General features: G+C 38.6%; 1 protein-coding gene and 1 pseudogene across 4 annotated transcripts; one reads left to right on the top strand and one right to left on the bottom strand.

The window, feature by feature from the left end:
• Nucleotides 1-507: 507 nt before the first annotated feature.
• CDK13 (cyclin dependent kinase 13) lies at nt 508-153,267 on the bottom strand. Of its 4 annotated transcripts, none has more exons than XM_049894762.1 (14): nt 151,016-153,267; nt 99,591-100,253; nt 93,401-93,571; nt 91,816-91,955; nt 89,957-90,127; nt 40,159-40,348; nt 39,055-39,111; nt 25,683-25,784; nt 25,509-25,586; nt 14,540-14,656; nt 13,854-13,985; nt 7,515-7,720; nt 4,044-4,499; nt 508-3,510 (listed from the first exon to the last, which is right to left on the bottom strand). In XM_049894762.1, exons 1-14 carry the CDS (start codon nt 152,227-152,229, stop codon nt 2,660-2,662), a joined length of 4,548 nt encoding a protein of 1,515 aa, XP_049750719.1. In that variant the 5' UTR covers nt 152,230-153,267; the 3' UTR covers nt 508-2,659. The 4 variants fall into 4 exon arrangements, with proteins under 4 accessions (XP_049750719.1, XP_049750720.1, XP_049750721.1 ...); XM_049894763.1 differs by having other exon boundaries at nt 99,591-100,250; XM_049894764.1 differs by having other exon boundaries at nt 4,044-4,316; nt 151,016-153,266.
• LOC126082324 (uncharacterized) lies at nt 9,139-9,200 on the top strand (annotated as a pseudogene).
• Nucleotides 153,268-243,793: the final 90,526 nt, after the last annotated feature.

The following is a 243,793-nucleotide window of genomic DNA, read 5'->3' as shown; positions in this document are numbered from 1 at the left end:
TTTAGCAAATATTTTATGTTCCTTAGATGTCACTCAAGAAGACTCAGTAATTACTGAGGCTGTTATAACCTACAGAATTAGTGATTTCTCAACCCTGCTCTTTTTTGAATTCCAAATTGACTGAACTAATGTATTAAATGCTATGGAAGGGTACAATGAGATTTTACTATTGTAGTTCATCAATTATAAGATACATTCTTTCATAAAATAATCTCTCTGAAAGTGGAATATATCTTATAGCCGAAGGCATCTTAGCATTGCGTTATAATTGGCAACATTTTTTCTAAGCTGTACATAAACACTGGTATGCCTTACAATCAATACTGTCTTAATACAAGAAGCTATCGTTCAAATTTCCAATTTCAAGCAATAATTTCCCTGTCCTCCCAGCCACTCTCCCACCATAAATATATAACTGAAATGTTTAATTAGAAAAACTATCCAAACACAGTTCGATTTTATATAAAATATTTAATTCTTTAAAACACAGGCTATTCATGTCACATAAATATCTTTATTTTTAGGTTAGCTGCTTATAGTCAGCAGAATTATCTAGTGTGACTATTAAGAATAACTTAGGTACTGTCACTTATTGGAAAGTCTAAAGCTCTAAGACTTACCATATTAAAATTTCAGATACTTGAATACTGTAGCTATTTTTGCTAAATTTCAAAATATCTTTCTTTACTTCCTGCAATGTAGTAATTAATTATAAGTTGTTAGTACTCAATATTCAAACAGAAACAAAATAATTTTTTCTTCCATTCATTTCCTCCTTCCCAAAAAAAAAAAAAAAAAGCCATCAAAAAATAAAACGGTCAACTGACATCAACTCATAGTAGTAAAATGGTAAATTGTCCACTTTAAAATATTCTTGGTGTCACCAAACTATAATGCTTCCCACAGACTGTTTTGAAATGAAGGCTCACTGAAATAAGGGTTCACAAGTCAGATAGAGGGCACAGGGGTAAAAAACTGACTTCAGAACTGCAGCAATTTCCATTTATAATAGCTGTTCCATTTTAAGACTCCAACCAAAAAATCAGTTAACAGCAGAATAGTTAAAACAAAATGGTTCATTGGCACAAATCTAATTTCCAGAGTCTATTTTTACATTTATTCATAATGGAAACACTGCTTATTTACCTTTGGTTCCTTTCTACAATTGTTCTAATTTTGTGTATATGAATGTGCACGCAAAGATAGTTAGACTTGACACTATTACAATTTAAATACGGATTAGGTCATCATTCTTTGCTGCTTGTAATGAAAGAAAACATTTTAAATGAACTAAAATTGCCCTAAAAGTCTGGCATAAGTCATAATAAACCTTACAGAAGGTGAGAGGAAGGGAAATAAGAGGTACTCTCAACTGCTTTTTCCTCTGCTTCAATAAATTCACTCGAGGCGATGCTTCTAGATGCTTCTAGTAAACGAGTAAAGTGAGTAGAGTTGACTTTTCCTTAACATGGCAATTACAGAACTTAAAACATGGTGTTTGCCACCCCTCCCTCAATGAACTTTAATAGAATTATGTAAATTCTGTTGTTAACCCCTGCTTCTACACTACTGCCCTCCCGTTATTCGTGGCAAATGCAAGCAGGGACAATATGGCATCTTGAATGAAAATGGTACTCAAATTCTCCTTTACCAATTACTTTCAACAATTTAAATATCAAACTTCTCAGCGGTAACAAAAGGTACTGGTTGGAGTTCTACTCCCTTTCCTTGCTGTCACTCCCCTATTGAGAGCAGGTGGTAGTGAAAGGTAACAAAGCCCAAAGATGGGAGAAAAGGAGATGGTGTGACAGGCAGGGGGAATGGACCTACCAGGAACTCAACAGGCAGCCCTGAAAAACGCGAGGGCTTCCTGCCTCTTCCATACAATGCATTGATTCCCTTTAAAAGACAAATGGGTGTAAGGTTAACTACTTTTTCAGACCTCAAGTTTACCTGTTAAGGCACTTACTTACCCTTCCCACCCCACCCATATTTTCCATATAAAACCCACTATTTCATTTGAATGCATTTTGCTAGGCTATGATAATCTGCAAAACAAAACAAAAATAACGTTGACCATTTTTTTATAAAACTGTTGCATCAAGAGAAAGGTTTGTGTTTTATTTTCTGAAACGAGCACAAAGTACACCTTTCACAATAACACTGAAAGCAGGTGCAAAGACTGACAGTGACCTTTGACTAAAGGTAGCTTTGTAAAAAGAAAAATACCAAATAAATCAGTGCCCTTTCTGATTGTTGTAAAACTGGAGGGGGGTGGTGTCTGCTTGTTACATAAAAGTTGGTCCAAACTTACAAAAAAAGCACAAATGTGCATAGTTCAGAAGATCTGCAAGAGGGTCATAAAAGGCTTATGTCCCTAAGATTAGCATCCACTTAAAACTGCGAGAATACAAAATAAAATTGTTAACTAGAATTTGTGACGATGTACAATCAACAGATCTAATTTTTAGAACAGCATGAATTTAAGCAAAGGTTTTTTTTCCTTTTTTTTTTTTTTACTATTGTATGCAAGACCCTTTCCACATAAAAATAAAGCTGTTGTTGAATTAATATTATTCAAGTCTCTTGGGTGCTGCTTAAACTGCAGCTAGAAAAGTCTTTCCAGATAAAAATGATGTGCCTGAGGAAAAACAGATATTCAGTATGGTAACCCTCTGCCTCGACCTCTGCCAGTTGATGTGCTAATGTGTCCCCTGTATCCTTGTGAATATCCAGGTCCTTGGGCAGGAGAAGTCCAGGTCTGTCCATGCATGAGGCCAGGGCCACCAGGGTTTTCCTGTAAGTTACCACCATAGTTATAGTTGTGCATCTTTGCTGGCAAAGGATGAGTACTCTCTGGCCCTGTGGAAGGGTCATTGCTGTTTGCCAGGACTGCAATAGGACCATGGCTATATTCAAATCTATGGTCCTTGTCTCCACTAAACAACATGGGACCAGTATTGAGGTAAATGTCTCCATACCCAGCTACTGAGCTGGCAAATGACTCTGAAAAGGCAGCAGGCTGAGGTGGGCCAGCAGAATGAGATGAAGCAGTACTGTAGTTATCCAAAGACTGAATATCTGAGTTTCCAATGAAGCTACGTCGTTCCAATGGTGGAGCAGAACTACCTCCTAGACCATCATTACTAACATAAGGAGCAGAAGAGAATGAAGAAGATCCAAAATTGTCTTTGTAGTCTGCAGCGGGTACATAAGTGTCTCCTGCTTGATAATCGATGCCACCTTCTCTTTTGGGGTCATCCTGGGGCTGATGCTGAGCAAGCAGCTGTAGCAGGGCTGCTTTTACCCCGGCATGAGGGTCAGTTAACGACGAGCTAGTGCTGGGCGCGTGCTGGTTTTCTGTCCGATAATCCAGATCTTCGTCAGTGACTGGTGGCGGTTCCGGTGGTTCAGGAGGTCGTTGGTCAGGAGGCAGAATCCGAGGCCGGTCCGGTTCTGGTGTTAGCTCCAGTCTCCTCACATCTTGGTGCTGAATGAGATCATCTTGCCCTAAGTGAAACAAAGCAAAAAAGTGTAAAAAGTTATCAGGTGAAACTAAATATTCAAAATAGTCTGTTTCCTACGGGTGGTCCTAAAGATTATTAGACCATCTCTGGCACAACATTAAATGAAAAGGAAAAGGGTTTACAAGTATGGGTGTTACCTGCTACCGTTCTAAGTCTACGTTGTGTTTGGCTTTTCAAAGGTATCTCACATATACTCATCTTTTATTGTTTGAAGAACAAAAGCTGCTGTATACATAAAGGTTCTGCCACGGCCAATCATCCTTTTATATTCAGAGTCAAAGGTTATTTCTTAACCATATGCTTACCCGAAAAAAACGTAAAGCACTCATAATGAGTTATATCACACGTAAGTTGCTGAAGCATGAATTCCTGGGAATAAACAGACCAGAACACCAACCTATAACCAGTGACCTGAGAATTTTCAGGACATCTCCTGACAATGCCACTGAACAATACGCATTGTAGATAAGCAAGAAAGTGCCCTAAATGCAGCTGTAGTCTTATCTGCACACTCACCCGATACTGGAGTGCTAGGTTCTGGGGGCGGCCTGAGTTGTAATGATGCTTCATGTCCCGATCCATTTTCCCGTTCTTCCAGTAGCATGTCTTTCTGCTTCGACTGCTGAGCTTTTATTAACTGAGTCAACAAAACCGCAAACGCGCTCTGCACAGCTGCCTGGGCAGCGTCAGTCTCCACTTTCGGCTGGACGGTCTGAGAAGGCACCTGAATTCCTCCCAGTGGTTTCGAAGACTCCTGCTGTGGTGTTGACGCATCTGTCTGTTTTTCACCTGTTGCCAAAATTCCAGCAGGAAGGTTTATTTTACTTAGGTGCTGCTGTTGAGTCTCAGAGTTTACCTTAATGTTCAACACTTGGACAAAATCAGCCATATTAACACTTGTTTTAGATTGTAGTAGGTTTAGCAGAATTGCCAATTCACTGTGGTTTAACTGTTGTCCAGGGCCTGTTTTTACTAAAGACAAAATCTGTATTAATTCAAATTGCCATACCTTACAGCCATCATCCTCCACAAAGCCTCTGTATTACCATATTAAAAAGGTACATTTGAGGTTGGGTATTTAAAAAATATCACAAAAAAGAATCCTCAATTTAATTCAATTTCATGTACATTTAAACTGTAATGCACATAAATTTAAACAAAAAGAAAAAGAAGCAGAGTCAATTTTTGAGTATCTTTAAGGGGTAAATACTTCAAAAGGAAAACCAAGACTCCTACTAAAACACCAAGCTACAGATTTAACCTGTGAATGGGAAATTAATAATAACGATGATGATATCTAAAAAAACCAAACCCACTGCCAACAAGTCGATTCCGACTCATAGTGACCCTAGAGGACAGAGGAGAACTGCCCATAGGGTTTCCAAGGCTGTAATCGTTATGGAAGCAGACTGCCATATATCCTTCTCCTACAGAATAGCTGGTGGGTTCAAACCACCTTTCAATTAGCAGCCAAATGCTTTAACCACTGTACCACCAGGGCACCTTTGATGATATCTACACAGGTACTTTCTAAGCATTTTATACCCTTTATTCCTCACAATCTTGTAATTCATTATTAATTTCATTTTATCGAAGAAGAAACTTACACCCAGAAAGACTAAATCATCTGCCCACGGTCAGAGACTTTGTAAGTGGCAGAGGTGAGATCTGAACCCAAAGATTCTGATTCTAGTGTCTGGGCTCTTGACTGCTATGCTATGCTGCTTCTCTGAGATAAAGTTGATTATCTAGGAACCTAACCTTATCTTTGCAGTAAATTCACACTAGGATGTAGCAGACTCTCTGATAAAAAAAGTCTGTTTTTTTTAATTCATATTACTCTTATTTTAAGTCACTTTGAGTTAGTTAGGAACTCCTACAGAAGCATGCTTATCATTGTCATACTGCATATATGAAGGTTATTAATTTATCACCAGTAAAAACGACTCGATTTTTTTTTTCCAACTTTCACTTTAGACTTGTGATGGTTTAAGCAGGTTCTTGTGGAAGATTACCAGAATCCTATAATAACGTACAATACTACATATAATTAGTAGAATGAACATTGAAAAACAAATCCCATAGCCACAAATGAGTAGAAAAACTCCACGGTGATGAAAAACTAATGATTAATGCTCTATTTTTATATTCTTTCTTCATATACTTTGAGATACATTACTTTTTTATACTGCTTTTAGATTAATTCAAAACAAATTTTTGCAGTGTTCTTCTTATGACTTATAGGCACTAATTATCAACCATGCTGGTCTGCTACACCCCACTGGCCACTTTCCTTTTCACTTCTCAGTGGAGGTACCTCTGTGTGAACACTGGGAAGTACTCCATAACTAAGGCATCCCCTTCTGCAGAAGGGGCATTTTCTTATTTCAAGACACTTACTGATGAAGGAGAAGAAAGTAGAGCAAGAGGGGATTCATCCCTATTTCAAAAAACCAGAATTCTTACTTCTCAATAGTGGTAAGTTTAAAAAAAAGAAAAAAAAGGAGAGTGAGAAAAAGCAAAACAAAACGAACCCAGAAAAAGTAATTCTTTTTTTTTTTTTACCAGCTAAAACAGAGTGAAATAACTACTCACTAGGTTTGCTGGTAAAATAAGGACAAAAGTTCCATGAAGAGGAACAGAGTATGCTCCTGCTAATCTTGTTAAGGAATCTGACAACTGTCCCCTGGGACAAGTGACCACAATCTAAACTTCCTGTTATTCCATCTCAAATCCTTTTCTTTTTTAGCAGTTCTTGCTGCTGTGACCCCATGTGACACAGCCCCAGAGGGTTTTCTTCGCTGTAATTTTTAGCAGTAAAAAAAAAAAAAAAATTTTTTTTTTTTTAGCAGTAGACAATATATAGAACATAAAATAAATAAGAATTAAGAAATCTTATCGTTGCTTCTCTTCTTTCTCCAAATTTTACATATTTTTAAGATGAAGAGAAATAGTGAACTTGATATAAATAACCCTCATTCTATAGCAACAGGTTCTCCAAAGTTACTGTGTATATAATACCTTCATGTACAAAGGGAATTCACTACTTCAAGCAACTCTGAAGAATACTTCTGAATAAGAAATAACAATTGTTTTGTTTTTCACATGAAATGTATCAGTACTTTAAATATGGAGTCTGACCAAGGTCAAATGTAAACCTGTAGATTACATGGGCAATAATCTTTCTCAGCTTACATATATATATTTATGGTACTTAACTATCAGATCTTTTTTTAATCACCCAACCGTCCAATCAACATTTTTTTATTTCTTAATATGTGCTAGGCTACTTTTTCATGTTTAGTAAACCGGCCAATGCACAAACACGCACACACACACACACAGTCTCTCTTCACACACACACACAAAAAAAACTAAACTAATGCTGAATGCTTTCTGGATTCTTGAGGCAAAATGAGAGTGGATTCCATTTTAAAAATTAGTTGTTCACTAAGATGATGAACTTAACATTTCTGATAACATTTAGAAGGAGGACTTCTCATGATGTTTAAACCTTATGACAGAATTGAATCAGAGGAAATTTAAGTTTCTAAAAAGTAACCAGACATCATAAATTGCATGAGAGAGTTCCCACTCGGATTTTTGGCTGTCTCTGCTATATCTTTCTTCCCACACTTACAGTTCCCGTTAGCACTCACAGACACTGAATGCTGAGCCTCACTGAGAACAGTGGTAGTAAAGGTCCTGCCGAATCCTGCACTGGGGAATAGAAGGGTATAACCACAGAAATCTGACCAATCACCAAATTAAATAATTTCATGCCTTCTTACCTTAAGATTGCTTAAAACTGTGGTGCCAGCAGCAATGAAATGTCTATACTGGCACAAATAACAAGGAACTGTCAAGGTGACTGAAAAGACCTTAATTTTCATCTTTTAGCCACAAGGTACTTTTACAATAGAGCGATATAATCAACACTAACTAGAAAGCAACATGAAGGAAACACATCATGGAATTACTACTAACCAGGTGCTACACTCGAGCTGCCCTGAGATTTCAGCTGTGAAGATGGCGGCACACCCTGGGGTGTGCTGGTCCTACTGTCATCCAACCCCAGAGACAAGTCCTTTCTGGGAGCTTTAATTGTGGAAACATCGTCAGTCATGCCCATCTGCTTCTGTCTTCTTCGCTTCTTACTCCATAACTCATGGCAATCTTGCCATAAAGGAAGACTGAAAGAAAAAATATAAATGTTAGATTGTGAGTGGCATTTCATAACAAAAAAAGGCTAATATTTACTATGTAAAACCAAAGGCAAAAAAAAAAAAAAGTTGTCTTGAAGACTTCATACTTAGGCTTTGTAAACTCCTCCAACAAAAATCATCCTTGATGCCTTGCCCTCTCCTTCCAGGGCTTCACCTTTATTTATAGAAAAAAAAAAATTTTTTTTTTTTTTTTTTTTTTGCCTTCTGAATAATCAATAATAATTTACTAAAACTTTGAATGAAGAATATATATTCATAAAAGCAGGTTACTATGATCCTTCATGCAACCGTTTAAAGCCATTCTTATCACAGTACATCATACTTTGAATAAAAAAAGGAGGCAAAACAATATGCCATTTGCAGAAGCTAAACACAGGATGAAAAAGTAGTAAAAGATGGAACATAACATTTGTGAAAAACTTTCTAGTCAAAGCTTCTTACTTTTTAATGTTCTCTTATTTGCTTCTATAGTCAAATGCTCTAAAATTAAACTGATGCTACAGATGAGTTTCTAAACAGGTAACCCAAGCACCAAGAGGCTCATCCATCACTCATCAATAAAGAATTCTGAGTAACTAGCAACTATCAGAACTGGCCACAATACTGAAATAATTCTACCTTAATATAATTTCATAAAGCTAACAACATTGGAGAATATGCTAATTTATAAATGGCTTTTCTTACCCTAATAAAAAATCCAATGGAAAGTTACTATTACATCTATTTTAAAGATGAGAAAAGTGAGGCTTGGAAAAGGTTAATAAACTTGCCCAGAACATCTACAAATTCTTTTAAGCAGCCCCAACCTGGTGATGTGTATCTGCAGTCTTCAAACTGGGATATGTTTACTTCTAGGGGTACATGAAGACTTTCCAAGGGGGTATACCTGACAGGAATTGTTTCAAAGCAATTCATTTCCTCATCCATATGTCCTCTTTCTCAAAACTGACCTTTGAGAATGGCCTGCATGTTCAAGCAGGCTCTTCTTTTCACACCTCCTCTTTCACAATTAACTCTTTCCTTATTTTATAAAATAAAGGCATATGCAACAATATGGTTGAATCTTAGCAATATAATTTTAAGTAAAAAGGTAATTCCCAAAAGATTATAAACAGCATGACACCCTTTTATAAAATTAAAAACAACTAAAGTAAAATATAACTTCATATGAGTACATATAGATGGCAACAAAAGTATATACAAAGAAAACAAGGTAGAAGAAGGCAAGGGGATGGGTCGGTGGGAAGAGGCGGATATGATATGATCCAAGTAGGTTATTTTCAGGGTTCTAGCTTTTGTTTGGGCATGGTGGGTTCATGGCTGCTTATAAACATTACTAAAAATAACTAATTAAGTAACTAAAATAAATAAAATAGAGCCATGCATGGACCAATGATGAGTGAAACAAGGATTATGATTAAACCAAGTCTATGCACCTGAGGTCCAAAAAAAAAAAAAAAAAAAAAAACAAAGGCATACCTCTCAGCCATCTTACTATGGTGCATTGCCTCAGCGTGTAAAAACCTCCTGGAGTAACAAACAAAGGGACAATTTGAAATATTGATACTGGGAAGCCTCTTTAAAGCATCATAAACCTGCCAAAGACTCTCCTTCCTTTGTTCAGTGTGTGTGCGTGTGCGCATGCGTGCATGTGTTACACAATCTGTGGCCTTAGCCTTTGCTGGGATACTATGAATTCAGATATAATGCAGTCCTGCAGAGTGGGTTAACTGACTGTCAGGGAAGGCACTGCTCTCGTGGCAGAGACCATGAGAACAAAGCAAAGAAGTAAATCAAAAAGGGCTTTCGTTCCCTCCTACAATTTAAAGGTAAGAGATTTTTTATGGATGTTCTCAATACTCATCTGTAGGAAAGAAAAACATTACCCAACACATAGGTAAAACCATACAGGTTAATAATGCTGATTCTTTTCAAGTACAGGTAGTCCCTGACTTACAACAGGGTTCCATTCAGACGACTCCATCATAAGTCCGTTCTGTCCTAAGTTGAATACCCTTTTTTTTTTTTTAAGTTTTCATTATTATTGCCTTTTATTATCAATATCTTTACAAATCCAATCTTTATTTTGGAGGACAGGAAACTTTATATATAAACTTACAGATACTCATTGCAACACTGTATGTAGTACATATTACTAACAAGATGTTAAAAAAAAAAAAGGGAAGTCGTAAATTCGGTTCATCGCAACTCAAATATGTTATCAGTCGGGGGCTACCTGTACCAGGAATGCTTTCTAAGATGACCTAACTTTTATGTGCTTTCTGAAGGTTCAAATGCTGGCTCAGCCACTTACTTTGTGTGTTGCAATAGGCAAGTGACCTCTATGTGCCTCAGTTTCCTTATCTTTAAAAATAGGAACAATAGTATTTACCTCATGGGGGAGAGGTAATATAAGTTAACATATGTAAAATGCTTAGATCATGCCTCTCACATAGTAGGCACTATATTTTACATTACATATCACCATTCAGTAAGATAGTTTAAAACCATTTTTATCAAATCATATCATGAAATATTTATTCCAATTATAGTTCATCATATTTCACCTTACAATTGCTTAATACGATTTACTTGCTGTTAATAAAAAATAAAATTACAGGCTAGCTGCCAATCTGTTTTCTTTGTTAGCACATATATACTTTTTAAAATTAAGTATATAAGAAAAGGTTGACAGGGCATCTAACACAACGAATCGAGCTATTTCTGATTTCTTTAATACTCTATTCTCATTTGATTATTCCTAAAAACTGAGCATGAGAGTTTGGAATGTACACAGATTTCCCAAAGAAACACCATGCCTTTCTTCATAGTCCTTACTTCTTAAATAATTTATAATTTTAGCTACTCATTAATTATATTAAAAAATGAGAAATGTTATATTGTTTATATAACTTTTTACTAAAAAGACATTAGATTGATATCATTTAATCTTGACCTGACTGCTTCAGTAAACATGCATTCCAGAATCTGTTACTGGTTTACAGAATGCTTTTCAAAATGTGTACTAACATGCTTATATTTTTATGGAAAAAATGCAGTCAGGCATTTTCTGATAAAAATTATGTCTGATTTAGGTGATCTGCCTGAGAGTATGGACAGAATTTACAATTAAGATATATGGCAGACATTTTCCATGAACTGAATGGGATAAATCTACAGCTCCAAAGTTTTTGACCAAAAAAAAAAAAAGTATGTAATAAAAAAACCACCTAATTTTAAAAATGGATTGGCAAAGTAACGCTGAAATTAATACTCTGACTCCCTAACCTTTTCTGAGTATAACGAAATAAAGAAGTGCTGTTAAAAGAAAAAGTAACAAGTATAATAAGAAGTCACTTAGTAAGTACTGGTAAAGCTTTTTAGGTTCATTTTCTCAAAAGCTGAGAAAGTAAAAGACTAATGACTGCATAAGAAATCCTTTTGCAAGTCATGTGGTTTACAATTCTTTATTGTCAAGAAATTTGAATAAAAAAGAATATTAAGCTGACATCTAAAAGATGACTAAAATAATTTTTGATGCTAGATCAACTATGATTTTTGGATAAATTGCAGGAGCTCAACGAACTCAACAGTACAGCTATGATACAGCTCCTATTTTCAAATACTTATTTTTATAAGGGACCTTATTAATAAAACATATAATTACAACTGACGTGGAACTATTTCTTATTCTAGAACAAGTAAAATTAATCAACAGATATGCAAACCATTTGGGAGAAAAATCTCAGCTCCTTCTATTGCATTAGACTGAATTTCCAACAAAATTTACTCATTTTTTTCCTCTTTTTAACTGAAATATGTACTACTACTATTTGCAATGACAATTTAATCAAGAAGAAAAAGCTGTATTAGTACAGAAAAAAACCTTTTAAATTAAATTTGTGTCTCTATATGTATAATTGTTTTAAGTAAGTAGACCAGAGTAATCAAAACAATACTTTCAAGCATAAATACTATTACAGTAGAATAAAAACCTATGGGAGTACTCTATAAGTTCAAGATAAAAACAGAATAACATCCAATTGTTAAAGAAGAGTTTGTTTATGCATATTTTAAGTGAATGCTGGTGGATATCAAAATGTTAAGATATTTAGATTCCACAGGACGCATTTACAAGAGTGATTTAACTGCTCCATTTTAAATGTTAACATTTAGAATATACTGAAAATGACATCTTTTGCAACTATTTACTCTTGATTTAAAAAAACGAGACGTGCTAGATACACAGTTAAACGAGAATTCTTTCAGATGGACCACCTGAACCAAGTGATCAACTTTAGTATTACCAATAAAAGGACAAACTGACATTATATTCCTCTTGATGTGATAGGCAGGAAGCACATATTACCTCTTCGGCAGTACTCTTGATGAAAACTGTTAATCTAATTCTGATCACAAAAAAGCAGTCAAACCCAGATTGTGGCATGTTTTGTAAGACAGCTAACATGGACTCTTCAAAAATGTCAATGTCATAAAAGTTCTTTCCAAGGAGGGATTAAAGACTAAAGAGACATGACAACTAATATAATGTTTGAGCAAATCTATAAAAGAAACTATTCAGCTAAATGGGGAAGTACAAAGATGAACTACGTATTAGATATTACAATGCTAAATTTCTTATGCTTTATAACGGCACTGCAGCTACGCAGAATAAAGTCCTAGTTCTTACAGAAACATAATGAAATATTTAGGAATGCCGTATCATTTTTGCATTTATCATTCAAACAGTTCAGGAAAAAGACAAAATTTTTATAGACTGATGAGGCATATGTCCAAATATTAATAACTGTTGAATCTAGGTGAAAGATATATGAATGCTCAGTGTATTATTCTATTTTTCTGTAGGGTTAAAATTTTTAAAAATCAAAAAATTTACAAATTCTTTGAAGGGGGTACTAGAGCCAAAGTTTCAAGACTGCTGCTGATATATACTGATATGTAAATGAACATTAAACAATTCAACACCGAATGATTCAGGTTCCTCAGCATGTCAAATAGATCATTTCTGCCTCTCAAATCACACAAGGACCATTCATATATAGGTCAATAAAAACATAACGAATCTGACAGTCTCACAGAAACATAATAAACCCAATGGAACTAGTAAGTGAAAGAGCCAGGATTTGAACTCCAAAGCCCATGTTTGTTCATTCACAATGCTAATTTCACCACACAGAAACATTTTATTACAGCAATAGGCTTGATCTCATGCTCATCATCATTCAAAAAATTACTGAGAAAATACCTACAAAGTTTCTAGATCCTATCGAGAGGGAGAACCAGATGGACTGCTGTCTCCCTTCCCCCTCCCCAGATCAATCCTAGAAAAACCACAGAAGCCACAGGGAGAGGGAGTTAAGGTTCAGGAGCCCAGATACTCCAACTCCTGAACTCTATGCAGACAATAAACTTATTCCACAAAGGCTTCTGATACTCATTCTTCTAGTCAATGGTATTTTCAATTGTATAATATGCAAAGGAGTATTTCAGAAATTCTCTTTCTTATTGGAGAACTTGAATTTGAGAGCTAACTCTACTCTTCTACTAGATTTGTATTCCTGGGCAAGTTTCTTAACCTCTCTGAGCCTGCTTCCACCTCTGTAAAATGGGGATAATAATATTAATACCTACCTGATAGGATTATAAAGATTAATGTAATACATGAATACATGTAATACATACGCTTAGCATAGCACTCAAAATTTTAGCTACAGCATATTAGTAGTAGTATAAGCAGTAGTACTTGTACAAGTAGTACTAGAAAGAATAGCAGCAGCAGTAATATTTTCTTAGAGTTGAAATACATTAATAAAAACTTGAGAACAATTAACCCTAAAACTGGCCAGAGTAAAGCAGCTTTTTCCTGTGGTTAGCTGAACATTAAGTATATCTAGATTCTATATGTGTAAATTATGTGTATTACTGCTATTTTATCTATTTCTTATTTTATCTTTTTGACTTGTTCTATTTCTTTTGATTTAACTGAGCATGGAATATCTTCTGATCATTATGCAGAAATGTTATTAAAACTCTCCAGATTCTGAATATAGAGAATCTAATACAATAAAAAGTCACTTACTCTGGTGGAGGCATTTTTGAGGGTTCCACATCTCGCAGGAAATCACACTGAAGAGCTTGTTCGGCTGTGCAGCGCTTACTAGGATCCAAGGCGAGCATGTAATCAAACAAATCTAGTGCAGCTGCAGGGATACTAACACGAGAGATTACAAAAATCATGCATGTTCTTTAAGCAGAATATTCGGTGTTTCTTTTTGAGCTTATTTTAAATACTAGCATTTTATAGTATGTTTACTTTATTCCAATAAACTCTTAAGTTTTCTTTGAAAAAGTATCTCATTTTATATAAGCTTGTAACTATTATTCTAAATAATTTGAAATTTGGCCAAAAAAAAGTATATTTTATTATTCTACAGGCAATTTGCTTTTGTAACATAGTTTCCTAAAACAAAATGAAAACCTGAGCTTAAGTAACTTGAAAGCCGTTTCCCTGAAATTTAAAACAATATCATTAAAGTTCTTTTATGTAAGCACCAAATCAAGCACACCTGTAAATTACTGATTCCACAATGATAATGAAAAGGGAATTTGCATGTAGCAAAGGGAAATGCAAAATTCAAGGAACTACAAGATCTGTGCTAGATCTACTTCAGGTCAATAATCAGACAGAGTAGCACTTGGAATTCATAAGAAATAACTTAAAAAAACATTAAATGCAATATGGATATTTAAGCATCCCCTTCTTACAAAACAAATTCTTCTCTTAACTTTCGACGATACTGCTTCTTTGGTTTCATGGTGTTGAAATACGGTAGTTTGATTACATCAGGCCACACTGCAGGACATGGACTCCCACATATACGGCTAAACAACACACAAAAATTAGTATGTCATTATCAACTACAGAAAAAACAACATATGCAAGTGCTACACAAAACATCAACTCATTTTCAAATACACAAAGTTGAAGCTCTAACATAATATATAAGAAATTCCACTGAATATTTTAGTCCTCCCAGTTTAAATACTTGTTTTAGGAAATCAATTTATTTTCAGGGGATGTTTCTAGTATTCCAGGCATTACAAGTTCTAGAAAGAGGACCTTCATATTTGCAAAATAAAATTTTAAAATAACATAGGTGACCCTTAAAAGCAACACAAAGAATTTTCTGCCACTAGGTTACAGAACTATACTTTAGTCTATGTCTTTGTCCGGTTTTTTAAGTATGTGTTACTACCTCATCCCATGAAAATAAGGTAGTCTGCATAAAAAGCTGAAACAGACTTCCTACACCATCTCGGGAAGGTAACTGTACTGTAAAGGTTGCTACTGAATGCTGTCAACAGGAAGACCCTAAAAATAGAACTCCTGAAACATCAAGTTTAAGTTGTTAGTTGCTGTTGAGTAGATCCTGACTCAAGGCAACTCTATGTTTGCAGAGCAGCACTGCTCCATAGGATTTTCAAGGCTGTGACCACTCAGAAGCAGATCACCAGGCCTGTCTTCCAAGGTGCCTCTTAGCGGGTTTGAACTCCCAATCTTTGGTCTAGTAGCCAAAAGCTTAACTGTTTACACCACCCAGAGATGAATTTAAGTGGTGCCACTGATTCCAAGGTATTTAGAAATTTTAACTGCTTTATTCTCTGCTTATCTATATCTTAAAAATCTTCCTTATGTCAGTATTAATTAATAAGTCTTTGTTGTGATAGTTTGTAGAAGAAATGCTATAAGCAAACAGCTCCAGCTGGTAGACACCTGAAAACTAAGTGATTTGGTAACATGTAGATGAAAACTTGGTTAAATATGCTCGAGTAAAACGTATCTCAAGGGTAAATGTATATAGTTTATAAAATTATCAGCTGGTCTCGAATATGAAATGTTGACGCATCACTGACTTAAGTAAAAATATTCTATACATACCAAAAAAAAACCCCAAACCCACTGCCATCAAGTCAGTTCTAACTCATAGCAACCCTACAGGACAGGGCAGAACTGCCCCATAGAGTTTCCAAGGAGCACCTGGTGGATTGGAACTGCCGACCTTTTGGTTAGCAGCTGTAGCACTTAACTACCATGCCACCAAGGTTTCCCTATTATATACATACATAAAATCAAAATCAAATCAGTTGCCATCAAATTGATTCTGACTAAACCCTATGTATTTCAGAGTAGAACTGAGCTCCACAAGGTTTTCAATGGTTATGATCTTTCAGATTGCCAAGCCTTCCTTCCGAGGTGCCGCTGAGTGGAATCAAACTGGTAACCTTTCAGTTAGAAGCTGAGCACTTAACCATCGGTACCACTCAGGGACCCCCAATAACATATATACTCACATACATATGCATGTAACCAAAATCAAAAAAACCAAACCTGTTGCCATCAAGTCGATTCCGACTCATAGTGACCCTACAGAAATATATATAAGCAAATGATGACTAAAGCTGACATTTTTTAGTTGAGCTTTAGAGGGCTACCTCAGAAACACACTTACATGAGAAAACTGCTCATGTTTAAGCCAAGAAACGTACTTTTTATGTTTCGATATAATTTAAGATTTTTGTAAACCCAAGCTCTTCAAAGGTATTGAGGTTTTATTCTTTGCACACTCCCAGTCTCTTCTTCCTTAAAAGCCAATTATCATAACTTTCTCGAAAATATAATGGCGTCTTTTTTTTTTTTTAGGAAAGAACGCCAAACTCCACAGCATGGCTTTCTATGGCCTAGTCCCAACTGCCTGCCTGGTTTCATCTCCCAGTGCCTCTCTCCCCACAGACCACTCCTCCACGATTATGCTCATCTTCCTTCTCCCCCAGATTCTACCTAGCTGAATCCTTTTCATTTGTCAAAGTTCAGATCAAAAAGCATTCTATTCAATGAGGTCTTCTCTATCTCCAGTACTATTCAGAATGAGAGTGTGTAACAGTGATCAATGCTTCTCGTTTTTTTTTTGACTCTCGTTTCATTTTGCCTTGTATTTTCAGTCGTTTACATGTCTGTTTCTCTTATGAAATTATGCTCAGGAACCATGTCCCTCCTCTTCTGTACACTTCTCCAAGTGACTACACAAACATAATGAATTCCAAGCAGGCTGTGCTTATTATAATTGAAGTATAAAGTATATTGGAATACAGGAAATGAAGGATACTTTCAACTACAGAAATACAAAAAGCTTAACCAGTTAGGGAGGGGGTGCAGAATTCTGGCTACAACTCCTAGGGTAAGTAAACACCTATGGAAGGAAGGAAGAGGAATATACAAATGGTAAAGATGAGAGGATAGGCAAAGGCATGAAGTGGCAAAGTAGAGATAAACTGGGGAAGACTAAGTAGATCCATGTAGGTGGGGTTCAGGGATCAGGGAGGTTAGGTGGAAAAGTAGACTGGAGCCACATGACACAATTTTGAGAGACAGTTTGCCTAACTCTAATGAAGACAGACTTTATAAACAAACTTTAGATTTGAATCCTGGCATGGCTTAAGAGTCTGTTTCTTATGTAAAATGGAGATTAATTTAACCTCAAAAAAAAAAAAAAAAAAGCCATCAAGTTCATTCTTATAGCAACCCGACAGGACAGCGCAGAACTACTTCACAGGGTTTCCAAGGAGCAGCTGGCGGATTCAAACTGCCGACCTTTTGATTAACAGCCTGAACTCTTAACCACTGTGCCACCTCAGAGGTTGCAAAATTAAATGAACTCAGTATATAGTACCTTATAATAATTTATCACCTTATAATAAATTATCAATCCCATTAACCCTTAGCTAAGGAATTTCAATTATTTCATTGTACATGTTGTGGGAAGATACCTAAGTCGTGCAGTTATCTAATTGGTAGTAGCTCAAAGGATGGAATACTGAGGCAGGGAAAATAACCAGAAACTTGGGAGGTGGACGTTGACAGCAATTGTAAACTATTGTGTATCACTGCAATCTGTGTTTGATGGCCAGCCAGCTACCCCAATACCACTTACCAAAGATGTCTTGAAATGCATCCCATGCTAACACATACATTAAATCCCCAAATATCTGGGAATTTACTCTGAACTACTATAATCTACCTACTCCGGTGTCAGTATAATATGGTAACAAAATATGGTAAGATTTTATTAATTTTTGAAAAGCTGATATACAAATCCTTCCATCCAACCTCCATCCAGTACAATTACTCCTTATAATTTTCTTACCGATCAACTGTAGAATTGATACTGTCACATTCCAACAGAAAGAGAATCCTGTTGGGACTCAACTACTGCTCTGAATTTATACATTAATTTAGAAATGATCGATATCTTTATAATATTTAATATTTCTATCCTAGAAATACTCTATTCTTCGATTTCCCTCAGTTGTTTTATATTTTTTCTTTGTTTAAATATTGTACATTTCTTGCTATAGGTTCTAATTCTGGCTCTTACGTGTTTTTACTTCATTATATTTTTAAGCAGTTAATTTAAAAAGTTTTATTTACAGGAATGCCTTGAAATTTGGCAGATGAAATTTTTAAGTGGCCATCTGAGATCCTATAGTTCCTAAAAGTATCAACAGTTACTTCTTTCAGGCTTTCCCGGTCTACAGTCTTACCATATGTAAACAGTTGTAATTCATCCATATTTTTCAAATCTTTTATCATTATGGTATGTTGTTATCTGGAAACTAACAATGTAAAAATCATAGTGATGGCACATAATACTGGTTAACTTTGTTTTGTTTCTGATTTTAATGGGAGTACTTTCAATTTTTACCACTAGGAAGGATGAAGACTTTTGGTCTGGGAATCACAAAACACATTAATAAAGATATTTCACGATATACACACATATTTCCTGTTAAGGAAGCATTCATTTATTCCTTTTCACTATGATTTTTTATTTTTGTGGCTTTTATGTTAAAAAAAAAAAAAAAAGGGTGCTGTAGTTTTATCAGTTTGATTTTTAGATACTCTCACATAGGGTTGCCGTGAGTCAGAACTGACTTGATGGCAACTAACAACATTATGAAGCTCAACTCTGTGTTTTCTCCACTGGGCTGGTAATATCATGAATTATATTAACAGATTTTCTAATACAGGAGGAATACTGCCTGGGCCTAATAAAAGTACTATTATCTTAGTGTAATGTTGTATTCTACTTGCTAATTTAGATGTTTTGTTTCAATACTCACATATGAAATTGGTATATATACAAGCAGTTCCTCCTGAGAGTCCCTGAAACCCTTCAGTGGGTCTGCCAGGCCCAAGTCCTCACTAAGATGTTATCTGCCTTTTCCAATGTGCTGGCTGTGCACCAATGGTACAAAACCATTGATGGGTAAATCTGCTGGTGCCTTAGCATGATTCCAGGCAGTGGCACCAAACCGCACTAGCAGTAACTGTACATTTCACTACCACGCAGTTTCAGGGGAGAAAAAATGTGCTTCATGAAGCAATAAAAATGGATAATTTTATTAAATTCCAACCCTTGAATAATACCGTTTTAATATTCTCCATGATAAAGTGGGAAATATCCATAAAGTGCTTCTGCTATACAACAAAATATGATGGTTATCTTCAGGAAAAGCATGTGTACAATTATTAAAGTTGCAAGCTAAGGTAGTTCCTTTTATCATTTTTACCTGTAAGAACAACTAACAAAAACTATGGTTATACATGCGTATCTGCCATGCACTTTCTCAAATGTTAACAAAGTCAGCCTGTCACTTCAGGAACAACTGACTGTATTTATCATCCATAATAAAATTTAAGCTTTCAAGAAATAATCAGAATATTGGAAAACCTATATCCACCACCATGAAATTGACAGCTTCATAATACTTCAGAAGCTTTCATGATAAGATTAATGATGATAACAAATATTATACAATGAAATGTTACATTTGGAAGACAGGTTTAATTCAATGAACCAATATTTTCCCTAATGGCAGAAAATCAATTCGAAGTATAAAACAGGCCAGTGGAGTTCAGCATATTAAGAGTACAAAATGTTTTTTCATATGGTTTCAGACTGCATATTACAACTAACCTGTAAAAAATTACCACTTACTGAGTTCTTCTGCAGTTTCAAAGAACACCCAATTACCTGAAAAGAGTATTAAAACACTCTTCCCTTTTCCAACCTCATATATATATTTTCTCCATGTATCTGAACCAAAACAGCCTATCACAGATAGAGAATCCAAGTGTCACTTTTATTAAACCAGACATTAAAAAGGTTTGTAAAAATATAAACAAATGCCATCCATTTCAAAAAATTTCCTTTTATTTTGGAAAATAATAGATTTTTAAAAATTAAAAATGTTAACAAATTGTTTTAAAATGAATAAATATTTCTTACATTTCTCAGTTTTAATTTTTAATGTGATAAATATTGATATAACCAACATAAACTAAAGCTTCTTGGGATTTTGGTAATTTTTAAGAGCATAAAGAAGTCCTGAGAACAAAAAGATTAAGAAGCACAAGTCTACAGAATTTCTTATGCTACTGGTTTATGAAGGTATACAAGCTTCATTTACAAAAAAAAAAAAAACAAGAAGAAAAAAGAAAAGTTTGCTTTTCCTATATTCTGGAAAAAACAAAGTCTAGTCCTTTAAAGTTTTTAAAATTTTACCTGTGTGACCATTGAGCCTGAGGCTTTGTCTGTATGTATATAGGGGATGGAGATGGGGTGAAGAGAAGGAAGCAGGACTCTTTTAACTTTAATCTACTTTTAACTTCTTCCATGATTATAAATCTTTATTTCAGAAGGAATATACATTGTGTGATATAGAGGCTCTTTAGCTGGCCGCTAGAAGGCTTAAAAGTCAAAAGTGTGACCCAGCTGCTGCCCTCAATTCATGCCATGTTGTCCCCGCCTGTGTTTTTTATTCTCTTTTTCCATCACTTTTTAACCCATGCTACTTTTATCACAAGACTTTTACAACCTGCCTAAAATACTTTCTGGAACAAGGCAAAGCATAAATAAAATAACTTAACCTCTGTAGTGTACAGCTCTTTAAGATACATTCTGATTAGTAACCACATATTCTTCACATGCATTTGTACAATGCAGAACCTAAGGTTTTAGGTTGGGGGAAGATCCCAGTAATCACTGCAATTAAGATGAGAAGAATGTACCAGGAAATTTACTTACACAGCTTATTTTATTTCATTCTTACAAACCTACGCATGTTATTAGTCCTGTTTTACATGTGAAGAAATAAACTTAGGGCATTATGGAATGTGCCCTTGTCACAAGACCAGAAAGTAGCAGAGCTGGCATTAGATCTCAGGTCTGTAACATTCCAGAGCCCACAACACCCCTTTCAATATACTTTGCTGCCTCCTCACACTTGGGAGATCGTTTTTTAATCAGAAACTTCCTTTTTTCTTCATATTTTAGAACATATGCTATGGAATCAAAATTGAACAATCTTTTTATATTATAAATACTTGGTATCTTAGATACACAAAAAATGCTGAAATTTAAAAAGTAAAGAAAGTAAAACTGTCCCTCCCCTAACCCTCTCACAAATCTGTGTTCCGATTTCCAGACTCTTTTGATGTACATAACTTGTTTTCCCTTAATGGGATCATACCAAATACAGACTTCTGCAAAACTGCTCTTTTCATACAACGTTGGGTTGCTTTTCCACGTTTAAGTATCTCCAGACCTACCATCTCCTTTCTGGTAACTGTACTGTTTGGAACCAGATGGACAGATTCAGCTTTCTTTTCCATATAGTTCATTAATTGACTTAACACATTCATGAAATAACCCAAGTACACTCATGTGGCCTCAGGGTCTTTACAACTGTGCTGTTCCTTTACTTCATTCAGATCTCTGCCCAAATGTCACCCTTATGGCAGACCTTCCCAGACCCTGTATGCACCACCACCTCCCACTATTTTCTTCTCCTACACTTATCACCACCTGATATATTTATTAATTTATTTTGTCTGTCTCCCCCAACTAGGATGTAGCAAGTTTTCTTTCTTTTTAAGAATTTTCCTGGTTTTCATGTTTATTCTTCCATATAAAACATTAAAATCAATAGTCATGTTTCAAAAAACATCTTCTGAAAAATTCTCATTAGGAATGCACTGATTAATTTAGGATGAACTGCCATCTTTAAATAAAAATTTAAGCTTCCTAATCAAGAATGAAATATGCCTTGTCAACAGTTATTCCAATATTCTTTACATTTTTCAGTAGGGCATTATAATTTTCAATATTCCTGGGATATATATGGTAGAGGTTCTGTTAAAGGCATCTTTTTCTCCACTATGTTTTCTAAGTGGTTATTATCAATATATATGTTTTTAAAAATCTACTGCTTTTAATATCTATTATTAGTATATAATTTATAATACACATACATAATATAGTATACATATTTGTGTATTACATACATGCATGCATGCACACACACACACACACATAATTTCACACCTATCACTTTACCAACTTCTTTATTTTGAGGTATTTCAGGAGATTCCCTTACATGCTCCATATATGCAATGTTACCATATACAAATTCTGGCAATACTGCCTCCATCTTTCCACTATTTGTACCTCTTCTTGGTTCACTTTCCTAACACAACTAGTTAACTGGCTAGTACTTCTAGAATACTCTTAAATACCAAAAGACAATCTTTTTTGATTTCTTAATTCTCAATGTACTTACATTCTTGAGATGACTCCTATTTGATTCTGCAAGTAAATTTTTAAAATGAGAAGTTGGATACTATTTGCTAATATCTCCTTTAGAATTTCTGGATTAATATCATGTAGAAATGTGTCATGCTGTCTTTGTCAACTATTGGTATTCTGTTGGAAGGACTCTGTAAAAAGCTCAATGACATTTTACTTCCTACACAGTATACAGTAATGGTTAAAAGTTTAGACTTTTAGGTAAAACTGTCTAGGTTCAAATCCCAATTTGCCTTGTGCTAGTTGTATGACCCTAGACAAAATCTTCACCTCTATAAACTTCATTTTCTTAATTATAAAATGAACACATAAGTTGTTACAAAACTAAGTGAGACAGTTCAGGAGAAACTCTTAGAACAATGCTTACATCCTGTATAAACTAAATAAACATTAACTATCATTACTAGAAGCCCTAGTATCCAATATAATCAGGACCAATATTGGTTAGTTAACTAAAGAAACAAGTTAAAGAGGGAATCATCAAAAAAAAAAAAAAAAGATACACAGATACATAATTTAACCATTTTATTTTAACTGAAAATTTATAAATGTACATTTATTGTCCAATCTTCTGACACAGGATTAAGGCCTCTCTTTGAACACAGGATTCACTGAACAAAATTCTGTGTTAGCTTTCTTACACAAAACACACCCATAAATCAAGGATTTCACATTTTAGTTTAAGTAAAGCTAGAAGTTAAAAACACTTCCAGAGGAATGAGTGCTAAATCTTTCTAGATCTTTATGACTTCTGTTTCTAACTTTTATAGTTCCTGGCCCACTAATTAATCTGACAGCAACTCTTTTAGGTGCAAAGCCATGCATCTGTGTAGTATTTAATTAAACTACACAACTATAATAAGAACCGCTCACATAAAAAATTTATAAACAAACCACCACTGCTTGGTCATCATATTCTTTAACTGGTAGGATAAGTAAACACAGTCCTACTAGAAACTGGTCACTGACTACGCTGCAAGCGCTGTGCTTGCCACGTCTTCAAACCCGTATTTATTTACAGAGGGAATGGAGAACACTGGTTAATCTAACAAGTCTGTTTAAGGCAAGGCTGAAATAAGAAAGCTTCTAATACATTACTCTTTTGTTCTGGAACAGGTTAAGAAACATTACAATGATCAGTTTCTAAAAGATATTCAAGAATTTCCTATGAAAATGTTGGGACCAATGTTTGGGTGGTTCTTTTGAGAAATGTTTTGACAACATTATTTCCTCTATTTGAGTATTCCAAGTGTTCTAGGGTCAAGTCTGGTCAATCAAGTAGTCTCACAATTATTCTGATTTTCTTTATATCTGTAGTCAATTCCTATCTTATAACTTCATTTTATTTATTTATACTCTTTTCTTATTACTAAGTTAAAACTAGTGCTTAGTTTATATTGCTCATGTCTGTGAATAAACCCAAGACCAGTCCTTAGATTTATTCACAAGTTCTATCTTTTGCTGTATTGTAATTCATTAATTACTTTTATTCTCTGGGTTTATTTTGATTTTTCTTCCTAGCTTGTTAGTTGAATGTTTAATTCATTTTCTTTCATTTTTCTTATTTAGTAGTAAATTTCAAGTTGTATACATAGCTTTTCATACAAAACATAGTTTGATTCCTCTTTAATCATTATTTAATAATTATCTTTAACACATTTAAACTTTTGAGATAGTTGAGAGGCTTTGCTGTTTCCATTTTATATTAATTTCTAGTTTTACTCTATTTTTTGTTAGAGAATATAGTCTGTACTATTTCAACGCTTTGCAGTTTACCGTCTTTTTTTTTCTACTAATATATAAGCCAACTTTTGTAAATGTCCAATTAGCACTGAAAAAAGTATTTTTCTTACTTTCAGGAGTATCTATTAATTCTTCCATAGCTTTATCTACTTGTTTGTTATACAATAAAAAGAGGTTAAATAAAAGTTTTCTAACAGTATGTTTCCGGTGAACTCCTTCTCTGCCTCCCTTATAAAAGTTCTGTGCTGGAATCCCCTCATGTCAAGTCTCAGACACAACTGGCTCTGTGCTTCCACTTTAGGGTGCGACAACTGGCTGCTGTGGAGGAAACCCACTGCCGGCCTCTGGCTCGTGTATTTCTGATTTTAGCCGAATTATCCCCAGAGGAGAAGCGGGCTCCAACTGGGGCACTCATCTTTCCCTGCATTACTCTGTAGTTCCCCAATCATCAGAAAGGGTAATATTACGGTGTTTTGTTCTTTACTTTTTTTAAAAAAAAATTATTTTGCCCACATTCTACCTAACTGTAATGGTCTTCCCAAAAAGGAGACATTTGTGAATTCTCAGGATCTTCTTTTAGTTCAGTTAAAACTGTCTGTCTCTGGGTACTGCTTTTCACAGTTTACAATATGAAGTTAGGATCCTTCTCTGGTTACTATTTGTTGTTTTATGTTCATTTTGTCCAGTTGGGAAAGTAAAATTCTATAAATTTGTACCTTATACTAACATCTTTCCTAAAATGATGTTAAATATGGGATTAAGGGAAAGATGACTAATGTGTATGAGTAGCTCCTCATGAGATAGGTCCTAGGACAGGCTCCAAATGGTAAAGACCTGTGCTACCCGGTACAGGAATATATTTTGGTGTGTATACACATACACAAATGTATAAGTTCATATATAAACGTGTCTGTGTGTATATAAAATAGACTATTTCTTTACAATATAGCAAAACATTAATTCTTCAGTAGTTTCTGCCGTACTTTATAAAGAAGGAGCTACCATTTATTCTCTTGTTCCTTATTTACTCTTCCTTGCCAGTCTTATCTTTTGGGCCTCAAAACCTTAAATTTAATCACACACACACACAAAAGAAAGATCTAGGGCCTTTAAGATTCTTAACTTTATTGGAACAAGTATCAAAGTGTCCACATACTAGTTTCTCCTTCATTTAGCCTTCAAAAGAACTGTGATAGTTTCCTCTTGAAAAGACAAGCTTGATAGATTTTAAATCTCCTATGGAGTATGACCTCCTTCTGCCCCAAATATTAGAACCATGAGCTTACCTTATTAATTCTAGTTGTGCAAGTTCCTGATTTGCTTGAAATATAGGTTTTTTAGTGAAGAGCTCACCAAGGATGCATCTAATAGAAAAAATACCCATCATTAACAAATGAGCTGATTTTACTTTATTACCACAAGTTTCAAGTAAAATAAACCAATCAGTAAGCCTATCTTACCCACAGCTCCAGACATCAATAGCTGGCGTATAGCGTTCTTCTCCCAACAGCAGTTCAGGTGGACGGTACCATAAAGTGATGACCTTGTTAGTATACGGCCGACTAAAAAACACAAAAAAGCATTCTTTAGAGTTAGTATTTGTTAGAATAAGAGAGATTCGCTTAGGAAACACTATTGTAGCCTGTCATAGCAATCCTACAATCCTAACTAAAACCACTCTATTGTGCCTACAAATACAGACACGCTTTGGTATCTAGTATGTGATTGTAAAATACATCTGAGAGCAACACGAACCGAAAATTTCCCTTAAGTATTTGAAAATAAAAAGCAATTGGGTGGTTTTAACCATAATTTGATCAAATAAACCCAGTGCCGTCGAGTCAATTCCGACTCATAACGACCCTATAGGACAGAGTAGAACTGCCCCATAGAGTTTCCAAGGAGTGCCTGGCAGATTCGAACTGCTGACCTTTTGGTTAGCAGCCATCAACTCAACTGTTCAATACTGTTTTTCCTTTCCATAGTATCTTTTAAAGAGATTGACTAATTTAGACTAAATCTGGCAACTTACTAGTAGGTGCCAAGATATAGTTTAAGTTGGGGTCAATTAATAAAAGTTTTCAAATGGGCCTATCATTGGCAACATTTCATTGATTTCAATCCACTACAATATGTGAATACAAAGTGCAAAAATGCAGACTATAGTAGCTGGGGTCTATTCTGCAATACACCATTAACAACAGTGACAGTATTTTATCAGATGACTCCCTTGTTGTCTTCTAACAACAATGACAGACACATACTGCTCATTTCTTCCTTTGCCACAGACAGAAGAGGTTATATTAGGGGCCAATCTGACCATCACAGTACATGTTCTCTGACAGGGTTTTCAATCCTGAGAGAATGATCATGTTCTAGCTGACTAACATGAATGAAAAAGGTCTTAAGAAGTCAGAGATGGCTCTCCGACTGATCCAGGATTAGGGTATATACTTCAGGGTGATCATATATGTCTTTAGGTCAATTCTAAACCTGTCTTTCTTTACAGATATCCTCCAAATCACAAGGATTCAAAGTTCATATCATAGGAAACTCCTCAGGAAGGTAGTATTCCAAGCCCATTTACCTGAGGTTGGCTTGGACCTGGACCAGTTTTGGGAGGAAGGAGAAGAGTCATATGATTTATAAAGCCTTTCCCTTCAGGTATTCACACTGCCAACGACATAGATCTGAAGTTCCAGGCAGCTTAAGACCTCAGCAATCTGGCCCTGCTCTGCCCCATTCAGTCAAATTTCTCCAAATAATTTAAGCACTCATACTATAAGGCATCAATCTGGTTACCACAGCACTACTACAGACAGGACTACTGTAACAGTGTTCCCAACTGGGGGGGGGAGGGGGTTATTGACCTACATATAAGTAGTGAAAATAAAAAGGACACTCTATTTTCAACAGTGAATTAGGTTTAGATTTTTCTAACATTATTTATGTATTTTTCTTGGTCATTTCTGTTTGTTTCCTGGCATCATTTTTCTTCACATAATGAAGAAGCTTTTTTTCTAATTCTAGCTACTCTTAAAGCTAGGCTTAATCATTCTTTAAAAATACGTTCTGTTCTTTATCCTGTAACTCCTTTTAAATTTGGAAATCTATTTTTTCTCATTCAAACTCTGTATCTCCTTCAAGGCAAAGTGAACAACCCACTCCCATGAAGTCTAATCTCTATTAACAGTAGATTTATTATTTTCACATTCTTAAATTCATATCATACTTACCACTGTCTTGAACTCTCCTCTATTTATGTTTTATATCTTCCCAGAAAATCAAAAGACCCCAGGTCATTCTTTATTATGATCCCCACAGACAAAACCCAGAACAATGCTGGGCACAGGGCAGGCACCTTAACGTGTATGGCCCTAAAACTTTAGGTAACATACATGAATTAGCTGGATGGGAGAACAAAGTTTATGAAAATTATGACGACTAGCTTTTCTAACACATTTCAGGGTCTATAAGCATAGGAAAACTATGGTCATGTTACTGAAGAGCAACTAGATAAATCTACAGTCTCAAGAAAATGTTTAAAGTAATATAAACCTCTGTAAGTCAAGAAAAATCTGCAAAAAGAAACATATTTTACGTATATATTAAAAGTATGTTGAATTATGTGGAGAAATGTATGTATAATGTATGTATATGTGTGCATATATACATGTATTTTTTAAGTATACTGAATTATGTTGCAAAACCACACAAATTCAGATTACTAAATTTTACTGAAAAAGGAATGTTTACATAAAAAAATTACTGCTCTTTTATATACTATGTATCAAGTTCTAGGCAACACAGAGAGTCATCTTTGGCATGTAAAACCAGACTAGCTTACTTTCTTGGTTAACTGCCATCAAATTCAGAAGTAAAAATATTTTGTGCATTTTCAAAAATGATTAAACACAAAACTAAATGAAGTACATGTCTAAGTGCACGGCAAAAATATTTACTGTATACTAATCAATAGCTTTTCCAAACATTCCCAGGTGTCTGTTTTCTGTCAGAAGAAAAGAGCTAGGTAGACTTTGTATAAAACAAAGCACTACACTGCCATTTTTATTTACATTCAGTGAAGTATCCGCACAGTAAAAACCAAAGGCTTTCTACCTGTCCGGTGATAGATTCTGATACTTTGCCCCTAGACAATCCCGAATTCAGAAATTGGGGCGGTCAGGAAAATGAGGTATGCTATGGCATTCCCCACCCGAGAGCCTGACAAGCAGCACTGGATCCCCAGTAAACCAAGAACTGCTATAAGGGTGTATCCCCAGGCTGGCATGCAGCTCAGCCTCCTCTCTAATCTAGATACATAAAAGGCAAAGCAGGTATTCAGGGCAGATCCTAGGCCCTTGAAGTGTTTGAGTGCTCTGGATAATTCCAGTTAAAATGTACAAGCCAGAGCTGCTGCCTTTGTTAAGGATCATTCCAAGAAATAAAAAAAAGAATCCTATAAAAGTAAGTTAAGTAGCCCCAAAATGCCTCATTTTTCCAACAACATATATAATAAAGTCTACATTTATTATTTTTTTAGACAAGAATGTATACTGTTTTAGAGAAAACATAGTATTCATTCATAAACATCTACAAAATACCTCTTTATTTAACAAATCTTTATTGAATGCTTACTATAGTTAAGGCACCACAGCTAGGCACTGCAGATACATGAAGAAATTCTATTTTAAAACTTAAATTCTTAAATACAATTCTGATTATAAACACAGCGCAATATATTTCCTTTTTGATTACTACAATACTCTTAATCCCACTGGCTGCTGCACTTAATAATCTTAATAAATCAAAAGGTTAAAAATACAGACAGCCTTCAGTTAACTAAATCCATCACAGGCACAAAACGTCACACCAACTTCAGAATCCACTGCACAAACAGCTACACAATTTACAGAAGAAATCTGGGACCTATAGTTAACACCTACCGACCCAGCTTCAGAGGGAAAAAATCCAGGAGTCCTGCTTGATAGCTCTTTCCCTCCACCTCACATCTAATCTATGAACAATTTCTTGCAGCTCTACATCCCAAATAAATCCCCAATCCAACCACTGGTCACCCTCTACAACCCTTTTATCTTGCCACTGGTACTGCTCTGACAATCACTTAACTAGTTTCCTTGCCTCTACCAGTACTCTCCCCTCCCCGCTTCTCCACAATTTTTTTTTTTAAAGCATTCAACCAGGTCGTGTCACTTACTTGCTTAAAGCTGTCTGCTGATGTGCCACGGCAAAAGCCAATAAAACTGCAACTTTTTACCTTGGTTCTTAGGGCTTTATCTCCAGGGTCTTATCTCCTATGACACTGAGCAACTTTTTGACCCTCAAACTGTTCCCAAGGCTTTGCATTTGCGTAGTTCCTTTTACTTGGGAGAATGTTCTTCCCCCAGGTCATTAGGTTTTCCCCTTCTCATCACTCAGGTCCTAGCTCAAATTTATTTCCTCAATGAGGTCTGCCCTAACTGCTGTAGCTAAAACCACCCAGCTGCTGCCCACCCCCCCACAGAGTGATCCTACAGTCAGCATTTTATTTACTTTACAGAACTTTGTATCTTAAATTCTCCGCCCTCCCCCCACTCCACAGTTTATTGTCTAACTTTCCTCATGACAATGTAAATGAGACCAGGGACTTGGTCTGTGGTGTAGTGGTTAAGAGCCACAGCTGCTAACCAAAAGGTCAGCAGTTCGAGTCGACCAGGCACTCCTTGGAGACCTATGGGGCAGCTCTACTCCGTCATATAGGGTTGCTATGAGTCAGAATCGACTCGATGGCAATGGGTTTGGTTTTTTGGGGGTTTATATCTACAATACCTAGTTAATACCTGGAGTTCAGTGCCTGGCATATGTTGCTGTTATTGTTGTTAACTTCTGTTGAGTTGATCTCCGACTCATGGCAACCCCTTGCATCACAGCATCAGAATATGTGATCCATAGGGTTTTCATTAGGTGATTTTCAGAAGAGATCGCCAGGCCTTTCTTCCTAGTCTGTCTTAGTCTGGAAGCTCCGCCAAAACCTGTTCAGCACCACAGCAACATGCAAGCCTCCTCTGACAGATGGGTGGAAGCTGTGCATAAGGTATAATGTCTGGAAATCAAACCTGGGTCTCCTGCCTGGAAGGGGAGAATTCTATCACTGAACCACGACTGACATATAGTAAGTACTTATTGATAATTTTTAACTGACTGACCTATAACTACATAAGAGTAAATACAATCTTCTTCCTCTTACCCTTTCGCTATTCCTTTCTACTTCCACTCCCCTTGCCCTCCTTTTGATCTCTCCCAAAAATATGACTTTTGAAATTCTTGTATCATATTACTATGGATAAACAAAAGTAATTTTTTTCCAGTTGATGCTACCACCTGATGATCACTTGTTCTCACTCGTTCTTTCTTACTACATTTCCAAATTTAGAAGTCCTGTAACTATTTTGATCTCAACACATCCAAAAGAAAATTCACTATCTTTTGCTGTTTCTCTTCCTATCTACCACTCGTGATAGAGACTTAGACCAGCGCTCTACAATCTGCTCTGCCTTCTTCTAAGGTAGCTGCCTGGGTACACTACACCTCCCACCTTCGCTGACTTATGTGAGGCTACACAGCCAGCTTCTGTGATGAGTGCCAGTTCTAGGCCTGGCTCGTAACACTCCTCCCTCCTCTTTTCTCTCTTTTGGCTGACAGAGATGGTGACAATCTCGGAAGGGATGTATAAGGATGTATGAAAGATGACAGATCTTCTGGCCTGATTTCCTGAATGAGAGTATGAAACAGAATCACTACCAGTGATTTGGTTAAATATTAATTCTGCACCAAGGTAAGCAACAACCACTCCAGATTATTAAGTGAAAAATATAAAATTCCTATTCTTTAAATCACTGAATTTTGAAGTTCCCTGAGCTACAAGAGCACTGCCTATCTTAAATAAACTATTAAGTTGTCTAAGCAGAAACCTTACAGTAGGGGTGGAGGATAGGGATGTGTCTTACAACATATAACCAATCATGAAGTTTCTAACAATTTTATATTCTTAAGATCCCTGTAATTCATCTCTGTCTTTCCAACACCTACACCCATTCTCTAGTTTTGCTGTTATCATCCACCTAGATTTGCTGCGACAGCTTTCTAACTGATTGCCCTGGCTTCTAAACTTCTAAGGCCGATCTATGCTCCAGATGCACTCAGAGCGATGGCATAAATACAAGTGTGAGTGTGTTCCATACACTTCCAGTACACACCGCTGTTGTCTACAAACTATCCACACAAGGCTTGTTAGATTCTTCATGATTTTGTTCTTGTTTCAGCCACACTGAGCTTTCAGTTCCCTGAGGAGGCCAGACAAATGCTGCCTTCCCTGCTGGGCTCACAGAAACATTGCATTTCACTTAGTTTCTACTCATTTTTCAGATTGCAGCTTAGGTATCACTTCTTCTAGAAGGCCTAGTCTACATGAGATGTCCCCAAAGCATTTTTTCTTGCCCTAATATAAGTACTATAGTATTACACATTACATTATAACTTCCTGTTTACCTGTCTGTATTTCCTAGTTTGTACAGTCTTGTTAGGGCAGGTATTTTGTCTTTTTTCCCACAATTTTTAATCCTCAGTGACTAGCACAATTCCTAATACATGGCATTTAATTAGTTGTCAAATATTAAGTGTTCCACACTCAATATTTCGTCTGTAACAGCAAAGTGATACTCTACAACTAAACAATCCAAATCTGTAGCTGCGGTTAGGTTAAAAAAAAAAAATTACACAGTCTTAATACTGAGCCAAGGTAACCGACAGTGACTACACAGGAAAAAAAAAAAAAAACAGCAGAGAAGTGGGAGGAGGAAAGCCTGGATAAGCAAACTTTAAATAACGTATCTTGATTGACTGATTCACTGACAGATATAAATATATAAAAAAAATACAGATACACTTACTGTGGTATATCTACTAGAAACAGCACCTATTATTATATTAAAAGTACATTTCAGTGGTGTCCATTTAACATCAAACATGTTAACAAAGAATGTATTCTTGTAATTCCCGTCTTCTCTTTATGGGAGAAAAAACAGACAACTAAACAGCTTTTGCTCTCATGCAGTAATCAGTAGGTCAATACAGGACCTAAATAGAATGCTCAGGGGGTGGCAGATTTTTTCTGTAAAGCCTCAGTTAATAAATATCTTAGCTCTGCCAGCCACATGTGTCTGTGTCATTTCTTCTTCTATTTTTTAAACAAACCTTTAGAAATTTAAAGAGTAATTCTTAGCTCAAGGGTCATGCGAAAACAGGCCACAAGTCAGGAAATTTAAATCCCAGGACAAGTAAATCACTGTTGTAATATGAAACTAGATCATCCAAAAGTAGACCAATAAACGAAAATCCAGAGTCCCAAAAACAAACATTTCAGATTTGGTCTACTAGGTCTGGTCGCCCGTTTTAAGCATCCAAAAGATGACCTGTTTAGATCACAAAGAAGCAAACCGATACGATACCACATATACAATGCTATCAAACAACTTGTTAACTGCTAGAAGACTGGAACTACAGTACACCTATTTCAGCAAAATTTTATATTTGCAGGGTGAAAGGACAGAGACAGAAAATTCGGCAAACTATTTGCTACAAGACTCTAGAAAACTATCACCAGCCTAACGGTACCTCCAAAGGAGACTTCAGAGGCCCGTAGAGCTCCCTATCCAAAAATACTTTTAGGAAATAAAGGCTGCATCCAGAGTCTTAACCAGGGAAGCACATCATTATAAGGAAAATAGTCTGTCAAAAGACCCAAGTTTAACTCTTAGCTCTACCACTTACCGGTGTATGATCTCAGAAATGTACTTTAAATTTCTAAACTTCAGTTTTTTAATCTTGAAAACGTGCCTAAGAATGATACCTATAAGCCATTTCAGAAGACTGCTTTCCCTTAAAATATTTCTTTTAAAGGAGACTGTATATAATAAAGTACTATGTACCAATGCTAATTAAGGTTGTTCCCTTTCCTTTCTCATAACCAACAAATACTTACTGAAACGCTAAGCACCATGCTAAGCACTAACAGATGACTGGACTAAAAACAAACAACAAAAAACAAACTTAGTTGTTTAGAGCCTTAAAGTCTAGTAGCAATATAAATATAAATTATAATACTACACAGAATAATGTATAAAGTACTCTGGACACCTAAAGGAAAATGCACACTTTGATGCCTGATTCAGGACATACTTCAAAGGAGGAGGTAATAATGCCCAAACTCCATATTGAATGAAAGAAACAAACTTGTCAGGGTGAGGTAGTGGGAAGTACAAATCCATACAAAAGAAAATATAAATTACATAAGCATTCAAGAGCATGGCATGTTTAGAAAACTGCAAATGGCTCAACACTGGCATTATTTGGGTGGCAGGTGATGAGGTGATAACAGGAATGTACGGCTCGGGAGAAACACCAGGGACAGGAAAACTAATAAAATTCTATTTGCCATGGTCTGTATGAATCGGAAACAACCTGATGGCCACAGGTTTCGTATAGGAGCTGTGGTGGTATAGTGGTTAAGCACTTGGCTTACAAAAGGTTGGTAGTTGGAAACCGCCAGCTGCTCCGTGGGAGAAAGATGTGGCAGTCTGCTTCCACGAAGGTTGTTGTTAGGTGCCATCGAGCCAGTTCCCACTCATAGCAACCCTATGTACAAGAGAACAAAACACTGCCCAGTCTTGCACCACCCTCATAATCACTGCTTTGCTTGAGCCCACTGTTGCAGTCACCGTGTCAATCCATCTCACTGAGGATCTTCCTCTTTTTTACTGGCCCTCTACTTTACCAAACATGATGTCCTTCTCCAGGGACTGGTCCTTCCTGATAACATGTCCGAACTATGTGAGATGAAGTCTCATCATCCTCACTTCTAAGGAGCAGTCTGGCTGTACTTCTTTGGAGAAAGATTTGTTCATTCTTTTGGTAGTCTGTGGTATATTCAATATTCTTCGCCAACACCATAATTCAAAGGCATCAATTCTTCGGTCTTTCTTATTCACTGTCCAGCTGTCACATGCATATGAGCTGGACTGAAAACACCATGGCTTGGGTTAGGCGCACCTTAGTTCTCAAATTGACATCTTTGCTTTCTAACATTTTAAAGAGGTCTTTTGCAGCAGATTTGCCCAGTGCAATGTATCATTTCATTTCCTGACTGCTTCTTCCACAGGTGTTGATTGTGGATCCAAGTAAAATGAAATCCTTGACAACTTCAATATTTTCTCCGTTTATCATGATGTTGCTTACTGATCCAGATGTGAGCACGTTATTTCTTTATGCTGAAGTGTAATTCATACTGAAGGCTGTCATCTTTGATCTTCATCAGTAAGTGCTTCAAGTCCTCTTTACTTTCAGCAAGCAAGGTTGTGTCATCTGCACATCACAGGTTGTTAATGGGTCTTCCTCCAATCTTGACACTGCACTCTTCTTTGTATAGTCCAGCTTCTTAGACTATTTGTCCAGCACACAGATTGAATAAATATTGTGAAAGGATACAACTCTGACATATATCCTCCCCAACTCTTTCGACACCCAACTGGGCAGTTCTGCTCTGTCCTATAGGGTCACTATGAGTTGGAATCTACTCAACAGCGGTGGGTTTATATGAGACATATCTGTATACGGAAATGACCAGATACCTTTAACTAAAAGGGGGAATAAAGGAAAACGAACAGGCTTTCTTCTGGGGGAGGGGAGACAGGTTTTGTAACAGTATGTTTAAGGTACCCAGATCACCTTGGTAGAGATGTTCAGTAAACATACAGATCTGGAGGTCAGAAGAAAGATCAAGGCTTGAAATTTAATTTGAGGGTCTTCAGTATTTAGCACACGGATGAGATTCCTCCCACAGGAGGAGTGGGGAACAATGTAACCTAAAGAATTAAATTGTCTGCCTTTTTTCTTTATATGCTGAAAACTATAAGCTACTAAATTAGAGCTGAAGGAAATATAATTTAATCTTGACCTTACAGTTAAGTCAGTGATCTAAATGATATTTCCATTCCTGAAGCTTGTTTAATCGTATTATTTATTGCTATTCATGTTATTAGTGACCTTTTTATTACCATGGCTCTTCCAATCTTGTCCAGAGCCTCCTAAAAGATTCTTTTTATTATCTGAAATTGCCAAAGCCCCCTGCACTGATCTATAAAAAGCGGGTAGATCAGAGTGACCTTCTCCCAGATCAGAATCCATCGAGGAATTCCTGTATTCAATGTTTTAGGGCATAGAAAACACAAAAGTATAAAATGGTCCCTGTCTTTAAAGTAACTACAATTTAGATGGAGTGATAAAACAAGAACAAAAGTAATAGTGACCAGAGTTCAGGAGGTAATTTTAATCCTGAATATAACTTCACCTTGACCTTGGAGAAGTAGCTAGCGGGATATTTCTCCATCCATTAATGCCTAAAACTTTGGGAAAATTTTGTTTTGTCTTTAATGGCAATTTTCTAAAAAGCCACTAGATGGTGGCATTGCCTCCAAAAAAGGTGAGTATGTTTTGGGAGGGTGGTGGTAGTGACCCAGTGTATCTGGTTCTTCGTGGTAACACTTCAAGGCTCCTTTAATTTCTTAATTATAATTGGATCATAATACAGAAATTAAGTGAGTTTTTGGTAGTTGTTTTAAAATTTTTTATTCGTTTTATTATTCTTTCATTGCAGTAAATTTCAGAACCATTAATAGATTCGTTTTTCAACACTCTATAAATAAAGATTTTAGAGATCATTTATTCTAAATCCTTCATCTTAAAAGATGAGAACAATGAGGCCTAGAGAAATTAAGTAATTTGTTCAAGATTCCACAACTGGTTAAATGGCAACGCTAGCACTAGAGCCGAAGTTCTCTGATTCAGGCCTGTGGATCTTCTGTCCTTGCATTAAAAAAAAACAAATGTGCTCAGTTATAGGTTCTTCTCTAGAAAATGAAATCTTCAACTTTTGTGCAAAGTACCTTAAAAAAATAAGTGGGACAATCACACAAAAAGAAAATGATACTCCGTGTTTTAGAAAAGCAGTGGAGCAACGACTTGGTAAAATAAAAACTCAGAAGGAAATATCATGAGGCGGAAGGTATCAGGAAAAGTTGACTTAAAATTGGTACTGAAAGATGAACAGATAATGAAGAAATGGGGCAAAAATTAATATTCAAGTTCTATACTTCTCAATGCCTATAAATATTGATGTTCAAACTGAGGAAAGGATTCTTTAGGTTTCAAGGAATCATTTCCTCCTAATTTTAATACAATGGCTCTCCTTTTTTCTTCTACTGTAGCACACACACATGACAGAGGAGATCCATATTCGTCACACACCACCAACGTGCAATTCCTACAGTGCTAGCTGTAACTCCACCCAGTTTCCCTCAAATTCAAAAATGCCTATCCAAAATATAATGAGAGAGACATACTTGGTATCATTACAGTGATAACCTTAAATCTGCTGTATTCTGAAATAAACTAAATTTTTTGGACACTTCAGTTATTGTATCTGTAGCAACAAATTTCTTAGAAAATATTTCAAACTGACTTAATTTTTGAATGGGTATATTATGGCTAAGCCTTACCTTTTCTTCTGCTTATAATAACGAAGTAGAAATACGAAAAAAAAATCATTTGATATATATTTTTTCAAAAAATCTTTGAAAGATCTGGGACAATACAGTAAGTTGGCTAAAGGAAGATTTCTTTTAAAATTGAGATGTTATTAAAAGTTATAGGAAAATATTTGTATTTTAAAGGCATTCCATTAAATCAAGCCAACTTCTCCAACAGACTTTAAAGAAACTGAAATTATTCTAATCTGGAAAAGTTCTGAAGGAGTAACTGAACCACTGAAGGATTATATCTGCTCATAGAACAAAATGATACACCAAGTTTTTATCTTATAAATTTGGTTAAGCAGAAAAACTCAGTATACATTACCAGAAGATGCAAAGTTATGAGATTTCAAATTTCTTGCTTCTCTAAGCTCAAGATTCCTGTATCAACCCAGCAGAGGAACGGGGACCACAGCCCAGTGAACATGCCACACCCCTGGCACTCCACTGCAACTCAACATTCCATTTTAAAACAGCATCAGTGGGAAAATAGAGTTTGATACATAGAATTTTGCTTTACAGTCAGTTTTTCTGGAACGTATCTCTTCCACATGTGAACAAGTATCTGTATAAAAAGAATCTCTTAGATGGGAAATGGTAATTAGCTGTTTTCCATCTCTACTGAAACCTAACAAGAAGAAAGGGATTTATATTCAAACATCACAGACACACATTTGTATTAAGAAAGGATGATCTAACCACACTGAAATCTCAACCAGCAAAGAGACAGAATCCTTAATTAATCAGAATTTCACCCAAAATAACAGCAACTGAAATTTGACCACTCAAAAAACATGCTTCAAGTGAAGTTTGGGATCGAGTATACATTTGAGCCAATTTTTTTCAATTTCTACCAAGAGTCACTGTTATAATATGATGGAAATAAAAAACTGGCAATCAGAAACCTTGAAATATACATGCCTGGCTCTACCAACAAATATATTTGGACCTTAAGTTATCCAACATTTTTCCAAGGTCTTGGGGTTTCTCAAACACAAAATGAGGGTAATAGGTTTTAAGCTCTAGAACAGTTGAAAAAAAAATTTTTTTTGAACACGCAGAACCTTTTCTCAAAATATTAAGTGGAACTATAGGTAAAACGAATAAAAGCAGAAGAGCCCTGGCTAAAGCAGGTACAGAGGACTGGAGTGGAGTCCTGTCCATCACAACCCCCTCCACACCACAGTTTCAAACAGGTGGCATGCTAATGTATCCAAAATACAATATTAGAAAACCTCTACTCTAGAATACTAAACAAGGCAATAATTTTCCAAATGATATCACAGGTACAGCAAGATTAAAAAATAGACAAATTTTCTATCTTAAACATTTAAAAACTTTTTCACTGTTGAATGAAAATTTTTACTCAAATTCAATTAATTCAGTGAACGCAAACGCCTCTTTCTAAGATTTCCAATTAACTGATGTCTTATTATACTCAGTTATGGTAGCACTAAAAATCAATACAGAATTGTCATACGTAAAGAGAATTAAATATACACACACACACATCTGAAAAAAAGATACGATGCTGTCTGACAGTAAAGGAATGGGCTGAACTGATTCTAGAAATGTACTGAGCCCAATTAGTCCCATAGTTTACTTATGTAAATCCACTACTTTACAAAAGTATTTTATTTTGAAATTCCATTAGTTCAAAATAAGACAAGTTACATTTCACTACCACCAGGCACAATAGGGGTCAAGTGGGATATACATCCCCACTTTAGCCACAGCTCTACTTTGTTCTGTCTTCCACAGTGAACTTCCTCACAATTGTTTGTTTAAATAAAGGGCTCTAGGAAGTTTAAAAAACAAAACTGTAGATGTAACAACAACAGACAAACCATTAAGTCTAAAATAATAATTAAGACAAAGTTCGTAAGTTTAAACATGCAATTTAAAAAGGATAAACTAAGATTTTTCACTAAAAATTAAGAGCATCTTAATGTCTGAACTTCCATTAGACATTTATGTATAATTTTTTTTAATTCATAGGCTTATCTCACTTACATTTAAAACTTCACATTTTAAAAATAAATTATATTTACCAATATAAAGCTTCATGATTAATGAAAAGTAAATTTTCCCCCTTAAAAAAAAAAAAAGTTATCAATAAGGAGTTCTTAGTAAAGCTTCTAAAACTGGACTCTAATGTCTATTAATAGTCATTTGAAAGTATTCTTACCTTTCTTCTGAGCTATATAATCGAGCAAGTCCAAAATCTGCAAGTTTTATCTGCCCTCTGGTGGAAGTAAGACAAATAAACAAAAACTATTATTAGTCTACTCAAAATTGATCATAACATTCATATCCTATTCCTAGAACTAATTAAAAATACACTTCATAAATAAACTTTAACTTTGATCATATTTCTAACTTTCATCATAACGCAGTACCACCAAGGTCCTGTACTTAAGAGGGACAAATCCATGAAAAGGTGGGTAAAAAATTAATACTTTGCTTTGGATAGTTTCAGTTACTATTCAGTACTAATATAACAGTGTCATTGTTGTACTAGTACTGTTGTTATTATTATAAACATTATTATTATAATAGTACTAATATGATAGTATTTCAGCACTATTCAGTTACTATTTAGAAAAGGGCACTTCAATGAAAGTAAAACAAAATGAGTTAATTTCCACCAGTAATACTTAGCAATAAGACAAATTACTTATTTAATTCAACAATGCTCAAGAGCTAAATTACATTATTTTAAAATTATGTTTACATTTCCAGTTCTTGGAAGGGCTATGCATAAAACATTTTCTACTAATTAAAACCAGGACCAGGCAAGCTTCATTTAAACAAACGAATAGTACCAACTGCAACAGAAGTGTCAGAGTTTAACTTAATGCTGTTAGTGAACTATTTAATATAAGCTTTTTAAATATATAGGTATGTCTGTGTGTGTTTCCATATGTGTACACTTCAAAAGAAATTCACCTTAAAAATATGATGACTGTTGTAAGAGAAAAATTCTAGAATTCTATCATTAACCTAAAGCTGAAATCATATTACTAATTATGAGAAGATTCGTCAACATTATCTAGAAGACTATCAAACAAGAAAGCCAACCCAGTATTATTTTACGTACACTATGAAATATTAACGTAAGTTAATTTAACTAAAATATACTTAACACAATTTTAGAGGTAACCTAAGCTATAATATTGTTATTATGTTTTTAAAATGTTTGAAGGTATGAATAAACTAAATCTAAAATCCTTTTAACAGAATTAAGGCATAGCACTCATTTTGAACATATATTGCAAGCTCATATCCATACCTATTGTTTAGAAGAATATTTGAACACTTAATATCTCTATGCAAAAAGTTCTTCTTATGACAATAATCCAGACCTTCCATGAGCTGTCTCATAAATGACTTTATGTGATTTTCATTAAAATGAACTAAGCCTGATTCCAGTAGTCCCATCAGATCATGGTCCATATATTCAAACACCAAATAAAAAGCACCTAAGAATGAGAAAAATACATTAAAGACTTTCATTTGTGCAACTTTTCTATAGGTTAAAAATCTTTAAAAGTAAAATGCTGGGACAAAAATTAATTCTGGATAAGAGCTGCTACTTGGTCACTTTAATAGCACTCACCTTTCTTCCTGAATTGATTATCAATGAATACATCCCAAGGAAACATCTAACTCAGTTGTCATCTAAAAACAGCCCCGGTTATTCCCACATTGCATAATTTCTGGGGGTGATTAATGTTTACATAAAAAATCTTAACGGTTTTAGATATCAGTCTCTCAGCAGAAGCTGAGTAAGATCAGTATACTTCATCAAAGAAAATAAGAGTTGTTAAAACAATAAGAGAGTCTGGGCCCAGATGGACTTTAGATGACTTCTACTCAGCCTTTAAGAGACACGTAATTTAATTCTATTTCTACAGTTCCAGAACATTTGAAAGCATAAAAATTATAAATTTTATAAATCAGCTTAATCCTACTAACAAAACCTAAAATAGCACATAGCTCACACACATATACACAAACTACAAAATAACTGTATTTATGAAAGAGATTCAGAAAGTCTAAGTGATACTTGTACAACTTAAATCTAGAGCTATATAATGGACTATCACAATCAAGTAGAGTTTAATTTAGCAATTAGTAAAAACCAGAGCATTGGCCAAAGCATTTATGAAAATGCTTGTCCTACGAGAAATTAATATGAGCTGTCATGTTGTAGGGACAGACAGAACAGTGGAATATATACCAGAAAACAAATCTCATTATCTGATAACTAGGTTATGAAAACAGCCATTTTAAGTCGGTGAAGAAAGAATAAGCAAAATGATACTGGAACAAAAGTGTAACCTCACACAGAGGTGGAAAATTACACAAAAAGCAAAACCCACAAAAAAACTGACAGATTTCACTAAACAAATTTAAAGTTATTACATAAGAAAGACTATGAGGTTTCTATACTCCAGCAATTAGAAATGTAAAAAGGAGATTAAGAAAAAAAAAAAAAAACTCCATATTCCATAACATCTAAGAGAATAAAATATCTAGGAATACATTTACCCAGGGATGTGAAAGACTTATACAATGAAAATTATAAAACACTGCTGAATGAGACTAAAGAGGACCTGTATAGATAGAAAGATGTTCTGTGTTCCTGGATTGGAAGACTTAATATAGTTACGGTATTAATACTACCCAAAGCAATCCATAGACTCCACGCAATCCTGATCAAAATTCTAACAGCATTTTTTATAGAAATGGAAAAACTAATCCTCAACTTTATATGGAATGGCAAGAGGCCTAGAACAGCCAAAGTAATACTGAAAAAGAACAAAGAGGACTCATACCTCTTGAATTCAAAACATACCACACAGCTACAGCACTCAAAACAGCCTGATAGTGGTTTAACAATAGATACATAGACCAATGGAATAGAGCTGAAAGCCCAGAAATAAATCCAAACATCTACGGTCAACTTACTTTTGTCAAGGGTGCTAAAGCCATTCAACGGGCAAGGAACAGTCTCTTCAACAAATGGTGCTGGGAAAATTGGATTTCCACATGTGGAAAGTGAAGGAAGATCCGTACCTTACACCATACACAAAAACTACTTCAAAATGAATCACGGACCTAAATGTTAAATCTAAAACCACAACATTCTTATGAGAAAATATAAAGGAGAAACTATGGCACCTCATTTTTTTAAATGATAGATTACCAATCACATTAACAACTGTATAAGTAGCTGAAGACAAAAGAGATCATTGGAACCCCATAAAAATTAAATACTTATGTCCATCAAAGAACTTGATCCAAAGAGTAAGAAGACAACCTACGGATTGGGAAAAAATCTTCAGCAACGATATAGCCAATAAAGCTCTAATATTAAAACATATTGACTCGACGGCAATGGGTTGTTTTTTTTTTTAATTAATATATATATATATAGAACTGCTACAGTTTAACAATGAAAAGACAAATAAAATGGGGAAAATAAAAATGGACAAAGGATCCCATTTTGGTGAGAGGTGTTTGGGGTCTTAAGAGCTAGTGAGTGGCCATCAAAGATCTATCAACTGGCCCCAATGCACCTGGAGCAAAGGAGAATGAAGAACACCAAAGATAGAAGGGAAATATCAGCTCAAGAGACTAAAAGGGCCACATAAACCAGAGATTCCAGCAGCCTGAGACCAGAAGAATTAGACGGTGCCCAGCTACCACCAATGACCACTCTGACAGGGAACACAACAGAAGAGTCCCTGACAGAGGAGAAAAGTGGGGTGAAGAACTCAAATTCTAATAAAAATATCAGACTTAATGGTCTGACTAAGATTAGAGGGACCCCGGAAGACTTGACCCCCAGACTCTGTTAGCCCAGAACTGAAATCATTCCCAAAGTCAGCTCTTCAGACAAAGATTAGACTGGACTGTAAGATATAAAATGATACTCATGGAGAGAGTGCTTCTTAGCTCAAGCAGATACATGACGCTAAATGGGCAGCTCCTGTCCAGAGGCGAGATGAGAGGACAAAAAGGGACAGGAGCTAGTTGAATGGACACAAGGTGGAAAGGAGGAGTCTGCTGTTACATTACAAGCAGAGCAACTAGGGTCGCATAACAATGTGTGTACAAATTTTTGTACAAGTTGAACTGTAAACTTTCACTTAAAACACAATTAAAAAAAAAAAAAAGGGCAAAGAATATGAACAGACATTTCAACAAAGAGGATATCCAAGCAGCCAAGAAACACATGAAAAGATGATCGTCGTCATCAGCCATCAGAGAGATGAGAACCAAAACTACAATGAGATACCATCTCACCCCTACTAGAGTAGCAGTCATCCAAAAAAAAAAAAAAAAACCCAGAAAATAACAAATGTGGGCTAGCGTGTGGGGTGATCGGAACCCTTATCCATTGCTGGTAGGAACGTAAAATAGTACAACTGTTGTGAACTGTACGGCAATTCCTCAAAAAACTAAAAATAAAACTACTATATGACCCAGCAATTCTAATCATAAGTATATACTCTTGGAATCTAAAAGTAGGGATGCAAACAAACACATGCACATCTATGTCCACTGTAGCACTATTTACAATAGCAAAAAGGTAGGAACAATCTAAGTGCCCATCAACAGATGAATGGACAAGCAAAATGTAGTACATACATACAACGGAATACTACCCAGTCATAAAGAGAATGAAGTCCGGACACATACTACAAAATAGATGAACCTTGAAGATATTACACTGAGTAGAATAAGTCAATCATAAAAAAGACGAATACCGTATTGACTTCACTTACATACAAAGACAAAAGTAAGTAAATATATAGAGACCAATGGTTATTAGTGGTTACCTAGGGTGGGGAAAGAGGAAATTATTCTCTGCAAAGTAGTGGGTTTATGTTTATGATGATGGGAAGATAGGCATTGATGGGTAATGGTTGCACAACTTTACAAGTATAACTCCTATCATTAAGTTCTACACCAAAAAAAGGGTGAAATGGCAAATACTGGGTTATTCATAATCATATAACAGCAACCAAAAACAAATGAACGAAAAGAGAGAGAGAGAGAAATCGTAAAGTTGTTGTTACTACTTAAATACGTCCAAACACTCCATGGGATTAGTTCTGTTGGTTCAAAGGTACAGACAGGGTCATGGCTTCATGGGTTGTCTAATACTGCGTTTAGAATTACTGTTCCACCTTCTAGTTAAATGAGCAGTGCCTGGGGTCTTAAAAGCTTGCAAGTGGCAATCCAAGATATAACTGGTCTCCATTCACCTGGAACAGCACAGGAAGAAGCAGACCCAGGAATAAGAGATGGAACTGGACTACAGGTCTAACTGCCACCATGAACTGCTGCTTCCTTAGCCATGAGACTAAAAGAATTGGATGGTGCCCAGCTACCATTATTGATCATTCCGATCAAGGACTCGACAGATAAATCCTGATCAAAAAGGGATAAAACACAGATCAGAATTTCAAATACTTACAAAATCCAAACTTACTAGTCCTATTAAGACTGGAAGAACACCTGAAATTACTGCTCTGAGAAACTATTTGAACCATGAACCAAAATTATCCCTTTAAATCATCTTTAAACTAAACAACTGTTGAGCTAAGTAAGTAAAGAATGTTCAACATGAGCTTTGCGTTCTTTTAAAGAATTGTCTATACGAGATAAAACTGTCAGCAGTAACACTAAAGCACAGATGAGAAGTTTAGAGGCTGGAGAGTCTAGGCCAACGGTGGTGAAACAATATAGGCAGAGAAAGCAAGAATGGTGACACAATGTGAAGAATGTAATCAATGTTATTAAGTTGTACATATAGAAACTGATGAATAGGTATATTTTTGCTGTGTATATTTTCACCAAAATTTAAAACAAAACTGTGAACTGGGGGTAAAAGATAAAAGACAAACTGGGGAAACATATCGGCAACATACACAAACTAATATCCTTAATATAAAAAGAAGTCTTACAAATAAGTACCAAAAAAGATTTAATCCCACAACAGAAAATGAGAAACAAAATGTATTGTGACTATGCAAAAGAATGTGTACGTTCAAAAAACATGAAAGAAATTTAATCCCACTATTATTCAAAATATACTACTTTTACTTAAAAGGAAGAGATGCTACAGTATTAGCAAGATGTGAGAAAAACAGATACTGTTATACAGTGGTAGTAGTATACTGGTATAAATATTCAGAAAACACAATCTAGCAATATGTATCAAAACTTTAAAAAACTGCAGCAACTGTTTATAATAAAACACTTGAGACGAAAACATTCAATCAAAAAAAAAGTTGTCATGGTACATTTATACCATACCATGCAACTTTGAAAAATACTATAAAGGTACAATTATGATGTGGAAATCTATTGATGATGTTGAGCAAAAGTAAGCAGATTGCAAAAATACTATGTATATTTCCCCCGAAGTGGAGAACAAAACAAGGATGCCCGCTATCTCTGCTGTTATTTAACATTGTGTGGTAGTATTAAGTAACACAAACATGAAAAAGCATTTACAGTTCCTCTGTTCACTACGGAAGCTACTAGTCATATTTGATAATTGAGTATTTGAAACGTAGCAGTCCCAGTGTGCTGCAAGCGTAAAACATGCTTATTTTGAAGACTTAATATTAAAAAAAGCAAAGTATCTCATTAAGAATTCACTATATTGATTACATAGTAAAATGATCTGGTGAATTTACTGAATTAAGTAGAATATATTATTAAAATTATTTTTGTCTGTTTCTTTTTTTAGGATCATGGCTTGCAAAATGACATGATCTTACATGCAGAAGACCCTAAAGAATTCACAAAACACTGTTAGAGCTAAAAAAAAAAAAAAAAATTCAGCAAAGTTGCAAGGTACAACGTCAACACAAACATCAGCTATATTCCAAAACATCAGCAACGAGCTAAGTGAAAAGAAAATTAAGAAAACAATTCCATTTACAATAGCATCAAAAAGGAATACAACAGTCAAGAATAAATTTAACCAGAGATGCAAAAGACTTCTACACTGGAAACTACAAAACACTGCTAAAAGAAATTAAAGACATAAATGGAAAGACATCCCATGTCCATGAACCGGAACACTTAATATTGTTAAGAAGTCAATACCCAAAGTGATCTATACATTCAACACATTCCCCACCAAAATTCCACCTTCTATGTAGAACTGGAAAAGCCAATAATCTTAAAAAAAGAAGAACAAAGTAGGAGAACTCACACTTCTTGATTCCAAAACATACTACAAAGCTACACTAATCAAAACAGTGGAGTGCTGGCATATGAACAGACATACAGCCCAGGGGAACAGAACTGAGAATCTAGAAATAAACACATACAGTTATGGCTGGTTTTCAACAAAGGTGCCAACTCCATTCAATGGGGAAAAAACAGTCTCTTAATAAATAGCCAGGACAACTGGATCTCTACATGCAAAAGAATGAATGTGAGCCCATATCTCATATCATACACAAAAATTAACTCAAAATGGATCAAGGATCTAAATATGAAAACTAAAGCCATAAAACTCTTAAAGGAACACACAGCAGGAATGCTTCAGGACCCAGTTTTTGATAATGGATTCTTAGATGTGACATCAAAAACAGGAGCAATAAAAGAAAAGATAAAATGGAATATATCAAAATTAAGAACCTTTGTATATCAAAGGACTTTATCAAGACAATTAAGGGACAACCTACATATTCACTAATTAGATAGTAGATAAGAACTACTTTAGGTGACAGGAAAGACAACACACAATGCAGGCAAGGTCAGCACAACTAGACTAAACCAAAAGCAAAGAAGTGTCCTGAATAAACTGAATGTTTCAAAGGCCAGCATAGCAGGGGCGGTGGTTTGAGGACCATGGTTTCAGGGGACATCTAAGTCAACTGGCATAATAAAATCTATTAAGAAAACATTCTGCATCCCAATTTGGAGAGTGGCATCTGGGGTCTTAAACACTAGCAAGCGGCCGTCTAAGATGCATCAATTGGTCTCAACCCACCTGGATCAAAGAAGAATGAAGAACACCAAGGACACAAGGTAATTTCAAGCCCAAGAGATAGAAAGGGCCACATAAACCAGAGACTACATTAGCCTGAGACCAGAAGGACTAAATGGTGCCTGGCTACAACTGATGACTGCCCTGACAGGGAACACAACAGAGAACCCCTGAGGGAGCAGGAGAGCAGTGGGATGCAGACCCCAAATTCTCGTAAAAAGACCAAACTTAATGGTCTGACTGAGACTAGAAGGACCCTGGTGGTCATGGACCCCAGACCTTCTGTTGGCCCAGGGCAGGAGCCATTCCCGAAGCCAACTCTTCAGACAGGGCTTGGGCTGGACAATGGGTTGGAGAGGGATGCTGGTGAGGAGTGAGTTTCTTGGATCAGGTGGACACTTGAGACTATGTTGGCATCTCCTGCCTGGAGGGGAGATGAGAGGGTAAAGCGGGTTAGAAGCTGGCGGAAGGGACAGGAAAAGAGAGAGTGGAGGGAGGGAGCGGGCTGTCTCATTAGGGGGAAAGCAATTGGGAGTATACTTGATTTGTAAACTTTCACTTAAAGCTCAAAAAAAGAGAACCTACAGAATGGGAGACAATATTTGGGAACCATATATCTTATGAGGATTTAATATCCAGAATACATAAAGAACTCTTACAGCTCAACAACAAAAAGACAAATAATCCAACTTAAAAATAAGCAAAGGACTTACATAGACATTTCTCCAAAGAATATATATGAATGGCCAATAAGCACATGAAAAGATGTTCAACAACATTAGCCATTAGGGAAATGAAAATCAAAACCACAATGCGAAAGCACTTCACACCTAATAGGACGGTTATCATCCAAAAAGAAAAAAATGGAAAGCAGCAAGTTTTGATGAGGATGTGGAGAAATTGGAACTCTTAGGTACTGCTGGTGGGAATGTAAAATGATGCAGTGCCTGCGGAAAACAGTGTAGTGGTTCCTCAAAGAACTAAAAATAGAATTACGTTATGGCTCAGCAATTTCACTCTTAGAAAATACCGAAAGAACTGAGAAGGAGGGACTTAAATGGATACTCGTATACTGATGTTCCCAGCAGCATTGTATACAACAGCCAAAAGGTGGAAACAACCCAAGGGGCCATCAATAGATAAATGGATAAACAAAATGCAGTATATTCATGTAATGGAATACTATGCAGACATAAAAAGGAATTAAGTGATACACACTACAACACAGATAAACCTTGGAGACATTAAGTGCAATAAGCCAGGCATAAAAGGTCAATATTGTATGATTCCACTTATATAAGGTACCTAGAAGAGGCAGCAAGTAGAATAGAGGATATTCAGTAATAAGAAGAGGGAGGAATGGGGAGTTATTGTTTAAAGGGTATAAAGTTTCTATCTGGGATGATAGAAAAGATCTGGAAATAGCAGTGATGGTAACACAACACTGTGAATTGTACACTGAAAAATGGGTAAAAGGGTAAATTTTAGTTATGTATATTTTACCACAATTTAAAAAAAAAAAAATAATGGCTCACATTATTTTTCTATTGGACAGTGCTATAATAGAGGCATAAGAATGAAAACATAAATTGCAAATGAATCTATAATTTAAATATTAAAAAAAAATCATACAAGTACTTAAGAAAGCAAACAAATATAGAATTCCTTAATAACCTGAGAGTGGGGAAACCTTTCCTAATTAAGAATCAATATACAGAGAAGCAGTAAGGGGAAAAGACTGGTAACTGTGACTATGTAAACATAAAGATCTTCTGCATGGCAAAAAAAAAAAAAAGAATACTGCATCTGAAAAAAGTACTATCTGCAAATTATACTCAAAACAAATACTAGTACCTATCAGAGTCTCTCGAAATCGAAAAGAAAAAAACAACAACCTTATACAAGAGTGGGCAAAAAAGACAGAGTTCACAGAAAAAGAAGTGCAAACTGCTCTTAAACCAATGGAAAGTTGCTCAAACTTGCTCATAATAATAATTTTAAAAAAAGCTTTTTTTTTTTTTTTAAATTAAAACTTGACCTAGATACCAAATTGACAAACCTCCACAAGTATGACAACATACTCTATGGGCAAAGGTGTGAGAAACACTCTTGTACATTGCTAGTGGGAATACAAAATGATTCAACCCCTATGGAGGGGAATTTGACAATTTCTAGCTAAATTGCATTTAACATTTCTCTTTTACCTAACAAACCCAATTCTAGGACCTAGTCCCAAAAATTCACTGGAAAAACGAAAATGATGTATGGATATACTATTCAATACAGCATTATTTCTAACAGTAAAAGACGGAAATATCAATAGGGAACAGGCTGAATAAACTACGATACATCCACGCAATAGAGTATTATACAGCCATAACAAAGGAATGAAGACAATCTCTACGTACACTAAAATGGAGTAATCTTTAAGACATACAGTTAAATGACAAGAACAAGACACAATACAGCGCTTATAATATGCTACCTTTTATATACAAAGGGAAGAGCCTTGGTGGTGCAGTGGTTAAGCATTCGGCTGCTAACTAAAAGGTCAGCAGTTCAAACCCATCAGCCACCCAGTGGGAGAAAGATGTGGCAGTCTGCTTCCGTAAAGATTACAGCCTTGGACACCCTATGGGGTCAGTTCTATCCTGTCCTATAGGGTCACTATGAGTTGCAATCAACTTGATGGCAATGGGTTTGGTCTGGTATACACAAAGGGAACAGAGAGAGTAAGTGAATATACAGAAAAGAAAAACAATTTTCACCCAGCAGACTGACACTTACCTGTGGGTAAGGGAGAGAACAAAGTGGATGAGAGAAATGGAAGTGAGACTATTCTGAATGTACTTTGTTTTATAGTTTAGAATTTGGAAGCATGTAAATGTGTTAAACAATTAAAATCTCATTACATCAAAAATGATTTTTAAAAAAGCAATCTCAAAAAATTATTAACAAGGGAGCTGGTTGCATAAACAACACAGAAAAGAATTATTTCATATGTGTCTCTACTATTCTGACTATACATCCCTGGTGGGGTATAGTCTAAGGACAAAAAGAACCACTAAGACACCTTAAACTGCATTCAGTAGTCTTGTTAGTAATTAATATTAGATTGTTATTTTGAAATTATTATAGGATAAAATAAACTATGTTAATGTCTTAGGAACCAAGATTTTTAGCATAAAAGAAAGACAACTATAAAATCAAAGAAGTATAAATTCTGCACTTTCAAATTTAAATTAAAATCATCTGTCATAGCCAGCCTCCAAGATGGTCTCCAATGATCTTGTTGTTCTCCTGGTATCCGTGTCCTTGCACGCTGATTAGAGCTCGTCTGTATGACCAGAAGTAATAGTGTGTGACTTCAGGGCTAGATTATAAAGACACTGCAGCTTCCATCTTAATTTCTCAGATTATTTGCCCTGGAAGTAACCCGCCACCAGGTAGGCCTATGGAAAAGCCCATGTGAACAGGAACTGAGACCTCCCACCAACACTGGAACCACAACTTGCCAGTCGCATTCAGTGGACCATCTTGGAATCGGGTTCTCCAATCTCAGCCAAGCCCTCTCGTGACTACAGCCCCAGACAACATCTCACTGCAATTGCATGAGAGATGCCGAGCCAAAGCTGCCCAATCAAGCTGCACCCAAACTCCTGGCCCACAGAAACAGCAAGAGATAATGATTATTGTTTTACGTTACCAAGTCTTAGGGTGATTTGCTATAAAGCAATATAATATCAGTATGGACTTAGGAGATTTATTGTTCCCTTTCTAAAAAAAAAAAAAATTCCTAGTTTAATACATTAGAAGGGCCTACGAACAACTAACAATCTAGCATTAATGAGCACCCACACTCGATCCCCAAATAATTTCCACCAGAAAGAAACAGGGTTCCTTGAAAAAATGTCTAATTCCAGGAGCAAGAAATATACAATTTGATCCTAGGATATCTTGTTGTGCCAGAAAGCAAGGAAATGATAAAAGATTTTCTAGGTTGTATAAAAATGACACAGAAGCCAACTTAAAGATACATCTTACTGTTCAAAGCATGGGACAATGTGAGCATCAAAGCAAATGACTGCACTTGATTAAAATACATCAAATATTTTAAAATCCACTGACACCATAATGATACTACAATACAAAACAAAACAAATTCTCTGGGTACCTCTGGAGGCTTCTGGGACACCTACTCATTCTCAAAACTCATAAAGAGAAATTACTGAGCTTTTAATCTACCTGTCTTGGATGAAATATCTGGGGATAGACAAGCAGTTGATACAGAAAAGTTCTTCTTTACAGGGAAATTTCAGCATACTTTTTCAAAATCTAATGAAATAATGGATCTAGGCAATTATCATCAAATGGTTGATAAAGCCCTTAAGTAAAAGATTAATGGGGAACAAATAAATGGGTAGAACAGGATCTAATAACTGAAGTCATAGGTCAAGTTTAAAATTATCCTAAATAGGACAACCAAATATTCTGTGCCTCCTGGTATGGTACAATAGGGAGCTCCCAACATCACCTTTGAGGTACAACTGCCAAAAGAATGGAACCTCTATCTAGACCTTCTAGATCTAATTACCATTTATAAGAAATATGAGAGGTAGAGGAAGAAGGAAGGCAACATCAAAAGGAAGCATGTGGCCAAATCTAAAATGTGATCTATTCTTCAAAAAATAAACAGAATAGGGGAAAAAAAGTAAAAGGAGCTAATATAAATTAAAAGAGACCTAAGATGCTAGTTAATTATATGCCAGCTGTAGACCTTGCCTGAATCCAGGTGCAAACACAGCAGCTATAAAAAACATTTTTGAGATAACTGGATAAATGTGAATGTGGACTATTAGATGACATTATAAAATCATTGCCAATTTTGTCAAATATAAGACCTTTTTATTTTAACCCAAACACAATGTTATTATCTATGCGAGGTCGATAATCAATTATTTATGGTTGGAATATGGTGCCTGGGACTCACTTAAAAATAATCCAGCAGAAGAAAAAAGAAATGTAGAGAAAGATAAACGAAACAAGATTGGCAAAATGCTAATAAATGCCAAAGCCAGAGGATGGGGACACTGGGACCATTCTGCTATTTTTTCTACTTTTACGTATGCTTGTATACCTCCATAATAAAGGCTTTTTTTTAATGACTGAAACAAATTTAAAAAAGTAAAAATTTAGAAGGATTTGAAATTAACGTTGATTTAAGGTTTTTTATTCCCAATTTCTAAAATTTAGTTTTTATGTTTAACAAGGTGATATATTTATGTAGCTTAAACCAAAGTTTTTTCCAACTACGGGTCACAAAATCAATCTATTAGGTCTTGTGTACTGACTCGTATTTTTTTCCTCCATTGGATTTAAACATCAATAAAATCATAATTAATATTTTTAAAATACAGCATGCCTAGTAAAATTCATTTTGCTAGTAAATTATATACATACATATGCTTAGAAATATGTCGAATATCAAAATTCTAAGAGCAGTTTATCTCTTTGAGCAGATGGGGGATTTTATTTTCTTCTTTTTGCTGCCATTTTCTGACTTTTCTACAATGAATACAATAATTTTAAAAAATATTAAAAATCATGCCTAATACACAAATTAATAAGGAAAAAAAAAACCCAAATGAAAGAAAATGGCAACATCACAGAGAATTCAGAGGAAATGGAAATTGGTAAGTGAACACACGCAAGATGCTCCATATCTCACCAGTAATCAAATCGAGTACAAGTCAAAGTGACAGCAAGATACCATTTTCATCCATCAGACTGACAATATCTAGTGATGGCCAAAATGAAAGGAAACTCATACATGGCTATAACCTTTTGAGAAAGTAATCTGACAATATCTATTAAGTAAAAATACAGATATCTTTTGATTTAGCAACCCCACCTTTGGGAGTAAAGCTAAAGAATAATAGCACTAGTACAGAAGGATGTTTGTAGCAGTATTGTCTGTAATGGAAAAAAGCCAGGAAAACTTGAATGCCCATCAACAAAGAAATGGTTGAATAAATCTGATATATCCATACTGTGGCATATTATGCAGCTATGTAAAAGAAATGCATATCACCTGGAGATGCGCTACATTATTTAATAACAAAAATAAAACAGAGTGGAAAACAATCAGCAACAACAAAATCCTTTGAGTGTGGTGTCTCTATTGTCTATCTCACTGTATATCTCTTGTTGGACTTTCTGTGCCTCTCTTGCTCTCTCTCTCTCTCTCAGACTCTGTGAATCTTTGTTGGACTCTGTTTCTGCCCGACTGCCTGTCTCTCTTTTTATATATATTTAAGTATTTATTTCTATACCTATTTCTATTATTTCTATTTGTATTTTTGAACACAGACAAAAGTGTGGAAGGATATACATACACTAGGCTGTTAAAACAGACCTGGGCAGAAAGTAGCCAAGAGAAAATGGGAAATTAATTTTTTTCTTTATGTATATATTATTTCAATGATTACACTAAACTCAATTTCATTTTATGATTCTAAGATAGGAACTTTGTTTTGAAAAGAAAGACTTAAAAATTTATGCTTTAAAAGTCCTTAAAATACAAGCGACTTCAAATTCAGTAAAAGCTAAGCAAAATAAGCTGTACGCTCATTAGCAAAGCAGGTAATAAGAAGCAATAAAAGAACCCCCCCAGGGGAACAAATGATCATGTTACTTGCATTTCTTCTTCTTCTTTTTTTAATTGTGCTTTAGATGAAGGTTTACAGAGTAGTTTCTCATTAAACAATTAATACATATATTGTTTTGTGACATTAGTTTCCAACCACGTGACATGTCAACATTCTCCCCTTCTCAACCTTGGGTTTCCCGTTTCCATTTGTCTAGCTTTCCTGTCCCATCCTGCCTTCCTGTCCTTGCCTCTGGGCTAGTGTGCCCATTTAGTCTCTATACATGGTTGAGCTACATGTATTATTGTTTGTTTTATGGGCCTGTCTAACCTTTGGCTGAAGGGTGAACCTCGGGAGTGACTTCAGTAGTGAGTTAAAAGGCTGTCCACGAATTCTCCACTCTCTGTCAGACTAGTAAGTCTGGTCTTTTTTTGTTTTTTTTGGTGATCCCTGTCAGAGCAATTGGTGGTGGTAGCCAGGCACCATCTAGTTGTACTGCACTCAGTCTGGTGCAAGCTGTGGTAGTTGGGATCCTTTGGACTAATGTTTATGTCTTTGGTTTTCTTCATTCTCCCATGCTTTAGACAGGGTGGTACCAGTGGAGTATCTTAGACGGCTGCTCACAGGCTTTTAAGACCCTAGATGCTATTCACCAAAGTAGGATGTATGCCAATTGAGCTAAATGTCCCCCAAGACCATGCTCCCTAGCCCTCAGCCCAGTAATTCTGTCTCTCAGGGAGTCTGCATACGTCTATGCCGCTTCCATGACCACACCATGTCAAGCTGTGCTAACTTTGTTACTTGCATTTCTGATCCCCTTCATTCAGTAGACAGTATAGTTATTGTTCACTGTAATTACAATTAGCCCTTAAATATCTGCCTTACCTACAGGTTTGGGAAAGCCTTAGCAAGAAGTCAATTCAAGCAAATGAGGCCCTGGGAATCACAATGGACCTGACTTCTAATTGACAGAAACCCTCCCATTAATCCCAGAACAACTCTATCCTACTGGGGTATTCTAAGACCATAAGGTCATTTCAAATTGGACCTCCCTTGTTCAGTTGTGCTCCAAGTTACAGATAACCCAGTATACACTGACTTAAACAAAAAATGTAATTTATCAATCTAAACATTCTACTTTGTTTTGGGTATGGAGTAAAACACACCTTTAAAATCCTATGGAAAAAGCCTATGTTTCCTCTGTCCATTTCTCAACACTTTTTCTATTCTCAGAACTCAACTGTCTCAAGATAGATGCTGTTGTAGCAATAGCCTCTTGCTCTCAGGCTCACATGTCACAGGTAAGAGGACCTCTCTCTATACAGTCTCACCAGAAGTGTCACTGTGGATAGTCCTGTGAAGCTCTAACTGGCCAGATCTGGGTCACGTGCTGAGAGTGAAATCAGCTCCACAACTACATGGACTGAGAATGAACGAAGGTAGATCCTCAAACAAATGGACACAAACCCAGAGCTCTTACAGGAAGCAGGATAAACAAGTGCTGGGTGGCTCCAAAACATATACAACACCTACTCCAAATTAGGGCCAGTATCAAACTATATTCTGTAACTATGTTGTCCACTCAGGAGGCACTAATCCCAAGTGTCTACACTTAAAATTGAGTGGTTACACTCAATTGAGATAACCTGTGTGGTAAGTGTACAATACACAATGGATTTTGAGAACAATGCAAAGGTATAAAATATCTCAGTAGTCTTTAAATATTGCTTACATGCTGAAATGATAGTGTTTTGGAGATACTGAATTAAATAAAATATATTAAATATAATTTCACCTCCAACTTTTTCACTTCTTTAAATGAGGTTTCTAGAAAACCTAAAATATAAATATACATGCATACATAGCCAAAACCCAAACCCACTGCCATCAAGTCAATTCCGACTCATAGCGATGCTATAGGAAAGAGCAGAACTGCCCCACACGGTTTCCAAGGATCAGCTGCATTCGAACTGCCCCCCTTTTGGTTAGTAGTTCATGACCACTATACCACAAGGGCTCCTACATAGCCCCTGGGTGCGCAAATATTTAAGCGCTGGGCTACTAACCAAAGGTTGGCAGTTCAAACCCACCCAGAAGTGCTCTAGAAGAAAGGCCTGGTGGTCTGCTTCTGAAAGGCCACAGCCTTGAAAACCCTATAGAGCCGTTCTACTCTGCACCCGTGGGGTCAACATGCGTCAGAACTGACCCAACAGCAACTGTACATACCTAAATACAGAGATATATATTTCTAGAACACTGTTCTAGAGTCAGAAAGAGATGGAACCACTTTCCTGATCAGTTAACACCCTGGGGAAAAAACAGGTAATTCATACATAACGTATAACAGTTTGTTTTAAAGAAGTTTGTAAAACGAAAAAAGATTCTGAAGCAAATAATCCCACTATTATTTTAACTAAGCACTATAATATTTTCTTTACTCTGATTACTTCCCAGTACTGTATCAGTATTTTCATTTTAAAATAAGGGCTGAGAAGGTGATAGTGACAAGCTCACAAATGTAAGACAATCACAGTAAAGGTCTATGAAATCTAGTTAACCTACCCTTTGCCCTTCCAACTGCATGTTTTGGCTATTTCAAAAAAAGAAAAAATTGCTTTAAGTAAAAAGGGCCCTTGTAGGTAAGGAGGAGGAATTTTCTAATCATTTATGAGATCATTAACAGCTCAGAATAAAAGAATAAGAGAAACCATTTCAAAATTTCTCTTCTTCACTACTGCAGACCATAGGAATCTAAACATTAGCGTACTTTGACAACAAAAAAATTGCTTCTCATAGAAAAATATCTGCTAGTAGAACTCAGCTGAAAACAAAGAGAACAAATGATCTGTTTTTCAAGTTTCTTCTCAAATGTTTATATATGGTAATAAAGTAGAAACTACGCAAAGAAAATGAACACAATAAATTCAATGACATACTGATTGAAATAAAATGAAACTAAATTGCTCGCTTATTACTGATTCCAAAATAGTATTTCACACATACCGAAGTAAAATCACGGCTAGACTAATTTATAAAAATGTGTTCTGATATTCCTACAGTAAGATTATTACTAATGAGGGGAGGAAATCTTTAAGAAAAATGTTATGTAGAGAATTGTATCCCCCAAAAATGTGTCAACTTGGTTAGGCCATGATTCCCAGTGTTGTGTGGTTGTCTGCCTTTTCGGGATCTGATATGATTATCCTAACCTGTATGATGTTAATGAGGCTGGATTAGAGGCAGTTATGTTAATGAGACAGAACTCAATCTACAGGATTAGGTTGTATCTTAAATCAATCTCTTTTAAAACATAAAAGAGAGAATTGAGCAGAGAGGAGAGGGGCTTCCTATCACCAAGAAAGAAGAACCAGGAAGGGAGCACATCCTTTGAACCTGAGATTCCTGTGTTGAGAAGCTCCTAGACGAGGTAAAAACTGATGACAACAACATTCCCTCAGAGCCGACAGAGAGAGAAAGCCTTCCCCTGGAGCTGGCACCCTGAGTCTGGACTTTCAGCCTACTAGACTGTGAGAGAATAAATTTGTTTGTTAAAGCCATCCACTTGTGGAATTTCTGTTATTTCAGCACTAGATGATAAAGACAGAATTTGGTACCAGCAGAGTGGGGTACTGTTCTAACAGATACTTAAAATTTAGAAGCAGATTCAAAACTGACTGGGTAGAGGCTAGCACAGTTTTAAAGTACCTAACAGTAAAACGGGCTCAAACATTAATAACAATTTTAAGGATGGCACAGGACCAGGCGGTGTTTCGTTCTGTTGTCCACAGGGTCACTATGAGTCAGAACCAACTCGAAAGCACCTGACAACAACAATAATAAAACCCTAGACTGCCTTGAAGAGATTGTTGGTGGAATTATAGACATCAAAGACAATTCTCGTGAGGGCTCATAAGGAAATGAGGAGAGCTGTAACACTGGAGATGGCATGGATGGCAAGCTGAAACAGAAAAACGGCAGCAGCAGAATGAGGAGACTAGCGTGAAATGACACAGAAACCGACCTAGGTTCCACAGAATAAAAGAGATTAACATCTTCAGGCAGGAGGCCTCCTGGTGGAGCAGGGTGTTTATTGGTAAAGCTAGGCTTGCTGACCCAAGGAGTGAGAGAGCTGAGTGCATTCCAGCTGAGGTTTACTGGCAGAGTGGGGTGCCTCCAAGCACTTATCAGTAGACCTAAAGAGCTTTGTAACACTTGCCAGAGTAGGGTAGAAGCCGCCTGGTCCAAGAGGCCCAGGGGCCAAGGAAGCAGAAGCTGAAGAGACTAAGAACACAGGAAACAGAGCTACGTCAGTCTCAAAGGGTAGGGTCACAACCTCTGGGGTCTCAAAGGGTAGAACCACAGCCTGCTGGGTCTCAAAGGATGGGGCCACGGCCTCCTGAATTTCAAAGAGCCAATCTTCACCAACTTGGATCCAGAGAGTAGGGCTGCTGTTCATGAGAGGCAGAAGGATGTGGCCAGATTCGCTGCCCAAAGGTGAGGGGGTGGGGCTGCCACGCCCAAGGGGCAAAAGAACGGGGCCTGCTACAGCTGAGGGAGCAGAGTTGACACTCAGAGAGACTAGGAGAATGGGGTCATCCAAACCCAATGGAGGAGAGTTGCTGTCCCAGTGGGTATGGAAGGCGGAGCTGAAGCCTAAGGCTGAAGAGCCTCCACCCAGAATCCAGACAGTGTGGTCAATACTGAAGTCTGGAGGGCAGGGCCATTGCTTAAAATGGTCTCAGAGAATGGAGGATTACTTTCAAGCCTTGAGAGCTAACTTAATATGGTCTGCTGAGTTTCTTGGTGCCTGTTATCCTGTCTCTCCTTCCAATTTCTTCCATTTGTAATGGAAATGTCTACCTTCTGCCTGTTCGACCATTATACTTTGGAAGTAGCTAACCTGTTTTCTAGATTTCACAGATGAAGTGGAATTTTGCAGAAGATGAGAGTTTGGACTTGGAGCTGACTTAAGACTTTTGGGGATGATATGAGGGGTTGAATGTGTTTTACATGTGGCAAGGACAAGAATTTGGGAGGGCCAGAGTAGATGTTATAGATTGAACTGTGTCCACCAAAAATGTATGCCATCATGACTAGGCCATGATTCCCAGTATTGTGTGGCTGTCTTTCATTTTGTGATCTGATGTGATTATCCTATGTGTTGTAAATCCTAATCTCTGCTGTTAATGAAGCTAGATTAGAGTCAGCTATGTTAATGAGACAGAACTCAATCTATAGGATTAGGTTCTATCTTGAGTTAATCTCTTTTGAGATATAAAACAGAATCAAGCAAAGAAGAAAGACACCTCCTAAAATGAAGAACCAGGAGGGGAGTTCATCATCTAGACCTGGAGTCCCTGTGCTGAGAAGCTCCTAGGCCAGGTGAAGATTGATGACCAGGAATTTCCCCTAGAGCCAAATGAGAGAAGGCCTTCCCCCTGGAGCTGCCACCCTGAATTCGGACTTCTAGCCTCCGAGACTGTGAGAGAATAAATTCCCGTTTGTTAAAGCCATCTGCTTGTGGTACTTCCGTTATAGCACTAGATAACTAAGACAGAAAAGATGTGTAAGACTGATCAACGCTTAATTATTTACTCTAAAAATTACCTGTATTAACCTAGATCCGACTTGTTCAAGGCTAATAAACCAATAAGAACTGGAAGTAGATACAAGGAATAGGAATAGTAAACTTGGACCAAAAACTAACATTTCCATTTACAAATCCTAATTTAAATGACTTTTTAGATTATATATTTTATATAAACTCTATACTATATCAAGTATTTTAGAATTTTAAGTTCATGAAACTTTATTCAACAAAATATCATTTACACGTACAAAGCTGAATAGGAGTTGCTGACATCAAGAGTCTCACAATGTAGCACTGCAGACAAATATGTACATAGAATAACTGCATATTTAAGGAGCCCTGGTTGTACAGTAAGGAAACCCTGGTGGCATGGTGGTTAAGTGCTATGGCTCCTAACCAAAAGGTTGGCAGTTCAAATCTGCCAGGTACTCCTTGGAAACTCTATGGGGCAGTTCTACTCTGTCCTATAGGGTCGCTATGAGTTGGAATTGACTCAACAGCAGTGGATTTAGTCGTGCAGTGGTTAAGCACTCAGCTGCTAACTGAAAGGTCAGCGGTTTGAACCCACCAGGTGCTCTGCAGGAAAAAAATATGGTAATCTGCTTCCATAAAGATTACCACCTTGGAAACCCTATGGAGCAATTCTGCTTTGTCATATAAGGTTGCTATGAGTTGTAGTCAACTTGAAGGCAAATGGGTTTAGTTTTTTGGGTTATAATGCTTTAGTTCACAGGTTTACAAACACAGTAAGATCTCAAAGGATTAAACCTGATTGGAGAATCAGGAAGAGATATGTAAGCTGGGATTTAAAGCAGGACTAGGAGTAAGCAGGCTGACTGGTAAGTGTGGGGGGGCAGGCTGAGTTTGAAATACCTATTATGAAACACTGGAAACCCTGGTGGAGTAATAGTTAAGAGCTACGGCTGCTAAACAAAAGGTCCACAGTTGAAAACAACCAGGCACTCCTTGAAAACTCTATGGGACAGTTCTACTCTGTTCTATAGGGTCGCTATGGGTCAGAATTGGCTCAACAGCAATGGGTTTGGGTTTTTTTTTTCAATTGTGAAACATGAACTGCATGTGTGTGAGCAACTGCAGCTAACTGGAGCTCAGTTCTGGAAATATTTGCACGAGGTGTTAGCTTGGAGATGATGATGACACGACAAGCCACGATGCTATGAGAATATCTGGGAAGGAGAAGATGACCAAGGACATAACCCCAAGAACACTCATACATAAGGAGAAAGCAAATAGAGTCCAGAAAGGAAGACTGACAAAACAGCCAGAAAGGGAGAGAGTAAGCCTGAATACACCCACTCCTCACTTATCAGCATGGTCAGGTTCCAAAGACTAGATACTTATGTGAAAATTGGCATTATGTGAAAATGGAGGATTTTTTTTCCTTCTGCTTTCAGACTATTCATTTTTCTGATTTTTTTTAATTTAAAAAATATGATCATAGATATAATAATAGCTTAGATTTACTGATGTGCTCATCGCTGTGACCAGTCCAGTTATAGATTATTCCTCTGTGGAAAAGGAGGCCTGGCGGGGGACAAAGCTGGATAAAGCCAGGCTGTGTGACTGGAGGGCCCAAGGCTTAACCACTTTACCTTCCTCCTGTACTGGGTCACAGCTTCCCTCGCAGAGCCACCTCCAGGGCTGCACTCCCAGCCCTGCAAGCCCTGTGTTCGCCATCCAGGGACCTGCTCTGCCCTCTGGATCTGGCGAGTCACCAGACTTAGGACTTCCTGCAAGGGCAGGGGACTGGAAGCCCGGCCGCACACCCACCCCCACCTAGGCAGAGGCTTCAGGCCCAGTTTGGCTCACTTTAGGACGTCATTAAACTCACATGCATTTCTTCCAAACATCCCCTGTGATACCTTTCTTCCTCCCTTTCCACTCCACAGCAATTGTGAGCTACAGGGCCTCAGTCAGCATAGGAGTGAGCTGGGAGTCCAGAACAGATGCCCACTGGTCCCCTGCTGCCTGTGTATCCGCCTAGAGGCCATGGCCATGGGGAAGGCCAGCGCCTCACAACAGCTGGGTGCAGCACCCCTGCAGGCAAGAGGGAGCAGAGGGCACAGGGCAACTTCCAGGAGGCCGCCTGGAGACCCCCCCTTAATGGAGGGGAAACTCTGCACTCATTGCTGCCATGCCTGCCTCCTTATTAATGTGCAAAATAGTCAGATAGCGAATTTTTTTTATAGTTGTCATAAATACAAAATGTTGGATAACGCGATAGTAGAAAAGTGAGGAGTCGATGTACAGCTCAAACACAGCAAAGATTGTGAGGACAGAAAAGGATTGGGCAGTGTTTCATTCTGTTGTACACAGAGTCGCTATGAGTCCAAACTGAGTCGAGGACACGTAACAATTTACAGTGACAACAGCGGGTGTATAGCTCTTTCACAAAAGCCAAGACGAGTGTCAAGAAGTCAGTCAACATACTAAATGCTCCTCACGTCAAATAAGAAAAAAACTGAGATATGACTACTAGTTTTGGCCAAAGATCATTAGCAATCTTGTCTTCAATGATGGGATAAATTCAGACCAATGACTGAATGACCACATAAGGAAATACAGACAGCAAGTGCTGACTACTCTTTCACAGAGTCTGGCAACAACAGAGCCCTAAGCACATTCCAAAGAAAGGTTTTTGGCTGTTTAAGATACAGGAGATATGAGTAGGCTTAGTGCTGAAGGTACGGAGCCAGGGGAAAAGGAAAAGGTTGAAAATATGGAAGCGGTAACACACGAAGTTTCTAGGAACCGAAAGGAATCAACTTCAAGCAGGAAGGAGAAATACTACTCAGAAATTACATTTCTGAGACAAAAGAGTGAAACTGGTATGGAGTGAGACAAGTGCATGGAAGGCTAGAAGTTGAGAGAGCCAGTTCTCAACTGGTAAGTGCAAAAACGAAGCAACGTCTTTCTTTTATTAAGAGAAAGAGAACAGAAGTTTGTAGAATGGAATAAGCTAACTAAGGACAAATAAAAGGAATGCCTAGCAGTCCCTGTGGTCCCAGTTGTGCAGACCATGAATCTGAGGAGAAACTTCACATGGTTGCATAATTTTTCTCTAGTGGGTTTAGTATAGAAAAAAACATGATCAATCCAAGGCTGGATATCAGGGCAGGTGTGAAAGAAGGACAACGTATCAAGAGATACGAGTTTATTTGCAGGGGTCTTAAAAATTATCCATTACAAATCCTGTTACAGATTGAACTGCGTCCCCCAAAATACGTGCTGTAAATCCTAAACTCTGTCTGTGGAAAAATGCCCTGGTAACACAGTGGTTAAAGTCCTCGGTCATTAACCATATAAGATTTACAGCCCTGAAAACCCTATGGGGGCCTGTCCCACTAGGCTGAAATCAACTTGGCGGCATTGAGTTTTCTGGGCTATACAGCGGATGTAATTTCATTTGGGAATAGGGTCTTCTTTGTTACGTTAATGAGATTCTTTCAGTTTAGGGTGTGTTTTAAGCCAATCGCGTTGGAGATATAAAAGGAGCAGGTTAACCTACAGACTGGGAAAGAATTTTCAGCTATGACATCTCCGACCAGCACCTGATCTCTAAAATCTATATGATTCTGTCAAAACTCAACCACAAAAAGACAAACAACCCAATCAAGAAGTGGGCAAAGGATATGAACACACACTTCACTAAAGAAGATATTCAGGCAGCTAACAGATACATGAGAAAATGCTCTCGATCATTAGCCATTACAGAAATGCAAATTAAAACTACCATGAGATTCCATCTCACTCCAACAACAAAAAAAAAACTGGCATTAATCCAAAAAAACACAAAATAATAAATGTTGGAGAGGCTGCGGAGAGATTGGAACTCTTATACACTGCTGGTGGGAATGTAAAATGGTACAACCACGTTGGAAATCTATTTGGCGTTATCTTAAACAGTTAGAAATAGAACTACCATACAACCCAGAAATCCCACTCCTCGGAATATACCCTAGAGAAATAAGAGCCTTCACACGAACAGATATATGCACACCCATGTTTATTGCAGCTCTGTTTACAATAGCAAAAAGCTGGAAGCAACCAAGGTGTCCATCAACGGATGAATGGTTAAATAAATTGTGGTATATTCACACAATGGAATACTACACATCAATAAAGAACAGTGACGAATCTGTGAAACATTTCGTAACATGGAGGGACCTGGAAGGCATTATGCTGAGCGAAATTAGTCAGAGGCAAAAGGACAAATATTGTATAAGACCACTATTATAAGATCTTGAGAAATAGCATAAACTGAGAAGAACACATACTTTTGTGGTTACGAGGCGGGGAGGGAGGGAGGGTGGGAGAGGGTTTTTTACTGGTTAATTAGTAGATAAGAACTGCTTTAGGTGAAGGGAAGGACAATACTCAATACATGGAAGGTCAGCTCAACTGGACTGGACTGGACCAAAAGCAAAGAAGTTTCCGGGATAAACTGAATACTTCAAAGGTCAGCGGAGCAAGGGCGGGGGTTTGGGGACTATGGCTTAAGGGGACTTCTAAGTCAATTGGCAAAATAATTCTATTATGAGAACATTCTGCATCCCACCTTGAAATGTGGCGTCTGGGGTCTTAAATGCTAACAAGCGGCCATCTAAGATGCATAAATTGGTCTCAACCCACCAGGATCAAAGGAGAATGAAGAACACCAAGGTCACACGACAACTAAGAGCCCAACAGACAGAAAGGGCCACATGAACTAGAGACTTACATCATCCTGAGACCAGAAGAACTAGATGGTGCCCGGCTACAACCGATGACTGCCCTGGCAGGGAGCACAACAGAGAACCCCTGAGGGAGCAGGAGATCAGTGGGATGCAAACCCCAAATTCTCACAAAAAGACCATATTTAATGGTCTGACTGAGACTAGAGGAATCCCTGCGGTCATGGTCCCCAAACCTTCTGTTGGCACAGGACAGGAACCAGTCCCGAAGACAACTCAGCAGACGTGAAAGGGACTGATCAGTGGGTAGGAGAGAGATGCTGATGAAGAGTGAGCTAATTATATCAGGTGGACACTTGAGACTGTGTTGGCATCTCCTGTCTGGAGGGGGGATGGGAGGATAGAGAGAGTTGGAAGCTGGCAAAATTGTCACGAAAGGAGAGACTGGAAGGACTGACTCATTAGGGGGAGAGCAAGCAGCAGAACGGAGTAAGGTGTATATAAACTTATATGTGACAGTCTGACTTGATTTGTAAACATTCACTTGAAGCTCAGTAAAAGTTAATAAAAAAGAAAAAAAAAGGAGCAGGTTAGGCACAGACTCAAGCAAGCAAAAATGGGGAAAAGACAGATGCCATATGGAGGTGAGACAAAGATACCTCACAGGGGACAAAACAGAGCCTTCCCATAGAGCCAGCACCTTGAATTTGGACTTCTGGCCTCCTAAACAATGAGAAAATAAATTTGTTTGTTATATCCACCCATTTGTGTTATTTCTATTATAGTAGCACGAAGAAACTAAGACAAACCCTAAATATCTTTACCTTGTGAAAGTGTATAATCAAAAGTAAACTATAAGTTGTATAGGAACTCTGCTCTCTCAAGAAGCAATGGTGGCACAGTGGTTAAGCCTCAGCAGTTCAACCCCACCAACCGCTGCACACAAGATGTGACAGTCTGCTTCATAAAGATTACAGCCTTGAAAACTCTATGGGGCAGTTCTACTCTATCCTATAAGGTGGCTATGAATAGGAACTGACTCGAAGGCAATTGGTTTTTGGTCTGTTCTCTCAAATCAGACATCAGAAATGATCAAGGAAGAGCGTTTAAGGGACATAATTTAATGGGTGCTGACTGTAAAATGAAGGACTGTAAGATAGCATTGCTCTTTAAGTGAGAAAACATAAAAGAATTGAAGACTAAGTATTTGTAGGGTATAAAATGTCAAGACATTTTATATGAAATTCAAACCATTTCTGCCTGAAATGTACAAAAAAAGAATAAAGAAAGCAAAAACATCTCTTTCTGTGACTCTCCCATTGTTGTGTGACAAAAGGTAATCTGTACTTGCTGGAGAACATTTCTAGCTTTAACGGAAGGGAGGAAATGAATTATCAACCTAACCTTAGAGCCCCAAGCCAAACGGCATTGTTGAGAGTGGATCTGAACATTCCTCTAGACTCCTTTGACCCTGTTCTGTTCAAGTTGAGGCAAAGAGAAACGAAGAAGATATTTCTCCTACTCCCTCTTACCCCAACCCAGTCCAGCCTCCATCTTCAACTCTTATGATACAACATACAAGAAACCCTAAGTCTTATACACTACAATGTAAGCACCATGAGGGAAGGGGCCATGTCTATCTAGATTACTGACTATTCCCAGCATTTGGAACAACGCCTAGAATATAACAGGGTCTCAACATTTGTTAAATAATTCCTGCTAAAAGTATTCAAGAACCTCATTCCAGCATTTTTATTTACCAAAAAGTCACAATTGTATCTGCATTTCCCACAGGCTTAAAGACTAGAAGATACTTGGCGATATGGGTACTGGCAGAGAAGGAAAGGACCTATCCTCATCTCTTTCTCTCTGGCATTGGGGTACAAAATCTAAAAAAAGATACATGTATATTACAAGACGTTGTGGCTGAGAGTGGTAGTAGCAATAAAAAGATAATTGGGTCAATTCTTGAAATGGCAGAAAATAAAGATTTAATCATTGTGCCAGCATGAAACCAAATGTCTCGGGGTATTTACACCAAAAAGAAACCCCTGACCCCGCAAGCTTCAAACTCTCAAAACTTGGGCGTTCCTGGCACTTCACTTCAGGATTTCCATTCCTAATTTCAGGCCTCCAATGACACCACCACTGACAATGAGTATCGTAGCTTTATCTAGTGCGGCTATAACAGAAATACCACAAGTGGATGGATGGCTTTTACAAACAGAAATTTATTTCCTCACAGTTTTGAAGGCTGTAAGTCCGAATTCAGAGTGCCAGCTCCAGGGGAAGGCTTTCTCTCTCTCTATCAGCTCTGGAGGAAGGCCCTTGTCTCTTCAGCTTGTTTCCTGGTTCCTTGGAGATCTCCATGTAGTTGGCCCCGATCTTATCTCATCTCTGCTTCTCTCCCTTGCTTGTTTGATCTCTTTTGTATCTCAAAAGAGGCTGACTCAAGACACACCTTATGCTGATCCTGCTTCATTAACATAACAAAGACAACTAGGAAACAGAACAGAAGCACTAAACAAGTCAATAGGCCAATTACCTAGGATATTCCACAAAACCGTAACTCTAACCCTCCAAACCAAGAAACCAAACCCCATGAGGACTCTGGCTGTACAGGAGGACTCTGGCTGTTCAGGAGGACTCTGGCTGTACAACAGGAGGACTCTGGCTGTTCAGGAGGACTCTGGCTGTACAACAGGAGGACTCTGGCTGTTCAGGAGGACTCTGGCTGTACAGGAGGACTCTGGCTGTACAGGAGGACTCTGGCTGTTCAGGAGGACTCTGGCTGTACAGGAGGACTCTGGCTGTTCAGGAGGACTCTGGCTGTACAGGAGGACTCTGGCTGTACAGGAGGACTCTGGCTGTACAGGAGGACTCTGGTTACACGTAAGCAGGCTCAGCTGAGGCTGTCATCTTCATAAGAGTAGATCACCAGATCTTTCTCCTTCAGAGCTGCTGGATGGGTTCAAACCACCAACCTTTCGTTTAGCAGCCAGTGCTTAACCATTGTACCATCAGGGCTCCATTTGTTATATTTAAGCAACAGTGGGTTTAACCATGAGTGTTTCATTAAATTCCCATCATTTAATACAGCTTCTGAAGGAGCCCTGGTAGCACAGTGGTTAAGCGCTCGGCTGCTAAAGAAATGGTCGGCGATTTGAAACCACCAGCCGCTCCACAGGACAAAGATGTGGCAGTCTGTTTACATAAAGATTTACAGCCTTGGAAACCCTATGAGGCAGTTCTACTCTGTCCTTTAAGGTCACTATGAGTCGGAATGGACTTGACAGCAATGGAAATACAACTTCTGCTGCAAAACCTGAAGATGCAGTAATAAGCATTTACAACCTCGATTACAGTCTGGGCCACATTAACATTTTAGGGGTAGCATGCCAGTCTAGCCTTCTGCACGCACCAAAATATATGGGGAAAGGGGAGGTGGGAAGACATGCTTTAAACACGACGAGTACAGGTATGTTGAAGTATCAATAAAGGGAATCCTGGTTGGCAAAATAGCTGCTGGATAAATAACATGAGATGATGATTAAAAAAAAAAAAAAAATGAACTCAAACCAACAAGGTGAAATCTGAAAAGCAAATCAAGAAAACAATTCCATTTCCAATAAGACCCAAAAGAATAAATCACCTAGAAATAAACCTAATCAGGGATATGAAAACTATAAAACACCACTGCAAGAGACTCAAACAGACCTAAATAAATGGAAAGATACTCCATGCTCATGAACCGGAAGACTTAGTATTCTGAAAATGTCAACACTACCTAAAGCAATCTTTAGACTCAATACAATCCTGATCAAAATTCCATCACCATATTTTAGAAAAATGGAAAAACTAATTCTCCACTTTATATGAAAAGACAAGAGCAACTGAGTAATTACAAATAAGAACAAAACAGAAGGCCTCATACTCTGCAATTTCAAAACATGCTATACAACTACAGAGTTCAAAACAGCCCGGTACTGGTTTAATGACAGACACGTAGATCAATGCAATAAAACTGACAGCCCAGAAATAAAACCATACATCTATGGTCAACTGATTTTCAAGAGGGGTGCTAAGTCAATTAAACGGGGAAGGATCAACAAATGATGTCGGGAAAATTGGATTTCCACATGCAGAAAAATGAAGCAGGATCCATACCTCACACCATACACAAAAACTAATTCAAAATGGATCAAGGACCTAAATGGTAAATCTAAAATCATAAAGTTCTTAGAAGAAAATATAGGGTTGAAGCTATGGTACCTCCTTTTTTTTAAGGACACGTTATCAAACACATCAACAAATGCATAAGCAATAGAAGACAAAACAGATAACCGGGACCTCATAAAAATTAAATACTTACATTCATCTAAAGGCTTTATCTCAAAAGTAAAAAGACAACCTACAGACTGGCAAAGAAATCTTTGGGAACCATATATCCAGTAAGGGTCTAATATCAAAAATATAAGCCCAAGATGGACCAACAAGATTTTCTCTCCCAAAAATCTGATATTTGGAAGATAGAGACAAAGACAAAAAATTTCTGGGGTTGAGTTTTTTCAAGGACAATAGCGATTCCATTATCTATACCTGATTATCCAATATGATAGCCAATAGCCGCATGTGGCTATTGAGCAACTGAAATGTGCTCTAAGTGTAAAGCACGCACCAGGTTTCAAAGACTTAGTATAAGAAACAGGATGTAAAATATTTCATCAACTCATTTTTATATTGATAACATGTTGAAAGGATAATATCTGGACATATTGGGTCAAATAAAATATATTAAAACTTATACATATGTATGTATATATATGTATAAAAATCTTCTACAACTTAACAAAAAGACAAATACCCTAATACAAAAATGGCAAAGGACATGAACAGACACTTCACCAAAGAGGACAGCCAAGCAGCCAACAAACACATGAAAAGATCCTCATCATCATTATCAGCCATTAGAGAGATACAGAGCAAAACTACAATGAGACACCACCTCTCCCCTACTTGAATGGTAATCATCAAAAAAAAAAAAAAAAAAAAAACCCCAGAAAACAACAAATGTTGGTGAGGATGTGGGGAGATCAGAACGAACCCTTATGCACTGCCGGTGGGAATGTAAAATGGTACAACTATTGTGGAAAGCAGTACAGTGATTCCTCAAAAAAAAACAGAACTACTATATGACCTAGCAATTCTAATCCCAGGTATATATCACAAGGATCTAATAAGAGTAATGACACAGACACACGCATACCTATGTTCCTAGATGCATTATTCACAACAACACAAAGGTGGAAACAACGTAAGTGTCAGTCAATGGATGAATAGATCAGCAAAATGGGGTACATACATACAATGAAATGCTAGTCAACCATAAAGACAAACGAAGTCCTGATGAATGCTGTAACATGGATGAACCTCAAAGACATTATGCTGAATTAAGTAAGTCAATCACTGAAGCACAAATAAACCTCACTTACATGAAAAGACAAGAATAGTTAAATATACAGAAACCAATGGTTGTTAATGGCTACCCGGGGGAAAAGGGTGGAGAAAGAGAGGGAAATCACTTTATGAGAAGTAGTGAGTTTATGTCTATCGTGATGGTGAAACTGGCATCAATTAAGCTTAATGGTTATATAACTTGACTGATGTAACTGATTATCACTAAGTTGTACACCAGAAAAAGGAAGAAATGGCAAACATTGTGTTCTATATAATTTTATAACATCAGCAACCAAAATAAAGGGATTCAGTTGCTGAACTACTTAGGTACAACCAAACACCCCATGGGATTAGTTCTCTTGGTTCAAAGGCTTAGGATCATGGCTTTGTGGGACTGCCCAGCCAATTGGCCTAGCACTGTTTCTAAAATTTCTGTTCTACCCCCAGTTTGGTGAGTAGTGCCCAGGATTTTTAAAAATCTTGCAAGCAGCCATCCAAGATAAATAACTGGTCTCTATTCTCCTGGAGCAACACAGGAAGAAGGAGATACAGGAATGGGAGAAGGAACTGGACTGCGGGTCTAGTTGCCTCCATAAATACTGCCTCCTTTCCCATGAGACCGGAAGAACTGGGTGGTGCCTGGCTACCATGGCTGGACATTTTGATCAAGATCCAATAGATGAATCCTGATCAAAATGGGGTGGAGGGGGGAGTCTAGAGCACAATTTCAAATTTCTTACAGAACTCAGACTTACCGGGTCCACCAAAGCAGAAAGAATCCCCAAATCTGTGCCCGGAGAAAAAATTTGAACCTTGAACTGAAATTATCGTCTGGGGGGAAAAAAAAATCATCTTCAAACGAAACAACACTTTAGCTGAATTAGTAAAGAATGTTCACCTTTAGCACTGCACTCTTAAAAGGATTACCTATATGAGATCAAACTGACAACAGTAATGCTAAAAAAACACAGATGAGCAGTTTATGGAGCAGTGAGTCTAAGTCAATGATGGTGTAATCATATGGGGAGAGACAGAATGGTGACACAATGTGAAGAATGTAACCAGTGTCACTGAACTGTACATACAGAAATTGTTGAATGGCCGTATGATCCGCAGTGTATTTTCACACCAAAAATAAGTTTAAAAAAAAAAAATCTGAACTCAGATCCAGAATATAATGTAGAATTTCAACTCACTTTTAAACATTTCATGTAAAGCCCAAGAAAATAACAAATACCTGTAAAAAGGGACACATTTTATAGGTGTATAACATTTGTTAGAAAATCCCATTATGTACTAAAACAACCACAAAGTCCCCAAATTGAGTTAGGTGCCTGAAAACCCAAAAGTGAAACGACAGACAAACCCTAATGAACAAACCCAAGGACGGAGGATCAAGTCAGGAAACAATTATTAAAGTCACTAAAAAAATACTAAAGTCAGAATATTAAAAAAAAAAAAAAAAAGAGGGTATCAATACAATTTTGCATACCTCAAATTAAAAAAAGTAATCTAGTCTTTACTCCATTAACTTTATGACTCAGCACATTTGGCTGCCAATCCTTACCTGTCCTAGAGACACAGACTAACTTGAAATGGAAAAAAGTTTACACAACCTTTATTTCACATAGCAAAGTAGATATTTCTCAACCTCCTTCCACAATACCCTAAAAATAGTCTGCAGGCTTGATGCAATGCCAGTGAAATCTCTGTGCAGCTGAGCTACCTCCCTCCTCCTAACAATCTCCTGAGTTCTCAAAGTGGTGCTTACTTTCCCAGTTTCTTTTCTCTTTATCATACTGTAACTCTGGTACATTTTAGGTTAAGTAGGTTCTTGGTAACCTTGCTGCTGATGACTGGTTCGCAGATGGGTAGGCATAAGGTGACTGGGCCTATGAGGCAATGAGGAAGGTCCCTGGGAGAGAAGTCTTATACTTCAAAGCCATAAGAAGTCAGGCTCTCTTTCATCAGATAAGAACAACTGCCCCTTCAAAGCATCCTACAAGGAGAATGAAGCAGACAATGTGCATGGCAGAACTTGGGTCTCTGAATCAACTAACCCTAAAGCCTGCCCTATCTCTGAAACTCTTCTTATGTAAACTAATAAATTTCCGTATCATTTAAAACCATTTCAATCAGATTTTGTTACTCTGACTAAAATCACCCTGATACAGTGTCCTTCAAATTATCTGTATACCATCAAAACATTTCTGGATTACTACAAACATACTAATAGCCTGTATCTAAAATTAATGAAAAAAAAAAAAGTACTATATGATCTAAAATCCAAAGATTTTTAAAATCTAAAGATCATTTAGAATATACAAATGAAAATTCTACCACCCAATATAATCACTACTAACATTTTAGGGGTAGCCTTGCAATGTGGTCTTTCCCACACATTTGGTGGGGGCAGCATGCTTTAAAAACAATCTATTTCTTGAAGTAATAAGCCCAGTAGTTTTAAGTTTATTACATTTTAGTGAAAAAAATTTTACAGCAATGACGTGCAATTGACATCGATAAACCGTATATATCTGTTGTCATTGCTGGGTGCCATTGAGTCCATTTTCGACTCATAGTGACCCCATGTAACAGAGAAGAACCAGCCTATAGGCTTTTCTAGGCTGTATATAAAAGGTATAATTTAAGTAGTTTTGATGTGGGAATACACCTATAAAACCATGAGTAAAATCAACATAATGAACACATCCATTACTCCCAAAAGTTTCTTTGTATTTATGGAATTCATTTTTTAATACGAAAATTGGATTAAACTTTACATAGTCCTTCATAAGCTTTTCCCTAATACAGAATGTATAATTTTTCTTATCAATGAAGTTTTACAATAATATTTCTATAAAAAAATATATACAGCTATATAGCATTCTATAATAGTAATATATCACAGTTCTGTTCAATAATCCCCTTTTAATAGATATTTAGATTGTTTCTAACTTCTTGTCATTAGAATCAATATCATGAAGAACACCCTCATAAAAAAAAGCTATATGTAAAGTCATGATTACTTCCTTAAACAGTAAAACCTGTGAAGCCGGAACCTGTACAAGGCAGAAACCTGCCAGGGAAGGAAAACAAATATTTTCCATCAAAAAAAAAAAACAACAGAAAAGTGTTAACACTGCACCCTGTCAAAGGTGGAAAACTTGCGAGACTTGGAAAAAACAAGGCAGTCTTATCGAGTCCCAGCTCTCAAAGGTTTCACTCTATATATTTTTAAAACAGAATTGCTGAATTAAAGAAGAGATTACGTTTTAAGGAATAACTGTAACAGCAACATCAACTATTTATACACCATTTAGCATGTGTTGGGCACTATAAAAACAAACCAAGACATTCAGGTAGCTAACAGATACATGAGGAAATGTTCACGATCATTAGCCATTAGGGAAATGCAGATCAAAACTACAGTGAGATTTCATCTCACTCCAACAAGGCTGGCATTAATCCAAAAAAAAAAACACAAAATTAATAAATGTTGGAGAGGTTGTGGAGAGACTGGAACACTTATACACTGCTGGTGGGAATGTCAAATGGTACAACCACTTTGGAAATCAATTTGGTGCTTCCTTAAAAAGCTAGAAATAGAACTACCATATGATCCAGCAATCCCACTCCTTGGAGTATTTCCTAGAGAAATAAGAGCCTTTACATGAAGAGATATATGCACATCCATGTTTACTGCAGCACTGTTTACAATAGCAAAAAGATGGAAGCAACCAAGGTGCCCATCAATGGATGAATAGATAAATAAATTATGGTATATTCACACAATGGAATACTACACGTCGATAAAGAGCAGTGATGAATCTGTGAAACATTTCATAACATTGAGGAACCTGGAAGGCATTATGCTGAGTGAAATGAGTCAGCTGCAAAAGGACAAATATTGTATAAGACCACTATTATAAGAACCTGAGAAATACTTTAAACTGAGAAGAAAACATTCTTTTGTGGTTACGAGAGGGGGGAGGGAGGGGGCATTCACTAATTAGATAATAGATAAGAACTACTTTAGGTGAAGGGAAAGACAGCATACAATACAGGGGAGGTCAGCACGATTGGACTAAACCAAATGCAAAGAAGCTTTCTGATTAAACTGAATGCTTTGAAGTCCAGTGTAGCAGGGGCAGGGGTCTGGGGACCATGGTTTCAGGGGACATCTAAGTCAATTGGCATAACAAAATCTATTAAGAAAACATTCTGCATCCCACTTTAGAGAGTGGTGTCTGAGGTCTTAAACGGTAGCAAGCGGCTGTCTAAGATGCATCAACTGGTCTCAACCCACCTGGAGCAAAGGAGAATGAAGAACACCAAGGACACAAGGTAATTACAAGCCCAAGAGACAGAAAGGGCCACATAAACCAGAGACTACATCATCCTGAGACCAGAAGAACCAGATGGTGTCCGGCTACAACCGATGACTGCCCTGACAGGGAACACAACAGAGAACCCCTGAAGGAGCAGGAGAGCAGTGGGATGCATACCCCAAATTCTCGTAAGACCAGAGTTAATGGTCTGACTGAGGCTGGAAGGACCGTGGTGGTCATGGCCCCCAGACATTCTGTTGGCCCAGGACAGGAACCATTCCTGAAGCCAACTCTTCAGACAGGGATTGGACTGGACAATGGGTTGGAGAGAGAAGCTGGTGAGGAGTGAGCTTCTTGGATCAGGTGGACACTTGAGACTATGTTGGCATCTCCCGCCTGGAGGGGAGATGAGAGGGTGGAGGGGGTTAGAAGCTGATAAAACAGACACAAAAAGAGAGAGTGGAGGGGGTTAGAAGCTGATGAAACAGACACAAAAAGAGAGAGTGGAGGGAGAGAGCAGGCTGTCTCATTAGGGGGAAAGTAACTGGGAGTGTGTAGCAAGATGTATATGGGTTTTTGTGTGAGAGACTGACTTGATTTGTAAACTTCCACTTAAAGCACAATAAAAATTATTAAAAAAAAAAACCCCAAACCCACTGCCATCAAGTTGATTCCAACTCATAGCAACCCTATAGGACAGAGTAGAACTGCCCCATAGTTTCCAAGAAGCACCTGGTGGATTCTTACTGCCGACCTCTTGGTATAGCTGGGCACTATGCCATGCCCTTAAATACTCTCTACAGGTTATAACAATTTTCACTCTCCAGCGTACATGACCAATTTTTTTTGTAAATCCTTGCCACTCACCAAATTAACCACAATGTAATTCCAATCAAAACTCCATGGATAAATGGTAAATATTTTTTTACACATATAGTAAAACCTATGAAAGCTGGAACCTCTATAAGGCGGAAACGTGTCAGAAGAAAAACTCAGGTATTTTCTACTAAACAGAGGGCAACAGAAAAGTCATGGCTGTACTCTGTCAGAGGCAGAAAACTTGCAAGACCCAGAAAAACAAGGCAGTCCCGTGGAGTTCTCACTCTCACAAGTTTCACTGTATTTACCACAATAGAAACAGACCAACAAACACAACACAAATAAACCCTCCATGGATAAGTTTTCAGACCTCATAACCATCTACAACAGTAAATGTATGAGAACAGAAAAGATTTGGCAGGTGGTGGGGATCTTTATCTACCAGAAATTAAAATATACTACAGGGCTGCAGTACATACAAAAGGATCAATGAAACAGAAAAGCCCACAAACATGTAGGAACTTTATACAGCATAAAGATGGCAGAACAGTATAAGATAAAAATAATTTAAATAACTAAATATTTTTTTAAAACTACAACAGAATTAGAAAAAAATACAGAAAAACAGCTTATAATTTTCCAGAGGGCTAGGCCTTCCTAAAAATGAGACAACCCCACAAAAACAAAGAAAAGCCTGACAGACATGACCACGTAAATATTCTTAATAACAGAGAACACAGAAAAACAAAGGGAAAGGAACAAAAATTGGAAAAATGTGACACGTGTAATACACAAAGCACTGATATACATAATGTTATAAATCTCTAATCAATAAGAAAATACCAAACAGCCCAATAGGTAAAGGATAAGAATGGACAATTCATAGAAGAAATGGCAAAATATGGGGGAGAAAAAAAAGTTTAACCTTACAAGAAGGTAAACAGTTTGGCAAAATCTGTTTAAATTTTATCAGATGGGCAAAAATGTAGAATTAATAATGTACTGTTTCAATAAAGTACGCAGTCACACAATTTTGCTAAGAATGTAAATTACACTAAGCTTTGTTGTAAGTCAATTGAGCCACACTATTAACATTAAAAACAGTCACATCATTTAACGTAGCAATTCCACCTGTAGGAATTTATCCTACAGGAACACATCCACCAATATATACATATTTAAGTTTAATGGTGTTTGGGAAAGCACTGTTAGTAGAAGCTAAAAACCAGTAACCTAAATATCCACCTATAGGAGAATACCTAAGAAAATCAAATCCAAATCACAAACTACAGAGCACTACCCAGCTTTTTAAATGAACACATGACACAGAAGGATGTATACTGTCCAGAATACTGCATATTATATCCTTAATTTGGTAAAAAATTAATGAGTAAATAACGCATATGCTTGTTTTGTATAGAAAAATGTATGGAAAGAAACTGAAGAAGGGGAAACTCTGGTGTCTCTTCATTGTTTGCCCAAGTATTTGCAAGTGTCAATGCATCTGTTGCCATTTTTCTCTCTTCTATTCATTTTTTATTTATATACTTCCAGCCACCAAGTGTTACTTTTATAATGTATCTAAAAAATCAGGAGGAAAGCTCTTTAACAAATTTTACCAGCTTTTAACAGGTAAAATATGTATTTTATTTAAATTACATTTCTTTCACTATAGTGTTGCTGAATATTATAGTGCTGACTTTTGCTTACATTTACTGTCCAAAGTAGTTAAGTTACGGTTCATATTTTTCTTCAACATCAGATGATGTTTTTTATCAGATGATAAACTTCTTAAGACATGATACTTGGCATAAAAAAAACCCAAAATCCAGTGCCATTGCGTCAGAATGACTTGGCATAATACCCTCCGAATTCTAACATCTGGTTTTCAACAAAACTCTAAACACAAACTAAGATAATAAAAAACCTAGTCTCATGTGGTATTTGCATATTAAGTCTCTTTTGTAATATGTCACATTAAGAGTGATAGCCTACCAAATTACCTCATGGGATCAAACAGTCAAAAATCGCTTTAAAACAAAGAAAAGAATGTAAGGTGGCAGGGAAACTAGATTAATGGAAATGAAACAATTAGAATGGAAATAATGAGAATAATAACACATTGTGAAGAATATAACCAATATCACTGACGATTTCTACAGAAACTGTTGAATGGGAACCTAAACTGCTATGTAAACCTTCACCAAAAACAAAATAAAGTATTATTTAAAAAATGAGTGATACTCTACCATATACGTTGACTCTAATGGCAAGCAGAAAAAAAATGGTAAACTACTACACAGGTAAAAGTACTTCACATATTCTCTCACTTTAAGCCTCACAACAATAACTCGAAAAGTATTACCTCCTTCTAACATGTAAGATGCAAGAGACATTGATTTGCCCATGATTATTCAGCTACTAAATGGCTAGAGTAAAACTACCTCGCAGCCTGGTTGTTCTATCCTTCTTTCCACCAAGAAGAAACAGAAGTGAATTATTATATTAGCTTCCTTGGAAAAAGCTCGTAACCACATAGCCATATGACAACTACCTTGTGGTTTACATGCCCTAAATGGTGACAATGCTCAAATGATGCTATGCCACTTCCACCCCTCACCACCCACATCCTCTCTATGTCTCTTCATAGTTGGACACAGTATTCTCAATGTCAGAGAATCTCTTCCTTCCTTCCTTACTTCCCCCTTATCTCCATTTCTAACCTACGCCACTGCTTCTGCTATTTGCATCTCTCTCATTGCCTGCTGCTGAGTCACTCTTCGGTCTTCCTTTCCCTGATGCTTCCCTCCTACCTAGTTAGGTTTGACCCCAATCAGTGAGCTCACTTTTTTTCCTTCTGGTGGTTAACCAATCAACCACAGCTAGTCAGATGTGACTGTACTTTTTGATCTTCTTGACTTTTACTATTAAGAATACAGGCTGCTGTTCAGCTTTCAGAAAAGACTTTTCCTTTTTTTTTTTAAACTTCTGCATCAGCACCATTTCTGATGTCTGATCATATAATGCTATTCCACTATAGGACTGAAACTAAAATACTCCTTTCTTCCAACATTCTATCTTCTCTGCCTAATTATAAACAATTACTCTGCTAATAATCTATTTCTAACTTCACAACCAATATACCACCAAGCCACAATAATAACAGTCAACTTTACTGTGTCTTACTGTGTGCAACATTCTAGGTTAAGTGCTTCACACATATTATCTCATTAAACATAACAAACCAATGAGTTTGCTATTACCACCCCATTTTGCAGATGTACACAATGATGGAAGCAAGGATTCAAACTCACGCTTTTAGACATTATGCATATTGCCCAGTGCAATTACCTTGTAAAATGTGCACAAGAAGAACTCATTTCTTGTTTGGGTATTTAGAAAACATTAACTAGGAAAAGGCACCCCACTAGGGAAAGGTATCCCTTTCCATTGCCACCCACTTCTTCCCTTACTTTCTCATTGATTCCTTTTCCCTTAACTCTGGGACGATCCTTTTGCCGTAGATCATCCACTGGTGAACACCTACACCTACACATTTATGTTCACTGAACTCTACATATCAACACATGGTGTTAACTACATTTCTTTGTGACTCAAAGATGGAAGTCATTTTTAAGATTAATTTTTTTCCTTTAAAAGCTTTATTTGACATGAATTTAAAGCATCTTCTTATATCCTTTACTGAGTGTGCAAAATTCATAATCATAAAAGGTTTGTTATTCTGGGCCAAACTCCACTCTGTTTTATAAATATTTTCTTCTCAATTCAACTCAACAAACATTTATTGAACACTCACAGAAGAAACACATGGACAGCAAGAAAAGCAGATGGCTGGGTAGTCTTTAATTCACTCAGAAGATGAGCATTCTTACTACATAAAAAATATATTTAAAATTAACTTAAACAGTAGTATCCTAATACAAAAATGGGCAAAGAAGATTAATAGGTTATTCATGGATAAAGAAATGCAAATGGCCTCTAAGTGCAAGAAACTGCTTAATTTTATTAGTAATTTAGAAGAAGAGGACACCATTTTTTGCCAACCAAAATGCCAAAGATTAAATAAAACCACCATTAATGCTAGTGAAAAGCACCATAATCACTGCAATTTTGGCTCTAATGATCTTTCCTAGTCTCATCTTGTACAACCTCTCCAATACTTACCCTCTCAATTTAGTTATTTTCATCAGAACACTATCAAATTTACTTTTGTTGTTTATGCTTTTGGTGTAATACCTAAGAAAGCTTTGCCTAATCCAAGGTCCTGAAGATTTACTCCTATATTTTCTTCTAAGAGTTTTATAATTTTAGCTCTTATATTTAAGTCAATACTTTGAGTTAATTTTTATACATAATATGAGGAAGGGATCCAAGTTCATCCTTTTGCATATGGATATTCAGTTGTCCCAACACTATTTAGTGAAAATACTATTCTTTCCCTAACAGAATTCTCTTGGCGTGTTTGTTGAAAACCAGCTGATGGTTTATCTGAAGGGTTTATTTCTAAAATTTCAATTCTAGCCAACTCTTCCGACACGGATTAGACTGGACTATAAGACAGAAAGTGATACCAGTGAGGAGTGAGTTTCTTGGCTCAAGTAGACACATAAGACTATCTGGGCAACTCCTGTCTGGAGGCGAGATAAGGCAGAGGGGGACAGGAGCTGGTTGAATGGACACAGGGAATAGAAGGTGGACAGCAGCTAGGAACACATAGCAAGGTGGGTGTAGGTTTTTGTATGAGAGGCTGACTTGATTTGTAAACTTTCATTTTAAGGCACAATTAAAAAAAACTCAATTCCAATCTTTTGATCTATATGTCTTTATTTATCCCAGGCAATGGTGTTTCAGTGGTAGCATTTTCGCTTTCCAGGTAGGAGACCTGGGTTCGATTTCCACCTGATAAACCTCATGCATAGCCACCATCCATCAGTGGAGGCTTGCGTGTTGCTATGATGCTGAACAGGTTTCAGCAGAGCTTCTACACTAGACAGATAGGAATAAAGGTCTGGTGAACTACTTTTGAAAATAAACCCATAAAAACCCTATGGATCATAGTGATTGTTTGGGCAAACACAAGTACCTTGAATTTCCATATGAATTTTAGGATCAGCTTGTCGATTTTTGTAAAAACAGCGGCTGAGATTTTCATCGGGACGGCACTGAATCTGTAGATCTATTTGTGTAGTACTGCCATCTCAACAATACCAAGTATTTTTATCTATGAAGTGTCTTTCCATTTAATTATGTCTTCTTTAATTTTTTTCAGTCACGTTTTGTAGGCTTTCAAAGTACAAGCCTTATACATCTTTTATTAAATTTATTCCTAGGTATTTTATTCTTTTTAAGGATATAGTAAATGTTTTCTTAATTTCATTGTTCATGGCTAGTGTACAGAACTACAATTGATTTTTTTATATTGATCTTCTACCCTGCCTCCATGCTGAACTCATTTTTTAGTGGATTCACACATACACATATATCATATATACTAACTAGAAATAGTTTTACTTCTTACTGCCTCTTTTTAACTGCTTTTTGTTTCTTTTTCTTGCCTAATTGCTGACTAGGGTTTGAATAGAAGTGATGAAGTTAAAGAGAAGTGGTGAAGCAGTCACCCTAGTCTTCTCCTGATCATAGGGGAAAAGCAGTCAGTCTTTCACTATCAGATACGATGCTAGCTGTGGGTTTCCCATAAATGCCTTTTATCATGTTAAGGAAGTTAACTTATATTCCCCGTTTGCTGAGTATGCTACACAAATGTGAGACTATAAATTGGCACAACTTTTCTGTAAAACAACTTAGCAATATGTGTCATGAAATTTCAGAGTTCAAATCCTTTGCCCCTGTGAATTTCCACAAATCTATTTTAGGTAATAATCAGAGGTGTAAAAAAAAAAGTTTTAGGTGAAACGACTTTCAGAATGTGAAGGAAATCTGGGTCCAATGTCTGTGGACCCACTGACTTCTAGAATTGATGGAGTATCTACTAATTATACGAGACATTTATCCCTCACTACTTCATTTCTAAGCAAAACTGCAATTCAGGGTTGATTAGGAGGGCTTTTCCTAACAGATAAAGTCTCTTCTTTGGTTAAAGTTATATGAATAGCTGCAGGCGTCTGCTAGAATCTCTAAGTGTAAAAATTCAATATAGAAAACAGTAGTGAAGTATCTAAAAGAACCTAAATATGAAACCATGTAAGAATAAAACACGGTACACGCAAGTGACATATTTTCCTATTTATAAAGCATGTTATTAAAGATGGTCTTAATTAAAAAGGAGAACCCCAGTGTGGGAACGAATAATCACATGTATGTGGGAAAATGGAGACTAGATAAAAGAAAAAATGATAGCGATAATATCTTGGTTATTTTATTTTCTTTATTATACTTTACTCTTCTAGTGTACAATAACATGTTACTTTTATAATCAAGTAAAGAACACCTGTACATTAACATATTCCTCTCTCCTCCCCTGCCATAACCACCCCATCAAAGGTATTAACACCACATAGTGATAATATTAAAACAAAAAGAGGATATAGGATCTCAAAACTAGAAATCCCTAACTGGTACCTTAATTGGAAATTTCACATAAAATTCTAGATACATATAAAATGTACAACTCAGACTGTTTTTAAAAAGTTTTATGTTTTAACCTAAGTGCCCATCAACAGATGAATGGATAAGCAAACTATGGTACATAAACACAATGGAATACTACACAATAAAGAACATTGATGAATCTGCAAAACATCTCAAAATATGGATGAATCTGGAGAGCACTATGCTGAGTGAAATAAGTCAATCACAAAAGGAGAAATATCATCTGAAATCACTATTATAAAAACTCATGAAAAGGTTTACACAGGGAAAGAAACAATCTTTGACGGTTACTAGGGAGGGAAGGGATGGGGAGGGAAAACACTAACTAGACTACAGGTAAGTAGTAACTTTGGTGAAGGGAAGACAATACACAATACTGGGGAAGTCAGCACAACCTGACCCAGGCAAATTCATGGAAGCTTCATACCAAAACCAAACCAAACTCAATGCCGTCGAGTCGATTCCGACTCATAGCTACCCTATATGACAGAGTAGAACTGCCCCACACAGTTTCCAAAGAGCACCTGGCGGAAGGTTCATAGACACATTCAAACCCCCTGAGGGATCAAATTACTGGGCTGAGGCCTGGAGATCATGCTCTCAGGGGACATCTAGCTCAACTAGCATAACACAGTTTATTAAGAAAATGTTCTACATCCACTTTGCTGAGTAGCGCGCCTGGGGTCTTAAAAGCTTGTAAGCGGCCATCTAAGATACTCTACTGGTCCCACCCTGTCTGGAGCAAGAGAGGATCAAAAAAACCAAAGACACAAGGGAAATATTAGTCCAAAGGACTAATGGCCCACAACTACCACCGCCTCCACCAGACTGAGGCCGGCTCAACTAGATGGTGCCTGGCTACCACCGATGACTGCTCTGACAGGGATCACAATAGAGGTTCCCCAGCAGAGCTGGAGAAAAATGTAGAACAAAATTCTAACTCACAAAAAAAGACCAGACTTAACAGTCTGAGAGAGACTGGAGAAACCCTGAGAGTATGGCCTCCGGGCACCCTTTTAACTCAGTAATGAAGTCACTCCTGAGGTTTACCCTTCAGCCAAAGATCAGACAGGCCCATAAAACAAAATAAGACTAAATGGGCACATGAGCCCAGTGGCAAGAATGAGAAGGCAAGAGGGGACAAGAAAGCTGGTTAACAGGGAACCCAAAGCTGAGAAGGGGTGAACACTGACATGTCGTGGGTTTGGCAACCAATGTCACAAAACAGTATGTGTTTAAATTGTTTAATGAAAAACTCATTTGCTCTGTAAACCTTCACCTCAAGTACTATAAAATGTTTTATGTTTTATACAAGGACCCAGGCTTCACACTACACACAAGAACAAATTCAAAATGGATTAAGGGCCTACATGTACAAACTAAAACCATAAAATTCTTAGAAAAGCAGGGGCAATGCTGTCAAACCCAACTTTTAATAATGAATTATCTAATAACAAAAGTGCAAACAGCAAAAGATAAAACAAATACACAGGAACTCATACAAATTAAAAGCTTGTTCACCAAAGACTTTATCAATGAAGTGAAAAGACAATCTACCAAGTGGGAAAATACCTTTGGAAATTATATATCTGATAAGAATCTTAACTAAAATATATAAAAACTTCAAAAACTTATTAACAAAAAGACAAATATACCGGTCACAAAACAGGCAAAGACCTTTCACCAAAGAGGACATTCAAATAGCCACCAGACACATGAAAAGATGCACAGCATCATTTGCATCAGAGAGATGCAAATCAAAGCCACAATGGGATAATCATTTTACTCCCACTAGGACAGCTAACAAACGATGTAGGGAAATTGGAACCCTTACCCGCTGATGGTAGGAATGTAAAATGGTAAAGTAGTTGTGGAAAACAGTATGGCAGTTCCTCAAAAAACTAAAAATAAAAACTATCATAAACCAACCAAAAAACCAAACCCATTGCTGTCGAGTTGATTCCGATTCCAGCCCTAGGTATACACTTGAAAGCAGAGACTCAAAAATAGACTTGTACACCAATATTCACTGCAGCACTATTCACAACAGCCAAAAGGTGGAAACAACCTCAATTCGCATCAACAGATGAATGGATAAACAAAACGTGGCACATACATACAATGGAATACCACTCAGCTAGTAGGAGAAATTAGGTCTTGGTAAGTGCTACAGTATGGATGGGGCTTGAAGACATTATGCTGAGCAAAATAAGCCAATCACAAAAGGACAAATATTGTATGACCTCACACATATATAAAAAGACAAGAAAATGTAAATTTAGAAACACCAAAGTTTATTAGTGGGTATCAGGGGCAGGAAGAAGGGGGGAAAGCGGGCTTAATGGTGATGGGAAAATCGCAGTGATTAAGGGTAGGGTTGCACAGCCCATTATTTTTAATTGCTGTCAATAAGTTGTACATCTGTAAAAAGCTGAACTGGCAAAAGTTACGTTATAGATTTATTTCCAACAATGACCAAAAAAAAAAAAAAAGAACACAATATCTACTGAGGCTGCTTACGTACAACCAAACACTTCATGGAATTTGGTTCCTTGGTTTGGAGGTTTAGGGTCATAATTTCATGGAGCATCCCAATTAATAACACGTTATTAGTGTTATTGTTGAACACTAATAACGTGTTTAGTGCTTCTATTCTATCTCCTGGTTCACTGCGTAGTGCGTGGGGTCTTAAAAGCCTGCAACCAGCTATCCAAGGCACAACAATTGGTCTGTATTTACCTGGAGCAACAGAGGAAAAAGGAGTGTCAGGTAGAGGATAAGGAATGTGTAGCTAACTGCCTCCATGAACAACTGCTTCATTCACCCATAAAACCAGGACTGGATGGTGCCCAGTTACCATTCCTGAACATTTTGATCAAAGATTTCAAAGGAGAATCCTGATCAAATGGGGGAAATGCAGTACAAATTTTCAAATTCTCATGGACTCCAGACTTTCTGGAGCCATGGAGCACGGATAAACCCCTGAAACTACTGCTCTGAGATAATCTTTATACTTTAAACCAAAAATATCCCCTGAAGTCTTCTCAAAACCGAACAGTAGTTTAGCTTAACTAGTAAAAAATGGTCTGCCTTTAAGCATTGTGCATATGAGATCATCTATATGGGATCAAACTGACAACAGCAGTTCAAAAGATTAAATAGGAGCCTTAGCGGGCAGTAACTTTATGTTAGTGAAGGAGGAACTACTCAGAAAAGGAGGGTGAGAATGGCTGCACAATCATGTAACCAATGTCACTAAATTTTACATGTAGGATCTGTTGAATTGGTGTATGTTTTGCTGTGTATATTCTCAGTAACAATAAATAAAATTTATGAAAATTTTTAAGTTTTATATGATAGAATAACACAATATAGGCAGCTCTAGTTTAAAAAACTGTTTAAACTTACAAATGATTTTCAACCCTGACTCAACATGCTATTGGAGGAGGTTCCACTGACATAGAAAAACTTCATTTTACTAAAATAACTTCAGAATTAATTTCTTTCTTAAAGAAAAAAAAAGCGGGGGGAGACCTATCTTATAGTTGCTAGAAGCAGAGCCTTTTCCAAAGCACTCTTCTTTTTTGGTAGGTTTCTCAGCCTTCATTGCTTCAATTTTTTCACTTCTTTTGAAACTTAACACCTACAGTTGAAATTCCAACAACTCAGATTCACTGAGTTAACAATAAGGAAAAATTTCTAGGCTGAAATAAGTTTCTCATTCCTATGTTAGTCTGATTTAGGTCTACCAGTGCTGACCCTTCTGATTCTCAGAAACTCTGTTTTTCTTTTGCACTCTTTCTCCAATCAGGCATCTCCCCTTACTCACTCACTCACTGGATTAAGAACCACATGTTACTTCTTTCTATAACCCTACAGTCTACACCAGCACTTTTCAACAGAATTTGCTCAGATGACAGAAACGTTACGTAGCTGCACTACCCAAAATGGTAGCCACTAGCTACATGTAGCTACCAAACCCATTGCCATCGAGTCAATTTTGACTCAAGCAACCCTAAGGACAGAGCTGAACTGCCATAGGGTTTCCATGGAGCGGCTGGTGGATTTGAACTGCCAATATTTTGGTCAGCAGCTGAACTCTTAACCACTGCATCACCAGCGCTCCACATGTTGCTACAGAGCACTTGAAATACAACTAATGCAACTTAGAAATCGCACTTTTTAATTAAATTTAAATAGCCACAGGTGGCTAACGTCCTCTGTATTGTCATCCTAGGTCTAGAACCTGGCAAACCAAACCCAAACCCACTGCCACTGAGTCGATTTCAACTCATAGCGACCCTATAGGGTTTTCCAAGGCTGTAAATCTCTGCGGAGGCAGACTGACGCATCTTTCTCCCGTGGAGCCATTGGTGGTTTTGAACCATCAACCTTTCACTTATCAGTCGATCGCTTTAATGACTGTGCCACCAGGGCTGGCACAATAAACATTTGTGGAATAAAGAAATGTACAAATCAATCAATGTTGCCCTCTTCCCAAACCTTACAGGAAAGCAACAGGTCTATAATGTGAGATTCAGAGTTTAAATGTTTAAAAATATGAGATAGGGTAGGTAACTTTAGGGGCTATGCCAATCTCTCACTTCCTTTCATTGCCTCCTAAGTCAAGTTATGAAGTTATGAGTTAAAATGCCCTCTTCCCACCTCTGCATTTTATTCGTTCATTTAGTTACTTGTATTTAATGATAATCTACTGTGTGCTGCATATTTTGAATAAGAAGTAGAATAAAACTCAGTCCCTGCCCTCAGGTACTTCTGTGTGAATAGGGCACGAAAGCATAAAGGCAATCTGAAACAGAAAATACTATTACAGAACTATATATAGCATGCAATGCAAGTACCGGGGGGCACCTAATACTACACATGGGAGTCAAGGACCGTAGAGGAAGTGGCATCTGAGGACTTCTTCCCTATAACAAAGAATACTTTTTCAGAAGCATTTACTACAAAATATTCTTTTGATTTTTATGGAAATCTTCAATTAAAAGAGTGCTCAAATTCCTTCATACAAACACTAATATTGAAAGCATTACAGCTAAATTACTTTGTATAGAGTAATTACAATACTGGCTTTTAGTTGGCCAGGATACCATGCTAATTTTAAGTACCAAAATGCTATTTTGGTGGATTGATACTCTTGTTTCAATGGGTTTTTCTTTTTAATCAGACATTGAAATATTTACATCTTGAGACTGAAATCAATGACTGAAGTTTTTATTATGTACTGTGTATAATTATAGAATTTAAGAAAAAAAACTTCTCTACCCAGAGAATTATAAGCTGCATTAAAAATTTTAATTGAATATCATTGCATTTATTCAGAAAGCATCTTTCTTTCTATAAATTCATAATCCTCAGCTGGAGGAAGAAAACAAAGTAAAGCTTCTGTTGCAAAACAATTCAAACTCCAAACTTTTTGAACAATAAAATATGAACAAGACCGTACCTAAGTTAATACAAGTAACTGCATCCTACCCTCCTTCCATACATGAAGAACTAAAGATAGAAACAGGAAATGCATTTTTGAAACAAAAATTCCAACTTGCCATCCATAAAAAAGATTTGAGAAAGGCAAAAAAGTTCAAGATTCCCTTAAAATTATTAAAAGGAGATGGGACTGCCTGAAGATGAAGTAGAGTCAGAAGAAATATTTAGAATTAGCTTATCTCCAGAACATTCCCCCAAGTAGTTCAGAAAAAGCTTCTTCAGCATCTGTGAATTTTTGCACAAAAATACACTCATGATTTGGTGATACTACTTAAGTCTCTGTTTAAGGACAACAATTTTTTAAAGACTTTTAAAAGGCTCTTTCAATTTCTCATGATTAATTTTTCTTTATTTTTTAAGTAGGAGTAGTATTTTAAAATTACTTTTATGATGTTTATCTTATATAGCTAATGGCTTGTGTCACAATGCTAAAGATATTTTTATGTTTATAAGTTCACATTTTTACTTGATGTTTTCTATTATTTATAATTTCTTATTTAAATTGTTTTAAGTACTTATTTTACCTTTTTTATGTTTATGCATTCTAATATACTTGTAGTAGACTAATCCACAACACTAAGTCAAAGTACCAGTAATGTCTCTCTGCCCCGGCATGGCAATCACTATATATTTAGTATAATATCACACAACTAGCGTGCTCAGGATTAGGACCCGGGACTCCAAACCTAGCTCCCTTTTCATCAAATCATGCTACCTCATCATGGTTCCCATCAATATTATAAGATTCATAAAAAAGGATTATGCTTTACTTTTATACCCCCTCACATTCCCTAATACATTTAACTAATATTTTGTACATAAATGTAACATCTAACATAGTAAAATACTTCCTTACTGGCCATGACTCATATAATTACAAACTGGATTATGGTGGGGAAAAAGAAGGTGAAGGTGTAAATATATGAAAATCTATGATTTGTAAAATACAGTACTAGGCCTATAGAGGAAAAAAAAAAACAAAGCCTTTAGAGAATTTATAATCTGATAAAGAAAATAAATTTTAAGCATAAAATAATACAAGAAAAATTATGTATACTTCATACGTTCAGAGGTGGTAGTCTTTTTATAACAAAAGTGTTAAAGTAGAAATAGAATCATAATAACTGGAACTCATTTATTCATTCAACAATTATTCGCTCAGTACCTTCTATGATCCAGCCACTGAGCTAGGTATGGAGGGTATAACAATGACTATAACAGGTATGGTTCCCATCCTCATGGGGAGAAACAAATAAACAAGACAATGAAATTATCCTTTCTTATTGGGAAAGATTATAAACAAAGACTAGAGTTTTAAAATTGTGTGTCTATTTATATGTGGAAAAAAGTGGAATGCTGGCTCAAAGTCTCACTAATAAATGGAAGCAATATCAGGCTAAGACCTAGAGGTTGAAAAGTCATACAAACAGGACAGCACGCAGGTGAACGTGCGGGGTTTAAAGCTCAGGGAAGTAGCATGTATGAAGCCTTTGGGCAGAAGGAGGTCTCTGGCATATGTGAGGACCCAAAAAGCCAATGTAACTGAAGCTTGACAAACAAGGAGAAGAATAGCATAGTTAAAGAAGTAGGCAGGGAGCAGATCACAGGGTTCAAGGAGGCAGGAGGTCCAGGGTATGCTGAGGAAAAGCAAATATGCCAGTCTGGCTGGAGTACTGGGTTAACACACACACAAAAAAAATATTTGCACACCACCTTCACCTATAAGGTCTTAATTTAATCCTTCCAACACAATAAAAGAGATAATGTTTCCCTTCTATGGATAAAGAGATAAGATTCAGAAGGGCTAAAGGTCTTGCTAATACAGTCAAAGGCTAATAAACTAAGTCTCAAATCCAGACATTCTAAATCAAGTCAAACCCATACCCTTTCTAATAAACAACTAATCAACAGATAAGGTTAAAAGGCAAAGTAAGATTCTTAAATGTCAGGCTAAGGAATATGGGCTTTGCAGCACAAAACTGATGAACATGACATTAATTAAAAGATTATTTTGGTTATTTCTATATTATATATGAAATACTTTCAAACAGAAGCTCCTTTATTCAAAATAATTACCATATGTTACATCAATTTCAAACTATATTCCCCAGAAAAGCAGTAATGAGAGAAAGAGAGAGAGATGAGCAGAAAACAAATACAAATGAGGTGGGGACAGCTGTGGGGAAAAAAGGCTACGTACTACCTTCGATGAGGACATACTTATTCAATCTGTTCCATATTAGATTTAGTCTGAAAAAAGAATTCTGCTATTTGAAAACCACAGATTATAAAGTAAGTCAACTCTGGTTTGGAAATCTTACTCTAAAGATCTAAAACATACTGGCAAGAGAACTTTCTTACAGTCATTTATGCCCTATGATATACCCTATGAAAGCTAGTTTTATAAGCAGGCTAATTTCTTTGCAGCTTTCTGTTAAAAACCAACTATATATTGTAAGTATATAAGCATGTAAGTATAGTTTTTTAGAGGTAATTTCAAGCAGCATTTTCAAAGAAAACTTTTAGAAATAATATATATGCCTACCATAAAATTTCCTTGAACATTAAGGCATTATAACATAAAAATATGGAATAAAAATACTCTACTATCAACCATTTTTCAATCACTAAAAAATGAAGAGTAAAATTATACATTACATAACAGAGAACCCCTGAGGCAGCAGGAGAGCAGTGGGATGTAGACCTCAAATTCTGATAAAAAGACCAGACTTAACGGTCTGGCTGAGACTAGAAGGACCCCGGAGGTCATGGTCTCCAGACCTTCTGTTACCCCAAGAGAGCAACCATTCCCAAAGTTAACTCTCCAGACAGGGACTGGACTGGACAATGGTACAGAAAATGATAATGGTGAAGAATGAACTTCTTGGATCAAGTAGACACATGAGACTATGTTGCAATCTCCTGTCTGGAGGGGAGATGAGAGGGCTGAGTGGATCAGAAGCTGGCCAAATGGACTCGAAAAGAGAGAGTGGAGGGAAGGAGTGTGCTATCTCATTAGGGGGAGAGCAACTAGGAGTATACAGCAAGGTGTATGTAAATTTTTGTCTGAAAGACTGACTTATTTGTAAACTTTCACCTAAAAGCACAAAAAAAAAAAAAAAAATTATACACTGATGCCCAAAAGAACAAACAGTACTGCTTAATACTTTATGTATAATTATGGTAGGTATGCTGACCAGACTCAAAAACCACTATTAAATAGAATGATTCTTCAATTGTATTAAATTTGAAAATGCAGACTTTTAACATTAGGGCAACAGAATTTTATGTAACTGATAATTTCACATGGTCAGTACCTATAGCAAAATATACAGGTGAGCAACATTATCAATACAGAGAATTGGTTATTTCAATATGTTAACATACCTTTGTCTTTCTTAAAATCCAAAGCATCTTCTTTATCTGTCACTATTTCCTTCATATTGATAATACTCTGATGGGTAAGCTGCCGAAGAATTTTAATTTCTCGAATTGCTGTAATCGGAAAGCCTTCCTTTTCATTATCTAGACGTACTTTTTTTAAGGCTACCATTTCTCCTATTAGAACATTAAATAAAACCAAGTTACCACCAAACTGAATGACTTTTTTCTTAATTTAAATTTATCTTATAATTTATGCTCCTACCTCTTCATATTACAACCCATAAAATATATTTTAATTTTCAACATACCAAATGATGATATTTAAGGTTCGAGAAATTAAGTGTTTGGTTAAAGTATGATGCATTAATCCAAATCACAGAACACTAAAAAAAACCTGTACTTATCGTTGTCGAGTCGATTCCGACTCATAGCAACCCTACAGGGCAGAGTAGAACTGCCCTACAGGGTTTCCAAGGAGTGGCTGATAGATTCAAACTGCTGACCTTTTGTTTAGCAGCAGAACTCTTACCCAGTATTATGTAACTGTTAAAAAGAATAAGGTCGGTCATATGCACTGTTACTTCATCCTCTCCAAGATAGATCAAGTGAGAACAGATACTGAATAGTGAGTATATTACATTGCCACTTGTTTGTTTTTTTTTTTTAAACAGGGAAGTGTAAATATACTCATGTATAAAATTTCTCTGAACAGATGAGAAGATACTGTACATTGTGCAAACAAGAAAATAAGCTCTGACATATTAACTTGCCCAAAGCTGCCCAGTTACCTAGTAGTCAAACTGGGATTCAAAACCTGGTTTAGCTGTCTCAAAAGAATGTGCTCTTCCCACTGTGCTGAACTGCCCCATAATTTAGCTATGAGTGATAAACCACACACAAAAATAAAACTCTGTTATAAGAAAAAATTCACTTTAATAAAGATTTCTTCATTCCACTTCTTTGAAGAAAAAAGGAATTCTGTACTTGCAAATTTTCCAACAGATGGAAGTTTATCCTTTTAATCATTAAAATATATTTTACCCATTTTTTATGGAAGTCTTCCTAGAATATAGTATGATTCTTTAATTATTAAAGTTTTAAAAGTTAAAATTTAATCTCTTTTTGATAATACAAAATCATCATCATAAGTATCAATGCTCTATGCTGTAATTTTCTTCAGGAGTTTCTAAGCAGAAGGGCACCTTTCCTCTCCTCTACTAAGTGGCTTCAAATAACCTGTGCTATTTTAATCTATTGGTTTATTTCAACAAGAAATTATGAGTAAAGATTAATGACTGGCTCTATGCAATACCTAGTGAAGTACATAGCTTCTGCACACAGTCTAGGACACAAATTACTTCTTCCTCTGATGCCTGGCCTTTTAAACTTTCTTCCAGGTTCCTGATTATGTTCTGAAAGATTTAGCTGCAAAACCTGGCCTCCAAGTAAAAGGTGATTTTTACAGGAAAAAAAATTTTTAGGCAAACTGAAAGTGTTATGAAGGTCTAAAAAAAATTTTTACTAAGAGTAATTATCTGGTCAAGACACATTCTTCTCATGATGACTAGCAATGTAAGAATTATTCACAATAAAGCAAAAAAAAAATCTAAATTCTACCATACAGCAAGCACATCACAAATTCTAAAGAATCACTTCTAAATGTTTCTGTAAATATACCCACTTAAACGTTTTAAACGTACTCTTTATTTTATGTAAGCAGATATACAAGATAAATAACAGCATGACGGAACTCATAATTTAACTTTTGTTTTTCGAAAATTCTTAAAGCTACACTTTAGATGAGAAACACAAATTAAATACATTCCACAGGTTCAAAGACCCGCAGTACTTGGCATTCTTACCAGTGTCTTTATCCCTGGCCTTGTAAACTTGTCCATAGGTACCTTCTCCAATAATTCCGATGATATCAAATTTATCCACACAGCGTTTTCCCCAGTCAATGTCTTTTTCTTTGATTTCACCATAGCGAGGCCCACATATTCTATCAAATATAGTTCTGAAGTTTTTATATACAATCAAGCAAATTAAATAAACTATTTCATAACTCATTACCCACCCTCCTCCCAATCTTATATCCTTTATTTTTCCCCTCACCCTTGTATATTCATGATCATCTATCCAAGACAAGTAACAGTGATTTGGTATTATATCATGAAAGTCATGGTATCATTTCTCCAGGCTGACTCTTGTGTTCTGTAGACTAGAGCTTAAACTGGGAAAGAGAATTAGTACAGCTTATATGAAGCAACACTAACAGCAAGAGACAAAGTTCTCTAACCAACCTCCAGAAAGTTTTATTATTGATTCACTGACTGTATCATATATGTATACAAGTACATCTACATGTATGTGAATATGTATATACAGATATATATAAATACACACACATACATGCCTATAAAAAAACAGGAGTTTGATAGTGAACATTAACAAAACATAACTATAAAACTTATTGGCAAATTTAGACTTATGGCCGGATGTTGTAATTTTAAAAATGGGAATAACAGGAAGTAGTTTTTCAGCCTAAGAAAGCACAAAAGTTATTAATATAATTTACTCTTAGGAATCCACACTTAAGCATATATATACGCATACATACATATATATGTAAACCTATAAATGCAAAGATATATAAATGACAAAAAGTATATTCTTCATAAAGGCATGTTTTAATATTCTGATAGTTCATAACAATTCAAGTAAAAAAAATGAAGTGAAATTACCCGAGAGATTATTTTTAAAAATTTTCTAGCTTTCTACTCCATACTAGAATATGACTTCATATTTACACCAGGCTCTACTGAACAGCAATTCTAAAACCAGATTTAACTCAAAGTCTAATTCATACTTTCCCTCAGTTAAACAGAAGTAAAACAAGAAATCAATGCCCTCCCCTCCTTAACTGACAAACAGATGTTAGAGAAAAGCATTACCTCTAGTTGCTTACTTGAGGCTAATTTAGGATATAGATTTCAAACCTTCTTCTACTCCACTTCTTGCAAAATGAAGAATGCATTGAATTATGGGGGAAAATAGAGCTAAAAGCAAAGGAAAACACAGCAGCTTGCCCATTATTAATTTTGTATGGGCTCAATGAAAGCTGACTTCCACCTCATTTAATATCAGTGTTTCCGTATTATTTAAACATTGTAATTATAGAAATTGTCTTTAACATATAAATATCCCAAGAAATTAGTAACATTACAAACTGTGAGAGAAAGTTAAATTTGGTTTTTATTAAATATTGTGAATAGGTACGCAAGCGATTATGAATTTTTTAAAACGCTGTAAGAATTTATTCATACGTTTAAGTTGAAAGAATGAATACACTTTATTATTTTAAATCTTAATTTGTGTTTTCTAATTTTATGATTATCCAGAATCATTTCTGGTAAATTTAAGAGCAGGTAGAAAGCAAGCACATACTTAGGCCTCCTTTTACTATGTAACTGTGTTGCTGCTTTCTTCTCCTCTGGACTCTTTGATAGATCATCTCCTCCTGGTAGCTCAGGGGGCAGTGGTAAATCAGCAAGCAAACATCGTAGTTTCTTTTCTACCTCTTTTTTAACTGCTTTTACTGAAATATTTCCTCGTAGGCTAAAAAAGGAGTAAAACAAAACACAAAAATTTGTTTAGTTGAGAAATACAAATGTGGCATGTCTTACATTTAAGTGGCATGTAACAGTGAATTTTCTGGAGTGTTTCACATTGTAAAACACTAATCTAAGTTTCTTTATATTCCAGCTAAGGTAATGCAATATATTCAACTGCAAAAAACATAATTCAGGGATAAAAATGATACAAAGTTATGTTAAAACTAAGAAAAATCTGAACCAAGTATGGACTTTAGCTAACAATAATGTATCAACACTGGTTTATTAACTGTAACAAAAGCACCACACCAATGCAAAATGCTAATAATAGGGAAACTGGGTGCAGAATGTATGGGGACTCTGTATCTTTGTAATTTCTCTGGAAACCTAAAACTGCTCTAAAAAAAGGTCACTTTTTAAAATGATACAGAATTACACAAAACTGAAAATTAAAACTGGAAGACAACTGCTCATGCCTTGCAGGAAAATTTGTTAGTTTTGTAATACCATTTGGTTTGATTTCGATAGACAGACAAAAGTTGTTTTGTTCTAACAAAGAAATAAAACCACACGCTATTATTTATTTTGCCCGTTTAAATAACCACAAATAACAAGTAATTCACCCTCACCCTTTTCCAGGGTTAATTAAATTTTCTGAATTGAACAATGATTCTTTTAAAATTTTTACAAGGCTCGAGCGTACTATAAGGAGCCCTGATGGCACAGTGGTTAAGCGTTTGGCTGCTAACCAAAAGGTTGGCTGTTCAAACCCACGAGCCACTCCCTGAGAAAAAGATGTGGCAATCTGCTTCTGTTAAGATTAAAACCCTACTGCCGTCCAGTCAAAACCGAACTCATTGCAATCCTATAGGGCAGAGTAGAACTGCCCCATATGGTCTTCAAGGCTGTAAATCTTTTTTTTTTTTTCCCCAATTTTTATTGTGCTTTAAGTGAAAGTTTACAAATCAAGTCAGTCTCTCATACAAAAATTTATATACACCTTACTATATACTCCTAGTTGCTCTCCCCCTAATAAGACAGTACACTCCCTTCCTCCACTCTCTCTTTTCATGTCCATTCGACCAGCTTCTGACCCCCTCTGACCATTCATCTCCTCCAGATAGGAGATGCCAACATAGTCTCATGTGTCTACTTGATCCAAGAAGCTCATTCTTCATCAGTATCATTTTCTATCCCATAGTCCACTTCAATCCCTGTCTGAAGAGTTGGCTTTGGGAAAGGTTCCTATCTTGGGCTAACAGAAGGTCTGGAGACCATGACCACCAGGGTGCTTCTAGTCTCACTCAGCCCATTAAGTTTGGTCTTTTTACGAGAATTTGGGGTCTGCATCCCACGGTTCTTCTGCTCCCTCAGGGGTTCTCTGTTGTGTTCCCTGTCAGAGCAGTCATCGGTTGTAGCCAGGCAGCATCTAGTTCTTCTGGTCTCCGGGTAATGTAGTCTCTGGTTTATGTGGCCCTTTCTGTCTCTTGGGCTCATAATTACCTTGTGTCTTTGGTGTTCTTCATTCTCCTTTGCTCCAGGTGGATTGAGACCAATTGATCATCTTAGATGGCCGCCTGCTAGCGTTTAAGACCCCAGACACCACTCTCCAAAGTGGGATGCAGAATGTTTTCTTAATAGATTTTATTAAGGCTGTAAATCTTTATGGAAGCAGACTGCCACGTTTCTCCCATGGAGTGGCTGGTGGGTTCAAATCTCGGACCTATCGATTAGCTGTCAAGGGTTTACCCACTGCAGCACCAGGGCTTCTTACTCAGCTTTAGAAGCCCTATGAGGAGGTTCTGCCCTGTTCTACAGGGTCACTATGAGTCAGAATTGACAGCAATGGCTTAGTTAGCTTATTATAGTTACAGCTGAAAACATAAGCAGTTAGTTTTGCACCTTTTATGAATCTGCATTCATAAAAAAGCTCTGATTTTTAAAGTATATCTTAACTGATTATTTTAAACTTTGTAAACATTATAAAATCTGTTATCTAATATAACACATTGAAAGAAAAAACTATGATAAGAATAAAATTTAGACTTCATATACGTTCATAGTAGTTATGGGCCCCATGAAGAAAAAATTTAGTGACCCTACACTACTGTTATAAAATTACTAAAGATGTTATCAATGTAAATCATTTAATTATCACTTTTTCTATTCGTGTAGAACTTTAGTATTATTGTAAAACAAATGGCTCCTTTAATACCAACTGATAAAAAATATCAGTATTAATAAAATTCCGCCTGTTCTTCACAACTCCGTGTTACTCACTAGAAGGTTCTTTAACAGTGAAAACACGTTCAAAAAGAAAGTGGTTTGTAGTTTCAAAAAATATTCAGTGTGCCAGGGATGGTGTAAAGCACAAAAGATTTAACAACAACAACAACAAACACATCTGAAACACCTCCTGCCATAAAGGAGCTTACAGTCTTTTGGAAGACACGGATAAGCAAAGCAACAACTTCGTTCAGAGGGATAAAGTACTACAAAAATGGATTCCCAGAGTCATGTGGAAACACTGGTAGCTACATCAGATTTAAAAGACAGTAAACGCTTCTTTTTCAAAAAGGTAGCACTTGAATACTGTCTGAAAATATGCCTATTTAAAATAATTTTAGAAAACTGTCATCTCTATAATTAGGTTTTAGTCAAAAACTCATTTGTCTGAAGATTCAGATCAACATTTTTTAGAGGGAAAAGTTAAAGTCTTAATTTTACTGGATGCTTTGAAACTTTCAAAATAAAAAATAGAAGAGGGAGATGGATACAACAAAATGAAAGGGTAAAAGCTAGTGGAATACCGATTTGCAAAATCAAGAGGCCCTACAAAACACACACACCCTTTTGCAAATGTATTTGGGGATACAACAGTGGAAGTTCAGAACAACGTCACCAATGGACAAAGATGTGCTTAAAGTAAGCAAAGATCAAAAGCTTTCTTCATTCAACCTTAAAATATGCAGATCATTCATCTTCTTTAAAAAGATTTTTAAATTCACTGTGAATAACAGTTATATAAAACTACGCTCTGTATTCAAGTTTCCTCAAGTATATTATGGCAGAAAAGATTATTTCTTTACAAGTCATTTTCAACTAATAGTTGTTTAACACAAAATAAAATGTAAGCAATAATTACTAAAAAGAGACTTCTAAGCATGAACTTACCATGACCATTACATACTGGTTCATTAAAAGTGGGGGGGGGGGGGACACAGAAGAGTTGCTTTTTACAAGTATAAAATGGAAAAAAAAAACAACAACAGTTCCTTCTTTACAAAAACTAAACCTTTTTAAACAAAGTACTATGGCTTTTACACTATGCTACACAGTATAACAATGTCATTTTACACTTTGTCTCTTTTGCTATCAATAAAAGCATCACTAACCTAAAGTATGTATTATTTCCCACTGTCTAGATTTGTCACCAAGAACTAACAGTCACAAAATCTGACATGTACAGCACTTTCAGTCTGTAAAATTCTGTCCATCATTTCATTTAATCCTCACAATTTATCTGTGTGGAGTGTGGAGTAAAGGACCTAGTTTTATCCAAGGTAAGGTGACCTTCACCCTTGGTTCCTGCGAAATAATCCTTGGAGTAATTGGGGTGCCTTGGAAGTCCCATTCCAGGCCACACCTGAGGATTTGTGCAGGCGAATGGGGGCTGGCCAAACCAGAAAAGACTCACCTGGGAGGCCACTATCAACTAGCCTCAGGAAGCAAAATTGAGCCTCTACATGCAGCACTGGCCGATAGAAACCCGGCAACACCAAGGCTTAGAAAGCTTCTTGGCTGGTGAAGGGAACGTGACATGCTCTTTCTGAAGCTCTGCACTGGGAAACTTCCCAGACCTTGCCTGCGCACCTCTTCCTGATGATAATCCTGATCTATATCCTTTTACCATAATAAAACCGGTAGTTATAAGCATAGTATGCTCCCTGAGTTCTGTGAGTCATCCCAGCGCATTAACAAACCCAAAGACAATGCTCCCTTAACTCGTGAGGTCTGTCCCCAGCCCAGGTAGCTAAGGACAGAGAGAGAGCCGTGCGGGCAGGTGCGGGCAGCTGGTGTCGGAAATGATGGAGGAGTGGGAGAGCAGGATGTGCTTTATCTCCCCCTTCTGGGAACTGGCTTTATGCTGATTCTCATCCATGAAACTACTGTCATACCGAGGGATACAAAGAGGAACTCAAGACTGGTAAGAGGTACAACTGAGAATAAAACTAAACCTTCTATTATAGCCCACTGATAAGCTTTTCATTGCATTTCTCCTAACAGCTCTAAAAATATTAAATGCAAAATAAATCTCTTGCCCTAACCATATCCTTCAACTCCCAATCTATTTCCAAAAGTAATAACTTTTAACCATTTCTCCTTTACACATTTTTAATCACTTATACCTTTTGTAAAAAATAAAAGGAAAGGTGACAGATGTTTCCTCTTCCTACATTTAAAGTTTGGTAAATTACAACTACTGAAATGAACAAGTTCCTCTGGTGTAGAATTTCTTTGACTACATAGACATGTTAGTCACAGTAGTCATAGTACTCAGGAGTCTTAAGAAACTTCTATAGCCTTGAAACATAGGCAGACTCAAAGAAGAAGACAGAGCAGAGACACAAGAAAGAGAAAGGCAGAGAAAGGGAAAGGAAGTGGGTCCAAAAAAAGCTTTTCAATGACCAAGAATGACATGTGTACTACCACATTAAAAACAGATGCATAAAAAAATCCCCATAAACATTCACACAGGTACATCTTGAGTTATCAAAAAAACACCTAGCAAAAATTTACCCGTAAAGCATATATAAAGAATAAAGCATAGAACAAGTCTGAGGAGACCTGGATGCTCAGCAAATGGTTCAACTCTCTCACTCAAGGAAGTGGCTCAAGCCTTTCTATGCTGGACAGACAATTCCAGGACTCACCAAAATTACAAAACACTACTGTCATGGGCCTTTAGTGTTCCTGGGGAACATTTAAACCTGCAAATACCACAATTAGAGTCATGTGAATGGGTAACACCTGATTAAACTGGTTAGAGACTCCTGGCAACACTCTGATCATAGACAAAAGGCACCTTGGAGGGCATGAATCACAGGAATCATGATTTAACTTTTGTTGTAAATTATAAGATTTTCATAAAAACTGAAAACTGGGCCAAACCGAGCACTTGAAAGGCCTGCCCACACGGCATTTTTGCACCTGCTTTCAAATTCTATGAAGAAAGCAAGCTGGAAGAACTGCTCAGATAGCTGCTTTTTAATAAAAACTAGGGAAAAATAAAAACTAGGGAAAAATCAGTTCTAATTTCTTCATAAAAATAAAGATGAAGTTAGGTTAAGTGGTTTCATAGGCAGATAAATCACACAACAGCGTGACGCCGTTACCCTAGGATACAGGTAAGAAACGTTCTTCGCTGCGTTTACTTTACAGTCACTCTTACCTTCACCCTTTCAAGAATAAAATGTTTCAGATTAAAACCAAGCCACACCCACATATTCACAATTTTAAACATGTTAAAGGAAAACTTAATATATAATGTGATAAATCCTTTGGTGCAAGACAGGATTAAAAGAACCTAAAAGGGCCAAGAAAAATGACAAATTCCTAAAGACACCAAGGAAACCTAGAAATAACTGAGATACATACTTATAAGATTTAACCCATTCAGGGCAGACTCACATAAAATGTCCCATCTCCGATAGCGTCATCAAGGAGTATTAAGCCAACGAGAATGCCAGCATTTCTAACACCTGCCCAAATTCATCCTGAAATATATATATTTTTATCCCGAGGCAACCAGAAATTTTTCCTGGATTTCTTAGCATAAATTATAATTCTCATTCTACAAGCAATGCATTTTACTTTAAGAGGTATAAAATAATTAGTTCACTTTTTACTAAAGTTTGGGATTTTTGGGGAGAGGCAGATCCAGTAATTGTTCACTTCAACTTGAAAACTTGTATTTTTTTTTTTTTCTTTAAACAATTACTGACAAAAATTTTTGCACTTACCTATCAGCATCTTTATCTTCAGGCAGCATGGGAGGCAAAGGTAATGGTGGTAAGGTAGAGGTCACTATTGTCACATGTTGCTCCTTTTCCTTGGCTCCTATGCTTGGTGTGAGTGATTTGGTTTTCTCTTTGACAGACACTGGTTCCTCCTTTGTAGCAGCAGGTTTACTCTCCTTCCCAGCTACAACTGCTTTCTTGGCGACTTTATCTACGATCAAATTATTGTCCACCTTTGTTACCTGAACAGGTGGCTTTGTTTTCACCTTGTCATTTTTTAAAGTTCCACCACTTGAGGGAGAAGGTGCATGCTCCGTCTTAAGTTTCTTCACATCCTTCACATGGTTTGTTTGCAATGCACTGACACCCGCTTCTGTGTTCCCCTTGGTGGGTGTAGAAGTGTTTGAGGCTTTTGCAGCTTTAGCAGCGGCCTCAGCAGCCTTGGCTGCTTCTGCAGCTTTCGCTGCTTCTGCAGCTCTTGCAGCCTCTGCAGCTCGTGCTTTTTTATTCTTGTTCAGTTCAGCTGCCAGGCTGCTCTTCAGAGTTAGTGTGCTAGGAGAAATGCTAGAATGACGACTTCTGGATCTAGACAGTCTATGCCTGCTACGAGATCTTGAATGCCTAGATGAATATGGACTTCTGCTTCGGGATTTGGCAGACCGTCTACTGGAAAATAATTAAGATTTAGTCAGTAATTCAAAAAGATCCAGTATGAAATTTACAAAGACAGTGCTAAACCCCAGTCTGTGAAATGAAATAGAATGTTACTCAAGCATTTCAAAATCATAATATGGTTTTGTTTGGAGGACTTTAAAAAAAACACAAAGTGCTTTAGAGTAGAATATTATCTGGTAGCTACAGTTTTCTTAAAAAGATTGTCTTTAACACAATCTCTACCAATATTCCAAGAGACTTTTCACAGAAATGGAAAAGCTGATCCTCAAATTAATATGTAAGGGGCCCCAAACTGCCAAAACAATCCTGAAAAACAACAAAGTTAACAATTCTCAATTGCAAAACATACCACAAAGCTACAGTAATAAAAACCATCTGGTACTGGCATAATGATAAATATATGGACCAAAGGAATAGAATTAAGAGTCCAGAAAAAAACCTGTACATCTAGAGTCAACTGATTTTTGACAAGGGTGCTAAGTCCACCCAATAGTGAAAGAATGTCACTTTAATAAACGGTTCTGGGATAACTGAATTTCCACAAACAAAAGAATGAGCCTGATCCATACGTCACACCAGATAAGAAAACTAACTCAGAATGGATTAAAGACCTAAATATAAGATCGAAAACCATAAAACTCATAAGGGTCATGCTTCAGGGCCTAGTTTTTTCACAACAGATTCTCATACATGACACCAAAAACATGAGCAATAAGAGACAAAACAGACAGAACGGACCTCACCAAAATTAAAAAAAAACTTTTGTTCATTAAAGGACTTTATTAACAAAGTTAATAGACAACCTACAAAGAAGGAGAAAATTTTAGGGAACCATATATCTATAAGGAAACCCTGGTGGCATAGTGGTTAGGAGCTACGGCTGCTAACCAAAAAGGTTGGCACTTGGGATCCACCAGGCGCTCCTTGGAAACTCTATGGGGCAGTTCTACTCTGTCCTATAGGGTCGTTACGACTCAAAGGCAACAGGGTTTTTTTTTTTTAAATATCTGATAAAGGTTTACTATCTAGAATATATAAAGAACTCCTACAACTTAACAACAAAAAGACAAACAACCCAATCAAAAAAGGGTCAAAGGACTTAAATAAACATTTTACCAAAAAAGATACACAGATGGCCAACGAGCACATGAAAAGATGCCCAACGTCACTAGTCACTGGGGAAATCCAAATCAAAACCACAGTGAGATATCACTTCATGCCCACTAAGATCTCTATGATTTAAAAAAAGGGTGGTTGAAGATGTAGAGAAATTAAAGCTTTTATCCATTGCTTGTGGGATTATATAATGGTACAGCCACTGTGGAAAACAGTTTGGTGGTTCCTCGAGGAGTTTAACAGAATTACCGTATGATCCAGCAATTCTACTACTAAATACACCCAAAAGAACTGAATGCAGGAACACAGATACATACACACCAATGGTCATTGTAGCACTACTCAAAAATAGCCAAAAGATGGAAACAACTTAAAAGTCCATCAACAGATGAATGCATAAACAAAATGTGTCCTATACATAAAATGGAATATTATTCAGCCATAATGAGAATGAAAGTCTGATACATGTTATGACATACATGAACCCTAAGAACATTATTGTGAGTGAAATAAGTCAGACAAAAAGACAAATATTGTATGATCCACTTACATGAAATATCTAGACTAGGTAGTAGTTATGGGGGGGCTGGGACTTATTGCTGAAGGGACACTGAGTTTATGTTTGGGATGATACTGAATTTGTTTGGAGTGATATAAAAATTTTGGATACGGATAGTGGTGTAACAGCACACCATGATGTGTAATGTCAGTAAATTGTACACTTAAAAATTATTAAAAAGCAACAGCACCAAATGTGGGTGTAATGAGCACGGCTTGACCAAAGTAAATGATGCCACTAAGAAGCACACGAGAGAAAAGGATGTTTGTGCTAAAAAAAAAAAAAGTTACATATATAATTTGGCAACAGCAACAACAATAACCAAAAATCAAGTATACAGTCACATATGTATGTGTATAGGCATATATGTGTATGGGTAGGTACAAATATATACATATGCACAGAAATAGCTATATGTACATGTACATATATATGTTTGTACACACATATATATTCAGAGGACACAGTTACAGATACTTCTCAGACATAGCCAAACACCTGATGAGAATGGTTTTCTGGGTTTGAAGGCTTAAGACCTTAGTCTCATGGGACAACTCAGTCAACTGGCTTCACAAAGTTCATGTTCTGCATCCTAGTGAGGTGAGTAGCATCTTAGGTCTTCAAAGCTTGTGAGCAGCTATCTAAGATACAACTACTGATCTCTGCTCATCAGAAGCAAAAGAAAATAAAGTCTCAGAGAAGAATCTAGTCTACAAGGCTCATAGCCTACATGAGCCACAGCCTCATCCACCCTCAAACCAGAAGAACTAGACGGTACCTGGCTGCCACTACTGGCTGTTCTGATCAGGGCCACAACAGATGAACCCTGATAAACAGGAGAAAAATGTGGAACAGAATTCAAATACTTAAAAAGTCCAGACTTGCTGGACCAGTCGAGACTAGAGGATTCCCTGAGATTATCACCCTGGGATACTCTTTGAACCCTGAACCAAAACTATCTCCTGAGGTCACCTTTTACTGAAATAAAAGGATGACATACACAAAGGATATTACCCCTGAGAATGGTGCTCCATAAAAAAAACTATGTAAGACCAAAAAGTCAACAATTACTGTAAAGCAAAAATGAAAAGATAAGCAGGCAGGGAAACTAGACCAAAGGAAACAGAACCACCAGAACGCAATTAAAGAGAATGCTGACACAACGTGAAAAATTTAACTAACGTCACTGAACAATGTGTATAGAAGTCGTCAAATGGGAAGCCAATTTGCTATGCAAACTTTCATCAAAAACACAATTTAAAATACTATTTAAAAAATTGCCTATGGCTGCCCGTATCAAAATGCAAAAAGTTACTTTTTCTTTAACAGCCAAACCATGACCAACTTGTAAAATAAAAGCAAACAACAACAAATTGACAAACTTTTTATTATTTATATTTTACTACAATAGAATTTTTTTTTTTTAATAGACTGTCTTGATCTGGCTTCTGTCCTACAAATGCTCAAAGGCACGACTGGGTGAAAGTAGGTCTCTGTGAGAAGAAATAATGTAAAAATTGGGAAGAAAAAGTGCCAGACACCACTGTTGCATTAGAAAATAGAAGTGGGCAATAAGGATACACTAATGGTTGCAATAGCTGGGTAAAGCCTGGCAAATCTTTTGCTAGGAAGACAACTTCTACATCTCAAAAGTACCCTCCACCATTATGTTTAGAAGTAAGCTGTATTCTTTCTACGGCAAGCGTAAAAGACAAAACCTGTCATCAGGCGATAAGTAAGAACAGTCTCTGGGGGTTCACTTCAGAAAGATAATTTAAATTAAAAAAAAAAAGCTTACAGTCACACACATGTTGACTAAATTGGTTACATAAGCACATAATCACCAATCTCACATAAACACAAGTACAAGATGTTTTATTATCTACATAATTTCACATAGAAAATACAATAAAGTAAAAGCCATAATCATTCTCAATCTAAGCTCTATTAATAAACTTTTTTAAATGAAAGATAAATTAAATACGTAAAAATTAATTTATATATCATTTAATCCTCAAAGTACTTCACTTTATTTTACCATAACAGATTAAACACTTACCACATTAAGTATTATTCCTCCTACTTGTCAGAAGAAGAAAACACAGAGAAGTAAGCTAACTTCCAGAAGAGTTATGCCACAAATATATGGATAGTCTGAACTGGAACTTACGGTTTTCAAGCTCCTGGCTCAGTAAAATTACGAAAAACTAAATCTTCAGAAATTAATAATGACTGTGGAATTACTTTTTTAAAATTACTGGACTATTCTTTGAAAATGAGGGTGAAATTAAAACATTGCCCAACAGGAGTTCAGAGAGTTCATATCTACCAGAATGGCACTAACAAAAATACTAATAGTAGTTCTGCAAATGGAAGGGAGAAGATACTAGAAAGTAATTCAAAGCTATACATAAAAAGAAAGATCTCTAATAAAAGAAAATTCACGGACAAGTATAAGGGCTAGTAATAAAGTCTACATGCTTGATAATTCTGACTGTGTTGTCCTTCATGTTTCTTAATAAGAAATACATAAAAGCAAGGATAAAACTGTGTTACAGGGCACATGAAATATGAAAACATCATTAGTGATAATAGCAACAAACGGGAAACGGGAAGGAATGGTATAGATACAGAACTTCTTGTATGTCACTGAAGTTAAGTTGGTACAACTTACTCTACAAAGTTATACATCAAAAAAAAAAATTTTTTTTTTATACATACAAGCTGTTAAATGTAACATTCATGGTACCACTATGAAAACATGCACAAAAGGAAAGGAGAAGGGAACCAAAATGGCTCTCTACGATACACCAACGAAACACAAAAGCAAGCAGTAGTAAAAGACAAAGAAGAATTAAAAAAAAAAAAAAAAAAACTCATTGCCATCAATTCCAGCTCTGTCCCTAAAGGACTGAGCAGAACTGCCCCACAGGGTTTCCAAGGAGCAGCTGGTGGATTCAAACTGCCGAACTTTTGGGTAGCGGCTTAGCTCTTACCCACTGCACCACCAGGTCTCCAAAGAAGGCTTAAGACACACAAAAGAACACAAATAATAAAATGGCAGAAAGAACTAAGTCACTTCTTCTTGGTAATTACAGTGAATGTAAATGGACTAAATGCTCCAATCAAAAGGCAGAGGGTGGCAGAATAGATAAGAAAACATGATCCACCTATATGCTGTTTACAAGAGACACACCTTAGATCCAAGGCTCAAATAGGTTGAAACTGAAAGAACTGAAAGAAAATATTACATGCAAATAATAATCAAAAGAAAGCTGGGTGACGATATTTAATACATAAAACCAAAAACCAAATCCACTGCTGTCGAGTCGATTATGACTCACAGTGACCCTATAGGACAGAGTACAACTACCCCATAGAGTTTCCAAGGACTGCCTGGTGGATTTGAACTGCCAACCTTTTGGTTAGCAGCCATAACTCTTAACCATTACACCACCAGGGTTTCCATTTAATATATATAATAATATAAATCAGACAAAGTAAACTTTAAGATAAAATCTGTTGGAAGAGATAAAGATGACCAAGAGTCCTCAAGAAGATTTAACCATCATACGCACCCAACATGGGGGCACCTAAATATATAAAGCAAATACTGATAGAACTGAAGGAAAAGAAATAGCACTACAACAATAGTTGGAGACTTAAATACACCAATTTCAATACTGGACAGAACATCTAGAAAGAAGATCAACAAGGAAACGGAGGACCTGAAAGATACTATAAACCAACTAGACTTAAAAGATATATATAGAACACTCTACCTAACAGTACAGTATACATTCTACTCCAGTGCACATGGGTCACTCTCCAAGATAGAACACGTTAGGTCAAAAAGCAAGTCTCAATAAATTTAAAAAGGCTGAAATCATACAAAGTATTTTCTCTGACCACAAGTGTGAAGCTAGAACAACCGATGACTGCCCTGACAGGGAACACAACAGAGAGCCCCTGAGAGAGCAGGAGAGCAGTGGGATGCAGACCCCAAATTCTCGTAAGACCAGGCTTAATGGTCTGACTGAGACTAGAAGGACCCCGGTGGTCATGGACCCCAGACCTTCTGTTGGCCCAGGACAGGAACCATTCCTGAAGCCAACTCATCAGACATGGATTGGACTGGACAATGGATTGGAGAGGGATGCTGGTGAGGAGTGAGCCTCTTGGACCAGGTGGACGCTTGAGACTATGTTGGCATCTCCTGTCTGGAGGGGAGATGAGGGGGTGGAGGGGGTTATAAGCTGGCAAAATGGACACGAAAAGAGAGAGTGGAGGGAGAGAGCGGGCTGCCTCATTAGGGGGAGACTAATTGGGAGTGTGTAGCAAGGTGTATACAGGTTTTTGTGTGAGAGACTGACGATCTGTAAACTTTCACTTAAAGCACAATAAAAATTATTTTTTTTTTTAAAAAAAGTGAAGCTAGAAATAACAGGAATAAAAAACTGAAAAATACATAAACATATGGAAACAACACACTATTTAAACTGCCAACGGGTCAAGAAAGAAATCAAAAGAGGAGTCACAAATTTCTTATGGGTCAAACGAAAATGAAAGGAAAACATACCAAAACTTCTGGGATGCAGCAAAGGCAGCACTCAGAGGGAAACTTACAGCAATAAAGGCCTACATGAAAAAAAAAAAAAAAAAGGAAGACAACAACTTAACTCGACAACTCCAAGAACTAGAAAGACAAAAGCACACTAAGCCTAAACCTATCAAAAAAAGGAAATAAGATCAGAGCGGGAAAAAAATCAAAAACAGAATTGATAAAACAAGAAGTTGGTTCTTCAAAAAGATCAATAAAATTGACAAACCTCTAGAAGACTAACAAAGAAAAGAAAACATGCAAATAACCAAATTAAGAAACTAGAAAGGGTACATTACAACTGACAGACAAAATAAAGAGAATTATGACAGAACATTATGAACATCTGTTTGGCAACAAACTGGATAACCTAGATGAAACAGACAAAATCTTAGAAGCACACAGCCTACCCAAACTGACTCAAAAGGAAATAGAAAGTCTTAACAGACCCATAACAAGTAAAGAAATCGAATCAGTGATCAAAAACCTCCCAACACTAAAAGTCTTAAATCAGATGGCTTCACTGGGAAAATCTACCAAACATAGAGATGAACTGACACCACTGCTGTTTAAGCTCTTCCAAAAGATAGACAAGGAATATTCCCCAATTCATTCTATGAAGCAAACATAACCCTGATATAAAAGTCAAAGACACCACCAGAAAACTATACGCCAATATCTCTTATGAATACAGATGCAAAAATTCTCAACAAAATACTAGCGAACAGAATCCAACAGCATATTAAAAGAGTCATATATCATGACGAAGTGGGCTTTATTCTAGGAATTCAGGGATGGTTCCACATTAGAAATCAAAATAATATACCACATCACCACTTCTTTCAATATTGTATTAGAAGTCCTAGACCAGACCAATACGTCAACAAAAAGAAATACAAGGTATTCAGATCAGAAAAGCAGTAAAATTATCTTTATTTGTGGGTGGTATAATACTATATATAGAAAATCCCAAAGAGTCCCCCCAAAATTTCTAAAGCTAATAAAGGAATTTAGCAAAGTTACAGGGTACAGGGTCAACAAACAAAAACCAGTTGGGCTTCTCCATAACAGCAATGAGAAATCTGAAAAGGAAATAGGGAAACAAATCCACTCAGCCAGCTTCCGTCCCCCTCGGCCTTCACATCTCCCCTCCAGACAGGAGATGTACACAGTCTCATGTGTCTACTTGATCCAAGAAGCTCACTCCTCACCGGTATCATTTTCTGTCTTATAGTCCAGTCCAATCCCTGTCTGAAGAGCTGGCTTTGAAATGGTTCCTGTCTTGGGCTACCAGAGGGCCTGGGGACCATGATTTCCAGGGTCCTTCTAGTCTCAGTCAGACCATTAAGTCTGGTCTTTTTCCCAGAATTTGAGGTCCGCATGCCACTGCTTTCCTGCTCCCTCAGGGATTCTCTATTGTGCTCCCTGTCATGCCAGTCATCAGTTGTAGCCGGGCACCATCTAGTTCTTCTGGTCTCAGGCTGATGCAGTCTCTGATTTATGTGGCATATTCTGATTCTTGGGCTCATACTTACCTTGTGTCTTTGGCGTTCTTCATTCTCCTTTGCTCCAGGTGGGTTGAGACCAAGTGATGCATCTTAGACGGCCGCTTGCTAGCATTTAAGACCCCAGATGCCACTCTCCAAAGTGGGATGCAGAATATTTTCTGAATAAATTTTATTATGCCAATTGACCTAGACGTCCCCTGAAACCATGGTCCCCAAACCCCTGCGCCTGTTATGCTAGCCTTCAAAGCATTTGGTTTATTCAGGAAACTTCTTTGCTTTTGATTTAGTCCAGTTGTGCTGACCTCTCCTGTACTGTGTGTTGTCTTTCCCTTCATCTAAAATAGTTCTTGTCTCCTAATTAATAAATACCCCTCTCCTTCTTTCCCTCCCTCCCCACTCTCATAACCATCAAAGAATATTCTCTTCTATTGGTCAACTAATTTTTGACAAAGGTCCTAAGTACATTCGATGGGGAAAGAAGAATGTCTTCAAATAAATGGCACTGGGAGAACTGGATTTCCACATGAAGAAAAATTAACCAGGACCCATGCCTCACACCATGCACACACAAAAAAAAATTCAAAATGTATTAAAGACCTAAATGTACAAACTAAAACCATAAAATCCTTAGAAGAAAATGCAGGGGTAACACCATCAGGCCTAGCGTTCAACATTATGGTATGATGGATCACTGCTGTGTGGCTTTTCTCCTTTCTCACCATGGTCTTGTACCTCCCACCCAGGTTGATTGGGCGGGACTGTGCATATATTATAACTGTGGCCCACCAAAGGGACTGGCCAGTTTTTGCCATCCTGATGGGCTTGAAGTGAGTCACCCAGAGGCGAAGAAGAGGGGAACCCACCACCACCAAGGAAGGAGAGACCCAACAACAGAGAAAAGGGAGCAGAAACTTACAGGAGAGACCTGTAGAAACGCCTCAGTCAGCTTCCAGGCCCACGGAGCGAGAAAGCTGAATGCCTTTGGGCAGAGACTGAGGGCCAGGAAGAGGCATGACTGCGAGCAAGGCTAGAAAGAGGCTGTCCTGATGGAAGAACTGTATCCTTGAGTGTTCCTGAGCCTGAATTGTAAACCTGTTACTTTCCTAATAAATCCCACAATCATGAGTATGGTCTCTGAGTTCTGTGTGGCCACTGCAATGAATTATCAAACCCAGCAGAGAAGCAGAGAGTGTCATGGGAGGTTGGTGTTAGAACTGGTAAAGATGGTGGATAAAGGAAGCATGTCACCACCGCCTCATAGGAATCAGCCTTGGGCTGTTGATCTTGAGCCTCCTTCCCCCTTATGAAGTCAGAGAGGTCAGACGCTACCCTCACGCCCTTTTTACCCTGTCCTATAGGGTCACTATGAGTCAGAATCAACTCGATGGCACTGGGGTTTTTTTTTTTTTTTAATATAATAACAAAAGCACAAACAGCAAAAGACAAAATAAATACACAGGACCTTGTAAAAACTGAAAATTTTTGTTCATCAAAAGATTCTACCATTATGCTGAAATCAGTCACATAAGGAGAAATATTGTATGAGGCCACTATTATATAAGAACTCACGAAAAGGTTTAAACACAGAAGAAAATATTCTTTGATGGTTATGAGGGTGGGGAGGAAGGCAAAGGGGTACTCACTAACCAGATAGTAGGCAAGAATCATGTTAGGTGAAGTGAAGGACAACACACAATACAGGATAAGTCAGCACAACTGGACTAAACCAAAAGCTAAGAAGTTTCCAGAACACAATCAAAACACTTTGAGGGACAGAGTAGCTGGGGCTGGGGTTTGCAGACCATTGTTAAGGGACATCTAGGTCAATAGGCTAATAAAGTTTTTTTAAGAAAATATTCTGCATCCCACTTTGGTGAGTGGCGTCTGGGGTGTTAAAAGCTCGTGAGTGGCCAGCTAAGATGCATCGATTGGTCCCAATCCACTTGGAGCAAGGCGGAATGAAGAATACCAGAGACACAAGGAAAATACTAGCCCAAGAAACAAAGGGGCCACATAAGCCAGACTCCATCAGCCTGAAATCAGAAGAACTAGATGGTGCTCAGCTACCACCAATGACCGCCCTGACAGGGAACACAACAGAGAGTCCCTGATGGGGCAGGAGAAAAGTGTGGAGCAGAACTCAAATTCTTGTGAAAAGACCAGATTAATGGTCTGGCTGATACTGGAGGAACCCCTGAAGCCATGGGCCCCGGACTCTCTGTTAACCCAGAACTAAAACTATTCCCGAAGCCCACTTCGGACAAAGACTAGACTGGACTATAAAAGATTAAATAACACTCGTGAAGAATGTTCTTCTAAGTTCAAGCAGCTACATGAGATCAAAAGGACGGCTCCTGTCCTGAGGCAGGATGAGAACACAGGAAGGGAAAGGAGCTGGTTGGATGGACAGGGGAAACCCGAGGTGGAAAGGGGGGGTATGCTGTCACATTACAAGGATTGCAACTAGTTATCACATAATAATATAAATTTTTATATGAGAAATTAACTTGAGCTGTAAACCTTAATCTAAAGCACAATAAAAAATAAAAGATTCTACCAAAGAAGTGAAAAGACAAACTACCGACTGGGAGAATATCTTTGGAAACCATATATCCAATAATAATCTAATAACAAAAATATACATATAAAACTTCAATGACTTAACAAAAAGACAACCCAATCATAAAATGAGTGAAGGACTTGAATAGACATTTCACCAGAGGACATTCAAGTGGCCACTAGTGACATGAAAAGATGTTCAGCATCATTAGTCATCATAGAGATGCACATCAAAGCCACAATGAGATACAATTTCATTCCCACTAGGATGCCTAGGATGAAAAAAAGAAGAAAAAAAAAAAAAAACAGAAAATAACAGATATTGGCGAGAATGCAGGGAAACTGGAACCCTTATCCATCGCTGGTGGGAACGCAAAATGGTAAAGCCATAAGGGAAAACAGTATAGCAGTTCCTCAAAAAAACTAAAAACAGAACTACCATATAATCCATCGACCACTCCTAGGTATGTACCCAAACGACTTGAAAGCAGACACTCAAAAGAGACTTGTACACCAGTGTTCATTGCAGCACTATTTACATAGCCAAAAGGTGGTCCTTCATCTTCTAGCCTAAGAAAGTCATCCTGCCAAGTGTTTGGCTAAGTCAAGAGACTTCCCTATTATATCCCTTGTGTGCTCTATATGAGCCACACCTACAGTCATGTATGTAGAGATATCTACCACCAAAGCTATTATTTGCTGGAGGGTGTGTTTCCTTACATTCTCCCATACTTCCTGGCATATCTACCTACCTATTTGTCCATTCATAAATTATTGTTTATTGACACTATTGGTGTAGGATTGTCTAAACTATAGTAGTTAACCACAGTTGCCCTTTATTCTTTCGCTCCTTTCAGTGTCCTCTCTTGCCTTGGTCATACTGTACTAACTTCCCCCATATTATGTATCATCTTTCCCTTCATCAATATTAACTTGTGTCTTCTATCTAATTGGTAATCTTCCCTCCCTTCTCCTCCTGTCCCTGGTAACCATCAAAAAAAAATTTTTTTTCTACTTTTCCGATGTGTGAGCCTTTTGCTGTTACTTTACAGTAGTGGTCTCATATAACATTTGTCCTTTCGTGACTGACATATCTCACGTGGCGTAACATCCTCCAAATTCATCCATGTTAAGGGATGTTTCAGGGTTCTTCATTATTATTGTTGCATAGTATTCCATTGTACATAGATAATACAGTTTCTTAATCCACTCATCTGCTGACTGGCACTTAGATTGTCTCCATCTTTTTCCTATCGTGAATAGTGCTGCAATGAACATGGGTGCGCATATTTCTATTCATGTCACAGGTCTTATTTATTTGGGTTTTTTTTTTTTTTTTAGGAGAACTGCAGGATCATATGGTATTTCTATTTCCAGCTTTTTGAGGAAGTGCCAAACTGTTTTCCAAAGTGGTTACACCATTTTATATTCCCACCAACAGTGTATAAGAGTCCCAAACTCCCAACATTCTCTCCCACATTTGTTACTGTGTTTCTGATTAGTGCCAGTAATCTCAAGGTGAGATGGCATCATCACCGTAGTTTTGATTTGCATCTAATAGATATTATATATAATATAGGGCGGTTATAAGTCAAAATCGACTCAAAGGCAATGGGTTTGGTTTTTTTTTCTTAAATAGCTAATGAACACAAACATTTCTTCATACATTTGTTAGATACCTGAATGTCTTCTTTGGTGAAGTGTCTGTTCATATCCTTCGCCCATTTTTTAACTGGATTGTCTGTCTTTTTATTATTGAGATATTAAAGCCTTCTATAAATTTTAGAGATTAGTCCTTTGTTGGACATGTCACAGCCAAAATTTTTTCCCCAGTCTGTAGGTTCTCTTTTGGAGAAGTCTTTTTGTTGAGCCTAAGTGTTTAATTTTTCGGAGATCCCAAATATCTAATTCATCTTGTGATATATTTTTTTAGTAATGTTTGATATTCTTTTTACGCTATATATTAGGGCCCCTAGCATTATCCCTATTTTTTCCACCACGGCCTTTATAGTTTAGGTTTTATATTTATTTAGGTCTTGGATCAAATTTGAGTTAGTTTTTATTTAAGGTGTGAGGTATGGGTTGTTTCTTCTTTTTTTTTTTTTTACAGATGCACGTCCAATTTTGCCAGCCCCATTTACTGAAGAGCCTATCGCTTCCCAAAAGGGTCTCTGGCCCTTTGTCGAAGACCAGCTGACCATGGATTTATGTCTGGGTTCTTAATTCTGTTCCATTGGTTTATGTGTCTGGTGTTGTACCAGTTCCAGGCTGCTCTGACTACCATGGCTGTACAGTATGTTCTGGGATCAGGTAATGTGAGACCTCCTACTTTGTTGTTGTTCTTCAATACTGCTTTCTTTCCTTTACATATGAAGTTGGTGATTAGCTTTTCCATCTTGGTAAAGAAAGTTCCTGGAATTTAGACTGAGATTGCACTATATTTGTAGATTGCTTCGGGTAGTGTTGACATTTTCATAATGGTGAGTCTTCCTATCCAGAGGCATGGTTATGTTTTTCCATTTATGTAGGTTTCTTTTGGTTTCTTGCAGTAACATTTCGTAGTTTTCTTTGTATAGGCCTTTTATGTCTCTAACAAGATTTATTCCTAAGTATTTTATCTTATGGGGGGCTACTGTAAATGATACTGTTTTCCTGGTTTCCTTTTCAAAGTTCTCTTTGTTGTTTATAGGAATCCAACTGATTTTTGTATGTTGATCTTATATCCTCCTGCTTTGCTTAATCCTTCTATTACTTCCAGAAGCTTTCCTGTGCAAGTCTTGGGATTTTCTATGTATAGGATCATATTGTCTGTGTATAGGGATAGTTTTACTTCTTCCTTACCAATCTGTACGTCCTTCATTTCCTTTTCTTGCCTCATTGCTCTAGCTAGGACTTCCAGTTGAATAAGAGTGGTGATAACAGGCATCCTTGTCTGTTTCTTGTTCTCAAAGGGAATGCTTTATGTCTCTCTCCATTGAGAATAATGTTGGCTGTTGGTTTTGTATAAATGCCCTTTATTATGCTGAGGAACTTCCCTTCTATTCCTATTTTGCTGAGAGCTTTTATCAGGAACAGATGTTGGACAGTATCACATGCCTTTTTTGCATCAGCTGAGATGATCATGTGATTTTTTTCTTTGGTTCTATTTATGTGGTTGATTACGTTCATTGATTTTCTAATGTTGAATCATCCTTGCTTACCTGGAATGAATCCCACTTAGTCATGATGTATTATTTTTTAGATATGCTGTTGAATTCGATTGGCTAGAATTTTGTTGAGAATTTTTGTGTCTATGTTCATAAAGAATACCAGGCTGTAATTTTCTAGAAATGAAGTCCCAATATATGCTATTGTATAAATGGAGCTTGAAGACACACTGCATGAAATAAGCCAATTACAAAAGGACAAATACTGTATGTACAGAGACCAAAGTTTATTAGCGGCTACCAGGGGCAGGATGGAGGGGGAAAGGGGGGGCGAATGGTGATGAGAAAATCACATTGGTTAAGGGTAGGGTGGCATAGACAATTATTGTAATTGCTGTGAATGAGTTGAACACTCCTAAGAAGTTGAACCAGTGAAAGCAGTGTGGTAGATATATTTGTAACAGTGACCAGAAAAAAAAAAGAGTGGCTGCTGAGGCTGCTTATGTATAACCAAACACCTCATGGGATTTGATTCCTTGGTTTGGAGGTTTAGGGTCATGGTTTCATAGGACATCCCACTTAATTGGTCTAATAATGTGTTTAGTGCTTTTATTCTACCTACTGGAAACCCTGGTGGTGTAGTGGTTAAGAGCTACAGCTGCTAACCAAAAGATCTGCAGTTCAAATCCACCAGGCACTCCTTGGAAACCATATGGGGCAGTTCTACTCTGTCCTATAGGGTCGCTATGAGTCGGAATGGGCTCGACAGCAATGGGTTTACAGCTATTCTATCTGCTAGAGTTCGATGTGCAGTGCCTGTGGTCTTAAAAGCTTGTAAGCAGCCATCCTAGGCAAAACAATTGGTCTCTATTCACCTGGAGCAACCAGGCACAACAATTGGTCTCTACTTACCTAGTGCAACAGAGGAAGGAGGAGCATTAGGAATAGGAAGAGGATATGGAATGCATGGCTAACTGCCTCCACGAACAACTGCCTACCGTGCCATGAGACCAGAAGGACTGGATGGTGCCCGGCTACCATTCCTGAACATTTTGATCAAACATTCCATATAAGAATCCTGACCAAAAGGGGGGAAATGCAGAAAAAATTTTCATGGACTCCACACTTTCTGGAGCCATGGAGGATTGATCAACCCCTGAAACTACTGCCCTGAGATTTTTTTTTTTTCTTTTTAAATTGTACTTTAGATAAAGGTTACAGAGCAAACTAGTTTCTCATTAAACAATTAATACACACACTGTTTTTGTGACGCTGGTTACCAACCCCACAACATGTCAACACTCTCCCCTTCTCAACCTTGGGTTCCCCATTACCAGCTTTCCTATCCCCTCCTGTCTTCTCGTCCTTGCCTGTGGACTGATGTTCCCATTTAGTCTTGTTTTGTTTTATGGGCCTGTCTAATCTTTGGCTGAAGGGTGAATCTCAGGAGCGTTTTCATTACTGAGTTAAAAGAGTGTCCGGAGGCCATGCTCTCGGGGTTTCTCCAGTCTCTGTCAGACTAGTAAGTCTGGGTTTTGTTTTTTTACTGGTGAGTTAGAATTTTATTCTACATTTTTCTCCAGCTCTGTCCGTGACCCTCTATTGTGATCCCTGTCACAGCAGTCGGTGGTGGTAGCCAGGCACCTTCTAGTATGTTTCCCTTGTGTCTTTGGTTTTCTTCATCCAGATGGGGTGAGACCAGTGGAGTATCTCAGATGGTCACCCTGAGATATTCTTTAATTCTTAAACCAAAAACATCCCTGAAGTCATTTTAAAACCAAACAATAATTTAGCTTAACTAATACAGAAGGTCTGCCTTGAGCATTATGCTCTTTTAAGAACTATCTATGGGATCAAATTGACAACAGCAACTCGAAAGACTAGATAGAAACCTTAGGAGGCAGAGAGTGTATCTTAATGAGGGAGGAAAAACTCAGAAAAGGAGGGTAAGAATGGCTGCACAACTCAAAGAATACAATCAATGTTACTAAATTGTACATGTAGAAACTGTAATCAGTGTATGTTTTGCTGTGTATATTCTCAACAACAAAATAAATAAAATTTAGACAAAAAAATGACTGGAAACACAAAAACTAACATATATCCATAAGTATGGTGGCAACCAAAGTTCCTACAAAATAAACGTAACATAGCACCAAATGAAATGAAGCTGAGCTTTTCAGATCCACACCTGAGCAAAATTTTAAAAATGTACTGATGAGACAAAAGCACTGTGATAGTACTTTGATGTTCTCATTTAATGTCCACATGAACCCAGTAAAGTATCTACAGTTGAACCCACTGCCGTCCAGTTAATTCCAACTGTCCTACAGGGTTTTCTAGGCTGTAACCCTTACAAGAGTAGATCACCAGTCTTTTCTCCCGCTGGTGGGTTCAAACTGTTAACATCCGAGCACTTAATTGTTGCATACAGCTTACAGATAAAAAATTGAGTCTCAGCGACATTTTGTTACCTGAGGTCATTCCCGCATGCATTAGAAGTTACACTGGTTATTATCTTTTGCCCCTACTCTATCCCCCAGATACTCTTCTGCCCCGGTCTATTCCAAGGAAGTCAACCCCCACAGTCGTACCTTCTGAATTTCAGTACTGTCTGTCACTGGCAGAAGATAAGAAGGCAGGAAAAGACTGCGTTATGTCCTCCCAGCTCCCTTCCTCCTTTGAGGCACATTTTCTGGCAGAAGATGTGTCCCTCCATCATTAGCGCTCCCATTAGGCAGCTCCTTCTCCACGGCACTCTCTCTCTCACCACACTCCAATAACACCGTATTTTCCTTTCCTCTCTGGGTTTCCCTCTATTACTAGTGTCAATATCCCTTTGTGGGTTCCCTTAATCCATGCTACCTCTGAAGGCCATTCATCAAAGTCTCATGAACTGTCCGAGTTGCCTTCTATTTACTTCCAGAACCTTGAATGATCTAGTAGTGTGCCAGGTGTTTAACAAGGGATTTCTGACTCTAAAGTAGATAGATACTCTGAACACACTGCCAATGAGACAGCTTTTACTACATTCTGTACAAGTTATGGGGAAAGGGTAAATAAACCAAAGAAACTCCTAGGATCCATAAATAAAATGGGCAGAGAAAAAAAAGAAACAACTGGAATATTTGATGTATACCAGACATTAATATAGGGTGGATGGCAGTGTTTAAAAACATTCCATAATTCTAAGATCAAAACAGAATGATGACTGGGTTTAGAATAAATTCAAATAAAACTTATACCTCAATTCTTTCAAAAATCAGTATGAGCTGAGGGCATCAACTAATGTCCAGCACTGAGCTAGTAGCGTTCCATACAAATCCCATACTGTATATATGCTATGGATGTTAGATTACTTTAGATTAAGGGAACACTGGTTTAGAAAATACTGTAACACCTGCTCATCATTAAATATTTGTACATACCAATCATTAAAATCACCAATGAAAACGGTCACAAAAGAAAAGGCTGGAAGGAGGGAGTGGGCTGACTCATTACGGGGAGAGTAAATGGGAGTATGTAGTAAGGTGTATGTAAGTTTATATGTGAGAGACTGACTTGATTTGTAAACTTTCACTTAAAGCATAATAAAAATTATTTTAAAAAAATCACCACTGAGCTAACCGTTCGTTATTCATGGAAATGACAAGAAAGATGTGCTTGGCTAAATGTAAAGTGAAAAGTTTGTTATAAAATAACTTGGAGAACTTTAATACAGGAACCAAAAGTGCCATAATATAAAACACTTGGCCACATTTTTAATTTCCTCTCCCTTCATCTGTAGTAGTTCAAGACAAGTCTGACGTAAATTGTATTTCTAGTCCCGACTGGATACTGATGAGCGGCAAAAAGGAACGCAGTAGGAGAATACAGAGAGTGTCATCTCATCAGTTCCTAAATTAATCAAAGGTAACAGCAGTTTTCCTAAATTAACTTTCCTGCTCTAGCAAGATTTCAGTCATCAGTTACATACCAACATAAACCAAACCTGTTGCCACTGAGTTAATTCCAACTCACAGAGACCCTACAGGACAGAGTACAACTGCCCCTAGAGTTTCCAAGGAGTGGCTGGTGGATTCAAACTGCTGACCTTGTGGTTAGCAGCCCAACTCTTCACCGCTAAGCCACCAGGGCTCCTACAGACACAAATATTTTACTGAGAGCTTTGTAGTCAATAAATGTTAAAAGAGGTACAAAGATATTAGGCAAAATTCTCACACAATTAACTCCTCTGGCCTATTATTCTCTTCTGGATAGAATCTGAATAGAGTTATCAGTAAAGACTTAGAAAATTTCTTTTTCTACAAAAAGGATATTCTAGAAATTTTATTTTTATGGTATCTGATCTCTATACCAACTCAATTCTTCTAAACACATCTCCATTTCTCTCCCATTCCTTTGTCTTCCTACAAAAACTCCTGAAAATTTCTATTTCATGTCCTAGAAAGCCTGCGTCCTCTCAGATACTGTATATTTGCTAATAAATTTAGGTACATCCTTGTTTTATAGATTTTTTCAAGGTATTTTTTAATATTTCTACACTAGAATCTACGGTGAACATAAATTGTTTTGTTTGCTTGCTTGCTTACTTTTAGAAGGTTATGGAAACGCTAAGAAGTCAAGACTCTTTTTCTGTTGTTGTTTCTAAGAGGTTTCCCCAGATTCATACAACATAAAGCACAATCAAGATAAAAATCCAGTATTCTGAAACCAAAACTGATTAGTGCTCATAGCTAATAAGGCTAGTTAGTGTCTCCTAGAGAAACAGCACGGTGCTGCTCATTTCCGTTATATCACAATCTCTCTGAGAGTACAGGTCTTTTGAAAACTGTGTTTAATTAGCAAACACTGCTTCCTAAATATTTCACTATAATAGCATCCAATCTCTCATTACATAAAACACTGCAGAACAGCACCACCCAAAGGAACTTTTGGTAACGATACAATGTTCTATACAAGTGCTGTCCAATATACTAACTATGATCCACAACTTTTTTGAGCCTAATTTTTCTACTCTGCTTATTTCACATGCTAATAGCTTGTTTCCATTTCAAAAACTTTGTTAACCCCACGAAAATGTATAAAAATGCTTCTAAAGTTGAAAAGTAAAAAAAAAAAGAAAAGTACCACATAAAAATGGTATTTTTTCAAAAACTTACCTCTCACAGCAATCCCTTTATCTATATTCTCAGTCAAACCTCTAAATAGCCATGTATGTTTTGTCATATAACATGTCGTAACATCACTATTAGCTATAACAGTACTATAAACCAAACTCAAACCAAACCCTCTGCAGTCAAGTCAATTCCAACTCATGGCAACTCCATGTGTTACAAAGCAGAACTGTTCCATAGGGTTTTCTCGGCTGTAATCTTTACGGAAGCAGGTTGCCATGCCTTTCTTCCACTGGGAGGCTGGGTGGATTCATACCACCTATCTTTAGGTTTAGGTTAGTACTATAAAACCAAACCAAACCATTGTCATTGAGTCGATTACGACTCACAGCAACCCTACAGGACAGAAGAGAGCTGCCTCATAGGGTTTCCAAGGAGCAGCTGCTGAATTCGAACTGCAAACCTCTTGGTTAACAGTCGTAGCTCGCCGAAGATCTTAACCACTGTGCCACCAGGGTTCCGGTTAGTACTATAGTAGCCTCTTAAATTCATCTTCTTGTTTCCAGTCTTCCTCCACCTCATCTAATCCACCCCCACTAGACTCAAAATACTGCTTTTGGAGTGACATCAGGGAATGGCAAAGTATGCAGCTCCAACTGCCTATCTCAATACAGAACATAAAAAAAGGCAGAAAATGTCAGAACTTTGTTACAACTCTTGAAAAGAAGCGAAGAATTACAGCAACTAAAAGAACACTGAATCAAGAAGAAAACCTAGCAATAGTAGGAAAGCTCTGTGGCCTTTTTACTTGATCTTGCCCTGTTTCTCATTTCTGGCTCAGTAGCAATCTTGAAGACAGCAGGCTGCATTTCCCGCGTGCGAAGCTTGTCCCTGGTTCCAGAGGCAGCAGAACAGACCTTATTCAATACAAATGATTATGGATCTCTCTTTTAACCTGTCCAGAGGCTACCAAAAGAACTGATGTAAGGTAACTCATCCATGTTTTGCCTAACCTGGAATTCACCCAGGCTGGAAAAGCAGTGGGCAGTGATTGAATTACAAAGCAGCAAGGGAGAAGTAACTCATCATGTACAAGAGGTCCATACCAAACCTTAAAAAACCCATTGTCACAGAGTCAATCCTGACTCATGGCGACCCTACAGGGCAGAGGAGAACTGCCCCAAAGGGTTTCCAAGCAGTGGTTGGTGGATCTGAACTGCTGACCTTTTGATTAGCAGTCAAGTTCTTAACCACTGCACTACCAGGGCTCCACGATAAAATTAACAGCCACTTTTTCAGGAACCAGAAGGCAGTGGGATGACGTATTAAAGTACCGAAAGAAAAATGTCAACCAAGAATTCTCTATCTGGCAAAACTGTCCTTCAAAAATGAGGGAGAAATTAACACTCCTAGATCACTATAAGTTGGGATCGATTTGATGACAGTGGGTTTTGGTTTGGCTAGACAAACAAAAGCCACTATACTTGCCCTTTAAGAAATGCTAAAGAGGGTCCTTCAGGCGGAAATAAAAAGACACTAGCAATAACTGGAAGCTGTATGAAGAAATAAAGACCTACAGTAAAAGTAACTACATGGGCAAGTATAAGAGCCAGTATAATTGTATTTTTGGTTTGTAACTCCATTTTTTATTTCCTACAGGATTAAAAAGACAAATACATGAAAAATAACAAGTCTAAATTAATGGACACACAATATATAAAGATGTGATTTCTGGCAACACATAAAGAGAGAAGATGGAGCTGGAAGGAGTAGAGTTTCTGTATGCTATTGAAGTTAAATCAGGCCCCAATTAAAACTAAATTGTAATAAATTTGTAATAGTAAATGTAATCCCCGTGGTAACCACAAAGAAATATCAAAATATATACACCAAGGAAACGAGAAGGGAACCAAAATAATTTACTACAAAAAAAAAAAAAAAATCAATTAAAAACAAAAAGGTGAGGAATTAAGGGCAAAAAAATTAAGACAGACAGAAAACAAAGAGCAAAATGGCAGAAGCAAGTGATTTCTTATCAGTAATTATTTTAAATGTAAATGGATTAACCTCTCCAATCAAAAGGCAGAGACTGGCAAAATGAATTAAAAAAAAAAAAAGCCATGATCCAGCTATATATGTATCCACAAGAGACTCACTTTAGATCCAAAGATATAAACAGTTGAAAGTGAAAGAACAGAAAAGATATTCCATGAAAATAGGTGTGGCTGTACAAATAATGAGAAAAAAGTAGATTTTAAGTCAAAACTGTTATAAGAGACAAAGAACATTATATACTGACAGAAGAGTTAAGCCATGAAAAATATATAACAATTACACACATATATGCACCAAAGAATAGAACTCCAAAACATATGAAGCAGACGTTCACAGAATGGAGAACAGACAAGTTCTACAACAACAGTTGGAGACTTCAATACACCAGTTTCAGTAATGGATAGAATGACTAGAAGGAAGATCAATAAGGAAACAGAGAACCTGAACACCAGTATAAACCAATTCTACCTAACAGACATATATAGAACACTCTACCTGAAAACTACAGCATGCACATTCTTCTGACGTGAACATGAAATATTCTCCAGTATAGACCATATGTTATACCACACAACAAGTCTAAATAAATTTTAAAAGGTTTCTTTTAAAATCATATGAAGTATTTTCTTTGACCTCAGTGGAATGAAGCTAGAAACTATTATAAGAAAGAAAACCAGAAAATTCATAACTATGTGGAAATTAAACACCACACTGTCAATCACAAGGGAAGAAATCACAAAGGAAATTAGAAAATACTTAGGGATGAATAAAATACTTGGAGATGAAAGCACCACATAAAAAAACTTATGAGATGCAGTGAAGGCAATGCTCAGAGAGAAATTCATAACTGTAATCACCTATAGATAAAAAGGAAGATCCTAAATCAATATTCTAACTTTATACCTTCAGGAATTAGAAAAAGCAAGCACTAAATCCAAAGCTAGTAGAAGGAAGGAAATAATAAAGACTAGAGTGAAGACAAATGAAGTAGAGAACAAAAAAACAGAATTCATGAAAACAAAAGTTGATTCTTTGAAAACATTAACAAAATTGACAAACCTTTAGCTAAACTACAAGGTTACTATGAGTCAGAATCAACTCTACAGCAACGGGTTTGGTTTTTTTTTTTTTTTGGTTTTTTTAAAACTAAGCCAGCCTAACAAAGAAAAAGAGAGAAGACACAAATAACTAAAATCAGAAATCAAAGTGGTGACATTACTATTAACCTTACAGAAATAGAAAGGATTATAAGCAAATATTATGAATAACTGTATGAGAACAAATTAGATAATCTAGAAGAAACACATGATTTACTAGAAACACACAAATTACCTTAAATGGCTCAAGAAAAAACAGAAATTTTCAACAGACCTATAACAAGTGAAGAGATTGAATCAGTAATTAAAACCACTCAACAAATAAAAGCCCAGGACCAGATGGCTTCACTAGCTAATTCCACCAAACACTGAAAAAAGTTAATTTAACACCAATCCTTCTCAAACTCTTCCCAGAAACAAGAGATGGAGAACGCTTCCTAACGTCTTATATGACACCATGGAGATTAAGAAGGTTGTTGGAAGTCTGATGGGTATCTCAGTCATCTAGTGCTGCTGTAACAGAAACAGCACAAGTGGATGGCTTTAACAGTCCAGTAGGCTAGAAGTCCAAATTCAGGGCACCGGCTCCAGGCGAAGGCTTTCTCTCTCTCGGCTCTGGAGGAAGGTCCCTGTCATCAGTCTTCCCTTGGTCTGGGGGCATCTCAGCACAGGAACCTCAGGTCTAAAGGATGCACTCTACTCCCAGTGCTACTTTCTTGGTAGTATGAGGTTCCCACTCTCGGCCTGCTTCCCTTTCATCTCTTATAAAAGGTGATACAGGCCACACCTCAGGAAGCTCCCTTAACATTGGATCAGGGATGTGACCTGAGCAAGAGTGTTACATCGCACCCTAATCCTTCTAACCACAGGCAGAGATTATGATTTATAACACATAGGAAAATCACAAAACGAAGGATAACCACACATGGCCTAACCAAGTTGACGCACGTTTTGGGGGGACACAATTCAGTCCATTACAATAGGGACTGCACTGAATCTTTACTTCGCTCTGGGTAGTGCTGACAACAATATCAAGTCTTCCAATTCATGAACGGGGGACGTCTTTTAATTTATTTACATTTTTTAAATTTATTTCAGCAATGCTTTGTAGTTTTCAGAAATACAAGTCCTTCACTTCTTTGGGAAAATTTATTCCTAGTTGATGTTATTGTAAATGTAATTTTAACAGTGAATATAGCACCTTCCTGAATTCTATGAGTCATTCTAGCAAATTACCAAACCCAAAGGAGCAGTGGGTGCCAGGAGGTGAGAAGTAGGCACGGCCCTGACAACCTCCAAACTTATGGCTGGTAGGGAGCACCCAAATTTGTAGCCAGCAGGTCAGAAGTGAAGGTGCCCTGGCGACTTCCAAGCTTGCACCTGGTGTGTGAAGTCTTGGGCAGACCTGGCAGTCTACAGGATTGTGCCTTTTTGCTTGTGAGGTCTGGCTTATCTCCGGTGGTTAAGAGTCAGGGGAAAAAGTACTGCATTTGCAGTTGCTGTCAAAATAGAACTGAATTAAAGTGGACTGACTGAGATTCATTTCAGTGCCAAGTCCATTCCATGGAGAAAGAATAGTTTCCTCAACAAACAGTGCCGGACAACACGATTTCCACGTGTAAAAGAATGAAGTTGGACCCATACCTCATACTGTATACTTAACTCAAAATTAATCAACAACCTAAATACAAGAACTAAAACCATAAAACTCTTATAAGAAAGAACAGACTTAAATCTTCAGAAACTTGGATTTGGCAATGAATTCTTAGGTGTGACAACAGAAGCACATGAAACAGAAGAAAAAAATAGATAAACTGGACTTTATCAAAATTAAAAATATTATGCATCAAAGCATTATTATCAAGAAAGTAAAAAGACAACCTACAGTATGGGAAAAAATATTTGGAAGTAATGTATCTGATAAGGACTTACTATCCAGAATACATAAAGAACTCCTACAACTCAACAACAAAAAACAACTCAGTTTAAAAATAGGCAAAGGACTTAAGTAGACATGTCTCAAAAAAAGATTACAAATAGACAATAAACACAATAAAACACGCTCAACAACATTAATCATTCAGGAAAAGCAAATTAAGGACACAATGAGATATTAACTTCACCCCCATTAAGACAGCTATTATTTAAAAATGAAGAAAAACAAAAAATGTTGGCAAGGATACAGAGAAACTGGAACCCCCAATATTTCTGGCAAGAACGTAAAAATGGTGCAGCCATTGTGGAAAACAGTTTGGCAGTTCCTCAAAAAGTTAAACATAGAATTAACATGACTCAGTAATTCCAACTCTACTACTTACCAAAAATAATTGAAAACAGGTACTCAAACAGATACCTATATGCCAATGTTCACTGGCGCATTACTCACAATAGACAAAAGGTGGAAACAACCCAAATGTTCATCAACAGCTCAGTGGCTAAACAAAATGTGGCATATACACAGAATGGAGTATTATTCAGCCATAGAGAGAAATAAAGTTCTGGTACGTGCTATGATACGGATGAACCTTGAAAACATTAAAAAAAAAGAAAAAGTACTGTGAGTAAAATAAGACAGACACAAAATGTTTTATGTTTTATACACAGGCTTAAAAAAAACCCAAAACCCATTGCTGTCAAGTCAATTCTGACACTTAGCGACCCTACAGGACAGAGAAGAACTGCCTCATATGGTTTCCAATGAGTGCCTAGTAGATCTGAACTTCCAGCCTTTCGGTTAGCAGCCGTAGCTCGTAACCACTATGCTGCCAGGGTTTCCATATACAGACTACACTAGACAAATTCTGGAAACAAAGTAAATTATAGGTTACCAGGGGCTTGAGTGGCATAGTGGTTAAGTGCTCCGCAGCTAACCGAAAGGTTGGCAGTTCAAACCACCAGCCGCTCCGGGAAGAAAGATGTGGCAGTCTGCTTCTGTGAAGATGTCTAGCCTTAGAAACCCGAAGGGGAAATTCTGTTCTGTCCTGTAGGGTCGTCCACGCAGCCGCAATGGGTTTATGGGAGGAGGGGCAAATGATAAGTTACTGCTTAATGTATATGAATTTCCTAATGGGGTAATGAAAAAGTTTAGAAATTGACAGTAGTCATGGCTGCAAAACATTGTGAATGCAATTAATGCCACTGAACTGTACACTTAAGAATGGTTAAAATGGCTTATTTTATGCTGCATATATTTTACGGCAATCAATAAAAGTTTCCATCAAGTCCACCAAACCAAAAAAACCAAACCTGTTGCCGACGAGTAGATTCCGACCCGTAGCAACCCTATAAGACAGAGTAGAGCTGCCCCATGGAGTTTCCAAGGAACAGACGGTGGATTCCAACTGCTGACCTTCTGGTTAGCTGCCATAGCTCTTAACCACTGTGCAACCAGGGCTCCAACCACGTCCACCAACAACAACAAAAAAAAAAAGAAACCCACTGGCATCAAGTTGACTGGGACTCATACCCCAAATTAAGTCATGGAAAGTATACAGATATTCCTCTGACATTTGCTTTCTGCCATTCTCTAGCTTTAATTTTCACCAATTTAGCCAGACTAGAAAGTGTCGCAGGTTCCTGGTACCCACCTACATCCTATCAATTGCCATATTTTATCAACTCTTACCCTATAATTCCTTGCATGCATACCCTCTTTATTAGTTTCCTACTGCTCCTGTAACAAATTACCTCAAACTCAGTAGCTTAAAACAACATAAATTTGTTCTCTTACAGTCTTGGAGGTCAGAAGTGCAAAATGAATCTCAGTGGAATAAAATCAAAATGTCACCATGGCTTTGTGCCTACTGGAGCTCTTGGGGAGAATCTCTTTTCTGCCTTTTCCAGTTTCATTCCAGTTTTTAGAGGCTGTTGGCATTCCTTGGATCTTGGCTTGTATCACTCCAACCTCTGCTTTCACATTTCCTCTATCCTTCTGCTTCTGTCATCACATTGTCCTCTCCAACTCCAGTCCTCCTACCTCCCTTTTATAAAAACCCTGTGATTACAAGGAACCCATCCAGTAATCCAGGATAATTTCCCTAAGATGCTTAATTTAATCATGCCTGTTTGTTGTTAGATGCCACTGAGTTGGTTCTGACTCACAGCAACGTGTACAACAGAACAAAACACTGCCTGGCCCTGCGCCATCCTCACGACTTTCCTATGCCTGAGCTCACTGTTGCAGCCACTGTGTCAATCAAGGGTCTTCTTCTTTTTCACTGACCCTCTACCTTACCACGCATGATGTCCTTCTTGAAGGACTGGTAACATGCCCACACTGCGTGAGACGAAGTCTCACCATCCTCACTTCTAAGGAGCGCCCTGGCTGTACTTCTTCCAAGATACTTATTCATTCTTCTGGCAGTCCATAGTATACTTGATATTATTCACCATCATCATAATTCAAAGGCGTCAATTCTACCTTGGTCTTCCTTACTCATTGTCCAGCTTTCCCATGCACATGAGGGCAACTGAAAATACCATGGCTTGGGTGAGGTGCACCTTAGTCCTCAAAGTGACACCAACACTTTAAAGAGGTCTTTTGCAGCAGATTTGCTCAATGTAATACCTCGTTTGATTTCTTGACTGCTGCTTCCATGGGCGTTGACTGTGGTTCCAAGTAAAACGAAGTCCCTGACAACTTCAATATTTTCTCTACTTATCATGATTTTGCTTATCGGTCCAGTTGTGAGCATTTCTGATTTCTTTATGTTGAGGTGTAATTCATACTGAAAGCTGTAGTCCTTGGTCTTCATCAGTGTTTCAAGTCCTCTTCACTTTCAGCAAGCAGGAGGTGTCACCTACATACCACAGGTTGTTAATGAGTCTTCCTTCAATCCTGATGCCAACATTTTTCTTCACATGGTCCAGTATCTCAGATTATTTGCTCAGCATACAGACTGAATAAGTATGGTGAAAGGACACATCCCTGGTGCACACCTTTCCTGACTTTAAACCACTTAGTATCCCCTTGTGTTATTCGAACGACTGCCTCTTGGTCTTTGTATAGGTTCCTCATGAGCCCAATTAAGTGCTCCAGAATTCCCATTCTTTGCAATGTTATCCGTAATTTGTTACGATCCACACAGTCATATGCCTTTGCACAGTCAATAAAACACAGATAAACATCTTTCTGGTATTCTCAGCTTTCAGACAAGCTCCATCTGCCATCAACAATGATATACTTTGTTCCGCGTCCTCTTCTGAATCTAGTTTGAATTTCTGGCATTTCCCTGTCGAGGCTGCAACTGTTTTTGGATTATTTTCAGCAAGATTTTACTTGCATGTGATATTAATGATACTGTCCAATAATTTCCACATTCTGTTGCATCACCTTTCTTTGGAACAGGCATAAATATGGATCTCTTCTAGTCAGTTGGCCAGGTAGCTGTCTTCCAAATATCTTGGCATAGATGAGTGACCACCTCCATGCTTCATCCATCAGTTGAAACATCTCAGTTGGTATTACATCAATTCCTGAAGCCTTGTTTTTCACTAATGCCTTCAGTGCAGCTTGGACTTCTTCCTTCAGAACCATCAGTTATTGATCATATGTTACTTCGTGAAATGGTTGAACACGGACAATTCTTTTTGGTACAGTGGCTCTGTGAATTCCTTCCACTGCATTGCTCAATATTTTGCCTGGAGAATCCTTCAATACTGCAACTTGAGACTTGAATTTTCCTTCAGTTCTTTCAGCTTCAGAAATGTTGACTGTATTCTTTCCTTTGGTTTTCTAACTCCAGGTTTTTGCACATTTCATTGTAATATTTTGTCTTCTCAAGCTGCCCTTTGACATCTTCTGTTCAGCTCTTTACTTCATCATTTCTTCTGTTTGCTTTAGCTACTCAACATTCAAGAGCAAGTTTCCAAGTCTCTTCTGACATTTATTTTGGTCTTTTCTTTCTTTCTTGCCCTTTTAGTGACTTTTTGCTTTCTTCATGTACGATGTCCTTGATGTCATCCCACAACTCGTCGGGTCTTCAGTCATTAGTATTCAGTGTGTCAAATCTATTCCTGAGATGGTCTCCAAATTCAGGTGAGATATATTCAAGGTCATATTTTGGTTCTCATGGACTTGTTCAAATTTTCTTCAACTTCAACTTGTGTATGAGCAATTGATGGTCCATTCTGCAGTCAGCCCCTGGCCTTGATCTGACTGATGATATGGAGCTTTCCCATTGTCTCTTTCCACAGATGTAGTTGATTGGATTCCTGTGTTTTCCATCTGGTGAAGTCCACGAGTACACCAAACCCACTGCTGTCCAGTCAATTCCAACTCATAGCAACCTTACAGGACAGAGCAGAACTGCCCCATAGAGTTTCCAAGGCTGTAAATCCTTATGGAAGCAGACTGCCACATCATTCTCTTACAGAGCAGCTGGTGGGTTCAAATCGTCAACCTTTTTTTGGTTAGCAGCTGAGCACTTTAACCACTGTGCCACCAGGGTTCCTTCTGCACACACATAGTCGTCATTTATGCTGTTGAAAAAGGTATTTGCAATGAATAAATTGTTGATCTTGCTAAATTCTATCATGTGATCTCCATCATGGTTTCTATCGCCAAGGCCTTATTTTCTAACTACTGATCTTTGTTTCCATCTTTCACATTCCAATCACCAGTAATTATCAATGCATCTTGATTGCATGTTTGATCAATTTCAGACTGCAGAAGTTGGTAAAAATCTTTAATTTCCTCATCTTTAGCATTAGTGGTTTTTGTGCAAATTTGAATAACAGTCGTATTAACTGGCCTTCTTTTTAGGTGTATGTATATTATCCTATTACTGACAGCATTGTACTTTAGGATAGATCTTGAAACGTTCTTTTTTTGAAGACAAATACAACACCATTCCTCTTCAAGCGGTCATTCCCAGCATAGTAGACCATGATTGTCCAATTCAAAATGGCCAATACCAGTCCATTTCCGCTAATATCTAGGATATCGATCTTTATGCATCCCATTTCATTTCTGATGACTTCCAATTCTCCTAAATTCATACTTTGTACATGCCACGTTCCAATTATTAATGGATGTCTGCAGCTGTTTCTTCTCATTTTGAGTTATGCCACATCAGCAAATGAAAGTCCCAAAAGCTTGACTCCAGCCACATCATCGAGATTGACTATTCTTTGAGAAGGCAGCTCCTTCCCCAGTCATCTTTTGAGTACCTTCCAACCTGAGGGGCTGATCTTCTGGTACTATATCGGACAATGTCCCCCTGCTATTTATAAAGTTTTCACCAGCCAATTTTTTCAGAAGTAGACCGCCAGGTCCTCCTTCCTAGACTATCTTAGTCTGGAAGCTCTAAATACCACAAGTGACCCTGCTGGTATTTGAAATACCAGTGCCATAGCTTCTAGCATCACAGCAACAGACAAATCACCACAGTTAAGACAAACTGATAGACAAATGGGAGTAATCATGTCTACAAAGTCCTATTTGCCATGTAAAGTAACATCTTCATAGGTTCCAAGGATCAGGATGTGGATGTTTCAGGGGGTCATTATTCAGCCTACCACATCCTCCATTTCATTCTCACTGCCACTGTTTTATTTCAGACCTAATTACCTCCATAATCACTGCTGCCATAATCACTTTAAAAACAAATGATCTCTTTATACAGACGCTCTGCCAGCTCTAATTATTCCTACAGACACCATCTCCAAATTAATCCTCACTTTTCAGCGATTACTCCAAAAAAAAAAAAACCAAACCCACTGCCTTGAGTCAAGTTCCAATTCATAACGACCCCAAAGCACAGAGGAGAACTGTCCCATCAGGTTTAAAAAAAAAAAACAAGGCTATAAATCTTTGTGGACGGAGACTGCTGCATCTTTCTCCTGTGAAGTGGCTCTCATGGAGCCGTTCTCCTTTAGCAGCCGAGCGCTTAGCCATTTCACCACTAGGGCTCCTCTTCAGTGAGTACTGCGTGTCTCAAATTCACTCACTTTCCCTCGTGTGCTATTCTAAACCTTCACAACTCTCTTCAAACACACAACCCCACTCCCAATGCATTCCCTTGATGTAACTCTACTTTCTATTTCACAGAAAAACAACAAAGGGTATCAAGCATGTCTCCTGCCTGCAAACTTATCTGCATCTCCGTCCACCCTACATGCTACCTAATCTCAGAGAGGAGTTATTCCACTTCCTATCCAAAGCTAACTACTGTATAATGGTATCAGCCTTACACTTGCTAGATCCTTACTTCACAAAGTATGGTTCACAGACAAGCAAGAAAACATCAGTATCACCTAGAAGCTTTTTGGAAATGCTGTATCTCAAGCCTGAGCCCAGACCTATGGAATCAGAATCTGCATTTTAACAGGATACCCATTAATATTTGAGATGCTCTGTGCTAGGTTCCTTTACGGCTATGACTGGCTTATTCCCATTACCTGTGACTTCAACCCTTTGGTGTCCATTTGGCTTTTCCCCTCAAGGAATAAATAACTCAAATCTCTAAGATCTTTAGAAACAAGAAAACAAAACCAAAACCAATCAAATGATGTTAACTTGATACTGTATCTTCATCTTTCCTTCCAGTTACAGCCAAATTCTTTTCCCCTAATACACTCTTCTACCTTAGTTACCTAGTCCTACTATAACAGAAATAACATGAGTAGATGGCTTTAACAAACAAAAATGTATTCTCTCACAGTTTAGTAGGCTGTAAGTCCAAATTCAGAGCACCAGCTCCAGGGGGAAGCTTTCTTTGTCTCTCAGCTCTGGGGAGAGGTCCTTGTCATCAATCTTCCCCTGGTCTAGGAGCTTGTCAGCACAGTGACCCCAGGTCCAAATGACACACACTGCTCCTGGCTCTTCTTGCTTGGTGGTAATGAGTTCCCTCTCCAGCCTGCTCACTTCTCTCTTTTGTATCTAAAAAGAGACTGACTCAAGATACAACCTAATCCTGAAAGATTGAGTCCTGCCTCATTAACATAACTGCCTCTAATCCTGCCTCATTAACATCACAGAGATTAGGATTTACAACACATAGGATAATCACATTAGATAACAAACTGGCAGGACAACCACACAATACTGGAAATCATGGCCTAGCCAAGTTGACTTGACACACATTTTGGGGGGAAACAATTGAATCCGTAACACCCTCAAACCACTACAAACTGGCTTACGTACTCACTGAAATTACTGAAGTGACCAAAATCTTCAATTTCCTCAACTTTGGCATTAGTGGTTTGTGTGTAAATTTGACGTGACCAATGACCTTCCTCTCAAAAAAAAAAAAAGAATAACAATGTCTATCACGAAAATGTTGACCATACTCTTAGAAACATTTCCTAATCACTTCCATTACCTTTCTTTTTAATTATTTTCTTACTTCTCTGGCTGTTTCAGTGCTCTTTGAGGTTCTTCTTTCTCACTATACTCATTCCCCCACAACAATTTATGCTTACGTATGGCTTAAATGATCACCTAAATATTACTGACCTTCCCTTAAATCATCCTCCCTCCTACAACTATCCTGCATGCATCTTAAGCACAACACAACCCAAAGTATAGGACTTCCTCTTCAAATCCACCCCCTTTCTCCTTAAATATACCCTATTCTCAGGCAATGGCACCTACCAAAATAGCAGAAACCCAAAGTCATTCTATATTCTACATGATCCCTTATCCCACATCCAACTGGTTTCTAAGTCCTGTCAAGTCTACATCTTAAACATCTCCAAGTTTTCCAGGCTCTTTATTCCCACAGCTACAATTTCTATTAGGTCCCAAATCATCTCTCACTTGGTCCAGTTCAGCATTATCCTTGCCAGGTTCCCCACCTTGAGTCTCCATCCCTTCCAATATACATTCCACACTGTCACCTGAATAATCTTCCAGTTGCCTCACCAACGAATTTCTTCAGCCTTGCACTGCATACAAAGCCCTTATCCATCCATCCCAAAATACATGAAGTACCATGCCTAGAATGTTTCTCGCACATTCTTCTCTTCCCCTCATTTATCTACTAAGCAAAAACATACTTCATATTTCAGCACAATGTCTACCACCTCTATAAAGTTTTCCCTTATTACGCACGGCAGTTACAGATGTTCCTTATCCTGTGATCCTACAACACTTGGTTTATCTCATTAGTATAATAATAATTAGATAACAATCTGTCTCCCCAAATGAGCTAAGACCACTGCATCCTTGTATCCCTGATTTCTAGCACAATGCCTGCCAATGGCAGATGTTCAATTACTACTTGCAAAATTAAGGATACTGCTGATAAGTATTACTATTTTTATAATTCACTTTCCTTAGCCTCATGATTTGTCTAGTCCTAACTTACCTTTCCTAATCACGTCCTGAATTTGCCCAATATTCTAAGCCATCACTCCCATAGATTCCCCTACTGAGAGTATCTTCTTCCCCTCCATCTTCTTCAAGACCTAATTCAAATAAATGCCTTTCCTTCTTTATAAAGCCTTACTACCAATTCCAAGCAAGAAGCAAGCTCTCCCATTTCTCTGAACCTCCATAGTCCTGTATTTGCACCATTCTTATGATCTTTATCAATCTTAATGTTATACTTTAGATATTCACCGCATCTACTAGACAATATCCTCTTTAAAGAGCAGAAACCAGATCTAATTCATTTTTGTATCCCTCCACAGCCCTTAGCATTTTATCACACAGATGAAAATCTTTTACTGAATGACAAATACACTACATTGAGCCTCACATTTTACAAAACACTTTTACATGCATTATTTATTTGATTCTTTGATCTTCATGGCAACCAAGGTGTAGAGAAAGCAGCTACGTCAATTCTCAATAGACGGGGAAACCAAGATAAAGAAGATTAAGAAATTTACTTAGAGATCAAGAGCTATGAGGTCAGTACTCAAGCCCAAGTCCTCCAATTCACATCAAGGCACTATTTCTACCATACCATACTACCTCCTGGAAACTTCTGGTGGCATTGTGGTTAAGTGCTACAGCTGCTAACCAAGAGGTCGGCAGTTCAAATCCACCAGGCGCTCCTTGGAAACTCTATGGGGCAGTTCTACTCTGTCCTACAGGGTCGCTATGAGTCAGAATCGACTCGACGGCAGTGGTTTTTTACACTACCTCCTTATCCTGCATTCATTTAATTCTTATTTAGCTCTTACAAATCAAGCTCGAGTCCCATCTCTCAGTAACCTCATTTACTGAAATCACATGGCACTTTTCACATTTTGTATTTTGTCTTTTAAAAACATAAACTGAGTCATGCCATGCCTTTGCCTGAAACTCTCACATGGCTTTTCACTGCATTTATAATAAAAACCAATCTCCTTACTGTAACCCACAAGACTCAAAATGCCTATTTCATCTTTACCACACCCTCCTTCACTCAATAGGCTCCTGTCACATTGGTCTCTCTTCTGATTCTTCAAAAGGTCAAGCTTCTTCCTAACTTTTTGCTTTACCACATATTGTTCTTTTCCTGAAATGCTTATATCATCACAGGTTTCTCATTTAATTTTCAATTCCATAGTGAGGCTTTCCTTTGCCACAAATATAAATTAGCACCTATCCCTCTCCTCCACCACTGTCTTATCACTTCATCACTGGCAGTGCCTACAACTGTTGTCTGGCATGTAGTAAGGGGCCAAAAGATATTTATTAAATCGATGAATGAAAGGGCTTAAGAACAGGTTATCTCCTTCTCAAATGACCACAAACACTAGCAAAATGCTTTGAAAATAACTGGCCCATCAGTGATTAACGAACTGGTACAGATCCACTGATAAAAGTTCTACTTAAGCTAAAAAGGTAACATTTAGTTAACGGCTTGCTAATAATTAACACTGATCTGAATTTATCATTTTTATTAACAACCATTTTATCTCATTAAGGATTTAATAAGCAAAAATAATTTTCCTTAAGTAATATTACATTAACTGCTTATTTTTAAGATCTAGAGGGTCTTTCTGATTAGAAAAACAATACAGTCACAGAAGAAATACAAGTGGCCAATAAAGAATCAACAGGCTCCCTCTCTCTGGTAATCAAAATAAAACAACGGTAAGCTTATATTCCTCAGGCTGGCAAAAATAGGAATTTTGAAAATATCAAGTACTGACAGAATGCAGGGAAACACTTGCATAATCATGAGACAAAATATAAAATTGTGAAGCCTTTTTAAGGCAATTTAGTAGTTCCTATCAAATGCTTTTATGTTATTACAGATAGTATCACAAAGAATGGGAATTCCAGAACATTTAATCGTGCACAGGCAGAATCTGAACATGGATCAAGAGGCAGTCATTTGAACAGAACAGGGAGATACTAGGTGGCTTAAATTTAGGAAAGGTGGGTGTCAGGGTTGTACTCTTTCACCTCATTTTATTCAATCTGTACGCTGAGCAAATAATCCAAGAAACTGGACTATATGAAGAAGAGCACAGCATCAGGATTGGAGGAAAGCTCATTAACCATTTGCAATATACAGATGACACAAACTTGCTTGCCAAAAATGAAGACAACTTAAAGCTGATTCTAAAATTCAAATAGAAATGCCAAGGTACCAAAGTAACCAAAAAAAAAAAAAAAAAACTTGGGAAAATAAAAGCTGGAGGACTCACACTTCCTCAATTCAAAACTTTCTACAAAGCTAGCGTAATCAAGACTATGTGGTACTGGCATAAGGATGAATGTAAAAATCAATGTAATAGAACTGAGAGTCCAGAAACAAACCCTTATTACATCTATGGTCAACTGAGTTTTGACAAGAATGCTCAGATAATTCAACGGGCAAAGAACAGTCTTTTCAACAAATGGTGCTGGGCAAGCTAGACATCCACATGCAAAAGAATTAATTTGGGCCTCTTCCCCATCCCATACACAAAAAAGAACATAAACTATAGATCTAAATGTAAGAACTAAAACTACAAAAACTCTTAGAAAAACATACAGGAGTAAATCTTTGTGACCTCATGTTATGCAATGAATTGTTTCCCCCAAAAATGTGTGTCAACTTGGCTAGGCCAAGACTCCCATTACCGTGTGGTTTGTCCTCCATTTTGTGATCTGATGTAATTCTCCTATATGTTGTAAATTTTAACCTCTGTGATGTCAACGAGGCAGGATCAGAGGCAGTTATGTTAATGAAGCAGTAAACAGTTGACGGGATTAGGTTATATCTCGAGTCAATCACTTTTGAGAAACAGAAAAGATAAGTGAGCAGAGAGGAGGTGGACCTCATTACCACCAAGAAAGAACCAGGATCAGAGAATGCCCTTTGGACCCAGGGTCCCTGTACAGAGAAGCTCCTAGGCCAGAAAACTGATTTCAAGGACCTTCTCCCAGAGTCCACAGAGAAAGGCTGCACCTGGATCTGGCACCCTAAATTCAGACTTCTAGCCTCCTAAACTGTGAAAGAATAAATTTGTTTGTTAAAGCCACCCACTTGTGATATTTCTGTTACAGCAGCACTAGATAACTAAGACACCTTGGATTAGGAAAAGCCTTCTTAGATATGATACCGAAAGCACAAAAAAAAAAAAAAGAAAAAACTACACTTCATCAAAATTAAAAACCTTTGTGCTACACAATGAGATGAACTACATATCTACTAAATGGCTAAATTTAAAAATAACTGCCAAGTGCCTGCAGGGATGTGGAACAACTGGAACTCTCATACCTTGACTAATAGGAATGTAAAATGGTAGTCATTTTGGAAAATATTGGCAGTATCTTATAAAGTTATACACAGGAGAGCTGGAGGAGAGGGATTGTCTACAAATTTCACAGGAGAAGTTTTTGGAATGGTAGAAGTGTTCTATATCTTTTTCTCCTCTATATCGTGATTGCTGGGGTGGTTACATGTCTGTATGCATTTGTCAAATCCTGCAGAACTGTACCCTAAAAAGGGAGGCTATGAGGGGAAAAAAAAAAAATTTGTGTTTTAGTGGTCACTTTCATTCAGACAGAACCCACAGAATAGGAAAATATTTGAAAATCATTTATCTGATAAGAAACTTACATGCAGATTATATAAAAGACTCTGAACACTCAATAATAAAAAGACAACCCATTTTAAAAATGGATTAAGGATTTTAATAGCCATTTTCTTCAAAGAAAATATACAAGCGACCAATAAGCACAAGATGCCCAGTATTATTGTTCATTAAGAAAATAAAAATCAAAACCACAATGAGATTACAAATGCACAAACAGAAGACAAATTAGATAATTGGGACCTCCTAAAAATTAAATACTTATCCTCATCAAAATACTTTACCAAGACAGTAAAAAGAGAAGCTACAGACTGGGAAAAAATCTTTGGGAATGACATATCCAGTAAGGTTCTAATCTTCAAAATACATAAAAAACTTAAACAACTCAACAACAAAAAGACAAGTAATCCAGTCAAAAAGTGGGCAAAGGACTTAAACAGATGCTTCATTAAAGAGAACATTCAGTATGGCTAACAAACACATGAAAAGATGCTCAAGATCATTAGCTGTTAGAGAAATGCAATCAAAACTACAATGAGATACCATCTCACCCCTGCAAAAAATGGCTATGATCAAAAAAACAGAAAACAAATGCTGACGAGGTCATGGGGAGACTGGAACTCTTACACACTGGGAGCGGAATTATAAATGACATAACCACTATGAAAAACAGTATGGGAGTTCCTCAAAAAGCAAGAAAAAAGAAATAACTCATGATCCAGCAATCCCACTCCTAGGCATATACACTAGAGATCTTATGGCAGTGACAAAAATAAACATATACACACCTATGTTCACTGCAACATTATTCACAATAGCAAAAAGAGAGAAACAACCTAAGTGCCTATCAACAGAGGAATGGACAAATGGATTGTGATATATACATACAATGGAATACTAAGCAGCTATAAAGAATAATGAGATCTTAAGGCATATTATGACATGGATGAATCTGGAGGACATTATGCTGAGTGAAAGAAGTTGATCACAAAAGGACAAATATTGCATGGTCCCATTTTTATAAAAAGACAAGAACAGGTATATACACAACAGAGAGCAACGTTCTTCAATCGTTACCAAAGATGAGAGGGGGAAGAAGGGGAATCACTTTCTAGATAGTAGACATATGTTACTTTTACTGATGGGAAAGATAATACCCAATATGGTGACGTCTTCACAACATGACCAAGATAAATAGTGACACTATACGAGAATAAGGGATAATTTTGGTAAATGCTATAACATATACGCTATGAGTCGGAATCGACTCGGCGGCATTGGGTTGGGTTATAACATATACACTTTTGCAACAATAGTAATAACAACCAAAATACATGTGTGTGGTTACATAGGTAGAGATGTATGCAAGTATGTGTACAGGAAGGCACATGTGAGCATATGGGTGTGCATGTACAGGTCTTTCTATAGGCTTATGTATATACATATTTGTGTTCGCTGCATATATATCCACATATATAATAAAGCACATAGGGCGTGCAAGTGCAGGTACTTCCTAGACATAACCAAACATATTACGGGTTTGGTTTACTGCGTTTGAAGGCTTAAGACCATAGCCTCACGGGATAACTCGGTCAATTGGCATAACATAGTTCATAAAGATACAGTTCTACACCTAGTTTGGTGAGTAGCATTTGGGGTCTTAAAAGCTTGTGAGTGGCCATTTAAGATACAACTTTGGTCTGTATCTGTCTGGAGCAAAAGAGAAAGAAGGAAACCAAAGACTCAAAGAAAAAACCAATCTATAGGGCTAACAGCTCACACGAACCACAGCCACACTATCCTGAGAACAAAAGGACAAGATGGTGCCCGGCTACCACTAACCACCATTCTGACCAGGGACACAACAGATGGCTCCAGACAGAAAAAGAGACAAATGTAGAATGAACCTCAGTTTCCTAAAAAAGGCCAGACATACTGCACCAGTACAAACTAGAGGATCCACTGGGACCATCACCCTGAGATACTCATGAAATTTGGAACTGAACCCATTCCCAGGCATCATATTCCAGCCAAAAAATAGACTGGCTCATAAAATAATATCACCTGTGAGTACTGTGTTTCTTTTAAATAATCATCTATATGAGATCAAATGGTCAATATTTACCCTAAAACAATGATTAGAAGACAATGGGGGACAGGAAAGCTAGACTAATGGAAACAAAACAACCAGAATGGAAATAATGAGAATGCTGACACAGTGTGAAAAATTTAACCAATGACATGAACCATATGTACAGAAATTGTTAAACGGGAATCTAATTTGCTGTGTAAACTTTCACCAAAAGTACAATCTGGAAAAAAAAAAAAAAAACATCTCAATGAGATATCACTTCACATATCAGTATGGCTATAATTAAAAATACAAGATTCAGCAAGGATGTGGAAATATTGGAACCCTCTACACTGCTGGCAGGAATATAAGATAGGTTCAGCCAATCTGGAAAAGTCTGGCTATTCCTCAAATGTTAAACTACCATGTTACTGTTCTTGTTGTCAGGTGCCCTCAAGTTAGTTCCGACTCACAGCAACCTTATGTCCAACAAAAGGATACACTACTGGGTCCTGCACCATTCTCGCAATGGTTGCTATGTTTGAGCCCATTGTTGCAGCCACTGTGCCAGTCCATCTCGTCGAGGGTCTTTCTCTTTTCACTGACCCTTTACCTTACCAAGTATGATGTCCTTCTCCAGGGAATGGTCGCTCTGGACAACATGCCCAAAGTATATGAGTCAAAGTCTCACCATCCTTGTTTCCAAGGGGCACTCTGGCTGTACTTCTCCCAACACAGACTTGTTCATTCTTCTGGCAGCCCAGGTATATTCAGTGTTCTTCAACAATATCATAATTCAAAGGCATCAATAATTCTTCAATCTTCCTTATTCAATGTCCAGCTTTCCCATGCGTATGAGGCAACTGAAATATCATGGCTTGGAAAAAAAAAAATTTTTTTTTTTTTGGGGGGTCAGGCACACCTTAGCGCTCAAAATGACATCTTTGCTTTTCGACACTTCAAAGAGGTCTTTTGCAGATTTGCCCAATGCAATACATTGTCTGATTGCTTGACTGCTACTTCCATGGGTGTTGATTGTGGATTCAAGTAAAATGAAGTCCTTGACAACTTCAGTCTTTTCTCTGTTTATCATGATGTCGTTTATTGGTACAGTTGTGAGGATTTTTGTTTTAAGCTGAAGTGTAATTCATACTGAAGGCTGTAATCTTTGAACTTCACCAAGCACATGCTTCAAGTCCTCTTTGCTTTCATCAAGCAAGACCGTGTCATACGCATACTGCAGGTTAATAAGTCTTCCTCCAATCCTGACGCCACATTTTTCTTCATATAGCCCAGCTTCTCAGATTATCTGCTCAGCACAGAGATTGACTAAGTATGGTAAAAGAATACAACCCGGACACACACCTTTCTTGATTTTAAACCACACAGAATCCCCTTGTTCTGTTCAAATGGCTGCCTCTTGGTCTATGTACAGGTTCCCCATGAGCACGATAAAATGTTCTGTAATTCCCATTCTTCGCAATATTCCCCATAATTTGTTATGATCCACACAGTCAATTTTGCACAGTGAATAAAACACAGGTAAACATCTTTCCGGTATTCTCTGCTTTCAGCCAGGATCCATCTGACATCAGTAGCGATATCCTTGGTTCCACGTCCTCTTCTGAATCCAGCTTATATTTCTGGCAGCTCCCTGTCAATGTACTGCTGCAAACACTTTTCAATGATCTTCAGCAAAATTTTACTTGCATGTGATATCAATGATACTGTTCGAGAATTTTCACGTTCTATCGGATCACCTTTCTTTGGAATGGGCACAAATATGAATCTTTCTTAGCTGGTTGGCCAGGCAGCTGTCTTCCAAATTTCTTGGCACAGACGAGTGAGTACCACCAACGTTGCATCCATTTCTCGAAACATCTTTACCAATGCCTTCAGCGTAGCTTGGACTTCTCCTTCAATACCACCGGTTCTTGACTACATGCTAACTCCTGAAATCAGTGAACGTCGACCAATTCTTTTTGGCATAGTAACTCTGTGTATTATTCCTTCCATATGTCCTACCAACTTCTCTCCTAGGTGTATACCCACAAAATATGAAAACACATGTCCAAATGAAAACTTTTACATAAATGTTCATAGTAGCATTATTCACAACAGTCAAAACCTGGAAACAATCCAATGTCCATCAACTGATGAATGGATAAATGCTATACAGCCATACAACAGAATATTATTTGGCAATAAAAAGGAATGAAGTATTGATATATGCTACAACATGAACGAACCTTGAAAACATTATACGCTAAGTAAAAAACACTAGTCACAAAAGACCATGTACTGTATGATTCTATCTACATGAAATGTCCAGAATAGGCAAAACCATAGAGACAAAAAGCAAATTAATGGCTGCCAGGAGCTGGAGGTGGCGGGTGGGGCTAAGGGAGGCATGGGATGAAGAATGAGGGCTAATGACCCTGAGGCTTCATTTTAGGGTACTGAAAATGCTCTAAAATTGAGATAGCAGTGATGGTTGCAAATCCCTGTAAATATACTAAAGACTACTGAATTGTACAATTTAAAGGAGTGAATTCTATGGTTTATGAATTACGTCTCAATAAAACTGTTATTTTAAAAACTGGAGTAAATAAATAAGATAAAACTGAAATGTTTTATGTTGATCCTAAAATAAGTATACTTCCCTTGCCTTGCGTTCTTTATGCAACACTAAACCTCAAACAAACAAACAAAAAAGACATATGGCTGACTTTTTACATATCTGCTCAAACAAACAAGTTCAAGCCCACTGAGCATAAACTCTGGGCGTATCTTCATGTTTCACTGAACCAAGTCCTGAGATGTATTTGTGGAGAGAGAAAAAAGAGAAGAAGGTGAGAAGATTAGAGAAGGGTTCAGTACTTGATTTATACAAAGGCATATGCTTGGACTAATTTCTCCCAAGTCATTAAGAATTTATTCATAAGCCAATATTAAAAAAAAAAAATAGGCCCTGTTAATATCAACAGACTTTTTAACACTACGGTGCTGGACATTTTCTTATCCAAATCAATTTAATATCATTTGCTAGGTGTGCTAAGTGCTTAGGAGGCACTATGATCAAAAAAAAAGGAAAAAGAACCTCATGGAACAAACAATCCAGTGGTTGAAAACAAAAACAAAATATCACGGGAATTCTCATTACACTATACAAGACAGAAGACAGTGGGGGAAAAAACTGTCAACTCAGAATTCCATACCCAGTAAAAATAGCTCAAATATGGAGATTTTTACAGATAGACAAAACAACAGACCAGCATTACGAGATATGTTTAGATTCCTCTGGCAAGAAGGAAAATGATACTACATGGGAACTTGGATGTACACAAAAGAATAAAAATTATTTGAAATTATAAACATGTAAGTAAATATAAATGACTTTTCTCATTCTTTAATTTCATGCCTATGAGTAGGAAACGATAGGATGGCAACGGATTGTTTTATATATAACATACTGTGTCATACATATATAAAAATAAAACATATGACAAGAATAGTACAAAAAACAAGAGAAAGGAAACGAAGTGTTCTGTTGTAATGTTATACTTCAGATGAAGGCAGGCTGTGATAAATTAAAGGCATATATTGTAAAACCAAGCAGAAAATCTTTATGACTGTGGGTTAGATTATTTTTAGATATAAAAAGCCTAAATCATGAAAGAAACACTGGTAGTTTGGACTTCATCAAAATTAAAACCTGCTCTTTTGAAAGATACTGTTAAGAAAAGGAAAAGTGAACTAAAGATTGAGAAAAAAAAAAAAAACGGAAAATGTTAGCAAAACATGTATCTGATAAAGACCTTGTATCCACAATATGTATACAACTCTTAAAACTCAGTAAGGTAAATAACCCAATTCACAAAGAAAATGAGCATAACATTTTGACACTTCACAAAAGATATGAAGGGGAAATAAGCACATGAAAAGATGCTCAACGTCATTCATTTACCCATAAACCAGTTGCTGTGGAACTGATTCTGACTCGTGGTGATCCTATGTGTGACAGAGTAGAACTGTGCTCCATACGGTTTTCAATGGCTGATTTTTCAGAAGTAGAGAGCTCAGCCTTTCTTCTGAGGACCCTCTGGGTGGACTTAAACCACCAGCCTTTTGTTTAGCAGTGAAGCACATTAATCCGTCGCAAAGCCACAATACTTGCTGAATTGGCAAATGCTTCATTGTGTGTATTTTCACAATTAAAAAAAAAATCCACTAGAATGGCTAAAACCAAAGACTGACCAAAAAATTGAGGTCTTGATGAGGGCGGGAAGCAAGTGGAATGCTCATACCCTGCTGACTGAACTCTAAAATGGTACAGCCATTTCGGAAAACAGTTTGGCATTTTCTTACAGTCAAGCATTCGCTTAGCATGTAACAGCAACCTCCCTCCTAGGTACTTATTTAAGAAAAATAGAAACACACATACACCTGTACTCAAATGTTCACAGCAGCTTTGTTCGTGATAGCCAAAAACTAGAAACAACTCAAATGCCCACCAACTAGGTGAATGGATAAGCTGATTATCATATACAATGGAATAGTACTCAGCTATAAAAAGGGAACAAGCTACTCAAACATGCAACAACATGGATGAATCCTCAAAAGCATGCTAGAAGTCCGACACCAAAGACTACATATTTTATAATTCCATTCATATAAAGTTCAGGAAAAGATAAAACTGTAAAGTAAGGGTCCAAGGATAGGAGCAGGGAACTAAATGCAAAGAGGACCTTACTGGGGTGATGGAAATGTTCTATACCATGATAGTGGTGGTGGTTACACATGTATGTATGGTAAAACCTACTAAATTGTACACTTCAAAATTGGTGAATTTTATTGTATGTAAATTATACCTCAAACTGATTTGTTTTAAAAAAAATAATTGAATAAAATATACCTAGAAAAAGGGGAAAAAAAAGAGACAACTCTAATTCAAGTACGGGATGTAGTAAGTACTCATATAAGTAATTTGAGTGCATTAATAAAAGTCACTTCCGGATGAAGTTAATGAAGGCTTCACAGATAATACAGCACCTGAACGAACACAGGCAGAATGGACACACAGGATTAGCCAACTGAGGGAAGAGCATGAATTAACGCATACCGTTGCTGTTGTTGGTTGCCACCGAGTTGACTCTAAGGTTACAATTACATGTTTATAAAATAGTAAACCATCCAGTTTGTATTGTGATCAGGATATATATTGAGAAATAGGTCATTTTGGTCAGTCTGGGGTGGGGAGCTTTAAATGCCCAGTCAAGATTTTGATTCTGTAAATACTTTTTATTAAAAAATGACAGAATCAACATGGTATTTTAAGATTCATCTGAATGGAGAAAACAGTAAGGGATCAAAGAAGAAAAACCCAAAAGCAATCAGGCCCAAAAACAAAGACCTAAGCTAGAGAAGTTCTGAATAGGTCAAGAGTAGACTAAAGAACACTGCAAAAGGACTGACAGAACAAGCAATTCATCGGCAATGGAGATAAAAGAGAAGAGATAAATATTACTAAAGCTTTGGTACTGGGTGCCAGGGACAAAGTATTGCCATTAAGGTGCATACATACATATACAAATCAAAAACTTCTTAAAATATTATATAAACAGGGTTAAAAGACAAACTTGTCCTTTTTGCTAATATGCGCTAATGCCACAGGGGCCAACAGTTAATACCTGTAACACATTTAAGAGATCTTACAAATTAATAAAAAACAGAAAAATGACAAGAAATTACAGCATCCAATAAATACACGAAAATATATTCAGCCTTAAGAGATAATACAAACAACAACGATAAGACAGCTGACAACTACAAATATTGGTGACACTGGGGAAATGGGCACCCCAACTGTTGGGTCACTGTAAAGTCAGAATTGAATCATCAGCAATGGTTTTGGTTTTTTGGTTTTACACTGTTTGGAAATGTAAATTGGCACCGGCTTTCGGAGGGGCCAATTCTGACAATGTATCAAAATCATAAATGTGTGTATCGTCTTGGACCCAACGATTTTACCCCTGCGACATCTAATCTATAAGAGATGGTGGGACAAATGCACAAAAAAGATATCTGCTATAAATATACACACAGAGAACAAAAACAAAACCAAACCTAAGCACCCATCAAAGTGGACTTGGCTAAGCAAGTTATGGTATACCCATACAACAGAATACCAGAAGCCACTAAAAAGAATATGCTATGGGGCAGAGGGTACAAAAGAGCATTGCAGTTATGTTCTCATTTATTGAAAATTATTTGTCCTTGTGCACATATGCATAGAGAAGTCCAGGAAAATGTTCATCCAAATGTTAAGGGTGAGGGCCACATAAACCAGAGACTACATCAGCCTGAGACCAGAAGAACTAGGTGGTGTGTGGCTACAACCGATGACTGCCATGACAGGGAACACAACAGGGAACTCCTGAGGGAGCAGAAGAGCAGTGGGATGCAGACCCCAAATTCTTGTAAAAAGACCAGACTTAATGGTCTGACTGAGACTAGAAGCATCCTGGTGGTCATGGTCTCCAGATCTTCTGTTAACCCAAGATAGGAGCCATTCCCCAAGCCAACTTTTCAGAAAGGGATTGGACTGGACAATGGGATAGAAAATGATACTGGTGAACAACGAGCTTCTTGGATCAAGTAGACACATGAGATTATGTTGGCATCTCCTGTCTGGAGGCGAGATGAGAGGGCAGAGGGGGTCAGAAGCTGGCCGAATAGACTCGAAAAGGGAGAGTGGAGGAAAGGAATGTACTGTCTCATTAGGGGGAGAGCAACTAGAAGTTTATCAAAAAAACCAAACCAAACCCAGTGCCGTCGAGTCAATTCCGACTCATCACGGTGTATATAAATTTTTGTATGAGAGACTGACTTGATTTGTAAACTTTCACTTAAAGCACCGCAAAAACAAATAAAAAAAATTTTATACACACAAAAAAATGTTAAGGGTGGTCAATGTCACTGAACAATTTAAGTAGAAAATGTTGAATGGGAACCTAAAATGCTGCATAAACCTTCACCAAAAACACAATAAAATATTATTTTAAAAAATATTAAGGGTGATCATCTCAAGTGGTTGGATTTATGGAGACTTCTAATCTCTTACACTTTTCTGTACTGACTCAAAATTTCTGTAATGGGCTTGTATTATCTTCGTAAACAGGGGAAATAACAGACAGGAATATTAAAAAAAAGAAGTGACTCCAAAAGAAGAGACATAATTAATGTTAGGTAAGTTGAGTCTGGAGCGTCACTATAACACCCCAGTGAAAGTGCCCTTATGCAACTGAAAATGCAGAAAACATTCAGTGGGGAGGCATGCAGCCCAGTTACCACTTTCAGTTTTCAGTTCCTCTCACTACTCTTTTCATTTCAATTCCAATTTTTAACCTGTATTTTGTTCTCTAATTTACATGTCTTATTTTCCAAATATATTAATAACAGGAGATTCTCTCACAATTTAGATGTGCAGAAATTCAAGGAACAAAATCATTGCAAACACGAAATGCTTCTGATTTTAGCTTGATACTTTTAATTCCAACACCACACTTCAAAGCTTATAAACCTCTGCATTATGAAACAAAGTCAACCAAGAACGCCCACGGCAACAACAAAAAAACTTGTGATATATTCAAAAAAAAATTAAAAATAAAGGAAAAGATTAAACTTGTCTTAAATATGAGTATTAAGTACCATTACTCTAACCTGATTTTTTCAGAAATAGCTGTAATTTGCCAAGTTGGAAAATAAAAGCTTGACATACACTCTGTCCAGAAAATTTCCACCTTAAAGATTAATCCAAACTCACCAAGAAAAACAGATCACTTATCTTGATCGGTACAAAAGAGTACAAATATAAACACTAAGTCAAAATTTATTCTGATCACTAAAATGACTCCCAGCATCATGGACTACATTCCAGCAAAGAAGGAGCTAACAGGGGAAAGATATTACTAAATTCCATCTTTATAAATCAAAATCATTACTTCTCTCAACTTAAAGTATTATGTAAACCAAAGTAGAGAGCAAGTTTAGAGATAACTGGTATCTTTGCAAAGACTGGTTTAAAATTATCTGTGGAGAAAAATGCTATTTAAGTTAATTCAACCTCTACTAAATACAATTTGGAATTTTTCCTTCAGGAGCTTACAATCTAGTAAGGAAAATACAAATGTATCCAGCCAACTAAGACTACTAAATAGAATTTTTTAAAACTTGTATAACAAAGATAAAGCAAAATGTTGTGCGAACACAAGAAAAGGAACTGCTTTTTTCTAGGTAAATGAAGAAAGATTTCAAGAGACGGAGATCTGAGCTAAGCTTGAATGCAATGCTGGAGGCAGAGAAAGAAATTATGGGAATTTCAAGCTAAGACAGGGGTAAATAAAAATACAGAGTACCTCTGAAAATACAATGTTGACAGAACAGGACCAGATCATAAAAGGCATTATTAACACGATGCCTTGGAAAGCCTGGACTTAATTCTATATAATGGGAATGACACAATCTATTCTAGTTTTAAGATAACTCTCCTGATAACATAAAGAATAAAGTGGGAAGAAAAAAAAATGATAATGAGAAGTCTAACCAGTTAAAAATGAGGACCAGAACTTGTTAGGTGCTGCAAAGTCATTTGTGACTCACAGCAACCCCATGTGATAGGCTGTAATCTTTATGGGAGCAGATCTCCCGTTGTGCACAGCCACTGGGTGGTTTTGAACCACCAACCTTTAGGTCAGCAGCCAAGCACTTAACCATCATGCCAACAGGGCTCCCTGGACAAGAGCGGGAATGCTGGAAATGATACCAAACTAGTTGCATACAGTTGATTCTAATTCATGGCTACCCCATGTGTGTCAAAGTCAGAGTCAAAGCAAAGAAATGTGATAAGGACTGTCCAGAGAAGGAGCAAAACACAAAATCATCTTCTAAGAGTAAGCAGTGATTATAAGCTTGGAGACTTAAGGCAATTCATCTAAATTTCTATTCCCTTCTGACTGTTTCTGCATTTATTCTTGTATCCTATATTTTTTGTCAGTTTTTTAAAGCATTTTAAGAACTCTATTCTTCTAAGGACACTCATAACTTATTTCTACTAAATATATACTAAATTAGTAGTATTTTATGAGTGATGGGGGCTTTTTGTTGTTGTTTCTTTTAATTCTGGAATGCCTGCATTTTATATATTTCTGAATGCTAGTTTTCAGGATGAAATGCTAAATAATCCATAAAGTAAGTACCCCATATTGGCAAATGAATAACAGTAGTTTCATTTTGCTTATATCTGAAATCCACTCATCATCTTCAAATTATCAGGGTCTTAATATTATTGCATAATAGAGGCTTCTGTTTCTTTGGTGGAATGGAACTTCCCCAGGTTTAGAGAGAGAAGCAATTATACACAACAATTTATTATGCTGATTATAACAGATCCGAGTTCAGTGTCTTCAGATCAAGACAGTCCACCGTACAACTGTCAACAACTAAATGTAATTAATGTCTTCGAGGAATGTTTTTAGTCAATCTTTGTAAAGACAAAATAAAAAAGACATCCAAGATATTTAAACTTCTTCTGTTATAAATAAGGTTGCCAGGAGCTGAAGCTGACTAGACAGGAACTAATAACAACATTGCTTGTAAAAGCTACAAATTAATACAGATAAAATGAACTGAAAGAATCTTTAGAAAAACTGTTCTTTTTTTCTTGTTTTTTTAATGTTCAAAATGCTGAAAAGATGGCAAGGGAACAGAAATTAACCCATAAATACCAAGACGGAGGTTGAGTTTTAGCAAAACAGAACTTTATGTGAGGTGGCCAGCTATTCTGAATGCCAGCTGAGGTAGAACACAACATGTAATTTAGAATCAGCACTGGATTTGAATCCAAGCTGACCTCAGAACAAATCACTTAACTCTTCAGAGCTCCCATTTCTCAATCTCTCAATGGAAATATTTCTAACTATCACATGGATTTGGGGGTGAATATATGTTATTTATCAATGGCACATTAAAAAAAAAAAAAACACTGCTGGTCAAGTCAATTGGACTCATAATAACCCTCATGTGCTTCAGATTAGAACTGCACTCCATAGGGTTTTCTTGGCTGTAAATTTTGTGGAAGCAGACTGCCTGGCCTTCCTTCTATGGTACCACCAAGTGGATTCAAACTGCCAACCTTCTGATTAATAACAAAGAGCAAACCATTTGCACCACTCAGGGACCTTGACTGGCACATATAAAAGACAAATGTCAAGACCATTTCCTCCCTTCCTAAACAGCCTCTCTCTTGAACACACCCTCACACACAGGGCCAATCAGCAAGATTAAGTGACTGCCCACATTCCAATAGTTAAGTAGTAAAGAAAATATAGTAAACAGGTTATACAAGGGGGAGGTAAAGCTCAGAAGGAACCGATGACAAGAAAAGCGTAAGTTAAAGACTGGAAGTTCAGATGAAGGCAAAAGCAAGTTGTTAAACAGAAGTCGTTAGAATGGAGAAGCCTTACTATAGGAAGTAACACAGAAATTAATCTTCATTTCATGGTTTTTAATGTGCATGTATTTCCTTAAAAAAAAAAACACTGGCAATTCATTAATATGTAACTTCCATATAGGCTGGAAAAAGATCACACTGCTATTTCTTATAGCATAACACATGGTCTATACCAAATACTTAAACTGAGAGATTTTGGCCTAGACAAGACAAGACTTAGAAGGCATGTCAACTGTCCTTACACTTTAAAGAGCTAGCACGGGTTTGCTGTAGCTTGCCAAAAGGTAATACTTGGAGGAATGGATAGAAGTTACATAGAGGCAGATTTCTTTTTCATTATGAATTCTAACAATTCAAGCTATTAACCCACTTTACTTTCTATAATGCTATATAGTTTGCAAAACACGAATTTTCATTTACAATCTGAAAAACAAGTAGTTTCCTGTTACAGTTTAGGAAACTAAGTCTTCAAAAGTCTTGTTAAGGAACAGTGGCAAATCAAGACTAGAGCTCATAGAACTCAAGTTCCAAACCTAAAGAACAGGCTGCCTCAAAGTAAAATGCTTCTCACGTCTAGATAAATTCAAGCACATAACAAAAAGCCATCTCTCAGGTATAGCAGGCAAGATATTCTAAAGCTTCGATCAGATTCAATCTATTAGAAATACTGGTTGTCAATCTAAAGATCATGAAAAGATTCAGTAATGAATGGTTCTCTAGAATGCAAGCTCCATGAAGGCCTCCTGTCTGTCTTTTTGGCAGCTATATCCTAATCACTAGAATAGTATCTGGCATACAACACGTGCTCAATAAATAAATATTTGCTAAAGATGAAGTCCTAATCACATGTATCACTACCATATAATAAAGGACCTTGCTAAAGATCCCAGCAACTAAAAACCCTGATGAAAACAAAATCCCACTCTTAAATTGCATTACATGCGATCTAAGCCATAAAACTTAATCAGTTTCCAAAACGAATTACCCCCAAAATGTAAATCTTTTGGCAAACCTAAAATATTATCATTAACAGTAAAATACAAAGTCTTACAAATTCTAAATTTGGTGAAGCAAGTTTTTAACGGCAATATTCTTTGCTTACGGCATCAACTAGCATTACGGTATGAATAAAGAAATTTACACAGCTGTTTCCGTTTAAAAGCAATTTGCGCCCAGATCTCTACTCACGTCAGAATTTTACAAACACGAGACTGACACTTCAAAGAGATCTACTAATTTTACAGGTACATATGTTGCACTGAGAATTCAACATAACCTATACTCAGCATTCACTTGGCATAACTGAAAACTAAGATCAATAGGAAAAGAACAAGCAATCCAAATGTCATTATGTAATACTCTAAACTTTAAGGCCTAGAATTTCCAGGCATCTCAAGGACTATTATAACCTGTAAAACACTCAAAAGTTATTTTTAATTCTCTTTGCTTCAATAAGTACATAGCAACACATACACATTTTGAGAACAGTATTACGTAACAAGCAAAGCATAATGACTACATAAAAGCTTTACTCAAATTTCACTAGATTAAATTAAACCATCTAAAATTTCTGAACAAAGATTCTGATATTTAAAAGAAAAACCTAGTTAGCTTTAAAAGAAGCAGTTACAAGTTTTTAACAATGTAAGAATTTACTAAGCCATTCGCTTTGTTAACACTGGGTTACTTTTTTTTTTTTTTTTACACCAGCTAGATTGTATTTATAAGGTAATGTTACTTACCAAGTGAATGTTATTATGAACCAACAAAGAAACCAGAATCTTGCCTTTTCTTTTTAATTATGACTTTGAAAGATCACGTAGAAAACTAACCCACACAAGAATATCACACAATGAACATCTTCCTTATCTTCAGAATTTAGAACTATAAGCTTTTACATCAGCTTTTTTCACTTATTAAAAGAATAAACTTCACAGAAAGGCTGCTTTTCCCATCACTAGATTAATTGTGTGAAGCATTTACAGTCTATATCCAACTCTGACATCAGAACGTGATTCTGATCCCCCCTCACATGCGCTCCACTCCTAAATCTCCAACAATAAAACCTCTTCATAAAGTTTTCCAAATTAACACAAATCACACAACCTCTAGATTTACCCAAAACCAACTGTGCTGGAAAAGCAAGGCGCAGCTTGGAGAAATGTTAATATATAACCCAGCAAGTTAAAAACTTTTAAGCCTCCCTTAGAACTCTCCCCTCCCAGAGCTAGAAGAAAAACTATGTCGGACCTGTTGCTTTGTCCCTCCAACCCTCCAAAATGTGTCACGGGCGCGCGGAAACGCCCCTCCCTACTGGAACACCGTCTAAATCCCGTTCTAGTCCAGAATGAAGACCTGGTGGTTTTGAAGAGTCCCATCACCATTCTCCCTGTCTCCTGGAGATGCTGTCGGCCCAGGCAAAGACAAACGGACAGGACGGCGGGACTCACCTGATTACAGGGCTGTAGGGGCTCCGGGAGCGGCGCCAGCTGCTACTGCTGTAGGGGCTGGGGGACACGTCGCCGTCCCGCTCGTAGGAGCTGTGGCGGCTGTAGCTAGGGGAGCGGCGGCGGTTGTAGGGGCTGGGAGAGCGCGGCAGCCGCCGAGAATAGGGGCTGCTGCCACCTCCTGCCGGGCTGGGGGACTTGCGGCTCCTCAGGCTCTGCGAGGCCCTGTGGGACACCGGGCTGTCGTCCCGGCCTCCCAGCGGGCTCAGGGACCGCTGCCGCCGCCTGTAGGCCTTGGGCTCGGTCTTGTCCTCCCGGTAGGCCTTGGGCGGCTCCTTGTAGGCCGAAGGCGGCTCCTTGGACGACTTAGTCCGGCTTCGGTGGGCCTTCAAGTCTCGGTCCTTGCGGCTACTGCTGCTGCTGGACGTGGCCGAGGCGCTTTTCCGGCGGCCGCCGCTGCTGCTGCTGCTGCCGCTCTTGGCGGCCTCGGGGCGCTCCTCGCCACTGTGGCTGTGGCGGCTACGGGACTTGGAGGCCTCGCTGCCTCCGCGCTGCCCATCCCGCCGCCGGTGCTCGCGGTGGCGCTCCTTGCTGCGGCCGCTGCCGCTGCGGCGGTCTCGGCGGGGCCTGCGCTCCGACCCCTCCCCGCGCCGCTGGGTGCCGGAGGAGGAGGCCAGACTCCCGCCGCTGCCCCCCGTTCCCCCGGCAGCCGTCGCTGCCGTTGCCGCGCTGGCCCCCCCCAGCAGCAGCCCCTGCTCGGACTGGGAGCTCACATCCTCATATTCCACCAGCGGGGTCACACCCCCGCCGCTACTAGCACCGCCACCGCCGTCCTGCTGCGGCTGGGGCAGCGAGAAGACCCGACGCTTCTCCGCCTCCTGCCCGGCGCGGGGCCCGCGGCGCCGCTTCTGCCGCCCTCCTGGGCGCCTCTTGCCTCTCGCCAGCCGCTTGACCTCCAGAGGGGGGCCCGGGCTGAAGCAAGAGGAGGAGGCCGCGGCGGCGGCGGCTGCGGCGGCGGCCGTGCCGGGAGCAGCCAGGAAGAGCAGAGGCGGCGGGGGCGGCGGCGGTTGCAGGAGCTGCGGCTGCAGGAGCGGCAACAGCAGCGGCGGCTGCTGAGGGGACAGGAATCGTCTCCGCTTGCGGCGTTCCTCCAACTTCTTCTCCGCCCAGCTCAGGCCCCCGCCTCCCCCCAGCGCCGTGTCCGAGCTGCTCGGCATTGCCTAGAGCCCTCCGCAGAGCGCGGCGCGGGTGCGGCCTCCTCCCGGGTCAGATCCTGGCCATCTCCGCGGCCGGAACGGGAACGGCGGCGGCGGAGGTACACCGAGCACCAGGCCCAGCCGGCAGACGCGCCACGATAATCCGGGTCGGGACTCGGGTTCCTGCGTCCCAGGTCACAGTGGAGCACGCAGCGGCCTCCGAGCCTGAGGACAGCAGGAATCCAGGCGACAGAGCTCCAGAGCGTGGTCGCCGTCCTATCCTCGGCAGCAAAAACAGCAGATGCGCCAGGCGCTGACCTGCGGGGGAGTCCGGAGTCCTCCAAGTGCCCCCGAGGTGGGGGAGCGGTCTCGGCCGCGCTCCGCTCCGGCAGGCAGGGCGGGCAGCGCAACGCGGAAGTACCACCTTCGCCGCCGCTTCACTCCATCGCGCCCTGACGTTGGGTGCGAGTTCAAGGGAGGGAGTGGGCGAGACAACAACACGCCTCCGCCGCCTTGTCCTCCGCGTCGACGTCGTCCTCTTGTGGTGGCGGCGACACACCGCGGGTGCCTCGGAAGTGGCCTGGGCCTGACAACAACTCCCAGCCTAAGGCCTCGCTCACTCGGCGGCCCGTGGGGATGGGCGGCGGGGCGGGGCGAGGCGGAGGCGACCGTGCTGCGGCTCTCGGCTGGGGCAGCGAGTGTGCGGGGCTGGGCGGAGGGCTGTTTCCGGGGAGATGGGGGCGGGGGCGTTTCTGAGTCTATGGCGGTGGGTGCGGGCTCTTGACTTTCTTCTTCCTTAGCTGCCGCCGCAAGCAAAGGTGACGGAGCTACTCCCTTCCTCAGCCACCCACCCCCCCCTCCACGAGGAGGCTCCTGGTGTGCGCGGCCGGCCTCGGCTCGCTCCTCCCCTTCCCTCTCCGCTCCTCGTCGGGAGGAGGAGGGAGGGCGATGGGACTTGCTGGTTGGGCTCTAACCTCCACAACCCCTCCTTCTTGCTTCGCTCTCTCGGCCTTTCCCCTCGGCCCCGACGCCAGGCCGGGGACGCGCACGCACGTCACGCTCCGAGAAAGCCGAAGGTGAATGGTGGCAGGGACAAGGAGGCGGGAACGATGGTGCCGCGCACTAGCGTGCTCGCTCCCGCCAGCGCCCGTCCTGTCCGCCCCGGAAGTGGCGTATGTAGAAGCCGCTTCGCTTCCGGTGGGGGTGGGCCTGTGTGAGGAAGAGTTAAAGAAAGGGAACTCGCGTACCGCCTACTGCTGTCGCCTGAGACTGTCGAAGTGGTGTCACGCTGGTCACGCCTGTTGCTTCCGTCCAGGGCACCGTTGGTCATGGGCTCTCGCAGGCTCTGTACGGCCTGCCTATTGAATGAAAGGTCGCAGCGGGAATAAGACTCCCTAGAGACTCCGAGAGGAATAATGCAGCTAATGGCCTTCTGGGCTGGGCAGTCACCCTGGGCATATACCCTCAGCTAAACCCCGGGATTGAAACAGATGCGGGAGGTGGGAGGACACCCCGCAAAAGAGAGCAGAGGTGACGTTGGCTGATCCTGTCTCTCGTACACCCAAGTTTGTGGCCCTATTTTAACCTAAAAGCACAGTTGGGTGTTTCAGTCTCGAGCTTCGATAACACTAAACTTTAAAAAAAAAAAAAAATTTAAGCTTTAAATTAATCCAGCGAGTAAATGAGACGTCAAAAGGAGCTACTGAAAATCCCAGGCTTATCACCTGATGCCTCGAAGGCAAAACAGCTTGCCTGTATGAGGGCGTCCCTCTTGGAATTTCACCCACGTTCACCTTTTTTTTTTTTTTCGCCTTAGTATCTAAAACTGGTGGGGCTGCTAAAACATAGCCATTCTATGACCTCACATCTCATTAACTGCCTGACCAGGTTTAACTTTTAGTTGTTAACTGGACACTTAGGATAATTAGATTAAAATCTAAATGGCTTCTTGGCTTTTAATTAGTTGAAAAGCCAAGTAGTGCATTCAGTGGTTACATGTAGTCACACCTTATACGAGTTTATTTGTCCAGACCATCACTTGGTTTCTTCGTTCATACACACTTGGTGTATCTAGGTATAACTTTAACCAGTTTAATATCCACTAGCACTGTACCTCAGACTGCACCGAAATAACACAAAGGATGTTTGCTGAATAAACTAGGGGACAAATAAATAATTTTGAAGTCATAGCATTTCTCAGGAATGCAGTCCTGGGTGGGCCATACTGTGGGACAGAAGGTCAGAAAGAAGTGGTAAGGACATTGGGAACCTGAACAGACAAGTAGGGGGCAGGGCGCCTAAAATAAATTGGTGAGTGAAGGTCCCATAAGCAGCCTTCTGCTCAAGACTGGTTAGCAAGTGGCTTTTTCCATAAAAAGAGGATCTACCTGCCACATTGTCCTTTGAAATGCCTGGAGTAACAGAACAGGTGAATAAAATAAGATGTTTATTGCGCAGTTCCCCAGATACATAACCAGTTCCACTTGAGAATGTGTCATCTTCTAACTTATTCTTGCAAAGAAAACTTGATTCATAGTGAATGAATAGGTTCCAATCTAAGCTACAAACAGAAAATATGTTCTAATATTTTTAGTGGGGTTCTGCCACCCACATGTTTCCTCAAAGATTCTATATTGGGCTGGAGAGGGGAAGAAGAGGGAGAAATGAAGCATTCTGAGCTCCCCAAAGAACAATTAGTTACAATCCACAGCCTGCATACAACCACCTGTCCACATGCTTTGGAATATTAGCAATTAATAGGATTCAAAGTCTAAAAACTGAGAATGACCTTTAAATTAGAAGCCATCTAGTTCTATAAGCCTGTCTCCTTGCTTAAATATAAAGAGATTTGAAATTGCCATTTAGGACTATAGTATTTTACTATTTATGTAGTATAATTTATTGCCTCCTGGTTTAAAGTGAATGTAAGATGGTAAGTTGTTTTACTTGCTTTCTTTCTTTAACAGGTCATATCAGCGGTTTGGAAACCCTGGTGGCATAGTGGTTAAGTGCTACAGCTGCTACCCAAGAGGTCAGCAGTTCGAATTCACCAGGCAGCCCTTGGAAACTCTGTGGGGCAGTTCTGCTCTGTCCTGTAGGGTTGCTATGTCAGAATCGACTTGATGGCAGTGGGTGGTCTGGTTTATCAGCTCTTCAGTGTTTTCTGGGGAATAAGACCCTTTCATTGGGTCTGTACAGTAAAAAATATTTTCATAGTAATAAGATAGAATTTGCCTTTTTCATTCTTATTCTCTCACAAATGTACAGCGGAGTTTTCCAAAGGCAACAAGACATGATGATATCATCATTCTGATGGCTAATGGAATGTGTGTTGTGTGTTCATATGTTTTCTAGAATGTTCCAAGGTAGTGGTTTTCTGAAATGTGTAAACTTTTGGAATATCTGCATAGCTCAGTGAACCAATATTTTCCAGATGACCAGTACAGGATGTTACAAAAATCATGAGTAAAAGATTGAAAGTGCAAGACAGACTGATGAGTTTTAATGTAACAAAGAACAAAAAGTTCATTGATCTGATTTCAGATTCTGCTTTGCAACCCACCTTCAAGAAAGAACCCTGAAGTTTTTTGGTGTAGTATCTAAGATAACCACAATTATCTGGAAACACTCCACTTTCTCCAATAATGTATCTTCTTCGTATACTTCCAACATAGTCTAATAAATTACATGAAAAGCACATATGAGTATTTAGTTTCAAATCTATTAAAACCAAACAGGAAAATGATTTTCAAAACAGTAAAACAATAACCCTCTTCTAATGTTTTTCATTTTGTAAATATAGTTACATTTTATTACAAAATGTGTTATTTATGTGAATATGTGATGAATTTATTGTTACTTTAAATGGATTAAAGATTTTTTAGCTTTCTCAATTTTTATTTGTGATATGGTAAATATAAATAGATATAACTTATATAAACAATAGCTCTTTGCAGTCCTCAATTATTTTTAGAGTTCTAAGCAATTCAGAGACCAAAACATTTAAGAACTATACTAAATCTTTAAGGAGCCCTAGTGGTTGAGTGGTTAAGTGCTCAGCTGCTAACTGAAAGGTCAGCAGTTCAAATCCACCAACCATTCCACAGGAGAGATGTGGCAGTCTGCTTCCATAAAGATTTACAGCCTTGGAAACCCTATAGGGCAGTTCTACTCTGTCCTTGACAGTAATGGGTTTGGTTTTTCTTTTATACTAAATCTTTGGAGTCCCTGGGTGGCACAGATAGTTCAGTTCTTGGCTACTATCCAAAAGATTGACAGTTTGAACCCACGCAGAGGTGCCTCATAAGAAAGGCCTGGTGATCTGCTTCCCTAAAGGCACAGCTTTGAAAACCATAGGTATCATGGTTCTGCTCTGCAACACATGGGGTTACCAGGCATTGGAGTCAACTTACGTTAACTGGTTTGGTTTGATTTTTATACTAAGCTTTAAAAATTCCAACTATCCCCTTCATGTTTCTAATAGTACAAACAGTTTACAATGGTCAAACCAAACCCATTGCCATAGAGTCGATTCCGACTCATAGCAACCCTATAGGACAGAGTACAACTGCCCCATAGAGTTTCCAAGGAGCGCTTGGTGGATTCGAACTGCCTGCCTTATCAGTTAGCAGCTGTAGCTCTTAACCACTACACCACCAGGGTTTCCTTACAATGCTAAAAAAAAAAAGAAGAAAACTTGCTAAGGACAGGTCAAATGCTATCATTCCAGACGCTTTCTTATAAGCAGGAACTTCCACAGTGTCTGTCAATGTTGTTCCTCCCTTAGTAAGGCTGATTGTTTGACTTAACAATTAGGTTTTTCTCAGTTTTGCAAAAATTCAAATTCTATTGCAGCCAGTTATTCATCACAGTGAAGAATATCAGGCACATTGTTGTTAAAGAAAATCCAAATATATTATTGTTAAAAAAAAAAAATTTAGATATACCAAAGCTGAGTCAAAGGAAGTTCTCAATAATAAACAGTGGCTATTAAAAAAAATATATACCACTTTTTTTTAGTTTTGGGGGGTTTTTTTTGTTTGTTTTTTTTCTTTTTGGTTAGTATTTGCTGGACACTTACTGTGTGCCAGGCTCTGTGCTAAATGCTTTATAGTCAGTTTCTCTCTATGGAAATATGTAGGATGACCATAGTCCTGGGTTTGCCTGGGGTGGTCCTGGTTTATGCCATTTGTTCAGGCAATTCTTAATAGTATCCCCTTTCGATCACACAAGTTTCCCAGTTTGGACATAAATTGTCTGGTCACCCTACTTGTAAAGATTATTATCCACAATTTACAAATGTGGAAACTGAGGCATAAAGAGATACGAGTGTCTTGCTCAAATTACACTTGTACTAAGTGCGAATCTGAGATCCTAACTCGGGTCTGCCTTCGAAGCCTGTGCTTTTAGGAATTACAAGATATTTCCCAGTAGTGTAAGTGTTCCTCAGATTTATGTTGAGCTCAATTATAGTAATATAGTCCAGAAGTAAAATTAGAAAGCATGAAGCAAAATTTATGATAAAATTATGAGATCAGTTTCATGAATAAAACCCTGAAGTAAAAGACGTCCTCTCCTGGCTCAGGTTTTACACAGGCTGACACTTGCTATCAATTCTTTCCAGGAGCGCAGTGCTTCTTTTATGGGTTGAAGGGTGGAGTTCTTGCTGGTAATGCTGAGGATATCCATTTATGAAACAGGAGGGATGAAGTAGATTTCTAGTGGCCTTCCTGATACTGATTTCTCTGCTGATACCAAGCAACAAAACACTGATTTTTTTATTTTTATTGTGCTTTAAGGGAAAGTTTACAATCAAGTCAGTCTCTCATACAAAAGTTTATATACACCTTGCTATATATATATTTTTATATATATATATAGTCTAATTGCTCTCTCCCTAATGAAACAGCACACTCCTTCCCTCCACTCTCTCTTTTTGTGTCCGTTTGGCCAGCTTCTGACTCCCTCTGCCCTCTCATCTCCCCTCCCGACAGGAGATGTCAACATAGTCTCATGTATCTTACTTGATCCAAGAAGCTTATTCTTCACCAGTATCATTTTCTATCCCATTGTCCAGTCTAATCCCTGTCTGAAGAGTTAGTTTTGGGAATGGTTCCTGTCTTGGGCTAACAGAAGGTTTGGGAACCAGGATCACCGGCTGCTTCCAGCCTCAGTCAAACCGTTAAGTCTGGTCTTTTTACGAGAGTTTGGAGCCTGGATCCCACTGGTCTCCTGCTCCCTCAGGCGTTCTCTGTTATGTTTCCTGTCAGGGCAGTCATTGGTTGTAGCCAGGTACCATCTAGTTCTACTGGTCTCAGGCTGATGTAGTCTCTGGTTTATGTGGCCCTTTCTGTCTCTTGGGCTCATAATTACCTTGTATCTTTGGTGTTCATTCTCCTTTGCTCCAGGTGGGTTGAGACCAACTGATGCATCTTAGATGGCTGCTTGCTAGTGTTTAAGACCCCAGATGCCACTCTCCAAAGTGGGATGCAGAATGTTTTCTTAATAGATTTTATTATGCCAATTGACTTAGATGTCCCCCGAAAGCATTGTCCCCAAACCCCTGCCCCTGCTATGCTGGCCTTCGAAGCATTCAGTTTATTCAGGAAACTTCTTTGCTTACTGTTTAGTCTAGTTGTGCTGACCTCTCCTGTCTTTCCCTTCACCTAAAATAGTTCTTATCCGCTATCTTATTAGTGAATACCCCTCGCCTTCCCTCCCTCCCCCCTCTCATAACCATCAAAGAATATTTTTCTTCTCTGTTTAAACTATTTCTCGAGTTCTTATGATAGTGGTCTTATACAATATTTGTCCTTTTGCAACTGACTAATTTCATTCAGCAAAATGCCTTCCAGATTCTTCCATGTTATGAAAAGTTTCACAGATTCATCACTGTTTTTTATCAATGTGAATATACCATAGTTTAATATCCATTCATCTGTTGATGGACACCTTGGTTGCTTCCATCCTTTTGCTATTGTACAAAACACTGATTTTGTTGGGGGTATAAATGTAACCAGCCAAAAACTATATCTCCCAGCATTCATTGCAGGTGAGGGCTGTAACTATATTCTGCAGTTTTGACTGCAATGAAGTGTAAGTGGAAGTTGTTGGATGAGTCTTCTGGGAAAGCTCCTTATAATGGAAGGCTGGTTTAACTGGCCTGTGCTTTGTCCTTCCTCTTCTTTACTTCTGGAACTCAAATGCAATACCAGGGTTTGAGCAGCCATCTTGTGACTACGAAGGGACAAGCACACCCTTGCTCACACGGGTAAGAGGAAGATAGAAGGAGCAGAGTCCCTGAGGACACTGTAGATCCATCAAACCAAACTTGGACTTAAAAGACAAATGGAAAACTGCTCATTTGTTTATAAAAAAAAAATAATATGCCACTGCTTTTTTCCAATTTTACCACAACTGAAATACCATACCATACCATATCCAGTGCCATCGAGTCGATGCCGACTCATAGTGACTAGGACAGAGTAGAACTGCCCCATAGGGTTTCCAAGGAGCGTCTGGCAGATTTGAACTGCCGACCCTTTGGTTAGCAGCCGTAGCACTTAACCACTATGCCACCAGCGTTTCCACAACCGAGATACATTCCTAATAATACAGAGTGACTCCCTGACCCCACTTCCATGGTGGATATCATTATTTGATGAAAGCACTCCTTCCTGCTTATCCTAAATATAGCCTCAGAATCCATCTCAACACAATCCTACCGGCATTCATTATCAGGGATGGTATAAGCATTGGAATTATTTTTCCTCCTGGTCCAGGAGTAATTTTTGTGATTACTTGGGGAATTGGTTGGTGTAAAAGTTTACGAATCATGCTCTAGCACAAAACTCTATTACAGTTTTGTTGTACTAGTTATGCCTCAGTTATAGAGATCAAATGAATACATTGAATTATGCTACAATCTAAATGGGACATATTAGAATAAATAAATATTTTGTTCAGCTTTAATTTCTCAAGAATGTTTATATACTCTTAAGAGATTCAATTCGACTGTTGTTGTTAGGTGCCTCCTGTCAGTTGCAACTCAGTGACCCTACATGCAAGAAAATGAAACACTACCTGGCCTCGTGTCATCCTCATGATCGTTGTTATGCTTGAGTCCATGGTTGCAACCACTGTATCAGTCCATCTTGTTAGGGTCTTCCTCTTTTTCACTTACCCTCTACTTTACCAAGCATGATGCCCTTCTTCAGGGACTAGTCCCTCCTGACAACATGTCCAAAGTATGTGAGACGAAGTCTCACCATCCTCCTCACTTCTAAGGAGCATTCTGACTGTACTTCCTCCAAGATAGATTTGTTCATTCTTTTGGCAGTCCATCATGGAGCATTCATCACCAACAGCATAACTCAAAGATGTCAATTCTTCAGTTTTCCTGATTCATTGTCCAGCTTTTGCATGCATATGAGGTGACTGAAAACACTATGGATTGGATCAGGTGCACCTTAGTACTTAAAGTGGCATCTTTGCCTTTTAACACTTTGAAGAGGTCCTTTGCAGCAGATTTACCCAATGCAATGTGTCTTTTGATTTCTTGACTGCTGCTTCCATGGCTGTTGATTGTGGATCCAAGTAAAATGAAATCCTTGACAACTTCAATCTTTTCTCCATTTATGATGATGTTACTTATTGGTCTAGTTGTGGAAATTTTTATTTTCTTTATATGGAGGTGCAATCCATACTGAAGCCTGTGGTCATTGATCTTCATCAGTAAGTGCTTCAAGTCTTCTTCACTTTCAGCAAGCAAGGTTGTGTCATCTGCATAACACAGGTTGTTAGTGAGCCTTCCTTCAAATGTGAAGTCATGTTCTTCTTGATATAGTCCAGCGTCTCGGATTATTTCCTCAGCATACAGATTGAAAGTATGATGAAAAGATACAAACCTGGCACATGCCTTTCCTGATTTTAAATCATGCAGTATTCCCTTGTTCTTTTCAAATGACTGCCTCTTGATCTATGTACAGGTTTCTCATGAACACAATTAAGTGTTCTGGAATTCCTGTTCTTTAGTGTTATCCATAATTTGTTATGATTGGAGTGTGGATCAATTCAACTACAGAACAAAAATAAATTACTAATTATGTCAACAGATTTGATGGAGAAAGCATACACAAATATGAACAATTCAAAACAGTTTTGTTAAAATTTCTCATAAGTAGAGTAAATAACATCTTAAAATGCAGTATTGGCTATATAAACCCACTGCCATCGAGTCGATTCTGACTCATAGTGACCCTATAGGACAAAGTATAACTGCCCCATTGAGTTTCCAAGGAGCGCCTGGTGGATTCGAGCTGCCAACCTTTTGGTTAGCAGCCGTAGCACTTAACCACTATGCCACTGGGGTTTCCATTGGTGATATAGCTCAAAGGAAATAATTTCTACCAGAATTTTTTAATTGACAATGTGAACCTTATTTTGTTTATACAGCATTACAGTAAAAGTATTAAAATCAGCATTTAAAAATTGATTTGCCCTTACATTTATCATCAGTTGATTTTTGACAAGGGTGCCAAGATAATGCAATGAGGAAAGAATAGTTTTTCAAGAGATGGTGCTGGGACATATTGCTATACACACGCAAAAGAACGAAGTCAGACCCCAGTCTCAAACCATATACAAAAGTTAACTGAAAATAGATCAGAGACCCAAAAATAAGAGCTAAAACTACAAAACTCTTAGAAGTAAACATATGAATAAATTTTTATAACCTTGGGTTAGGCAAAACCCTAGATGTGACATCAAAAGCACAAGTGATGAAAGAAAAAAATAGGTAAATCAGACTTCATCACTACTAAAAACTCCTCTGCTTCAAATGACACCGTCAAGAAAGTGAAAATATTTGCAAATCATGTATCTGATTAGGGACTTAGAAAATATACAGAACTCCTACAACTCAATAATGAAAAGATGTTGTTGGTGGATGCTGTCGAGTCAATCCAACTCACAGCGACCCTATGTGAGAGACTGGAACTGTCACATAAGATTTTGTTGGCTGTAATCTTCACAGGAGCAAATCGCCAGGCCTTTCCGTTGGAGCTACCGGATAGGTTTAAACCAGCCTTTCAATTAGCAGCCAAGCACTAAACCATTGTGCCACCAGGGCTCCTCAATGAGAAAAGTAGCCCAATTTAAAATGGACAAAAGATTTGAATAGACATTTTGTTCAAAGAAGATGTACAAATGGCAGATAAGCACATGAAAAATGCTCAACATCATTAGCCATTCCTATTTGCCATCGTGTTGACCCTGACTCGTAGCCATTACGGAAATGAAAATCAAGACTCAAGGAGACACCACTTCACACAACAGAATGGCTGTAATAAAGAAGTTGTTGGCGAGGATGTAGAGAAATTGAAATCCTCCTCATTGCTGTTGGAAATGTAAAAAAAAAAAAAAAAAAAAATGGAGCTGCTTTGGAAAATCCTCAAAATGTTAAATATAGAATTACCATATGACCCAGCAATTTCACTCCTAGGTATATACCTTCAAGGTATTAAAACATGTGTCTACACAAATTCATTGCAGCATTCATAATAGCCAAAAAGTGGAAACAACCTAGAGTCCCTCAACTGATGAATGAATAAACAAAATGTGGCATATCCTTACAATGCAATATTGTTCAGCAATAAAAAGGAATGAAGTACTGACACATGGTACAACATGGATAAACCTTGAAAACATTATATTAACTGAAAGAAGCCACAGATTCTCTCTTTTAATCATCAACTGAAGTACAAGGTAAGTGGTATTCCCATTTAATAGTCAAGAAAGGTAAAGCTTAAAAGAGACTGATCTGCCTACAGCCACATAAACAATAATGGAAAACTAGGGTTTTAACCCAAAAACATATCCTAAACACAAATAAAAAACACCTTTAAAAAATGTTTTTTCATCTATATTCACACAAACTCTTCCTTCATCGTGTCCTGTGTTCCACGCAAATGCTATCTATGTTTCTTTCTCCTTTCTGTCTGGGTGTGTGGCTTTCTTCCCAGTGCCCTGGGCATAACTGAAAATTTCCAGTGGAAATAGAGGAATTTTAGAGCTGGAAAGAATCTTAAAAGTCAGCCAATCCCCCCACACTCACTTTATTGATTGAAACTGAGATTTACACAAATCAAATGTCTTGTCCAAGGTCCTAATGCTACTTTGTGAAAGAAGCTCAATTTATTTTGTCTCCCCTCCTCGTTATACCATATTCTGGATTTCAAACTTGAGTGCCTACCACTAAACTCACTGCCGTTGAGTAGATTCCAACTCATAGCAACCCCATAGGGTTTTCAAGGCTGTAAACCTCTCTGGAAGCAAATGGCCACATCTTTCTCCCGCGGAGCTGCTGGTAGTTTTGAGCTGCTGACCTGTGGGTTAACAGTTAAGCACCTTAAATACTGCATCATGTAGTCCAAGGGGGAACATAGACAGTGAAAATTTTGAAGGAATCATTTTTTAGATCTTCACCATCCACACTTCTAAAATTGAGCTGCCTGAGAATGTTCTTGTGGTCAAAGTGTCTTGCTGATTGTTTCCCACTTTACGAAAGAGAGAAAGACACAACTCTCTTTCATTCTCTACTCTGAATGGAGGTGCGTTGTCCCAAAGTATAAGAACAAAACCAAACAAAGCCACAACACAAAGCATTGTATCAGTAAATAGTGTTCTCCTCATGGACGTGTGAACTAATGGGAAGCACACTGACTAACATTTATTTATCAAAATGTGAAATATATTGTGGTTTGAAATTACGAATCAATTCAGAAGAAAAATTTTAACACTGGAAATGTCAATTTATATGTACATATCTATCTTTATGACAGGATTATGTTGTTGTGTGCCATCTAGTCAATTCCTCCCCATAGTGACCCTGTATGAAAGAGTAGAACTAGTAGAACTGCTGCATAAGGTTTTCTAGGCTGTAAATCTTTATAGGAGCAGATTGTAGGTCTTTTCTCCTGTGGAGTAGTTGGTGGGTTCCAACCATTAACCTTTTGGTTAGCAGCCACTGTGCCACCAAGGCTCTCCCAGAGTTCCTTAAAAGAAAGATGATAAATGTCAAATTGCTATGGTTTGAGAGTCTTTTGGATACATATACAATAATGATACAATAGTTTGATTTTTTTCATATACTTTCTTGTTGTTCAATAGCTTTGTTTTAAAATGTTAATATTTACAGTATGACAGGCAATCGCATGTTTTGCAACTATTTAAATATATAGTGAAAAAAATCTTAACTGTCAACTTGAAAATGTACAAAGGGACATATGGTTTTCAAACTTATTTCAGTAAGTACCAGCAAAAAACTCAAAGACCGCTCTCATACTCAGTCCTCTCTGTGGAATATTGATGATTCATTATAAATCCATTATCATTATAGGAAAAAACTCTCAACAAACCCGTCTGCTATTTTTTAACGCAGTATTATTTCCACGTATAAAGGAAAGCGCGTTATCATTGTTCTTAAAAAAAAATTAATGATTTTGAAATTGTGAAATATCAGATATTTTTGCTCCCAGCCCTGAATTTTGCAGCCTTTTCTTACACAATTTCCCCAGGCACTGAAGCACCCCATTGCCGTATAATGAAGCTTCTGCTTAAAACCCTTTAATTGCTCCCAATTGCTTAAAGGAGAAACACCATTCTTTATGTGACTCACATTACTCTGCATGATCTGTGTCACACTTACTTCTCCAGACTCATCTTTTTATCTCTGCTTAAATCTTCACTTCAGTCATGCAGAACATTTCAGTTATTTGTGGATACTATACCTTCTCTCAACTCTGGGCTTTCACATAGGCTATTCCTTCTATTCGGGATACTCACCCCACCTCCTACCTCCTCAACCAAGTCTAATTATTACATATTTTCAAATGTCAATGTTGATATCACTCCTCTGACCCTTCCACTAGCAGCACTGCCAAGGTTGGACTGGATGCCCCTCCTTAAAATAGTGTCCTTTCCATCATGCATATAGCACAGTCATCTATTTCCTTGTCTGTATCCTCCAATGAATTGTGAGTTCCAAGACAGTAGGGACAGTGCCTACTTCATTCACCATCATATTCTTAAGCCATACCACAATGTATGGTACCAGGTATGTGCTTAATAAATATCAGAGAATTAAATGAGTGGATTGATTGGTTTTGCTAACTCATCAATTAAAATACTTTTTTTGAGAAAGCTGGATGAATGGAAATGGGGAACAGAAGGTCAAAAACGGGAGAGTGTTGACATGTGGGGTTGGCAACCAATATTACAAAACAATATGTGTACTAATTGTTTAATGAGAAATGAATTTGCTATGTAAAACTTCATCTAAAGCACAATTAAAAAAGAGAGAGAGAAAAAAATACTTTTATTGAAAGTAATGCCTCCATGAACAACTACCTCCTTTGCCATGAGACCAGAAGAACTGGATGGTGCCCAAGCTACCATTACTGAACATTTTGATCAAAGATTCCATAGAAGAAGCCTGATGAAAAGGGGAAAAATGCAGTACAGAATTTCAAATTCTCAGGGAATCCAGACTTCCTGGAGCCATGGAGGGTAGATGAACCCCTGAAACTATTGCTCTGAGATAATCTTTACACCTTAAACCAAAAATACCCCCTAAAGTCATCTTAAAATCAAACAATAAAATAGTTTAGCTTAATTAGTAAAAAAGATCTGTCTTGAGCATTATGCTCTTTTAAGAACTATCTATACAGGATCAAATGGACCACAGCAACTCGAAAGATTAGATAGGAACCTTAGAGGGCAGTGAGTTTATGTTAATGAAGGAGGAACAGCTCAGAAAAGGAGAGTGAGAATGGTTGCACAACTTGAATATAATCAATGTCACTGAATTGTACATGTAGAAACTGTTGAATTGGTGTATGTTTTGCTGTGTATATACTCAACAACAACAAAATAAAAGTAACAGCTACAGTAATAATCCTAACTGAAAATTAAATTTATTGGAAGGGCATCAAGGGCTCAAGAATTGGCAAAAAGCTGTAATACCAGGCTTGAAAAGTAGAGACCCTAGTCACTCCACACAGACAAGAAGGAGCATTTCAGCAGGAATAACCTGGGTAGGACATGACCACCTTTGCTGTAGAGCTCTACTGCTCCCTTTTTATGATTCTACGCCAATGACCCTGGAGGTAACCTCCCCACAACTGTGAATTAAATTTCATCACCTTTTTGTCATTGTGTCACTTGGTCAAGATTCAAAGTTCTGTAAAAATTATCATTGGCTGTGCCTAGATCGTGTGCTCATGCAAGGATGGGGAACATCAGGATATGGCCCTTCGTGATTCCAGAGTAGGCAGAGGACCATGACTGTCACCAAGAGAGCGGGGAATTCCCTCAGATAGGAGGAGAAGATTGGATACCCTGCAGCTAACAAAGCACAGCTGTCCATTACAGCTGTCTAGAACTAAAGCAAAATATGTATTGCCACATACAGTTGTTTTTTTTTTTTTGGTGCCGTGTGTATTAAGGCCTCTAGAACAATTTCAAAAGTATTAAGAACACATGAATTCAGTGTGATGTGTTTGAAGATGCTCTTCAGGAAGCATCTTCAGAAATGGCATACTCAGGAATTCAGACATGGTTATACGAGAAGGTTTTCTTAATGAAGTGCCAAGTTAAGAAAAGAGAGTGATAACGAAATAGACATTTAAAACGTCAACTGAAAAGAACTTGAAATACTTTTGGTTGCATTATGCAAAGTTTAGTGCTCCAATCTCAATTGTAAAAATCAATTCTACCTTTCTGTGGAAATGATCATGAGCCTAGAAATCCAAGAGACTGAAAATCACTCAATAAATTTTAAAATGTCTGTATGAATTTTGAGAATACTTTGTGGTAATTATTACTGAATGAGAAGCTAATAAAAATTCAAGTTCTTAAAAACAAGAAGAAGGGTTTTTCTCAGCTACGGACTAAATGAACCATCTAAGAAAAAGCCAGTGTAAACCTTAAGAACCAGGGATGAAAAAAAAGTATGAACAAATATAATTTTAAAATATTCTAAACTTCATAGTTATGTTTATAATAGTGTCTGTCATGGTAGTGACGGTATTTTCTTCATAACTGGCAGGTGAAGGAATTGCTGAGGAATGAAGCACATGGAGATAGACACAGGGGTATTTACTGCCTGTGGTAGCCAGCCTCCAAGATGGCCCCCAATAAGCCTCATCTCCTTTTCACAGTTATTTTAAGCCCTTAAAATGGAACCCTGGCGTCTCAGTGGTTAAGATCTTGGCTGCTAACTGATAGGTTGGTGGTTCGAACCCACTAGCCACTCAGCAGAGAAAAGATGTGGGCAGTCTGCCTCCCTAAAGATTACAGCCTTGGAAACCCAATGGGGCAGTCCTGCTCTGTCCTGTAGGGTTGCTATGAGTCAGAATTGACTCCATGGCATTGGTTCTGGTTTTGATAAGCCCTTAAATCTTATGGTATTTGTTGTGCAGTAATAGATAACCAATACACCGCCCTTGAATTAGGGCTAAATCAATGGGTGGACATCAAGAAGTAAAAATTTGAAGAACAAGTTAACAAATTTGGATTTGCAGAACTTTGAAAAGGTTCTGGACTTGGATAAGAAGTGTTACAGCTGGAAGGAGGGAAAAGTGGGGCAGAAAGAGAGTGAAAGTGTATAAAGAACAAACGAATTCCCACTCTTACCCTAAAGCACAGGTTAGGAGCTGGGTGATTACCCCTGGGTGGGTGGCAGTGAGAGGCAGAGACGGCAGAATTCCTTTCCAAAGAATTGCCTAGAGAGAACTAGGACTGCCAGCGAGGAGTTGGTGCAGTAGAGACCAGCTCTCATCTGGCATCTGGGAGGCTTCCAGAGTAAAAGCCAACCCTTGACCTGTATTCTCAAGGGAAGCCTGTAAATTGAGAATCTCCTACTTTGTGCATAAATCACTCATTCAATCTTACTGTTGGTTCCTTTTTAGACAAATTGACTTTATTGATGTATAAAAAACCAAACTCATTGCTGTCGAGTCAATTCTGACTCACAGCAACTCTATAGGACAGAGTAGAACTACCCCTATAGGGTTTCCAAGGAAGGGCTGGTGGATTTGAACTGCCGACCTTTTGGTGAGCAGCTGAGTGTTTAACCACTCCACCACCAGGGCTTCAGTGATACATAACTTATGCATAATATACAGTAAAACCTGCAAAAGCCAGAACCTATGTAAGGAGGAAACCTGTCAGAGAAGGAAAAGTGAAATATTTTCTACTAAATAGAGAGCAATAGACAAGTGGCGACCGAACCCTGTCAAAGGCAGAAAACCTGTAAAATCAGGAAAGACAAGGCTGTGCCATCAAGTTCCAGCTCTCAGTTCTCACTGTAATGACAAATGTATAAGACATGTAGTCATAACCACAATCAAAGTAAAGAACGTTTCATTCACAAAAATAAAAAAAATTCCTCGTCCCTCTTTGCAGTAAATCCTTCACCACCACTACCCTGTCCCAGCAACTATCTACAGATTCGTTTTCATGTTCTAGAAATTCTTATGAATGAAATCACACGGTAAGTGGTTCTGGCCTCTTTTGCTCAGCATAATGTTTTTGAGATTCATCATGTTATATCTTGTATCGATAGTTAATTCCCTTTTATTGCCAAATAGATATACCACATTTTGTTTTTGCATTTGCCTGTGGTTGGCCATTTGACTTGTTTCAGGGTTTTGGCTATTGTAAATAAAGCTGCTATGAATATTCATGTGTCCACCATTACCATGTCATGCAGAACAGTTTCACTTGCCTAAAAATTCCCCTGTACTTCACCTATTCACCTCTCCCCAACTCCTCCTGATCCTCTGGCAACCACTGATCCTGATCCTAATCCTGAGTTGTACCCTGTTGCTTCCTTAATAAACCACTGAATTCTACAGCCTGTGAGTTCTGTGCAGCCATTGCAACAGATTATTGATCCCAGGAAACAAGTAGAGAGTGCCGTGGGAGGGAAGGCTGGTGTCAGAACTGGTTAAAAAAAAAAAAAAAAAAGGTTGGAGAGTGGAAGTATGTCAACCTTCACCTCACAGGAATCAGCCTTGGGCTGATCTTGATACTTATTATCCCCCCTGAAGTTAGACAGGTTCCGACGCTACTACTGCCATTTTATATGTGGTGAATTATATTGGTTGCTTTTCATATGGTAACAAACCTTGCATTATTTGAATAAAGCCTGCTTGCTAGGAATATATTATAATTTTTATATATTGCTAGATTTGATTTGCTAAAATTTTGTTAAGGATTTTTGCCTCCCTATTAATGATTTTTTTTTTATTAATGATGGGTATTGGTCTATATATATATATTTATTAATGATGGATATTGGTCTATATATATATACATATATACTTTTTTTTTTTACTGTCTTCTCACATTTTGGTATCACGGTTTGCAGTGCAATGGATCACTTTTGTATGACCTTTCTAGCCATGGTCTTGTAATTGCTACCAAATGATTGAGTAGGACTATGCAAATAAGGTGCTTGTGGCCCACCAAGGGGACTGGACAGCTTGCTAATAATGCAAATAATGTGCATGGCACCCTTGTGGGGGTGCTGTTGTTAGGTGCCATCATGTCGGTTCGAACACATAGTGACCCTGTAGGACAGAGTAGAACAGCCTCATAGGGTTTCCAAGGAGTGGCTGGTGAATTTGAACTGCTGGCCTTTTGTTTAGCAGCCAAGCTCTTAACCACTATGCCACCAGGACTCCAGACCTTATGAATAGCAGCAGGACATTGTCTGTTATAGTGCTGGAAGATGAACCCCTGCAAATTAAGGTGTATGGAACGCTAACAAGGAGATGGGGCAGTTTTGCCGTTCTGGCAGGCTTAAAAGACAGCCAATCCCGGAGACGGGGGTGGGGAGATGGTGAATCTCAGCACCACCAAGAAAGAAGAGCTAGGAGTGGAGTGCATCCTTTGGACCCAGGATCCCTGTGCTGAGAACCCCCTAGACCCTGGAGACAGAGAGAGAAAGCCCTAACACTGGAGGTGGCAAGAGATGGTGAAAAGCAGTCCCAGGGAAATAGCAGCGGAGGCAGCAGAGCCATGAGACAGACAGCATGGTGGGTTTCCTGACCTACGGGGCAAGAAAGCTGAGAGGCTTGGGGCAGAAGGCTTGCAGGCAGTGTGGAGTGCCTCCAGGTGCTTGGCAGAGCTAGGCTTACACACTGACGGAATGAAAGAGAGCTGAGTGCTTTCAGGCAGGAGGCTTGCTGGTGGAGTGGGGCACCTCTGGACACTTATTGGTGAAACAAAGAGCTTTGTAACACTTGCCTAAGCAGGGTAGAGGCCAGGTTGAGCATCTCAGGGCCAGAGAGAGACCCACCTGTGGGCATGGTGAGAAGAAGCTGTCCTGCTTGAAGAACTGTATCCTCAGTTGTTTCTGATCCAGATCTGTACCCTGTTATTTCCCTAATAAACCCCATAATTGTGAGTATGGGCTGTGAATTTTATGTGGCATTGCAACGAATTATTGAACCCACAGAGAAGTAGAGAATGCCATGAGAGGGACAGCTGATGTCAATTGGTAAAAATGTTGGAGGGTGCAGGTATGTTTGACCTTTGCCTCGTAGTAATCAGCCTTAAGCCATTGATGCTGATAATGATTCTCCTGCCTCGTGAAGTTAGAGGAGGTCAGATGTCCCATCACACCATTTTTATATGGTTACACTGGCTTTTTAAAATGAGTTGAGAAGTATCTCTCCCTGTGATGGTTAAGATTGTGTGCCAATCCGCTCTTATTCAACACTGTATTGAAGGTCCTAGCCAGAGCAATTAGGATAGATAAAGAAATAAAGGGCATCCAGATTGGCAAGCAAGAAGTAAAAGTGTCTCTATTTGCAGATGACATGATGTTATACACAGAAAACCCTAAGGAATCCTTCAGAAAACTACTGAAACTAATAGAAGAGTTCAGCAGAGTATCTGGATACAAGATAAACATACAAAAATCAGTTGGATTCCTCTACACTAACAAAAAGAACTTCGAAGAAGAAATCACCAAATCAATGCCATTTACACTAGCCCCCAAGAAGATAAAATACTTACGAATAAATCTTACCAGAGATGTAAAAGACTTATACAAAGAAAACTACAGTACACTTCTGCAAGAAACCAAAAGAGACTTACATAAGTGGAAAAACATACCTTGCTCCTGGATAGGAAGACTTTACATTATAAAAATGTCTATTCTACCAAAAGCGATCTATACATTTCATTCAATTCTGATCCAAATCCCAAAAACATTCTTTAATGAGATGGAGAAACAAATCACCAACTTCATACGGAAGGCAAAGAGGCCCCGGAAAAATAAGGCATTACTGAAAATGAAGAATGAAGTGGGGGGCCTTACTTTACCTGGTTTTTGAACCTATTATACTGCCACAGTAGTCAAAACAGCCTGGTACTGGTACAACAACAGATACATGGACCAATGGAACAGAATTGAGAATCCAAACATAAATCCATCCACATATGAGCAGTTGATATTTGACAAAGGCCCTAAAACAGTTAAATGGGGAAAAGGCAGTCTTTTTAACAAACGGTGCTGGCATAACTGGATATCCATCTGCAAAATAAATGAAACAAGACCCATACCTCACTCCATGCACAAAAACTAACTCAAAATGGATCAAAGACCTAAGTATAAAATCTAAAACGATAAAAATCTTGAGAGACAAAATAGGGACAACATTAGGAGCCCTAAGACATGGCATAAACAGTATATAAAACATTATTAAGAATGCAGAAGAAAAACTAGATAACTGGGAGCTCCTAAAAATTGAACACCTATGCTCATCCAAAGACTTCACCAAAAGAGTAAAAAGACTACCTACAGACTGGGAAAAAGTTTTTAGCTATGACATTTCTGATCAGCACCTGATCTCTAAAATCTACATGATACTGCAAAAACACAACTACAAAAAGACAAATAACCCAGTTAAAAAATGGGCAAAAGATATGAATAGACACTTCACTAAGGAAGACATTCAGGTAGCTAACAGATATATGAGGAAATGTTCACAATCATTAGCCATTAGAGAAATGCAGATCAAAACTACAATGAGATTCCATCTCACTCCAACAGGGCTGGCATTAATCCAAAAAACACAAAATAGTAAATGTTGGAGAGGCTGTGGAGAGATTGGAAAACTTATACGCTGCTGGTGGGAATGTAAAATGGTACAACCACTTTGGAAATCGATTTGGTGCTTCCTTGAAAAGCTAGAAATAGAACTACCATATGATCCAGCAATCCCACTCCTTGGAATATTTCCTAGAGAAATAAGAGCCTTTACAAGAACAGATATATGTACACCCATGTTTATTGCAGCAAAAAGTTGAAAGCAGCCAAGGTGCCCATCAACAGATGAATGGACAAATAAATTATGGTATATTCATGCAATGGAATACTACGCATCGATAAAGAACAGTGATGAATCTGTGAAACATTTCATAACATGGAGGAACCTGGAAGGCATTATGCTGAGTGAAATTAGTCAGTTGCAAAAGGACAAATATTGTATAAGACCACTATTATAAGAACTTGACAAATAGTTTAAACTGAGAAGAACACATACTTTTGTGGTTATGAGAGGGGGGAGGGAGGGAGGGTGGGAGAGGGGCATTCACTAATTAGATAGTAGATAGGAACTACTTTGGGTGAAGGGAAAGACAGCATACAATACAGGGGAGGTCAGCACAACTGGACTAAACCAAAAGCAAAGAAGTTTCCTGAATAAACTGAATGCTTCGAAGGCCAGGGTAGCAGGGGCAGGGGTTTGGGGACCATGGTTTCAGGGGACATCTAAGTCAATTAGCATAATAAAATCTATTAAGAAAACATTCTGCATCCCACTTTGAAGAGTGGCGTCTGGGGTCTTAAACGCTAGCAAGCAGACATCTAAGATGCGTTAATTGGTCTCAACCCACCTGGAGCAGAGGACAATGAAGAACACCAAGGACACAAGGTGATTACAAGCCCAAGAGACAGAAAGGGCCACATGAACCAGAGACCACATCATCCTGAGACCAGAAGAACTAGATGGTGCCCGGCTACAACCGATGCCTGCCCTGAGGGGGAACACGACAGAGAACCCCTGAGGGAGCAGGAGAGCAGTGGGATGCAGACCCCAAATTCTCATAAGACCAGACTTAATGGTCTGACTGAGACTAGAAGGACCCCGGTGGTCATGGACCCCAGACCTTCTGTTGGCCCAGGACAGGAACCATTCCTGAAGCCAACTCATCAGACATGGATTAGACTGGGCAATGGGTTGGAGAGGGATGCTGGTGAGGAGTGAGCTTCTTGGATCAGGTGGACACTTGAGACTATGTTGGCATCTCCCTCCTGGAGGGGAGGTGAGAGGGTGGAGGAGATTATAAGCTGGCAAAATGGACAGGAAAAGAGAGAGTGGAGGGAGAGAGTGGGCTGTCTCATTAGGGGGAGAGCAAATGGGAGTGTGTAGCAAGGTGTATATGGGTTTTTGTGTGAGAGACTGACTTGATTTGTAAACTTTCACTTAAAGCACAATAAAAATTATTAAAAAAAAAATTGTGTGTCAATTCAGCTGGGGCATGATTCTCAGTGTTTTGGCAGTTGTATAATGTTGTGATCACTTCCTTGTTGAAATTTGATATGTGATCACCCCCATGATGGAATTTGCTGATTGGTACCAGCAGGGGTGGGGCCTGTGGTGCCTCACCGCCCCCTCAGCCTTCATCTCTCCACCTTCTGCTGTCTATTTCCTTCCTGCTTACCTTGCAAAGGTTTTTGGCTTGTTCTGGATCCAGCAGCTGCCTCTTGTCTGACCTCCGGTTCCTGGGACTTGAGCTAGCAGCTTACCTGTCGACCTTGGCATTCCTTGACCTTCACAGCCTGTGAGCGGGTGCCCTGCTCTCCGATCTGCCGATCTTGGGTTTGCCAGCTTCTGTGGCTCTGTGAAATGGGAGAGGCCTCCATCTTGATCTATGGACTTGGGACTTTCCAACCTCTACAATCGCGTGACCTGTTTCCTTGATATAAATCTCTCTCGATATATTTATACGCTTTCCTGGTTCCTAGAGAATCCAGCCTGAGACACTTTTCTATTTCCTCAAAGACTTAATAGGAGATTAGAATTATTTCTTACTTAAATGTTTAATAGAATTGACCAGTGAAACCATCTGGGCCTGAAGATTTCTTTGTTGGAAGATTTTTAATTATGAATTCAATTTCTATAATAATTTTTACTTCTTCAGTCAGTTTTGGTTGTGTACTTCAAGGAATTTGCCCATTTTGTCTGTGTTGTGGAATTCATTGCCATGAAGTTCTTCATAGTATTGCTTTATTATCTTTTCAATCTCTGTAGTGATCTCTCCTCTTTCAAATCTGATGTTTTCAATTTATTTTCTCAATTTCTTAATCTCTTTGGCTACTAACTTATTTTTTGTGATCACTTTTAATAGAGTCAGCTTTAGTTACTCATTTCCCACTTTGACCATTTTCTATTTTAATGACTTCCACTCTTTACTATTTCTTTCCTTCTAATTTAGGTTTAATTTACTTTTCATTTTTTAGCTTCTTAAGGAAGAAGCATATTGATTCTAGATTTTTTAAAAAATAAGCATTGAAAGCAACGCATTTCTCTCTAAGCTCTGCTTTGACTACATCCCACAAATTTGATATGTAATATTTTTATTATCAGTCAGTTTGAAATATTTTTTAATTTCTTCTGTGACTTCTTTTTCAGCCCATAGATGATTTATAAGTGTGTTGATTATCCAGATAATTAGGGGCTTTCGTTACTGGTTTCTAATTTAATTCTGCTTGGTCAGAGAACATATTTATTATGATATGAATCCTTCCAAATTCATTGAGACATGTTTTATGGCCAAGTGTATGGTCTATTTTAGTGAATATTCTATGTTCAGTTAAAAAGAATGTGTATTCCTCTGTTATTGGGTGCAGTGTTCTATAATTAAAAAAATGTTCTCTAAAGTCAGTTGAGTCAATTTGGCTTGTAGGTTTTCTATATTCTTACAGATTTGCCCTTTATTTAATCTACCAGTAACTGAGTTGAATGTTGAGATCCACAAGTGTAATTGTGGATTTTTCAATTTCTACTTTAATTCTATTAATTTTTGCTTCATATATTTTGAAACCTATTCTTAAATGCGTGCACTTTTAGGATTATTATATCTTCCTGATTAATTCATACACCCCCTTTTTTTCATTGGATATTGAATGTTATGGATATTGAACAACATTGAGTATTGAACTGGATATTGCACATTATAGATGTTGTTGAATATTTTAATTTTGTTGTCATCTTTTAATCAATGTAGAATTTGGCAGGCAATTTTGTTACTTGTGGATCAGCTTGATTATTTAAAGGCCTGCTTTTAAGCTTTGTTAGGAAAGGATTAAAATAATTTTTATTCTAAGGGTTATTTAGCCCTACTACTGAGACACGAAGGATCCCTAGTTGTGCAAATGGTTAAGTGCTCAGCTACTAACCAAAAGATTGCCAGTTTGAACACACCCAGCTGCTCCGGAGGTGAAAGATCTGTTCTCCTAAAGATTACAGCCTAGAAAACCCTATTGGGGCAGTTCTACTCTGTCACACGAGGTTGCTGTGAGTCAGAATCAACTAAATGGCACCAAAAAAAACAAATAAGACATAATCTTTCTTGGTTTTCTACTAAGTGCCTCAGGTTTTTAATAAGCGCTCTTCACTCTGGTTAGTAGGAGACCAAATGTCCCCTAGGCCTCTGTGAGCTCAAGAACTTGTTTAGCTTATGGCTTCCCAGCCTTTGTTCTTTCCCCAGCCTGGTATGGTTTTAACCTTCCTTGGGTTCAGGCTAATATTCAATCAAATAACCAAGGGGACCCATTTGCAGATTTTTGGATCTCCTTCTCTGCGTATCTCCCTCCTGTTTGGTAGTCGGAGCCCTGGTGGCGCATTGGTTAAGAGCTTGGCTGCTAACCAAAAGGTTGGCAGTTCGAATCCACTAGCCACTCCCTGGAAACCCTATGGGGCAGTTCTACTCTGTCCTGTTGGGTCACTATGAGTTAGAATTGACTCAACGGCAATGGGTTTGGTTTTTTTTTTTCCTGTGGTAGTGTGTCCCGCAAATTCCAGCTGCCTCAGCCTCCCCAAGTTTGTATCTCTATTTCATCAACTCAGTGAGGTCTCCCACAGCTGTCTGGGCTTCCCCTCCCTGTGCCATGGTCCAGAAATTGCCTTCAGGAAGAAAACTGCATCAACCAGAAGGCACACCTTGTTGGTTTCCTTTCTTTCAATGGCTAAAAAGATTTAAAACAGTTGTTTTGCCCTGAAAACATTATGCTGAGTGAAGTAAGTTAGTCACAAAAGGACAAATATTGTATGAAATATCTAAGTGAAATATCTAAAATAGTTAAATGTATAAAGCGTTAAGTTTATTAGTGATTATAGGGGGAGAAAGAGAAAGAGGGAGTGGTTGCTTAAAGGGGCACTGAGTTTCTATAAGGGCGATAGAAAAATTTGGAAACAGATAATGGCAATGGTTGCACAACATGATGAATGTAATTAATGTCATCGAACTGTACATGTAAAAAAATGTGGAAATGGCAAATTTTTTTTGTATATTGTGGTGTGATAGGTCACTTTTATGTGACCTGCTCTTCATGGTCTTGTAACTCCCACCCAAGTGATTGGGTGGGACTATACAAATAAGTTGTTTCTGTTTTTTATACAAATAAGGAAATTGTGGCCCACCAAGAGAAGTGGATAACTTGCTAATAATGCAAATAAAGTTTATGGCACCCACGTGGGGGTGGGACTGGGCAAATAAGTTCTATGGAACACTAATGAAAGGATTGGTCAGTTTTGCTATCCCGCCAGGTTTAAAATAAGCCGTCTCAGAGGCAGGAGAAAAGGATCTCACCATAACCAGGAAACTGCCAGGAGTGGAGTGTGTCTTAGACCGTGGATCTCTGTGCTGAGAAGCTCCTGGAACCAGGAGACCGAGAGAAAGAAACACTGAAGATAGCGAGAAGCAGTAGACAAGTGGTGGCAGAGAAACAGCAGCAGCAAAACGAGGAGAACAGCAGAAGACAGTGAGATGGGCCGGAAGCCCACAGAGCAAGAAACCTGAGTGCCTTCTTGCAGGAAACTTACTGGTGAAGTAGGGTGCCTCTGGGAACTTGGTGGAGCTAGGATTGCTGACCCAAGGAGCTAGAGCTGAGTGCCTTTGGGCCAAGACTTACTGGCAGAGTGGGCTGCCTCGGGGCACTTATCAGCAGAGCTAAAAGCTTTGCAACACTTGCCGAAGCTGTCCTTATGGAGGAACTGCAACCTGAGTGTTCCTGAACCTAAATTGTAACCTGTTAGTTCCTTAATAAATCCCATAATTGTTACTATTGTCTGTTCTGTGTGGCCATTGCAACAAATTATCTAACACAGCAGAGAAATAGAGAGTTCCGTGGGAGGGACGGCTGGTGTCAGAATTGGTAAAGATGGCAGAGAGATGCGATATCTGACCCCCGCCTTATAGGAATGAGCCTTGGGCTGTTGATCTTAATTCTCCTTCCCCCTTGTGAAGTTAGAGGAAGTCAGACACCTCCTCCATGCCATTTTTTACATATATATGTAGCATAAATTTTTTTAAAAAAAACAGTTATTTCATACTTATTTTTTTTTGCAGTTTTCTAGTTAGTTATGGTGAGATGGAAAGCCCCATACTGGTGATTCCTTCATAAGTAGAAGCAGAAGTCTACTGCCTCATTGTTAAATATGAATGGATAACCCAGGATCAGTAGGCGTTTAAGGACCACACAACATTAAGATTTACTTAAAATTTCGGAACAACATAAATGGCATAACATCGAACATATGTAGGTAAAGGTGTTGCTGACAAAATTTGTGAGATGGAAAGGAAACAAAGCAATCCAGGAAAACATGGAAAAACTAATATTCTGCTCTTACAAAACAGTAAGGGAGTCATGAGATATTGACAAATATTTCTGAAAGATAAAATAGGGGTTTTGGGTATTGTCTTAGTTATCTAGTCCTGCTATAACAGAAATATCACAAGCAGATGGCTTTAACAAAGAGAAATTTATTCTCTCACAGTCTAGGAGGCTAGAAGTCTGAATTCAGGGTACCAGCCCCAGGGGAAGGCTTTCTCTGTCAGCTCTGGGGGAAGGTCCTTGTCATCAGTCTTCCCCTGGTCTAGGAGCTTCTCAGGATAAGGACCCTGGGTCCAAAGGATACACTATTCTCCTGGCTATTGTTTCTTAGTGGTATGAGGCCTCCCTGTCTCTCTGCTCGCTTCTCTTTTATGTTTCAAAAGAGATTGACATTGCTTGACTCAAGCAAAATAAAGCTTGCTGAAGACAGAAAAGAAAAAAAAAGAGAGATTGGCATAAGGCAAAACTTAATCTAATAGATTGAGTCCTGCCTCGTTAAAGTAACTGCCTCTAATCCTGCCTCATTAACATCGAAGAGGTAGGATTTATAATGTAAAGTAAAATCACATCAGATGACAAACTGGTGGACAATCACATAATCAATAATCATGGCCTAGCCAAGTTGACACACATTTTTAGGGGACGCAATTTAATCTATAACAGGTGTATTATTTAAAAGTTATAAAGGTAACCAACAGCGTGATTAGCAAACAGATTCCCACAGGAGCCAAGCAAGTAACATAAATAAGAAATAGGGTGTATGTGTTTACTTGGATTTGGTAAGAACTTTGGCACACTAGCAGGTGCCTACCCTATCTGGAGAGAACAGTGACTTGACCAACTTTGGCTAGTTGTTGAAATAACCCGTTGCCATTGAGTAGATTATGACCCATAACAACCCTGTCAGACAGAGTAGAACTGCCCCATAGGGTTTCTAAGGAGCGGCTGGTGAATCTGAACTGCCGACCTTTTGGTTAGTAGCCAGGCTCTTAGCCACTGTGCCACCAGGGCTTCAATTGTTGGAATTGGGGCCCATACTTGCAACATCTGATTTTTTTTGTGAGAGCTAAACATTTGGATTTTTTTTATCATAAACTTTACAACTTTTCTACTTCTAAATTTTATTGTTGTTGAGAATATACACGCCAAAACATAAACCAATTCAACAGTTTCTATATGTACAACTTAGTGATATTGATTACATCCTTTTCTGAGTTGTTCCTCCTCTATTAACATAAAATCACTTCCCATGATTTTCCTGTCTAATCTTTCGAGTTGTTCTTATCAATCTGATCCCATATAGACAGTTCTTAAAAGAACATAATGCTCAAGGCAGATCTTTTTTCACTAGTTAAACTAAGCTATTGTTTGAGTTTTAAGATGACTTCAGGGAGTATTATTAGTTAAGATTTAAAGATTATCTCAGGGCAGTAGTTTCAAGGGTTCATCCACCCTCCATGGCTCCAGAAAGTCAGGAGTCCATGAGAATTTGAAATTCTGTTGTGCATTTTCCTTCTTTCGATCAGGATTCTTCTATGGAATATTTGTTCAAAATGATTAGGAATGGTAGCTGGGCACCATCCAGTTCTTCTGGTCTCATGATAAAGGAAGCAGTTTTTCATGGAGCCAATTAGCCACACATTCCATATCCTCATTTTATTCCTGACTCTTTTTCTTCCTCTGTTGCTCCAGGTGAATAGGGACCAATTGCTGTGCCTTGGATGGCTGCTCGCAAGATTTTAAGACCTCAGGCACTACACAACGAACCAGGAGGTAGATCAGAAGAACTAAACACATTATTGGGCCAATTAACTGGGATGTCCTGTGAAACCATGACCCTAAACCTCCATATCAAGGAACCAAAACCCATGAGGTATTTGGTCGTACATAAGCAGCCTCAGCAGCTACTCTTTTTGTTGTTGTTGTTGTAAATATATCTATCACGGAACTTTTGCCAATTCAACTTTTTACGGATGTACAACTTATTGACAGCAATTGGAATAATCAGCTGTGCAACCCTCCCCTTAATCAACGTAATTTTTCCATCTCCATTCATCCCCGCCCCCACCTCCCACCCCTGGTAGCCACTAATAAACTTTGGTCTCTATACATTTGCCTTTTCTTGTCTATTTTTATAAGTGAGGTCATACAGTATTTGTCCTTTTTGATTGGCTTATTTTGCTCTGCATAATGTCTTCAAACCCCATCCATACTGTAGCATGTATCAAAACTGCATTTCTCCTACTGGCTGAGTAGAATTCCATTGTGTGTATGTACCACATTTTGTTTATCCATTCATCTGTTGATGGAAATTTAAGTTGTTTCTACTTTTTGGCTATTATGAATAGTGCTAGAATGACCATTGGTGTCCAAGTCTCTTTTTGACTCTCTGCTTTCAAATCTTCTGGGTATATACCTAGGACTGGAATTGCTGGGTCATATGGTAGTTCTATTTTTAGTTGTTTGAGGAACCATCACTCTGTTTTCCAGAACAGCTCTACCATCGTGCATTCTCACCAGCAATGGATAAATGTTCCAATTTCCCCACATCCTCGCCAACATTTGTTATTCTCTGTTTGCTTTTTTTAAATTTTAATCTTAGCTGTCCTAATGAGAGTGAAATGGTATCTCACTATGATTTTGATTTGCATCTCTCTGATGGTTAAGAATGCTGAGCATCTTTTCATGTGTTTGGTGGCCATTTGCATGTCCTCTTCAGTAAAATGTCTACTCAAGTTCTTTGCCCAGTTTATGATTGAGTTACTTGTCTTTTTGTTGTGAAGTTGTCAAAGTTTTGTTTATATTTTGGTTATTAGATTCTTGCCAGATATATGGTTTCCGAGGATATTGTCCCAGTCGTTAGCTTGTCCTTTCACTTTTTTGGTAAAGTCTTTTGATGAACAACAGTTTTTAATTTTTATCAGGTCCCATTTATTTATTTTGTCTTTTGATGTTTGTGCTTTTGTTATTATATTAGATAATCCATTGTTAAAAGCTAGGCCTGACAGCAGTTATCCTTGTTCTAAGAATTTTATGGTTTCAGTTTGCACGTTTAGGTCCTTAATACATTTTGAATTTGTTTTTGTGTATGGTGTGAGGCATGGATCTGGTTTCATTTTCTGCATATGGAAATCCAATTTTCCCAGCACCGTTTATTGAAGAAACTCTTCTTTCCCCATCAAATGGATTTAGTACCCTTGTGAAAAAGGGTATGTGGGTTTATTACTGGACTTTCAATTCTATTCCTTTGGTCTATGTGCCGATTGTTATACTAGTACCATGCTGTTTTGATTACTGTAGCTGTATAGTATGTTTTAAAATCAGGCAGTGTGAGTCCTCCTACTTTGTTCTTCTCTTTCAACATTGATCTTCTCTTTCAACATTGATCTTCTCTTTCAACGTTGTTTTAGTTACTCGAGGCCTCTCGTCATTCCATATAAAGTTGAGGACTGATTTTCCTATATACAATTTTTTAGTCTAGGATTTTTTTTTTTTTTAACTCAATGCAAGCCAAACAAAATACATCTACAGTCAGATCTAGCCTGCAGGCCATCTGTTTGCAACCTCTGCAATAGAGAAACTAAATACAGTATAGGACTATGACTCACAGAACTCAAAAAGGAGACAAGTGAACTGAGATGTGGTATACGTGTGCTAAATCTTCATCTGTCAGAGCAGGAGTCAAAAGAAAATGTCTAAATGTCTGATTAATTAAGAAACAGCAGTAAAATTATTCAAAGTAGTTGCCTCTTTAAAATAGTACAAGGGTGGGGCAGGTGACTGTTCTTTTCATTATAAGTTCTTTTATATTCTTTGATTTTAAAAGGTAAGTAGGCATTGCTACTAGGCTTACCAGGAAGTTACTCTAGAAGTGCACATAACTAAATTTTTCTGCCAGCAGCAACTGAAGAGGCCAATAGCTGGGAAAAGTTTGAAGGGGTAGCAAAAGACAATGCTTCTCTCTAAAGGAAAAATAGGTGTTACCACCTTTGAAAGAACAGAGAAAACGTGTCTGTTTCCACATTTTTTTGTTTCCCGGAATTGATCTTTATAAAGGCGTAAGAGTCCTAAATCCTGAGTATGCTTTCAACTATGAATTGAAACCACTGGATAATAAAACCTGTTAGGTTTTTACAATATTGAGAAACTAAGGAAGTAAGAATACAGTCTAGTAATTTCATTTTCAAATCACCTATAAAAACCTTGAAAATACTGTTTGCGTTTCATGGAAGCATTTGTGCTCTTCAAAAAGGGAGTACGGATCCTTATTTATATAATTGTTCATATCATATGACATGACTGACTTCAAATGATAAATCCAAAGAAACCAAATCATAGAGATCACACTAGGGGGAATATCAATTCTAGAACAACACCAAGATTATCTTGAAATTGTTGTTTCTATAAAAGCCTCCCAACACATTAGCAGGATATATGTACACGAAGCTTGCAAGCTAAATTTATGTATTTAGGCAGTTATGCAAGATCTCCAGGGTGATTCTAAGAAAAATATTAAATTAAAATTGGATTAAACTTGAGAAACAGGTTTATTATATGTCACTTTCTTTTCTTAAAGCCACTTACGGAAAACTGGACCAATATCCAGATTATCTCCCTCAATCTGTTCTCCATCCTACAGCTAAGGGAAAAGGGACCTTACTCACAGGCAAATCTGCTTAAACCTCTCTTCTAATTTAAACCTTTTATTTTATTTCCCTTCCCTTCAGACTAGAGTTACAGTCTTTATTGATCTGATCTCTGCTCACCTTTCTGGCCTCATTTCTCAGCTCTCTCCAACCAATCCAGGGTGTGTGCTTGCTGACCCTTGCATCTGAGCTCCTGGACATGGAGCTCTTTCTTTCCAACTTTCCTTTCTGTGGCTAGCTCCTAAGTATCCATGAAAGCTCAGCTTAGTTCTGCCCCTGGTCAAGGGAAGGAACTTCTCTAGAGCCCTCCAAGCCGGGATTGTATATCCACATTGGGCGTTTCCACAACATCTTATTGGATAGCTCATCATAGTTTGGCTTCTTCACGCATTATTTTAGACCCTAATCTCACAAGTGGATTTGTAACCTTATGGCCATAAAAGTTGGTCTTACTGAGGCAGCTTCTTTTTTTTGTTTCTAAATGATAATTTTAGTTCTCAGATCATTTATAAAATGGACATATCCTGACCCTGATGAATAATCAACCCCTGCCTGTTCTGCCTAAGCTGCACCTCCCTCCCCCTACAGATCCCTTTACAGTTCAGTTGCCCTCTTCCCCACTTAACAGCAGATGTCCCAGACATTAACCTCAGAATTATACAAAATCAAACAGAAAAAATAATAGACAAAATTTGTACTAAGAAAGAGGATTGTTTCCTCATAGAACGATGCACTTATAATCACCTTTTCTAAATTTCATTTTCAATGACTTGTATGTAAGTTTCCTGAACACTTGAATATTATCATAGCTTGCCATATTGTAGAAACTGGTGGGCTTTCACTAAATATTTACTGATGATGATAATTTTTAAAAAGACTTGATTTCCACTCATCTCTAGATGAAATATGAAGTTTTTTGCACAAAATTTTAAGTGAAAATGATAGAATTCATGAAGGTTAACAATTTATACCATTTTACAAAAAAAAAAAGACACTAAAAATCTATAAATTCATATCCTGATGAAACCAGAAATGCTGCAGGATTTTTATCTGATAAATTTTTATGATTTTGCTTTGAAAAATCTAGATTTATAAAGGTCTTTGATTCAAACAAAATTCTTCAAAAACAAAAGAAGATTCAAATTGACCATATTTCAGAAAAGATAGAATTCGCCCTAAATCTGAGAAAAAGCTTTAGGTCACATGTCGTTGTCTTTCTTTTAAAGCACTTTCCAAAATATGCACTATTTCCTGCTGCTCTCCCTTTTTCTTCTGATATTCACATCTGATTCAAAAGACATAAATTTTATTTAAACTATACTTTTTTTTTTTTTTTTAACTCCCCAGCCCCCTCTTCCCAGTCCCTGGTAACCACCAATCTTTTGTCTTGATGGATATGTTTGTTCTAGATATTTCAAATAAGTGGAGTTATACAGTGTTTGCCCTTTTGTGCCTGGCTTATTCACTTAGCATGTTTTCAAGGTTTACCCATGTAGTGGCATGTATCAGAACTTCACTTCTCTTTATAGCTGAATAATACTCCATGACATGCATATATGCCATCCAGTGGGTGGGGCAAGTGGTTTGCAATTGGCTGCTAACCTAAAGGTTGGTGATTTGAACCCACGCAGCTGTTCCTTGAAAGGAAGGCCTGACAATCTGCTTCCATCAAGGTTACAGCCAAGAAGACTCTGTGGGGCAGAGTCAGAATTGACTCGATGGCAATGGGTTTGGTTTTGGTTTTGGTATGTGTGTACCAAATTATTAATCCATGCATCTATTGAGATAAATTTTAATATCATCAATAAAACTTAACTGTCATTTTTGCCTGTTTTCTTATCCAATAAGCCTATGAATAGCTACAGCACACTAAGTATCCTGCTGAGGACATTCCCAAACAACATTTATTTTTCAAAACAGCCCTGTGAGGTAGGTATCATTAGCATCCCTGTTTCGCAGATGTGAAAATATCAGATCAAAGAAATTGTGTGATTTTTTCAACCTCGCGCAACTGACAAAGAGCAGAGCCCTCAGTGGTATTTGTAAATGTTGGAGAAAGGGGAGGAGAGGAAATGGGGATAATAGTCTACAGAAAGCACAATTGTTGGAAACATTTTTTTCACAGCTGTTCGTGGAATGACAGCCGGTTAATGCCTCATGAGATCATTTGAAGTCAAAGCAAACATATTTTCACTCCCTGCTCACTGAAAGGGAAATAATTGCTTAAGAAAGCCTAAACAGTTTTTTTTTAATCCAGACTTTTTATTACCAGCATCAATGACAAAGATTTGTTGAGTCGTGCTATACATATGTATGTACAGTCCTACTATATGTGTGTGTGAATGTGTGTGTCTGTGTATTAGGATATATGTAGAGAAAGAGGGCACCATTCTGGGCATAAGAGTATAAAGACGTAAAGCAGACTTGTGTCTTCTCTGACAGCACAGTTTTTATTTCTTTCAGTGGAATGTTTATTTGAAATTTGTTTGTATAGCATTCCGCTATTCTACAGTGTAAAATATTTGAGATTCTTCTTCCCTATCACTAAAAATGGCCACAGGCATAGTCCATTTAAGTGTTTACATTAGTAGTAGCTCCCAGTTCAGTTCCCCAAGAAAGAAACCCGTTGGTTATCATAGTATGATTTGGCCCTGCTCCTTTCAGGGTTATGGCTAGGAGAGTGCGCTTGGAGAGGCAGGGCTCCATTGCTCTCTCATGATGAAGACGCACTGGGTGTCCAGGACATCTGACGCAGTCTAACATTTAGATGACCTTCTCACCTCTTCCAGCCTTCGCTTCTCAGGGTAATTAACAGGCGCCAGTTTCTGTTTCCAAGGACTTATGAAGTCCATCAAATTCATAAGAAAACTCTTCCATTATGGACTGGCTTGTTTCTGCTTTATGCTTCTGGGAACTGAGGGGCTTCTGTAAGAGCTCTGCCTATGTCCGTTGCCTTAACATCATTACCATATCACCTTACTCAGACAGTTTAAAGGCTAGAATTTATGTAAATCTGTATTCACAGAAAGTACAAAAAATTAACTTTGAGTTCTACTCGCAGCATTTACAGGGGCTTTGTTTAACTAATAACCCCTCCACCTCGTTTTTTTTTTTTTTTTCCCTCCCCTCGGAACACTCAGCTCTAAAAGACGCTTGCTGTCAGTGGGGAGCTATGTGACTTAGGCTCTTGCAGTCTGAGAGGCAGCTGGATCCAAGGGATTAGAGGTCATGATAGCTGAGCCTGTTACTTGGCAGGAGGAAAGCACGAAGGTGGGTCTTGACAAGTCAGAGCATGTGTGATTGCAATGATAGCAGCTTTACTGCTGCGTTCGCTGGGCAAGTGAGATCCGTTTGGAAGAACGGGTCTTATATTTTATGCTTCCACAGATCACTTCAGTTCAACAGAAATAATTTGAAACAAACACATTTTGAGTACTTAGAAAACTATACTTGTTTCAAAGTACCATTTTACTTTATGAAATCCATTAAGAAATTCTTAGAGTTGCTTGTTGTTGGATACACATTTTACTCTTTATAACATCTGCACCCATGTGTAACTTTTCACTCATTTTTATGCTTGAATCTTTCTGAGAGTTTTGAAATTCAGTCCCCTGATGAAATCTCAAAGGGAATGTGATATGGTGGAAAGAGTAGGAGGCTAATAGCGGAACTGAGTTCTAGTTCTGACGCTGCCATTTTGAGTCAGGTGGTGCAAACAGCTGTGCTTGGCAGCTAACCAAAAGGTTGGAGGTTCGAGTGCACCCAGATGTGTCCCAGAAGAAAGACCTGGTCGTCTGCTTCCAAGTAATCAGCCACTGAAAACTATGGAGCACAGTTCTACTCTGACACATATGAGGTTGTCATGAGTCACCGGCAATTGATTTATTGGTTTATTCATTTAATCTCTCACCACCTTAATTTCCATATCGATGAAATGGCAAGAATGATAGCTACCTTGCCTATTGTTACAAAGTCGTGACAAGATATATTCAAGTTACCACAATCCATACTTACAACCGTCTTTTTTTTTTTTCATCTTATGTTAGTAACTGACTTAGTTGTCTAGTGCTGCTGTAACAAAAATATCACAAGTGGATGGCTTAACCAAACAGAAATTTATTCTCTCAGTTTTGTAGTCTAGAAGTCCAAACGCAGGGTACCAGTTCTAGGGGAATCCTTTCTCTCTCTGTCGGCTCCAGGGGAAGGTCCTTGTCTCCTTTCAACATCTATGGGCCCAGAGTTCCTTGGACATCTCCATGTGTCTTGGCATCAATCATCCCCTGGGTCTAGGAGGTTCTCAGCACAGGGACTCTGGGTAAAAAGGACATACTCTGCACTCAGCCTTTCTTTCCTGGGTGGTAGTAAGGTCCTTTCCCTCTCTGCTCACTCCTCTCTCCCTTTATCTTTTATAAGATAAAAGGTATGACTCAAATAAGAGTGTGACTTGAGTAATGGTCTGAGTTGAATAAGTGTATAACGTGAGTCACACCGTCTTGTAAGGCTGTGAGTCAAGATACACCCCACACTAATCTTGCCTCATTAATGTATAAAATAGAGGTTAGAATTTTCAGCACATCACAAAATGGAGGATAATTATCTCAGATCACAAGACAGAGGAAAACCACACAATACTGGGAATCATGGCCTAGCCAAGTTGACACATTTTTGGGGGGGAGGGGACACAATTCAATCCATGACACTGATATGTACTTCATTGTGTACTACAAACAATGTTGTAGTGCATAAAAGGACCATACAGACAACTCTGACTAATTTTCTGACTGGAAACACTGTCCTCATTCCCAGGGATAATCTAGATGATCCAGAACCTTCCATAAGTGGAGTTACTACCATAACTTACAAAATGCCAGTGCCCTGCATTTTTTTAAGAACATGTATTTCTTTATACATGTATGTATTAAAATATATCTGTAATTTATACATAATGTATTCAACCCCCAAAGACAAATAAAGATCAGATTTATAAAGATACTGGTAATAAAAGGCAACAAAAATGAAAACTAAAAAAAAAATGAGGTATTCAATTTATGTCAGAACCGACTTACTATGGAGTCACCAGAACAGAACCCTGTTCTAAGTCGAGAGTACCTATGTGGGGATAACATATATGAAAAATATGAGTCAGCATATAAGGTAGATACTGTGACCCTTTTTAGAGATGAGGGAACTGAGGCTTGAAGTGCTTAGGTGACTTGCCCAAAGTCACTCACAATATACCAACCAAGCTTATGCACCAGCCTAGGTTCACTTGTCTCCATCTGGCCCTACCCACGGACCTTGGACTCTTGCTCAGTGGAGCTCACCTCAGCTTCTAACAGCACTGCTGACTCAGCAGCCCTCCCCCACCCCCCCAGGTCCAAACTGACCACCAACTGGCCCCTCTCACAAGTTCCAGAATCAGATGAAGCACGGGGAAGCTTTCCCTGCACAACCCAGAGGGCAGGGTAAATAACACCCTATGGGGCAAACTTAGGAGTTCCTGCATGGTGCCAAGAGTTAAGCACTTGACTACTAACCAGAGGTTAGAGATTTGAACTCAGCCAGAGGCTCCTCAGGTGACAGGCCTGGCGATCTGCTTCCGAAAGGTCACAGCCATGAAAACCCTATGAAGTAGTTATGCTCTTCACAAGTTGGAATTGATGGCAACTGGTTTAGTTTTTGGTTTTGGGGTTGTTATGGATTGAATTGTATCCCCCCAAAAATGTATATCAATTTGGCTAGGCAATGATTCCCAGTAATGTGTGATTGTCTACCATTTTTTTTTAACTGATAATGATTTTCCTTTGTGTTGTAAAATCCTACTTCTATGATGTTAATGAGGTGTGGGATAGGCGGCAGTTAAATTAATGAGGCCAGACTCAATCTACAAGATTGAATTGTGTCTTGAGCCAACCTCTTTTGAGATATAAAAGAGAGAAGGGAGCAGAGAGACAGGAGACCTCATACCACCAGAAAAACAGCGCCAGGAGCAAAGCATGTCCTTGGGACCCAGGGTTCCTGCACGAAGAAGCTGCTAGTCCAGGGGAAGATTGCTGACAAGAACTTTCCTCTAGAGCTGACAGAGAAAGACTTCCCCTGGAGCTGAAGGCCTGAATTGCGGGCTTCTAGCCTACTAGACTGTGAGAGAATAAATTTCTGTTTGTTAAAGCCATCCATTTGTGCTATTTCTGTTATAGCAGCACTAGATGACTAAGACACAGGCCAAACTTGGACAAATAGAATCCAGGAGACAGGAAAGAGCCAGCAGATGGATGCGTCTCCCTTCCTCCTCATGATGGGCTGTTCTCATACTCAGTGGATCCCCCTACAGCACCTCCAGAGACACCCTATGTGATGTCATGGCACCAGCTGGGAGACAACACCTTGTGAGGGTAGGGTTCTGATTTACAAATTGAGGTATGCTTTTAACCAGTGACTGATACATAGTATCTCTTTTTCCCTAGCTGGAGTATATAGGTCTGAAGATGGGAGTGGTCCTGCTCACTATTATACCATAAACCAGAAAAAAAACCAAAAACCCAGTTGCCGTTGAGAAGACTGACTTATGGTGACCCCAGGTGTGTCAGAGTAGAACTGTGCTCCATAGGGTTTTTGATGACTGGTTTTTCAGAAGTAGATCACCATACCTTTCTTCCAAGACACCTCTGATTGGACTAGAACTGCCAGTCTTTCAGTTAGCAGCCAAGCATGTTAACTGTTTGCACCACTCAGGGACCCCTATTACACCAACACTGAAAGAGTTTTTGCTTTTCATCCCTGCGACATGACCTCTGTGGATTTAGAGAGATCCCAGTGCTAAGGGAGGAATTCAGAGAATAGGATCATTGAGCTGGGGTAATTGATCCTGATTACCAGGGAGAAATTGAGTCCCTGCTGCACAAAGAAGGCAGAGAACTATGTTTGGAACCCACTGGGGTGCCTCTTAATACTCCCTTGCCCAATTGTTCCAGTCAATGGAAAACTGTAGCAACCTATTATAAACAAGACCATTAAGGACTCAAATCCCATAGGAATGAAGGTTTGAGTCCCCATACAAGCTAAAGAACTCTGTCCAACTGCAGTGCTAGCAGTGGGTAAGGGAACATGAAATGTGGAGGAAAACAGCTATGAATACCACCTGCTTAAACTGCATGACAAGTCAGAAAATCAAGGATGCTAATAGCTATCTTTTACATTATTTTCACCAATACCGTCTCATTCTTCATGTGAAGAACAGGTGGGACTATGACAGAATAGACATTGTCCCATGATGACACAGGCTGAAGGACTTTTTGTGTCTTCTGTGATGGAGAGACAAATTTTCACCTGCACAAAGAATAAGAGTTGATGCAGACTGGGGGAAGGGGTGGACCCTGTTGAATATCATCTGTTCACCTCTCCAGATCCAGTCTCCATCCTTCTCACACCTGCTCTATGCCCTGAGAGGCTAACCTTTGTGGGCAACATCAAAGGGCTCCCTTGCCTTCTACTTCTGATTAGGCTCAACCTAAGAGAGCATCTACAAGATCAGAGGGAGGGAGGAGAGTCAGGTTGAAACATTTATTCCCAGAGTCCTTCTCTGTAGGGTTACTGCTTGGTGGCTGTTTTAGTTAGCAATTGGTCTGTAACAAACCCTCACAAAATGTAGTGGCTTAGAACAACGTGGAAGAATCAGGCCTACCTTTAGAACTGGGGGCATTGTGGCTGCAAGGAAGAGGGCTATTCTTGTAAGCAAAATCTAGGTGCTGTTAGGAAAGAAGTGTGACTGAAGCCTGGGTAGATAGCTGACAGCTGTAGAACACAGTTCTACTCTGACGCACAAGGGGTCGCCAGGAGTCGGAGTCCACTCAGTGGCAACTGGGTTTTTTTTTTTTTTTTTTCTGGATTATGGTGTAATAGTGAATAGGACCACTCCCATCTCCAGATTCATACATTCTGGCTAGGGAAAAGAAGATACCCTATATCAGTCACTAGTTAAAATCATACCTCAATGGCCTGACCCACAGTAGGAAATGATAGAATGAGGCCCACCCATGGCCAGATCTAAGATGTGCTTTACCTATAATTAAGAGCCATGTGTAAGATTAATAAGGGGAAAATAAATAATTAAAGAATCCCTGGTCATGCCCCTCTCCCTTTCTGGAGCTCAATTTTAGATCATCCGAAGCTTATCTAATTACACTATTTATAGACTGACAAAGGGATTAGAAAGTTGAGGATTATACATAGTTATTTTAGGAATGATAGTAGAAACTGAAGAACTATATCAGGTAGTTTGTTTTGGCTCCAAACTAAAATATAGAAACATGGTAGAAGCTGGTTTAACAAGAAGGAAATTTATTATCTTATGTAGCAATGTAACAAGAATCAGGATTGGTTGATTCAGATACGTAATGACCTTCATTCTAAGTTTTTTCCCATATCTCTGTTCTGCCATGCTTTGTACTCGATTTTCTTCTCAGGCTGGTGGCAAGATGCCTTCAGGATTTGGGCAGAGGAGGAAAAGGAGGAAGCATCTGTTCTTGTGGTTTTTTCTTAGGGTAGCAGAAGTTTCTAGGAACCATCTCCCATCCCCCAGGGTTCCCTTCAGATCTCATTAACCATATTGTGATCACAAACCCACTTATGAACCAGTCAGTAGCAAGGAGTACAAATTTTCATGATTGGTTTGTTCTAATTACCTGGGTCTAATGAATGCTGGGAAGTTAACTTTAACCCATTCACGGATTTTCCTTTTTTTTTTTTTTTCCACTAATGGAATGGATGCTGAATCATTGTTGGCAGTTTTTTATTATTTGAAAAAATGGGGTGCCAACTGCCAGCAAGACGTATCAGTCTTATGTTCCATGAAGGACATCACACACATGGGACGTATTGGTCCCATGGCTCAGAAAGTGCAACACACTGTTTTCAAATAACTCATGTACTTAAATATTTCTGAATGCCAGTACCTCCCTGTCATGGATTGAATTATGTCCCCCCAAAAATGAGTGTATCAATTTGGCTGGGCCATGATTCCCAGTATTGAGCAATTTTCTTATATGTTGTAAATCCTGCCTCTTGATCTTAATGAGGGAGGATGGGCGGCAGTTGTGTTAGTGAGGCAGGACTCAGTCTACAAGATCGGATTATGTCTTTTTTTTTTCTTTATTGAACTTTAGATGAAGGTTTACAGAACAAACTAGTTTCTCATCAAACAATTAGCACATACATTGTTGTATGACATTGGTTAACAACCCCATGACTGATCAATACTCTCCCTTCTTAACCCTGGGTTCCCTATTACCAGCTTTCCTGTTCCCTCCTGCCTTCCAGTCCTTGCCCCAAGACTGGTGTGCCCCTTTAGCCTTGTTTTGTTCTGTGAGCCTGTTCAATCTTTGGCTGAAGGGTGAACCTCAGGAGTGGCTTCATTACTGAGCTGAAAGGGTGTCTGGGGGCCATACTCTCAGGGTTTCTCCAGCCTCTATCAGCCCAGCAAGTCTGGTCTTCCTTTTTGAGTTAGAATTTTGTTCTACATTTTTCTCCAGCTCTGTCCAGGACCATCTATTGTGATCCCTGTAAGAGTAGTCAGTGGTAGTAGCCGGGTACCATCTCGTTGTACGGACTCAGTCTGGTGGAGGCCGTAGTAGATATGGTTCATTAGCCCTTTGGACTAATCTTCCCTTTGTGTCCTCAGTTTTCTTTATTCTTCCTTGCTTCCGAAGGGTGAGACCAGCAGAGTATCCTAGATGGCTGCTCACAGGCTTTTAAGACCCCAGATGCTACTCACCAAAGTAGAATATAGAACATTTTCATTATAAACTGTGTTATGCCAATTGAGCTAGATGTTCCCTGAGACCATGGTCCCCACAGCCCTCAGCCCAGCAATTTGGTTCCTCAGGGAGTTTGGATGTGTCTGGCCATAGCCTTGCCTTGTACACGTTGTGCTGGCTTCCCCAGTATTGTGTACTGTCTTACCCTTCACCAAAGTTACCTCATCTTTTGTCTATTAAGTGTTTTTCCATCTCTACCTCTCCCCTCCCTCATAACTATCAAATATTGTTTCTTTTTGTATGTAAACCTTTTCATAAGTTTTTACAGTAGTGGTCTCATGCAATATTTGTCCTTTTGTGATTGACTTATTTCACTCAGCATAATGTGGATTGTCTTGAGGCAATCTCTTGAGATATAAAAGAAAGAAGTGAGCAGAGAGACAGGGGGACCTCATACCACCAAGAAAGTAGTGCCAGGAGCAGAGCATGTCCTTTGGACCTGGGGTCCCCATGCTTGAGAAACTCCTTGACCAAGGGAAGACTGATGAGGAGGCCAACAGAGAAAAAAGCCTTCCCCTGGAGCTGACACACTGGGCCAATAAGCAACATCATGATAAACTGAGAAAAGATTGAAGTTGTCAAGAATGTTATTTTACTTGGATCCACAATCAATGCCCATGGAAGCTGCAGTCAAGAAATCATATTACATTGAGCAAATCTGCTGCAAAGTACCTCTTTAAAGTATTAAAAGGCAAAGATGTCCCTTTGAGAACTAAGATGTACCTGATCAAGCTGTGGTATTTTCAATTACATTATATATGTGTGAAAGCTGGACAGTGAATAAGGAAGATCAAAGAGGAAATGATGCCTTTAAATTATGGTGTTGGCAAATAATGCAGAATATACCATGAACTACCAGAAGAACGAACAAATATGTTTTGGAAGAAGTACAGCCAGAATTCTCCTTAGAAGTGAAGAGGATGGCAAGACTTTGTCTCACATATTTTGGACATGTTATCAGGAGGGATCAGTCCCTGGAGAAAGACATCATGCTTGGTAAAGTAGAGGATCAGTGAAGAAGAGGAAGACTCTCAATGAGATGGATTGACACTGACTGTAACAGTGGGCTCAAAAATAGTAGTAATTGTGAGGATGGCACAGGACTGGACAGTGTTTCGGTCTGTTGTACCTAGGGTTGCTATGAGTTGAAACCAATTCGGCACCATCTAACAGCAACAACAACTAATTCAATAGTAGAAACTAACTCTGTGCTCCTAGAGGGTAGTGACCACACATCATTAATTTGTATCCTCAGTATTTATCCCACAATGCTCAATAAATGTGAAGTGAATTCAAGTCTTGCCCAAGGTGACTTTGTTAGTTACATAGCTGTGAGAAAATACAGTCTTCCCCTGATTTCCTACTAGGGTGATGACCAGCAACAAGACTCTGCTGGCTAAGTAAATGTATTGACCCACTTAATTCTGGTGGTAGTCACCAGTTTGCCTTTTTTTTTTTTTAACCTACAAGAATTACAAAGATTTAAAAAATTATACTGTCCAATGTTTTCCAGGTAATAGAGAAAGGCGTGGAAAGCTTTAAAGACGTAATATACCTTTTAGCCCAGCAGTTATATTACTAAGACTGTATCCTAAGCAAATGATCTGCATATGTACAAAAATATAACCATAAGGATGATTTTCTTTGTACAATTTTTTAAAACTGAAAACCAGCTAAATGACTAGCATTAGAAAATTGGTTAAAGAAATGCTATACGTTTGTATGCTATGTAGTCATTCAACACAAATCAGTAGGCTCATATTATTCACAAGGCAAACTGTCACAGATAGGGAAGGATATTTTGGCTTATCCATAAGAAGGAATCTTCTAACAGCTAGAGAAACCCAGCCATGGGATGAGCAACCTGGGGCATTTTAGCAAGATATTCTGGCAATAGCAGTCGTATGTTACACAGCAACACGGGCCACAGGGGAAGGACTAGGAGGAAGCAGGTGGGTCATGCAGTTTCGGGAAGTGGTTAAATCCCAATAGGTTAGCTGTAGTAGCGGCCATCAGATTAATACCACAGGTGTGGACCAGTATAGAGTAGAAAAAGCAGTGTGCAAAAGAAATACAATATGAACCCCATTATACGTAATGTTAAATTGTCTAGTAACCAGTTGACCAGCTGCTGTGGAGCCAACCCCGATTCATGGCAGCCCGTGTATGTCAAAGTAGACCTGTGCTCCACAGAGTTTTCAGTGGCTGATTTTTTGGAAGTAGATCACAAGGCTTTCTTCCAAGGTGCCTCTGGGTAGACTCCAACCTCCAACCTTTCAGTTAGTAGCCAAGCGGTCATCTTTTGCACGACCCAGGGACTCGAAATTGTCTAGTAGCCATATTTAGAAAGTACAAATAAACAGGTGAAATTAATTTTAATAGTGTATTTTATCTAACCCAGTATATCCCAAATAGTATAATTTCCACACGCAATCAGTATAATTATTAGTATTTCACATTCTTTATTAGTAGTAAGTCTTCAGAATCTGGTATGTATTTTATGCATACTACACGTTTCACACCAGCCAGAATTCAAGTGCTTGGTAGCCACATATGGCTAGTGGCTACGGTATTGGACATGGCTAATCTAGAGTGAAGAAGCCCTAATTGCGCAGTGGTTAAGAGCTCAGCTGCTAAATGAAAGGTCAGTGGTTTGGATTCACCCAGCTGCTCCAAGGGATAAAAGACATGGTAATCTGCTCCCCCGATGATTACAGTTTAGGAAGCCCTGTGGGGCAGTTCTACTCTGTCATACAGGGTCTCTCTGAGTCAGAATTGACTCAATGTTATACAACAGCAACGGTCTAGACTCTGTGATGTTACCCAGTACCCAGTGCCATCGAGTCGATTCCGACTCATAGCGACCGTACAGGACAGAGTAGAACTGCCCCCATAGAGTTTCCAAGGAGCACCTGGCAGATTCGAACTGCTGAGTCAGCATAAGTAACACTAGTGACCGGTATTAGTGAATTCATAGGCTATTTTGTTCTCTGCCTCTTCTGTAAGCTTTACTTGGTGAGGACACACTGGATAATCGGACAAAAATTATACCTGAAAATAGATCTCAAGGCAGATAGCTGCACAAGTCGCATCTAATATAATGGTCCTTCTGTCATGGGTACTGGGGAAGGGATTCCTGCCCTGGGGGAGAAGTTGGACGTTAATGGCCTTTCCAACACTGGGTCTCTGAAGAGCATGTTTCAGGCCCATGACCTCACTGTTTCTGCTAACAGAAAGGGCAGATGCTCAATTTCAAGTTATTCCTGTCATGTCAAGTGTCCAGTGGAGTGTCACACCTAACACAGGCAGAAAGATGGACAGACTCAAACAGAGCTGATGGCTGTTTCAGCCTGGAAAAGCTACCAAAACACCTCAACAGAAAATTGGTTTGTTGTTGGTGGTGGTGTCGTCGAGTTGATTCCAACCTACAGTGACCCTAGGTACAACAGAACAAAATACTGCACAGTCCTGTGCCATGCCCACAATCATTGTAATGCTTGAGCACATTGTTGCAGCCACTGTGTCAATCCATCTCGTTGAAGGTCTTCCTCTTTTTCGTTGACCCTGTACTTTTTACCAAGCATGATGTCCTTCTCGAGGGACTGATCTCTCCTGACAACATGTCCAAAGTATGTAAGACATAGTCTCGCCATCCTTGCCTCTAAGGAGCATTCTGGCTATACTTCTTCCAAGACAGATTTGCTCGTTCTTTTGGCAGTCCATGATATGTTCAATATTCTTCGCCAACACCACAATTCAAAGGCGTCAATTCTTCTTTGGTCTTGCTTATTCATTGTTCAGCTTTCGCATGTGTATGATGCGATTAAAAATACCACGGCTTGGATCAGGCGCACCTTAGTCTTCAAGGTGACATCTTTGCTTTTCAACACTTTAAAAAGATCTTTTGCAGCAGATTTGCCCAGTGCAATGCATCTTTTTGATTTCTTGACCACTGCTTCCGTGGCCGTTGATTGTGGATCCAAGTAAAATGAAATGCTTGACAACTTCAATCTTTTCTCCGTTTATCATGATGTTGCTCATTGCTCCAGTTGTGAGGATTTTTGTGTTCTTTATATTGAGGTGCAATCCATATTGAAGGCTGTGTTCTTTGATCTTCATTGGTAAGTGCTTCAAGTCCTCTTCACTTTCAGCAAGCAGGGTTGTGTCATCTGCATAACGCAGGTTGTTGATGAGTCTTCCTCCAGTCCTGATGCCCCGTTTTTCTTCATATAGTCCAGCTTCTCAGATTGTTTGCTCAGCATACAGATTGAATAGGTACAATGAAAGGATACAACCCTGACGCACACCTTTCCTGACTTTAAACCAATCAGTGTCCCCTTGTTCTATCCGAACAACTGCCTCTTGATCTATGTACAGGTGCCCCATGAGCACAATTAAGTGTTCTGGAATTCCCATTCTTTGCAATGTTATCCATAACTTGTTATGGTCCACACAGTCAAATGCCTTTGCATAGTCAATAAAACACAAGTAAGTATCTTTCTGGTATTCTCTGCTTTCAGCCTAGATCCATCTGACATCATCAATTATATCCCTAGTTCCATGTCCTCTTCTGAATCCAGCCTGAATTTCTGGCTGTTCCCTGTCGATATACTGCTGCAGCTGCTTTTGAATGATCTTCAGCAAAATTTTACTTGAGTGTGGTATTAATGATATTGTTCAATAATTTCCACATTCGGTGGATCACCTTTCTTGGGGATAGGCATAAATATGAATCTCTTCCAGTCGGTTGGCCAGGTAGCTGTCTTCCAAATTTCTTGGCATAGACGAGTGAGCACTTCCAGCACTGCATCCGTTTGTTGAAACATCTCTTTTGATATTCCATTAATTCCTGGAGCCTTGTTTCTCGCCAATGCCTTCAGTGCAGCTTGGACTTCTTCCTTCAGTATCAACTTTTATTCTGCCTAAATAGAAATAATTCTGGGACTATGTACATATCAGGCTACATATGCATTTATGATCTCTGAAGTTCAATCTCTTAGTCCTTGACATTTTTATTTTAATGTTGGGGGCATAACTTAAAGTTGCTCAGCAAAGAGGCTTGCTTCAGCCTCAGAAACACTAACATGTTGGGAGAGAAAAAGGGGACCAGGAAGAAGCTGGGAAACTAGAAGTTGTTTCCTGGGAGGGAGCCAAGAGATCCATGCTTGTGCACCCAGGCTGGTAGGGAGATCTAGGAAGGCGCAATCCTGTTGCAGTTGGGGTGGGGAAGTGGCAGTGGAAATTCAGACACTTGCGACAGCCTTACTTTGGTGTATGGACAGAAGATTTCGGGATGATGAGTGACAAATCTACAAAAAATCTACAAAGCAGTTCTTAAATCTTAGTTTGCCTAACAGTCACCTAGGGATGGTGTAAAAAATGTGTAATCTGATGAAGGTAGTTTCAGGCCTTGTGAACAGAAGACAGATTCCACAAAGTAGTAAAATGGTGGTTTTATTCTACTAGGATATACTCTAAAAGTCGCTTGTTCTGAAGACACAGTTACATGAAAATAGCATGAGGAATATGATTTAAAGATATACTATATTGCCATGGATTATACGTGTAGCTCATAAATTCTGTTCAATGTAAGTGAAACGCAAAGGTTTTCATTTCTCCCATAAGAAGAATTCAAGAGTAGTGTGGAATCTAGAAAATGGATTCAACATAATTCTGTCTATGAAGCCTGGAGGTCCCGTCTTCAGCTTTGTCAAACGTTGTCTTTTCTAATCAATTACTAAATTAAATACTTTTTCTTCCCATACAATGCCAAGTTTAGTGTATTTGTCTACATATTAAGGTCAATTAATGTTTAATAAATACAGATAAAATGAATTACACATGGCGTTTTCATTTCTGTCTCACTATTGATATTTTCAAGACAGAATCAAATGCATTGAAAAGAATATTTACTTCATTTCTGCAATGAAAATTAAGGAATAATTATTGTAAATAAGACAATTTAAGTGAAAATATTATTGTGGCAGAAACAATGTTAACTTATTAAATGATCACGGTCAATTTGCTGGAATAGAACGATGCTTTAATTATGTTTTCCTTTTTTTTACTGCATTTAAGAATGACGAACGGTAATCATTGAATGAGTGGGAAATCATATGAGTTTAACCAGAAAAATAAGTGAATTCTAGAACCATAAAAATGTATAATTCGCACCTCTACCCTCAGAGATTCTAATTCAACAAGTTTGGGATCCAAGGAGTCTGGGTGTAACAAGTATCCCAGGAAATTCTGATGTGGGTGGTCCATGGACCACTCCTTGAGAAATACTGGTATTTCTAGCAACACTTCCAGGCATAAGGAACAGGGTCTAGCTCCCCGCTGGTCAGGAGCGCTGGTGAGGGCTAGGAGAGATGTCAGGGCCCCAAGAGGATCCAGCCTGTGAGGAACTGGTATCTCAAACAAGGAACTGAGGTGGAAGCTTAGTCATACTGTCTGAGCCACAGAGATGTAAGATAGAGGAAGGGGTGGGGAATCCAGAGAACCAGCTACCTGGACAACAAGCACAGAAAATGTGAGGCTCCTGGAAGATCTTCTTCCCTAGGCTGGGACTGACATCTATTTCTCCTAATGCCTGTTGTTTCCCTATCAAATGATAGGTAACACTGAAGACTTAGCTGCTTCACAAAGTTATTTATTGGCACTTCTCTGATCTTGCTTGTTTATCAGCATGGGATCTTATAACCTCTACTTGGGGTGTCAGAGTTAACTGTAAAAGTAATAACAATCCAGAAGAAGAGTAACATACAACTCAAAAGGCAAAAACTTGCTTACTTGGTGTGAGAAGTTGAAAACAAGGCTTTGAGGCAAGTGATGCCGTACTTGAAATGAGCCACCAGAGGGTGCCAGAGCATTATCCAAAAGAGGATTCTATTGCCCAAAAAACCCTTAAGCTTCAATTAAACGAAACACTTGCCCAAAGTGACGGCCTTTGCCAAAGTAACCCTAAAGGCAGGAAAGAGAGAACAGGTAGCTAGCTCCTGAAGACGATTTCTGAGGCATACGATTTCTTTGACGTACCAGCTTTATAATTAATGTGACTTTCCATTGAATTTCCAAATACATTCTTGTTTGTTTAGTATAATACATAATGTTTTATATTCCTTATGCCCAGGTAAACTTGATGCTCTAGAGCGTGCTGTGCCCATCTCACCGTCTCAGGCACACACAGCCCCCGACCCACGCATCCTGCAGCATTCTTTCCTGCAGCCGGAAGAGAGCAAGCGAGCTGAGTTTCCCCAGCATCTCCCGTTTGGATCTACCTGCCTGTCACAGCTCTTACTTGCTCTGACTCTGAATGTGGAATTTCAAACTGCAGGGCTTAGTGGACTCGGAGTGCCTCTTTTCCACTGTACTTGTTTCACACAGGGAAAACAGGCTAAGAAGGGGCACAGTGATCTGTCCAGAGTTACACTTCAGGTTAGTGCTGTGGCCAAGGTGAAACGCATGCTGTTTCTAATCTAGGAAGTAACACTGGGAGTCCCCAACAGGAAGGGGGCTCTGCCCATGTAGGTGACGATCCAAAGCCACAAGTGTAAAGAGGAATCGGAGACTCAGGATATGGGGTTCAGCGCAAGAAAGCCAGCCCTGTGGGGGCCTGGGATAAGGGTAAGGGAAGGGGCTGAGAAAAGTAACACCAAAAAAAACCCTAAACCCATTGCAGTCAAGTTGATTCCGACACATAGTAATACTATAGTAATAAAAAAAAAATAGGACAAAGTAAAGCTACCCATAGGGTTTCCAAGGCTTTAATCTTTAGGGAAGCAGACTGCCATATCTTTCTCCCAAAGAGCAACTGATAGGTTCCAACTGCTGACCTTTCAGTTTTCAGCTTCAGAAGCCAAGCGCTTAACCACTGCGCCACCAGGGCTCCTGAGAGCAGCACTCTTCTGCAAAATTCCGATGGAGTGCTGCCACCCACTGGACAATTATGAAATTAAACTCAAACTTTGCGGTAAACTAGACTCCTTAGGGAACCTTGGTTAAGAGCTCTGTGGCTAACCAAAAGGTGGGTAGTTTGAATCCGAATCCCCCAGCTGCAACTTGAAAACCCCATAGGGCAGTTCTACTGTGTACTATAAGGTCACTGATGCGGAATCGACTCGAATGCAAGAGTTCGTTTTTTTTTTTTTTGGTAACCACAGTAAGCTTTTCCATTAAAATTATATTTTGTAAAAGAGCACTTGCTATATTTCTATCATAATACATTTTTTTCTAATGCATTTGCTTGGTTATTTCCAAACTCCGTGGTTCTCATAGGAAAATGTTACTGTTAAGTGCCATCCAGTCAGTTCCAACTCACAGCGACCCTATGTCCAAAAGAATGAAATACTGCCTGGTCCTGTGCCATCCTCACAATCATTTCTATGTTTGAGCCCATTGTTGCAGTCACTGTGTCAGTCCATCTCCTTGAGGGTCTTCCTCTTCTCTGTTGACCCTTTACCTTACCAATCATGATGTCCTTCTCCAGGGACTGGTCCCTCCTGATAACATGTCCAAAGTATGTGACACAAAGTCCTGCCATGCTCCTCACTTCTAAGAAACACTGGCTGCACTTCTTCCAAGACAGTCTTGTTTCTTCTGGCAGTCCATGGTGTATTCAACATTCCTTGCCAGCACCATAATTCAAATGCGTCAATTCTTCTTCCATCTTCCTTATTCATTGTCCAGCTTTCACATGCATATGAAGCAATTGAAAATATCGTGGCTTGGGTCAGGCTCACCTTAGTCCTCAAAGTGATATCTTTGCTTTTCAACATTTTAAAGAGGTCTTTTGTAGCAGTTTTGCCCAATGCAATACGTCATTTGATTTCTTGACTGCTGCTTCCATGGGCATTGATTGTGGATCCAAGTGGATCCCTTACCCTTGACACTTCAGCCCTTTCTCCGTTTATCATGATGTTGCTTATCGGCCCAGTTGTGAGGAATTTTGTTTTCTTTATGTTGAGGTGAATCCATACTGAAGGCTGTAGTCTTTGATTTTAATTGGTAAGTGCTTTAAGTCCTCTTCGCTTTCAGCAAGCAAGGTTGTGTCATCTGCGTATCACAGGTTGTTAATAAGCCTTCCTCCAATCCTAATGCCACTTTCTTCTTCATATAGTCCAGCTTCTCAGATTATTTGCTCGGTGTACAGATTTAATAAATACGGTGAAAGGATAAAAGCCTGACACACACCTTTCCTAATTTGAAACCACACAGTATCCCCTTGTTATGTTCAAATGGCTGCCTCTTGATCTGCATACAGGTTCCTCATGAGCGCAATTAAGAGTTCTGGAATTCCCAATCTTCACAATGTTATCAATAATTTGTCATGATCCACACAGTCAAATGCTTTTGCGTAGTCAAGGTAACACAGGTAAACACCTTTCTGGTATTCTCTGCTTTCAGCCAAGATCTATCTGACATCAGCAATGATATCCCTTATTCCATGTCCTCTCTGAATCCAGCTTGAATTTCTGGCAGTTCCTTTTTGATTTACTGCTGAAACTGCTTTTGAATTATCCTCAGCAGAATTCCACTTGTGTTTGCTATTAATTGTATTGTTCAATAATTTTTGCATTCTGTTGGATCACCTTTCTTTGGAATGGGCACAAATATGGATCTCTTCCGGTCAGTTCGCCAGGAAGCTGTCTTCCAAATTTCTCTGCATAGGCGAGTAAGCACCTCCAGGACTGCATCCATTTGTTGAAACATCTCAAGTGGTATTCTGTCAGCTTCCTGCAGCCTCGTTTTTAGCCAATGTCTTCAGTGCAGCTTGGACTTCTTCCTTTAAAACCATCGTTTCTTGATCATCTGCTTCCTGAAATTCTTTTATCAGTTCTTTTTGGTATAGCAACTCTGTACATCCCTTCCATCTTCTTTTGATGCTTCCTGTGTCGTCCAATATTTTCCCAGTGAATCCTTTAATTTTGCAACTTGAAGCTTGAATTTTTTTGTTCAGTTTTTTCAGCTTGACAAACGCCTATGATGTTCTTCCTTTTTTGCTTTCTAACTCCAGGTCTTTGCATATTTCATTACAATACTTTGCCTTCTTGAGCAGCCTTTTGAAATCTTCTGTTCAGCTCTTTTACGTCATCATTTCTTCCATTTACTTTAGCTACTCTATGTTCAAGAGCAAGTTTCAGAGTCTCTTCTGACATCCATTTTGGTCTTTTCTTTCTTTCCTGTCTGTTTAATGGCCTCTTGCTTTCTTCATGTATGATGTCCTTGATGTCATCCCACAACTTGTCTGGTCTTCTTCAATCATTAGTGTTCAATGCATGAAATCAATTATTGAGATTGTCTCCAAATTGAGGTGGGATATACTCAAGTTCATATTTTGGCTCTCCTGGACTTGTTTTTATTTTCTTAAGCTTCAACTTGAACTTGCATATGAACAACTGATGTTCTGTTCTGTAGTTGGCCCCTGGCCTTGTTCTGACTGATGATATTGAGCTTTTCCATCATCTCTTTCCACAGATGTTGCTGAATTGATTCCTGTATATTCCATCTGGTGAGGTTCACCTGCATCGTCGCCACTTATGTTGTTGAAAAAAGGTATTTACAATGAAGAAGTCGTTGGTCCTGCAAAATTCTGTCATGTGACCTCTGATGTCATTTCTATCACCAAGACCATATTTTCCAACTACCAATCCTTCTTTGTTTCCAACTTTCAATTCCAATCACCAGTAACTATTGCAGACGAACACTAAGGGGCAAATCTGAAGTAATATGAGGATTTCACAGCTAATTACTGAGAAATGAAATCAAAGACTGTGATTTCTTTAGGCTCATCCTTTGTAATTGTGAAAAATCTATGGATGTTGAGTATTTTCTAATATGTGTTTGCTACATAATTACTTATAAAAATAAAACAAACTGAATTAAAATAATACCAAATGTTTGTTGAATACATATTTACTGTAGCAGGGTCACTGTTCTACTTTATGTGAGTTAATTTATTTAATCCTCACTACAACCTGGAAAAGTAGGTACCACTATTATCCCCATCTTACATATAAAGAAATGGAGGCATGGAGATATTGAGTAATCTGCTCAAGGTCACACAGCAAACAGATGGTCAACTGGGAGTCCAAACCAGGAAGTCTGGTCTCGAAGACGGTGCTCTTAACCACAAGTCTGGTGGTTCATAGAATATGGCCTCCAGACCATCAGTGTTAGCATCTCCTGGAAATTTGACAGGCGTGAGAATTCTTGGGCCTCACCCCACGTGTTCTGAATCAGAAACTCTGAGGATGACCAGCAGTCTGGATTTTAACAAATCCTCCAGGTGATTCTGCTACATGCAAAAGTTTGACAACCACTCACCTATGCTATACTACCTCCAATTGTTAGAATATTAAAAAAACAGCAACAACTCTAGGCCTAGACCCACTGTGGTGATCAGCAATAAACAGTGTAGTAGACAAAATGATACTGTCATTTTACTTCATGTGAAAAAAAACCAAAGCCATTGCCATCAAGTTGATTCCAACTCATAACGACCCTATAGGACAGAGTAGAACTGCCCCATAGTGTTTCCAAGGAGCTGCTGGTGGATTTGAACTGCCAACCTTTATGATTAGCAGCCAAGCTCTTAACCACTGTACCACCAGGCATATTCAAAAGACATTGTCCAGGTTAGAAAAAGTATATTTTAGAACACAATGCTTACATAATTAAGACGCTTAAAAAAAAATGGCAGTATTTCTCAAACTCATCAAAATCTCTGGCGACTGTCAAGAATTCTCTGCTTATTGTAACTGTGTTTTGATCTGGGATAGAAGGCCCAAGGTCAGAAGGATGTGGGTAGTTCTGAAGATTGTCCAAGGTGCCGTTCAGGTGTCCATACTAGAGGTTGGCAGAAAGGAATAATTCCACCTTTGTTCTTAAACAAAGCACAAAGGAAACATTAAAGAGGAAAAGTTCCCTGGGCAGGAGATGTTTTGTGTGTGTGTGTGTCTGTCTGACTTTTTGACAGCCAGAGAAAGAATAGAGGATCTTCTCCAGTAACAGTACGGTGTCACCATCCCAGCTGTGTGGCTTTGTATTATATCAAATGAGCTAAACTAAAGGAGTCCTGCGTTGCATAAACGGTTAATGCACTTGGCTGTAAACCAGAAGGTTGGAGGTTCGAGTGCACCCAGAGGCACCTCAGAAGAAAGGCCTAGTGTTCTAAGTCTGGAAAATCAGCTACTGAAAACCCTATGGAGCACTGTTCTACTCTGCAATACGTGGGGTCGCCTTGAGTTGGAATCGACTGGACAGCAACTGGTTAGCTAAGCTGGAACTATGTTTCCCAGAATTCCCTTCCCTGCATAGTTCTAGGCTACCATGAACCACAAGAGACACCTTGAGGGGGATTCAGAAGGCAGAGGTGAAGCAGAGCCATGGTCCATCTCTGCAGGACCCAATGCACTGTCTCGGCTCATGCTCATGTTGCTCACTTGCTCCTCACCTTGTGTGGGCAGCAGCCAGGCTCACAGCTCCTGTCCCCCTGGAGCCTCCTTCACCCCCTCTGACACCTGGGCCAGGTGTGTGTCTACCTGCATGATGAAGGGCTCTAGGTTTTCCTGCAAAACTGAAGGCTTTAAGAAAGGCAAAGGTGGATTCCAATCAGTCGTTGGGGTCCAGCTCGTGCTCATTGGTTCCAGTTGTCCTTACTCTCCTCCACTTCACATCCATCTCCTCTTCCAGTGTGTCTTCCCTGTGGGCTTCAGACCCCAGTACCAGCCTTGCATAGATTGTTTAACTGGTTCCCAAAATTGCCTTGTACTTATAATAAATCCTTTTCTATGTATCACTCCTGATGGTTCTTCTTCTCCGATTGAACTCTGAGTGATACACTGGGACAGAGAGAGGACACCCCATCATCTAAGAACAGACAATGGACAAGCCAAAAGTCACCTAGGGCTGGGTTTGGGAGGGCTAGGGAGGAGAGAATCCTGGTCAGACTTACCAGCTGGTGGCAGCACACAGAGAAGCAAGTGGATACTAGAGAGAGAATGGAGAGAAGGCCGAGAAGTGCCCAGAGGGGTATGCCCATGACTGCCCCCATTCCTTCTCTTCATGTCCCCTCAATCCTTATTTTGACCTTGGGCAAAAAAAAAACACACCAAGTTCACACAGTGCAATTACAATTGCCCGGGATGACAAGCAGGGTGGGTGGTTTATCAGGTGCCTAGACTGTGCCTTCCCCTTTCCTAACGGGGCTTCCCCTCTGGGGGATGGTTTTTAGAATTCTCTAAAACGGTCTCAGACAATGATGAAGAACCACAGAGCATAGAAAATAATCTGAGTGATTATTTTCTCAATTGTCACAGGATATTACTGTACATGCTAGATACTTAGGAGAGAGGTTAATTCGTTACATACATATGCCTTAGGGTACTAGGACTGAATTCCCTCTAGAAAGAAACTTTTTATTACATATACAGAAAGAGAAAGAATAGTACAATATATACTATGATAACTCCCTACACAAACATCACCCATCTTTGACAATTAGCAACATTTTGTCTATTTTGTTTCATCCATCTTCCAACCACTTTTATTTATTTATTTTTGGCTACATCATGTTAAAGCAAACTACAGACATCACGAAATTTTACCCATAAATGCTTCAGTGTGCCTCACTTACTGATAAAGACTTTTAAGAACATAACCACTATGCCATTAGTATACCTAACAAAGTTAATCATAAATCAGCATTATCTAAAATAATAAACAAATATTAATAATAAAATTTACAATAAGTGAAGAATAGCCAGTGACTAATCCATATCCACATTTCCCTAATTAGCTCAAAAATGACTTTTTCCAGCATCCAAATAAGGTCTACACATTGATTTGGTGGTCATGGTTCTTAAGTCTTCTAGTAAGTCTTTTAACCTTGGTAAGCCTTGGTTTCTTCATTTGTAAAATGGGGATAATAAAACCCTATCTTCATGGAGTAATCATATGGAAAAAAAGCACTAACTCTCTGGCAAGTAAAAGTCATTTGGTACACCTGTCTGTTGGTTTGTGGTACGGTGGTGGCCCGCCTACTGCTGTGATGCTAGAAGCTATGCCACTTGTATTTCAAATACCAGCAAGGCCACCCATAGTGCATAGGTTTCAGTGGAGCTTCCAGACTAAGACAGACTAGGAAGAAAGGCCTGGTCATCTACTCATGAAATTAGCCAATGAAAACCATATGGATCACAACAGAACATAGTCCAGCTTGCTTGCTTTGGACATATCATCAGAAGGGATCAGTCACTGGAGGACATTATGTATGGTGAAATAGAGGGCTAGAGAGGGCAAGGGAGACAGACCCTCGAGGAGACAGACTGACACAATAGCCCCAACGATGGGCTTGAACATGCTAGGTATTGTGAGGGTGATGCAAAACTGGGCAGTGTTCTGTTGTACATAAGCTTGCTATGAGTCAAAGTTGACTCAAAGGCAGATATCTATCTATCGTTATTATTATTAATATAATGATTGGTGGTTATCGCTCCATTCCCAAGAAAGATCTAGCAACATAGCCTGCCAAAAGAAAACGAGGGCCAGGTAACTGGACGAAACAGAAAGTTGTACAGAGAACCCAACATCTTTCAACATAAATTGGAAGCATATAAAGGAAAGAAAACTTGAGTTGAAATCAGAAGACGTGAGCTTAAGTTCAAGTTCTGTGACTTTCTAGTGGTAACATTGTTTAACCAGGGAGCTTAAGTCACAGGGTTTTGTTTTTTACCATGACTGTAATATCAGGTGCCTGCGCCAGACCAACTCTGCTTTCCTTTCCAGTTCCAAGTTCCTGTGATTTTCTTATTACCCTGTCTCAAATTATCCTAATGTCATCAGAAAAAAAATCAGCATTTTGAAATTCTAAGAGGCTTTTGCAAAAAAGAAAATTGGGTTAGAAGAGTAGAAAAGATGTCTTTGCAAAGATTTTTATTAAATAAGGAAATGATGAGCAATGCGTGTGTGGTGAAGTAGAGAGCCAGAGATGCCTTTGTGAGTCAAAGGTGAAGAATAACATGGGGGAAATGTAGACGTTCCCTACTGTGGTCCTAACAATCCTTGATTTGCATTGGCCTTCAAATACCCAACCAACAGCTACAGCTACAATTATAACTTGCGCCAGAAGTTGCAAATATGTAGTTGAAGAGCCAGTACAGATCTTCCATCTTTACTTTTGCAATTCTAATTCTATAGGTTTGTTTTCCATAATGAACATTTGCAGTAATCATTAAATGTTATTCACTAAATATTTGTAGGTTAGGTGGTAGAATTCTTGCCTTGCATGTGGGAGACCCGGATTAGATTCCTGGCCAACACACCTCATGCGCAGCTACCACTCTTCTGTCAGTAAAGGCTTATGTGTTGCTATGATGCTGAACAGGTTTCAGCAGAGCTTCCAGACTAAGATGGACTGGGAAGAAAGGTCTGGCAATCTACTTCCAAAAATCAGCCAATAAAAACCCTATGGATCACAATGGTCCAATCCTATTGCACATGGGTCGCCATGAGTCTGGGCCCCCTTTCAGTGCATTATGTGAATTGTTTGGATCAATGAAATTTGAGCACAAGTGACACATGACCCTCCTAGCCAGTGCACAACTTACCATGTCCCCGTTCCCAGTCTTATGGTGATCAAGGAAGTACATGCTGAGATGAAGCCCCTATCAGCCTGGGCCCTGAATGATGACCACAAGCAAAGCCCCTGCTGATCCACCTTGGACACGTAGCAAAAGTAAGAAATAAGCTTGAGCCACTGCGGTTTTGGGGGTTCGTTGCTGTAGTATAGGCAGTTAACACCACAGGCTACCCTGTTCTGATTGACACAGCATATATTTATAATAAAACAGTTAAACTTTTCAATTTTCTAGCAAACCAAGGCATTTCTATACTTTATGAACAAAGGGATTGTGATTTGGGGGCAGCAATTTTATTTCCCTTGGTAATTTAACTTACGAATTGATTTCCTGTCCTCACATGCTCCCAGAGTCTTAAAGCTTTGCCGTCAAATCTATGTCCATTGTTTATTCACAAAACCAAACCCATTAGGGCAGAAACCAAGTTTTCTGGTGAATGTATGAAAAGTCACTGCTTTGGCTGAGTTAGCCACAAATACAGGCAAAGGATCTGGGTATGACCAGTCATGGCATCTGTCCATCTCATCCTTCCTTCATACATTCAACAAACACTACTGACTGCCTACTATGTGGAGCCCTGGTGGTGCAGTGGTTAAAAGATTGGCTGCTAACTAAAAGGTTGGCAGTTCAAATCCACCAGCGGCTCCTTGGAAATCCTATGGGGCTATTCTACTCTGCTCTATAGGGTTGCTGAGAATTGGAATCGACTTGACAGCAGCAGGTTTGGTTTTTTGTTTTTTAGTTTGGCCTACTATTGGGAGTCCCCGGGTATCACAAATGGTCAAGCACCTGGCTACTACCAGAATGTTGGCAATTAGAATCCGCCCAGAGGTATCGTGGAAAAAAGACCTGGTGATCTACTTCTGAAAAATCAGCCAATGAAAACCCTATGGAGAACAGTTCTGGCCTGAAACACACATGGGGTTGTCGTGAGTCAGAATAGACTTGATGGAACTGGGAAAGGCCTATTAAAAGACCTCAAGGACTTACAGGCTACCTCATGCCTTCCCTGCCCCCACCCCCACTCCCACCCCTAATCCTCACTATTTTCCTAAGAACTTTTTACGAGTCAGTTAAACCTGAGGGTCTTTAGAGAAATTTTTGTACAGTGTTTTTCGAAGGGCTTCTCCAACTATGGTCTTGGGCCGCTAAGAGTGTTGAGGTTAAAGAAACACTATTTCAAGAAACTGAAGGAAACCTATAAAACTGACTTCCAGTTGTGTATTATTACCAAAAAAATACAAGTTTTATCTTTATAACTGATAAAATAATTCAGTTAAAGTAAGATTATCAGTGCAGGACATACCAAAACAACTAACGCCCACTGTGCTGGGCAAAAGAAAGAGTCGTGTCAAAACTAGAGCTAGGTAGACTCTGGCCTTTTTTTTTTTTTTTTTTCCATACAGTAAATTTCAGTCTTTCTTTTTTTTCACTTATAGCACTACTGTTAAGAGAGATATTTTGGTTCTGCCTCTGTTTTTTGTTTTTAATCTAATTCTCACAACAGCTCTAGGAAGGAGGGAATTGTAGGCTTATTCTACTTTTGAACACTAAGAACTAAGGAAGACACTTGAAATAGTTTGGCTAATTGTTACTGAAGTAAATGGAATAAACTTAAACCCTGTTCTCTTCTTCCTAACCATAGTGTTATGGATTAAATTGTGTCCCCCCAAAATATCTGTTCGAATCCTAACCTCTATAAGTGTAGATAAGGAGCCCTGGTGGCACAATGGTTAAGCACTCAGCTGATAACCAAAAGGTCAGCAGTTAGAACCCACCAGCTGCTCTGCAGAAGAAGAGATCTGGTGATCTACCCCTATAAAGATTACAGCCTAGGAAACCTTCTGGGGCAGTTCTACTCTGTCCTATAAGCTTGCTATGAGTTGAAATCTACTCATTGGCACACAACATCAACATATCTGTGGGTATAATCCTGTTTGGAAATAGGGCTTTCTTTTTAATGTTTATTATATCATACCTAAGTAGAAAAAGAGTGGGTCCTAAATCTAATCACGAACTATACAAAAGAGCAATTAGACACAGAGACACACTCACATGGGGAGAAGACAGGGGCCATGTGAGGACCATCTACAAGTCAAGACACCAAGGAATGCCTAGGACTACCTAAGAGGCAGGGATCCACACAGCTGAGATCCTAATTCGGACTTCTAACTTTCAGAACTCTGAGAAAATAAAGTTTTTGTTCTTTAAAGCCACCTGCTTGTGGTTTTTGTGTTACAGCAGCACTAAGAAACTAAGACAGATGGGTTTTCTGAAATTTTAATTCTTCTAAAAGAACTTAAGGAGCCCTGGTGGCAAAGTGGTTAAGAGCTCAGGCTGCTAACCAAAAGGTCGGCAGTTTGAATCTACCAGGCACTCCTTGGAAAATCTATGGGGCAATTCTACTCTGTCCTGTAGGGTTGCTGTGAGTCCGAATCAACTCAATGGCACACAAGAACAACAACAAAAGAACTTAGGTGCTGTTTTTTCTCTCAGTTTCTCCAAAAACAATCTTAAGAGCCTCCTTTGTTAGGATGTTTCTCCGCCTTTGCGAATGGCGGAGGGTTTCCATCTGTCAGAGAAAGCGGAGGGCCCTCGATGTACGGTGGTGATTTGTCATTGTTCCACACTTCTTCTCAAGCTCGTTTTTCTTCTGGTTGTACAGCTTCTAACTGATCAGTTGCCCTCATAACAGATCTTTGGTCAGGCATGTTTTCCTGCTCTCAGCACAGTTCTCTGGTGTAGTTTCTTTAAGCCCAGAAGCATTAACGCTCCCAGCTGTATCTGTAACAGGACAGACCGATTTCTTGCTTTAGACCCACAGAGTATTTGAGAAAGCATTCTCTAAACCTAAGTGATTGCACTTTGAAACACACCCATTTTATTCCCTTGGACAGTTAAACCTCAAAATGTCCTACCATTCCTTGATGAAGAAATGTGCTTTCTTTATTTTCCGTAATTTTTAATTTCCCTTTAGCAGAGACCAGAAACACACACAAAAAAAGGTGGGGAGAAACCCTTTAAAATCAGTCTTTCTCCATTCCTTTTTTTTTTTTTGAATTGTGCTTTAGGTGAAGGTTTACAGAGCAAATTGGTTTCTCATTAAACAACTAATACAAGTACTGTTTTGTGACATCGGCTGCCAACCCCACAACATGTCAACACTCTCCCCCTTCTCCACCTTGGGTTCCCCATTTCCATCTGTCCAGCTTTCCTGTCCCCTCCTGCCTTCTCGTCCTTGCCCCTGGCCTGGTGTGCCCATTTAGTCTCATATACATGTTTGAACTATGTGTAGTATTGTTTGTTTTACGTTGTTGTTAGGTGCCATCGAGTCGGTTCCAACTCACAGCGACCCTATATACAACAGAATGATACACTGCTGGGTCCTGGACCAACCTCACAATCGTTATGCTTGAGCCCATTGTTGCAGCCACTGTGTCAGTACATCTCATCGAGGGTCTTCCTTTTTTTCGCTGACCCTCTACTTTACCAAGGATGATGTTTTATAGGCCTGTCTGTCTAATCTTTGACTGAAAAGTGAGCGTCAGGAATGACTTCAGCACTGATTTAAAAGGGTGTCTGGGGCCCTACTCTTGGGGTTTCTTCAGCCTCTGTCAGACCAGTAAGTCTGGTCTTTTTTTGTAAGTTAGAATTTTTTCTACATTTATCTCCAGCTCTGTCTGGGACCCTGTATTGTGATACCTGTCAGAGCAGTTAGTGGTGGTAGCTAGGGGTACTGTCTAGTTGTGCTGGACTCAACCTGGTGGAGGCTGTAGTAGTTGTGGTCCATTATTCTTTGGACTAATCTTTCCCTTGTGCCTTTGGTTTTCTTCATTCTCCCTTGCTCCAGACAGGGTGAGACCAGTGGAGTATCTTAGATGGCCACTCACAAGCTTTTAAGACCCCAGACTCGACCCACCAAAGCAGAACGTAGAACATTTTCCTTATAAACTGTGTTATGCCAGTTGAGCTAGATGTCACCAGAGACCATAATCTCCAGCCCTCAGCCCAGTAATTCGGTCCCTCACGGAGTTTGGAAGTGTCTGTGAAGCTTCTGTGACTCTGCCTTGGTCAAGTTCTGCTGACTTCCCCAGCATTGTGTATTCTCTTACCCTTCACCGAAGTTAAAACTTATATATTGTCTACCCCTCCCATCCCCCTTCACCATCAGATTGTTTCTTTCAATGTATAAACCTTTCCATGAGTTTTTATAATAGTATAAATGTTTTCTTTTTGTGATTGACTTATTTCACTCAGCATAATGCCCTCAAGATTCATCCATGTTGTAAGATTTTTCACAGATTCATCATTGTTTGTTGTTGCATAATATTCCATTGTGTGGATGTACCGTAGTTTGTTTATCCATTCATCTGTTGATGGGCACTTAAATTGGTCCCAGCTTTTTGCTATTGTAAATAATGCTGCAATGATCATGGGTGTGCATGTCTATTCGTGTGACAGCTCTAATTTCTCTAGGATATATTCCTAGGAATGGGATTGCTGGATCACATTGTATTTCTATTTCTTGGTTTTTAAGGAGGTACCATATCGTTTTCCATAGTGATTATACCATTCTGCGTTCCCACCAGCACAAGCATAATAGTTCCAATCTCCCTGCAGCCTCTTCAACGTTTGTTATTTTCTGTGTTTTTGATTCATGTCAGTAATGTTGGGGTGAGACGGTATCTCACTGTAGTTTTTTTTTTTTTTTGGCTTTAACAAAAAGAAGTTTATTTCCTCACAGTAATAGTAGGCTTAAAGTCCAAATTCCAGGGGAAGGCTTTCTCCCTCTGTCAGCCTTCTCATCAATGTTCCCCTGGACTAGGAGTTTCTCCTTGCAAGGACCCGGGGTCCAAAGCACTCGCTCTGCTGCCAGTACTGCCTTCTTGGTGGTATGAGGTCCCTCTGTCTGTCTGCTGGCTTCTCTCTTTTATATCTCAGAAGAGATTGCCTTAAGACACATCCAGTCTTGTATATTGAGTCCTGCTTCACTAACACAACTGCCGGCCATCCCCCCTTATTAACATGATAGAGACAGGATTTACAACATACAGGAAAATCACACAATACTGGGAATCACGGCCCAGCCAAATTGATACACACATTTTTGGGGGAACATAATTCAATCCATGAGACCACTAATAAACCTAGCTCTCCATACTTTTGCCTTTTCTTGTCTTTTTATACAAGCAAGGTCATACAATATTTGTCCTTCGTGATTGACTTATTTCACTCGGCAGAATGTCTTTCAGTTACATCCACAGTGTGTAGCATGTATCAAAACTTCATTTTTCCTACTGGCTGAGTAGTATTTCATTCTGTGTATGTACTGCATTTTGTTTATCCATTCATCTGTTTCCACCTTTCAGCAATTGTGAATAGTGCTGCAATGAACATTGGTGTACAAGTCTCTGTGTCTCTGTTTTCAAGTCTTTTGGTTATATACTTAGGAGTGGAATTGCTGGGTCATACGGTAGTTTTTTTGGAAACCCTGGTGGCATAGTGGCTAACAGCTAATGCTGCTAACCAAAGGGTCAGAAGTTCAAATCCGCCAGGCGCTCCTTGGAAACTCTATAGGGCAGTTCTACTCTGTCCTATAGGGTCGCTATCACTGTAGTTTTGATACGCATTTCTCTAATGCCTAGTGATCTTGAGCATTTCTTCATGTGTCTGTTAGCTGCTTGAATGTCTTCCTTGGTGAAGTGTCTGTTCATATCCTTTGCCCATTTTTTAACTGGATTATTTGTCTTTTTGTTGTAGAGGTATTGGATTTTCCTACAGATTTTAGAGACTAAGCCTTCGTCAGATTTGTCAGCCAAAATTTTTTCCGCAGTCTGGAGTTTCTCTTTTTACTGTTTTGGTGAAGTCTTCTGATGAGCGTAAGTGCTTAATTTTTAGAAGATCCTAGTTATCTAGCTTGTTTTCTGGTATTTGTGTATTGTTACTTATGGCTTATATCTTGTTTATGTCATGTATTAGGGCCACTAGTGTTGACCCTATTTTTTCTTCTATGATCTTTATAGTTTTCGGTTTTATATTTAGGTCTTTGATCCATTTTGAATTAGTTTTTGTGTATGGTGTGAGATATAGGTCCTGTCTCATCTTTTTGCAGATGGACATCCAGTTTTGCTAGCACCGTTTGTTAAAAAGACTATCTTTTCCTCATTTAATGTACTTTGGGCCTTTGTCAAAGATCAGGTGACCGTAGGGGGATGGATTTACATCTAGGTTTTCAAGTCTGTTCCATTGGTCAATGTGTCTGTCATTATACCAGTACCAGGCTGTTTTGACTAACATAGCTGTATAGTAGGTTCTGAGGTCAGATAGTGCAAGTCCTCCTACTTTATTCTTCTTCAATAGTGCTTTACTTATCCAGGGACTTTTTTCATATAAAATTATTGATTAGTTTTTCCATCTATTTAAAGAATGTTATTGGTATTTGGATTGGGATTACATTGTATTTGTAGATTCCTTTGGGTAGAATTGACATTTTCTTAATGTTGAATCTACCTATCCATGAGCATGGTATGTTTTTCCATTTATGTAGGTCTCTTTTGGTTTCTTGCCATGATGTTTTGTAGTTTTCTTTGTATAGGTCTTTTACATCCTTGATTAGATCTTTAATTATTTTATTTTTTAGGAGCTATAATAAATTGCATTACTTTCCTCATTTTCTTTTTGTAGTTGCATTTGTTGATATAGAGGAATCCAACTAATTATAGTATGTTTATCTGGTATCCTGCTACTCTGCTGAATCTTTCTACTAGTTCCTGTAGTTTTCTTGTGGAGTCCTTTGGACTCTTTAGGTGTGGTATCATATCAACCACAAATAGGGGTAGTTTTACTTCTTTCCTACCAATTGGGATTTGCCTTATTTCTTTTTCTTGCCTATTGCTCTAGCTAGGACTTCCAGCACATTGTTAAATAGGAATAGTGACAAAAGGCATCCTTGCCTTGTTCCTGTTCTCAGGGGGGATGTTTTCAGCCTCTCTCCATTGAAAATGATGTTGGCTGTTGGCTTTGTATAGATGCCTTTATTATGTTGAGGAATTTCCATTCTATTCCTATTTTATTGAGTTTTTATTAGGAATGGGTATTGGACTTTATCAAATGCCTGTTCTGCATCAACTGAGATGATCATGTGATTCTTTTCTTTTGTTTTATTTATGTGGTAGATTACTTTGATTGATTTTCTTATGTTGAACTATCCTTGCATACCTGGTATGAATCTCACTTCATTGTGGTGTATTATTTTTTTGATATCATGCTGAATTCTATTGGCTAGAATTTTGTTGAGAATTTTTGCATCTATATTCATGAGAGATACTGGGGCTAGGGATGAGAAAGAGAAAGAAGGGACTGGCTGGCCCGAAGTGCAGAGAGGTGTGTGAACTCCCAAACCTATGGCTGGTACCAACTGATACAGCCCACAAGGGCCAGGGATGAGCTGACCAGAACCTGACAGAATGAAGAGAAAGATGTTTGATGATGTGAGCTGGTTTAGATTGCTGCAATTTGATGGCTTGCTCTGGGCTAGACTTTGCATATGGATGCAGATGCTGAAGTTTCAACTGGAACAGAAGATTCTTCAGATCAAGGAACATGCTTGTGTCCTCAGAGTACTGGTTTTATAAGGATGGGCAATTTAGAAACTGGTTATGTAAAAATGGGGGAGATAAAGCCATGAAATGGCTGGCTTATATGCTTTTGTGAGTGTGCATACACTCAAAATGAGGGGGAGAAGGAATGAATCCCATTGAATATATTCCTCTTTTCCTGATGGGTCTGGGGAGAAGACGCTTATAGGATTATATGATTCAGTTGTGAGTGTTGACTGTTAAGAGGGTTAATTATGATTGTAAAAACTGTAATTATAAAAGCAGTAACTGTGAAAGAGTGGACCAAGAGGGAGGATTGCTGGACTGGACTACAGTGGCCAAACCTAAACTCCCTTAAAGGTTTGGATGTGATGATACCTTGATAGAGGCTCAGAACAAGGGAATAATCTTAGTTAAATTTTATCAGAGGCCAGAAACTGTGGAAACAAGACAAACTTTGGAGAACCTGACCAGATCAGATGACCTGCAACAGCCCGAATGGGAGGTATCTGAGTAACCTCACCCTGAGGACTCTTTGCCCTATGGAAGGACTGATTGTTAATGACTGTTCTAGACTGGTAAAATGATTGGGAGGGGGAGTTATCCTCCAAATATGAAAGAACCATGACTAGAAAAGCCTGGGAGTAGCCTGCGGTGTGATAGATCACTTTTATATAGCCTTTCTAGCCATGGTCTTGTAATTCACACCAAATGATTGGATGGAGCAATGCAAATAAGGTGCTTGTGGCCCAACAAGGGGATTAGACACTGTGATGGTTAAGCCAAGTCAACTTGGCTGGGCCATGATTCTCAGTGTTTATATGTGATCACTCCCATGATTGAATCTCATCTTTGTCTGACCTCTGGCTCTTGGGACTTGAACTACCAACTTATCTGCAGACCTTGGAATTCATCAATCTTCACAGCCTGATATTGGGAACCCTGCCCTCCGACTTGCTAATCTTGGGTTCACCAGCCCCTGTGGGTACAAGAATAGAGAGAAGACTCTATCCTGATCCAAGGACTTGGGACATTCCAGGATCTACAATTGTTTGAGCTGTTTCCTTGATATAAATCTCTCTCTCTATATATATTTATATGCTTTATTGGTTTTGCTTCTCTAGAGAACCCAGACTAAGGCAAACAGCTTGCTAATAATGCAAATAAGATGCATGGTACCCTTGTGAGGGTGGGACCATGCAAATAAGGTATATAAAACCCTAATGAAGGAATTGGTCATTTTTACCATTCTGCTAGGCTTAAAAGAGGGTCAATCCCAGAGTACGGAGGGAACTCACCACCACGAAGAAAGAAGAGCTAGGAGTGGAGTGCATCTTTTAGACCTGGGATCCCTGCCCTGAGAACCTTCTAGGCCCAGGAGACAGAGAGAGAGCTGTAACCCCAGAGATGGCAAGAGATAGCAAGAAGCAGCTGTAGGGAAACAGCGGCAGCAGAGGCAGCAGAACCAGGAGACTGGCAAGAGATAGCAGGGTGGGCTTCCAAGCCCAGGAAGTGAGAAAGCTGAGTGCCTTCAGGCAGGAGGCTTGCTGGCAGAGTGGGGTGCCCCTGGGCACTTATCAGTGGAACAAAGAGCTTTGTAACACTTGCCTGAGCAGAGCAGAGCAGAGTCTGGGCCAAGGGACTGAGGGCCAGAGAGAGGCCTGCCTGTGGACACAGATGTGAAGAAGCTGTTCTGATCAAAGAACTGTATCCTGAGTCATTTCTCATCCCAGGTTGTACTGTGTTATTTCCCTAATAAACCCCACAATCTATGAGTTCTGTGTGGCCATTGCAAGGGATTATTGGACCCAGCAGAGAAGTAGAGAATGTCGTGGAAGGGACGGCTGGTGTCATTTGGTAGAAAAGTTCGAGGGTGGAGGTATGTTTGACATCTGCCTCATAGGAACCAACCTTGGGCTGTTGATCTTGATTCTCCTTCCCCCACAGGAGGTCGGATGCCCCTGCCAGGCCATTTTTACAAAAGTAAACAAGTTATTTCCGTAAGAACAGTAGATCTGACTTTGAATTGGGAGGGCATGGGAAGATATATTGGAAGCTCTTGAGTGATGCTGGCTACTTTTCCAGAAAACTCCTTACTCCCAAACAATCAGCAATTATGTCTTGTGTTGTAGGAGAAAAAACATCTCCAAGTTTAGTAAAGCAAAAAGGAAGTTTTATTCAGCATATATTCAAAAGGACAAAAGTTGAGAAGCGGACAAAGCATGTTGCCAGAGCTATGTCTGCCTGAGTCCAAGAAATATTACAGAGTAAGCAAAAATGGGAAAGCGGACAAGCACGCTGCCACAGCCGTGTCTGTCCGAGTCCAAGGAAATTACAGAGTAGACAAAAGTGGGAAAACGGACAAGCACGCTACCACAGCCATGTCTGTCCAAGTCTAAGGAAATTACAGAGTAGACAAAAGTGGGAAAACGGACAAGCATGCTGCCACAGCCATGTGTGCCTGAGTCCAAGGAAGGTTACAGAGTCATGAGTATATATTACCATTACAAATGGGCAAAACCATTGAAAGCTTCGCCTTTTCACAGATTGGCTAGAAACTGTGATCTTACATTTTGAATTGCCTTCTTTTCAGATTGGCTAGAAACTGTGATCTTACATTTTGAATTGCCTTTCTTAACAATCACTGGTACAGGTTTCAGTAACGACAGTCAGAAGGGTCTTCATTGGTCCAACAAACTTCTATTTACTAAATGTTAATAGAAAAAGATAAGAGTGGAAAGTCTTTTGTGTTCTGGCTTATGTGAAATTTTCCTAAAAGATATTTTCCAAGATTTTTCTATCTATTGTCTTTATACCTCAGGGCCTAGTTGATGTGTCTTTGTGAGTCCTTGTGAGTCCTTTTGAGTCCAGCTCCAGCTGGGTCACATTCTCTATGCTCAAGGAAAGGAAATAATGACTCCCAATATTATTTCCTAAACCACTTGGAACCCAATTTTTGCCTACATTCTGAATAAGAGCTCCAGAACAGAAGTGCCTGGCATATCTAGGTTGGCTGGCCTAGGAGTAGGCCTGACTCCATTTTGTTTTGCAGTCCTGCTTCTGCTTTAAAGTTATAACCCTTGTACTAATTTCAGCAGTTTGCTGAACAGACTATGCGGCTATGCTTAAACACATCCAGGCAAGCCTAGGTTGTAATTAGACAAGTCCACACAAGCCCAGAGAGGGTCAACCAATCATAATCTTGCTGGGAGTTTCCTGATTCTGCCCTGTAACTATCCCTGTGAAGCAGCCACCCCTTGGGTTCATTGGTTCTCACTTGTACAGGCTAACTTCTCCCCATTCGAATGTTCATTTTGCTTTCAATAAATCCCTTTGTTTCACCTTAACAGAGTCTGAGAGTTTTGCTCTTTGACAATTCTATGGCTGTAAAATTGAATTAAATTGTGGAAGAACTGTGAAATAAAACAGAAATAGAATGGGACAAAATACTCCTTTTAAGAAACAAGTGGTCAAAATCAACTCCTAGAATTCCAGTTGGCACCTCTGGATGTTCTCATTAAAAATTAGATGAATGATTTTGATAAATAGCCTGAAAGCTTTGCCTTCAGGCTTTTTAATTAAAAAATATTCCAAAATCCATGTTTGTTATTTTATAAAATGCAAACAATATCTCCAGTTTTCTCTGTATTATCGTTTCCTAGTCCAGAAGCTACACTTAATTGACTCTCTGTCCCTCTGAAAATAAAAATCAAATAATTTAACCACCAGGAAAGGTCCCAGAGGGATTCTGATTAGAGAACATTCATTCATTCATTTAAATATTTGTTGAGCGCCTTTAAGCATGTAGTAAGGCATTGGTGGTTCAGTGGTAGAATCCTTGCCTCCCTGAGAGAGATTCAGATTCGATTCTCAGCCAGTACGACTCTTGTGCAGCCACCTGTGTGTCAGTGGAGACTTGTGTGTTGCTGTCGATACCATCAGTCTGTCCTCAAAGAGGCTCGTTTACACAAGGTTGCTAAGAACAAAACAGCAACTCCCTGTTAAACTTTCAGGACAATAACAACAAGAGGCAGACTGTCAAATATTAACGCTTACACAAGAACCTTGAGCCCAAAGGTCAGAAAAGGACCCATTAACATATTAAAAATCACTCCTCTAGGCAGAACCTTAACAGGATAATGAGACATTCCAACAATGAATGAAATTAGGTCTATATTGGACTTGCGTAGTGTGTTAGAAAATGTAGAAACCTGTAGTTGTATGATTTGTTAAGAGCTCCCTCCTTCTTCAGAGTATAAAAGACCTGACCCATGTAACCCAAGACAGGCAGAATCTAAGGACTGCATCCCACTCTGACTCAGCTTGTGCACACACTTGGAATAAATTCTCTCTTTGTTCCTCACCCTGGGGTTTGTCATCTTTATTGGCGAAAGTCACACTGGGCCAAAGCCAGAACTTGAGCTAGATAACACTATGATGCTGAAAAGTTTTCAGCAGAGCTTCTGGACTAAAACAGACTAGGAAGAAAGGCCTGGTGATCTATTTCCAAAAATCAGCCAATGAAAACCCTATGGATCACAATAATCCTATCTGCAACCATGGGAATGGCACAGGACCGAGTAGCATTTCCTTCTGTTGTGCACGGGGTCGCCATGAGTCAGGGCTGACTAAACAGCTGCTAACAACAACAGGCGTATAGTAACAAATCAAAACAAAAGCTGTCATCTCATAAAGCTGGATTCTAGTGAGGGAAACCAACAACAAACACGTAACATCAACTGAGGATGAGTGCTACAAAGAAAAACAAAGCCTCACAAGAGTGCAGAAAGCAAGGTGCAGTGTGTGTTCCATTTAGGTAGGATGGTCAGGGAAGACTTCTCTAAGGTGACATTTGAGCAGTGATTTGCATGAAGTGAGAGGGAGTCAGAAGGTTATCAAGAGCAGGGGTCGGCAAGTGTTTTGTGTAAAAAGCCAGATGGTAAATATTTTAGTTTAACAGGCCATACAGTTTCTACTGCAACTACTCAACTCTGCCCTGGTAGCCATAAAAAAACAACATAAATAATTGGGTGTGGCTGTTTTCCAATAAACCTTTATTTATAGACACTGATATTTGAATTTTGTGTAGTTTTTACATGTCACAAAATACATACCTTCTTTTGATTTTTTTTTTTTTCCAACACTTTAAAAGTATAAAAAACTTTCTTAGCTAGAATGCCATACAGGTACAGACTATGGGCTGCATTTGGCTAATGGGCCGTTGTTTGCTGACTCCTACTCCTGATCTTTGACCCCTGATCTCAAGTAAGCCCAATTCAGATGAGGGATCAATTAGACCCTGAAGCAGGAGCATGCAGGACTTGATGATGCAAAAGTCCATCCAGAAGCATCAATTAGTAGCTGTCATGGGGAGAGCCCCTCCACTCATCCCAAATTATTTTCATCTGGTGGTGTAAAACTTTAGTATCCCCAGGACAAAAATTTGTTCTATGATTAGGCTCCCTTTAGAAGATAGACACTAGATTCAAGAGGGGTAGGTACTTAGAGGAAACAGATTCTGAACTGGTTTGACTTTGAGGAAGGAGTGCTTGTGGCACAGTGGTTAAGCGCTCAGCTGCTAACCAAAAGGCCATCAGTTTGAACCTACCATTGCTGCACAGAAGAAAGATGTGGCCGTCTGCTTCTGTAAAGATTACCGCCTTGGGACCCCTGTGGGGCAGTTCTACTCTAGTCCCATAGGGTCGCTATGAGCTGGAATCAACTTGACGGCAATGAGTTTGGTTTGGGAATTTTGGCTTTGAAAAAAGGACAGAATTACAGCAGGTGGATCTGGACAAGAAGGGAGAAAGAGGATTCTAGGTATAGGAATAACCTGAATAAAGACCCGAAAACGAGAGAGAACATTTGATGTATGGTGTGGGTCAGAGGTTCTTATGATCTTGTTGCAGTTATTGTGTGTATGTTGCATATCTTTATACCTTGAAATGCAAGCCCCTAAAGGAGTGTTTGGAGCCCTGGTGGTGCAATGGTTAAGAGCTGTGGCTGCTAACCAAAAGGTCAGCAGTTGAAATCCATCAGCTGCTTTTCGGAAACCCTGTGGGGCAGTTCTACTCTGTCCTATAGGGTCTCTATGAGTCAGACGTGACTCTGATGGCAATGGGTTAAAGGAGTGTTTCAATTCCCTGGCTGATGCAAATAGTTAACTTCCTTAGCTGCTAACCAGAAGTTGGTGGTTTGCGTTTACCCAGAGGGGCCGAGAAAGAAAGGCCTGGTGATCTGCTTCTGAAAAATCAGCCACTGAAAGCTCTATAAAGCACTGTTCTACTGTGTACCTGGTGGGTGGCCGTGAGTCTGAATCGGCTCCATGGCAACTGGTAGAGCAATGGTAAAACTGTAGCCTCAGAATCACCTGAAGGGCTTGTTAAAACAGATGCTGGACCCTGCTCCCAGGATTTCTGACTCAGTGAGCCTGAGGTGGGACCTGAGAATTTGCATTTCTAACAAGCTCCCAGGTGATGCTGATGCTGCTGGCTGGGAACCACACTTAGAAACCATTGCCCAAGATGGTTGTCTGCTACAGAGGAAAGGTGGGGTCTAGCAATCTTTTACTGCCTGACCTTCAAAATGGGGATAATATCTGAGAAGACTTCCTGGGACCAAGTATAAAACAAAAGAGCACCAGGACTATCATAGGCTTTCCTATGCTTGAATTGCTTTCGTCTCCAGTCTTCTCTCCTGAAACTATCCAGAAGGCTTTAAAATTTGTAAGCAACATTCCATGTGGGGCTTCTGCTTCCAGGATATTTTTTTAAAAAGCCATAGGGACATGTTTTGCTGTTACTAATAAACAAAGCAATAGCTTTGTTGTACAGCCCACTAAGCATTGGGAGGATCCTAGGGGATCACCAAAGAGAGATAAAGAAAGCTGGAGGCATTTTGGAATTGACTCAGCAGCGAGTTTGTGCATCTTTCTCACAAATTAAAGGTCAAGATTAAGTGTAAAATCCCAAGCAGTTAAACACATCCTAGAGAAGCTGTCTGTTTAGACATACCATGGATTCTTTTGCTTAACGACTGGTTCAGAGTGACATCTAGGCAGAACTAAACACATTTTTCTTTGAAATCTTTAACTTACAACTAATTTCCAATGATTTAGCAAAGAATCTGGAAGTCAGGCAGTTGGACACTCAATACACTCCAAAAGAAATACGTTTTTAAAATGGAAAATACCATTTTTTGTACTCGAAGTGAAACACTGAAAAGTTAGGTGAAACAAAAAAAAAATTTTTTTGTTTGTAAGTGGCACTTCAAAAAAGATAACAATATAATATTCCAGTTAATACTGAACTAAAGTCTAATTTAAAATATGGAGCAAAAACTCAAAGTTCAAACGATCAGAATAGCTTTTGTTTACTGAACTTGCTGCTGACCAGTCCCTTCCAAGGGGTCAGGCATGTGTTCAGAATCTGCGGCCCAGCTGGCTAAGGTTTGTGTCACAGGATCCTGCTCCCCACCTCTCACCAGCTGTCTTAGTCGTCTAGTGCTGCTATAACAGAAATACCACAAGTGGATAGTTTTACAAAGAGAAATTTATTCTCTAACAGTCTAGGAGGCTAGAAGTCTGAACTCAGGGTGTCATATCCAGGGGTCTCTCTCTGTCAGCTCTAGGGGAGTGTCCTTGTCATCAATCATCCCTGGTCTAGGAGCTTCTCAGAGCAGGGATCCTGGGTCCAAAGGACATCCTATTCTCCTAGCTCTTGTTTCTCAGTGGTATGAGGTCCTCCTGTCTCTCTGCTCACTTCTCTCTTTTATATCTCAAAAGAAATTGACTTAAGACACAACCTAATCTTATAGATTGAGCCCTGCCTCCTAAACATAACTGCTGCTAATCCCACCTTATTAACATCATAAAACCTGTAACCCTTTGGCCATCCAGTCAATTTTGACTGATAGTGACCTTATAGGACAAAGTAGAACTGCCCTATAGAGTTTCCAAGGAATGCCTGGTGGATTCGAACTGCCCACCTTTTGGTTAGCAGCTGAACTCTTAACCACTATGCCACCAGAGTTCCCTGCATTAACATCATAGAGGTAGGATTTACAACACATAAGAAAATCACATTAGATGATAAAATGGTGGACAATCACACAATATTGGGAATCATGGCCTAGCCAAGTTGACAGATGTTTTGGGGGGACACATTTCAGTCCCTAACACCAGCTGTGACTTAATTGGGCACTGGACAGGGGTGACCCATATCAGGCTGGCCTGGCTTGAAAATCTGAACTGAGCCACTCATATTCCTCGTTTGTTATTGTTGTGGTTAGCTGCTGTGGAGTTGACCCCAACTCATGGTGACCCCACTCACAACAAAATGAAACAGTACTCAGTCTTGTACTATCCCATGATTGATTGTGGCTCTGACCATACCGTTGTGGTCTGTAGGGTTTTCATTGGCTAATTTTCAGAAATAGATCATTAGGCCTTTCTTCTTTGTCTGTATTAGTTTGGAAGCTCCACTGAAACCTGCTCAGCATCTCTCATGGATTGCATTGTGTCCCCCCAAAATGTGTGTCAACTTGGCTAGGCCATGATTCCCAGTATTGTGTGGTTGTCTACCATTTTGTGATCTGATTCAATTTTCCTATGTGTTATAAATCCTAATCTCTGCCTGTGATTAATGAGGCAAGGTTAGGTTATGTAAAAGAGGATTAGGGTAAGATGCAACACACTTACTCAGGTCATAACCCTGATCCAATGTAAGGGGAATTTCCCTGGGGTATGGCCTGCATCACCATTTATCTTAGGAGAGAAAGGGAGAAAGAAGAGACCTCATGCCACCAAGAAAGAAGAACCAGCAGCAGAGCACATTCTTTGGACCTGGGGTCCCTGTGCTGAAAAGCTCCTAATCCAGGGGGAGATTGATGACAAGGACCTTCCCCAGAGCCAACACAGAGAGAAAGCCTTCCCCAGGAGCTGGTGCCCTGAATTCAGACTTCCAGCCTCCTAGACTGTGAGAATAAATTTTTGTTTGTTAAAGCCATCCACTCCCGGTATTTCTGTTATAGCAGCACTGTGTAACTGAGACAGCATCATACAAGCCTCCACTGATAGACGGGTGGTGGCTGCATGGCTGCATATGAAGTGCATTGGCTGGAAATTGAACAGAGGTCTGCATGGAAGGTGAGAATTCTACCACTGAATGGCCAATGCCTCAACATCCCTCCTTTAGTGATTGGCAGTTAGTAAATAGAAGACTGGACAAGTTAGCTGTGACAGCTAAATCAGGGCTCACTGTGGACCATGTACAAGGTGAGGGTAAGAAGAAGCCCAGTGGTAAGGAAAGGAGGACAGAGCAGATGAAATCATAAGAAAAGCAGAGAGGCCACAAATGAGAGATCATGTGGCTGCTAAGGGAGAAAGGGACAAACTTGTTCTGGGTGATTCTCTAGTCCCAGTACACACATATCCTTACCATAAACTCTCTTTTCCTTGAAATAACTAACTCATTTGGGTTTCTTTCTTTGACACCAAAAAGGGCCCTAACGCAAACAGCAGCTCTTTTTTAAATTACTCCTATTGTTTCTCGTTAGAAAAACAAAACAAGTTATTTCAAAAACATTCCAGCATATATAATAGGGAAAAAATATAGTTTAGAAACAGGTATGGATCCAGGTTTTATGGGGCCTGAAGCTGATACAGATTGGGTAGCCATCTTTAAGAAAAAGAATGCCAAATTACACATAGAAATTAGTTCTAGGGCCCTAACGGGGGCCTGTGCAAGTGAGGGGCCTTGCAGACTGAGCCTTCATGAACTTTTATTCAGCTCTGTTTAGAATTTAGAATATGATTCTGAGGTAGCTTAGACACTTCTTTCCCAACAATGACAATGTTTAATTTAAATGAAAAGTTGTTGCTGTTGGTATTATTCTGACTCATGGCGACCCCATGTGATGGAGCAGAACTGCCCCATAGGGTATTCTTAACCGTAATCTTTACAGAAGCAGATTGTCACATCTTTCTCCCACGGAGCCGCTGGGTGGGTTCGAACCACCAGCCTTTAGGTTAGCAGCCATGTGCTTAATGATTGTGCTGCCAGAGATTCTTCTAAATGAAAAGTAGCCCCCCCAGAAAGTTACATGGTACTTTACTCATGCTATGAGTCGGAATCGACTCTACGGCAATGGGTTTAGTTGAATATGCTTTAAGCTGTAGCTAAAACAAGTTCAACATCTTTTAAGCCTTTTTTGTGTCCTGGAGGCAACATATTCATCACTTACAAATTTTATTTAAGCCCATTTATTCCGTTACTTAGAAATCAGTCTACTTTAAGTAGGACCGCTACAACAAAAAGAAACACAGCAGGTTTCAGTCATTAATCAAACATCTGGGGAATTCTTATAGTTTAACTCCATTTCTGATGTTTGACTCCTGACAGCTTTCAAGCTCTATACTTCCCCTTCCCCTCTTGCCCCACATCTGAGCAAGCCAATAAGAAAGCCTACAAGTGAGCTCCTTTGGTGCTGAAGGGAGATTCAAACCACAGGAGCTCTGGCCCACTTGAGAGAACCCTTGTTCCAGCCCCACACTTTAACTCCAAGCCAGTCACCCTTCCCTGCTCTCTCAAGCCATTTATGGACCTGCTTGGAAGCCTCCCCTCTTCTCCCCAGAGAGTCTCATTATGTAAGTAATAAATCTCTTCCTACCCCTTGGCAGATGTGTGGCATCACCAATCTTGACAACCAAACCAAATTTTGAGTCGAGGAACCCATCTACTTCCATGGAGTGACCATGGCAATAACAATAATAGACTCGTGTCTTGGTTTCCTAGTGCTGCCATACAAGATAGCACAAACTGGATGGCTTTAAAGAATAGAAATTTATTTTATCACAGTTCTGGGAGCTAGAAGCCCAAATCAGATTATCAGCTGTGCTGATTTCTTCTGAAGAGTCGAGAAAGAAACTATTCCTTGCCTCTCTCCTAGCTTCTGGTGGCTGCCAGCAATCCTTGACACTCCCTGGCTTGCATCTGCCACGTGGCTATCCTTCTCTCTGACTCTGCCTGTCTGTTCTCCTCTGTCATAAGACACCACTCAGATGGCATTAGGGCCCACCTTACTCTGGTATGACCTCAGTTAACTGATAATACCTTCAAAGATCCTGTTTCCAAACAAGGTCGTATTCACGGTACCAGGGGTTAGGACTTAAACATATCTTTGGGGGGGGGGGGGTGCAAAATTCAACCCATAGCAACCCATTGTATGTCAAATAAAAATAACACATCTTTTAAGCCACTGAAAACTCTATGGGGTAAAGTTCTACTCTGGCACATTGCCCTGAGTCAGAATTGACTCAGCAGCGACAAGTTTTTATGACTTTGTTACTCAATGTCTGGTCTGTAGACCAGCAGCATTGACATTACCAGGAAGTTTGTTGTAAACGGAGAATCCCAGGCTCTAGCCCAGACCTGGTGAACCAGAATCTGCATTTTAACAAGATCTCCATGTGCTGGGTGTGCACATCACCATTTGAGAACAGCTTTAATACTTCCCCCAGCTCCAGGATTCCTGGATGAAAGTAACCAGACAATTTCACAGAAGGCTCAGAGCAAGTCTCCAGCTGTTATTAGGTCTCCTGAAGCCACAAACACCCTCTATACAAACCTACAGAGATGTGGTGCTTTCATAGAAACAATTTGACCCTTTAGGAAGAAGGAAACCACCTATCCAATGTGCATTTCACTTTTGCAAGAAAATGCCTAAACCTCTTTAAGCATAGGTGACTCCAAATAGCGGAACAGTAAAATCATGAATAGTTGAGACATTTAAAGAGGCATTAAAACTCGTCAAATGCAAAAGAATCACACTTCCCTCTGACATTAGAAGGGTTCTTTTTCAGAACACTTCTGCAGGCGTGGGAAGGTCTGAGAAACACAAGAGTGTGACAAAAGCCTTGTTACCAGGAGGTGGCGCCTGGTGCCCAGCGGGGAGCATGGCGGCTGCGGATACAGGCCTTCCGGAAAACTGAGCTGCAGAGAAAAGTGAGGCTCCAGGAACATGCAGGCGGCAACGGAACTGCAGGCCAGGGGGAAAGTCTTTGTGGCCCAAAAGCAAATCAGAAAAACTTCAGACTGCCTTTTTTTAAATTCCTCACTAACTAGTGGCTTTCATACTCCTTGGGGTACGCAGGAACCATGCAAGATGTGTTAAAAATATAAACGTAATGCTGGGCTCCAACCCAAGATTCAAATTTACACAATCCACCCTTTTAAGAAGTATCCCAGGAGATTCTGATGTAGGTGTGGTCCTTAAATGACAGCCATAATTATCTTAGGAGAAACAAATTTTACAACTCTGTATTTGAGCATAAACAATAATAGACATTGAATCTCACTTTTCCTTTTACAAAGGGCTTTCACATCTAAGGTCTTATTTCAGATTCAGAATTACCCTTTTATAGAGGTGGAAAATAAGTAGCCGAGCCAGCATACAAATTGAGGCTTCGTCTTCCAAATCCTGTGCTCTATTCTAGGCCCCAGAAGTGCCTAGGGGATGCAGATGGTTAGACACCTTACCTGGCTGCTGACTGAAAGGTTGGAAGTATGAGTCCACCTAGACAATCTTTGGATGAAAGAGTTGGTGATCTACTTCCAAAAAATCTGCCTATGAACACCCTTTGAAGCATAGTTCTATATCTGACACACATGGAGTGACAACTGGTTTTGGCTTCATCAGCCACAAGCAACCTCTTCATGACTCCAGGTCAAAGCGAGACCAAGCATGTGTTACCTCAGTGATTCTTGAAGTATGATCTGGCCCAGAGGCATCAGCATCCTCTGGAATTTGTTAAAAACACAAATTCTAGTATCCTATACCAGTCCTTGGCTGCTAACCAAAACATCAGATGTTCTAATCCAACAGCCACTCCTTGGAAACCCTATGGGACAGTTCTATTGTGTCCTATAGAGTTGCTATGAGTCAGAATGTTCTGCTGCTATTCATAAGATTTTCACTGGCTAATTCTTTTCAGAAGTAAACTCCCGGGTCCTTCTTCCAAGTCTGTCTTAGTCTGGAAGCTCAGCTGAAACCTGTCGGCAATGGGACACCCTGCAGGTATTTGAATAGCAGTGGCATATCTTCCAGCATCACAGCAACACACAAGCCCCCATAGTACGACAAACTGATAGTGCCTGAAGATGAGCCCCTCAGGTTGGAAGGCACTCAAAATACGACTGAGGCGATGCCTCTTCAAAGTAGAGTTGACTTTAATGATGTAGATGGAGTCAAGCTTTCAGGACCTTCACTTGCAGATGTGGCATGCCTCAAAATGAGAAGAAACAGCTTGAAATATCCATTAATAGTCAGAACCTGGAATGTACAGAATATGAATCTAGGAAAATTGGAAATCATCAAAAATGAAGTGGAACCCATAAACATCGATATCCTAGGCATTAATGAGCCGTAATGGACTGGTCTACCATGCTGGGAACAACTTGAAGGGGAATGGCATTGCAATCATCCTCAAAAAGAACATTTCAAGATCTATGCTGAATTACAACACTATCAGTGATAGGGTAATATCCATATGCCTACAAGGAAGACTAGTTAATACGACTGATATTCAAAGTTACGCACTAACCACTAAGGCCAAAGATGAAGAAATTGAAGATTTTTATCAACTTCTGCAGTTCGAAGTTAATTGAACACGCGATCAGAATGCACTTGACAATTACCAGTGATTGGAACATGAAATTTGGAAACAAAGAAGGATTGGTAGTTGGAAAATACAGCCTTGGTGATGGAAAGGATGTGGAAGAAAGCATGATTGAATTTTGCAAGACCAATGACTTCTTCATTGCAAATACCTTTTTTCACCAACATAAACAGCAACTATACACATGGACCTCACAGGAATTAAATCGACTACATCTGTGGAAAGAGACAATGGAAAATCTCAATATCATTGGTCAGAACAAGTCCAGGGGCAAACTGCAGATCAGACCATCAATTACTCAAATACAAGTTCAAGTTGAAACTGAAGAAAATCAGAACAAGTCCATGAGAGCCAAAGTACGACCTTGAGTATATCCTACCTGAATTTAGAGACCATCTCAAGAATACATTTGATGCATTGAACACTAATAACCGAAGATTGTGGGATGACATCAAGGACATCACCCATGAAGAAAGCAAGAGGTCATTGAAAAAACAGGAAGGAAAGATCAAGATGAATGTCAGAAGAGACTCTGAAACTTACTCTTGAATGTTGAGTAGCTAAAGCAAAAGGAAGAAATGATGAAATAAAAGAACTGAACAGAAGATTTCAAAGGAAGCCTCAAGAAGACAAAGTATTATAATGACATGTGCAAAGACCTGGAGATAAAAAACCAAACAGGAAGAACACAGTTGGCATCTCTCAAGCTGAAAGAACTGAAGAAAAAATTCAAGCCTCAAGTTGCAATACTGAAGGATTCTACAAGGAAAATATTAAACGACTCAGGAAGCATCAAAAGAAGATGGAAGGAATACACAGAGTCACTATACCAAAAAGAATTGGTTGACGTTCAACCTTTTCAGGAGGTAACACATGATCAAGAACCGATGCTATTGAAGGAAGAAGTCCAAGCTGCACTGAAGGCAGTGGCGAAAAACAAGGCTCCAGGAATTGACGGAGTACCAATTGAGATATTTTAACAAATGGATATAACGCTGGAAGCACTCACTCATCTATGCCAATAAATTTGGAAGACAGCTACCTGGCCAATTGACTGGAAGAGATCTATATTTATGCCTATTTCTAAGAAAGGTGATTCAACTGAATGCAGAAATTATCAAAGAATCTCATCAATATTACATGCAAGCAAAATTTTGCTGAAGATCGTTCAAAAGTGGCTGTAGCAATATATAGGCAGGGAACTGCCAGAAATTCAAGCCAGCATATTGTTGCTGATGTCAGGTGAATACTGGCTGAAAGCAGAGAATCACCAGAAAGATGTTTACGTGTGTTTTATTGGCTATGCTAAGGCATTCGACTGTGTGGATCATAACAAATGATGGATAACATTTTGGAGAATGGGAATCACGGAACACTTAATTGTGCTCATGAGGAATCTGTACATGGATCAAGAGGCAGTCATTTGAAAAGAACGAGGGATACCGCATGGTTTAAAGTCAGGAAAGGTGTGCGTCAGGGTTGTATCCTTTCACCATACCTACTCAGTCTGTATGCTGAGCAGATAATCCAAGAAGCTGGACTATGTGAAGAAGGACAGGGCATCAGGATTAGAGAACAACTCATTAACAACCTTCGTTATGCAGATGACAGAGCCTTGCTTGCTGAAAGTGAAGAGGACTTGAAGCACTTACTGATGATGATCAAGGACCACAACCTTCAGTATGGATTATACTTCAACATAAAGAAAAACAAAAATCCTCACAACTGGACCAATAAGCATCATCATGACAAATGGAGAAAATGTTAGGTTGTCAAGGATTTCATTTTACTTGGATCCACAATCAACACCCATGGAAGCAGCAGTCAAGAAATAAAAAGACAAATTGCATTGGGCAAATCTGCTGAAAAGACCTCTTTGAAGTGTTGAAAAGCAAAGATGTCACCTTGAAGACTAAGGTGTGCCTCATCGAAAAAGCCATGGTATTTTCGATCGTCTCATATGCATGAGAAAGCTGGACAATGAATAAGGAAGACTGAAGAAGAATTGACACTTTTGAATTGTGGTGTTGGCGAAGGATATTGAATATACCATGGACTGCCAAAAGGACGACCAAATCTGTCTTATTGTACAACCAGAATTCTCCTCAGAAGCAAGGATGGCAAGACTGCGTCTTACATACTTTGGACATGTTATCAGGAGGGATCAGTTCCTGGAGAAGGACATCATGCTTGGTAAAATAGAGGTTCAGCGAAAAAGAGGAAGACCCTCAACAAGATGGATTGACACGGTGGCTGTGACGATGGGCTCAAGCACAGCAACAATTGTGAGGATGGTGCAGGACCAGGCAGTGTTTCTGTTCTGTTGTGCATAGGGTCACTATGAGTAGGAACCAACTGGATGGCACCTAATAACAACATGACTCAGAACCAACTCCACAGCAATGGATATATATATTGGATGGCAATGACTAAAGCAGAGACCCTAGGGTGGGACCCAGCAATCAGATATAACAAGCCTTCAAGTGATGCCAAAACCTATCCAGACCCTGAAGCCTAATGCCATCCTCAGCGTCCACACCTTCCACCCACACTGCAGAGCCTAGCCAGCAGCTGGAAAAATCATGGGGGGTGGGCTAGAGCAGGCCTGCTTCTAAACCTCTCTTTGTGGTAGAGCATAAACCAGTGCCTGGGTCTTGCCTATTTTTCTGCTTTTCTGAATGGCCACACCCTGTCCATATTTCTACCCTCCTCCCCAGGAAGTTTATCTAACCAGATAAATGTGTATCAGACCCTGCCTTGTTTGTAGCCCCACCCCTTCCCTCCAGCAGGCCATCTGGAGATGGCTGACCCTTGGACTCAGCCCTAGCTCAGGTCCTGGCACATTCAGGAAAGGCTTGAAGGAGCACCAGACCCACCCTGGGGGACTAAATCGTTGCCCCCTCCCATATGGCTAGTGACATCCTATTACCTATTTATTATCTGGCTCTGGCACCTATTACCGCCCACTTTCAGGACTGACCTGGCAGTCATCTGCCTGGCAGGGTCCCTGCAGCTTGCTAAAGCAATCAAAATCCTGGCTCTTTGGCTCAGGAAAGCTGAGAATTCCCTGCCCCCCAGGTAGAATAGATTAAAAAAAAAAAAAAAGGTACGTTCCCTTTGACCTTGCAATTGCACTTTTAGGAGTTTTCCCTAAGGAAAAAAATAATAAAAGTACCCAAAAATGTACAAAGATATGTATTCAAGCATTGTCTATAATAACTAAAAATTCAAAGCAACCTAAATGTCTAATGATAGGGGAATGGGACGAATAATTGATGAGAGATATATACACACATACTGAAATACTATCCAGCCAACTATAGACGATACAGAGCTACATTTACTGACCTAGAAGAAGGTTAGGTATATGTAGTATTGTCAAATGTCAAAAATAAGTAAATGTACTGATGTTTTCAAATATATCACCAAAGTGTAACTTTGGGTGGGAGATTATGTATAATTTTTCTTTTTGTTTATATACATCTTCTATAAAACCCATATCTTAAAAAAGATATCTAGTCATTTTACTCCCATTAAGACAGGAGATAAATTGCCACCCCTCAGAACTTATACTCTACAAACATTCAGTGTGGCCTTCCAGGCCCAACACTTATTAGCCATGCTACTTTGTGTTACCTCAGTTTATGAACTTCGTCTTTTCCAGACAAATAAAAATGAAGATGGTTGTATTTAGAGGCTTTAAAATGATTCAACCTATGTGAAGCATTTATCACTGACTGGCATATAAAAGATCAATAAATGTTATTGCCCTGCTTTTGGTGTGCGCAAGTAGCTTGATTTCAGAATTTGAATTTCAGTTACAAATTATTTCGAAAAAGGCCAGTTTTCCAGGAGGCTAAAAAATAGTCTGCAGTCTCTCTAATCCTGATATAGTATTTTTATCTTTGTGTCAGTTGCTTTTGACCAAAATTGTTGACAGTTTCAGAGCCTTATTCCTTCGAAATGGGATTGCTGGGCTAGGGCAAAATATTTTTGTTTAATCCTGTTAGCAGGTTGAGTTGCTTGCACCTGAGCTCCAAGTTTGATATGTGAAGAGTCAACACATGAAGCGGCCTAGGGGAAGCCAGTGCATTTGTGAGGTTCCCACCCACTCCCGTTTGGGATCTGGTGATAGAACAGACTTGCCCAGCCACCCAAAGGAGCCCTGGTTGCACAGTGGTTAAGAGCTTGGCTGCTAACTGAAAGGTGAAAGGTGGTTAGAACCCACCAGCCACTCCACAGGAGAAAGATATGGCAGTCTGCTTCTGTAAAGATGGAAACCCTATGGGGCAGTTCTGCTCTGTCCTACAGGGTTACCATGAGTTGGAATCGACTCAACAGTAATGGGTTTGGGTTTTCTTGGGGAGGCCCAGCAGCCTGTCTCTGGATCTCTGGACAAAAACAGGTGGTCTCCTTGACTCTCTTTCTCTATTCAAGATAGATAAACCAGTGATTTCAGAGAGAGCAGGAAGGAAGTGCCATACCCAGCTGTCCTTGTCCCCAAAGATTCTGCCTCCCAAGTGTCTTTTTTCCAATAAGCCAAACCATGAGTTCAGGCCAAAGGCATAGCACAGGGTTGGTTGGTGAAGAAAGAGCTATGGCCCGTCCCGATTATCACTCCATGCCCCCAACATGTTAAGAGGTAATCCCCCCAACAGGTCAAGTCCCAGTATAAATCCAATGTCTTATTGGTGTTCCAGAGGAGGAAAACACAATTTATCAGAAGCTTGCTAGAATATGAAGCATGTTAGCACATGAAAACTACAAACTTTATGAAACATAAATTCATTTATACTGTGACAGTGTAAACATTGGAATATTTTCATTAAGATAGAAGCTAAAAACAAAGATAAACTATGAACATCATCATATGAAAAGACCACATGGGTGGGGAAGTCTGTGAAAAATCTTCCTATTGTACCCCATTTCCTTATCTCTCCAAACAATAGTAATAGCTAAGGCTTATGTATCACTTAGTAGTGCTTTATGTACATTAACTCATTTATTCCTCATAACTACTTATGAGGCAGGTAGTTGTTATTATCACCAATTTACAGATGAGGAAACTGATGTTATGTGTCAGCCAATCAGATCCGGCTACTCCATTTTGGCCTCATCCAGCTCTTTGGGTGCCTTTTGTGGCTAGGTAAAGGCCGATCTCCCCAGTCCAGGCCCCTTGCTGATGAAATCAGAGCTGCCAGACTTTACTTCACCCTAGAGATGGCATCCTGCCACCAGTCAAGATTGGAGACTGGTTTATCTGCAATTGTCTAGGGCTGCCATTGCTGAGATTGCTGGCATTGCGCCAGCCAGATTTTCAATTCTAGTGGCGGGCCATGCAAGTGGAGACTCACTTCATTGTTCCACTGAGGCTGCTTCCACCAACCTGCCATGAGGGGATACTCATGATGGTCAGGTTCAGACCAAACAGTGATTCTCAACTCTGGCTGCACATAGGAATTGCCTGGGGAGCTTTTAAAAATCCCGTTGCCCAGGCCGCACCCACACCAATTATATCAGAATCTCTGGGGGTGGGGCCCAGGTATCAATATTTTTTTAAACTCTCAGGTGATTCTGATGTGAAGACAAGGTTGAGAGCCATTGTCAGTTATCTGCCACTGGAAAAAGGAGGCCAGGCTTTCATGGAAACAGCCTTCAGATTGGACTGTTAGAAATGACCAGCAAACCCAACGCAGTGCTATGATCTGGCCTCCCTTCTTTTCAACTTATTTTTTAATGATATAAACTTCTAAATGGCTACATTCAACTTTCATGCTACAGAAGACAGAGAGTTAAGCATTCAGTAATAAATGCATGGTACACTTTATGTCTCGTAGGATTTTATCTTAAAATTTAAATAATCAATAGGGAGATTAGGATTTTATCTTAAATATAAATAAAGAAATGATCAGGTTTGTCATACACAAACTCATTTAGTTTATTGCAAGGTAGTCATGGTAAGGCAAGTGAGTAAGACTTCAAGACACTCATTTCAGCACTGAAGAAGCAGAATGAACAATTACAATGTCAGTTCAATGGTTAGAGTCTTAATCTTTAGACTTCAGGCTTTTATGAGAGGTTTTTGGAAGGAAGGCTTGGCCATAGCCTGAACTCAGTGGAGGGGTCATGTAGCTAGGGCCCAAGATCATCAGGGGGCAAAGTCTCAGTCTTAGCCTCTGGCAGAGTCTCCTCTTTAGAGAGTGTCAGAGTTTAGAGACGAGTCTCTTGCCTCTGCTCCTCTCTCAGAGTATGAGCAGAAATCCAGTGCATATATGTGAATTTTTAACTTTGGCCTCCTGTGATAAGGGCAAGGTGATGTCATGTTTAACAAAGTCTAGTATATCACTGCCTTAGTCATCTAGTGCTGCTATAATAGAAATACCACAGGTGGGTGGCTTCAACAAACAAAAATTTATTCTTTCAAAGTCTAGGTGGCTAGAAGTCTGAAATTAGGGTGTCAGCTCCAGTGGAAGGCTTTCTTTCTCTGTTGGCTCTGGGGGAATGTCCTTGTCATCAATCTTCCCCTGGTCTAGGAGCTTCTCAGCACAGGGACCCTGGGTCCAAAGGATGTGCTATTCTCCTGGCTCTTTTTTCTTGATGGTATGAGGTCCCCTTGTCTCTCTGCTGCTTCTCTCTTTTATATCTCAAAAGAAATTGACTTGAGGCCTGCCTCATTAACATAATTGCCTCTAACCTTGCCTCATTAACATTATAAAGGTAGGATTTACAACACATAGGAAAATCACATTAGATCACAAAATTGTAGACAACCACACAAAACTGGAAATCATGACCTAGCCAAATTGACACACATTTTTGGGGGACACAATTCAATCCATGGCAGTCACCTTTTTTTTCCTGCAAGGTCAAAGATTAGGGGGTTGTTTATGAGTTACCAGAGCCTTAGTGGCACAGTGGTCAAGAGCTCAGCTGCTAACCAAAAAGTCAGCAGTTTGGATCCACCAGTTGATCCTTGGAAACCCTAAGGGGCAGTTCTACTCTGTACTATAGGCTTGCTATAGAGTTGCTATGATTTGGAATTGGCTCCATGGCAACAACTTTTTTTTTTTTAACAACTTGCCTAGTGTCTCAAGGCCACCTATAAACATATAATATTATGTCATAATTCCTTTCTCAAATCATGTGTGTGCCAAGTCAATTGAGGGAGATTTCTATCATATCGTGTACATGACAAGTCAACTTGGGGAAGTTTAACTATATGTCACATCATTGCAACATACTTCAAATTTTTTAAATTTCCAATTTAGAAAACTCTTATAGAGGAAAGACTGTCCAACTCCATTAAAGTAAAATCATAGAGATTTATTGAAGCAAGGAGCCCTGGTGGTACAGTGGTTAAGCATTGGGCTGCTAACCAAAATGTTGGCAGTTCAACTCTACCAGCTGCTCCTTGGAAACTCTATGGGGCAGTTCTACCCTGCCCTATAGGGTCGCTATGAGTCAGGATCAACTTGACAACAATGGGTTTGGTTTTGGTTTTTGGGTTATTGAAGCCAAGATACCATTAGAATGAGGGAAAGTGAAAGTCTCAGGGTCTGAGGCTCATGAAAACCCAAAGGGAGGGTTATGAATCATCCATAGTTATAATGCTGTATAAGGAACTACAAATACAATGTTCTAATTGGTTTACAGTGATTGAGGTCAATCAAAGGTAGGACAAAACAAAGCATAATTTTTAACATTATTGATTACATTAACACAGCTGGAATACATAAATGGCCAGAGGACATAATTGCAAGTTATGTGGTTTCAGGGGGTGGGGAGGTCTTGTGACCTTCACTGACCAATGGCATGGCATTGGCATGACAATACTGTAGGTAACACGTTGTTAAACACTTCCTCTCCTACAGCATAAGAGCTCCTGGGGGAGGTTTAACATAAAGAGTTTTTGATAAGGTTTGGTTACAGATTCATAGTCTTAGCCTAACGATGAAGCCTTAATAACAGCGTTAGTTCCTAAGCAACAGAGTTTGAATCTGTCTGGGAGATTATGTTAAGCTTTAGCATTAGTTCAGCCATTTTAAGTGAGATGCCTCTTTTGATTTTATATCTTATATCATTCCCTCCTTTTGATCAAGGAGTACAAAGAACATCTTTTGGTCATACTTATGTGGATACTCTCATCTACATGGGTTTGTTAATATGCTGCTCCCAGGTGGTGGCTCAACCTTTGTAGTTTTTTGTGTTAAGCCCCTTTTTCCCCATAGTCAGGGACCACTGGTACCTTGGTTGCTGGGCAGACCCACCATGCTATGACAGAGCAGCTGTCTTCAATGATCTTAGTATAAGGAATGGATAGGGTATGGCCACATTGGAGGAACAACCTGACCTACTTCCAAATGGCTAATCTAAGTCATGAGACTTCTCTAGTTTTGAGTTCCCAAATGCACTGTTTATATACATAGTTGTCTGAGCATGAGATGAAATGGGACTATCAGTCCCTAAGGTAGATACACATCTTATAAAGCATTTTATAATTTTAATAATAAGGATTATTAGTAGTAGTATAATTAACCCAGTTTAGTACAGAGACAGTAAACAAGAACCTGCACTATTAGGTATCCAACTGAAGATATCAGAAAAGGATGGTAAAGTCATAGTGGGTATAGAATGTACCTAAACAGCTTTTGATGATACTTAAGATAAGCTTTATAATATAGAAATACTATCTAAAGGTAATATACAAAAGCAATAAGGCAGGAAATTGTAGTTAATATAAAATAAACTCATTCAGTTACTACCATAAGGTTGATGGAACACAATTATTAACAGAAAAATAATACCTAAGACACTAAGAATGAATAAGCATAAAAGTGACTAAAGCTCTAAACAACTTATATAAATTCACGTGCTAGTATTAACAACAATTAGGAAATTTTTCTGATAAGGGAATAATACAACTTAAATATAATCTTATAATGATAATATAGGTCAATGAGAATGAAGGTAATAATCTAATATCACCATTTTATAAACCCTAGTTGATAAAATAAGACAACCTTAACAGTCACAAATTTCACACAAAAAGCAACTACTTCAAAAGTTCCCATATGAAATATTTTACATGGGAATAGACCTACTTGGTGAAGAATAAATAAGATAAACAGAAAAGCAAAGATTATAAAGCACAGTCCAAAAATCTTAGCTGCCTATGTGGAGTCTTCTTCCATTGTCTTGGGCAGAGCTCTCTGCTTCTGTCGCATTATTCTACACACACACAAAAACTCTAACCTCTGAAAACCTTTCTTAGAGTATTGGATTAAGGATTGACAACATTTAACAATATTAAACTTGGTATAAGTAACATAAGGGAGGGTCACTTGGTTTTGAAGAACTATTTTTTTCAGTATAATTATTTCAGTACTCATTTCTTGGAGTCTGTGGCATTTTCTAAATACATTTCAGTCAGAATTTTGACATGAACCATAACATCTTTTGATTTATAGGATATTCTGTAACCGACATAATGTTATTAGTTACTGAAATAGCTGATTCTTACATTAAGAAGGAAAAGGAAATGGTTTCTTTATATCTAGAAAGTAGAACATTGTATATTAGTAACATTTTTATATAAATGTTATAGTAATTCTTTTCATTTACTCAGTCCCATGTAATTAATTTTGGTTCCATTTTATTCTGGATTAGCAGCAGCTTGAAAAATCTTGTTGGTTTCTACAGAATTCTAAAAATCCTGATTTAATCCAAAGGGATCCACATTTAAAACATAGTTCTCTTTGTGAGTTTGATATAGTCTATTTTTGTTGCATTTTCAGTGAATCAGCAAGATAAAACTTATCTGTGAATGGCAGACTTAAAAATGGCTATGGTTAACTTATAATAACAAGTCTTAAAGGTGAAAAGACCTGCTGGGCATTAACTACAAAAGTAATGCAAAGCTAAATAAAAACTTTAGCAAAAACATCTCTAAACATAATAGTAATAATAATAATAAAAAACCTTATTTTCAAAGAGCTTCAGATACAACATAATAATTTTGAGACATAGCACTATACAGTCAGGATATATCAATAATATATTAAAATTATTAAGTCTCTAATCACTGAATGGCAATAAAGGCTTTATGGATAAATGCTGTAAGTTCCCTAATTAGGACAATTGGCTTTTATGATGCTACATTTAAAAGAAACAAAGTTATGGCTAAGTTAGCAATTGAAACGATGAAATTACAACATAGTATCATGTGCTTGTTGTCTAGCACTAGACAAATATTACTAATATAAATTTTAACTTAAAGAAAATTTAGTACTTTTTCTGACTTGACGACATGTTTATGCAATTCATAACATATTGAATAAACCCTTTCTGCATTTCTTTAAAGAAAAAAGATCATATCCTTTGTGGCTTCTGTCATGAACTGAATTATGTCCCCCTCCAAAAAGTGTGTCTCCATTTGGCTAGGCCATGATTCCTGGTATTGTATCATTTTCATATATGTTGTAAATCCTGCCTCTATGATGCTAATGAGGGAGGATGGGAGGCAGTTGTGTTAGTGAAGCAGGACTCAATCTAAAGATTGGATTGTATCTTAAGGCAATTTCTTGAGATATAAAAGAAAGAAGAAAGCAGAGAGAGAGGGGGACATCATATTACCAAGAAAGCAGCACCAGGAGCAGAGCGCATCCTTCAGACCTGGGGTCCCTGCATGGGAAGCTCCTCAACCGTGGGAAGATTGAGGACAAGGACCTTCTTCCGGAGCCAAGAGAGACAGAAAGTCTTCCCCTGGAGCCGACACCTTGAATTTGGGCTTAGCCTACTTTACTGTGAGGAAATAAATTTCTCTTTGTTAAAGCCATCCATGTGTGGTGTTTCTGTTACAGCAGCATTAGATGACTAGGACAAAGTTCTTATAAATCTCATAAATAAACCTATCAAATTTAACCAGGCACATAAAAATTTTGATTATATCAAATAAATCCACCTTTTAAATAAACCTTTTAAACTTCGTCTTTTGTATAACCGTTTAAGTGGCAACATATGTTTTCTGTGTGGCATAGAAAGAGTATAAACTGGAATATTAACTCAATTTAATATCAATAAGTTATCTAAGGTCTTGGAAATTACCTTTTTAAAATAATATATGATACCTAGCTTAAGTTACTTAGAAAGGTTTTGCTTTTAAGATTGACATTTTACAGAACATAAAAATCTTTGTCAGAACAAATTCACTTTTATTAATTTTTGGAAATATTTGGACTGTGTATAAATGTGTGTCTATTATTAAATCAATTAGAGTACATTCTTTGAAGAAATATTGGAATCTAATTAAAAAATACCATCCGAATGTAAGAGATTATCATGTTTTTATTAACCTTATTTTCTGCTTTATAGGATCCTTTAAAGAAGTAATTTAGAATAATTTGTCTCTTTTTGAGGCCTTGTTATACCCATTAAAATAAACAATTCATCTTTTTTTTTAGTGCACTTTTCAAATATATCAATTCATATTAAAGTTTCTTAGAGTAAGTACCAAAAATCCCAGGTGCCAAAAGCAATTTTTCTTGGAAGAGAAAAGACAGTCTTATGGAAAACAGTAACTTCCAGTCATGGCATTTAATTTGATAAAAGGCAGAAACTCAAACATAACATTAGAGGCAAGCTCTTAAACAACGTGAAACAGAAAAGCTATATAAATTTACCTGTCTGTGAGGCCAGCTCCAAACTCAGGCTTATATAACACCATACAACATAAGGAACTTAGTTTTTTAGTATACTAATTTTTGTTTAATTCAGAGGCCCCAGATTCTAATTTACTGCAGAGAACTCAATTTGTTTAAGTCAAATGCTAAATTCTTCTTAGCAAGCACATGCCAATGGTCAAATTGGCACTCCCTATCTTAATTTTTTTTTTTTTATCTTACTACATAACCCATAAGTACAGAAAACCAGGAGGTGCATGTCCACAGACTCAACCCTTATGTGTACTGAACCTGAAAGCATGTTGATTAAGTAACCTGTACATGGCGGCAACCGAAATGTGCACTGTGCCTGATGCACCCCTAGAGAAATGAAAAGGTTTGTGCTGGTAGTTGTATCTTACAACTGCTAGATAGCAGATGTGCCATGCCCAAAGTTTCTACAAGATGTTCAAACTGTAAACAGAAACAAAGGACCAAAAGCTTACTAAAAACTTCAGCACTTTACGGGGTCTGATATTATCTGCGGGGTTGGGCTGTATTTTTCTTGTGGCTTCTAAGAGGTCAGTGCGTGCCCTTTGTTTTTGTGCCTTGTAAGACTCAAAAGCACCTCAGTAGACAGATGTTCAAACTGCAAGTGAGAAATCAGCAAACAGAAAAGAAAAATGAGCATTAACACACTTAGCAGGAACACCCAAACTACAGTTAAAACCACAAACCTCTAATAAATATGTTCAACCATGAATGAAAAACTGAAAGTGGAGAGCGGCTTGGATAAATCCCAAAGAACCACATCAAAATGCTCCAGGTTTGAGTTCGGGAGCACTTACACCTCTGGACAGGTCCCAAGAGGTCCAAGAAAAGTGAGAGGACAAAAGAGGCACCCGTTCAGTGCCTGACTCAGGTTTCTCAGCTCCTCAGGGGTCCACTGGGGAAAGATGACTCTAAATCCTTCCAAACTCTGCCAAATGTTGTAGAGAAAATATTCTCCAACTCTATTAAAGCCAAAAAGATTTATTGAAACCAAGATATCATTCAAATGGGAGAATGTGAAAGCCTCAGGGTCTGAAGCTCACAAAAATCCCAAGGGAGGGGTACAAACCACCCATAACTATAGTGCTGTATACAGAACTGCAAACACAATATCCTGATTGGCTTACAGTGATTGAGGTCAATCAAAGGAGGGACAAAGCAAAGCATAATTTTTAACATTATTTGTTACATTAATACAGCTGGAGTACATTAATTGGCTAAAGCACATAATTACAAGTGGTTGGGGAGAGGGGGCCTTATGACCTTCACAAAACAATGGCTTGACGTTGGTATGATGATTCTGTCAGAAACATATTGTTAAGCATTACCTCACCCAGAGCATAAGATTTCCTGGGGAGATTTAACACAAAGAATTTTTGATAAGGCTTGGTTACAGATTCACAGTCTTAGCCTAACCACAAAGCCTTAGTAATAGGGTTGGTTTCTCAGCAACAGAGTTTGAATCTGTGTGAAAGATTACATTAAGCTTTAGCATTAGTTCCACCATTTTAAGTGAGATGCCTATTTTGATTTTATATCCATATTAATCTCTATTTATGAGTTACAATTTCTATACCATGACACGCGAGTGCAATGCCAAAGTCTAGAGGTAGCTTACCACATTTTTCTATTAATCAATTTCTTCTATTAAGTTAGAAATTTTCTGAATAACTTTCTGATGACTTCTAGTTATAACAGCTTGTAAATTGCTAATGATGTACGTATTCTAGTTAGAGAGCATCATAGACATATATGTTGTTAATAATGGAAAAAAAAAAAAAAGGAGTCCCAGTTTAACACAGTGATTAAATCTTTGCAAACCACGTTTGTGACAATGACATTTGTTAACCACAAAGTAACTCAGAGTTTATCTAATGCAAGGTATGTAACTTTAGGTACTTTCCCGAGAGATAACTCTTGGAATTCCCTGAATAATTGAGGTACTTTTTATCATTTAAAAAATTCCAGACTACGCCTAAAGATTTGTGCAAATGAATACCCGCTTCTCATCTCTCCTCACCCCCGGCCAGGCTAGAGACTGTCTAGTAACCTGATACCACCTGATCTTAGTAAGGGAGCAGCATGGTTCAATGAGCACATTGAGATTAGCCAGTGGCTGATTTTCTATTCTAGTCCCTCTTCTTCCCTTAAAAGCTTCGTTGTAACTAGCCTACACTGAGCCTTTTTTTTTTTTGGAAACTGAATTGTTTCCCTATGTGCATGTAGAATAACTGCTGAATAAACCCTGTTTTAATTTCTATGTGTTTTGATTTTTTTTAATGTATATTCTATTTCTAAGTTTGTTTTATGAGTGAGTTGTAAAAGCATAATAATGTTGAAAGCATTACGTTAGCCTATGTGATTTGAAAACATTGTATAGGCATATATAACACTTTATTTCTTCGAACTAGGAGGGCCTGAGGAGAGGGTAACTGCTAGATAGTCATTGCCAGAAAGAAGGATCAACCACTTATTTATTCAACAAATATTTATTGAGTATATAATCTGTCTTAGTTATCTAGTGCTGCTGTAACAG

Source organism: Elephas maximus, chromosome 8 (assembly GCF_024166365.1).
Source record: "Elephas maximus indicus isolate mEleMax1 chromosome 8, mEleMax1 primary haplotype, whole genome shotgun sequence".
Taxonomy (NCBI): Eukaryota; Metazoa; Chordata; class Mammalia; order Proboscidea; family Elephantidae; genus Elephas; species Elephas maximus.
The sequence above is the reverse complement of the archived record's forward strand: the minus strand, read 5'-3'. Positions and strand labels throughout refer to the sequence as shown.

Bases quoted from the DNA above. Each gene is read 5' to 3' on its own strand.
- CDK13 (XM_049894762.1), bottom strand. From the start codon at position 152,229: ATGCCGAGCAGCTCGGACACGGCGCTGGGGGGAGGCGGGGGCCTGAGC. The intron at 25,785-39,054 runs GTAAGAATACTT...TGTGTTTTTTAG, and splicing joins TTATATAGCTCAGAAGAAAG to TCGGCCGTATACTAACAAGG. The intron at 25,587-25,682 runs GTAAGATAGGCT...TTTTTCTATTAG, and splicing joins ATTGATGTCTGGAGCTGTGG to ATGCATCCTTGGTGAGCTCT.